Source organism: Aythya ferina (assembly GCF_964211825.1).
Source record: "Aythya ferina genome assembly, chromosome: 1".
Lineage (NCBI taxonomy): Eukaryota > Metazoa > Chordata > Aves > Anseriformes > Anatidae > Aythya > Aythya ferina.
This window is the reverse complement of record NC_140296.1, coordinates 203,642,948-203,889,894: the sequence shown is the minus strand read 5'-3', so window position 1 is coordinate 203,889,894 and position 246,947 is coordinate 203,642,948. Positions and strand designations below refer to the sequence as shown.

The 246,947-nt window shown below is 46.6% G+C and overlaps 3 protein-coding genes and 2 long non-coding RNA genes across 12 annotated transcripts; 4 read left to right on the top strand and 1 right to left on the bottom strand.

The window, feature by feature from the left end:
- Positions 1 to 55,986: 55,986 nt before the first annotated feature.
- LOC311430759 (uncharacterized protein) lies at positions 55,987 to 176,932 on the top strand (the record flags this gene model as incomplete). Its single annotated transcript, XM_084507597.1, has 9 exons — positions 55,987 to 56,063; positions 57,098 to 57,288; positions 57,662 to 57,858; positions 94,610 to 94,866; positions 116,708 to 116,757; positions 149,179 to 149,331; positions 165,287 to 165,418; positions 167,081 to 167,155; positions 169,939 to 176,932. 7 exons carry the CDS (start codon positions 55,987 to 55,989, stop codon positions 165,319 to 165,321), a joined length of 960 nt encoding a protein of 319 aa, XP_084363723.1. The 3' UTR covers positions 165,322 to 165,418; positions 167,081 to 167,155; positions 169,939 to 176,932.
- LOC311433820 lies at positions 58,964 to 71,321 on the top strand. Its single transcript, XR_014690972.1, has 2 exons — positions 58,964 to 59,233; positions 69,327 to 71,321. It is a non-coding gene; the product is annotated as an uncharacterized lncRNA (long non-coding RNA).
- On the top strand, positions 136,051 to 139,566 carry LOC311433823. The gene is made up of 3 exons (XR_014690973.1): positions 136,051 to 136,210; positions 136,646 to 137,652; positions 137,804 to 139,566. It is a non-coding gene; the product is annotated as an uncharacterized lncRNA (long non-coding RNA).
- Positions 176,933 to 188,376: 11,444 nt separating the features above from the next.
- IL2RA (interleukin 2 receptor subunit alpha) lies at positions 188,377 to 241,255 on the bottom strand. Of its 7 annotated transcripts, XR_014692675.1 has the most exons (9): positions 240,953 to 241,255; positions 228,223 to 228,408; positions 227,895 to 227,999; positions 227,352 to 227,588; positions 226,619 to 226,660; positions 225,601 to 225,648; positions 213,608 to 213,724; positions 212,807 to 212,964; positions 188,377 to 188,532 (listed from the first exon to the last, which is right to left on the bottom strand). XR_014692675.1 is itself a non-coding variant. In XM_084518166.1 (8 exons), exons 1-7 carry the CDS (start codon positions 241,011 to 241,013, stop codon positions 213,636 to 213,638), a joined length of 768 nt encoding a protein of 255 aa, XP_084374292.1. In that variant the 5' UTR covers positions 241,014 to 241,255; the 3' UTR covers positions 212,291 to 212,964; positions 213,608 to 213,635. The 7 variants fall into 7 exon arrangements, 6 of the variants coding, with proteins under 6 accessions (XP_084374292.1, XP_084374296.1, XP_084374295.1 ...); XM_084518166.1 differs by lacking the exon at positions 188,377 to 188,532 and having other exon boundaries at positions 212,291 to 212,964; XM_084518170.1 differs by lacking the exons at positions 188,377 to 188,532; positions 212,807 to 212,964 and adding an exon at positions 224,605 to 224,665 and having other exon boundaries at positions 213,634 to 213,724.
- On the top strand, positions 208,306 to 215,111 carry LOC311436129 (endonuclease domain-containing 1 protein-like). Of its 2 annotated transcripts, none has more exons than XM_084517970.1 (4): positions 208,306 to 208,355; positions 208,670 to 208,712; positions 212,283 to 212,609; positions 214,294 to 215,111. In XM_084517970.1, exons 1-4 carry the CDS (start codon positions 208,321 to 208,323, stop codon positions 214,837 to 214,839), a joined length of 951 nt encoding a protein of 316 aa, XP_084374096.1. In that variant the 5' UTR covers positions 208,306 to 208,320; the 3' UTR covers positions 214,840 to 215,111. The 2 variants fall into 2 exon arrangements, with proteins under 2 accessions (XP_084374096.1, XP_084374097.1); XM_084517971.1 differs by having other exon boundaries at positions 208,340 to 208,355; positions 208,639 to 208,712.
- Positions 241,256 to 246,947: the final 5,692 nt, after the last annotated feature.

The window sequence follows — 246,947 nt, the reverse complement described above, 5'->3', positions numbered from 1 at the left end:
GGGGTATATGGGGCCCAAGGGGAATGCCCTATGGGGCTGTAGGGGGATATGGGGCCCAGGGTCTATATAGGGCTCTAGGGGAATGTTCTATGGGGCTGTAGGGTAATATGGGGCCCAAGAGGTGTATGGAGCTATAAGGGAATGCCCCCTGGGACTGTAGGGGGATATGGAGCCCAAGAGGTATATGGGGCTGTAGGGGGATACAGCCAAGGGGGATACATCCCATGGGACTGAAGGGAGATCATGGGGCTGTAGGGTTATGCCCCATGGGGCTGTGGTGACCTATGGTGCCCAAGGGGCCTATGGGGCTTTTGGGGGTTCCCCATGGGGCTCTAGGGGGCTATGGGGCTCTATGGGGCTATGGGGCTGTAGAGGGATGCCCAGTGGGGTATGGGGCCCAGGGTGTGGGGAAGAGGGCCTGTCAAAATCACTCCTGCAGTGATCCCCGTCCCCCTTTTCCCCGGCTCTGTGTGGTTAGCCGGGTGTTGCTCCGTGTCTGCTTCGTGGGAAGGCCCAGGAGAAGCTTGTTTTGACAATCCTGCCAGTTTTAACAGGCTGTTTTGTTGCCTTTTATTTATTATTTTTTTCCCCCAGAAAGGAATTGGAGTAATTAAAGCCCCCATAAATAACAGGAAACACATAAACAAAAGTAAATAGCGAGTAAAAATGAAAAGGCACCGGGTGGTGCCCAGATTCAATGCGTGACCAACAGCCCCAGAATTAGTCAGATTTAAATTTTTTGGGGGTGATTTTTTTTTCTCCTTCAGGCCGTACAACAGCTCGTCTGCGTGCTTGGCGGGGAGGTAGCCTGGAGGTCCAGACGGTGGGAAGGAACCCAAGTGGTTTCCCAAGTCTTGCACATTGTCATATTTATTAACTTTTTTTTTTTTTTTTTTTTTTTTTTTTCTCTCAATGCTGCTGAGGAGCTCACCATCAGTGCCAGGACCTCTGGGTGTCTGCGCTGTGCTGTCCCTGGTTTAGAGGGAAGCTCCCATATTTTCCCCAGCCCCATATTTTCCCCATATTTTCCCCAGCCCCATATTTTCCCCAGCCCCATATTTAGAGGGAAGCCCCATATTTTCCAGCGCTTTTGCCTACTGCGTGGCCGCGCACCGGGAGGCTGGACCTGAAATCCCAAACACCTACATAATCCCAAACACCTACATGTACATAATTCAGCACATAAATCGGATATTCCTTGACAGGTTTCACTCTTGTTACCCCTTTTTTCTTGTAAGAGGGGAACGCTTTCACCCAGAGCCCCCATTAAATCACAGGGGAGGCTTTAGGACATCCTGGGGCAGCTCTGGGATGCTCAAGAAACCAGAAGAGATATTTCAAGACCGGGGGGGGGGGGAAGAAAATAAACCACCAGCAACTAACCAGCTGTCGGTTGGAAGTGACAGATTGAGGAGATGTTATCAGGCAGGACAGCAAGATGCCTGGCTAGATTAAATTAACGCAAAGATTTTTATTTTTTTTCCCCCTCCTTTATTTTAGGAAAGCGAGTGAGAACGCGGCAACAAAACCCGGCTGCGGGTGAAAAATTCGACCAGCAGCCTCAGAGGCTGAACATCAGCCGAGTATTTAAAAACCAAGGGGAAACGGTGAGGGCTTCATCTCCAGACCCCTTCCCAGGAGCAGGGGGCACCGTGGTTTTGGTGCATCAAAGCCCCACGGTGCTGAAAAAGCACAACAAAAACCTGCACGCGATGCACCACCTTCCTCTGCTGCTGCACTAATGAGGATTTTAGAAGTTCGTAGCCTTCCTGTGGCATTTAAGCTTTCACTTACCTAAAATTCTTCTAGCCCGTGGGTCCTTTTTTATTTTATTTTTTTTTCCCCTGCCACTTACTGCAGGAGCATTTGAGAAAAGAGTTCAGCAAGGACCTTGCTGATAATATTCTCCCAACCCCAGGGGAAGGGATGCTACCCCGGCGTCTGGGAGCCTGGCTAACAAGCAGCCCGAGAGGAGAGATGCCATATGAGACCTGTAACCTCCGAATGCGAAATTTTGGAGATGGCAAACGAGTGGTGAGTGCCAGCCCTGCGGCAGGGAGGAGGCAGAGGCAGAGCCAGCAGCTCCCCGCTCGCCGCTGCACGGAGCAAACCGCCCCGGGACTTTCTCCGCCCGGCGTCCTGTTACTGCCTGGATCAGGATGCGGACTCCAAGCCAGCTTATTTTTAGCACATTTTGGGCTTAAAGCGCAGCAAAAGCTGGTGAAATACGCAGTACTGACAGCCCTGGAAAAAAAAAATAAATATCTTTATTCGTCTGCAGCATGGGAAGGCTGCGAGGAAGCAAAGCGACTGCAAGCTGCAGAGCTGCAAGGCGACTCTCCCAGCTTCTCGGGCTCAGCCTGCCCGGCTCTACGCAGTTTTAGGCGGTGGCAGGAGAGGGTTTTTTCCACGCTCAGAGAGGGCCTTGCACGGCCGGGAGGAGCCCGGTGTGCTGCGGGTTTGGACAGCTCGCGAGGCTCCAGCTGAGCTCGCTGCATCTGCCCCAGCTCAGCGGCAGGGCCGTAAAAATGGGAGAGACTCGGAAAACATGAGTGCCTGACCCCGCTCTGCGAGGCTTTTGCTGCGTTAATACAACACGGGATTCACAGTGATGGCAGGGATGCTGTCCTGTGCCAACTCCGGCAGCCTCTCAGACCCGCTGCTTTGGGGAAAAATAATGCAGAAAGGGCACTTAGGAAGCAAAAAACGTGCAGGGCTGGTCCTGTCCCCATCGCTTGGCATCTGGCTGAAATCCTCCAGCAGGGTTTGGTGTCTGCAGGACCTGATGGATGGGGCCGTGGAGCAGAACCGAGCAGCACGTGGAGGAGCATGCCAGGAGGTCCTTGGATGGGTGCCTGGGACAGTAGCTGGAATCACCCGGAGAGGCCAGGGTGACCCCAAAAGCTGTCCCCTGCCTCCCTCCGCCAGGAGGATGCACGCACGGCGTTAACCTGCTTGTCGTCAGCCACGGACAGCTCAGGGATTTGAGGATTGCTTGTGTCTGCCTTGAGACAAATACCTTGTGTGTGTGTGTGTGTGTGTGTGTGTGTGTGCGCTCCTCTGCTGCGCGTGTGTTTCGAGTTTCCTCATGCAAAACCTGCGTGGGTGTTGAGATATGTAATGAGCGCATAGTTCAGGATGAAAACAAGTTGCGTGGAGGAGCCAAGTAACGCCAAAAAAATGAAAGCAACACAAACAACAACATGGCACGCAGCCATACCAGCTAGACCGTGGGCCAGCCGGATCTCACGTCCTCCCTGGAGCTGCGGAGCCCATCAGCTGTTGGAAAAAGAGACCTTTAAAGACGAGCGGGAGGAAATAGCATTGGCAGCGCTGGTCACAGCGTGTTTCCTTCCAGCGCGGGACGGAGCCAAGGACATGAGGCAGAGCTGTGTAACGTTTGGGGTCTCGTTGCTCAGCCCTGAAGTAAGGCGAAAACCTCCAGTGGGTTGCAGTTGTGTAAACTCCTATTGTTCTGCGAGCGGAAGGGGAGTGCTGGCCTGATGGGGTATTGTCACACCAGATTTTGGCAAGGCTTGCTCACCTCGCCGAGCTCCCTCTGCAGAGCCAGGGCTTGGTTTTAACCCAGGGCTGCAGGGGGTAGAACCCTGCCTGGCTGTGCTGCAGCCTTGGCATCTCCCAAAGCCAAATATGTGCTCCCTCCCATAGGATCTTCAAAGAAAAATACCTACAGGACAGAGCAGGAGCAGGGGCAATTCCAGAATCGCTCCCCAAAGCGGCCTTGCTAATTATTCTGTCTCATTTTGATGACATGATGGAGGAAAAAAAAATGGGAAAGCTTATTGAGGTTTGGAAAAAAAAAAACTGGAAAAGTTTACCCATCTTCTGTGGGGTCTGGATGTGTTTCCATACTAAAAAGGGGTGAGAGCAAGCCTCAAAAACAGGTTGCTTCATTTCTCCCTCCCCCGTTTGGAGAGAGGGATCACCTGTAACTCCTTGTAACGCGGTAAAACCATGCCTCCTTCAGCATAATAACAGAGCTGCTCTTATGGAGGCCCTGATCCAAGCATCTGCTCCCAGGCCGTGCACTTAAATACCTGCCCGAGCCCTCTTCACCAGCTCTCGCAGCATCTGTCCTTTGGTTAAAGGCTTAAATCAGCCCAAGAGCTCGCTGGCAATCCGGAAGATTGAAAGGGGCCTTAAATACCAGAGCCTCCACGTGCGTATTGGCATCGTTCTTTGCATAAAAGCCAGCTTGAAAAGGCTTGTTTTACAAAGCACAAGCGCACTTTTTTTTTTTTTTATATTATTTGCATCAAGGTCAGTAACTCAGCTCCATTCATCCGTCTCCAGCTGCAAAGCAACGTGCCCCAGACAAGGGGGGAAAGCGCATCTGAGTCAGAAAATAATACTTAAGGGATGCGAGCGGCTCTGAGCCACGTCAAGGAAAAAAAAGATCCTGGTGCCCTGGCATGCTCAGCCCTGGCTGAGCTGAAACAGGCTGCTGGAGGGCAGGAAAAGCTGTGGAGATGGGCACAAATATTGCCCCGGGTGCTTTGGGAGGATGTGCCTCTCGAATGTCACCCCCGTGCCACCCTCTCCAGCACTCGCGCGCCCTCGGTGCCTCTTCCCTCTTCCAAGAGCAGCGCCTGGGCGTTGTGATTATTTCTCTGAATCACCCGGAGAGGATGCTCCGGCCTCTGTTTCAGATGCAAAATGTGCCTTGGAATTCAATAGTTGCTATAGTGCCGTAATTACGCTTTTTATGGAGTACTTAGTCACAATGGCTGGAGCGCCTGTTATTAGGCTTGGACTCCTTCTGCTGCTGTATTTTAAAGACCTTTCTGTTAAGCACCTCCTCCCTGCTTTAAAAATAGCTTGTTTCAGCACTTGTGTGCCTCCAGAGACAGCCCCAGCTCATGGCACTGATGGAGCACAAGGGCAGGGTTTGCAGCCTGCTCTCTGCACCCCGGGAGTTGCGGTGTCCTGGCCTTGGGTGCTCCAAAACACACTCCAAAGTCAGCTTAAGCAACACCAGCAGGATATTTCCAGGATCTGGGCGCTGCTGAGCACTGATCCTGGCAACATCTGTGTGGTTTGGAGAGGGCTCGCAATGCCTGCTCAGGGCACTTGCACCTTCCCTTTGGCAACATGGAGAAGGGTGGACTCCTTGGGTGCTCCTCCTGGAAGATGACTGAACCTACAGCAACAGGACATAATTTGGGCAAAGATTATTCCTTCTGGGGTGTTGCTCTTCTGGTGCCCACTCCAGAAGAAGCCCAGCTGCAGTGCAGGCAGCTGAGATAGGTAAGATGAGCACCGTGCTCCACGCCACTCCTCTGACCAGCAGGGATGCTCTCCGCCCTACACCACGGGATCAGCCTTTCCCCTTTCTTCACCTCTTCTTGTGCCCAGGTTTCCCCATCTGGAGAGCAGAGCCAACTGCTTAATTGCCTACTTTCTAAGGAGTCAGGCGGGATAATTAGCTGGTGTTTGGGTAATGCGTCATAGGGCAGGAGCGCTAAGTGGTGCTGCTGTCAGCAGCACAGTGGGAAGCGAAGGGCTCAGTCTTGGTTTCCAGTCGGGGATGTCAGGGTGTCCCCGGGATCATCGCTCCCACTCACTGGTCACGCTGGGAACTTGGGCGAAGAGTTTAAAGGAGGAGGATGCCAAGGGCAGCAGTGATCCAGGAGGAGAGCTGTGACAATAGCTCGGTGGACTTTGGAAAGAGAATGATGACAAAGGCAGGGAACATGCCTGGGGCAGCACAGAAAGGGCTCGTGTATGCAAGCACAGCATAATTCTTGATCAGCAACATCCTCCGAGTCATAAAAGTGCATCGGGGAAAGTTTTCTTACCATGCATTTATTGCGTGCGTGCAGCACGGTGGGAAGCACAGGACAGAAACCTTTCTCTGTCTCCCCGGAGACTGAAGTAGCCTCGACCTAAAAAGAGATTTTGCATCTTTAATTTTTATTATTCTGCAGATTTCTTTAAAGATGAACTTTAAGCCCTCCTCGTGTCTGTTGATGATAACTGATGAGGTTTCAATGGTGCCTTCTTGAGGTTAAATGTCCAAGAGACGCTTTGGTTAAGAGTCAGCCTTTCAGAGTGGTGCCTTATCTCTCTTTTGCTCCCGTCTGCTTAATTTGGAGCGAGTGCCCAAGAGCGGTGCAGCTAAGGAAAGAATCCTGGGCTGAAGCTCTCGAAGCTTTCAAACGACCGGCAGACCCTTCAGCGCCGCCTTGTTTTCGCCGTGGCTGGAACAGCGCTTTCCGTGACTCACTGCTAATTACACTGGGCTTTCACAAACAAATGTTTTTAACCACGTTGGATTTGGAAAAAAAAAAAAAAAAAAAAAGAAAAAGAAAAACTCTTCAACCCTCAGCTCTGTCCCTGCACAGTCCTGGAAAAGCTGCTGTGATTTGGTGTCCCACCTCTGTGAGCAAGGCTCCTGGGCTTTCTGGCCATGCCAGGGAAGCCCATTCTGCTCCTCCTGCCTCTTTTCTAAATGAGCTGACATTTCTCACGCTCTCTATTTATTTTCTCATCCTGGAGACGGTCTCACGCTTTGATCCGCGCGAAAGATGACTTTTCCAGGGAGGTTCTTGGGCTCTCCCTGTTTCCTGCCAAGTGGCCAGCCACAGGCCACTTGGAGGAGATGCCAGCTCCCTTCTCATCTTGCCAGCAGTGCTGAACCAGCCGCAGACCATCTCAGCAGCTTCTCTGCGCCCTGCAGGGACGTCTCCGCATCCAGGAGCGAGGAGAAGAGGAGCACGGACAGCCCGGAACCGATCCTCCCCGCCGCTTGCATCCACCCCTCTTTGCAAGCTGCCCGTAAGGATGAGTGATGCCTGACCTCCGGAAAAGCAGAGCATCCTTTCGTTTGCCAGCCCTGACGATATGAAAGCTGGCAGGCACGCCGCCGTGGGTGAGTCGCCGGCCGTGGAGGAGCCGCGTGCCAAACCCGCCGCCCCATCACGGCTGCTCCCCGGGGAGAGACACTGCCCAGCCTCTGCCTCTGAAGTCTCTAAAAGCCTGCTTTATCCTCGAGAACTGCTTCCTGTTGTGTCTGTTCCTGTGTTTGTATTAAGGAGGTGGAAATACTGGCAGCGCTTCTGGGAAGGGCAGGGCTTGGGGAAGGATGTACCTATTTATCACGATCGTCCTCTGAACCGTGGCTTGGATGCTCTTTCCACTTGAGACCCTCGGGCTCAAGTGGAAAACAAAGGGGACTCGCTGCTCCCATGAAGTGGGATGAGTTTTTTTCAACCAACAGATAAATTTATATGAAGGAATAAGCATCTCCTTTCAGGGCAGGGCATTCCGGGCATCACGAGTTGCACATTTTTTCCTCCAGACTTTGCTCCAGCAGCAAATCCACCCAAACAGCCTCATCTGTCCTGTCCAAACCCCAACTCTAAGAGAAACCAGGGGCAGCAGCTGCTTGCAGAGGGGTGGCACACGGGACAGGGCCATCACAGCTTCTCCTGTGCCCTTCACACTGGGTCTGTATGCGCAGGAGCAAGGGGAAATGCTGCTGGGGCCGGGGGGTTGCCAGGCTTGGGGGGGATGGCATAGGGATGGTCCAGAAGCAAGATCCAGCTGCTCATGTTGCGAGATGGCCATTATTTCCTACAGATCCCAGCGTTTTTAGCCCATTAGAGGGAAGCATTTCTGTTTTCTGGAGGCAGGAAAGCCGCGTACCCGGCGGGAGGCTTTGATTCTCACCACGCTCAGCTTCTCCTGCTCCATAGGAAGCTGCTTCCCAGGAGCCACAGATGGGCATGGAGTGGTGCCTGAGCCCGTTCCGATACTGCTCGTCTCTGTGGTTGTGTGATTTTGCAATCTGCTTCCTGGGGAGAGGAGGGACACAGAGGCCTGTGACTGCTGAAGGCTTGGGACAGGCTCCTGCTTGCAGGCAGGCATCAGCGTGGGCTTGGCAGCCAGCGCTGGGTTTGTGGGCAGCCGCCTGAGTGCCATCCCTGCTGATTTCCTGACCTGCTAACGGGGTCTCAGGGACCTCTCCACATGGCTGAGAATGAGGAGGTAAGAGTATGACCCAAATCACCACGTCCTTCAGTGTGGGCACCTGGAAATGCCCCATCCAGAGAGCATTCACCCAACACGTGCTGGAGAATGACAGGTTCCTCATCCAGCGTGGGTTTCCCCTTGTTGGTTTGGATCAGGGGACGGGGTGACATCCAAGCAAGGAATCTGGTTGCCCTGGAGTTGTGCTGCATTGCCATGAGCCAAACAGATCCTGGTTTCTCCCAGTTCTGGGTGCACAGCAGGAAGGGCAGCTTGCCCGTCTCCAAACGGGGCACCTCCCAAGGGACCTTGCTTTCTGCACAGGTCATCACTTTATTTATTGATATTCTCATGCCCATCCAAATGTACTTGAGGGAAATTCAAAATCCTCGGTTCCTACAAGGAGAGAAGACATTTGTTTTGCGTAAGCCCCATGGTAAGAGCCTTTACGTGGGCATTTTGATTCCAAAATTTGTCTTGCTAGGGTCTAAGGCTGCCCATGCCTTTAAGGTGAGGCTCTGAAGCCCATGGGAGCCCTCCAGTCTGTCTTCTTACCTTCTCCAAGACCCTTATTTCTGCCCTTTGCCATGAAACAGGACATCTTTGAGAAGAGTGGGGAATCTGGCTCTGTGAAGAACTGGAGGGAGCCTGAGAGTGTGCCATAACCTCACTGAGTACACCCCTACACGTTGCCCAATGATGCTTGGGGAGCGCTTACCAGCAGCTGTCGTGGCTCCCTCCAGGAATACACAGCTCCGAGGATAAAAATAATTCACTCTGGAAATGAAAAAGGGCAAAGCAGGAGGAGAAGAAAGCCAGAACCGAGCCAGGTTTACACAGGAAAAGGGAAGGCGATGGGAAAAGCAACAAGAGAACGCTGAGCTTGGTGCTACAGAGCACTTTCAGGGAGGGGAAGGGTTTGCCAGAACACCAGCCTGAGAAAATAGTCAAGAAATGCCAGCAGGCAGCAGTCACATCTCCCTGCGTAGGCATCTGGAGTGCGCAACAGCGGCTAGCAATGAAAAAAAAGGAATGCCAAGAAAATGCTCGGATGTATTAGCAAGGACAGCGTGTCCTCCGGATTGCCAAGAGAGGGAGAGCAGCAGCAGCGGTGACCTTTTCCAAGTGATGGAAAACCAGGGAGATAGCCGGGAACTTGGGAAAGAGGTCAGGGAACGGAAAGAAGAGCAGTCTTGGAAATTTTTACATGGCAACTCTGACTTTGGTCCCAAATGCAGCAAGGGGAAAGGCCCTGACCTAAATCCCTGGCTGTCTAAAGGAGGAGGGAGCAACGAATGCTACGCCATGGGGCCATGAAGACCACGTGGATGGAGGTAGTGTTTTTCTCCATCTACAAAATGAGTGGTTGTGAGAGTAGAGTAAAGGCAGTTTATCTACTCGTTTGTGAAGGATTTGATTTTGCAGTGTCTCAACAAAGCCCTTTCTTTTTGAAATTAATTTGTCTTGGATCTAAACACCACCGCACAGGCTGAACATCGCAATTTAAAGGCCCTCTCAGATGACCAGGCAGCATCTCGATTCCTCCCAGGTGAAGTCGGAGTGCCTCTGTGAACAACCCCAAACCTCCCTTGAAGCCGTCTCGCTGCAGACCCGAAACCTCTGCATTCATCTACCTCCGCCAACCTCGGTGCAGATAAGGCTCGGCAAAACACCGCATCCTCCGGGATGGAGGCGGGGGAGTGAGAAAGCCAGCAAATGACTCATCGAGCCTTGCAGGCAAGATCTGCCCGGGATCTGCGCCGTGCAGGAGGAGAGGAGCCATGCAAGAGGCTCGCAAGAAGCTGATGCTGGTCCTGCAGGACCCCAAGGACCACCCTTGTGGTCAAGACCTGGTGGAAGTCCATGCCACCCTTGACACATCCTTCTCTCCCTCGTGTCCTGCAGGTCCAGGAGCCATCTCTGTTGGCTGTCCACCAACAGAGAGGTCCCTTCCTCCAAGAGGAGATGGCAGAGGTTTGTTTCCAAATCCCTGAGGGGTATAAATGTTGGCCACGAGGCACCAGAAAGTGGCTGTCCAACTGTGCATGGCCCCCTAATTAGGGAACCAAATGCAATCCGTCGAGGCCGTCCCTTGCACCGCGCTGAAGACCTGATTATGGTCATTTTCCTCCCTGCTCCCACTGCATGCCTGAGAAAGGGACGCAGTAATTAAACTTTGAATCTCATTAAAACCCAGAAAGTGCTTGGCTTTCCGAGAATCCAATTATCACAAATGCTATGTAACGCCAGTCAGGGCACGGCTTGTTTTTGGTGTTCGGAATTATTCCTGCTAAACGTACAAACACGGCGTGAAATCACATTTGCCAGGGGGTGTTGAAAACCCGAAGAGGGCACAGTTACAAAATCAAGTCAAGGGCAGGAGAAGACACCTTGGGGATGGAGGGAGAGGCTGCAAGAGGCTTCGCTCACCAGTAAGAGGAGGAAACCCTACAAAAACACGTGGTTGGAAGCAGAACCCTGCCACCCCCAGAGGAAATTACTCTTTCTAACAAGCAGTTGACCATGGATAGAGAAGAGTTGGGTCCTCCATCCCTTTCTATTCCCACCTCCAGGCTAAAAGCCTTCCTGAGCAACAGAAGATGCTCTTCTCAACCCACCTACAAAAGGGAGCCCAACCAAAACATCCTCCATCCTCCAACTGCCCTCCTCATCTCAGGGTTAAGGAATCCAGCTCTGGGCAGGGAGCATCACCCCTCTCCAGAGCTGGCGGTGGCACAAGAGATGCCCAACTTTGCTGCGTGCTGCCTCGACTGCTCCCTGCCTCAGTTTTCTCAGCTGTAAACTCGTATTAAAACAATAACCTAATTTGCCAGGGTGCTGACAGCCTCCAGCAGCGGGAGCAAGGAGCTCTGCCAACCTGGGGTAAAAGGTGCTAGTTAAGTGCAAAATACTATTATGCTTTTTTTTTTTTTTTTTTTGTGGCACAGTGTGTCTGCCATACCTTACACTTATGTAACGTTACTTAGCACTTAGTCGGCACTTCACATCTTTAACTAATTACACAGAATCGAGCCATTTACCAGCGTGAAAAGAAAAACATCCAATAAAGGCTGATCCTGAGACGTTGGACTGATTTCCAGGCTCCTCCAGGAGTGAGAATTGCAGAAGATGCAAAACGAGGTTTGGAAGAACGGCCAAACAAACAAACAGATGCACGAAATGAGAGAAGAAAATCAAACCGTGTGACAGCAGAGAAGGACTTGCAGAGGAAAATAGCCCACTGCTTTTTTTTCCTTTTTTTTTTTTTTTCTCATGGAAACAGCCAGCCAGAGCTCAGCCTGCAGCATCTCCAAAGCACGTTTAACATTCACCTCCTCCTCCTTTTTGCAATTAAACACATATTCTTATGCACCTCGACTTTTAAAATAAATAATGACAATTTTTAGCGCTAGCAATTAAAAGCGGTGCTGTTTACATTTTAATTAGCTCTTTCAGTGCGACTAGCTCAGCTTCTTTCAATCAGAAATGGATGTATTTAGAAACAAGACAGCTTTAAATGCTCTCCCTTTTTTTTTTTCTGTAAACAGTAGCCCTGCTCTGCTTTCAGGTTCTCAGGGTAGAGGGAGCAGAGAGGCAATCTGCTGGATGGAAAACTCTGCACAGCTTTTCTTCCCGGTGGTGATTCTCTGTGGGAGTGCAGAAAAGGAAGTTTATTTTGGAAGTGAGAAAAATAAAGCGAGGTTTTGTTCCAGGAGAGCGCAAAGATAAGTAGCATCTGTGCGGCTGGAAGCGCTGTACGTGGCTGGGAAAACCACATTTACAGCTGCAAAGTGCCAGGTACATTTTTTTTACCTCCTGGTGAAGCTCCAGAAGGCAGCCAAGTGCTACCAAGGTAGTCCCCGGGATGGATTTTCCACCCACCTTTGGCTTGCGCTTGTAAAATCACCAGTCGTGTTCCTGCTCAGTGCCGTCCGTGGGCCTTGATGCAGCGTGGCGAGTCGATGAAAACTCTGCCAATGGTTTCAGCACGAATAACAGCATCGTCACAGCACAGAGAGTGAAGGTGATGTACATCAGGACCCTCTGTACACCAAACCTGCTCGGGCTGAACCTCCTTCAGCAATCCGCTGTTGTACATGGCACATCTGCATCTCGGATGCAAGCCTCTTGGAGGAGACGCAGGTGTCAAAACACCATTCGGGAAGCTTTTGCCGCAAAATAATTCTTCCTAAATAGACAGCAACTGTAAAAGTGTTGCGAAATGGTGCTGAGGAGAAGCAGGTTCCAAAATCCACGGTTAGCAGGTGGTTTTAGCAATGCTCTCCTGCCTGCACCCTCACGATGCTCAGGAGGAGGCAGCGTTGTTTGTGATGCACAAATAAACTCGGTGGCTTGCCCAGGGCAGGAGGGGAAAGTCTTTGGACATAGGTTGTAAACACAGTGTTTTTCTGGGGAATGTTCTCCCTAAGTATTTTAATTTTTCCTAAGTACTTTTATTTTTTGATTCCCAGCTATTGTTAGGATGGTGGAGGAGAGAAAGTTGGAGGAGTCTCAAGTCCTTGACATTGAAAAATTCCTTTACCTTGTCTCTGCCTCAGTTTCCCTCACTATAAATGACGGCAGAGCTCCCTGGCATGGGCTAAATGCAGGGAAAACACCCGCTAAGGACCACCTATTGTCATGGAAAGAGAAGGGAAAAGGCTGTGATTTGAAAAATAATAGCCCATCCCTGCCAGGGCAGAGTTTGTAAGGAGCACTGATGGAGTATTTGGGGCTCGTCTGGGTTGTTTCCTTGTGAATTGACCTCCTCCTCCAGCAGAAAAAGGCTGCAGAGGTTCTGTTTTGGGGCATTTCTGTTTTTTTTCTCCCCCTAGAGCTACAGCCAGGGTTGTGGTGAGCTTGTCCCTGCCAGCCCCAGCATCCCATAAGCCCGTGACCTTCCCTTGCTGCTTAGTCTCCTTGAGCCCCAACATAAGCAGATAAAACAGTAAGACCTTCAGGGGCTTTGCATGAGCTTGCTCACGTCCCGCACCAGGATCCGCTGGCAAAATCACACCCAGTTTCTGCGATCCTTTCAGGGAAATCCCTTTGCAGGGAAAGGAGAAAGACCTGGAAGGTAAAACACAGGGAAAGCACCGTTGGCAAGCGTGCAGGTTGGCATTTTTGCTCTGTTTGCCCCGCATGGCCATGGCAATGATTTCAGCAATGATCACAGGGCTGCACACTAAGTCATCGTGGGTTCTGAAGTTAAGCACAACGGTGTGTATGAAGGCAAAATGATTTATTTTATTTTTTTTTTTCTGGTGTTGGGGCTTTCTGTGGGCTGCATCTGCACTTGAACTGCTCCTTTCCCCCTTCCCCAGCCGCACATTTGGATGGTGAGCACAGAGACACCGGTTCAAAATGGGGTATTTTTGCAAAACAAGGCCAACATGGGGGACACCTGACCCCCAGCCAGGTTCCTCCCTCTTATTCTGGGGACAACCCTCACCAGCAGCTCACACTCAAGGTGATGAAGCCATCAGAAAGGGCTGATTTCTGTGGGTCATGGAGCACAGCCAGCGAGGATGAAGGCGAAGCTGTCAACCTGCTCGAGCTGCCCGTTCTTTGGTGCCAGGGGATGGCACGGTGCTTCCAAAAGGAGCCTGTCCTTGGCCATTGGGGAGCCTGATCAGCTCCATCTGTTGCGGTGGCTTTGTGGATGGCTCAACCTGCGAGGCTGAAGGAACACCCTAACACTAATGGCTCGTGTTGGCTTGCTGTTTCAACACCGTGCTGATATTTTGTATTTTTCCAGCCAAACCTCCAAAGCCTCTCTGCTCCTCTCCAGCTCAGCACCCCATCCCAGTGCAAGACCCCACGGCACGCACCCATGCGATGGACGGGTTACGCTTTGGAGCCCTTCCTAAATGTGCTTCTTAGAGGTTGGGAGTGGATGGGAGACCTTGGGTGTGCAGCATGGACCGCAAAGAGGATTGCTAAGGGCAAGAAAGCAAAACAGGAATCTGGATTTTTTTAAATCTCTGCTTGAAAGGAGAGCAAGAAGAGCATGCAGAAGCCAGTAGTGAGGGAGAAGGCTGGAAAATCCCAACAAGGCTCTACCCGTGGCTGAAGGCCAGTTGGGCGTCCAACGTAAAAGCTGGCCAAGGCTGAGTCTCAAGAGGCTGCTCGGGGATGGGGAGCCATGGACAGATGTGTGCTGCTGGATCCAGCTGTGCCACTGGCCCTGCTCCCCCTCCAGCCGTCCATCCCCACCCACCAGCTGCAGCACGGAGCAGCATCGCTTGGAGCAAAGGATTTGGGGTCAGGATGATGCCGTTGACACTGCAGTGAAGAGCATTGAGGACATCAACGAGTGGCTGGGGCACGGTGACATTTCCAGCTGGCACAGCCCTCTGCCTGGTGAACATCTGCCCTGGGGATGGAGAATAACCGAGGGAGCCAAGCGGGAGCTTTCTGAGGCAGCCGAGGGTTGCTGGGGAAGGTCAGCGAGCCGTGCAGCAGGACTGGTTGTGTTTTCGTGGAAGAAGGGCTTTTACACCCAAAAGTGTAGCAGGGAAGCGAGTGAGGAGGGAAATGGAATTGCTGGCAAGGCAGAAGGGCCAACACTCGGTGCCCTCCTTACGGTCCTGTCCTCCGAGTTCCCAAAAGCAGGTTTTTGGGAAACTTTAGATTTAAGCTATCAACCTGTGTAGGTTGCAGACATCCTCTGGTATTCATCCTCAGCTGCTAATGGCAGGATCTGTTAATGAGCATGTTGATCCTTGGGTGGCTTTTTTATAAAATCATTGGGCAACGTGATCCTGAGAGGCAGCGGAAAGGAAATGTGGTGGTGATTTAAAACAGAAAAGGAGAGACTATAATTTTGGCAATCACCAGCCTATAAAAATAATAGAACAAATATTTAAGAAAAGATCATGATGAAGTATTTAGAGCTTGGTTCTGTCCACACAATTGTGTCAACAGGGAGAAACTTTGCAGAAGCCAGATGCTGAGTAAAATTACCATGAGACAAGAGTCAGACTCGAGGGATGATGGGCACAGAAAACGGCCAGGTTTTCTTCTTTTCCAGCTCTTTTTAGTGCAAAGAGGAGTGCTGCTGGAGAGTGACAGAGCCAGAGGATGTAGGGAGCGCAGCCTTTGCGAACATATGTTTTTATTTTGACTAATGCATTTTGCTTTGTCTTAGGAAATAAAAAAATTAGGAAAAAAAAAAAGCACTGGTCTGAAATATGGTTTGTGCAAACTGAAAACACATTGAAATGCAGCAAGTAATCCTAAACAAGGGTGTGCTGCATCGAGCAAGGCGCGTCGGCTGGCGTAGAACAAGAGTCGGGATTCAGGAGCAAGCTTCATTAACATCTTTGCTGATGATCCAGGAGGATGAAGCTGATATAAAACGAGGTTCACAGAGGATGGAAAATCAGCAGCAGATTAATATCTAATCAGTTTTCTGAGGTTTAGATCCAGTTCTGTTCCAAACACCTGGAAATTTCCACCCGATACAAAGCGGCACTCCGTGCACCGAAAGAGCTCATCTCGTGGAGTGACGCTTTCATTACTCACCGCCTAGCCCACTCAGTCTCTTTGTAACCCTCTCAATATACTCCTGGGCTTCTTTCCTGGGTCTTTCCGCAGCCCTCCTCGTCGTTACCTTGTGTGATATTCCCAGACATGTTTCTGGAGCAAGCCCGTGCATCCCAGAGCACGCAGCCGCCCTCCAGGTTTACAACCCGCCCGCTGTCCCCGTGTGCAACAAAAATTGCTTGAAAAGCCGATGCTGAGCAGCCCAGCCGGAGAACAGCGTTGTGCTCTCCAGCACGTGTCCCATCTCCACGTGGCCTTCAGCACTCTGACCTGCTAACAGGGATTAAACTGAGAAACCTCCCAGGTCTGCGCCTGCCTCCACGCTCCCCTGGCGCTTACAGTGCTCCCTGACCTCCTTCTCCTTACGCTACTTGGGCGATTCGCCGCTGTTACTCAAGACCTTTCCATCCATGAGGTCTTGAGTAAGAGCTGTGGGTTGTCTGAGCAGCGTAAGCCACGTCCCCGGAGCGCTGACCTGGGCTCTCCTGGCCGTCAGGAGAAAGGGGGCAGCGGAGGACAGAGAACAAGGAGCACCCGTGGCTCCTCTGAGCACGCTGGAAGGATGTGGGTAGTTTCTGGTTTCCTGATTTCTCCTCTCAGATACAGCTCGATGGTGCGAGGAAATTGGCTGGCAAGGGGGATGGTGTTACCCTAAGTGGAGAGAGGAGCCACAGGGGGACCTTCACAGCCTTCATCTGGGACCTTCACGACCTTCATCAGGGACTTTCATGTCCTTTCTGCGTCAACCATCTCGGGATCTGCTGGGGATGGAGCATGGAGGAAGAGAAGGAAGACCTGGAGCTGGCAGGGTGCTTTAACTGATCCAGGTTGGACCCCATAGGACCCTCCATCATCACCCACACAGGGTCTGAAGTACCCTGAGATGTCCTCTGCAGGGCCATGAAAGCCCCAGGTGAGTTGCCAGGTTATAAACTCATGGAGAAGGACACCTAAAAGAATTGTGACCCATGAGTGTCTTGAGGTGACAGATATTCGTGTGAGCTTTCCCAGCTCTGTCCAAGGACTCCAGGGATGCATCAAACTACAGACACTAAATCTGAGGTCTTTTAACATGCAGACTCGGGTGCTTACACGTGAATGTTGGGTGGCCACAGCAGGACACCCTGGGGACACCCAGGGGGTTCAGGGAGGTCCAGTGAAGCAGAAAGAAACCCAGAGAGAGCAGAAAGGATGCTAAGGAAGGATGCACGCAGCCAATGCAGGAACCGGGGTCAAAATTACAGGGGACACAGTCTGAAGGGGTCAACCATGGAGGATGCTCGCTGTGAGGGGCAGGAGCAGGCTGAAGCCTTCTGGAGAGGCAATATTTATCCGCTTTGCTTTGTGGCTGCTTGAAGCCTGCTGGAGAATTTGCTCCCAAACAAACAGAGGAAGAAGCAATGCATGTGAATGGATCCAAACGTCTCCTTATGGCGTTGTTTTTTTGTTGTTTCTTTTTTTTTTTTTTTTTTTCCTTAATGAAATGTGTTGGTTTTGCATTTGCAGCACGTCAGGGCTAATTTTAGGAACGTGCAATTATTTTTTTTTTGTTGAAAACCCAAGGGGTTGCAACCCCCCTGAGGAGGATAACGCCGTGTTGCTGAGCGGCGATTCCCGGGGTGGGAGAGCAGCCTGGCTGCGAGGCGGCCCCAAACGGGGCAGGAGCCCAAAGAAAAATGCTGTTTCCCAGCCCAGAAAGCAGGGAAAGCACAGAGAAAACAGCTGTAGGGCTGCCAGGAGCTTTAAGACCTGGTGTCAGGTGTCTCTTGCTCCAAAAGGGTTGAGGGGGACAGCAGGAGGCACGGCTCAGCCTGTCCTCCCCCTCTACAAGCAGCTCCTCCAGGCCAGGCTGGAAGCGGCCCCATCCGCCTCCTTCTCTGACTCAGCCACTACACCCAGGGAATTTATGGCCTTTCCTTCCTGCCAGCCTCAGTAAATATCCCCGTCATCTGACCGGGCTTTGGGGACCTACCAGGAGCAGGAGCTTTGCAGGAGGGATGGGGTGGGGACCTGAAACGTGGGGACCTGCACCGTGGAGACCCACAATGGGATCCTAGCCCCGTGGCATCGCCATCCCCATCAGGACCCTCACCCCATAGCATCTCTGTCCCCAGCAGGATGAAGCCCATGGGGCTATCCCAAATCAATCCCTATTCAGGACAGTGGCCACTGACCCATCCGGGCAGGTGCACAGCAGGCACAACGTTCCCAGCACGACCCAGCTTGAATTTCCCTTTTCATTTTAAGGACATCTTCTGAAAATGGGAAGGGATGGAGCAAGGGTCTGAGACCACCAAAAGAAAAAAAAAAAACAAAACCAAAAACAACATGTATACAGTAGCCACGTGCTTCAGCTCTGCTGGTCCCTCTTTGCTTATTTACTTAATTATGATTTGCTTTTTTCAGGTGATGCCCAGGTAGCGAGGTGCCTTCACCCCATAGTGCCTGGGCTCCCTCAGGCTGAGCAGAGCAGCAGGACGTGGTCTCTGATGGATTCCTTGATGCTCCCGGACCTATTCGGTCACCTATATGGCTTCCCTATAGCTAATTTAGGGATCCTGGCTTGCCCCCTGGAGGCAGCCCCACGCACCGTTGATGGAGGTGAGAAAAACGATGCTAGTGATAAGGGTGAGGGTAAGCTGATGGAGAAGTTTAAGCACGTCTGAAGGGCTGCAGGAGGAAATCTGCACTTCTGGGTCGTTGAAGCAGCTATTTTGGGTAGGTTGGACCACCTGGGCTGGAGAGAGGATGAGGCAGAGCCTAAATTCAGCACCTGAGTTATGCCTCGCTGGGTCTCCCTGCACTCATCCATCCCAGGAGCATGTTCACCACCACAGGGGTGGAGATCTCTGCAAGGCAGGTGAGAGATGCTTCAGTTCCTCATCATTGCAGCCTCTGGGGATGCCAAATCGTGACCTCTGGGCCAGGCATCATGTGCTGCACCCTCCTGGCATGGCCATGGTGTCTTCTCCTTCCCAGCTCTACACTTCTCCCAGGGCAACACGACCAAGAGAGAAATGTTCCCAGAGCCACAAAGAGTGGGTCTGCTTGGTAATGTGGATGCTGGGCGCATCCTTTAACAGCCTGAAGCCCACACCACATTCCTGGAATGGTTTTGCAGGAATTGAATTGGACAAGCACTGTGGAAGAGCATCGGACCACACGAGTGCCCATCTCCAGCCCGTGGAGTGCCTGCGTGCGGGCTCTCATGAGCCAGGCTACGAGAGGTGCAAAGTGGCCTCTGTCTCACGTCGAGCATTAATTTACCTTTACTAATGGCTGGTGGCAGATAGCAGGTAATTGCTTTCGAGGCCAGCGTGCACTTATCCTGTCTGCACGTTCAGTGCATCTGGTGGTGAGTTCATAAATCAAAAGCTCTCAAGAAGTCTGTCCCTTGATGCAGCGAGCATTTTTGTGCATGAGGCATCCCCACGTGGCCCCACGGTGGTGACTAATAACCCCCATCTTTCCATTTGCTTTTTTTTTTTTTTAGGGCAAGTGTGAATCCAGGTCCTCGTTGGACTGCCACGAAGCACGTTGGTTGTCAGAGTGTGGAACAAGGCAGGGAACCCAAACCGGAGTGAGGCAGAGCCGTGTGAACTGTGGGAGTCAAAAACCCCAAATAAATGAATAAAGGGATAAATAAATAAGGCGGATTGCTGGAAGCCTGGCAAAAAACATGCAAGACAATCTCATAAACACAATCAGTAAATTGCCACAGGGACAAATGCATGGGGGCAGTGGCTGGTGGCCGTCCCGCTGCAATGCCACTTTGGTCGTGCCATATCAATGCCCTCAGCTGGGGCCATGAACCACAGGCACAAACTGCTGGTGTGACGATGAGATGCCAAAGGAGATGCTCTTGCCACATGCCTGGCAGTTTGGGAAGGTGATGGTTTTGTCCAGGATATAAAGTCATCTCCCAAACACCCCACGAGGGAGCACTGAAGAAGGGGTTTCTCCTTATGAATGAGCATCCTCCACTTGCTTTTTGAGTGGGCAAGGGGCTACTTGAGTCTTCGCCCACACCAAAGCAGCCAAAGCACATCAGGAGCAGTATTTCGAGGTCCTCTCCATTGCTCCATTAAAACTCTCTCCATGCACTTTGATGCTTGACCAATTCTTGTTCCCCTCCACATCGCCTGTTGAGCCAGAAGAGCCAAAATTCCTGCACTACTTTCCCTCTGTGCCTGGATAAAAACCAGGCAAGGAAGCTAATGAAGGCAGCCACGGCTCGGGGCAGCCCTTGCTCGGCTCTGTTGGCAGCAGATGAGCGGCTCCAGCTCGGCGAGGGGCTGCAGCGCGCCCTGGTCGCTTTGCAAACACAGCCTGCAGCAGCCACAGCCAAAAACCCAGGGCTCGCTGAACAACACTGGGAATTAACCCACGCTGCACGGGAAGGCGTGCACGGGCTGAAAATAACCCCATCTCCTCTCTGATTTTCTTAGCAGGGGGCGGAGGGGGGGGGGAGATAGATGCTGCTGCAAAAGCACCGCGGCGATCCAGAGCAGAGCGAGGGAGAAGCCGCCGCTTCCGCTGCCAGGGAACGAGCTTGAAATGGATCCAGCGGATAAAGAGATATTCAAAGTTCAGCTAATGAGCAAGATGACTCACTGCCTCGGCCAGACAAAGGTTAGGCTGGAAAATAGAAAGGCTCGCTGCAAGGGGCCGGTGGGGATGCGAAGGGCTGAGCGCTGCTGGGGCGGGGAGGCTTGGATGTGACCCCGGGTTTGGGCTGGCTTTGCCCCAGGCTTTGCGTCGGGGTTGCACAACGGAGTGGCCTGAACCATGCTGGCAGGCAATCGGGCATGCGGCAGCTGTACCTGAAGCCCTTCTGCAGCCCTTCTCCTGCATAAGATTTTCATCCAGTGGCTCCAGCAGGTGCTGCTTGAAAATGAAGGCAAACAGCCCTGCCTTCGTCCCCTTCTCCAGGCCAGCACTGCTGGGGATGGACCAGCTTCAGAGGATGGTCACCAGCCAAAACGTGCCTGATAGTCATCTGGAGACATCAGCCTGCTTTGAACACTTGCATCGCCACCGCTGTGCCCGAGGAAGAGAAATAATTTGGTAAACGCACGCTGCTCCAAAGCATCCAAAAGTGAGGCTGGAAAACCAGCACCTCTCTGCTCACTGGCTGCCTTTGGGGTACCCCAAAACCCTCCCAGGCCATCCCTCTGTCAGGGCTGGGCAGAACAGATCTTTTTCTTTTTTTTTTTTTCTTCTGGTTATTATAGCCCAGAAACATGGAAAGCTGCAGCTTGGAAGCCTACAGACAGTTTTGATGGTGACCTTGGGACTTCATTTTTTGGATGTGCTTTTATTTCCTTCACTGCTGGCAGGAAGCTGAGGCTGGGGCCAGTTCTGGAGCACAGCTCTGAGCTTCCCCAGGACGTGGCAGGGCAGCACGAGCACTTCCAGCCCATACACCTCTGGGCAGACAGTTTGGGAAGAAGAGGGATGGGTCTGGATGGATGGGAGCAACTTTTGGAGAAAGCAGGATGGTCAGAAAGGGAATGGGGAGATGTGGGTCTGGAGGATGGAAACGCCCTGCCCTGTTCTTCCCAGACATGTTTTTCCCTGCCTTCATAGAGTCCTCCTTGCCCATGTATACGCTGGGTGCTGGCCAGGAGCTGGAGCTCCACTTCTGAGCAAGGAGGTGACAAGTAGCAGGAGATGAGGAAACGGCCTCAAGTTGCACCAAGGGAGGTGTAGGTTAGGTGCTGGGAAGAATTTCTTCCTGGGAAGGGTGGTGAGGCATTGGATGGGGCTGCCCAGGACGTGTTGGAGTGCCCATCCCTGGAGATACCTAGGAGATGTGTGGATGTGGCACTAAGGGACGTGGTTAACGATAGGACTCAGTAGGTCAGGTAGATGGTTGGGCTTGATCTTGGAGGTCTTTTCCAACCTAGACAGCTCTATGTTTCCACGATGCTCTCCATCTGCCCTTCATTTCCATGGCCACGGGCTGGCTTCCCAGGCACAGGAAGAAGCAAAGGGCTGAAAAAAAAACCCTAACCCCCCTAAAAAGGCTTCAGCAAAAGCCTAAAACCCAAGGCAGCGTGCTGGGCTGGAAGAGGACAAAGGAACTACTTGTTCCTTTTCCATATCCACCCTTGATCTCCCCGCAGTCCAGGCATGGCTGAGAAATCAGAGCTGGACACTCTGTGCCCCTGTGTTTGGATGCTGCTGTCCTTGTCCTCCAGGGCACAAGGAAATTACCCAGCTCTTGACAGCGTGAGGCTGCTCATAGGTCTTGTAACGCCAGGATGAGTTACTTTCCGAGGGATGCATCACGCAGATATTAACTTGACTGCACCTGTGGACTTTTAAGCTCTTCAATGAGCTTCTCAAGCATTAATTAACCGGTTACCAGCTCTGCCTGGCACGTCCCCTACTTGCAGGTAGCTCTGCCAGCTGGCTCGCAGCTGAGCCCTGCAGGACGGGCTAGTGGCTGTGGCAGAGCTCACAAACCCTCCATCCTGAGCAGAAGGCAGCCCAGATCAAAGGTGGGGTTTAGGATGTGACCCAGGAGGGTCCTGGGCAATGTGATGGGGTGCATCACCTTGTCCTGGGTTTGAGCAGCACCAATGGGGTCTTGCTCCTGTGTAGGGCTCCTGGTTGTTAGTTTCAGGCTGATTTATGGTCTTGATGTTGATTCATATGGAGAAATGGAGCAAATGGCCACTGGGATTCACAAAATGCCTCGGTGGTGTTAGCACAGCCAGCCAGAGAGGTCCAGGCTTCATCCAGCCCCGGTGCTGTCATGGCCAGGAGCTGTGGCCACCAGCACCTCTCAAGGAGTGAGGGATTGGGGGGTTGGATGGAGGAAAATGCATCACGTTATCAGCAAGTCCAAAGGAAATGGTGACACAACAAATTGCCTTATAAATTATTGCCATTTAAATGGTCAAAGACTGCCAAGGATTCCTCTCAGAAGTCCTACTGAAGGAGAGTGAATCAAAATAAAAGCATCGCTATTTCTAGGGCTGCGCAGAGAGGTCGAGCCTGCTGTGAGATGATTTATTTCAATTTTGATTGAAATAAAATGACCCCGTGATGGACTGATGCTTGCAAAACAGAAGCACGGCTAAAAGGGAGCTGGAGGGTGGAGTGATGCTCCTCACACCAAAAATCTTCTGGACACGTTCATCCTTCCACCAAGGGTACTGAGCCTGCAGGACCGAGCAAACCCCATGGCAATGAGCTCACATCCACCACGCCTCCAGTCCTGTGACAGCCATCAAAGCTCTGCTAACAGTGCCCAGCTGGAGGCACCCTTCCCAAAATCACGACGGAGGAGAACTGAAATTAAAGCACTTTAAGGGCTGTCCCACCTTTGGGGGACGGCACGTTTGTTATACCCTATAAGATGGAGGAGCTTAGCTGGTACGTAACACTGCCTGCCTCTGTCACCACGCACAACCCACTGCAAATTGCGATGATTTGGCTATTTTGGTAGCAATCCCAGCCAGGCTTTAAACGAAGCAGTCCCTGGCAGAAGCACACGTGCAGGTGGGGCTCGGAGAAAGGTCTCCTTGCGGTGAAAAGTTTTGGCCACGCGCATATTATGGCGCCTCTCGAGCTAATGCGTTCCCAGAGCAGCACTCAGGTGCTTATTAATTTTACAAGAGTGAAAAGCAACCAGAACACCCTGCTTGCTCTCACCCGCCGGGCTGTGGTGTGCGTAGGTAAAGTGAAAGCAAAGCAGCTTCTGCAAAAGGCCGTGCAGCGAGGTCGGCGGTGCTGGCGATGTGCAGAGCATCGTCCCAGCTGCCCCAGCCAAAAACCCCCAGGGACACCAAAAAAAAAACAACACCACCACCTCCCACTAAAGCTTTTAAAACACATGAAAAGTGGGTGGGTTTGAGCCAGAGTGAGAATAAGACAAGAGGTTAAATGAGCCTGAAAAAGAAGCAGAATTTTGGAGCTCCATCCCGGTGGTGGATGCACTCCCTACGCATGCCCCCTGGCCATGATGAAGGACAGGGACCTTGCACACGTCGGAGGCGCTGTGAGTTCATTCTGAGTCACTTGGGAACATTTAATTCGCCCAGGAGATGCTCCCAGGCCAAACAGAGCTATTAGCACAGTCATCCCTTAGCGTGACATCAGCTGGTTGCTGGAACTCCACGGGTATTAGCTCGGGAAGAAGCTTTGCAAGGGATTGCCAGGGGGATAAATGGGCAGAGAGGGGTGAAATGAAGAATGTGTGGGTTAAGCACTGAATTTCCTCCAGTGGAGGAGCTGGAAGTTGCCCACAGCACACACACCGAGAGGGCTGAGGAGCAGTAAACACACAGAACAGCCCCGCGTTGGCAGGGATGAGGGCTGGTGACCTGTTATATATTTTCTACCTCCACCTTCAGAGCAAAGATTTGCCTTTAATTGCCTTCTAACCACCTATTGAAGTCACTTCTATCGATCCCAGCACTCCAGAGCCTGAACCACGGCCAATCTTTTAATGTGCTTATCCTCACGCTGCCCTGCAGGGGTAGGAAAAGACCAAGATGTGATTTTCACGTGGGAAACTGAGGCAAGGAGAGATGGATGGCCTTGGGCACGGCTTGGGAGGCTGGACCTGGGGGGTCCTGGTGGGCAGCTGGCTGAATGTGAGCCAGTGGTGGGCCTGGGTGGCCAAGAAGGAAAGTGAAGGTGGAACAGCTTCACCCTTGGCAGGACACAACGTCTCCTCCAGAGACACGGCCAAAAAATGTGCTCACCTCGGAGGTGGGGAAGGACAGGCAGAGGACACTGAATGTGGCCAACTTGGGGTGGGTGCTAGACCTCTGTGTATCAAGGAGGGACACATGGAAGAGGGCATTGCATCCTTCACTGTCTTTTGAATAGAAAAGAAGATGCCCTGGTGCATTATGAAGACAAAGCACGAGGGCACCTAACTCTGCAGGAGGACTGGGGCTGTGAGCATGGATTGAGCTAAGTCCCAAGAGGTTCTCTTCTCTCTTCAAGTGTGGGCACCAGACCACCACCTCCTGTGATTTAGCCCTGAAATAACCTTCTGCTGTGGTTATGGGCATGTAGATGCTCTCCATCCCTAGCCCTTTAGCTGTTAATTAAGCATGCCATGTACACCCTTATAGCTGAGATCTTGCTGTGGTGACCAGATCCATATGGCCATGGTGGAGCCTCCATCCATGTCCTCGTCTCAGATCTTTAACCAGATGGCACCTTGGTGACCTTTCTTGTTTGTAATCCACCACTTTCAAGGTTGATCAAGGTTTCTGGACTAGGCCAGATATCAGGGGTGAACTTCAAGGTGTTGTCTTACCGTGTGGGTTCACCCAAACATGCCGCGTGTGCAAAAAGCGTGAATCACTGCTCCACAGCCTGCATAACACTGCCTTCCTCCAGACCCTGAAATGTGCCTGACTTCACACAATTAACCAATCACGCTCTGGCACAGCAGAAAAAAATTATGTTGACAACTTGCACGGAATACCTTGAGCACCTGTGAGTCACTTCGGTAACATCTCTCCCGGAGATATATAACAGCACAGTTGGATGCAGGGCTATTACAGCCAGATTTCATGTCAAGTTACAGCTTGTATCACCCCTGTGCCCCCCTCAGCAAGCCCATCAAGGACATTGCTCTACGGCACATCCAGCAAACACCTGCCTGGAGAGCTCTGCTCGGAGCTGAGATAAATGCATTCTTCGCCTCCCTCAACAGAGCAGCTATTCACTCGGATGTTCTGCATGACTTGTCCCGCTGCCAGATTTTGAGCCTTGGTCCTCATCCAGGAGAAACAGAGACTGAGTTGGGCAGCTTTTGCCTCGAAGCATCCACGCGTGGGCTCCAGGTGTTGTGCTGACTGCCCAACGGGAGCCACATCATCCGCAGAGCCAAGGTTGCTGAAGGTCACTTCACCACCACCGGCGGATCCTGAGCAATGCATCAGTGCTTCTCGAGCCCAGGCGGTGATGGCACAGCCCCATGGCAAGGGGAATGTCATTTTTTGGGGAGCCTACTGTATTGGGGAGCCGCCGTCCTGTCACCCCCGGTGGCCTCGCAGTCATGGGAAGGCAGCTCTCTCCGCGAGGTCCCAAGGCGATGGAGTCATGCCATGGGGAGGACTTCGCTCCTGCTCTGTCTTTGTAACTTGACCAGGACAAGGTTCAGCGTCCAGACGGGGCTGGCAACAAAACAGGATTGCTCCGGGCAGTCTCTGCAAGTCAGCAGAGGCTGCGTTTTGGCAAAGGGAACGGGGGCGAAGCCTGGCGCAGGAACAGTCGGCGACATGGTTGGTCAGCATCCCCTGCAGCCCCACGGGTGACCTTTTCCTTTGCACAATGAGAAGGCAATGTCCTCCCTCCATCCCGGGGGGACTCCGCCAGACCCCAAGCAAAGGGACATCTTTCTTCTCCCACAGCTTTGGGTGCCAGCAGCAGGCGCCTACAGCCACGCTCCTCAGCCTCAGCTCCCTTTTATCACCTTTTACTGGGCAAATGCAGTCACATCTAGAGACTGTTCCATTATTTCTGATACAAACCTTAACACGAAGCAAATCAAGCCCTACTACTATCATGACTGTCATCTGCAATGCTATGATCTTTGTTTCTTGTGAATTAGAAAGGTACTGAGACACTCCACAGCCCACCCTGTGAGACCTGACTTTTTGCTCAAATGGCCCTACTTGTGCTAAAAAACATGCCCAGGTCCTTCATAAGTCAAAAACTTGGCAGCCATGTCAGGGGTACGATGTGTCTGATGAATTTTGGGGATAATATCTACTATAGCTTTTCATTGCTGGAATGGGAAGTATATCAACTTACACGTTATTGCAAGTAACACTGTTCAAAAATCTGTTGGTGTGGTGCCATAAATAAAAAAAATAAGGTTCCCATGAGCCGTTCCCACCAGAGAGCTCCATGCAAAGCAAGGCTGGTGGCTTCATTCATGTTTTGCCCCAAATACTTTTTGTGGATCTTGTATATCCCGCAGGACTTTGGTTTCTGCCTCCAGCACCGTGCGGGTGACATTGGTCAGCATCACAAAAAGGAAGGGTTTGTTGGCAGATGTTCCACGGGCAGTTCTTGAGTTGGCTTCAGATGTCTTCTGCATTGTGGCACTGTCTGTTCTGCATTTCCACACCACACGAGGGATGGGAGAGGGCTTGTGGTGAGCAAGGGATCCCTGCAGGACCTCACAGACCACATCTGATGTGCCGGGAAGTATTTGTATTTTTTGTATTACCAAGTCCCAGAGTCATCGATGACATGGCAGCATCCAAGGGCTTTATTCAGGCAAGCTGCCCGATTCGTTCAGTTTTCCTGTTCCTTAGCTATTGGGTTGATGAAAGGCTCACCTAGTGAGCTGAGACCCTACACTGGTGGGATTATAGGGGCACAGGAAGACACAAATAGTTCCTGTGTTTGTAGTAGGCATTTCTAATCTCAGTATTTCTTCATTGTCCTTCATCTCACCAGGCTGTGGTCATGATCTGTTGGTATTTCAGCAGTTATTTTCATCTCCTGAGCTCTGCAGAGACCCTGAAAAAGCTGAATGCTCTGATTTTCTGGGATCTTTGATGGGTTGTTTGTTTAAAGGAGCTTTTGGGAAAGAACAAGGGAACATCCCCGAGTCTAATCTGGAAATTGGATCTTTTGAAGTGTTCCCTTTTCTCTTTGCCAGTAAGTTGAGCTAAGCTGCTCTCTCCTTCAGAGCAGTTAATGCTACTGAGTTGTAGAAACATGTGGTTTGAAACGTCTAGGTAGCACTTCAGGGAGGGTCAGGAAATCATCCAAGTCTACCCACTGGATGATGCATTGCCTTGCTTTTAATGTTGCAAACTCTGAAAAAATCAGGCAAAAATTTTCTACGCTGAGCATTTTGTACCACTTCTGCCTAATTTTCAGCCAGCATCACTCAGCTGTTTCTAAGAACAGGGGTGGGGAAATGTAAGCTTTTTTTTTCTCCCTTTAAAGAAAATATCTGTGGATTTGTGCTTTGGAGCTGGATTGCCCGTTGGGTTTCAGTGAATGTCTGCCCATATGAAGCCATTTGCAAAAACATCAACTGGCTCATTTCCAGGTGAGATGTCTTAGATGAGAGCAGTGAAACCCCCAAAATACTCAAAGCTCGCTGGGTGTCCTCACCTGGAGGCAGAGCAGGGCTGACCCTGTACTCCCTGGGCTGTTCTGGGCTGCCAGCTCCATCACCCCATCCTGTAGGGCTCAGCAGGGAGCAGCCAAAGAGAAATGTTGATTAGCTGCTCATTAACAGAGCTGTGCACATCCTGAGCACCGAATGAGGCAGCAGCTCTCCACAAAGAAAAAAAAGAATGAGTGTGTCGTTGAAGGCTATCTGGATGCACCCACATGAGATGGATTGCTGCAGGTTTTGGGATATTTTTAAGCCAGGGTCTTCCCACCTTGTGCTTGCTCGTCTTTGGCCAGCTAGGGTGCTCCTTAAATGTGTCTGGGTGCGAGCTCCTGTTTTTCACAATGTTTTTGCAAAAAGCCCTAAAACTACAGGACAAAATAAGGTGAACCCAGTCTGTTATTGGTAAACATCAACATCATCAGCAGCGATTTCTCCTTCCCCATGGCCAGAAGGACCCTGTGGCACCCACACACCCCATGGCAGGGCAGGGCTTTTGCATTGCCAACCCTAACCCAACCACACCGCTCACTCCTAGCCCACAGCAAGGCAGGGCAGACATCCTGACAGCGCCTGCCCCATCACCTCCAAACATTTGTCACAAGAATAACATGACCCTGCCCTCGCTCATGGGGTCCCCAAATCCTCCCCATGCCCCAGTGTTGGGGTGGCCACGTGGTGCTTGCACGGGGAGGATGAGGTAACCTTCCCGTTGGCCATGATGCCATCACCTTCCCCGTAAAGCTCCCTCCTTATCGCCCTCTCCGTCACGTTTTCCTGGCAGGCAGCCCAGGCATGGGGCAGGGTAATCTCCCAGATGGCATCAGGCAGGGCAATCAGCTGGTGCTGGAGTGTCTCACTGCAGAGCTCAGGGTGACAGCACGCACCCTTAGGTGCGGATGAAGGCCAGCAAGCCAAGGCAGGGATTTCTAGCCCTCTTGCCACCCTCCTTCCCACCTCCCCTTGTTCCCTGTCTCCCCGTGGCTCCAACCTTGGCCAACGGTCTTTCTCTCCCTACTTCATAGGATCACAGCATGGCTCGTGTTGGAAGGGACCTTAAGGATCATCCAGTTCCAACCTCCTGCCATGGTCAGGGTTGTCCGTGCCAAAGGCACTGCCTAGCACGGTTTTTCAAAACCAGGTTTGTTTTCCCTCAGTTTGAGTGTTGCAGGTTTCAGGGTTGCTGACTCGTGTAGTTTTATTCCAAAATGGGATATTTCATGATGCCTTTGGTGTAAGGGTTCCTGGTGCCGCGTGGCTCTTCAACAAGGAGCTTTTATTAGGGGCAAAACAGAACGGCACATTTGTGGTCTTCACACGACAAGGAAAGCGAGGCAGTATGTCCCCTAAAAGCTCAGAAAGCAGGCACAGAAAAAATAATAACATAACATAACATAACATAACATAACATAACATAACATAACATAACATAACATAACATAACATAATATAACATAACATAACATAACATAACATAACATAACATAACATGCCACCACCCAAATCTCTGCTATCATTTCTTAAAGCCCCACGATTTGTGACCTGCCATGATTTTTCTGGTGCTGGGTCACTTCTCCTGCTCTCCGGGGGGCAGCTGCAGCAGTGGCTTCCAAGCTGTTCCCTGAAATGTGGAAATCCCCCTTACACAAACAATGGCACTGTTAGTCTTGCTGATTTTCTGGAAGCACAAAAACATGTTTGTTTTCAGCCATGATCCACTGAGGGAATTTCCTCACTGATTTGGAGCTTGGGATATTTATTTCTCATTCCTCTGAAAGCCATTTTGCCAGTTTCCAAGAACCCCAACGAACTACAATTACCAAGATTAGGAGCGTTAAGCGGTCAGCGTCCGACGGAGAAACAGACCCCGGATTGTGATTATTTTGGTGGAAATGGCCAGAAACAGCTGAACGAAATGACCCCTTTTCCTGCAGGGAGCCTGAGAGCTCGAGACGAATGTGCCCCTGTCTGGGACAAGAGGCTGCCTTTGGCAGGAGCGTCGTGCTGATGGAAATCCAGGCAGCTGCCCAAAGCTGCTGGCGGGCAGGGGAGACCTCAATTTGAAAAAAAAAATAAATAAATAAATAAATAAGGGTTCAGGTTGGCAGGAAGGATGTTCAAGGGCATCTCCCAGAAGATAAATACACCAAGAGGAGGGAAGGGTCCAGCAGCTCACTGATGGGGGGCACAGGCGTGCTGTGATGCCTCATCACCAGCACTCGGTCTCGAGGTCCTGGTGCCTCCTCGCAGCGCATCTTTGCATCTTTGCAGACTGGAAGATCTGAAGTGAGGTCTGACCCTCCCCGGGGATACAGAGATAGGAGTCCCACGAGGCTCCCGCGGGAGGAAGGAGCTCCTTTGTTGGCTCCATGCACAGATGTTCCCCGCAGGGAAGGCGGCAGCTACTGAAGAAGGAAATCTTTGAAACCACGCTGTGCTGCAAGTAACTCTCAAACACCCTGAGCGACCCCAGGAGGAATACATAAGGAGCTGGGTTGTCTCGAACAGCTTGAAGGATGTGAGGAATTTCCTAAAATCATCACTGAGGGCACGTCCGTATTAATTGGTGTGACTGCAGAGCCTTGATTAATTACCGAGCTGCACATCCACTGGAGCACGGTGGCTCCTTCCACCCCAGCTGCTCAGCGGAGACCCAGCGCCCACCAAAAACTCCCCATCACCCATCCTCATCCAGCATTATAACAGCATATGTATGTTATAGCAGTAGCATTATAACTTCCACGCCTGCCCTAAAAATTGCTCCGAAGGCAGCATTCACCACTAGCTCCTGGGATCCCATCCTTGATGGTGGGATGCAGGAGGACGAGGAGCCCTTACCCCCTTCCCAGCTCTCCGGGGTGGCCCCGAGGTGTTGAGCATCCATCCCCATCCCAAGGAGGATGTCCCACCAACAGACACACCACTTTCCCCTGTGCTTTTTTGTGGCTTTTTTTTTTTTTTTTTTTTTTTTCCAGTATGATGCTGCTGTGGCTGCTCGGGAGGCAGGACTTAATTGGAGAGATCTGGAGCAAGGCAGATTTTGTCATGTAAATGATTCCTGTCACAGGGCACGATCTAAATTTGGATTCTGAGGCTGGGGCTGAGCAGAACAATCTCTGCCGTAGCATGGCAGCTGTCAAAGGTAGGGAGAAGCTTTGAACACCTACAGGAGTGATGGCTGGTGCCTTTTATTTCACTGCGGGGTACATTTCATCCTCTGAACACATCGAGTGATTATATATTGCCGGACAGGAACGATCCTGGGAGACAGGCTCTATTATTCCCACTCCTTTTAGCTATGGTAGCCAAAAAACCCAAGCGCTTGTGGGCAATAAAAGGAGTCGTTATCAGGGACATGATTTGATCTTGAGATTTCCACGCTCCCAGGCCTGTGCTCAGGCCACGAGCCAACATCACAGCCTGTTTCTGTTTAGTGTTTTCGCTCTCTGCTCTTCAGCATCACAACAGGAGGCAGCGCTTTCTGCTCCGCTCCGCCTGGCAGTGCTGCCTCTCGCCGCGTTGTCCTCCTGATGCTGCCCCACCAAGTACCTGCTCCTTTAAAACAACTACTTCTAAATAAAAAAATAATAATAATAAAATAAAAAAAGCAGCAGTTCTGACAGCGATGGATAAGTCTCCGGTAAGGATGGCTTTTGCGTGTGGATTCTCTGGTGTCTCATAGGGTGGGCAGCTGAAGCTTTGCCTGTGGGTTTGCAAGACTTCATGGCCACCTGGATTCCCAAGTCTTGCTCTTCCCTGCTGCTCCCCTCTACCTGATTGTTTGCTTTCATTATCAAATCAGAAATTTCACACTTGCAAGTCCAGCAGTTCTCCATCAAATTCAGCTGAAATTGGCCAAGCTGCGAGAGGAGCTGGCGAGACAGGTCCATAAAACACGAGCCCAAAGGCATGGCACGTGAACGCATTGGCCTTGCGTCCCTGGGGAGCCAAGCTAATGGGGAACAGCAAAAATTCACTCTGGAAAATGGCTGGAACAAATCCTGTTGAATACATAATGCGAGTAATCTTCCAGCGGCCGGGAGAAGCACTACAACAAGCAGAGCAGGGAGGCAAAGTGCCTCATTCATAAGATCCTCCAGCAAACACGGCGCCTTGTCACGCTCATGCAAAATACATGAAGAAACCACGATTTTTGGTGGCGTTCAGTGTTCACAAGTACTTGGTTCAGCAGTTGAACTCTGCACAGACCCGTCACGGGCACCGTGCTGGAGCGGATCCCTTTTGGATGGGTTCGTTTTGGCTGGCCAGAGAGTAGGGCTGCAGGGGTGGAGTGATTATTTAAACAGCTTCAGCTTCAATGCAAATCCCTCAGCTGTGAATATTCAGTTGTAAATTTGACATACGGTTTCTATATGCCAGTAAAACTTGACCTAGACCGGTAAAACTCTTAATGAGCTAAAGAAACACACCCACCCAAACACAAATCTAGAAAACCTCTTGGAACACATAAGGAAATATGGGCAGAAGGCTGTTGGCAGCGTTTGCCTTCATTTTGCTGAAGGTCTTTCATCAGCTTTTGATTTTGTGACCCGGAGAGCAGTTCCACGGCGTATTAAATTAAAACAGCCCATCCTAATAAATCTTTTTCAGGAATAACAGCACCGAGGAGCAGCTCCAAAAGGCAGCCTGCTTGCAGTGCCATCACGTAGAGCGATGCACCCTCCCCAAATGTAGGGCATGCGAAGCAGCTATTAGTTGGCTGGGGGGAGACCCCAGTACATGAATTTCAGGCAGGGAGCTCTACCTGAATCCCCCCTGGTAGGAAACCTGCCTCAGGTCCATCTGGCCACCCATGGGTTGAACTCTAAGTGTCAGGATGAGTTTGCAGAGCGTGCAAAGCCGCCTGCCCTGCTCCCAGCGTCACGGCCACGTGCCGGGCTGCAGGACATCACGCCTGGGCTCTGGTCCATCTCCCGCTCGAAGACGTGGTTCTGATTTTGGAGACCTCCTCCTGGCTTTGGCTCCTCTCCAGGATGGAGGAAATGACTCAAGTGACTCTTTGGCAGCGGCAGTAAAGAGGAAATATTAAAGAAATCCTTGAAAATGAAAGAGGCACAATCACGAGCAAAGCCCAGTGAAAGCCCACTGCTGTTATTATGATTTTCTTTTTGGTAAAGCCCCTGTCTTGGGTAGTAATTGAACCCAGAAGGAAATAGGATATTGTTCATATCCTTCCCGTGCCCAGGGGCTGAAGGTATGAACCAGGGCTCAGATGTGCAAGGAGCTGCACGGATCCAGACCACAGGGACCAGCCTTACCCCAGCGGCACCTTCTGCCTCCTGCGAGTAGCTCAGGAGGGAGCAGATGGACTCAGATTTAGGGACAGATAAATGAATACGAGATTTCAGTGACAAAGCCATCTGTCTCGCCAAAGTCACCCACTTCAGTAGTCTGCGAGGCTTGGATCCACCCACTTGTGTTGTAGAGCCAGACTCCAAGCTCGGGGATTTTACTTATGGCTAAGTGTGATGTCTGCTTTGCGGGGAGATGAATTGTGCCCTAGGGGTAGATGCTTCTCTGCATTAACTGCAAATGCAGAGGAGGATTTAGCTTTGGTTTTGTCATCTAGAGTCAACACGTCCCAGGCAGATGCTCAATGGTTCAGCTCTTTCCTCATTAGAAGGAACTTGGTTGGTGTCTTGGCTCACTTGTAGTCAGGGCCGAAGTGATGGGCATGCAAAGGGCATGCTGATGACACCATGGCAAGAGAACTGGTGCTCAGAAGGACCTTTCCTCACCCACTGCCACCTGATGGGGTCTTCTCCTAGCTTAAAGTCCCCATAGGAGCGCAGCCAAATTATCCCTTTAGAATTTTGGGTCCTCAAAGACGCACCACACTGCTGCAGGTGGAAAAGAGGTGAAGTTCTCTGCCGTGCCCCAAGTTTTCTTGGTGTTTGTGTACTTCAACATGAAGAACCACCTGGGCCATTGCCCACTCATCCTGGATCAGCACCTCCTTTGAGCTCTGGCACATCAGGGTCTGGCTGGGACATCCCAAAGGCACCTGGGGACACAGCCAAAGGGAGAGAACACACGCTGGGGCATCAGAAAGAAGGCAAGAAGTCCCAAACACCTTTGGGACTTAACCTTTGGGTTAAATTGGCTTTGCAGAGCAGCTCCCAGGTGTTGGGTGCTTGTGCCCAGGTGCATTTTTGGGTGCATTGACCCCAGGAGCAAACTCTGGACCTCGGTAAGAGCCCGGGTGCGGGTCAGGCTCTTTGCCTTCCTCCCCATCCCTGCCACTTGCAAAGAGCTGGCTGGCAAAGAAATTAAACCCATGATGGCTTCATCTCCATGAGCCCCTAATTTCTGCTGACATAAATGAGAATCACAGAATCATTGACCACCCTGAACTGGAAGGGACCCAAAAGGGTCGGATCATCAAGTCCAGCTCCAATTAATGTGCAGCCCCGATTAACTGGCAGCCTGCTGCAGTGGGACTGATCGACTCTGTGGGCACCTCCACGGGACAGAGGCTGCTCTGTGTGCCAGGGGTCTATGCTCTGGCAGCACTTCATTTGCTTTTTGAAACTTTGAAATGTAAAAGGCCACCTGGGCAGAGATTTTTGGGGCTGCAGAAGCCAGCTGGGCATCCGTGCAGCATCTCAGCCATACAATAGGAGAGGCAGCTCTGCTTCCAATGTGTTTCCTTTGCTGTCCTCCCACCCTCGCTCCTACGAGCGCCTCATCATAATTCCTCCAGCACAGCTGACAATTCTCTCTTGTGTTTTCTGTCCCTGAGAAGTCTCTGCTCAAAGCGCCAGCGAGAGCTGCCGGGTATTCAGGCTGAAGGCTCACACAGGTACCTCTCACGAGCTGCTTCCAGGCTACTTACCTGCCTTTTTTGTGGTCTGGCGTGGGCAAAGGCATATTCACCCTCTGGGCTCCTGGGCTTTTTGTTGGAAAGAGCATCAAAAACTCCATCCTTTGGAAGCTGTGCTCCTCGAGGAGCCATCAGCATCCTCTGGCACAACACCATCAGCCACCGCCTCATTAAATCTCAGCTCCCCGCTACCTCCAACATGACCAGGGCTCTTGCAGGTGCCTGGTGAGCCCCGCACGTGTTTCTCCTGCAAATGCATCAAATGCATCGCTTTCCTTTGGTCTGGCTGATTTTCCAAGCCTTGCCACAGCCATTCATTGATCCTTTGTAGCAAACTGCAAAGCAAACAAACAAACAGAAACAAACCAAACCACAACCCCCCCAAACCACAACACAAGACGCAAGATAAAACCCCGAAGCCTCATCAACCTGCATAGCTTAAAGCCAGAGAATATATTAAAAATTTCCATCATGGAAATTTCCTAGCTCAGCATGGAGATTTCCCACTATATTAGACTCTTCTGTTTTTCAAGGCTGCAAGCAAAGAATGGAAATTTCCAATTACTGCATCAAAGGCTGCTGCTCTCCTGACAGTCTGCTTCGCAGGGGTCATCTGCTCCTGTAGGACATTAAATAATTTAAGGGAGGGACAGGGAGGGTTTGCTCAGCTGCAGCATTTCCTGCAAGAGGCACCAGCGTTTCCTCTGGGGCTGGGTGGGAGGGAAGGAGCCCGCTGGCCCTGCCAGGGTCAGGACCTGGGGGGCTGCTTGTGCCAGGTCCCTGCACGCTCAGCGGGGAGCAGGGGGAGCCCAGGTGCTGTCGATGAGCTGGAGCTGTCCAACCTTCACCCTGCTGCTTCCTCTGGATTGTCTCCATCCCATCCCATCGCATCCTGGAGGGGAGGAGGGAAGATGGAAAAGCAGGGAGGGATCTTGTCACTCCCCCCCGCAGCGGTAACACCAAAATCTCTGCTGGTTGACAGGGCTGTGGAAAGGGGTTGGAAAGTCTCTAAGGGATGTGGTTTGGTGATGGGACGTGGGAGATCAGCCTGATGGTCGGACTAGGTGACCTTGAAGGTCATTTCCAACCTAGACAGCTCTGTGATTGCCAAGGCAGGAGGACCTGAGCCACTTCTGCCTCCCCCCTGTACATGGGGTGAGCAGAGCAGCCCCAGGCTGGGGCTGGTGGCAGCCCCTACCTGGCAGCATTTCATCCATTCCTGCTCGTGGACGGCGCTGGAATTCCCTTCCAAGGTATGGTGTAAAAATGCAAAGTAACAGCACCACCCAGGTGATTTTCTTCATCAAACCTCAGCACCACAGCATGAGGCATGTTCAGGATGGTGCCATCAGCGTCTCCAGCTCATCTGCCTTGGCATGAGCACAGGGAAGGAGGAGAGGGAGGAGAAATGAGTACGTACGAGTCCAGGGAGAATTCTGATTTGGCCTCGCTGTGTGATTTTTGCAGGCCACGTCTTATCTGTGCCTGTAAATCTGGCTCTGTGATATTTATGGGAGCGCTCTCGGATTAATGCGTCTTCTGAACTCCGGTCGTTACAGAGTGTTTTCTGCTGGTCCCAGCTCATTACAGAGGTAATCATGTGAGCCAGTTTATTTAAAAGTGGAACTGGATCTGAATGTTCTCCACGCTGAAAGGCTCTTAAGAGCACAAGCCTGCAGCAGTAACTGTCCGTACCTCCGCAACTGCTCGCATCCAAGAAATTCAGAACTCTGCAAAGCAGCATCTACGTGGTTGTTTCCTTTACGGGGAGGCAGAAGGAGACAAAGTGGGTTGTTTTAAGGTTTCTCTATGAGTTATTGGTAAAACCGGGATCAGAGCCCTGGTCTTGAGGCGTGTTGGCCCTTATACCTTTTATATCCCCTTGGTTTGAAAAACAAGTCATCCTGGTTGGTGTCATCAAGCCCAAGAGCAGGTATTTGCTGTCTCAGAGGATCTAGATGGGTCATGGAGTTACAGAACGGGGTAAAATGAGGTTTTCTGTGAGTCCTTCTTCATAATATGTTCCAGAAAATACAGCTGTTGTTAAGGGAAGCGTCAGTGTGAGTCAGGTATGCGATGAGTTTCAGGCAGCCAGCACAGGAAAACATCAGCAAAGCTTTCTGAAAATTAGAGGAAATAATTTCTGACACAAACGGTCTTGCACCAAGCATGAGGCAACTGGTCCAAACCTCATTATGACAAAGAAAATTACATTTATCACCGGACCAGAAGCTGGTGGCTGCGCACAGACCCACGAGCATCACCTGCAACAGCCCTTGGTAGGAGCTGGGAGAGAACAGCCCCAGAGAGGGATGCAGCAGCTGGTGGCACGGTAGGGGCTGGTTTCCCAAAGCTGTGGAGAGAAACGGGATGAAGCACTGAGATGAAACCCCAGGATGGGAATGGGAAGGTTCAAAGAAGAAATTCTGGGGTATGTCCGAAAAGCTGTAACATTTGGCATGGTGTTCATCTTGGCCGAACAGCAAGAAGAAAGCAGCAAGAAGAAATAAAAAGTAGTGTGTAGTGAAAGGAAAGCAGAGAAAGAGGGGATATAGATAGCAGGTGGAGGGTATGCTGTGGAGGGAATAATTAGGAAAACTGCAGCTGGTACAGGCAACGTGGATGACTAAGGTATGGAGGATGTGGAGAAGTTCTTAAGGTGTTTGATGAGCAAAAGGAGTCCTTGCAATGGAGATATTAAATGCGGAGGGGACAGACACATTCAGACACATTTATTTTCTTTATCTAGAAAGAAGCAGCGCCATGTGTTTGTGTCAGGAGGGTAAAGGAACTCCTGCTCTGCTCTGCAGGTGGGATTTGGTTCATCCAACCCAGCTATCAGGCTTTAGCACCCAACCCAGCTGGCTTTTTTGCCTTCCTAAGCAGCTGATGGAGAGAGACATCTCTTCCTGAGGGTGATTCAGTCACTCTGGAGATGGGTGGGCTGAGCCGCTTTCTAAAAGTGCCTTTTTTATTTTATTTTCTCCATTGACTAGAGAGGAGGAGGCTAGACGCTTGGCTCCCGCTACACACCTGCCTTTTTGGCAGCTAAAATTAGGTGAGATGAGTCTCATCTGTCGGTAAAACCAAGAGGGGTGTTGGATATCTACTACAGACTTTTATTTTTAGATCAGTCATCCAGGAAATGTGCATCAAGGGGCCCGTAAGAGCTGCCTCCAAAGGCCTCTGGACTGCTGTTGGTTTCACTGCCGGCCTTGGCACAAGGAGGAACTCCCGAAGGCCAGGGGAAGGGCAAGGAAAAAACTTTGATAAAAAGGTTGGCAAAATGGTTGACAAAAAGGCAAGAAGGACAGCATGGGAAGCTACAGCATCAGTCCCACACAAAACAGTGGAACCGCTGACGTACAATTCAATCCATATGGAATTAAATGAGAAGAAAACAACTAGCATCAATCTAGCCAGTTTGGGTAGAAAAATGGTATTTTCAAGACGTCATTTTCAAGACTGGTATTTCAATGGCTTGCCATTCTTCAGTGAGATTACAGGTTTATTTGACAGAGGCAGTTACAGCTCTACAGCATGCTGTCCTCATACCCCAAACTCCATACTCACTTGTCGGTGATACATTTTCATTAAAAAACTGGCACTCTAAATTATCAGACAGAACCCATTTGTAACATGGGTTAGAAACCGGCTGTCCGGCAACCTCAAAGACCATCCTTGGCTGGGAATTCAGCACCAAATGCAATTTTGAAGGCGAGTTTCCACAGGGATCAGAAGGAGGCCTGACACGTGGAGGCAAAGCAGGGAAACACATTGGCTCACGGTCTAGGAAAAGCCCCACCAGATGTCGAAGGGAGGAGGACCTGACTCATGAAGGCTGCTCCTTGTGAACGAGTCCATCTGCCTCCCTGATCTCCTGCTCATGCTCATCTAGAGGCTGCTCAGTGACTGCAGGGTTTGGATATTTTCCTTGTACCAGCTCCTAGGACTCAATAATATATCCCCAAATCCCACCGGCTGCAGATATTTTAATGCCAGCAGCTGTTGGGCACCGATGCAGTCAAGAGGCCAAGGGATGGGCACATGGGAGCAGGGAGATGGCACGTGAGGGAATCAGGAGGGAACGTGCTCCATCCTCACCATGTCCAAAATATTGGGTGGCAGCAAATCTGTCTGCTTATCCCCCCGGGTTCCCTTCCTATAAAATTTGACCCTATAACCTCAGCGAGCAATCCCCAGGAGACCTCCAGGTAAAATAGCTTTATCTTACAGCTGTGGTAGGAAGCAAATGTTCTGGCCAGGGACTGCAGAAGGCCTTGTTCTTCCAAATCTTCTCCTCCTTGGCCAGACCCGCTTGTTTTTTCAGGCGTGCTTTGGATACGTGGCCACCCAGATGCAACTTCTCTGCAGCCTGCACGTGGAAGGGAAGGGGATTTCTCCTCAACAGGCAGGTTGCACGTTGTCTCATTGCTCACCACCCAGTGGAGGATGGAAGGCTCTGTGTATCGATGTAATCCGGTAATTAACCACGCTAAATAATGAGGAGGTAGCTAGATAATTCAGTCTAACCCTTCCCACTCTAATGATAGTGTTTTATGGGCTATAACACATTTTCCAGCTGGACCCTACTGCTCTCCTGGTAGCACTTTGGACTTCCAGGGACTAATGTAATACAATATGATATAATATAAAAAGCCTTCACGGCAGCCAATTATACTTTCAGAACCAAGTAAGAGAAGTGCCACACAAGATGGCAAAAATGACTCTGCTAACACGAGAGATTCATTGCACAGGACGTTTTTCGTGTGATGCCCAAGCAATGACGCAACCCGGTCCCTCTTACAGCCTCAGTATATCATGCGGACAGCAGGGGAAGTGTGCAGGAAGGATCCAAAAGTCCTGGGCTGAAATCCCAGTAAAGCCGATGGCAGGATTTCCATCCCTTTCAGAAGGGCCAGGAGCTCACCCCTGAGAATCCATCCTGGCTCTGCCGGGCCGTACGTCCACCTCCAACTTTTCCTTTCATGCCATCTGTAAAACGGACACAAAACCACCTGTTTTACTCATGGGGCTGCTGTGCAATTTAACTCACCAGCACTCGCCTGTTGAAAGGGTCGGAATAACCACAGTGTTTTCTTTATTGCCTGAATATCAGCCCGGGGTATGAGGGCTGGAAGCAGATGCAGCTCCCAGCTGTGTTGTGCAAGCAGCTGTGAAGCCCTGCAGGCAGCAGCAGCTTGCCCTGGGGTCCACGTGCCCACCCGTCAGCCCCTCGGGGCAATAAACAAGGTGTAAACTCCATAAATCTCTTGCTTTAGACCCTTTCACCTTTCGAGCCAGTTTTTGCTTGTGTTCCTCTTGGCCCTTGGGCTTCTAGTCTAGGGAAAGCAACAAAATCTGGACTCAGATGGTGCTGGAAAAATTTTCTCTGGGAAAGTCAAATGGATCCACGCTACTCACAGGCTGAGCTGAATGTGTCTGAAGAGGTCTGTCCCATTTCTAGGTGTTTCCCAAATAAAACTCAAGGAGGGGGGCTGAGGCTGAAGATTCTCTTAAATCAAAGGGTGCCAGGGGTATTGTGCCCCTTCTCAACAGGACAAGCTGGGAGAACATTATCCAAACAGCAAGTTCTGCTCATGTCTGCCCAAGAAAGAGCATTTAGAGCCTGAAAGAGCTTTTCTAAAGTGGAAGAGAACTGATGACACAGTGTCCCTGTGATAACCAGACCGCAGGGAGAGCCTGAAGTTCAGAGGCAAAGAAATGAAGGAAAGATTTTGGCCACCAGACGTGCCCTGGGCACCGGGCTGGGTGCTCAAACCCAAGCAGAAGGTGTCACGGGGGCTGCGGCAGGCCAGCACAGGGACAGTGGCACCCTGGAAATGAAAGGGAGGGCTATAGAAGGGGAAACCAGGAGATGAGTCACTGGCAGCTGCTGGGGAAGGAGGCAGCACGAGTGTGCTTTGAGCCGGCTTTCCACCCCCTTTGCCGTCTAAAGCAGAGGATTTCAGTGCCTGTGTTTATTGTTAGCGCAGGGCGAGCGCCTGCTGAAGTCCCGAAATCTTCCCTCCGGAGGCACTGACGCGAGGATTTGGAGCAGCAGGTCACAGCCCAGAGCTGGAGGGATCTCCTCCAGCCCCACCTCGAGCATCCTGCGTGCCTTTGGGGGGCACAAAGGCAAAAACCCTGGAGATTCAGGGCGCGGAGGCGAGATGCGCCCGCTGTGCCCCGTCCCAAAGCAGGCGCTGCGAGCCCGGCAAACAAAAGGCTGCCCCGGGGAGAGGAATTCACAGCCACCATTTCCCGGAGGAGCTACTGAAGGCGTCGCTAATTGCTATTTGCACGGCTGGAAGCGCCCAGGTAAGGTGCCATGGCTCTGCCCGCCGGTTTTTCGCATGCGGTAATTCAGACCCCGCGCCTTGCTCTCCGCCGGCCGCTCCGTCTTTGCGCGGCGGGGAGGAGGCTGCCAGGAGTTTGTAAGTTTGAATATTCCTCCCGGCCGAATAATGGACACCAGGCTTTCAGTAGATCGGCGCTCAGGAGTGTTAGAGGAGCCCTAAATGGCCGAATTGTTCCTCGCGCTGAAAGAAGCAGGCATGATGTTTCCAATTATTCTTCATTTCAGACAACAGCTAGCTGTTTTCGTTTACTGGAGCAGTAGCCGGGGAGGGAAACAATATTGAGTGAACGGTGCTGAAAAAGGCTCTGTGTAAAGCAACAAATTTTTCTGACATGGACCCAACCTTGCTTTAGAATATTGCTGGCAAGTCAATAATAGGTACAGCAGAAATCAATCGGCAGCAGTGTTGCAAACGAGGCAGGGAGCACAAAAAGTCCTTTCAGCACAATAAATAAATCTCTGCTTGTTCAAACAAGTAGCGTTTATGACATGATATGGAACTTCCAAAAGCAGGCATTTGTGCAAACAGAGAAAGATGTTAAGTTTATTAAGCAGTGTAACCAAAAAACAGCTCGGAAAACTCTTCTCCTCCCCCTCACAAGACTGGAGAGATAAAACATTAGGAAAAAAAAAATCCGAGCAAAAGGATCTGAAACTAAGGGATCTTGCAGAGAGCTGCAGCAGGGGGGAGGCAGCCTCCTGCTCAGACAAGATGCTCTCTTGGGCATAAAATTATTTTTAGGATACAAAGCTATGGTATCGTCCTATAGAATTCAGCAGGAAATTATACCTTTCTGTTGAGCTTTTGGCTGTTATTAAATGTCTGCAATAGAATTTTAGAGGTTATTAAAAAACTCTGTAAAAATTAAATTATTCTCTGTTTAACTCTACAGCCTTTTAAAATAACTTCCATAAAACTGAGTTAAACTTCAATTGACTCCCACTGCTTTCATTGCTTACCCAGGTCTATGGGATTTCTCCCTTACAGGTGCATTATGTAACATTAAAATTGCAGTTGATTTTCATTTGTAAGTAAGCGGACTGCCTTTCAGCTACTCTGCTCCTTATTAAAATGTACAACTCAGTAGTACTAAACAACCAGTAGCACGGCATAAAAATCTTATAAAACATTCACAGGTGCATATAGAAAGAAAGGTGTTCAGAAATACTTAAAATCGATTAAAATGATGAGTTTAAAACCTTGGGAAGTCAAGAATAACCTGGATATTGAAAGACCTAAGAGACAGCGCAAAGCACAAAGAGAAAAAGGCACAAAAAAAAAAAAAAAGGAAATTTTGTAATGTATGAGCCACAGTAAGGAAACCTCCTAGGAAACTGGCAATCTTGCAGCCCATCAGAGAGTAAAAGGAACAATTAGGATGTTGCAGAGAGGAGAAATTATTTCTTTGTGTCTCTTTCCAACCCGGAGATTGTCACCAAAATACTTGCTCTGTGCTTGCTCAATGCACGTAATGAATCTGGGAATATTGTCGAAGATTTAGGCTGAGCCCATGCTTGAACATTTTGTGGGAGTAACAGCGTCAGCAAAAGCCCGTGTGCTTTTTATATTATACCAGCAAAGAGTCAGCACAATGCAAAGACAGCTTATTCTGCGAGAGGATGCTTGTTTACCCCAAATTACCCAAACCAAAAATGTCGACGAAAGACAAGTTTGCGCAACATCTCTGCTGAGGCTGTGCGTGGATTTAGGATATGCCCAGAGCTCAGTTGTATTCCTGGAGCTAGGAGCTGGGTTTCTCAGCGTGGGCACTGCCATGTTCCTTCCCAGGCACCCGAACATCCAAGGCTGAGCCCAACTCTGTGTGCTGGATGGAAAGAGGCAGGCGTCTGTTCAGAGCACGTGCCCCAAATGCTTAACCCAGGTTCATAAAGGACATTTTGGGATGTTCTCAGGTGACTCACCAGCATCCCCAAGATGAGGAGACAAGTGCCATGTCCCAGCCATGGCTCCCAGATATGTTCCCTAGGGCTCTGCTTTGGGACAGCTCCAGCCCCCGAGCATCCCCTAGCACCACTCTGCATGCCTGCAAGCCCTGCTATCCTAGACAAGTCATACAAGAAGGAGATGCAGGAAAAAGATAACAAGTTAAAGAACAAGAGGTCATTAGGATGGTCTAATGGGTACCTCCATGTGTTCTGGGGCAAATTAGCTACAAAGCAGTAAGCACTAAGCAATATGTGCCTTGTTTGCACTACAAATCTCCGACGTACCAAAGCACTGCAGTCCACCTGGGCAATGCCCACTGACAGCAGTGACTTTAGAGGAACAGCCAAGTGGTGACCATTTGGGCTGTGTTCCCTGGATCTCAGCCCAGCTGGCAGAGCCTGGGCACCAGGTTAAACTCTTTTACTCTCCAGAGCAGGGAGAGTCACTCAAATTGCCCATCAGGAAAGTGAAGCTCAGGGCAATGCCCCTACATTGCCTAGGAGAGAATTTGTTAACCTTGGCCAAAACTACAGCAAGCACCAGGCTAAAAATGTGATGGTAGGGGCAATTGTTGACCCTGGTGCTGGCCCTAGGTAGTCTCCAGTAGCCACTGGATCAGACCAAGGTCCGAAGAGCTCCCCCAGCTACCTCCAGTGATGCCCTGGGTGCATCCCCAGCCCCTGGACACGGGGCTCTTTGCAGGAAGTACATCTCCACCCTGGATAAATTAGTGCCTGGGATCTGCCTCATGCCCTGCAGCACTGCACAAAAACAGGAAAGCCGTGCAGCCACCGTGGCTAAAAGTAAATTCATGATTAGCTAATATGTTTTGCTGTAATAGTAACACGGCACTGTCTGGAGCTAGCTCAATAGCCAAAAATGACCGGTGATAGTTACACCCTGTGCTTTGCACAGAACAATAAATAAATGATCCAACAAAAAATGCCTCACTTGGTCTGTCCCATTTCTTTTCTAAGGTGCAGGCAGAAGTGCCAGTTCTAAGCTCTTGGGGGCAGGACTAGTCGTGTTTTAGGCTGAGGCTTCCAGCATCCTCCATTCATTACTGTCCTCGGTGGCTTTCAGAAATCCCAGCTATGAAGCAACTATTCCCGGGTGGAACATAAACAGTTGTGCTGGTCGAGGCTCCGCTCGCACCCCGTGTCGTCACTGTCTGCAGCAAAAAGGAGCTGCAGAGACGGGCTGCATCGGGGAATCCTCTCCCAGGTGCATCGCATGCCCCAGCTCATGGCAGGGACGGCATGCACCTCCCCAGGCTGCTGCCACCAAGGGGGTGGGAGGGCAGAGAGGTGCCCTTGGGCTCCCTCAAGGAGCACCACCAAGGTCTCTGCACCAAGACCAGCGTGGTGGGACCCCACACCTTTCCACAAAGCAGGATACAAAGAGGAACGGCAGCAGGGACCTCCCCAAAACTTTTCCCCTCCTGTTTCCAGATGCAGAGCGCTTCCCAAGAGAGCCAGGCGGAATCTGACATGAGTGATGTGGCTTTTGGCTGGCCCTCTCCACCTGTGACTCTCAAAGCATTTGGCAAGGCACACTTTTCCCTTTCTGATAATTGCAATAATCTAAGCAATGTGCATAACGATTCAGAGCTTTTATAATTGCATACTTTTGTCCAAAGGACACAACACAAAGCAACGCAAATTAATTTCCCCTCGTTCAGTTTGCAACCATGAGTTAATCGCACAGAAAGCAAACGCAGAAGACTTCTGATGCTGTCCCAAGAAATTGCTGCTGTCGTTCATCCAGCTGGTCAGGATGTGATGATCAGTATCAGTTACTCAGCAACTGATCTGGCATTGGCCTCCTTTGATTTAATGTCCTGTAGACTCACTTGAACTCGCACAGCAGAAACGAGTTCTCCTAGGGACACGCAGAGTCTTCTCCTGGAAACGTAGTATTTCTTGTGGATCCTGGAATTCCTCTGAATTACAGGGAGGAGTTTTTCCACTGGGGAGCGGAGTGCTTGTGAATCAGCCTTCTGAAGAAGAATTAAATTTGCTTACAATTTAAGATTTAGCTAATGCACAGGATGATCTTTTGGCAACGTCGTGATGCAAGCTTGACGTTTTGAGGTTATAAACCTCAAGCAAATAAAGGCAGAAAGAAGAATGGCTTCAGAAAAGTTCCATTGGGCTATAAGTCAGAGGCTGTTCCACAACATTTTATCTCTGAAATGTCATGCTGTACTGGCCTCAAAGCAAGAAGAACAGACGGTTCATCTAATACAATTATTTTAGGATCCTTTCATCATAAACAGTGTGCATGCCAAAATGAAAACGTATCATGGGAAAGCATTTCTCATTGAAGCCCGAATCTCCTCCCTAATGTTTATTCTATGTCATGGAGAACACCAGGGGCCAAATACACTCTGGGCTAAAAACACTGGCATGAGTTCTTGCAACATAAATCTGGCGGCGATTCAGGACGCGACAGCCGAAGGAGGCTGCGGGCTCCCCGGCCCCGGCAGACCCGCTGGTGGCTGGTGATGGAAAGGGGGTGATGAAAAGCAACCCGAAGCACACCACGCAGGCTCACTCCTTTCCGCAGCTGCCGGCTGCCGTCCTGGTCCCTGCCGTGTCCCGAGCTCCTGGGAGGTGCAGCGGCAGCCCCGGCTCTCGTATTGACGGAGATCCCCGCGTGGTGGTAATTTGCACCTCCTTGCAACAGCAATTTGAATGCCGGCCCGGGTTGCAAATCAATCTCTTCTCCATTTTCAAGAACATCACAAAGTCTTTTTTCCTGCAAGGAAAGCTTTCGGGGCTGTTAGCTGAGTTGAGGCTGCTGCATATTTCTCTCTTATTCTCAGCACGTTCACTTTTAGTTGATTATTTCGGCTGTTTCATTGCTCCCACATTCTGGGCTATTGTCTTCTGCCTTGTGAGTGTGATCTATAGTTTCAACCACAGTCACGCTGCACTTTGCTTTATTTAGATTCCTCTTATTTCATCGCAGTCCTCCTGCCGTGGGGCTGGGGTGACTGGCTTTCACGTCACCGCCGAGGTTAGCAGCAATGACTTTCATCATTTCCTCTGGGTCAGTCCTAAAGACACTGAACAACCCAGGGTCCAGAATAAATAACTGGGAGACTTCAATATCTCCAGCATAATTGAATTTCAAATTGCGTTGTAAGATCTATTGGTGAAATAGTTTTTAATCCATTTAGTCTACCAGATTAGTCTTTGTACCTTTTTCTTTAATTGGGACTGTGTTCAGGAACTGTTCAATAACTCGCAGAAATCTAAATAATTTATAACAGCCTTATCTTTATTAGCCAAACTTACATTCTCATTAAAAAAACATCCATTTGTTTGACACGACAGGCTTTCCATAAAACTGCTCGGGCATATCAATCAGGTTAACGTCCTTTAATTCATTACTAATCATGTCCCATATCAGATTTCCTTTGATATTGTTTGGGATCAGTGTTAAACGGATGAATTTGCAATTACCTGGGACTTTGCTGGTATAGGAAATTCAGTCTTCTGCAGAGCATCCACACAGCATCCCAGCACTGCAGGACAGTTTGGGTAGGGAAAGACCTTCACACATCTCCAGGCACCAGGGCTGGCCTCAGCATCCCAGGAGTTGGACTTGATGATCCTTATGGGTCCCTTCCAGCTCAGGATATTCTATGATTCTACGATCCCCATACATTGCTCAGAGCCTCACCCTTTGAATTTTGCAAAGATGGAGATCCCAAAGCTCTCTGGGTTCCTGTTGAGCTGTATTTTTTTTTTCTCCTAATACGTACCTGCAAAGTCCTTTGCTGCAACTTGTGCCTCTTTTTCTGTCATTATGCCCCTCCAAGAAAAATCTGGCAGTGTCTTTCCAACAATCTGCAAGGGGTAGTTAAAGACAGCAGCAAGCTGCCTCTTCTCAAGCCTGAGCAACTTCTGCTCTTCTGTGTCCCACCAAGTCTCCTCCATGGGCTCAGCGTTGTGTTATAGAGTCATAGAATCATTAAGACTGGAAGAGCCCTCCAAGATCATCTGGTCCAACCATCGCCCTACAACCACTGTCACCCACTGAACCATGTCCCTTAGCACCACATCCAACCTTTCCTTGAACACCCCCAGGGACGGTGACTCCACCACCTCCCTGGGCAACCCGTCCCAGTGCCTGACTGCTCTTTCTGAGCAGAAATGTCTCCTCATTTCCAACCTGAAATGCCCAGCTTCACCAATAGCTCAAATAGATGCAGATTGCTGCTTATTTACTGTTCTCTGCTTTATTCATATGGCTTAAAAGCTATGTACTTCCTCGCACCTGCCCCGTGGAGAGTACTTGAGAGCCTGGAGAGCCAAAGGAAGCCCTGAGCCAGAGCATAAAGAGGAACCAGAGAGAGGTAGACATAGGTGGAGCTGCAGGTCTGGCACTCATGCGACCCTGCAGGTTCAGCTTCTTGTTTAAAGTTGTCATCATTTTAGGAAGAACAGTGACCTGAAGAGCTGGGGACGTGATGTAATACATTTCACATGGGCTTGGGTTTGTTGTCCAATTTTCTAAAAGATAGCAACACATATTTTGGTGAAAAGCAATGCCATCTGTGTGCTGGACGATATAAATCTCAAAGAATAAAGGGACGTTTCAACAAGCAGTACACTCAGACCTTTAATTGCCTTTCCTAAATGCCTGCTTGGCCTCCCACTGAGCTGGAGAGGGGTGCCTCAGCAGGCAGGCGACCTCTGTAACGCTTACAGGAACCATCACATTAATCTGCCACCCTAAAAAGAGCTTTAGATAAAGACTCCTAGCTGCTCTCTAAATCTAGGTGCTGGGAAGGAGAGGGGAGGAGAGGAGGGTGTGGGAAATGGCCTCCTCCATCCTTCTGGCCAGGAGTAAAAGTCAAGGTAAGGGCTGGCATAGTGGAGAGATGGGCTTGAGGGACAAATTGGTTATTAATTTGATCTGTGATAAAAGAGCAAAATAAGTAATGGTTTGCTACCTGGAAAAAGGACCAGACTTCTCTGTTCTGCAAAGAGAAAAGACAGATTTTGGCTTGCAAGCCCAGTAGAAAGGCTTTAAGCTACCTTTAGAGGCTGGCAGCAAATGTCCAAGTGGTGGAGCAAGTGATGGGCTGATGGACCAGGCTGTGAGTAGTGGGCAGGAGCTTGCTGAGAATAGGAAGGTGGAGGTTGATCAAGCTGGAAGAGAGAACAGATGGATGGAGTTCATCCCTCTGAAAAAAAGGAAGGAGCAAGGAAAGCAGAAAAAGGAGGCTGGGCAATAAGCTGTACAAAGTCTGGAAACAAGCCTAGAAAGTGATGTCTGTGGAGGAATGGCATGAGTATGGAGGACTGAAATGTGAAAGACGAGGGACAAAAAGGAGTTTTAATTATCGGGGGATATAAAGGGTGAGAAGAGAATGCCCTGGAGAGGCATCAAAAATAAGAGGAGGGCAACAGAAATTGGGTGTAACTGAATCAATGGAAAACAAGAGACGAGAAGTAACAACAGACTGGAACATCCATAATTTGTCATGCTTTATCAGAACTACTTCTGCTGAGGGAGTAAGTCAATCCAAAACAACAAAAGAACCGATAAGAAACGATTAAAATCATTTGAAGAAATTAGACCAGCAGGGCTGGATGGAGCTCCCCCAGAAAACACTGGCCAGAGCAATTCCTGAATAGCTGGTGACGGGGAGAGCCTGAGGAGCAGGGGGCTTCACAAAGAGAGACAGGTAAATGTAGTGCTTGTCTTTAAAGAGGGGACTACGGGCTGTGAGAATTAACCAGCAGTCAGTTTAGCATGTAATGCAGAGAGATAATACAATAAACTGCTAATTAGTTATTAAGCACTTGACTGATAATAGAAATATAGAATCAAGCAGCTTGACTTTGCCATAAATGAGTGATGCTAAAGCCATCCAATTTCCTTATTTGAACAAAATGACTATGTTATAGAATAAGGGAGAGGGAGTATACGTGATATATTTTGAAATAAACAGGGTTGTCAACACCCTTTCACACTGCATTCCCATAAGCTGACCAGGAACTATGATCTCTGTGAAATCATATTAAGACACAAATGACAGAGAAAAACCATATTCATACAAGAATTACGGATTCCCTTCCTCTGCATTGAGAAGGTTTTCCAAACAGGCTCCCGCAGGGTTTGCTCCTGGACCCAATTCGAATATTTTCATTAGCTGTTTGGATGACGGAATAAAGAATATATAATTCCTCTGGAGGATGTATTCCAAAATGTGCCTGGGAAATAGTACAAAATCAACCGGAATTGGTTCAATATGGACAGAAGCAACAACACACAGTCATGCAAAGTGGCAAACTACTGGTCAAGCAGCCATTTGAAGGAAAGGGAGATGTGAACAAGACCCCAAACCGTGCACAGCTGCTGCAGAAAAAAAAAAAAAAAAAAGGTAAATCTTGTTTGGGGACATGTGAACTGGAGTATAATAGGTGAAACTTGAGAAACAATTATCCCAGTCTAATGAGGGCTCGGTGTTTGGGTGCTGTACTCGAAGAAAGTAGAAGAAAGATGTAGATGAATTGTAGAGGGTCTGGAGGAAAGCAACAGGGATTACAGACAGGTCAAAAGTTTGGAGGATAGGCTGACAAAATTTTCTTTGTTCTGTCTGGAAAGGAAAAGATTGCAGGAGAAGATGAAAACTATTTTCTAACACAGTGGAGACTTATAAAAGGATATTGACAATTGTCAACTTGTTGGTTTGATTTGCTGCAAGGAATGTTGTTACTAGGTATCTGGGCCATAAAAAAAAGCCCCATAATCATAGAATCATAAAAGCCTCCTAAAAAAAGAACTTCTCTTTGAATTAAAAATAAAATTTCTAAATTAATTGCTACATCTTCCCCTCTGAAACACGGATTAACCTCTCCCAGGGATGGTTTGATTCTTCTCAGGGCACAGAGGGGGATGCGTGGTCCCTTTCCAGCTTCTCCCTTTCCTTGCCTGCATTGTGTAGTGTGCCAAGGCTTCCATCTTCCTCATGGCTGTCCAAAACATCAAATATTGATGCAGATCTGGTGCTTGTGCTTCAGCATAGCTTCAAACCCCACTGGTGGGAATCAACTATCAAACAACAGCAGAAAGCCAGTGGTACCAAATGAAGCACGGAGTTTTCCCTGACCCTTACCAAAACCAGTCTTTCCTCCTGTGCATTGCATAGTTTGACCAACTTTGTTTTCCATGAACCGATGTTGCTCTGTATAAACAGAATAAAGAGCATCTCCCATTCCTGCATCTCCCACAGGCAGCAGGGGGGTGAATCTGGCACCGTGGTCCTTTTTCCTTAGGGCTAAAAATTATTAAGTGTGCTGTTGTGCAAAAATATGCTTTATGTGACAGGGAAATGGTGTGTTTCTCACTTTTCCTTAACTTGAAAATAAAGGAATAATACCTGGGAAAAGGTTTTTGGAGTGGTTGTTCAAGAAATACAGGTGTTGAGGGAGAAAGAAGGAAGGAGTTAACAGCCTATCGGGAAGGGACGGAATGGTTTGGGTTGGAAGGGACCTCAAAGCCCATCTCATTTCAACACCTCCCACCAGCCCAGGCTGTCCCTAGCCTCATCCAGCCTGGCTGTGAGCACTTCCAGGTCGCTGGAACTCTAGGAGGTTTATGAAACAACGTTCAGGATGTCTCTGGGTGGAGATAAAGGAAGAGAGAAATCAAACAAAACCAGAAGCAGTCTCATGGTAGAGTCCATTGTACATCAAGTAATGAAAGAAGGAGATTGAGGAAGGGTTTTTTGAAAAATATAGGAGCCATGCTAAGAATGATTGCTGATGGACCTGAAGGAAAATAATTCACCGAGGTCAAGAACATTTTGAATTTTGTAGTGAGAAGGAAGAGAAAAATAAGGAAAGGAGGAAGCGATTTAAGATTTTGGCTGTCATTCCTTGTAGCTCTTAAGGTTTTGGGGAGCTTTCTGCTACTCTAAGGGTGTTTTCATTTCTCCTCTTAGACCAACACTAAGTTCTGAATGGACAGGTTTCTGTGTCTGTCTTTGTTTTTGTGAAACATTTCATTCGTTCCATACAAGTAACACGACTGCAGAACTCAACACAGATCTGCGGCATGGTTTGGGGGAAGGAATGAAGTTTGTCCTTATTTTGGAGAAGGAGCAACTGAGCCTTGGTTGGCACCAAGAGGTCCTGAGAGGCAGCATGGAAAGTCACTGGTGCCTATGAAGTTGTCTCTGCACTTCACCTTGAATATTTAGCAAATGCATGAGACTTGGGTTTTCAACTTAAAAATCACTTTATGGACCTTGTATGATGTTCACGGCATCCCCAAACGGCAAGAGGATCATTTCTATTCTCAAGAGCATGAAACGGGCAAAGAATTTGATAATTTATGTTTGGCAAATCCTGATAAGCCTCAAAGGTGAGACTCCCTTCATTCACGGGAGAAATGAGTTGCAAAATCAATGCTCATGCAGTCTCTGCACCTCTCTGCTCGGCCGCTTACAGGGTGCTGGGGTGGCTTTGGCAAGCAGACTTCACGTGTTGCTGAAAAGGTGCATGAGGAAATGATCAGATGGGGTAGGATGTGGTTAAAGCCTCAGTTTGCAAACTGGAGCTAATGTCAGGGAAGCATAGCATGTCTCACATCCACTAAAAGCCCCCAGCAATCACCTCCCACTAAGACGAAGGAGCAGCACAGAAGGAATTGTGACCTCCCGAGTCCTGGTAGCTTCTGGAGCTGTTCCTGTTAACACTCCTTTAAGTGCTGCCCGGGACGTAGAGCACCAAAATACACCTCGCTCTAGCCCAGAGGCTCGGCTGCAACCTTTGCAGCTGCAGGAGGCAGAGCCACAGAGAGCCACAACCCCCAAATCTGGGTTCTCACGCCTCCAGTTGCTTGGGCAGAACCAGCAAGGAGGAGGAACCAAGCTGTCCACCCCCTTCCTTCTCCATCTCCCCTGTCCACGCTGTGTGGCTTTGGGGAAGTGACTGCAGGTAGGAGCAGGCTTATCAGACTTTCTCCCCACCTATTTTTTAGCCAGGACGTGCTGATTGACCATATAATTCTCCACACGCGCTTCCTCTCCGTCTCATACCAGGCAGCTTCTGCTATGGCTTCTTCTCACCCCCTGCCCCAAGCGCCTCCCATCCCCGTTGACCCAGGTACCCCTTCCACTTCCAAATCACGGTATTAACTTGACATTTGCAAAAGGTCACCGTGCTTGCTCTGCCTGAGAGTTACATTGCTCACTCTTCTGTCTTTTTGCTCTGTAAACCCTTCCAGGCAGAGGTTACCTCCTCGGGTATGGCTGTACAGTGCCCAGGAAAAAGCCCCGGATCTCCTTTGGTGCCTACTGGCTGCAACAGAAATAACTGAGCTCCTTGATAGAGAGGCTGCTTTTGATGTTACAGATTAATTTTCAGAGGGTAATGACTCTTAATTTACATGCAAAAGAGGAGGACCGTAGCAGCACCTCATGGCACGACAACCGATGCCTTCATTTCAACAAGAACCAGCCCCAGACCACTCCGAGAGTCCCTTCGGGTACTGCTGGAGCACGTGCCATTTGTGCCTGCTGCAGGAACAAACGAGACACGGGGCAGGTGGCACACAACACAGATTTGTGCCTCTATTTCGTGCACGTCAAGGCACGGCTTTTTTTAGCGTGCGAGCTCCGGTCACGCTGAATCCGTTTGCTGCATCCAACTGATTGCGCTAAGCTCAGCGCTCGTACGGCTGCCCGGGGCAGGCAGGGTGCAGCTGGGAGGGAGAGGAATTAGAAATTAATTCGGGTGAGGATGGGGCTGACCCCATTCCCAGCCATCAGCTTTTCCCTTAGAATGGCATTCCTTAAATTACCCTCGAAAACAGCTCGTTCCCTGAACTCCCCCAGTTCTTCATCTTTTCCATGATGTCTCCTGCCTGCTATACCAGGCAGGGTAGGGCAGAGCTGTGGCTCAGTGTAGCTACAATTAATCTCTACAGACTAATTGGCTGGTGCATGTGGGTTTAGTGGCCGGGAGGAGGCTGCCAGCCCTGCTAGGTTCTGCTTTGGGTTCTGACCCGGCTCTCGTCCTTCTCTCCGAGGGCTGATTTTCCTGCAACCTGCAGGAACAGAGCTGCCTCTGAAGCAGCCACTCTCTCCCAAGTTCATCTGAAATTTATTAAAGGGTTCAGAAGCTTTTGGGAGAGGGGGGCGGACAAACCTGCGAGCAGCAAAAGCAGCAGGGCAGAACCCTTTTTTCCTGCCCGAAGAAATAAGAGGCATTTCTTCTCCTTGGTGCTGGGCTGGCGACCCACACAAATAACAGGGAAAAGCGACCACGCAGCCGGCTGCAGAATGGGAACAGGGAAAATGACTCAGCAAGCCTGGCACCAAGCTGGAGAAAACACAGGTACATTATAGCCTTCCTCGAGCATCCATCTTGCCCGTGACGTGATGTAGGAACAGCAGCGAGCGCAGGTATTTGCATCTGATGGAAACATCCCCTCTGATAAATGATTTAGCCCTGCTTTTGCAAATAGTTATACACGGGAGCAGAGCAGGTGAGAGGCTCCATTTGTATCTGTCGGTAAGGGGGGGAAAAAGTTCAATGAAAAGCTCTCGTTGCTTTTTAAAATATTTTTTCCCCCTGTTATCAGTTAGCAAATAGCTGCTGAATTATAGTTTCATGCTTCGCTCGTGTCATTTTTCCTAAGATCAGTATTTCCTGCTACATCACCTTAGAAACTCGATCAACAAACACTGTGCTCGACACGTAAACAGAGCTTTATTTTACTTTATTTTTGACAGCAGCCAGTGTTTTAGAAACCAGAACACTCCAGGTTCTCTGGGCTGTTTGCCTCCATTTCACAATTTGGGTTCGGTTTTGAGGGCCTGTCAGCATTGTTTACACCCAGGTGCGTTTGAGCGGCGATGTTTTCCTGCGAGTGGCAAGGAAAATATATTACTGCAAATTGCTTTCTGGAATCAGATTTTCTCTTCTGTTGAGAATCTAAATGAAACTGCACTTTCTAGCACGTGGGAACTAAAGAGTGAAACGCGTTCGAATGAGAAGTGAAACGAGCAGATTTAGTTTCAGTGACTGAGATGAACAAAAAAAGAGGCAAAGACAACGCTGGCAAGAGAAAAGGACCAAGTCCAGAGCCGGAGCTCCAATAAAACCCAGGAGCCTGAGCTGTACCAGAGGAATTAAAGAACTCAGACGGGCCTTTTAACCATTGCCCTGGGGAATGGCACCGGCTCCAATCCTGCTGTCCATGCCAGAGCCCTATAACATTATTTTTTTTTTAATGTTCATTTGGAAAATCACGGCTGGAGCCCCATTAAAAAAATAAAAAAATAAAAAAATAGAACCAATAAAGTTTTCTTACTTGCTTTCACTTTGAGCATCTCCCAGGTAGCTGGGGTGAAAACACTTGTCAATTAATCCAACAGAAAACAGGGGGATTATTTTTGGCAGTTTTAAAACAGCCGCTGAGCCTCCTGTGATCCGCCCCGCCACACAGACGGGCTCCATCAGTTAGGGATTAATTTTAAGGCAGATATTAAAGCCTATCACATGATGACGGATTTTCCTATATGTGCGGTTCGATGGGATGCTACAAAGCCGGGGCCGTACGCATGCACACGCACGTGTGTGTGCACGCCTGTGTTTGTTTAAGCCTTCTTCATTCATAGCCAGACACAGCCTCAGGCTTCCTCAGGCCTTTCCAGGGAGCATAAACTTGGGAGGGAGAGAGAGCAGAACGATCTTTAAACCTCGCATTTTTGCAAGCAAGTTTCTGAAGCACATAAGCTCAGGTGGACGGAGCCAAGCTTGTAAAGATTTTACAAGCGATGTTTTCGAAAGGAGGCAGAATCCCTGCTCGCTCTTAGCCCGAGACCTCGTCGTAAGAACTCAGAGCAAATGCCGTGAAAAAAAAAAAAAAAAAAAGTGAAAAAAAAGCGCTTTTTTTTCTTTTCTTTTTTTTTTTTTTTACAGAAATGCGTCGCTTTGCTTTCCTGCCCAGCTGTCACCTCGAGCGTCTGGGCTTGACAAAATGAGACACAGCCGCGTGACGATGTGCTGTGTGGCTGCCGCCGCCGCTCAGCCTCCTGCAGGGCTCCCAGCTCCGGGCACCGGTCTCCCCGTCGCAGGCTGGGAAGGGAGCGGTGCCTTCTGCTTGCCGAGACCCTGTGCCAGGCAAACTGGAGCTTTGCAAAGCGGGGCTGGGCTCTGCAGCGAGCTGGGGCCGGCTCCAGCCCCCAAGGTTTTGCAAGGGTTCTCATGGCGAGGTAACTCTCTTCCCATGACACAGCAGAACAGCAGCAGCAGCAGCAGCAGCGTAAAAGAGATTGGTTCTGGCAGTGCTCCGAGGAGACTATTTTATATCCCAGCTCCTGCCTCTTTCTCCTTTAAGGACGATCCAGAGGAGGGGATGTGGAATAAAAAGAGGCTTAGCGAGGTAGGCAGGATAAACCCCGGGGAAATAGGAGGGGAGGCACGCTGGGGCTGGAACCCACGGCAGTGGGACAGCCTGGATATGACGGCAGAAAGAAACAGGGTGGTAGAAAACACCCTAAAATTGGGCAGGAAAGGCCAGATGAGCAAACACGAGGTGTAGGGGGCACAGGGGGAAGCATCTGAGCCCTCCAGGGAAGAAGGAAGGAAGGGAGGATGAACTGCTCCACGCTCGGCTAACCCTTTTTCGTTAAAGTCATTAATAGCTCCTACAAAAGTCCTGGTTAAGTACTGAAAAAGAGTAATAAAATAGCTGAAACACCGACCTGTTATATGTAAAGCTTGTTGTGAGGGCAGGCTGGATTGAATGGGGTTGGGCATGGGTGTCCCAGCCCCAAAAATCCAAACAGGGGAGCAGAAGGAGGTTTGCCAGGACAGGGCCCGCACGGGGCATCGTGTCCCGCGCATGCGTGATGGGCATCGGTGTCAGCCAGAGGTGGAAAAGGCAATTTATTTGTCTCCCTTCATGGGAACTCTAAGAGATGCTGAATAAATTGGATTCCAGTCCTGTTCTCAGAGCCACGGGCCACGCTTTGAACCACTGAGGGGATGCGATTTTCAGCGGGGCAAGCTTTGCCTCCCTGTTTGTAGCAGGGAATAGCTAGCCCCCTGCCAGCCCCCTGAACTTTGTGCTTGGCTCCGAACCCCACTGCAACATCCCGGCTTTGGGAGCTGAATTTGGGGAGCTCCCACGGGAACCGCATGCCACCAGTCCTGCCTAAAGCCCAGCCAGGGCCCGAGGCTCCGAGCAGCGCTGCAGGGAGAAGGATTGAAGGCGGGTGAGTGGGGTGGGTGGGCTCGAGCTCCATCCCCACCATCCTTGGGGCACAAGCTTGAGCTGAAGCCACTTCAGCACTGAAGGCAGAACAGCAGCCTCCGAAACGCCGGCGGCCTGCGTGCCGACCTCCAGCGGGGAGACCCCCGCCGCACGCAGCGGGGGTGTGGGATGGCCGGGATCTCCCCAAAGCTCCTGAAATGTCTTCTTCTTCCTCTTCCTCTTGAGAAAGCGGCTGCTCGTGTGCAGGGCTTTAGTGCAGCGTCAGGCGTGCATCACTAGGAACGGCTCCTGCAGGCATCTCTCCCTACAACCTGGATCAGAAAGCTGCTGGTGGTACAGCTTAGCTGCTCCATGGTTTTTATACCAGCCGGCCGAGCTGCAGAGGTAAACCCACGTTTGCAATGCCTGAAGGCTGCACAAGCACAGAAATGGCCCTGCTCGCACCTCCTGCCTCCGTAGGCTCGCTGGCACAACCAACTTTCTGCCGCTTCAGCACCGGAGCCGCAGCCCCGGGGATCCCGCAGGAGGCTGAGGCTGGGAGCATCCCCGCTGAGCAAGGTGCCGCGGCGTCAGGGCACGGGGTTTTGCCGGGGGGAAAGAAGGGGAGGGGAATAATAGGAATAATAGTAGTGGTAATAATAACGACGGTAATAATAATGGTGGTAATGATGATGATGATAATAGTGATAATAATAATAATGGTAATGATAATAATGATGATAATGGTGATAATAATGAAGATAATGATGATAATGGTGAAAATGATGATAATAATGATGAAAATGCTAACAGTAATGATGAAAACGGTAATAATGATGACAAAAACGGTAATAATACTGATGAAAACGATAATAATAATGATGAAAACAGTAATAATAATGATGAAAACGGTAATAATAATAATGAAAACAGTAATAATAATAATGAAAACGGTAATAACAACAGGGAAAGTGCTAATAACGATGAAAACGTGAATAATAATGATGAAAATGCTAATAAGACTGATGTTAATGGTGATAGTATCTATGTTAACAGTGATAGTACTGATGTTGAGGATGGTAATACTGATGCTGAGGATGGTAATGCTAATGTTGAGGATGGTAACGCTGATGTTGAGGATGGTAATACTGATGCTGAGGATGGTAATACTGATGTTGAGGATGATAAGACTGATGCTGAGGATGGTAATGCTGATGTTGAGGATGGTAACACTGATGCTGAGGATGGTAACACGGATGATAATATAGCTAATCAGTCAGTGAGCAGGGAGCCCAGCACGGTGTTTTGGCCGCAGCAGCAGCAGAAGCAGCAGTAGAAACAGCAGTAGAAGCAGCAGCAGCAGAAGCAGCAGTAGCAGCAGCAGTAGAAGCAGCAGTAGCAACAGCACTAGAAGCAGCAGTAGCAGCAGTAGAAGCAGCAGTAGCAGCAGCAGTATCAGTAGCAGTATCAGCAGCAGCACTGGGGCGGCGTGGGGCCGGGGGTGGCGGCGGGTCCGGCGGCGTGGCGTGACGTGAAAGTCCCCTTTAAGTTTCCACGGAGAGGCCTCCGGGTGTCACATGATGGACATGATATAATGAAACAACATTGTGCGGAGGGAAGCATTAGGGGAGCCCGGGGCGGCGGTGCTGCTGCTGCTGCTACTGCTGGTGGTGGTGGTGGCGGCGGCGGAGTGTGGATTGGGGAAGGTTGGGGGGGGGGGGAGAGGCAGCGACAGGCGACATGCGGGACCCCCCTGGCTCTCAACACCTGCACCTGTCCCGGGGCGATTTGGGCTGCGTGGGGCGGATAAGGCTGAGGTGAGTGAGGAGGAGGAGGAAGGGGATGAAGTATGGGGGGGGGGCTGCGAGGAGGTGGCCGGAGCGCTGGGCGCGGCGGGGGGGTGCCGCGTTCTCCCGGCCGGTGTGTAGAGAGAGAGAGAAAAAAAAAGAAAAATAATTAAAAAATGAATAAAGGGGGGGTGAAATGAGAAAGGGGAGAGGTGTGCGGGTTCATATGGGGGGGGGGGTGCTGGCGGCGCCATGTTTGCGCGGCGGAGGTCGGGGGGGAGCCGCGGAGCCCCCGCGGAGCTGCGCCCGCCGCGATGTCCGCATTCCAGCTCATGTTGCGCAGATAAAATTCAAACTTGAGGTAAACACAGGCTGGCGGGGGGGGGGAGGAGGAGGAGGAGGAGGAGGAGGAGGAGGAGGAGGAGGCGGGGGAGGAAGGAGGGAGGAGGGAGGCAGGCTCCGTCCCGCTCCCACCCCCTGCCCTCATCCCCCCCCCCCCTTCCCCTGTGCACCTGGCTGCCCGCGCCCTGCCCCGAGCCCCCCGGGAGAACGTGGAAGGGGGTGAAGGTGGTGGTGGTGGTGGGGGGGGGGTGCTGCGCTTTTTAATTAATTTAATTTAATTAAGGGACCCCCCCCACGCCACACGCGCACACTTCTCTTTCTGCTCGCCCTCCCGTCACGCCGCCTGTAGGGAGAGGATAAACTCCGCGGGCGCGGCAGGTGCGCGGGGCCGGTGTCGCGACAGGGCGCTGTGTGTTGCGACAGGAGGGCGCGGAGGGTTTTATTTATTTATTTATTTTATTTTTTTGGGGGTGCTGTTTTTTGATGGGGGGGGGGTGTGGGGAGAGAAAAAGGAGGCTTGGAGGTGTTTTTCCTCGCGGTGAGGATATGGTTTGTTGTGTTTGTTTTTTTTTGGGGGGGGGGGTGAAGGTGAAGCAAACAACCCCCCCAGTAAAGAAATTAAAAATAATAATAATAAAAATGAAAATACTGCTTTAAAGCACTGAGGGTGGTGGTGACGGGGGGAAGATTTGGGCTGCGTTTTGAAGTGCGTATGGAAAAAACAAAATGTGGCCGAAGAGAAGAGAGAAGGGGGGGGGACAAGAGGAGGAGAAGGGGGGGGGGGGGGGAGGCGGGGAGGGAAGCGCCGCTGCCTCGCCAGCCCCGGGCCTGTGACACGGGCGGTTTCGCTGGCAGCGGGGTATATTTAGCACTTCCCCGAGCCCTTCGTGTGCTCCAGCCGCCGGGCGAGAGCTCCGTCATGCACGGACGAGGGTCTCGGTGGTGGTCCCGGGGCTTGTGGTGGCCCCCCCGGGGTTAATGGTGGCCCCTCGGGGTTGATGGTGGCCCCCCCGGGTCCTCGCGGTGGCCGCCTCGGAGCCGCGGTGGTCCCGCGGTCCCACAGGTGGGTGCGAGCTGGGAGGGGTTTTTGGGGTGCTAGGAGGGGTTTTGGGGTGCTGGGAGGGGTGAAGGTGTTGGAGAGGTGTTGAGAGAGGGGTTTGGGGGGGCTTGAGGGAATGGTGGTGGTGAGTGGGGTTTTAGGGTGATGAGGTGTTGAGGGGGGTTTTGGGGTGCTGGAGGGGTTATGGTATTGGGATGGTGATGGCGAGGTGTTGACTGAAGGGGTTTTGGGGTGCTTGGGGGGGAACGGTGCTGGGAAAGGGGCACTGCGGCATCGAGGAGTGAGGTTTTGGGGTGCTGGATGGGGACAGAGGGAACGCCGTGGTGCTACGGAGCTGGGTTCTGGAGGGCGTGAGGGAGCGGCAGGGAGCGGAGGGGACCCCAGGGCGTCGAGGAGCGGGATTTGGGGTGCCTGAGGGAACGGTGATGCCGAACGGAGATCCTAGGGCAATGAGGAGACCCCATGGCGTTGAGGTGTGGGGTTTTGGGGTGCCTGAGGGAACAGTGGCGTCGAGGGGGGACGCTCTGGTGATGAGGTGCGGAGCCTTGGGGCGCCTGATGGAATGGCGGTGCTGAGAGGAGACGCTGCGGCAATGGAGGAGCTGGATTTGGGGGTGCGTGAGAGGACGGTGGCGTTCACCGGGGTCCCCGTGGCAAGGAGCAGAGCCTTGGGGTTCCTGAGGGAATGGTGGTCCTGAGGGGGGACCCTGTAGCGATGGAGGAGCGGGGTTTGGGGTGCGTGAGGGAACGGTGGTGCCCAGGGGGGTCCCTGTGGCGATGGAGGAGCTGCGTTGGAGGTGCTGTGGTGACGAGGAGCAGAGCCCCGGGGTGCGTGAGGGAACGGTGGTGCCGAGAGCTGGGTTTGGGGTGCGTGAGGGAGCGGTGGTGTCCAGGGGGGTCCCTGTGGTGACGGAGGAGACGGGTTTGGGGTCCCTGAAGTAACGATGGCGTCCAGGGGGGTCTCTGTGGCGATGGAGGAGCAATTTTGGGGGGTCCCTGAGGGAATGATGGTGCACAGGGGGGTCCCTGTGGCGATGGAGGAGCAGTTTTGGGGGGTCCCTAAGGAAATGACGGTGCCCAGGGGGGTCCCCGTGGCGATGGAGGAACAGCTTTTGGTGGTCCCTGAGGGAATGACTGTGCCCGGGGGGTGTCCCTGTGGCGATGGAGGATCTGTTTTTGAGGGGTGCGCAAGCCACCAGCCTCTCAGGGAGGGGACGAGCGCCGCGGGCAGAGCTGCGGCGGCTTTTCCTGCGTGTGGCGCAACCCGGGGCTGCCGAGAGGAGGGGAAGAGAAGGAGGGAGGGCAGGCAGGTGGCGTGAGGGCCCGTGGGGCACGGCTGGATGCACTCCTATCCCTTTGGGGCCGCGGAGGCACGACCGCCCGCTGAGGTGCCACAGCGCGGCTGGCCCTGAGGCGAGGGGGGCGCGAGCGGCGTCGCGGAGGGCGGGAAGCGCGCGAGACCCCTCGACGCGCGGCGGCGGCAGCAGCAGCCCCCGCCTGGCGCCTCCTCAGCACTGCACCAAGGCGGCGGGCCCGCTGGCCCCGCCCCCCGCGCCCCCCGACCAATGGAATCGCGACCTCCCCCCCCCCCTCCAATTGGTTTCCCCCCCTCCCTCCTCCCCTCCCGCCCGCCCGCCCTTGGCAGGGAGCGAGCGCGGCCCGCCCCCGCCCCCCCCCCCTCCCCTCTCTGCTCTCCCCCCCCCCCTGTTTGTTATGGTCTCGGCCACGTGCCGCCGGCTCCCGCCGTCACGCGGCCCGGCCTCGCGCCGCCCACTGCCCGCCGCGGGGGGGGACGGGGGAATGAGGGGGGTGTGGGGGGGGTGCTGACAGGAACCGGGGGGGGCTGGGGGGAGTTCTGACAGGGATTGGGGGGTGCTGAGGGGAATTAGGGGGTCTGGGGGTGTCAGGGGGGCTGACGGGAGTCATGGGGGCTGAGAGGAATTGGAGGGTCTGGTAGGAGCTGGGGGGTCTGGGGGGGTCTGACAGGAATTGGGGGGTGGTGAGAACTGGAGGGTTTGGGGGGTCTGACAGGAATTGGGGGATCTTGGGGCATCTGACAGGAGTTAGGGGGTCTGACAGGAATTGGAGAGTTTGACAGGAATTGGGGGGTCTGGGGAGGTCTGACAGGAATTAGGGAATCTGACAGGAATCAGAGGGTCTGACAGGAATTAGGGGGGCTGGAGGTGTCTGACAGTTGTCAGGGGGTCTGACAGGAATTGGGGGGTCTTGGGGCATCTGACAGGATCTAGGGAGTCTGGGGGTGTCAGGCGGGAGTTGGAGTGTGACTGGAAGCAGGGGTCTGGTGGGAAATTAGGGTCTGGGGGTGTCTGACAGGAGACAGGGCGGCAGGAGGGAGCTAAGGGGTCTGAAAGGAGCTGGGGGGTCTGGGGATGTTTGGTGGGAATTGGGGTGTGTGATAGGAACTGGGGGGTCTGGTGGGAACTGGGATGTCTGGGGGTGTCTGGCAGGAGCTGGGCCTGGCTCCAATTCCTGAGAGGGGGGTTCCAAACCCTCCCCCTTTAGGAGAGGCAATGGGGACCCCCCCAGCGCCTTCCCCTCCTGTAGGAATCAGGCTTTCGGTCCACGAAGCATCTTTTTATTGGGGAGTGGGTCTGGCCCGTGGCTGGGCAACCTGCCCTGCAGCCAGCAGGAACCTCTGCAGAGAGGTGGGGGGGTTCTCTTAGGAAGAGACCGGTTTGTGCCTGGTGGATTTTTGTCCCCCCATGGTGTCCCACAGGAGCTGCAGAGCAGTTGTGTGTCCGCCCGGGCTGGTGGTGGTGAGGCACGGTGCTTTATGGAGGTACCTGTTTGTGTAGGTACCTGGGGGGATGCCGTGAGGAACGAGCTCAGCTATCGGTCTCCAGAGCCTATTTATAGGTAGGTTGGGCAGATCTTACCGTAAAGGACTCATGCTTCTAGATATGTGGTGAAAGAAGGTGTTTTAAATGATGTTGTTTCATTTACAACAATTTCAGAAACGGGATTTTATTGAAAACAAGGGAAGAACGGCTGTTAGGAGGCTACGTAGGGGAAAAACAAGTCGGTTGGGCGTTGAGGAACGTGCTGCCATTTTAAAGCAAGTTCTCAGCAGTAAGAGGATACGCAGCCTGAGGTCAGTGCCTTCCAGGCTGCAGGCAGCAGACCCTGGCCGTCTGCTGCCGGCTTTACACAGAATCACTGGGACAGGACAGAGGAAAGGGCATCTGCTGGCTGGAGGCATAAGCTCGACACGGAGACTGTGTGCCTCTTGAGATCCGGGGGTTCGAGAGGGTGAAAAACATGGCAGAGCAGGATTCTAGATCCCTGAGGTACCTTCCCTCCGAGTAAGTGGAGGAGGAGTGGGGAAGCAAGCCCTATCTGGGTGTTCTGCTCTCTGTTTTGCAACTGTGGAGTTTAAAAAATAAAAATTGAATGTATTTTTAAGAATTACATGAAGCTGGCATAGTGGTTCTTCAGTAGCCTTAAAGAGTTAAATAACAGCAGAGGAACGAATGAGAATAGGTTAGGAAGAGCAGAGAGGGTTTTATAACCAACGGTGACAGTCATGCACGGATATTTAAATCAGCCTCAGAGTTGCACTTGCGTCTTTTATTAGTGGGATTTTTATGTTTTATAACACAAAATACGAGCAGGATGGGAAGATAAGGTTCACGGTACGTGCCGGTCTCGTTCATGAAATGGATCGAGGGTGGTTTGTGCTGCTTCAGTGTGCTTTCACTTCCATTCCATCATAACGTTACCGGTACGATATTCTGCTTCTCAACTACTGAGAATTTCCAGAAATCGTGGAGGGAATCTGGCCTGAAGATAGCAGGAAGGGAGTTGTGCCGAACGGCGAAAGGGCCGGGGTGGTAATCAGCCATATTTAGCACATGCCGGAGGGAGCTGCTATTTTGTGTTGGTTACGGCAGTCGTTTGAAATGGAGTTATGCACAGAAAGACATGCATCCACCCAGGTAGCACCAGCTTGCTTTGTACATCTGCATATCTTTGTATTTTGGGGGGAAAACGTGCCTTAAAATAGGAAGTGAATAGGGAGCCCTCGATCTGGTGCAGATCTGGGGGTGCTGGAAGGTGCCCATAACGGAGCGTGCTGGCGTCTCGGCTTTTCGAGTGTACGTGGAATTGCTGGTGGAGTTGATGGCACCAGGAAATTGCTTTCTCTATTTTTGTTGGTGAGACGCAGTTAACGTAAAACGAGCCCTTTGGATCCCATATCCCCTTTCTCTTTAATATAACTAAGATCGTTTATCTTCTCAGACGGCCGGGGGAGAAATATTTCATTTTGTAACTTAGTTCACCTGCCCTCCGATTGCTGTCAGTTGATGACAAGGAACAACGTGTGCTGTATGCTGTGTTCTACAGAGCTGTTGTGGCGACGAGCACGATGTATATGAGGAAAAGTCTGTGAAAATAGGTATTGTGCCAGTTTCCCTCACTTTTTACCATGCCGATTTGTTTCTCGTGCAAGAAGTAGTCAAAGTTTCACGGTAGGATCTAATTTCTCGTCAGGTTTCAGTGGCAAAAAGGTTGCTATTTTGCTGTTTGTATGTACTTTAAAAAAAGGTTTTGGAAAGGATCTAAGTGCTCATGCTGGTTTTGCGATAGGAAGTAGTGAAAGCTTTTTTTTTTTTTCCTGTTTCAATAAAAAGGGAAATTGGAAACTTATTTAAACCATTTGTTTGTTTATGCTCCTGGTAGCCTATTACATGGTTAAAATTGAGAGGAGCTCGTTAATCCAGGGTAGATTTCTTTTCCACTGCTGTAATCATGTTTACTATGTATATTTTTTTGTATTAACAATGAAAACATGGAGTTACCTTTTTTTTTTTTTTTTTGTGCTGCCACATCTATAGTATGAGTAGCTGTAGTTCATCATGCAGTATTTGCGTGGTGTTTTTCCACAAATAACTGCTGCTGGAATTACGTGGTAGCACCAGAATATGAGCTCAAAAAGACCGTGACATAAAGGGTCAGAGCACTTGCAAACATAAACCCTGAAATGCAAATAAAAAAAAAAAATGATTTCCCCGATAGTTCTTGCAAGTCGGTTTCACGATAATGTTAGGTCCTGACTCATGGCTTTCTGAATGACTGGAGAAAGAATTAATGGGGTTGTGAGCGTTTGCCAAGAATTTGTGCATAAACAGTATATTTTTTTCCTGGCTTCGGGTTTTACGAAAATCCAGCATAAAACCCTCCATCCTTTTTTTTTTTTGGTCCTTCAGGGCGTTACACCTCAGCCAGCAGGCGTAGCGTTGTTATCTAACAGTGAGACTGGAAACTGGAGTTGTTTGTGTTCTGCTCCGAGGTTCACCCTTACCAAGGTCAGAGATTTCATCCTTCTCTAGTTCTTGACCTGGGCACTTTATGCTTGCAGGGGGTCCTAATTTGTGACTGCTCCTGAGCCTCCTGGAGCTGTGGCAGGAATGTGTTAAATGTCCCCCGCGACGCGCTTCTGCACAGGCTGAGTCTGGAGATCTCTGCAAGACCGACAGCTACAGGGGGAAAATACTGATGGTGAGAGTAAAACAGCCGAGCTGAACGTGTTCCCTGAATTTCCTACAGAAAGTGATGTGTTTGGCAGGACAACAAAAAAAAAAGTGATGATTGTAGGATGTGCTGGCTGTAATTAGTTGTAATCAGCGTGGATGAGGAAGTTTTGCTGTTGACAGTGGTTTATTTTACGAGCGTTTCAGTCGAGGCATGTGGCAGAGTTGGTGGGTGAGGGGAGATGGTCCTGCTCCTGAACTGGGCTTCACAGCCAAATTCCAGTCTCCTGTTACTCGAGAGCTCTTTATTTTTTTTTTTTGGTATTATTATGTTAGGAAGCATTAATGGGGCATTGCTGTTGTTATTTTTTTTATTGTTATTATTCTTGCTAGGCTATAAATTTGCCACTAAAGCGTAAACAAAAGGAATGGAGAAAACAAATGGTTTAAAGGGCATTTATAGCACCATTTGTGAGCCGTGATTTTATTAACACATCGCTGCACGTAGGTAGGTCCTACTGAAGGACGTAAATCATGCGATTATTTAGTAAGCAAGCAAAGCTGGTAACTACAAAGGTACTGCAGCAGTCGTGGTATTTTCCTTTCCTGTCTTGCAAATTCTTATTCTTTGTCAGCAAAACCTATGACGTGCTTACATGTAATAAATCCTGTACGACAGTCTTACCTTAACAGAAAACTTGTGAAGTTAGTTTGCTAATAATACCGAGAGAGAATTTTCGTCTTTTAATTTGTGTCAGCAGTGGTCAGAAGCAGCAGTTAGTTGCTGGGTGGGAAGATGGAGTGAAAAGGGGGGGGAGAGGGGAACCTGGTAAGCATCCTGCTCAGCTGTTACAAAATGTCCGTAGTTCTGGCGCTTTGCATAGAGGGACCTGCTGGTTTGCCTGATGCTGCACCGAAACCAAGCAGGCTGGCAGCAGCGCGGTGTTGAGCCCGAAGTAATCCTTTTTATTTTTATTTTTTTGGTCGTATTTTATTAGTTTGGATTAAATATTGTCTGTGGAGCTTCTCCTGGGGGAAGCTGAGTGCGTCCTCTCGGCTGGATTTTTTTTAAAGGAAAAAAAGCCCTGAGTCTGGGTTTAATTGTTCTTCATCTGAATCGTGGTCAGGTATAATTCTGGTGCTAAATAAATTTCCGGAAAAGAAAAATGATATTTGTAAATACAAGTTAACCTTTTATATGGAATATCCAGAAAATGTGCTGATTTGTGTTACCTCATTTTGTTTAGTTCACTGACTTTCGGTATCTCCGTAGCAGCTATCGGAGGAGCTTCTGCAAGCATAGATTTGTGAAATGAAGGCAGATCCTGGCTTGATAAACTACAGCATGCAGAAGAAATAAAGGAGAATTAACTGGCATTCAACTTCTAGCCTCCTGGAGGGGTGGGTGGCCGGGCCGGCCGACATTTGCTTGTTTTTTTGCCTTGGTTGCTGTTGGTGTCAGCCATGGAGGTGTTTGTTTCTCTGTGGGCAAATGCTGGGTGGCAGGAGATGGTTAAGGAGCCGAGCATACCGTCGTGTTTCACTGCTGGAACTCGGTGGGTGGGGGAGATTTGGAGCTACCCAGCCTCTACAGGGAGCTGTGAAGCCTCCGGAGACCGAAGATGCATCTAGTAACGGTGTTTACTTTTAGCAGGAGGGTGAAAAAGGATTTCTGGCTATTAATCTGGTTGTGTTTTCCAAACTGAAAGCACTGTTAGGCTTTCAGGTGTCGCTGCTGTGTTACCGGGAGTTCTGCAGGTTGGCATTTTTAGGGGTGCTCTTCCTCTTATTTTATTTTTTATTTTTTTAACTGATCTTTAAACATGAATCTGTCAGTGTCTGCTATATATCCGTGTGCCACCTGTACTTCCTGGGAGATCTTTATGTAATAACTTCTGTGATTTCACGGCAATGGCACAGGCTCCCAGAGCAACCAGAATTATTTATCCTATCGATAGAGAACAGGATCCCAGACCTGCGAAAAGCAGCAGGTATTTTCTTCTCTGTGAGACATAAACATAAGAAAGACGTGTAAGAAAAGCCTGAATGGAACAGAAACGCTCAAGTCCTGCGGTATTAAATACTGTTTATGTTTTTAGACAGGTGTCAGCGGTGCTGGGAATTGCAGGCAGTACGCCACTTGCTTCAGAGCGGCCTTTAAGCCGCCGAGTGCCGTTGCCCTCTGCCGGAGGAGAGCAGAAACACAGCGCTGCGTGGTGGGCCCGAGCTGCCAGAGCCACTCGAGGGTGCTGGGGGGTCTCTGGGACGCTTTTCTCCTCCTCGCTTGTCGTTCTGGCTTCATTGTCAGCTCAGGTTGAAGCCAGGTCGGCCAGCTCCTTGGCTTTCCTTTTTATACTGCCTGAGGGCGTCTGTTGGGTGAAGTTGTGGGTATAAACAGCAGCCAAATGGTGGACCTGGCATCACGGGACCTGCTAGTTCTCCAGAATTTGTCTAGGAGCCACAGCTCATTCTGAGAGCCTGGGTAGCAAACTGTGCGCCCTTCCTATAAAAAAAAAGAAAAGACGGGAGCTCTAATCTTTAATGGGTTAGCCCCGTTAGGTTTTGGTAATCCAAAGTTACCTGTGAAACAATGTCGATCCAGAAATTAGTGTTTTGGATATAAAGGGCACTTAAATTTGAATAGTGTTCATAGAGCATGTAACAGGAATGCGATCTGACTGATTTATAATATGTGTGGTTTCACTAACACTGCATATATCTGCTGTTTTGATAAGCCTGTAGCATAGCGTAGCACAGCCTTTTTTTTTTTTTTTTTTTTTTTTGTGGTTTAGGAAAATGCCTGCTTTATTCTTTTCAAGAAACTGCAGTTTTCTCGTATTTGTGGTGCTGAGGTTAAAGGGACTTTACGAAGCCAGATTTCAGCGATCCTGCGTCAGGGAGAGCCACGGTTCTCCCGTCCTTGTTGGGAGGATTACAGGCATTCGTAAGGAAATCCTTGCTGAATATTGGAGAGAGAAAAAGGTCGGCCACGGTGACCAGGGAGAAATAACCATCAATTGCTAATTGAAAAGGTATTTACTGAGTAAAGCTCGATTACTTAAAAGCAGTATTATTTTGGTCACAAGGGAGTCTCATCTGTAAGCTGTGATAATTTGTGCTGGAAGTCAAAGTTGTGTAATACAGGAGGAGGAAAATGCTGGTGGAGGTGTTGGTTGGTTGGCCCAGACCCCCGGCGTTACAGTGGGAGAGGTGGCTGTCAGAGATGGAAATAATCTTTCAATTACAGACACATGCAAAATAGATTCTCCAGGGGTAGCCTGGATGATCAGCTCTGGTCCTCCCTTGCTTCGAGCAGACGTGCAGCATGATTTCCACAGCCTTTTTTCCTTCCAGGTTCCAAACTGAACCCTTCGTTGGTCCTCCACAAGGCTGTTTGTGGTTTATCACTGATGTTTACAAATCTACGTCTCAGTTCCAGCATAAAAATAATGCGCAGCCAGCTGACATGGACTGTGGTGGTGCAGATACTGCCCGTTGGTGCAAATACCTCTGTTCTTCCCTTGGGTTTTGCACATGCTGCATCTGGGGATAGCAGTTAGATGCATTTAGCCTTTATTTTGTTCTAGACCAGCAGGTCTTAATATTTTTTTTTCATGCCCTTCCCCCTCTTCAGGATGTATTGCATGCCCCTGTAGTCTGAAGACCGCTGGTTTGAAAAACAAGCTGTTTTAGTCTTTTCCTGTAACTTTGTGTTCCTGTGGGTAAAGCTCCTTTTGAGAAGGTTTGTGTAAGATCATTCTCGTAGTTGGTAGGTCAGGTAAATATTATAAATGCACTCTGTCGTGGCCAGTATCATCCTGCTCAGAGTCTCTGGGGGATATTCCTTGTTGCACTTCCCTTTCCATTCATGTTTTCCTTTGCAATTACCACGTCCTCCTACTGTCATGAACAGGTTTAATTCTGTTCCATGTGCTGGTGGGTGACAAAGTAGTGATGTGTCTTCTGGCAGTTTGTTACAACATCAGTTCCCATGAAAATAATCTTTTTACCTGAAGTGTTTGAGGTCTCTCTTAAAGAATGGCTTTGTGATACATGTGACGTCTGTAATAGACAAGGACTGTAATTTATTTTTTCTTTACTCTGCTACTTTAGATAAAAAATTCCTGGCTAGATTCAACCTGGAAGCCAATGTTGAGACTTTGAGATGCACTCATTTTTGTAGCTGTGGGAAATTAATTACTGTATACCTCCAAGGTTACCATATAAACTGGCCTGCAAAGTATTTTCTGGGTAAATTTTGCTTGGTTTACTTCAGTTTTACATTTGATCCCTAAATCTTCATGAATACCTTAAACAATGTTATTAACTATTCATTGTCTTTCTTAATAACGCAACTAGAAGTGCATAAGATTTTCCAAAGTGGATTCAGTAATTCTTTTTCACTTCAGATTTCTTCTTCATATGTCACGTTTTTGGAATGCTTCTTTGTCTGTGCCTTCTACCAGTATCTGTCTTTGTTGTGATGCTGCCTTGCAGGAAACAAAAAAAAAAAAAAAAAAAAGAAAAGGGGTAGTGGAAAATAAGTCCATATTCTTACTGCAGGTGGCTTTCATGATTCTTGTGTGCGGTGTTTATTTTTTCCAGTTGTTTTTCTGCCTTTCCTGCAGCAAAAGGAGACTTTGCTTATTTCCCGATTGCCAGCTTACCTTTGTGGTTTGGTTGCTCTGCAAGTTTTAAAGAAGGAATCTGGAAGGGGAGAAAGGGGGGCAAGAAAAGGGCAGCACTGCGACCTGTCCTCCTACCCTGTCCTTGCCGTGGGCCGTTCGTGGTGGCCTGTGCATGTGCCCGAGCTCAGCTGCGCTGGGATGAAGCCTGACTCGCAGCGATAACGCACGTTCTCCTCTCCTGCCCCTCCCTGCCACCCAGCCGAAGCATGAGGATGAATGCAAATTCCCCCTTGGTATTTAAGGAAATCCTCCCGCAGACTGCAGCTGTATGGTTCATAACTTCGAGATTTCTCGAGTGAGGAATGGGACAGTCATCTGGTTTTCTTGCTGACCGGGGCCTGGAAGTGAATGCCTCCACATCCTGTGATTGTGAGATGGGTGTTTCCAAGCGGCTCCGCTGCAGGCAGTGCATGAATGGATGCTCAGGCAAGCTCAGGATGCTTGCTTTTAAGACAGACTTCGTAGCAGCATCTCTTACAGAACTGGCTTCAGAATCTAATTTCTGCTACCATCATTATCTCCATTTCAAATGGGTAAAGACTGTAAAGCTGCGTTCTCTCAGCTAATTTATATTCAGCTGACCCCTCTACTTCTACATTCTGCGCCTCTCAAGGGTTCTGTTAAATAATATTTATATTAATAGTATCATCTACTGCCGAATCCCTCCTGTGGTTTATAAGAGCATATTTAAGTATTACATTATGTTAACCAGCTCCGCCGGTAGCTCAGGATTCAGGTTGCTTGTATTTGCAGTTATTCTGCTGCTGAGTTCCTTGTCTCCGTGAGTGTTGGGAGTAACAGAGGTGGGGGCTGCAGGGGAGAAGTCTGTGAAGAGCAGCAGGGGCTGGAGACACTGCTGTGAGCTCTCCTGAGGAACCCTGGTAAGGCGTAAGGCAAGCTGGCTGTGGCTTTAACTGGTGCATGGGCAGATGGAGCAGCAAAGCGAGTGCTGTCTGGAGGCAGCAGCTCCTGAAAAGAAAGCTGAAGGTGCAGGAGCACAGAAAGAAATCCAAGCTAGGTAAGGTTAGAACTTGGAGTCTTTGGAGAACAGAGAGATGGTCAGCGCAGGGAGGCTGGAACAGGTGAGGCTCTTTTGGAAAAGTTCAGTATAAGATGGTAAACAAATGTTAACACCCCTCACAAAAAAATCAAATAGGCACATTTGGAGAATAGGCGTAATGCCTCTTCTTGGAGGAGGCACTGAACTGGTGCTGGATTTAACCTGGGGTACAGAAGTCAGCTCAGGAACAAAGCTGGAATCTTCAATTTGGATTTCCTAGTAAGATATCTCATTGTGCTGCCACTAGATTAATGTCTTGGCCCAGGATAACGCTGGCTTTTGAAGAGCTTATCTTCAAATGTTTAAAAATCTGTTCTTGTGTTTTACCATAAACTGATGTGGTCCAGCAGTCATCTGGCTCGCATACTGGAAATATTTTGTTTTTCTTTTTACATGAGTCATTACCATGCATTTGTTACTATGGTTGTTTTCTTTTAAAGGATTTCTTCTGCCCTTGAATTACCACAATGTGGGGCATTCAGGGTTGACTTAGCTCCCAACGTAGAAATTTCCTCTGGGATTGCTGGTTTCTAAATAAATCTTTCTAGGTTATGTGCCTGTAAAATTAACCAGTCTTACTATTACTTCTGCATCAGTCCAAGTTAGGACGTTGCCCTATTGCACGTACAAATCTTAAAACTTACTTTAGTCTTCAAGGAGTTGCTCATAACTTGCTGGGGGTCAGCTGCTGGAGGTGCTTTTACTTGGTAGCAGTGGTGTGTACTTAAAGGAAATAATGAGCAAAATACCGTAGTGGATGATATTGCTGATATTTTGGGTTCCACATAGCTTTAAAACTGAAAAAGGGCAACATTGCCCATGCGTGCTTGTTCTCATTAAAGTATTCTATTAATAGGTAGCGGTCATTTCTCTTTCTTTATGCAGTATTTAAAATATTTTTCTGTAACACATTTCTTGTCATAGTTGAACCTAAATATGTGCTTCTGTTCAGGAGAAGCTGTAGTGTAAGTTTCATGGAGTCACAGCCTGGTTTGGGTCAGAAGGGACCTCAAAGCTCACCCAGTCTCACCCCCTGCCATGGCAGGGACACCTCCCCCCAGCCCAGGCTGCCCCCAGCCCCATCCAGCCTGGCCTTGGGCACTGCCAGGGATGGGGCAGCCACAGCTCCTCTGGGCAGCCTGGGCCAGGGCCTCATCATCCTCAGAAGAATTTCCTCCTTATATCTAATCTAAATCTCTCCTTTGTCATTTTAAAGCCATTACTGCTTGATGAAACATGTTTCCTTTTTTTTTCTATTGTTTTCTTGCTGAAGGGGTCGCTTTAGATCACAGAACTTTTTAAGCTGGGTCAATTCTACTTATTTCTTCAGTAGCTGATAATTATTTTTTCTTATCTTGAATTCCTGGTCTAAGATACGTAGTGCTGACAGTGTTTGTGATATTACTGTGGAATTACTGCTCGCTTTTGTGGTAAATACATGGAACTAGTAAAGGCTTCTAAGGTTTCTCAGTCTTGTCACTTGGTATAGGAAGTCTGGTGTGGTTTAATGGCTCTATATTTGTGTTTCAAGCTAATGAAACTCTTCTTAAACATGGTGGCGTTTTTTTTTGTTTGTTTGTTTACCCCCTATTGCAAAGCCGGAAGATTTCTACAACGTTGCTTGTTCTGATTAGAATCTTTCTTCCAATTGCCAGCTTGAAGGTTTCAAGGCCATTATTATAACCTCCTTATTAAAAAACAAAACAACAACAACAAAAAAAGGTTTTGCCTCATGTAGCTCTCTTTCATGTTTATTCATCTAATGGTTTATGGCTAGGAGTTGTATCACTTATGCCTCTTCGGTCAGGTAAGCAAACAAAACTCCCAGTATTGATTATTTTTTTTCCATTCTTTTGATCATCCTGAACCGTGTCTGCTCTGCATGCTTGGCTCAAATCGGAGACGGATTTGCACCTTAGTGTGCCCACTGCCCGCGCTTAAAGCAGCATGGGACACGGTGTCCCTTGGTGTCTCTTAATATCCTCCAGAATGTCTAAAGTCTGTGGCGAGTGAGCTTGCTGTGCCGGGCTTTGATGTGCGGTGCAGTTGGAATAGCTCATCAAAGCAGAAACATGGGCGAAGGAACTATTCTTAATCATCGTGCAGTTGTTAGCTGCTGCTCTGCAGCTGAGGCTGCATGAAATAACTGCGTGAATCGTCCTCCATTTCCTGCCTCGGAAACTTCACGGTCCCGTCGTTCATTTTGGAACCGGTGCTGCGGTGTCATTTCCCAGCTGAGACCGGCATGGAGTCTGCAGGTGCTTCTCTGCTCCGTTCAGCCGATTCCTGCCGTTGAGCAGTTGAACGTAAACCACCGATGGAGCAGAGAATAACAGCAAGAGCTCGTGCAGGCAGGCTTCCGTTGTTGCTGGGAGGCAGCAGGAACAAGCAACCACGTTCGCTCCGTTTGTTATGCTGGTGCTCCTCTTCTGCTCCTTCCTACTCGTGGTGTAGATTGAATCATTTGGCTGCCGTTAATGATCTTGGCTGAGAAATTATAATTTGTAGCCTGAGACCATGGCTGGTGGTCAGACAGCTTTTTTTCTATTTATTTTATTTTATTTTATTTTTTAAACCGGTGAATCCCGTTCCTTCTGGCAAATGCCGGGCTGGCACTTGAAAGCTAGAGGTTACCATCTGGTGCCATTCCTGCTTCCTAAAATGTTTTCTCTACTGATGCTGGAGCCTGCACCTTTCTTAAACAGGGACTACGACATAATAGGGCTGCCTGCAGACTGCATCCAAAATTGCTGCTGTAAATTGGGGTCTCGGTAGCTTTATTTCTTACCTCTGTCCTGCCAGTGACCCATGGTTTCTTTGTAATGGGCTGCACTTTCCCTGCTGCATAGTTTCCAAATTGAGGAGCTGTTTACCTGGCTGAAATACGTATTGTGCTCAAGTATATGACTAAATCTACTGCTGCTGAAATTCACTTCTGTGATTCAAGTTCTTAAGGTTATTCAGCTCCTTCTGTGTGATATCCTGGTTCTCCTTTTGTAACTAAGTTTTATCAACAAACATCAACATGTTCATTATTCTTAGGCCAGGATTACTAATAAAGGGGGGGAAAAAAAAGCACAAGAAGCCTCTAGTCTCCAATCTTAGCTGATAACTATGTAATTCAAAGTATCTACACCATTCTATCAACAAAGATTATGAAAAGTTGCATATAGAGATCTTCAGATATGTTCCATGCTTTAAAAAAAAAAGTTGCACTGTTAGGTGTTCTGTTTTATCAAGATGTAAGACATGTCCAAGGATGTTGTGATGGATTTAGAAGAAGCAGATGGTGAGGTCCAGTTCTTCTGAAGGCATTTCAGCTCATTTTGAGAGACTGCAGGGAAGTGAACCAGACAGAGAAGCTGCAGATAGAGAAAGCCTGGAATTCCTTTCCATCAGTGATACAAGAGCTGATAGAAAACTGCTTAAACTTTTGTATTAATTGAGGAAAACCCATGAACGCTTTGATGCAAGTGTGGGGATAAGTACATTAAAGAAGAAACAACGCAAGGAGTGGTAAAAGGGCTGAGCTGCAGGGAAAAGCCTGCTGTAGGAGATGAGCAGATAAATGGAACCAGTAAGCCTGTTAAGACATGTCAAACAGTGATAAATACTAATAGAGCCTTCAGCTGTTCAGATGGCAACGTAGGAAGGGGAGGTGAAGCCCACACTGAAGGTGACAGCGTTTGGTTTGGTTCAGCCCCTCCGTAGGGACATGGGGAGAAGGCAGGATGGGTAATGGACATAAGGCTTAGAAACAGAGGTGGGTGTAAGAGCGAAAGATGCTAAAGCACTCAAGTCTGGATGATGTGATATGCTCCAAAAACTTCAAAGGATTTTTTTTTTAAACTATTCCAGAACTGCAGTAGGAGCGTTTTTCTTTTTTAAACACATGTATGTTGAAATAGCTGAACTAGTACGCTTCTTCCAGAACTCAAAAATAAACTGAACCTAAAAACTTGGACTTGGACAGCTAGATTATCCTAGAATTCTACTGAAACCATACTAAAGTGTTAAAAGAGAGCAAGGTACTGAGTATACTGCACAGAAAATACAATTTTCTGATCAAAAATAAATTGTGCTGGAATAACATCTCCTCCAGTAGGACCTGCTTTTTCAGAAGTCAGCCTTCCCCCAGGCTTTGGTCAAGTCCTTGGGAGGAATCCAAATGGGAAATGTTTGAGCTACAGAAGGGGGATGTGTTTTATCAGAGAAGTTGTGGTGTCAGTGACAAGATGGCCCAGAAGCAGTGACAGTTCAGCAAATGGAAGGAGAGGGGTGGGGACAGTTCATAGAGAATCAACTTCTTTTTTTTGGGTGATTGGTTTAGGTGCAAGGGGTGAGTGACTCTGCCTGTCACGGCTCTGCACAATAGGTTTTTAAGACTCAGAAGTTAAAGTAATTATGGAGGGATTATTGCATTACAGAGATGTAATGGTGTTTCACTGCTTGGAATGACACAAGTGTTGCTCTGATGCTTATTTGGAACCTCTAAAATTCCTATTCCTTCCGTTCAGAGTTTGGTTTTGATAACCGGTGAGCGTTGAGTTAATAGTTAACATGTGGATGTTAAAAGAAAAGCGTTAGCAAGTCGTAGCGCTCTCTTTCATTTTGTAATCGTACAGTATTTATAAGAAGCAGTGAGGTCATTGGCTTCCGGTACGAGCCACTTCCTGAAAACCGTGTTTTACATGGTAAATCTAAAAATGTATTTCTTCGAAAAACTCAGCTGTGTTTTGTTTCCTCTCCTCTCGATTCTGACTGTCCACCTTACTTCTGTTTCTGCTCCAGCGCTTACGTACCGCCGTAGAGTAGGGCTGCTTGGTGACGGAGGGCACGGGCTGCCTGCTGCAGGTGCTGCGGAGAAGGTAGCTCGCAAAGCCAGAGCAGGAGGTGGTAGTGTGGAAGCAGCTTAGAGCCTGACACGCAGCAAGTATTGACGGTCTCAAACATGAGCGAACCGTGAATCATACGCTGAGAAATAATCAGATTAAGATAATGAGGTAAAACCAGCATCAGCAAAAGTACTTAATGTATTATTTTCCTGTTGGGTTACGGATATCTAAGGGGCAGTTGTTCTTAGGCAATGCCGGTTAAAATCAGTTTGCTCTTGGGCTTTTCTTTATGCGAAGTTCTCAGACAGTCGGTTTCTGAACGCTTAGGTTTTAAAAGTAACCATCAAATTTCATAAGACTTGAAGGATTTGGCAGTAAAAGGAAGCAAGCATATATATGCTTCCTTGCTTGCAAGGAAACAAGCCTCCACACTTCATTTATGCAACATTTTTTGATCATATAATATTTTTGTTTATAATGTAAGATAGTATTTTAACTGTGACCACGTTTAAAATATCCAAATGCAGTCATAATTGAGCAGTACGTATTAATTAAGCTAGAGCAGGTGAGACTGTATGTGGGAGCCAGGCAAGATCTGAAGAGCCAGGCACATCAGAAGGAAAAAGGTGTTTCAGGGTAGTTCAGAAGAGTTGTTTTTAACCAGAATTGGACAAACTGAAATTGCTAAAAAAAAAGTATATGCCTCTTAAAGGCAATGTAACCATTTAAATGTGTGGGTCACTAATTTTATTTTTTTTGCATTGTTTTAGTTGGCTGAAAGGCTAATTAAGTTTAATATTTATACTATCAGAGTGAAGACAGACCAGAAGAGCTTTATAAACAACTGCTTTGATATGCAAATCATCTGAAGTTCTGAAATACAGGAACATAAAGAGCTTCTGCGGTCAAAATGAGTTTGAGAACCTTGTGTCCATTTGAAGATGGAAGATAAATAAGAATTTTTGTGGTTAATCATATACTTGTTCAGTTCAAATGAGGTATTTTGTTTGACCGTGTAACAAAATAACGTAACTTGCTGGATTTCATAGAAATAATAGCAGTGGGAAATTCTTGAAAATACAAGGACTTTTTAAAACTTAGGAACAGTTCATGTTATTTTAGCCAATCATCATACTGATGTGTTGCTGCTATAAAGTCCTTCTCTGTGCCTCTGTAAAGACATGCTGCCTGTCAGCCTGTAGTTGGCAATGTTCCTGACCGTTGCCATGGTTATTTTATTGGTAATTAGCATTTGTCAATAGCTTGTCCATCATAACTCTTTAAAATCTCAAGCCTCATCTGCCCATACCACAGTCACTTCAGAGATTTCCAAAAATACAGTTCAGACCCTGGCTTTATGTGGCTTTGTTGGCTACTGGATGAGGGACACAGGTTCTGAATTTATTGGGGAGAGCTGTGTTATTGTGCTCTTGATCCTTTTTTATTCCCCCCTCACTTTTCTTGTCCAAATTCCAAACTTGTGCACATGAAGTAGAACCAATGTCTGCATCGCTGTGTTCTTACTTACAGTATTATTGAAAAATTTGTCTCCTCTTCTAATGTGAAAATAATGATTGTGTACTAAAGTTACTGGGAGCTGTGGCAGCGTGCATTTGTTTGCTGTCAGGCTTTAGCTTTACCATACCAGGTTCAGTTTGTGCCTTTCACATGAGGTGCTAATATACCCTTCCCATATAATCGCTGTGTGGTCAGATTATCACTTAATTGTGATCACTTCATTCTGAGACATTAATAACTGATAAAAATTACCACTTCACAGCACTGGCAGTGTTGGGACTTCAGGGAAAAAAAGCCCGAAGCCTGGTTCCACTTTTCCCTGCAGTGCTTTGCTTGCTTTTCATAGGGCACAGCTTGAGGATCTTGTGATACTGGTTTAGGCTGTGCCTTGCCTCTGGCACGTGAGCCTCTTGCTTACAGCTGCCCAGGCAGCAGTCGTGGCACTGCACTGCACACACCGCACGGCTCTGCGCCTCTCCTGCTGTCGAAGGGCTGGGGAGAACAGGACGGCTCGCGCTGCCTTTAACCTCCTGGTAAGAACTGCAGGTACTCATTCAGATGGTTCTTAGGGAGGGGTTATTAGACCAAAAAGTCATCCTGATGGTCAGGTTCCCAGGTCCAGGTGGGCTTATCCTCCCAGGTGAAATCAGTAGACCTCTTTGAGTTTTTCATTGCTTCTTATCTTGTTACTTTCCTTCACAGGCTGGGATAATCTGGGAGTATCTCACAATTTTCACCAGTTCTCTGTCCAGTGCATGGTCTGGTTACCCAGCAGGTGAAAAAAAACCTCAGGTGAAGTCTGTAGGAGCAGAAGGATGAAATGCATAAACCTATGATAGAAAAGGGTATAGTCTTAGTGATCTGAAGTCTCTGGACTGTGATGTACACCAAGTCGTGTGCTGCTGCTTTGTCAAAATGGATTTGGGGTTGAAGTTCGTGTTCTAGGTAATTTCTGGATTGAAAGAACACTGTGTTTTTTGTTGTTTGAAGTAGGTAGCTTTGGGGTGAAACTTTGGCACACAGGCTTAGCTGAAAATGACGTTGGAATGTGTCCCTTAGTTTTCTGTGTTGCTTGAAAACCTAAACCATGAAGTATTTTGCGAAAGGTTATTTAGCATTTACATCATTTTCAAAAACGTTTAAATTGCTTTATTAGTTTTACATTTGGTGTGCAATAATGACTGGTAATCTTTGGGTCTTTATTGTATTCCTGACTGCCTACGTACTGTTGAACTTGTAGGATTTTGCCTGTGTGGCTAAGCACGAGCAGTATCAGGCTTGACAGCTGCGATGACGGTACATAAAATAAGATGAAGTAAGTGAAGAGTTAACCGCAGCAAAGCTCTTCGCAGCGTATCACTGCAGTTTCAGATAGTTATCACTAGGAGGACACACAGACCACAACATTAAGGAACTAATTGTTTACCTTTTCGCATTAACTGCTTTGGTGCTAGTTTATAAGACCCAGAGAATTGCGTCGCGAGGTTGCCGTGTAATAATGTGCTAATTCAGATACTTTATTTTCCTCCAAATTGAAAGGGAAAGTTGTGTGACAGAGTAGAAGTGAGTACGATAACATTTGGAAATCTCCGTGTTTGCTTTGTCAGTGAATCAGACGAACGCTTACTCTCAAGGGCGTACGCCAGGCAGTAATTGACATTTCGGTGGAAGCGATCCCTTTTTGTTAGCAGTTTTTGTACATTTTTTTTTACTGCAGGAATTTCTTGCACCTTATTCTGCAATATTTACAGAGGCTGCTGCTGGGCAAGGAGCTCCGTAAGACGATCACTGGATTTGGTGCGGCGCTTGCTGTCATCTTGGCTAACGTGTAATCTGCTTGTGATCTGGTGTTTGCAAATCGCTTTCCTTTTAGTTGTTTGTATGTATTTACTTAGAGTCTGATGTACAGTAGCTGTACCAGGTTGAGTAATATGGAAATTAGTCTAATTGATTTAAATAGTTTGTAGACTGCCTGTGTTGCTGAGGCAAGCTGTTACCTAATAAAGATTTCAGAATCTGACTCTTTCTGTATCGGATCGTTATTGATATCACACATGCAGACAAAGATGATAACTGAAGCATATGCTTTAAATAAAATGACACGAGAAAATGAAAAATGCTTTCAAATTTAAAATAGGGGAAGGATGCATGAACATAACACCAGATGGAGAGAAAGAGAAAGTAAGATGCAGATTAATAAAGTGTGATGTGTTACAGTTACATAGAATAGAATCTTAAAGGCTGCCGTTGTGTACAACTCGCTGTGACTTCTGTAATAGTTGTTGTATTGCATAAAAGTGAAAATACGTCATCTGAGTCCTCTGCAGTGAAGAGACCTGATGCTACAATAAGGAGCACAGCCGAGTTTTAAGTGGTTTTGAAAACCTAGCAATTGTTTTGCCCTTTAGATCGCAGGACGATAGAATCTGAAGTAAAGATATTACTTGTCGAATTAATAGTTTTACTTCTCTAGGTTCATATACTTTCTTCCCTTAGAGACATTCTCCTCAGTACTGCAGCTGGTTTCTATAGTTTCATTTTCTTGGACGTAGCAACAACCCCCTGTATCTCCCTGCGAGAACACTTGGGCCTGGGATTGTTGTATGGATGCTTTATGGAAATTCCTGTGCTTTAAACAAACCTTTGCACTTTTTGCTCATTACCTGTATTACAGCTGAATTTTTCATGTATTTGCTAGTACTTGCTGTGCTTTTATCCTTGTGACGCTAATATCCTGAGCAAAACCTGGTGTATTTCCTTGCCAACCATTTATATTTGTTTGTCCCTCCATTTGTATTATCTCAGCTCAGTTGATTTTTTTTTTTATTATTGTGGGAATCAGTCTGTTCTATCACAAAAGCTTATTGTTCTGTGTCAGGCCCTTAACTGTAGAAAAGCGAGGACCCAGCCTGCTGCCCGACTGCGCCGACTATCTGCTGATGCTCTGCATCAGGCTGGACACTGCACGTCTCGGGCTTTAGGCCCCTGGATCATTTATGTCTTCAATTTGAATCGAATTACAGCGTTGTCGAGACTGTTCTCTTTCTGCAGCGTTGCTGCTAGGGATTCTGGAGAGATTTCCTTTATTTTGCAGAATTTTCTGGAAGTCTGGAGTAGGACCTGACTCAGAAAAGTGCTTCAGGTTCTTTAGGCGTTTCACTACAGAGAGCTTTGTCAGGCTGAGGCTTTTTGGTCTGTTTTCAGGATTATTTATTTTAACGATCCCATTTCCCGTTCATACTAGGAATATTCTAAATAATGATGGAATTATAAGCAGAAACCCTGCATAATGCTACTGAAGGATTAGAGGCCTGCAGCATTTTTGTAAATGATCTAGTTAGAATTTTGGAAAGCGTTAGGCCTAGATTAATCTAACCAGAGCAGAGACTGGGAACCTTTTGATATTAGTATGAAAAATGAGGACCAAACTGCAAAACTTAAGTGTAGAAGACAAAGAATATATAAATATATTTTTTTATTTCCCAAAGTTGGATGAAAATGCTGTATACTGAAGAGCTGCCTTGGACTAACGGAATGAGACAAGCTGCTTTCAGAATGAATACGTGCTGAAGTATGGCTCTTGTTCTGTCAGAGTATTTATACAGTGAGTAATTACAGTATCACAGGATATTTGCAGCATTCTCAAGATGCAGTATCATGTTGGTAGGGAAGCAAGATTTTGATTATTCAGATCCTTTAAATGAGGAAGCAAATAGCTTGCTGCACAATACCGAATTACACGGATGTATTTGTTTAGGTTTTTGTTTAACAGCATAGCAATTGTTAACCTTTGACTAAAAGCGAGTTCTTTGGAACTCATTCAAGGATTTACATTCAGATAATGATTCAGAATTTGAGAGAGTTTCCAAAACAGATCAATACTGAGATCTTGTTTGGTGAGTAACATCAAATCAATGTCATAAAATTCAGCTGTGAGACTCACAGATTGGCAGCTGGTGCTGAGCTGGAAGAAAGGACCAGGGCAGGGGGAGACAGGAGAAGGTGGGAGCTGAAGGCAGGCCACCAGGCTGATGGGCAGACTCTTCAGACTGAAGTACAGACAGCAGTACCTCTGTGAGTATTAGCATTTGTGGTGCAGTAGATCAGGGTACTCTGTGCGTTGCTGCTAGCAGTGTAGTCATTTGTGAAATCCTAATTTTTGCAGTGGTTAGACTCCATTTCAGCAGATTTGCTAGACTTGCATTTTGAGGCGTTCGAGAGAGCAAGGGCCGAAGCAGGCCTTCAGAGTCGGACCCAAATAATGGGAACTGGAGAAAATCATTCTGCAGTTACGTGTTTTTTTTCTTTTTTTTTTTTTTCTGGAATATGGGAGAATGAACCACGCATTCTTTTTTTTTTTTTTTTAATCAAAAGATCAAAAAAAGGGGGAGGATGCAGACTTTATCTTTACAGATACGGGGATTTTTATGGTGTCCTTTCCATGAATAATCAGTCTTGGCACTCGCTCTCTGTGGTGTAGAAGTACAGGAACTCCTGCAGCAGTGATGGAAAATGCTGTCTTTCCATCAGTAGATTGCCAAAGACAGTGCTGCTTCCATGGTGAAGGTGAACAGAGTCTGATTGTGCTATCACACACTGGTGTAGGATCTGATGGAACTTCTCTTACTGCTGGTTTTTACTAGTGTATTATCTCCAAAAGACAGAAAGCACTTCTGTGCAATTCTAAGCAAATTTCCGAGAAATATTCTTTGTTTAAGCAGAAATCCTACAACTTACTTCACAATCACGACAATCACTTAATTAAAGGATTATTTCAGCTTTTTATCCAGAAATAACCCTATTTTCATTTTCTTGTAGTCAGCGGGTGCTATTTTTTCCCTCATACTTCTAATGAAAGCCTTTTGTCTCTTTTTCCCTTTTAGCCTTTTTAACTAAAACAGGTTTCATTGCTAAATGGAATTCCTGATGCTGCTTACGTGCCACAGGTGGTAGTTATGTTGGGGTAATAAAAACTGGGACGAGTTGAGGAATGATAACGAGCTGTTTGTTGCACAGCTGTCAATGTTAGAACACGATCCTCTGCTTTGACCAGAGGTTTGTTGTAAGAGGAAACCAATTTCAGTGGCAGGTAATTTCTGCAATGTCAGCTTAGTCATGTAAACAGCTCTGAACTGGAGCATAGCAATTAATGTTCTGCTCTAGGTACCAAGCTCGACCTGAATCAATCTCATGTTCTTTTTTTGTTACAGATCCAGGTTGCTTAGAGCACCTTGGCTTTGCAGAAGAGTATTTTTATATCTAGTCTTCCACAGTCTTAGGGGAAGTGTGTGAGGCTGGCGTCAAGTGTAGTGGCCTATTGAAGATAAGGTGGTTGAACTGACATCAGCTTGAAGAAGGCTTTTCCTATTTATTCACGTGACCTGCCTTTAACAGCTCTTGAAAAGCACATGAGTGGGTCTGTGACGTTGGCAGTCAGTATCTAAAGAAGCCGTTTCCAGGGCCTTGGTTTGTTGCTGTCAATTTGCATTACCTGGTGCCTGTTTCTTGAATTTGGTAGGAACAGAGTGGAAGAAAAGAGGGAGAACAAAGGATAGACCAGAGTGGTCATCCCTGTGCATTAAAAACTTCGTGCATTATGGAGAAATAACCTCTTGAGCTCATGGCCACTAAGGGTAAAGCCTGCACAGCTTGTTTTCAACCACAGTGCTGATACATTTAGTGGAATTGACGTCTCTGTATTTCAAAAGATGTCTCAAAATTCATTGGAAGGGGAAGGTGGTTGACATAAATGTACCCAAAACAGGAATAGAGGAATGTTATTCCTGGTATTGTTCAGGGTATTTTTCTTTTCTGTGGAATACTTGAGAGGTAGTTGAATCACTAACAGGAATGACAAGCTAGGAAGTGACGATGGGAGTGCAGTGATCAGACTGGATAATTCAGTCAAAAAGTCAGGCCCCTCCCTGATACCACATCAAGGTCAGAGAAGTGCCTGTTAAATCAGCACAGGATATTTTCTGTCTCTTCATCTCTCAAATATTCATCCTCAAGCATTGTTTCTGTGATTGTTTGGTTAAGAAACCATTGGAGCCAAGTTAGTTTTAAGTAGAAAACACACTGCTTTTGGCTGTTTTTTTTTTTTTTTCCCCCCCAGACACCAAAAAACATCTTCGGAAACTGAACACAAGTACGTAAAGTAAGTAGTAAAATATTTACAGGAGTAGTACTAGCTGTTTAATTCTCATGTACTGTGTTCTGTGTTTCCCAAATAACTTGTCTTGGCATGGGTAGTGACAAATGTAATCCAATGTCAAGAAGAAAAAAAAGAGGAGGTCAGAAATGGCTTCCATTTTTCATGGTCACCCAGCGTTCATGGGTGTAAAGGTGAAACAAGACAAGCTGCTGTATAATGTGTGCAAGGGAAATTGTACCCCTCTGTCTTCTTTCTTTCTTTCTTCTGCCCGAGGTGCTGGATTCCCTGTTGTTTTCTGCTTCGGTACCGCAGACTCGGTGGTTCCAGAAACAAGACCAGTTGTGATGGTTCGTTGCTCTTAGGGAATGGTGAAATGGCATCTCTCAATGGAGAGAGGCTGCGGTCAGAGAGGGAGGGCAGAATGGGTTTTGATGTTCTTCATGGTGTTTTCTTGGGACGGGGTCAGCATGCCTTTTATATTCTGTGTTTGTATACGCCATTTCTGACGGCAGAAATACACTTCAGAAGTTCTTTTGCCAAGGTTTTCATCTTTTGGACAAGAGCATGGCTCTCTGCAGTGCTTGGAAGGCTAGGATGTGATTCCTCACTTTTTGTTTTTTTGACTGACTGGATTTAGTCAATTGAACTATTTTACCTGGATCTCCATTACCTGCAGTGAGAATTTTAGCTGGTTTATGTCAGGGCACCCATATTGTAGAAATTAAGCGAGGCATATCCCAATCCAGGGTAACAGCGTGTGATTTGGTTACTGTGCAGTGTGAGAGATCTCAATTTATACTGGTGTGTTGTGCTGTTTTTTTCTGTTAAAATCTGTAGAATCCAGGGTCGTTTCTCTTCCAAAATTAAAATAAGCTAAAATAGGCTATTGCAGTCAGAGTGGAAAATGAATATAACACTTTTTTAACATGGATTCATCTGGGATCTCTTTTGGCTTCCGTGAGTTGTTCTGGGACAGAATAAGACCAGTCGGTTTGATTAAACTCTAAATATGTCCTAGCACTGTGTTGTCTACCTTGGTCACTCTGCTATTAAAATCCTAAACAGATAATATTTGCAGATTTTACTCTGTTCTTGTAATGAAACTCTGCAATGCAGCTAACTGCTGGTATTAACATACTCATTTGGGTTGATTAAAGAGATGCTGGATTACAGGGCCATGTTCCTCGTGTTCCCAAATCACTCCATCTCTGAAAGCGCTGTTGAAATACTAGGGAGGAATAAAGGTTGAAGTGAGTCATGTTAATGAAGTTCACGTATGTCTAAACCTTCCTGTTCAATCTGTTAAAGCCCTGCTGAAATTGCTAGCTGGGATTTTAGTGCTGGCACCAAGGTGTAAATTTTAGCTGCGTGTTGATGCAGTTTTTAAGTTACTTGAGTTTCATGCCCAGTGGATGGAGAAAGATGGGTGCCATGGAGAGCTCCAGAAACAACCCCTGTCTGTCTTGGTGTCCTCTAAATGTGGTGCACCAGAAGCAAATAATTCTCTTATTAATGATGCCTGATTTAGGCAGACTGGATCCTAAACAGCCTGCTATCAGGATTTCCTCCACTCCTTTTTATTTTGCTTTGTGACTGAACTGTCTTGAGAGGAGAAGCAGCAGAATCTTCTATACAAAATATCCAATACAAGCAGAAGCAATTTGTGTGGGACGTATGCAAAATAAGGTGTTAAGGTTTTCAACTAAAGCGTTCAGGGAGGAGCCCCTAACTTAGGATACTATCAGCATATGTAGCAGAGGTGTAATACGCATGATTTTCAGTACGTTAAGTTTATAAAAATGCCTGAAGTGTTGGTTGTTTCTCTTGCACTCAGTTTTAAATTGGTTTCATTGAATACTTTATTTAAATAAAGCCAAATTAGGTAGAAGAACACCAGTTATAGTAGATGACAGTCATAAAACATCATTCTTTTGGTTAAAGCCCTTTGTCTCTTTAGTCTGCAGCATGTTTTAACATACTCCTCTTGCTTCTTCAGACATCTCTTGAAGCTGGAAAATAAATTGAAAACAAATTTATGCAGCTACTCAGTGCCAAGTGCGATTCCTCCTATCTTTGCAGCAAAATTGATGGAAATCTGCTGGTTTGCTGGTAGGACTTGGGCGAGGGGTGTGCTTCTCGGGGAGCCCCTTTGCTGGCCAGTGTGTCCCTGGCAGGTGCTGCCAGCTCCCCTTGGTTATCAGCGTTGGTTCTTCTCGAGTTATTTTCTGCACCAGTAGATCTCTACTGCCGATCGTTTAATTACTGTGGATTATTTTAGGTATCACACTGATGAAATGGGTGAGCAGAAGGAAACAGAATGGGGTTGTCATGACTACTGTGGCTTTTTTTTTTTTAATTTTTTACTTCCCTTCAAAAAATATTTTTATCTAAATTTTTTAGGGATAAAATTTGCTTGGATTGTAAATTAATTGTCATACAGCCACATCTTCCAGTTTTGCTGGATATTGCAAAGGGTAAAAAGGGAGAATTCTCTATCTTTTCATGAGGAGAATTGAGTTAGTTTGATACTCACAAAATCAATTTCAAACCAGGTGGCTTTGCATAGAATTTACCTATGAATTAAGAAATAATTTTTTCTCTCTTGAACTAGTAATTTTTTCGTGAGATTCTACCTGCTAATAGTCATGATTTCATTGTTTATTTTAAATTAATGTAAATCCTTTTCTATGAGTAGATTTCCGTAATACTCATGCCTTGGTTGTGTTTAGAAATGATTTTCTCTGATGGGATTGATTCAGGCCTGTAATTATTGCGTAGCAAAGGGAAGACCGAAGCAATTCAAGATCTTATCAGTCACTCGAGAGGGCAAATCACCTTCTTTATGATGGATCGAGTCAGCACATTGCTCTTAGCCATAAGAATGAGTCTCTTTTTTTCTGGGTCCATTCAGAACAGGCCTGACATTACCTGGACTATCAGCAGGGTGGTGCAGGGACCGATTGAGGTTGTGGTTCTTGCACCATTGCTGTTTCTTCAGCAGTAATCAAACAACAGGACAAACAGGAATCCTTCTACAGTGAACAGCACAGGTCTGGCTTTTAAATCAGAAGAATTTCCTTTTTTTTTTTTTTTTTTTTTTTTTCCTTAAGTCTCTCCATTTACAATCATTTGTTACTTAAATATGTACATTTAGGGCAGAACTATAAGACAAGTGCCTGACGAGTTCCTCACTGGGTTTAAGGTTGGTATGTGGCTCTGGTCTCCCCAACACGCAGAGGAATCTGCAGTAACAGCCGTGTCTGCAGCACGCTCCACGATTCCCCAGGAGCTCTAGCTTTTGTTGATGATACAGCCAAATCAGCCCGAGCTGATTTAATTTGTCCTGTTCCTCAGCTTAACAAACTAGCCCTAGATGAACTTGCCTGTTGCGTTAAAAGACTGCTACTTCTCCCCTGTGCAGCCCCAAATCTTTCTTAGGGATATCTTGCAATCAATGTTGAAACCAAGCAGTAGAAAAATGATTTCTCTTCATTGTCCTATGGTTGCAGGTGTTTTTTAATATTTTTTATACATTTAATAGAGGTTAATCATTTCTGGTAGCCATTTTCTGCAAGAATAATTCTTATTATGGACTATTAATCTACAGAAATAATGTTTTTTTTTTTTTTTTCTTGTGAATCCTAGTTACTGTTATGGAATGCTACGAGCAGCAGGACGAGGAGTTGTGTACCATTGGGTTTTGGTGCTGTACTGGTTTTCCTCCGGTGTAAGCTGCATGCAGTTCATTCTGTTCAGGAGCTTGTCTGAAGTCCCACAACCAAGCCACTTGAAAGAGCAAACGTAGAACAAAGGATGTGAGTTTGTAGAAAGTGTAATAGGACTTTGAAGGCTCCTGATGGCTGAGATGCTTGTGTGTTGTGCGGTATCTTCAGTTACAGTCTGTTCTTGTAGTTGGCTTTCAAGGTACATAAAGCCAAACAACTGAGGTGTGATGATCTGTTATCTCCCAACAATTCTTTCACATCCTGTATATTGGTGTCTGTGCTCTCTGCTATCTGCCCGTGCTTCGTCAGTCCACATCCTGCCTTTGCACGTTGGATTTAAATGTGCAATTAAGCGCTGATTAATTCCCCTTGCTGAAAGGAGCTGGTCACACAGAAAGTAAGGGGAGAGAATGTGAAAGAACGATGCTGCTCTGCTCTGTTCCTTCTCACTCCGTTTCTATTTTGGTGACATACATTGCTTTAAGTTAAATGTTTGTGCTTCCGTGAATATAATCTTTATTTTAAAATAAATAATAGAGTTTGGCAGAAGTTGGCAGCACTAGAGAAACGCTCCTACGTGCCCTGAGTGTTTTATTTTTCCAAGGGTGAGTGTGTGTATGGTAGTGATTGAGAAAGAATAAGTATGTGTGGGCACTGGCAACTGGCCACGCTCCTCATGCCAGGCACTGTAGCACCTCTTCCTTCGCCTTGCAGAATGTACAGGTGTAGAGACATAAAGCACTTCTTTCAAAATTGTATTAAATAAGGTCCTCTTAGTCACTCAGCAGTTACAAAATGCTGCCAAGTGCTACACCTCCTCTTAATTTGTCGATTATTTGCGAATGACGAAATACTACACAGATACTGTGGCAGGGAAGAAGCATCTTCCTCCAGCCATACAACACCGAAGTGTGAAGGAAGATGCGCTGAGCAGAAAGCCAGGATTTCTTCTTTGCCCCTCCTACTTACTGCTTCTGCATGTGAGGAGCCTTGCTCACCGAGGCTGTCTGCTTGTGGCAAGCAAAATTGTCACTCAGTGCGCTCACAGCCGTGAGTTTTGACGAGGTTGGTCAGCAGCTTGGGCACAGCAGGGCTGCTCCTCCCTCACTGCCACCTTGCTACCAGGAACAAGCGAGACTTCTGCAGCTTCCCGTGGAACGAGGTACGGATTCTGGATCAAATGTTAGAGCTTCTTGCTTCTATGTGAAGAAATCGGATTCAACCCCAGGGTATGTTCCAAAGGGAATCGCATTAAATCCGCCTGTTGGCTTCCAACTGGCACAGCATGTGGACCTGAGACAACCGGGGAGAGAGCTGAGACAGGCACACAGCTCAAAGATGTCAGGCAGAAGGAAACATTGGATCAGTTTGTCTGACATTTAGGATGTTGTAGGTCATTACGTGCAACTGTTACTCCCTGTTTTGAGCTCATGCTTGACTGAAAAATCAACAGGCATTTGTTTAAAACCTTTTTCATGCTGTCTGTTTTGAAGTTCCTGAAAAACGGAGACTTCAGCATCAATTCCAGTAATTTGTTCTATTGGTTAAACACGTTCTGGGCTTTCTTCGTTTCCTTTGTGCTTTTCTGCATGTCGAGCTCACATTTATGCCTAGTTGCTAGTTTCCTGTAGTTTCACAGCAATTTTAAGCTGGCATCAGCTGGCAGAGCTGCTGAAAGAAGCAGTCAGCTTCCCGCAGTCGCTTGTTCCTGCTTCGGCGCCAGCTGGCGTGGCCAAAGCGTTGGCCCCTGGTGCTGGCCCGATCTTCCTACAGCTGTACAGGGAACCCGCCTGCAGAACCAGCAACGGCAGCGACAAAACCAGTCTGGGTACGAAGATCTGGCGCAAACACAGCTGCGTGAAGGGTGCTGAAGCAAACAAGTAGGTGGAAGAGGACAGGAGCGAGCAGTCAGGGGTGGGAGGTGTGGGCAAGGCTGCCTGTTCTGGTGGTGGCTGTCCCGGCAGCAGATGGTGAAACGATGGAGTGACTTTCAGCTGTTGGTTCTTGGCCACTCCGTGCTATAAATGATCAGATTGTGCTGGTGGCTTGTGTGGTGTCGTCTCTCCATCTGTGGCTTGGTCCTCGTGGGGTCAGCATCATGACTTCACAGCCAGGTGTGCATACGTCAGGGTGCTGCCATAAAAACTGAAGTTACTTTACGTAGCTGGCCAGGTGTAACCCCACATACTGTAACCCTTTGAGTCTGACCCAGAAGGATTCTGGAAGAGACAGTGCTGAAAGCTTTGCTCAGATCCACAAAGATTGCACCAGCTGGCTTCTCTCTCTCAGCCAGTTGGGCAGCCTTGTCACAGAAGGAAATGGCTTAACAGGACCTGGTCCTCATGGATCTGTGTTGGTTATGGCCAGTGACTGCGTTGTCTGTCAGGTGTTCTTCGATAAGTCCCAGAACCATCTTCTCTGTAACTTCACCAGGCACTGAAGTGAGACTGACAGGCCTACAATTATCAAGGGGGTCTCTCTCTTTTTTTTTTTTTTCTTTAACTTTTCCTAAAAGCCGGGACATTTGCCAGCTTCCAGTTGACTGGGTCCTCTTCAGATTCCCAAGACCACTGAAAAATACATACTTGGGGTGCATGTATCTTTGATGTAAGAAGTCCAAATACGTACCAGTTTTCTAGCATGTCAGATAGCGCCGATGTTCTCTCTATACAGAAAAAGTCTTTTTTCCAAATACTGCTGAAAGCACGGACTGATTTTAGCGTTGTCAAAACATGTTTTGTGCTTGCATTGACGTTTACCAGTGACTCTCACTTTTATATAGCACATATTCTATAATGAAAGTTGCTATGTTTTCTTCTCAAAAGATTTCAGCATTGTTTAGGCAACAGCACTGAGTGAATGAAGCATCTAGTCACTATTTGTTACCTTCTCACTATTCGCCGTGCTGATACCATATCTCTTCTGGCAGTACACTTAAACACTTCACTAAAAAGAATTTCTTTCTCTTCTGTGGCGCGTTTGGTTTTGGATAATCCGATTGCGTATTATTTCATTGAGTTCATCCTCACAGATTCTCCTAGCAGCCACAGATCGCGTTTCACACATGGGAACTGATAAACAAAGCTGCAGAGGCTATTTTATCCTCCCATCTTGCTTAGGAACTCCACGCAGCCCGGTTCGTCAGAGCTCTTGCCACCACTTCGGTGGAGAATGAGGAAGCCACTTCACTTGAGATCTGACCGATTGCCAGCGTGTGTTAAGCTCAAATGTTTTAGAAGTGGTCGTGTGGATTGGCCTGTCTCAAACGAAGCTCCTCGAAGGTGCCCAGCCACGCTTGTGCTGGGGATGTTCTGCTGCTCCTCCTCTTCAGAGCCTCCCACCTGTGTTACCTGTCCCGTTGCCCTTCCTGGGGCTGCTGGCTGGCTGGTGTGCTGTGTGGTCGTGTCCCAGACAAGGTGTCTTACATAATGATCAATCCTTTATGCATATTTTGTATATTTTTCTTTTGGTTCAAGCATTGAGAAACTTTCTGGGGTGAAAAATGTCAGGCCACCTGTGACTTCATGGGGGAAATTCCCATATTTCTCATTTAGAACTCTCAGTTAAGGGTTATATTGAAGGCAGAAGGTATTTTTTTTTCTTCTTTGATTTCAGTATTCATTGCACAGATTTTTATTAGCCTGGTACAGCTGTAAAATGGCAGCGTTGTTACCATCTTCGCTGGAGGTGGTACAGTTTGAAGAAGGCTTTGCAGTCTGATTTAGTTGTTTGTACTTCATTATAATTTGAGTCTTTTTTATTTACCAAATGCTTGTGATTAAACCATAAAAAAAAACATGATAAAGGGGAGATAATCCTCTTCACAACACAAGGTCTTTTATTTCTCCAGAAACCTGTGAAAGCAGGAGGTTCTTGCCAGGTAGAGAAATTTTCAGTAGGTTGCTCTTATTTTCCCCTTACTATATTTCAAATAGTAATGCGTGTGACATTATTGACAAGCTTTCTCAAAAAGGATATCCAAGTTTGACAGATCTTGCTAAAACACCATTTAGCGTGCATCTAGGTGGAAATAAGTGATACAAGAATGGATCACCATTAAACGGTGCTGAAATAAACACAGCTGTTCTTCGAAGAGTCCTCATGATGAATTATTACTGGAACTGCACTCAGCGACTTGTAGAGTCAGTGGGAGGCTTTAACTTCATTTTCCAGGAAACCCAGAAGGCTCGCTCTCACTATCTGCCTCCCTCTGCTATCAAATAGATCACCTATGATGTATGTATTTTAGAAACGTTCAAAGCATGCGATTAAAAGGAAGTTTTGTACGCAGTAAAAGCTTTCTGTGTCCACTTCAGATGCTAAAAGTACAAGTATCGAGAAATCACTTGCTTTTGAGTTAACAAGAAATGTCAGTTCATAGGAGTTTTGTTTGTAGCAAACTTTTTGAAGACTTCCTTTAGGAGAAAAACTAACTAGAGAACCTGATTTTCGTACCTGATAAAAGATGGTCAGTAGGTTTTCCAAACCCACCACGGGGCTGTGGGTGAGACCAGGGACAAAACAAAGAACTGGGCATTTCGAAGCATGGTCCTAGCTTGAAAGTACCCTGCTGCTGTGAGCTAAGCTGGAATTTCCAAAGAGGAAAAAAGGAGGTAAGAACTCAGACCTTGTTTGTTGAGGTTGTGGCAGTCTGACCTTCCCTGGCTCTTTCTGAAAACCCCAAGGTAGGATGTGTCATGAGCTGTTTGAATTGAAGGCTGCGCTCTCCTCTGTCAGGTGGTGGGAGATTTGCATTCCCCGAGGACACCTGAGCACAGCTCTTGGGGCATCTGTTCTGAGGACAGGGGTGAGACTGATGAGAAAAGAGCCTGCATGAGGAAGGGAGGCTGCAGAGAAGATGGAACAGACTCTGCAAGGGCTCAGATGTGGAAAGAGAGACTTCTCCTCCAGGGCTGCCTAGGGACTACGCATATTCAGGTCGCTAATGGCTTGCGAACAAGCTTGAAAACTAAAGGAGTTACTGAAAAGCTTTTTCTTCCTCTTGCTTTCACTTGTAGCTGTTCAGGAGTTCTGTGCTTCGTGCATCTTTCTAGTAACACCTCGCTCCGGAGCCTGCGGTGCTGTTACTGATCCGAGGGTGTTCGAGTCTCCAGAGAAGCGCAGGCAGCTCCTCCAAGCACTCGGTGCCTCAGGGGCTCGTCGCAGCGTTGTTAGAGACAAGATGGGAATCCGAAGGCAGCTCTGTGCTGAGGGCTCACGCTGGGAGATGAGCAAGGCTGCGTGTCCTCTCAGGAGCGGGACAGACGGTGCTCGTGCTTTATTTATACATTGGAGAGATGGGAGGACAGAAATACTCCTTCCAGTCTAGGGAGCAGCTGCACGGAATTGGGAATCTCTCTTTAAGGGTTGAAGAAAGCCAGATAGTGGAGCTGCTGATCTGGGTGTCTACGTAACACCCGAGAGGGAAGGGCTTTGTAGAACCTGAAAGAAGTCAGAGGTAGGGACTGGATTCATCTGGTGGCTCCGATACCTTCATCTGCAGGGAGCAGCAAGGCAAACCCAAGAGCAGGAGGTGAGCAGAGGCTGTGGTGGGATTGAGAAAGTTTAAGCAGGAGGAATATGGGCAGAGGTAAGCCACTGAACTCTGGAGTTGGTCACGGGAAGATTATGTGTTAAAATGAACGTGTACAACATGAGAATATGTTAAAATGGGTTCCAAAATACATAAATAAGACAAAAAGCTTTCCAGACCCCTCTACAGCCTTTGGAAGGATTTGTATGTAATGGGATGATGCACCAGCTCCATCAGCTACTACAGGCAAAGACTTTAGAGTCATCTTTTGTATCTTGAGAAGGGTTTAAGATTAAATCAAAGTAGGAGAAATCTTGTGACACAAGTTTGGAATAACCTCAGCGATACTGCCTCTGAGTGTAAGGCAAATGAAAACGGGAGGCGTTGGCACCTGTTCAAAACTGGATACCCTGATTTTTGGGACCATCTCCGTGATGTTCAACTGGATTAAAAGGACTACAATGGGGGAGTTGGTCATGTACCAGATCTGGATCAGAACAGCAAGAGGTCAGCATTTTTATTGAGCTTATTGTAGGCTGAAATTCATCTGTCTTCCCTGTGAGAAGCAGCAAAATGATCTGATGAGTACAGGGTAAGAAGTGCTTGAGAGTAGCGTTGAGATGCCTGAGGTAAGGAAGGGAATCCACCTTTCCTGGAAAGAAAAGTAGCTCTTTGTGGTAAAGGGGTCACTTTGAGGCTTTGGAGACCTGATCGCTGTCAGAGACACTCGAGGGAAACAGAAAATAGATGGGTTTTCTACTGCAGTAACAGGACATGCAGGAGATCTATCTGTGTAATATCCATTGATGTGAAGAGGAAGAAAAAGAAAAGATCTCAGTATTTCACAGGATTTCGGCATGCCGTTTCTTCAGAGGGAATCCCAAGGAGATGTGAACCAAACGTGGCTGACTGAAGGGGAAAGTTTGGGGAGAGGATGGAGGTACATGGCAAGCACATCCTGGGTTGGTTTGATGTTGAGAGTTGAGAAAACACGTGTTAATCCTAAATTATGTCCAAAAAAATTAGTCTCACTTCTGAAACTGCTGTGAACTGCTGAAAAGAAGAGAACAGTTCTGGTACCCATGGGGAAGGAGGCGACCTGCAGAGGGCTGCTTAAACGTGCTTTGTCCTCGGTGGGGTTGGAGAAGGAAGGGAAGCTGGGAGAGAATGGAAAGAGTTTCCCAGTCTAACTTATGGTCAAGACAACGGAGTGGGAAGGGTTAGCACAACCACTTCGTTTGGTTGGGTTTTGAGATGGGGCTGGAGTGGGCAATGTGCTGGGCTCTGCAGGTCAGAAAGATGCTGAACAAGGGCTGAAGGAGAGGACGTGCTGGGAAGGGCACAGTGGGCACTGCAAAGGTTTGTCCACGGGCCCTTCTGCTTCTGTTACCTCCCTTCAGTCTTCTTTGTGAAATAAATATAAATCAACTCCTTCTTGTTAAAAAACTGGCTCTAGAGTTAATGATATTCTGGTGACTTTTAGCTGTCTCGCTCCTTAAACGTGAAGGCAAATCTGCCTCCGTGTCCCTGTCTTACAGGAGGTCGTGTCAGGATGTTTGTTAACATTGCAAATCAAAATTTATACAAGTGAGGCCTTGAGGGACTGCTGCTAGCTTGGATGTATTAATATGGACAGGCTCTGGGTGCGGGAGTGATGGTTTGCATGACTGATAGCTCGAGGGAAATTATTTTTAGAGGTCTTGCTATTAATTATTTGTTGTTAACAAATTGAACGTGAGAAAACAATGAAACAAAATATCTTTGAACGATCACAATTCAGAGCTTTGACCAGCAATAGAAAACGTAATTAGGTTTGGTTTTCTTGTTTTCAATTTTTTTGCTGGGTTTATTTGTGTTTTTAATTGCAAATGTTCAGCTTTTGAACTAATAAGAAATAGGGGAAGGAGAATTTTCTGTACTTTTAAATCCTGTGTGCTCTGCTGGGGTTTTAATTGTGTTTTAAGCAGTCGGTTCTGGTTTTAAAGCCTAAATGAAGTTTGAAGCTATTAGCTGTATGGTACAATGTACAATGATTCAGCATTCGTGATGAAATCTATTTATAGTTAACTCTATTTTTATTCAAAGAAAAACAATAGCACTGAATTTCAGGCAGTTTGACCAGACACTGAGGAAAGTCTGTTGGAGCTGAGGAAAATCTCGAGTTGCCTGATCTTGAAAGCTGAGCTAGTGAGCTCCTCCGGCATCAGCATTTCAGGGCTGTCCTCTCTAAGGTGAAACGCTGTGCTGGAAGGCTGCCTGAGGGGTAAAGCCTGCTTTCCATCCGCAGTGAAGGGGTTATCCACATGAATTGTGTTGTATTTTTAAAGAATTGAGCAATGTAACTGAGCTTTGTTCATTTTCTCCCTCTCTTTCAGGTTTTCCTGACTGTTCTGCAGTCCTATCGCTGCAGCCGCCATGGATCCGAATGCTGTGGCTGCAAAGGCTTCTTACTTTCTCATACTGGATCCCTCAAATCCAAGAGCTGCTTGGCAGTTTCCAAGGCAACCACCTGTGGAATAATTAAAAAGGATGAAGCGTTAGCGTGCCAAAGATACGGAATTCTTGCCTGGAGAGAGCACTTCGTTTTCAGCCGTTGTGAAGAACCAAATGTGTCTCTGCCAGCAAAGTTAAGGTAGTACAATTAAAAGAGTACTGATTTATTGTCTGGAGATGCTGAAAGTTGGTGTAGGAGTAACAGTCCTAATATGCCCGTATGCTGTTCACTTCACAAAGTGACCGTGGATTGTTTACTGTTAATTTTGGGGGGATATTTAAACAGAAAATCCAAGAGAAAGATGATGATGGAAAAGCAATGTGAGTGAACAGCATTTCGTGCAAGTAAAACATTTGCATGAACTGTTTTGCAGTTTTTGCTGTCTTGCCTCACAGATGATTTTAAGCTGGTAAGGACTAAAGCGGAGCGTGCATTAGTGGGAGCATAAATATAGGAAGTGGAGCCTTCATGCCAAGTGCACTGAGATTTCTTTGGCATTCAGTGGAGTGATGGATATAAAAGGAATACAGGAGTGGGCTCACAGAAAAATGACAGAATTGAGGATCTTTCTTTATCCTGTAGCCTAATAAAGGGTATGCAGCGACTAAGTTGATGTTGGAACTGAACTGTTAAGCAGGTTTAGACTCCTGGGTGAAGCAGTAGCTAAAACCATTTTCAAGCCAGAATCAGAGCTGAAATTGCCCAGTAGGGGACCAAAAGGTAAAGAAAAGAACTCTGTTAGAATACCCACTAAAAACAAAAATAGCAAATTGAGTTCTGCACATTTGAAACATGGCTTCAGAAGTTTATGGCAAGCTCTTGCACTCTAGATGGAACTGGAAACCTTATTCTTTAAGTATAATATGCTGCTGGATGTATCTGCTTATTATATCTTCTTCTCTGCCAGTCATTCAAGTACATTTGAATAGAAAAATATTGTTCATTTCTGACAATGAAGTTAAATGGGGAAAGCCACATTCGCGTTCTTCTCATAGTCCACATAACTGCTCAGTTAAGTCTGGTTACCTAGCTTAATGCCTTTGTGCAGTTAATTTTAGGCGTGACACTTTTGTGTCATTTATTTCAGCAAAAAAAAAAAAAAGGATCTCTGAATTTTCAAGCAGAAATATTTGGGATACCATCTGGGCTTTACATAATCAATTTTTACTGCCAAGATGTTTGTGGGATTCTGTTCGGATGTGGATGGGATTTCACATTCCATCCCTTTCACAGCACAAGAGGATCATTGTTTTTAGATACGGTGGGTCCAAGAAGAAATACAGATTGCTTGATGGCAGCTTTGTGATCTGAGGGAATACAAATAGATGCCCAACCTATCTAGTAACCACTGTTACATAGTCAGGCTCCTACAGAATCTCAGAAGTAATATTTGTAGGCGGAATCGGACTGCAACTGTACTTATAAACCCTAATACTTAGCTGGCAATTTCAGTTTTGCTGTCACCGTGGCTTAACTGCTAAATTGATTGTCTTCTGAAGTAATTCTTCTGGCTGTTCACTTCTTTTCAGCATACAGCCGAGGAAAAGGTGTTTTTTGTGTTTGATGTGGTTTGGTTTTGTTGGATTTTTTGTTTGTTTTGGGAAAAAACCCACTGTTTTCCCATATGAAAGGAATGTGCTGGCAAAGTATTTGCAGCAGGCATGGAGAACATGACTGACACGCGGTTCAGGTAGAGTTAGGCAATGGGGGTGTGCGTGTACGTCTGGATCCAAATCTTCTGCTTTCCAAGAACCATGAGTAAGTCTGAAAGATGAAGTGTGTACTTGGGAAAGAGCGTACGCCCGCGTGTGTCTAAGACTAATGCAACAGTTAGGTAGTAATCCCATGAAGTAGGTCAGAATTCCCATGAGTGTGCACAGAGGAGAAATTCCCTCCTGGACACTCCTTGAAAACAACCTGGCCATTACACAAGTACCTCACTTCTTCTGTTTTTCCTCCAATAGTGTGGGTAGGATTGTTCTCATGAATCTCAAACTCATGGGCAGTGCTGAAGCTGGTGGTGGAAAGCAGACAAGGTGGGTCGCTCCCAAAGGTACCTGTACCAGACCTCCTCCAAAGGGATGACGTCTAGATTAGATTTTAGAGGCACTGCTCTTTATCTTGATGGCTCAACCCAGGCCATTACTTCAACCTAGATGGGAAACTTTGTGTGTGTAATTGTCTTTAATACCTAAGACCCACATACAACCACTTTTTTTTCCTCATATTCAAGCAACCTGGTCTAGTGGAAACTGTCCGTGCACGTGGCAGGGTGGTGGAATTACACGGGCTTTGAGATCCCTTCCAACCCAAACCATTCTGGGATTTCATTCCTAATCCAGAAATAGGGTAAGTGGATTTGAGCTTGGTTACTGGTACAACCCAGTTGCTCCCAGCTCAGACAATCGACCCTGGCAATTCTTCCAGGCTTGGGATAATGCGGTTCAATGTCAAGGATACCGGAGAGCTGCATGGAGTTTGTTCACATAGTTTCTATTAGAAATAAAAACATGCAGGCTAAATTTAGGCAGCTGGACTGTGTGAAAGAAAATAGAGCGGCTGGGCAGAATTTCTAATCTTGTGTGTATAGTTTACGTTTCACTAATTGTTATCCTTGAGATATTTTACAGGACTGAAGGGGAGGAAAAACTTAAAAGCTGTGATTTGTTCAGCTTTTTTGTTTCAGCTGGATTTTTTAAGTGGTTCAGTACATGGCAACGTAGGATTTGTTTTTGCAGTCTTGGCTATTAAGAATTAGTGCTATGTGCACCTCGAACAAGTGAAATTTTCTTTGTGCTGCTCGTCTGTAACAGAAGATTTATGTTACCTTGCACGTTGGGGTAATCTGAGCTCCTCTGGAAAGAAAAAAAAAAAAGTACAAATGAGTCATATGGTAATGCTCTTAAAAAAATATTTGGTCCAGTTAATGTACACTTATTTTTTTTCCTATTTCTGTGATGTTGGCTCAGCTGTATCAAAGGAGTCAGTTACAGCGTGGGTCTCTAGACTTATCACTGAAATGCACGTTGGTTTTGCCGTGTCGGTGGGACTGTTTCTTCTGGCTGCTTGGAAATCAAGGTGATTTTTGGGGTTGGGAGTTTTCACCGGGAATTTTCCTTCTGCCAAGGGGAGTCAAGAGTGAAAATGTAGGGCTCGTAGGGAAAAGAGTGTTAAGCAAGAAACGCCTTCCACTTCCTGGAATAGGGAACTCCAGCAAGGACTTGAGCCGTTTGCATGGGCTTTCTCTGGGCATCTAATATCTACGTTTCTGACGGGGGTTTTAGGGTGTATCAGGGTGGGCAGACATGTCAAGATCTCACCAAGGTGTTGTAGAAAAGGTTCTCAGTGGTCTCTGGGAATATCGGTCACGGTGATGCTATGTAAAGTCATGCATCCCAAGGCTTTTAGGACCATCTATTTTCTCTTTGGCTCCTCAGAGATCAGAAGAGAGTTAAAATGAGCTGCCCAGAAATGAAGAAATAAATTTTCCAGCGGCATCAATGCAGGACGCTATTTTTTGCCCATCAGCACCACCATCAAAATCAGAAACCCCACTAAAAATGGGTTGTGCTCCTCTGCATCACCTTTGAGTGCTCTCAGTGCTCTTGCAAATAGAATTGTCCCCTAGCTGGTAACTTCAAGATGAGTCCTAAGATCACTTGCTCTCCGCCAGCCCTTGCTGCTTGTGCATTGTGGATACATCTCAGTGTAGTTCAGAGGACTTCCCCTGACGAATCAGGCAGAAATATTAACACCTGACAATTTCTCAGGACATTGTACCTGTGCTAGGCAAAATGAATCCTGGAGAAGTAATGAACGTAGACTGGAGAGCAGCTTTTGTCGTACACCCACCTGGAGCAGTGTTTGTCTCCAGCAGCGGCCAAAGGTAGCTGAGGAGTGCAGGAACAGAAGAAAACTGCACGATGCTCCTTGTGCACACCCTTCAGTCTTCAGACGGGGAGTGCAGGGGTTTACTGAGCCGGATGTCTCCTTGAACGTTCACTTGGTTTGTCTTCTTAATTTCTTAAATACTCCCTTCAAGCCACGAGAAGTTTCAGGAATGTAATACTTGGTGGTTCCATAGCCTGACTGACGTGGCAATGCAGTGAATGAAGTCCCGTGTTCTTCTAACTCCCTTTAATGACTTCCTCTTCTTCTGCAAGAGAGGTAAATGATTAATCTCTATTTACTCTCCCCATGGCAATCATAATTTTCTAGACCCTGCCTGGTTTAAGTTGAGACCAAATTCAAAGCCTCTTGACCTGTATTATCCCCCCACCCCTCCCCAGGGGTACCCTACTTAATGCTTAATTTCATTGACTTTTTGAATTTCATCGATGTAGTTTATTGCCAAGTCAGCACTCTGTTTGCAGTCTTTCTCCAGTTTTTCCTGCTCATTTACTGTCTTTGCTACCGTGACTAACTTAATACCATCATCAGATATCATCTAGTGAGCTCGTTCCGTGTCATTTATGAGTTCATTGAACACTGCTGGGAGCAGATCCCAGCACAGATCCCCATGGGAATCTGGGGGTGGAAAGGAGGAACCGTGATTGTACCAAGTCCTAGCAAATGCCCACTTTTGCATGGGACATGGTTGAGCTTATTTGTGTGTTGTTGTGGTAGACTTGTCCAAGTGGAATCATCACTAACATTTTTGTAGGAATGCTGATTGCATTTATAAGATCTGTTACCGTTCTCCATCAGCTGCATATTTGTAATTTCACCTTTGAAAGACGTGACAGGGAAGAGATTCACCTTTTTTGATGATGTGGGATGATGGCTTTTAGAAGTGCTCTTTGCTCACAGTGCAGCAGTTTTCATTTTCTCAAGTTCTGTTCTCAAAACCATCTTGTTCAGGACGTACTGGTGTATCACTCTGCACTAGCAGTGTGTACAAAACAGGGCTGAAAAAGGTAAACTGAGCAATTGGGTGAATCTCCACAAATCTAAAGGTACACTGGTTTTAGGTGGGTAAGTGTGGAGAATTACATTATGTTAACAGCAGAACTACGAGTTGTTCTTGTTTCCTAATGTTCATCATGTTTTGAAGTTCAGGGACACCTTCCTGCAGCCCAGGCTGCCCCCAGCCCCATCCAGCCTGGCCTTGGGCACTGCCAGGGATGGGGCAGCCACAGCTCCTCTGGGCAGCCTGGGCCAGGGCCTCACCACCCTCAGAGGGAAGAATTTTTCCCTAGTATCTAACCTAAATCTCCCCTTCAAGCCCTGGAAGGCTGCTGGGAGCCCTCCCTGGAGCCTTCTCTTCTCCAGGCTGAACACCCCCAGCTCCCTCAGCCTGGCTGCACAGCAGAGGGGCTCCAACCCCTTCAGCATCCTCGTGGCCTCCTCTGGCCTCGCTCTGACACATCCCTGCCCTGCTGCTGGGGCCCAGAGCTGAACGCAGGCTCCAGGTGGGGTCTTAAGAGATCAGAGCAGAGGGGGACAATCCCCTCCCTTGCCCTGAGGAATGTTTACAGGCTGCTGTCATCTCTCTTCATATGGAAGTAGTTCCCTAACGTTGCTCATCACTGTTTTTCTTACCAGCGTTACCCCTTCCTAAGGTGGGGGCACCGAAGCAGCGCGCGGAGCTCGCGGTACGAGCGTGCAGCAGATGGATGCACCTCACACTGCTGCTCTCTCCTTCGGTCTCTGTTCCCTGCCTAATGACCTCTGAATTCCTGCTTGCGTTCTCACTGCTGCTGTTATCAACCACTGTGAAAGCTGTGTTTTCATAGAGCTATCCTTAGTGACTTCAAGGTCTTTCCTAATGAGGAAAAACTAATTTAGAACCCTTTATCTTCTGCGTGCAGTTACTTTTTTTTTTTTTCCCAGATACTGGACCTTGCATTTATCTACTTGAACTTCATCTTCTGTTTACTCTCCCAGTCACACTGTATAATAACTAGCTGGAAAAAAAAAAAAAAGACTGGGAACTTCACTTAGATTTACTTAATCTTTTCTCCTCAATAGACCTGTGATCTCACATTGAATCATCTTCAGAATAATTAATGGTTACATTAAATGACAGTATAGATTTTTATAGGACTATGCTTTTGTGTGTCTCGGTGGAAATGGCAATGTGTTTAGCATGTTAATTAACTGTAAATAAGAAGACTTTGCTTCTGTTGTGGGTTCTAAGGGTTGTTTGAAGAAGTGGTAATAAAGGGTATCTTAAAAATGTCGTGTTTACATCCCCTTGACAATGTTGAGAGCTTGTGTGTTCCTGAAGTCCTGCAGTTCAGCCACTTGAATCTCAAGAGATGGCGATTGTCACTGGTAGCTGTCAGCTCCCTTTGTGGGACCACGATGGTCATCTCCTGCCTCGGGCTGAGAGTGGTTCATGGGGGACTGGGGAGCTGCTCCTTGCTGGAGGACTTACTTACGTGTCTTCTCTTTCTTACTGTGCTTTTGTTGGAAGGAAGAGCTATCTCTGAGCTTCGTGAGCTGTCGTGCGCATCGAGATACTCAGGTCAGTCAAGGTGATGTAGAAGCTATTGGGAAAATGTTCTTTAGGGGATTGTGTCCCTAGTCCTGCTGGAATATCCTACTCCTCCTGCTAAGAATACGCTATTGAAAATGGCCAGAGGGTGATGTTAAATGCTGAATGCTGTCCCCAGCCAGAGAAGGTGAAAGCAATTTGGCTCACCCTATTTAAACATCCCCTCGTGGGCAGGTAGGTGCTGCTGTTCGGGCTCTGCAGTGGCTCCAGCGGGGTGTTACACACCCAGAATGCCTATAAATCATTGCAGACACCTACCTGAGTGTCAAATCCCATCCTGGGATGTAATGGCAACTGCAAGGCACGCGGTGTTGTGATTTGGGTGGTTCAGAATTTTGTCGATTTTTATCACTTCCTTGAAAAATAAATCTTAAATGAAAAGCCCAGGGCTGCGGTCAGGTGGTGCTTTACTGAATGAGAAAAGAACTCCATTTTTAAGCAATGCAATGAGCTGAGCTGAATCCATCCTTAAAGGTCAGGGTTAATTTGAGTGTTAGCACTTCTCTCTGTATGGTCACTGGCAGCGTAGCAGCTGAGCTGTTCTTGAGTTTTTCAGATGAGTTTGTGTCAGCCTGGAGCTATTCATACGCTACCCCCAAAAAATAACCTTCTGAGTGTATCTTTCAGCGTGCTGGTTGCTGGTGATTGTTCATCCAAGTGACTGATCTGAGTGGCTGGAAATTTTGTGGTGCTTTACCTTCGGCAGGATGAGCCACACGCTGAAGCTCAGGTTTGTGTGGGTGAACGGGCAGTCCCGCGTCAAGTCTGCGCCCCCAGCCTCGTCAGCAGCCTCGGGGCTGAGGTTCATGAACTTTTTTTCTGTTCCCTTTTGTTCTGTCTGCAGCTTCCTCGGCTTCGGGCTTCGCAAGAAGGCAGACGGGTCTAAAAACTATGTAGATTACATAACCTGCTGCCGGGGTTTGTTTCAGCTGCGGGGTGGCTGCTCTCAGTTTCTGGCAGGGTGAGCACGCTCCTCTGCCCACCACACCATGCCAGGGCTGGGGCTGAGAGCAGGTGTTGAGACTGATGACATCCTCTGATCCCTTTTTGGGGTGTGAATTTGAGGAAATGTAAGATTTTCAGGATGCCAGTACCCCTCTCCTAATTCATTCCCATCAAGTAGACGTGGATTAAACACAAACACTCAGGAACGGTGTCAGGGCTGAGAAGATGAAGGGTGTTTTTGCATACTGCCTGCCAGGATAAGAAAAATTAACATGAAATTCTTGTGGTCTTGGAGAATACTCGCACAGGGAGTTGTCTGTTCGACAGATGAGGGCTTGAAGAGTATTTGGGTTGGATTAGTCATTTTGAAAAGAGGACTCGCATGCGATTTGTAGGAGAATGTTTAAATTTCTTTGGGATACGTTAACTTCCACTTGCTGAGGACTTCTCATTCTGATTCTCAAGGAAATGAACCGATAGTTCTTACTCAAGCAGAGATCTCACTGAAATCAGTGGTAAGGATTTCTTGCTGTTAGGGAGGCCTGCAAAAAGTGAGGTTAACTCTACACAGTCCTGAAGTATGAGGCTGGACTGCTCAGCAGTCAGTGAATAGTCAGGGTTCTGCTCATTCAGAAATTGTTGTTTCCTTCAAATTGTCTGATTTTTACCTTCTGTAGGGTCCCAGGGTTATTTCAGTAATGGTATTTCATTTTTTTTTTCTGTTTTGGGCACTTACTCCAGGGTTACAGATTCTGCTGAGGTGTTGCTGGCAGTGATACAATCGGTGTCTTGTTTATGGTAACTTCTTTTAAGGTTTGTAATGCAAATACCTCTGCAGATGTCAGACCTCCGGGTCCTCTGAAGCTGAGGATTTCATCTCCTCTAACCTGCTTTATCCACCTGATCCAGCTACATCATGAGGAAGGGCCTTCACCATCAGGCTCATCTGGATGTCTGATTTTCGGAGAGCTAAAGGCAGAGTCTCCTAATTACAGGAGTAATTTCAGATGGCAAGTAGCAGGACTTACTCCTCTTTTTATGATCATCATTCTAAACAGGGAACTCTGGCTTCCCTCATAGTTGTTTTTCCGTGGTGTTCTGCCATGAAAAAGCAGTCTATAGATAATTGTGCGAAGGAAACATGGTGCTCGATTTGGAGTGGTATTTGTGTTGGTAGAAGAGGATCAGCATCCTAAAGACTTGGGCCTAACTCACTTTAACAACAAAAAAAAAAAAGTTTGGTTTTCTATATAAGTGATTTTTTTTAATGATACTGCTTCTCTCAATTAAATCTCTTCCAACTTAAATAATGAGATAAACTGCCATATGCTAGTGTAATGCCAGCACGCAAATCGTGATAAAATATAAATTAACAGAACTGCAATTTGGGGCTTTAATGCCATCAGAGGGATCCGTTTGGGAGCCCTGTTCGTTCTGCACAAGACGTGGAGGTGGGTGCACCACCTGCCTCTGTACTGGAGGCTTTGGGATGGAGGGACTGGGAAGGACCAAAGAGAAACTTTGACAATTCCAGTGCCTGGAGAAGTACTGGTGAATGAACCTCTTCTTCCAGGAAACACTCCAGTGAGGTTTAAGAGCCGGCACGTGAGCTCTGCAGCCTGCTGTGGATGCTGTCTTGGATTTTGAGGCAGAACCAGCCCTTCTGTGGCCATTTGTGCCAGGCTGCAGTTAGCAGTCTGTGGAAACTGGCTGTGTCAGTACCAGGGAGTTAAACGGGGCTTAGTGGGATTGCACAGCGTCCTGTGGTCTTTAGGGGGGCTTTGTCCAGCTCTTTCCCAGGCAGTGCAGGGGGTGGTTCTGCTGTGGGGTTTGGCTGCTGCCCTGTGCTGCTGCCAAAGGCAGCTCAGCTGTGTGAATATGGGGTACACAGCATCTCTGCTGGCCCTTGGGGCCAGAAAAGGGACTTTTTTTTTAATACTGATACAGGAATAGGCACAGGTGTCTTGGTACTCAGTAAGCAAAGGGTCCAAGGCACAAGCAGCTCTGGAAATTTGGATGCTGAGCTTATCTGGGCAGTTTGAAGAGTTGTAAGCACAGGTTAAGTCCTTTACTTCCGATTTTTATTTACTATGATCTTGTTCGACCCAAATATTTAACTGATCTATGGGACTTGGACTTCTTAATGCTGATCTTTGGAAGTCCATGTGTATTTGGACAGAGGCTGTGAACCACATAAACATGTCCATTAATGGTGAGCACATAGCTCAGATGCCTCCCTTTTCTGTTTTACATCGGCATCAGTGAAGGAGTGGTAAGTGTCCAGCTGCTTGTGTCCAGGCAGTCCTTTGGGGTCGGTTGTGATGAAGGTAAAGTTTAGTTTAATGCATGTGCTTCACTAAAACCACAGGTGTTTATTTTAGTGCTAACATCAGATACGTGTGATCTTGAAAAGGCTGGAAAAGTGTGAAGCAAAACAGTAACTTTTTTCTTTCCTTTTGGTAAAGAATACCTGAGAGGAGTGCGTGGAAGCTGTCAGCAGCATTCCTGAACAAGTATTCAGGCACAATTAGGCCACTAGTATTTTGATGATTGATTAAAATGAATGAGACATTATAAATAATATTTTGAATCCTTTCTGTGCGCCTTCTGTTTATTTCATTTATTTTTTAGGGGGAGGGAGAAGATGTCAGATAATTTTTGGTCATTTCTGCGCTTCCTTGGAGACTGGAAAATGTTTCACTACAGGCATTTGAGATCCTTACGTAATCTGGTAGTTCTGATAACAGGAATTGTAAGAAAAATGCTGAGCAATTCACATCTTGTCAACAAATTGCAAGATTGAGAAACATTGTGCTAAATACTCCTGCAATAATTTCACCAGAAATACGAGTATTCTGGGCTCCTGGAAAGCATATGTTTCCCTAGGAATCAGGGTTGTATCCTAAAGGAGTTAAACTCTCCTCTCACGGAATAAAAGAGGTACTGACAGTTATTCCGTAAAAAGAACGCATTTGGGTTTTGTGGAGTATTAAAATAGAGTAAAATGGAACTATAAGAAGACAAAGAGCTCCAAGTTCAAGGTCTGTGGTTCAAGGGGACCAGCCAGGAAGGGACTTGATTCCATGTGAAGCACAGTGGGGCTTATTTTACCTGCTCTGGTGCTTCACAACTCTTACTGTATTCAACAGAGAGGGTTTTGTTATTTTTTTCCAGTATAAAATGAAAATACTGACCAATTACTGCTACCTCCTTTTAAGTTGCACTTCCAGAAACGAAAATGTAAATGTCCTTATTTTTAGGATGGTTTGAAGTTGCCATATTCCGATCCCTTCTCCAGAATACAGATAGCCTGAAACAGGAATCCAGAAATTGAGGATGACTCAGAATTAAAAATGAGTCAGTTTGTGCTTTATTCTGTTAAATTCCTTTGAACTACTGAATTAGAAGCAGATAAAATGGTTACCTTAGGGTGCCTTGTCCAGAATTGTATAAATTCCCTTGCTGCACGTGACAGGGGAGTGGGGCAGCATCAGAGGTCCCTGTAACATGTGCAGGAGAGTGACAGAGGGGATAAAACGGGAGCGATCTGTGCTCCCGAGCTGCCTGAACATCACACAAGGCATTACTGCGTGCACACCTTGCAGAGCAGATTTTGCAGATGTGGGGTCTGCCGTGAAATCAGAAACAGCAAGAAATATTTAACCTCGAGTACCTACAAGCAACAACTTTCTGTTTAGTTCCTGAAGAAGTTGTGAATTGTCAGTGAATGCCATTAGGCAGCTCACGGTGCAGCGTTCAGAACGAAGTATTTCAGCATGGAGCAAGGGCACAGCGTCAGCAGCTGCTTGCTCTTCATTTTAATCCCGTTGTTTCTTAACTACAGAGTTCAAAATCTTCACCTATTACTTTTCTCATTCAATAGCAAGAAACAACCTTCCTTTCTTACAGTATTTCCTCCATTGTTGCTAATCTGTCATTTCTTTTGTCCCTCTCGCAGCATGTTCCTTGTTGGGTGTTACAGATGAGCTCTGTGCCCGGTGGCACAACCAGCCGTGTAGGTTGAATATGTCCCTTAAAAGTCTCTCTTTGTTTTTACTGCATTATTAGGATGTGAGGAACAGTCTCAGTCATGCCAGAGAAGGTTTAGAAGGGCGTGAAGGATTCCTTCATGGAGAAGGAGCTCAAGCACTGCAACAGGCTGGAGGTATTGAGGAGCTGCGGGGATGTGGCACCAAGGGGCACAGTGTAGGGATGGGTCAGGGTGGTGGTTGGACTTCATGAACTCAAACGTCTGTTTGGGCCCGGATGATGCCCTGATTATCGAGCTGTATTGTTCTGCCAAGTTCTATCACTGCGTTAGTAAAAAAAAAAAAACTGAGTTTCTGGACAGACAGAAGGATGGTGATAAAGTGTTTGGGCGATGGGGGGCTGAGAATAGGGACTTGGATGGTAAAAGCAGTAAGCGTGCCATCCTGTTCTTCTCTGGTAATTGTTTTGGCTAAACTAATGTCCTCGTGACACGTAATTCCTCATCGTTTTCTAATAAAGCACAATTTAAGTCACTATTTGTTTCTCCCCTAAATGGTATTTTCTTTCTTTCCCGTCTTAACTTTAGCTTCCGTGTTGCTTTTTGAAGTAACAAGGAGAAAGCAAAGTAGTGGATCAGATGTTTTCCACGCCTGTGTTTCTGCAGATTGGTTTGTTCAGGACAGCCATCTTCCAAGTGCTGCTTTCTTCAAGTCAAAAGGGAGCAGTTCATCTTCACGCAGCGTGCTGCAGTAAGCATTGAAGAGCAATACAGATACAAATTAAAATCAACTTCAAAGCTAATTTTATGATTTCATATCTAGCTCTTAATGAAGTTTTAGTTTCATGTCTTTACACCAAGCCTGTAGTCTGGTCTGACCTCATCTGACTGGAGATATTTTTTTCTACAGAAGTGGGATTTAGAGTGAGTGCCTTTAGAAAGTTGTCTAGTCTGAACTCACCAAGTAGTGGTAAATCTTGCACCTCTTTTTTGAAGGTTAAATCTTTAATAATGCTATAGCAACATAAAACAAGAAGTTATTTCAAAATGGAGCTCTTTCGGCTTCCAGCCTTCGTGTCTTGCTGTGCCTTTCTCCTCAAGGCTTGCAGGGTGGGTTGCTGTATGTCATAGTCACGAAGTATCACTAGAAGTTGGGTCACGTCCTCATCTTCTTCGTAATAAACAGTCTTTGCTCCTTTGACCCAGCATCGTGAAGCCTGTATCGCAGTGTGACTGTTTCTGAGCTCTCCCTTTGAACGCTTGCCAGTCCTTCGGCATCTTTGCAGGGTGGGTATCGGAACTGGACATGAAGTTCTAGCTGAGAATTCAGCTTGGTTTGTTTCGTAAACACTGAAGGATGGTGTCATCAGCCAAACCATTAATACGCCCTTGCCCTGCACTGGCAGTCCACATGGAGATGATTCACTTCAGAGTGAAGCCTCTTCAGAGCCCTTTCTGGGTAGAAAGCATCCCAAGTCCCAGAGGAGTAGCCTGTGTTCCTTCTGGAAGCACGGACAGCTTTGATTTGTTAGGATTAAAATCATTTGTTGTCTTCAACCACCGCTAGGTCATCGTGGAGCATTACTATTTCCTCTGCCAGTACTTCTGTCATCTTAAAAGTTGTTTTTATATTATTATTATCTAACTTACAAAATTGCCAGGGCCCAGTTCGATGCCAGTTGTTGCTCGTGTCACACAGGCAGTAACACGAAAGCCTGCCATCCACTTGCTTTGCATAAGACAGCAGTTTACCAGCTCTGGAAAAGATGAGGGGACTTTGGTATCCCAGGTGATTCTTCTTGCGGACAGAATGAGTCATCTGCATGTGGACTTCAACATGTGGGTGAGTGAATCATCAGGTGTCGAACAGATGAAGCTTTTCAATGGGACATGCACAAGATCGAGTTTTCTCACAGAGACAACTTGTACCTGCCTGAAGAAAGGAGTAGGGAGGCTGGAATAGACAGACATCGAGTGCCTTCGAACATGTTACGTTGGGAGCTGATCCGTAAGCCAGCCCAGTGTTGCTTTTCACAATTCTTTATAAGTGTGTGGGATAGTGACCTTTAAAGTACTGGTAAGAGCAGCAGCTTTGGGAAAAACTAAAATAATTGACCAGGGGTTGCACAAGAAACTGAGCACGAGCTTGTCCTTCTCACGTGCTTGTCTCACCCTACAGCCTGTAGGGAGGCTATGTAAATTGGGGCAGCACGTGATGACGACCCAGCACGTACGTAGAGCCTGGGGCTGGATAAAACCCGACTGCATGCATTCATCTGGGTCTGACACAGGGCTGTGGCCAGCGCCCGCTTGGGCAGTAACCGCAGACTAAGCTGCAGGATTGTCTCAGCTTTGCTTTCTTTTTTTTTGGTAGCACATGGCTGAGTTCCATCATCCACAATCGTGCTTAGTTTTGGGTTTGACTGAGTTCTGAAAACTATACAGCAAAACCATCTTGCTGTTATGACAGATTGGGGATAAGAAATGAAGCACCACGTTTAGGTGTGAACATGCTAGGTAAGTCGGGCTCAGAGCTTCAGCCGAAACCTGACGTGGGTTTGCATGAAAAAACTAACAATCATTTCATGGAACTTCAGCTAAGCTTTAGTTTTGTAATAGTGCTGTGAGCTCAGGGAATTTTCTTACAGGTTTCATTATAAAGCATTTCTCAGTGGGCTTTTTTAAAAGGGTTTTCAGGAGGTACCAGTAATTGCAGCCTTACATGGACAGAAGAATTCTCTGAGCAGTGAATTTTTATTTTTATTTTTTATCTCAGTGAGGGCTGCAGGCTGAAAATACATAGATTTTAGTCACCAAAGCAAACTTAAAGTGAGGTAAATTCATTCATCGCAATTAAAGGTGCAGATGCTTTTAGGACCTGACCAAATAGCTCTAAGTAAAAGCATGTTCTTCATTCCTACTTCTGAATATGGATTTCGTAGAGTGGAAGGGTTGAGCACCAGAAGTGCAATAATAATAAAAAAAAAAACCAACACCACCCCCACTCTTCACACCCACCCCTTCCCAGCTGTCTAGCTCAGTAACTTTCACACCATGGTTGCAAGGCCAGAACGATTACAAATTAGGGTTAGCACAAAATCTAGCAATCTGAACGTTTCTACAGCATTTTACTGTAACGTAGAGGCTACAATTTCTCAAAGAACAAATCCAACAAAATGCACGAGGGCAGGGAGGTCACACTTTTTTTTTTTTTTTTTTTAAACAATTCACTGCAACAGAAAATGGGATTTCTTAGCCTTGCTTTTCAGGCAAACCGAATCATACACTGCACTCCTGCATCCTAGGATCATCCTCATTTCCAAATTTCCTTCTAGGAGGAGGTGGCAGGACATTCAAACAGTTCCATATACGATACCAAGACCCAAAACTTTTGGCTACGGGGTAGTTCTTGGCTGTTTTTTTTAAGTGTCCTTAGGCAAGTCCCCAGGTGCCCATAACAAATTCATGGGAGCAGCAGAGTACGTTAAACCTTCCTAAATCTTAAATCTTACCCTGTACAGAGGCTCTCTGAGGGCTTATTTTCAATTGTGGTGGAAGGAGCATGCTTGGTCTTCACTCTGATTTTTAACTTCGACATAGATCCCTCTAATTAATTTACCCCAGGGCTAGACCATACTGCTTTTTAGGATTGTAGAGCAGCCATTAATGGAAATTGGTTGAGAGTGGGAGCGCATGCATGTAGAAAGTGTGTATAAAAAGATAAAGATGAGCCTCGTACTTGTGATGTGCTTTTAGATCAAAGCCAACAACGTGTCCTATACCTTCGAGTAAAGTTAGGTAGAGAGGTGCTGTGCTCTGAATAACAGCTGCCACCGCAGCCTTCAAGGCAGGAAAGCTTTTGTGGTCCTCAGTAATGTGCAGCTGATTCTTAGAAGCATGTGAGTTTTTGTCTGCATACAGGGGTGTACAGCTCCAGGTATGGATCAGGGGCTTTGCCTTGATTATGACGTGAGATCAGTGGTTTTCAGGTATCCTTAAAGGAAATACTCAATTATGGTATCAGCAGTAATTGGGGATAAAAGGTGTGCACTCCCTAGCGCTTGAACCCAATGAACCCTCTGGCCGTTGTTGCCTGTGGTTATATTTACAAAGGCAAATTTGCAATAATGCAAAAAACAAACCTGTTGTTCTTCATGGCAGCGTGAAGAGGTAGTGTATCAGAGAATAAGTATTTTAATTGCTGCAGAAGAATCTTTATGGAAATCAGGTACGTACCAGTCACAGCCTCCCTGCCTGCTACCCTGCTCTTAAAGGAGGCGTGATAGCTGTGAAGGCATCCTTCAGGATCTGGGTGAAGTATTCATACTGCACTTATCTGTGCCAGAACACCTCAGTGTATATTAAGAGAAGTCAGAGTTCACCCCCCAGGGAGATGTCATAGTTCCCCCAAGAAATCCAGCGCCAGAAACCCAAACCAATGTACAGACACAAATCAGGTGACTGCCAGCCTAGGTCTAACAAAATCAACTTTAATTGAAAGTGTGGTGCCATAACAATGTTTTTTTTTTCTTTTTTCTCCTTTTGATGCATGGTGTGCATTCAGGACTGTGAGACAGGGAAACTTGTGTTCTGCCCAGCACTTCTACTCAGTTCTTTTTCCTGCTCTTGCTGTGCTCTGTGTGGGAGCTATCACTATTGAGAACACACTGCGCTCCTGCTAGAAAAAAAGACTAAAATCCATCTTTTAATTTATTTGTCCTCTCGTTTGGAGAGAGCAACTAATGTGATTTCGCATAATAAAACCAGCCATGTGAGAATCCACAGAGGTGATTTTCTAAATTTAAGGTTTCCCTTGAATTTTTTATCACAAATAGATTGGATTACTATAGGCTGTGTCAGTGTGAGTCACTTGTAAGTGCCTGCTAATCCAATAAACCTGAGTGGTTTCTTATGGAAACACTATTTTCTGATTTCTATTTATACTGTGGACCTGGCCTTGCTGAATCCCCACTGACTTCACTGGAAACATCTACGTGGAAAAAACTCGTCTTAATTTCATATGGTAATGGACATCACCATGAATCAGTAAAACGAAAAATAGCCTCGAGTAATTAGTAAATGTTTTAAAATGAGTTATTTCCCTCGTTGTTGTTCTGTATTTTGTAGCGTTTTAGGCTGAGAGTAAAAACAATCTACGGAGCTTTTTTTAATTTAGTTTGTATGGAAGGTGGAACAGTGTTAATAGGTTTTCGCCCTGTCCTACAAATTCCAGTGGTTTTGCTCCTCTTGTTGCCACTGCCCTACTTTGTGCTGGTGCAGTGCCCTTGGATCGCTGCGTGCCGTGCTGTCCTACCCCGAGCAGTCTCAGCCCTGCTGAAAACTGCCTAAAAAAATGGAATAAAAAAGCAGCCGCTTTGAAATCATGACTTCAGCCTTTTTCCTCTGTTTAGCTTGAGCAGCAGCTGGTATTACGAGACAGCAGAATGCAAATACTTGGCTAATTTTCGGAATTTGTCTGAAATTAAATTTAAAAAAAAGCAAGGAAGGCAGTTTTTCCAACCTGAGATAGGTTTTACTTCCCATCCAGAGCAGCAGGAGGGTCTCACAGTCTTAAAAACCATCCTCTAAGCCTGGCCCGTTGCACAATACCAGGATTTGTGTTTGCAAAATGGATCTCTCCAGTGCTGAGAGGGGGGGGAAAAATAAACGTACTGGAAATAGTTTGACAAAATTCAGCATTTGGGACATATGCAGCGCTGCTGATAACCTTAAGGCACCGCAATCTTCATAATGTTAAATTTACATGCACGTACCGAGTGCTCAAATACCATCCTCCTCGGGCTCTACTGGCGCGTTGTTGTGCGTGGTGTGAGGGCTGGGACGCTCAGCTCCCCTCAGTTTTTGACGTGTTGAGACAGAATTTGTAAATGTTGGCTGCCTACTTGATCACACGTATTTGTGATGATTATTGAGCCTCTGAAATAAACGCTGCCTGGGGAGTCGGGTCGGTAGCTGGGGAGATGAGAAGCTCTAATCTTTATTTTGCACAACAAATTCTGCTAGTAAATGAATAAATGCTGCTAGTAAGTGTTGCATGGCATCTGGGGAGGAAGTTCAATACCGAGATTTTAGATCTGTTAGTGGTGGTGGTTTATTAGCAATAGCTCCAGATCCTGAATTAGATCCTTAATTAAGATTTCAGCTAATTTTGTCACTAAGCATCCAGTCTCTCGAGCAGATACGCAACAGAGTAAGGGAATGCACAGAGGCCTTGGAGTTAATGAAGGACCTAGAACTAAAGCACAAGAGAAGAGTGAAAATAAAGCAGAGAGATCTGTCTTCATGTGTTGAACACAGCTGAATAATATAAAAGCATATCTGATGAGGTAAATATAAAATCTAAAGTACAAAAAGACTGAAAGCTCATGTTAGTGGAAGCCTCATTCTTGCCACAGAGTGATAATAGATAGTAGATAGTGCACTAAACAAGCTGGTGAGCATAGTTCTATTAAATCGTGGGTCTTTTGGAGGGTCTGAAACCCCTTTTGGAGTCACCAAGGGAACAACTTTGGTAATTAACAGATTTCAGGTTAAAGAATAAAGCCGTGATATCTCTGCGAGCAGTACGAGCTGTGGCAATCTTCTTGAAAACACTACGCACGGGCAGGCTGGCAGCGAGGTTCAAAGGCAAAACTTACTCAACACACGGACAGCTGAAAACGTAAGAATGGCTAAATCAATATGTTCATTGCAGGGGCTCGAGCCAGCTTGGGTTAGGTGGATCTGGCTTATTGCTGCATCTGACACCAGCGTTGCATCAGCTGGGCTGCGGGGCAAGATCGATGCCCAGGCCGATTTGTCTTGACCTGAAACAAATGGACTCTTTCCTTCACTCATCTTATTTCTAAAACCAGCCTTTGTTTAATATGAGAGTTAAAAATAAGCTTTCTTTTTTTAAAAATGTGCCCTGTGGCTGGTCTGTGGACCAGAGGGCTGCTTCTAACCCTGCTGCTTTGTTAGGTAGCTGCTGCTCTGCGTAGGGCTTTCTTTTGGGAATGGGACACCGTCAGTGCCCTTAAGGTTGTTCTCTTGTCTGTGGACAACAATGCAGGAACACGTTGCCAAGAGCTGGGTTTGAAAGTTGTCCTGTTCCCTTTCTGAAGGCATACGCTAACCATAAAGCCTGAAAATTGAAATTAATTGTTTGGTTTTTTTTGGTGTTTTATGACTTGTTGCACTCCTGTGGAAGTGGTCAGCTGCAGGAGAGGGGAAGAGGACTCTCAACACGAATTTTCCACGCTGTGGTGATGAGGCACTGTCCCAGGATGCCAGGTCAATGCCATCAGTCTGTCTGAAGCCTTAAGCCCAGGTTTCCTGCTTCTGCCATGGCTGCAGCTCTTGGGCTGTTGCACATCAGGCAGCTCATCTTCCTGTTTGTGGGGAGCCAGACTCCCAAGAACAGGCTTTTTAAATTATTTTCCTGCATTCCTAAAAATAGGGCAACTGTACCAGCTTGATCAGAGGCACTTGAATTGATTCTGATGAAGTTGGGTTGTCAACATTTCCCTTCTTAGGTCTTCAGACACCCCTGGCCCTCTGCACCCATGCAGGGACTCTGACTATGATTTCATGCTGTTGATGGAGTATTTGGGAACGTGACTTATATTGAGAGTGGAGCTGGGTCCTTGATTCCATTTGTCTGGGTGAGTTGCACAGAAGGAGGAAGCTGATGGTAGGTGAGGGAATGGCTTGTGCATCAAGGGAAGGAGGAAATCCTCTTTTTTTTTTTTTTTTTTTTTCTGTCCAGGGTTCCACTTGCTGTACGTTTGGGCTGTTCCCCACCCACCAGAGGGGTTGGAGCCCTCTCACAGAGCATGCAGTGTGTTTTTTTTTCTGAAAACAGAGCATGCTCTCCGATTTCTCCCTCTCCTTCCATGGAAAAAAAGCAGTGCTGTGAGATCAGCAATTACCTTTCCCCAGCACTGTATGTTCTCTAACGCAGGGTTCAGCTAGGAGGTCACTTCAACAACAACTAGAAACTGTGGCTGTTTCCAAAGGCTTCATGCAAACCTGCTCTTCCTGTAAGCACTCCGTACTCAAGCAGAATGATAGATTTTCTTCCAAGTGCAAGAAATCCATTTTATGTGCTGCTTTCTGAGAAAGATTTGTTGCTGGCTGTTTATCAAACAGCAAGAGTGCTGTGGAGAGGGGGAAAAAAACACAGTGGCAGAAGATGTTTGAGTAGCTAAGTACGGCTTCTCCCCCAGGAGAATTGCTTTCAGGACACAAGGTTGTTGATGGAGTTCCCAAGTGAGGACGTGTTTCCTTTTCCCCTCCTTCGTTCCTCATTAATCAGTAAGGTGGGAAGGCCTCTCTTTGTACTCGAGGCATTTTCATGGAGTTGTGGCAATTCTTCGTCAGTTATATAAAAAAAAAAAATAAATAAATCCACAGCAGTAACCCAAACACAACGGGTTGTGCTTCAAACTGCAAGCTCATCTCACGCTGTTGAGATGCGAATTGAAATTGTGGGCACAGAATTCTTCCTCTGTTTAGAATACATTTTTTTTTGTATCTGCTAATGACATATTGTCATGCAAATGAAGTTGAAATAAATTAAAGGAAATAGTTTTCCTCTAAAGTATACTCAGCTGTAGGACTCCATAATGGAGATCTATTTTCAATTAGAGTTTGGAATTTGGAATAAGAAGCCACTGAACTAAACATAGTTGCCAATTTTGAAGGGACATAGCTAGCATAAAATCACACCCATCTCCAAAATATGTTGATCTATTTAAAATCTGGAGGAGTATCATGAAATCTGTGGTTTTACTTTGTATATTTGATTGTGCTCGGAATTCAGAATTTTTTTTTCTGGATTTTTTTCCCCCCTCACAACAGCGTTTTGAGAACAGAAATGCCATTTTTTTAAAACCACAAATATTGGCTGTGCATTTCAGAGGCAAGCAAAAATAGTGGCCAGGGTCATTAGTGAAAAACACACTCCATAAAGCTCTATTGTTGCTTTGCTAAATTTAATAGCATGAGGTTTAATGATGTCCCTTTTAAAGGAGTTAGACGATTGCATACCTCCTAATGATGCATGAATGCATTTCACATTGAGATTTTAGAACCTCAGCTGATGAAGGCAGGATTGGGAAAACATTTTTTTTCCATGCACAGTTGCTTGATGAATCGATGAGATTCTCTGCTTCTGAATGCGTCGTTGGTTTTATTTTTTGCTGATGCTGAAGGTTGGGTACCTTGTGCTGAGATCAACGTGCAGCCGCCGTTGTGAACCACTGATAGTTTTATTTTTAAATATGTTTGTCCATCTAATTTTACTGCATGTTTATGAAGACTGTACTTTCTTTATTGATTTCAGAGAGAGCAGTATGACAGTGTGAAAACTAAGACGTTAGGGTGACCGAGGTAATTGCTGGTAACCGAGGTAACCTTCTCCAGATCCCATGGCTTTATAACTTGGAGGTGAGGGAAGTGAAGCAGCCAGACAGATCTGTGGCATTTTTGTTTCCCTTCCTCACCCCTTCCCGGCTGTAAACTTTAGAACAGAGCCAGGGCTCTTCCTGGCATCCTCCTCTTTCCATCTCTCTCTTCTTGGTGCTCGTGCATCACCATTTGCAGCAGACTGAGCACCGTGCTGACCTTGAGTGCTGAGATGTCTTCGTATTGCATTTTCCAGTCCGTCCCTTGCTGTTTAGTTACTCATTGTCTGGAACTTACCAGTTCGTACAGAGCTTTGAATAGCTCTTCCAGGTCACTACTTGGCATGGTAAAGGGAACGAGGAATTTTTTTGCTGGTTCTGCTAAAGGTTTACTAATTAATTGTGTGGCTAAAGAGAGAATGCAGCATTAGAGCATTCTTTTTAAGGACAATACTCTGAATAACTCTACTTCATACGTTTTTCCTTTTCTTTTTCTCCTCCCTTTTTTTGATTGCTTGTTTTCTTAAATTTTAATCTTCATAATGCTTTTCAAACATAAATGAATTCCCAGTAAGGCATGGATATACTTTGTGTTTTTACAGATGTGAATCCGAAGTGCAGAGCAAGACATAGTGACTGACCTCAATTCAATGCCTGTTGCAGTGTGTTGGGGTGCTTGCAACATAGGGCTAGCATGTATGACCCCAGAAAAGAGGGAAAATTGCCACTTTTCTGGTGTAGGTGTTGGAGGCAAGGCAGGGAACAGTCGAGGAATGTAAAATGATGCTATATAGCTATCTTGGAGCAATTAAATCCCTTTTTACATGTTTTATCTCATTTTTTCTCTGGTTATAAGGAGCTTCTTTGGCAAACCCAGATTTTGGCATTGTTGACTTTCTTTGGTGGCGTGCTCAAATCACGAGGCAGTCTCCACAGCTCATCTTGATAGAGCGCTCTCGTAGCAGAAATATTCTGGCAATCCAGTCGGAGAAATAGAAATGAATGATGGAATATTTTTTTTCCATTGCTGAGTAAAAGCAAACAGTAAGCTTCAAGCGTTAATTAGCAATATAATAAGAAACTTCAGTTCAAGTAAAGATTTTTTTTTTAAACAGAATTTGTCATTTTTTTGTATTGCAGAAGAAGAAATGGTGACCGAGCTGGGCAAGTGAACCAGGACTATCCAAAAGGTAAGTCAGTCAAAGGAGACTGCTTAATTTGATTGTTTATAAGACTAGAGGACATCTGTGCTGTAAGACGTGTATTTAATTGAGAAGATAATTAATTTTCCTCCCTTCTTTTGACTGGGAGTGTAGTGTGTGACTTTGTAGAGTTGTTTGGAGTTAGCTGGTTTGAAGCCATGTTGCTCAGGGCGAGTTGGACTCGGTAGGTTATTTCTCTGCCTTTCTTATCACTGCTCAGGATTGTGTCCTGTAATTGTGTTGCTGCTGCTGTTAGAGCCATGGTGGTCCAGTGATGTGTGGAGGAGGTCTGCAGGGAAAGGTGTTGCCTCTTCTGAGGCTGTTTCTGATGAAACTCGAGGAGTCAAAGCAGCCTACAGGTACACAAGAAGGGCTAGAAAGGGTTTTTCAGGTTACGAAAGCTTGGTAATATTCTCCGTAATACCAGTTGGTGCAAGGAAAGTTTTAATCTTCCTTTCAGGCTGCTGAATATTTTTGAATATATTGAAAACAATTATTTGGAGTGCTGTATGTGTTTGTGGTTTAGCACAGGAGTTTCTTCCATTTTGGTCAAGAAAGACAAACGTTTTTCAGTGGTATTTCAGATAGCAAGCCTTACAGCTCATCTTCCTGATTCACTTGCAGTACCTACCGGCAGACTTTTAAGATGTGTGCTTGTAACTGTCTTGAACAGAGCAGGTACTGTGCAATAAGAACATCTACGCTGCAGTTGTAATAACAAAACCTAATATTATTCTGAATTCGGTTTCACACAGGGCTAATAAGTGAATTCATTAAATGATTACACGAGGTTTTCTGTGTATTGTTGAGTCAACTTTAAATTATCCATAAGTCTGCAAAATGCATCTCAGTGTGCTTGAGCAAAGGATGAGTGTGTTCTTAACGCACAGGTTTTGATATTATTGATGCCTCCAGTTTGTCAAACAGTCGGTATGGGTGGTGCTTTATTGATCCTTTCTCTGTGGCTTCCACGAATGTAATTTTAATTAATACCTGTGTCCTCGTCTTGTCTGAAGTGTTAGTAATCTTACAGACTTGCTTTTTATAGACACTTTCTATTAAAAAAAAAAAAAAAAAAAAAAGATATTAAAAGTGGTAGAACATGTGTCAGGCATATGCAATTCCTTCAGCATCATGTTTTCCACACTGATTTAATAGCTATTGAATCTCTTCAAATATTCTTGTTTCCAAGACCTGTTTTACAGTAATAAATCTTCTTGGCTGTAAAATTCTTGAAGTGATTCAGGAGGACAATTGTTTCCTTAGCACATTCCTGAAGAGATCATAGTTAAAAATGGAAAGGTCCTTAACCAGGTCACTTTTTTCCTTCCAGTGCATGTAGCCAGTGCTGAAAATTACAGTTAATTAAATCACCAGTGTTTGTCCTGGTGAACCACTACTTGGCACTGATGTGCCTTGCTGTAAATTCTTAAGAGAAATCAGGGTAGCAAGTTTTGTATTGGAGTGCCACACTGAACTGCACTGAGAAATGCCCGGCCAGATAAAGCTGTGGCATGGCTTGAGACAACTCTTTGTTTAAAAAAATATATGTAAAAATCTGTCTTAAAATTGATATTGAAAATATTAATGAACTTGCTAGAGACTTACTTAATTTCCCTGAATGTTTGCACACGAAGCTAGTAGATGGGCTGGGGTGCACAGTAGGTTTTTTGACACAGAGGGTAAGAAAAAACCTGCTCAGGGTAGTTTTTAACATCTTCCTTTAACATCCTTCCATACAGTGAGTGCCATTTCTAGTTCTGGGGGTTCTCAAGTTGTATGGAAACTGCATCAACAACGAGTACGTGGTCTGTTGTGTTGCCAGCTTGTATTTCTTCGGGTTTGCCACCAGAGTACATTTGGAAATAGTAAGCCCTTATGTAGGAGAAATCCCAAATGAATTCTGCAGCCCACGATGTAGGTTGCATGCCTGACAAGTTATCAAATTACAAGGGTGATGAAGTTGTGCGACCTGGTCTGTTGGGCCCCAGCGGGTGAACGAATGTTGAATAATCTGTGCGGCTGTCTGACAGCTGGAGAAGGCTGCAAACATCAACCATGAGCTCCTGGGAGCAGAAGGGAATTCAGCCAGCAGCCCCTAAAGAGCTCCACGAGTTGCCTTTGCCAAGGGAAGCCGTTCGGTAGCTCGTGGGGAACACGACGTGTGCCAAGGCAAGGGAGATGTGAGTGTGCCAGAAACGCACAGCTGGAGGAGGATCTTCCTGGGTGAAAACACAGGTTATGCTGCGAAATTCCTTTGTCAACCGTGGTCTTAAAATCTGTTGCTTTCTGAAACACTGTTTGTTTTTTTCTGTTTGGTTAGCTGGACGGCAGGTGTTGGGATTGTCCTCCAGGTTGTTGAGCTTTGAGGAAAGCAGTAAGTCCTAAGGTTTATTCCTCCTTGGGCATTTCCTTCAATACTCAGGCTTTGGCACCTGAGATGCTTGATCCTCTTTAAGTACCTTAGGGTAGGAAATAAGACTTTGCAGCTCCCCCAGGCTTTTTAGCAGATTTGTGTATGAAATCTCCTCTTACCATTGTTCTGGAAAAAGGAGTCTGATATCCACACTATCCTCACCTGCCAGGCAGAGGGATTTCCATATAAACAGAGCATTTTAACCAGGTGAAAATGCAAGGTTTCGAACCTTGTTCTTTGTAATAGCACCCATGAATACAGCAAAAACTTCCCTGTTAGTCACTATAGAGATAACCTCTGCACGTAAGAGGTGGGCTTGGGGATTACTTCTGCACTGTAGGATCTCAACAAGAATGCCTTGTCTCATTCCTTTTAATGTCTCCTGGAAGAAAAGGGGATGCTAGGAAGCATTTTACACGTGGGTGTGTATGCACAGACACTTGTACAGCTGGGGGGGAGCTGCCATAGTCCTGTTGGAACTGTTGGTTGGTTGTGTAAAGACCTGGGGTGGTCTAACAAATGGACGAGGTGATGGGAAGGTTTTTACTGGCAGCTCAGGTCCTGCTAACTTTGTGCCTTTGTGGAAGCCACCGAGTCGTGTTCCTCATTCTGACTTGTGAAGTGAGAGGACCCTACCTACTTCAGAGTTCAGGCATCAAGGTACATCTTAGTATTTTGACTTTTCAGACCCAAAAGCCTAATACCTGACCTCAGGAGAAAGCCCACTCCTTGCACATCTGCGAGCAAGCAAGTTTCTTAGGCTGCTCAGTCTGGTAGCTGAGGACAGGGATTGACAAGGAGTTTTTGCAGAGAAGAGAGAAGTGCAGCCAGCAACCGTCCAGAAAACCATTTTCCTCTTTGGCTACCTCTTTTCTTCTGAGGAGGTCCACTAGTGCTTGTGGTGTAAAAGGAGACAAAAACCACAAAGAGGTCAGTGCTTGGATGTGTGCGAAGTAGCCATTAACACAGGCAGCGAGTACTCAAAAAGAAACTCTTCATTTGACAGTGCAGTCTTCTAGATGACTTATAAACATAAAAACACACCATATTTTTAAAAGAGCACTCTTAATTTCTGTCAGATGTGAAAGTACCTGCAAGTTTGATGTGTGTGCGCCTGCTAGGAGCTACCAGATTGGTGTTTTATGAGTTGGCTGGGGTACGGTGGCTTCATATACAAAATCCTGGCACCACCACGAACACTGGGAGACGTGTGCGAGCTTTGCTGTGTGCTTTGGGATCTGTGGTGCTCAGAGCACTTCACAGTTTAGGATTCCCTTTGTGCAGCTGTGTTCTGGGCTATATGAGGCCTCAGGGAGCAGACCTCTGAGCTTCTTTTGCCCCTTTTTCCATAGTGATGCAGCTGTTCCAAGAAAGCTTTCTGGAAACTAACACCCCAAAAAAAGGGGGGAAAAAAAGAAAAAAAATAAAAAAGTTATGTATCATCCCAGAACATGTGCATCTGTGTTATTAAGACCTGGCTGATACATTCCCAAGCTAAGTGGTACACGGCACGTGTTCCTGCTCTTCTCACCTCTGCGTGTTGATCAGAGCCTCCCTCGTAGTCCCAAACCTGTGGTTTTCTGAAGACTTTGCGTGTTTAAAATTGGAAGACACCCAGCAGCAAAATCTTCTCCCCGTTTTTTTCTCCTTTTAGTGACTCACTCTACCGAAAGGATAAAAAGCACTTGGTTTCAGAACCATGTTTAAGATCTAGAGTTTATACAGAAATTCTTTTTTCTCTGCTTGGCAAGCTAAAATTGTATAGGGCTGGAGCAGTTGGGTGACCAGCTTGCAGTGGTGCTTCCCCTGATGACTCCCTCAACCCTCAGGCAAATCCATGCACACACACAGGGAGTAACGAGGAGTTTAGCATCCTAAATAACTCTCATTTCTCGTTTTGTAACCTGCGGGGTGTCTTGGTGCTGGAGAAAGTGAGCAACAGGCAGAGGACAGGGCACTGATCTTGTTAAACACTTTTCTCTAGAGAGGCAGGGTGAAAATACATCTTGGTTATACAAATATTTTTGCATTGCTAATGCTTTTTTCTTAGCATGAAACCCAGAGATTAACAAATCATTTTTTGACTTGATTTAGATTTTTATTTTCCCCTAAGAGAGGCTAGTTTCTATAGCTCAGGGGTGGGAACCTATGTATCCTACAGGCTATATATGACTCACAACTGTTTCGTACAGCCTACTATCACTTTACTTTTTCACGTTATATAGATCAGTACTGACATGGTTGCTAACACATGGCTGCGGCCTGCCAAATACGTTTCAAAGCCTTGGCCCTTAGCTAGAAACAGATTTCCCTGAAGTTGCTAAAAATTGTTGTGTCACAACCTGTTTTCACTTGCAGGCACCAAGTGTCGGTGAGTCCCGCTTGCTTCCCAGGCAGCCGGGGATGGAGAGACTGACATCCTGACATCCAGGCTGGGAGGGATGCAGGCTGTGATGCCTGATGGGTTGGAGCTCTCCAAGCACTGATTCAGCATCCTGGAGCTTTGCATACCATATTTCTATCGCCCAGTGTCGTTTGCTTTGGGCTTTTTCTTCAAAACACCAAATTCTCCCAGGTAGGGGAAGCAATGGATGTGCGTTCCTCTCTAGTTTTCAGCATCCTTTCTGTAGGACTGAGCTCTGGCTCTTTTGCAGAACGCCTCTTCCCTTCCTCCCTGCCACCCTGGCTGCTGGGCTGCACGGCACACGCCCTTTCTCGAGAGCTCATTCTTAGCAAACTGGCCCGGAGGTTTGGCCTAACAGGCTGGAAAATTACAGCCAGCTCCATCAGCCTTCCAGGAGGAGAGCTGCTGGTCCTTGGAGGAGGGCGATGGCTGCGTCAGGCTGATGGGCTGCTGGCTTTCTTCTGTGCCCGCAGCATCTTCCAGCCCTTCTGCACGGGGCAATCCCAGCGGAGGCTGAGCTCAGCTGAGACAGGTTGTAACTTTGGCATTGAACCAGCCTTCAGCAAGAGGACAAGGGGGTGCAGAGGATGCAGTGAGGAGAGGGAGAGGAAGCTCACGTCTCGTTGGGTGTGCCCGTCACAAGTCAGTCGTGGAGATTTTTCTCCTGTCTTCGAGGCTTAGATATGTGTACGTGAGAGTTCAAGTATCCCAGATGCCTTTAGATTCAAATTTAGGACTTTTTTAGGATTTTTTTTTAATATTTTTCCCTTCTTGGTTTCAAACTAATAAAACTTACATATTTTGCATGTATAAAGGAAGAGATAACAGGTGAGATGATGTCATGTCAGACAAAAATCTGCAGAGATGCCGCTCAAAATTAACACCTAAAACTCTAGAAAACCTTGTTGTTGTAATGCACATTAGAATTCTTAAAATACTTTGCAAAGGCTGTGAGGGTAAAGCCAGGGAGCCTGGATACCTGCGTTCTGGTTCTACTCCATCTACTTTGTCAGCTTGGAGAAGTTGCTTTGCAGTTCCCTGCTTCGGTTCTCCTATCAGCAGCGTGCTGTACTTGCTCTGGATAAAGCACTTCAAAATAACACCTTGAATTGGTGTTGTTATGGACTGCCATAAACTTAATTAAAATCCCTTTTCCTCCTCCCTCATCCCTTCCCAAGATGAGAACAAGCCGCCTGTTCTTTTCCAGGTGGAATGCTGGACTGATGTGCTGCAGCTGCTTAAGGTTAGGATTTACCTGATCCCTTCTGCTCTCCAGACACCCGGTGAGCAGCTTCAGCTGGAGAAAACCCTGTGGTTTGCACCACAAAGCACTCTGTCAGGCTGTCCAAGCCCATCAGCATCCTTCCTCGGGGCAGAGGAGCCGATGGAGCCGCACCAACCTGCCCTTACCCAGCTGTGAGTACGGATCTCAGGGTAGAGAGAAGCTCTTGGGCTAAACCTGCTGCTGGCAAGAACATGAGAAGTGAATTCAAGCGGGCATTGAGCTCTGGGGGTGCAGGAAAACACGTGGATTTTGTACAATTAAGCATCGTGGAAGCAGTTGAGCTCAACAGAGTTAAATCTTCACGCTTGGAAGAAAATGAACACCCGTGCTGAGGTGCTGCCCTACTCAGTGATCTGCCACTCGTGTTCTCCGCTACCACTACCAGTGTCCTGGCCAGAATCCCACGTGAGGAGCTGAAGAAGTGGATTGTCCCAAAGCAGAACCCTTCGGGCTTTTTGTTCTGTGCTGGTTCTTGCTGCAGCTGTGCTGTGCCAGCATCTGCACTCTGTATCTAGAAGCAGCGAGTGCACTCTGAAGGGTGGCTGCTGGGCGTTGTTGTGCTGCAGGGGTGTTAAAAGCCTTGTGGTGTGTACAGAGGTCAGGTGTAAGTTGCTTTAATTAACTGTAAAAGCTGCATTCGTGCTGCAGAAGAGGACAGACAGGGATTGCCACCTCTGATTTGTCCTCTTGCTGTCCAGATTTCTTGGCTGTTGTCTCCCCTCTCACATACTTGGGCAGAGACATTTCATCTTCTCCCTCCCATGCTGTTAAAAACAGCATCAGGCTTTGGAAACACGACAAATCTGGAACGTTTGAGGCTGTCGAGAAGCCCTTCTTGCTGTTTGGTACCAGAGCCATCCTCGTCCTTCCTGAACCACACACCTAGACAGCATTTATTTCGATCAGAGCGCCGCAGGAAGCAGAATTCCCATCCTGTGGGAGACTTCTCCGATCTGATTTTTATTTTTTGAATTGCAGAGCTTGGACTACCCACCCCAGGGCTGGCAGGCGGCCGGGCAGGAAGCCGGACAGACTGGCCTGCCGGCCAATCTTGTTGCCTTTTTTAGAGCATTTCGATGAAATCAGCACATTTCCATGCAATCCGTGTTTTTTGCAGCGTAAAGATTGCTGTGTTGGGAAGGGTTTGGGGGCAGCTCTAGTTGGAGCCTGCAACTCGCGGCTTCTGGGAAGCTGCAGAGCAGTTTTTATTTGTTGTTACAGACAACCTCGTGAGAAGAGAGGTTGTGGTTCTGTGGATGAAATCCCTCCTGGAAGGATGTTCTCGAGCCAGCACGAAGGATTTCCCTCTGCGTGTCAGCATTTAGGTAGGTGAACTAGCGGCCAGGGGCCTCGTGTTCCCGATCCACCTCTCACGTGACAGCAGCTTTCTGACAAAATTGCTACCAAATGTTGTGTGTTTTCTCAGAGCAGTTTGCGTTGGGTGGAATCCAAGCTGTGCAGGACACAGCTCTCATCTTTTGGTGGGGCTCGGTCAGGATGTTAGCTGGGCTCTGGTTTCACAGGTGCCCTGAAAATAGAGCATGGCACCGTGGTGCACATCTTTGGAGCAGGTTGTGGTGTGTCTCCAAGCCGTGCTGGTGATAACTGGACCTGGCTCTTCCTCCTACTCAAGGCAAGACTGCGATTGGGGGTCAGGTCAAGCTGCTCAGGGCCTTTACTACTTGAAAATCTCCAAGAACTGAGAGCTGATGGCTTTTCTGCCCCCCTCTTCCAGTGTTTGCTCGTATCTGTGTTGAAGAATTCTCCTTGCATCTAATCAGAATTTGCCTTTCTGCAGTTCAGGGCTGTGGCCGCTTGCCATTTGGCTGCGTGGGGCTGAGCAGCTGCAGTTCCTCAGGACCCCCCTGCAGGTGAGCAGGGCTGGGAGCGAGCAGCCTGCGCGAGGCTGTGAGTGGATCCAAGAACCCTCCTTCCATCACTCCTCCTCTCCATCTCTTCCTCTTTTTGGGCATGGAAGTGCTAAGGAGAAGGAGGACGTGGATTCTCAAGATAGAGCCGTGTTCCTGAGTGATGTTGATATTGACTGGACTTCTTTAGCATCATCCCAAACCCCTTAAATCCACCGGGGTGACCTATCCAGGTATCTCACACTTAAAACAACTCAGACTGATCTTGAATGTATTTTCTTTTACTTCTTTTCAGTAGATGAATCTTCCTCCTTGGACGATTCTTTGCATTTTGAGGCTGTAAGCTGTCAGTGAGTCACCAATTAGCAGCTCAGTGTAAATAATTTCGAGTGAAATCATTACATGTTTACTGACGTAGTTGGTGCGGTCAGAGGAAACATGAGGGCAGCCTTGGCTTTCTGGAGAAGCTCGTGTTGGAGAGGATTTTGAGTGCGTCCCGAGAACGGACTGGTTGTTTACACAGATGTTCCAAATCATCCATCCCATTTCAAATGAGCCGGTCTTGCATGGAATTCCATCCGTTAAGGAGTGATATATTGGAACAGGGGATGCCTTTATCTGCTTTTCTCGTTGCCTGTTGAAGCTCTGGTATTTGCACAGTCACAGCCTGAACGCTGTGTGTGTAAATCCCACCAGAGGGGAACCTAGAAGATAACCAAGAACACTGGTAAAAAGGAGGAATAGGGGAACTTCACCTTCCTGGAGTCAGTCCGTACAGGTTTGGTGGTTCTTGTGTACACACAGTCTAACTTCCCTGGAGCCCATCCAGATTGACAACGGGTAAGCCACTCGGCAGAAATCAAAGGAGGTGTAATCTTGTAAAACTTGCATTAAAGGGAAGTTTTTGCATTTCTATCCAGAAGCTGCCTGAGCAAACATCTACTATTGACTTGATCTCTTAGACTGATAGCCTGCCTTTGACTTGGTGTGTGAAACTTAACTTGAGCAAAATGGACTATATTTTTTTTTCCTTTTTTTTTTTTTTTTTTTTAACATTTAGCATCTTCCTTAAAAAAGCATGTGAGCCAGGTGCTCCTGTCGTGGCAAAAGGTAACGATTTAAACTCCCTCTGTGCTTACTGTGTTCTCCCAACTTCTCCTCGAGTGCTCAAGGTACATAGGGAACGAGAGGGCTGCTAACGAAATAAAATGCAGTGAGATTCAAGAGGTTGCAGCCTGCAGGACTCAGCTCTGCAAACTGTTTTTTCCATACCCAAGAACCATGAGTCAGATTTTGCAAAGTGACTCAAATCTGTCTTCAGCTTCATTTGAAGCCGCTGCATTGGATGTAGAATTTGAAACAGCGTTATGCAGAGAAAGGGCTCAGAAAACTGAGTTTGAGCATTCCCTTTTAGTGGGATGGGGGAAGGAATGGCCACAAGTGACGAGGAAATGTGGAAGGAGGTTTGGGTATTCCTCAGTCCCCAGAAACGTGGGCAGTCCTCCTGCAGCCTGGAGGAAATAGAAAGGTGATCCTTTCTTCTGCGTTCCTGGGGGGACTTCCCAGGGCCTGAGAGATGGTTATTAATTGAACTTCGCTTGTCCTCGCTGCTGATCTGTGGTTGGGCTCCAGCCTGAGAGCAGCACACAAGGGTGTGGGTGCTCCTTGGGCTTTCACATTCCTCTGCCAGAAGCCTCCTGGAGACGTCCTTGGAGATCCAGACGCCAACCCTGGCCCTCAAGGAGGGCAGTATCCGCCTCACACCTTCTTTTAAATAAATTAATTTCCTTTTGTTTTGCACTTCTTGCCTTTATCTTCACCTGGGTAGTGTTCCTGCCCATAAAGCTGTCCTCTTGGGTCAAATGTGCTGGAGCTGCAGCCCTTGGACAGGATGTGACTCCTGCATGTTTTGCTGGCTGTGTCATGCACAAACACTCCCTTTCCTCTGGAGGAATTAGATGACAATTAAACTTGGAGGCACAGCCACCTTCCAAGTCTCGGTTTCTCCTCTTCTGTTCCCATGTTTCACCCTCCCTCTGAGAAATCTTTCTTTTTTGATCGTGGATTTCGACCAGGAAACAAATTTGATGGCTCCATTCTTAACCGTCGGTCTTTGACTGCCTACAGTCAACATCCTAATATTGTGCTGAGCAGAGTGACTAATACCTCCTGTCTGCCTTACGGCTTGAATGAACTGGTAGACAGGCATGAGTTGATTTTTCCTCTTCTCCTGTGTAACCAGCCTAGAAAGAATTCTCTAGATTTAACTTTCCTTCCTCAATTTTAGGTGGGGACCCTGAGCAAACAAGTGACGGAATTCAAGCGCAGCAGTGCAGAGAGCATCTCTGCTGGAGCTCCTTCGTGGTACGAAGATGAGCTGGCAGCACCACACACACGGGTTCCTGAGGTTCCTGATACACAAGGTCTTGTAGGACTCTGGCTGCTTTTAATTCTGCCCAAAACTCAAACACCCGAGTTATCCTCACCCTGAACGAGGGATGTCGTGTTTGTAGCCACGTCCTGCTTCTAGATTGTGCTTCGTTACTTTTTGTAGAGGTTTTTGCTTTATAAGAAACTGTAGGAGACTGGGATTCAGGAGTCCTGCAGCAGTCTTGGTCCTTATTTCCACACCTCCACATCTACCCTGGTTTATTTTCTGCCAAAGTTTTATGAATTTTGGTGCAGCGCCTTTCAAGCACCATAAATAAAAACCCAAAGTGAAACAAAACATTTTTAATAAGCCACAAATATCAGTATATTTAAGCAGGAGTTGGTTGGTTACCTTGCCCACACTGCTCTTTGTTGCACCTCCTGCCAGGAGCCTCGGGGATGCCCTGAACCACAGCTCGGAGCATCTCCAGCCACAGTTCCTGGCTACACGGACACTGGTTGTGGTCAGGGACACAGCATCGTGCCTGCAGCCTCTCTTCTTCACAACTGCTGCTCTCTTTTGGTTCTTTTTCTAGTTCCTCACTACATGGGTACGTGGCTCCGTTACCACTCTGCAGCTCCAAATCCTCCAGTGACTTCTGAGTCAATTACCGAGAGGCTGAGAACAACAGGCTTGGGATTTTCCATGCACAGATCCCTTTCAGAGAAGCTCTGCACGCTGCTTGGAGAAAGTAATCATTGCCTAAGGGAATTCAGAAGTCTGCTTCACTCTCAGGCTGACCTGCAGAGCTGCTTCTCTCTCTGATATTTATGTAAAATTTTATTTCTAAGGAATTTAACAAGGTTCACCATTGGCAGTTACCTCTTTCTGATAGCTCATCAAGAATTCTTTCTGATAGCTGCTCAAGAGTTTAAATTAAGCCTGTAATTTCGGGCACCTGTAGCTGAGTAAAATAAACCCAGTTCTGCCAGCAGCTCCCTCCCCAGTAATGCAGTCGCTGTTGGATGGGTGCAGTCTCCCTGTCAGTCTGCTGTTATTACAGGAATGCTGAAAAAGCATCCCCTAAGGTTGAGGATGCCTGAGTCACTCCGCTGAAGACAGGTTTCTAAATCAGCATCCAGTTTAGCTCAGGATTTCTGAAACACAACCACTTCCTGGGCAGTGTGATAAACAGGTACAGGTATTTTTGTCATTATTTTTGTCTCAGCTTCGAATCTTCCTTGGGGTTGCTGCCACGCGTGCTGGAGGCAGATCTGGCAGTTTCAAGCTAGTGGAAAATCCCTGAGGATCTGGTAAATGAAGCACAGAAACCCCATGTTGTGACCCAGCAGCCCTATTTTCGGCCACATCCAATATCTCAGCTATACACATACGCATGCCCCGTGCTCTGGTCAGACCGTGCCTTACGCTGAGCTAACACAGAACTCAGCGATAAATATTTTAACATTTTCTGACTTCCTAGATTCCAGTACAATAGCTGGATGTGTCATTCTCCAACACACAAATTACGTTCTGCCGAAACACTTGACGGTGTCACCAGGACCCTGTCAGAGATTGACCCCGTCGATTCATAGCTCGCTGCGAAATCCAGGCGGTGCTGCTGACTCTGGCCTAATAAAATGAATTGTCGTTACGGTTTCCCCCTCTGCACGTGTAATGCATGGGTTTTAGCAAGCCTTTGTCAAAAGGGAATAGAGTCCTTCAGTATTTAAAAGAGGTCATCTTATTAAAAGCGAGCTTGTACCGCAAAGCCATTTTTTTTTTTTTCTTCTCTTTTCCATTTTTAGGTCAGATGATTCAGGTTTTCCTCCGTGCTTTTAACCTTTTGCCATCCGAGCGAGTTGTTCGAGGGACAGCGATGCTTCGAGGCCATTACTGAAAAACCACTGCCTTTGATAGGGTGCTTCTGTTTCACTGTCTTTTTCTTCTGTAATGCTTGCTCTTAGTTTCTTCTCCCTTTGTTATTTTCCATTTTTCCTTAGCACTGAGCTGGCATCCTAATAAATGCTCCTCTTGTTTTTTTTTAACCTCTCACGCTTCCCTTTTTAGCATAAAAGTCCATACAGGAGAAGGGGGAGAAAATAAAAAAGGTCTATAGCTCATCTAATCTACCAGCTTTTCATGGAAATGTATACAGAATTGCTAGTAACAGAGAAAAAAAACAGCATTTTAACACTTCTCATTCTCATTTGAACAGAAATTTCCATAGCTTGCTGGATGTCCCCTCCTTGCATTTTGTTCTTCAGATAACAAAATGAGCGTAGGCTTTCATAAACTTCCTCTGTGAAAGGCAGGAGAGAGTTCCTGATGCACTCGAGGGTTGTCCTGCCTTCTAAATACTTAAAATAGATTTAAAAACATCGGCAGGAGCGTGCAAGTCTGCAAGCACACCGGGATCAAGAACAGGTAGCTGGACTGTGGAGAGACTGATGAGAGAAGGGGTGGCAGAGCCGTGTTGAAAAATACCCTGCAGATGGATCGTGTGGTTCACAACGGCTGCGTTTGGAAAGCAGAGGCTAAATTCAGGTGTTAAAAGGGCTTTATGCTTTCAAAGGGAGGCAATATTTTATTTTGTTGTGCGTGGGGTAAATCTCTCAAAGGCAGTGGGGTTGTGCGAGGCTTACATCAGAGTCGCTGCAAGCTGAATTTGGCCCTTTATGTTCTGTGCTTCGTAGTCATGTGATGCTATTTCCATAAATCATGCACTTGAAAGGTTTTCTTGCTTCCTGCTTTTACCAATCAGATCATATAAAATGCAGATGAACCGAGCTTCTGGTTTAGAAGCCTAAGCAGAACACCCCCTCTAAATCCCCTTTTATCACGCCGCTCCTGGTTCCCCCATCTGAAAACAAGATAGCAAGAATGACAAACTTTGACTAATACCGTGGAGTTTTTTGGTCTCCTCCCTTTCTTATTTTGACCTGTACTTTGCTTTCGTTCTAAAGTGAACGTAGAAATTACCCTGTGGGAGTGGTGAAACTGCAGCAGAGAAACAAAAACTATTTGGATTCTTCCGAAAGCTATTCATTCGCTTGCTCTTCTTTTTATTAACGGCTCGAAGCATGCAGCTTGTCTTGTTCTGACTGCGTACCCCTCAGCAGGAACGGAGGTAATGCTTTGTGGCTCTTTTCATTTTAATAGCGCTTTATCAGAAAAGGTTTTTGTGTTTTTTCTCATTGTTATTTCAGCGACTTTGAACGTGTGTACGCAGCTCTACAGCTGCCTGGTGGGCATATTTCTATTAACCTCAGCGAGCTCCTTTTCCAGTAACTTTTTTTTTTTTTTTTTTTAGTAGGAAAACGGGGCTTTAGGTTCGGATCTGGGCTACGCAGGTGAAAATCTCAATTCTCTCCAGAGGAGGATGATGCAGAGCTGCTTCCAGCAGCCGTCAGCAAATTTGCAGCCAAAGCCGAGCCTGTAGCAGGTTTTTGTTTTAATCAGACCCAAAACCTAAAGAAACATCTCTCTGCGCTCTTGGTATCAGCAGCACTTTCTGTGCCGGGGAAAGTACGTTCCTGTAAACCGATGAGCAAGTTCTGGGCGCTGCTTTCTCTGCAGCAAGGAGGTATTTTTAGCAAGTCCTTTAGCGTACAACTTCCTAACACTTTTCTTATCACTGCAAACGCAGGGTGGGCAGCAGGTAATTCCAACAGGATCCTTGCCCCAAAACCGTGCCCGCTCCCTCGCTGCGGGTGCAGGCGGTCACGGCTCCGAGGCACGGGGTATGGTAAGGGTGAGAGAAAGTTTTGCTTGGCTGCTGCCTGAAGTAGGAGTGCGAAGAATGTCTCTGAAACACTGCAGAGTAACTTTATGCCCCTTCACGCCTTCGCGAGGCTTTTGCACGGGGGGGAGGAAGGAAAGACAAACGGAAATCCTTTAGATTTTGCTAAGGTTTGCCGTAGATAGCCGTTTCTGGACCTGTTCCAGAGGTCTTTATTCGGCGTATTTCTCCCTTTCTCACGTGAAAATGTTCCTGGTGGTCTCATGCAAGGCGTTAATCCCAGCACGAGCAGCAGCATCTCCTGCAAGCCACCAGCCCCGGGCTGGCTGCGTGCTCCCCGGGGCTACCGGGGGCAGGAGGAAGCCGTGGCTTCGATGGGACCACTTTAAAGAGACACCAGGAGGGAAGGACCCTCTGGTTAGCTGCCCTGCTTTAACAAAGTTTTATTAGAAGTTCAGCACTACTGGTATGCGTGGCTCCTGATCTCTGCGTTAATTTTGATGGCTGGCATACAGGTCAGTTGGTCTCAGGAAACGCAGGTTTTTCTGAAGTGCTCAGCGAGAGCTGTTTGTCTCGTGAGTGCTCTGAAAACAGCACTCGACTGCATGGAACAGGGAAAACATCAAAACGTAGAAATAAAAATCCCAGTTCCCTGCCAGGGATCCTGGGCTTGGCGTTGCATTCCTGCGTGCGGCAGTTCCCCGTCTGGACAGAGATCAGTCGTACCCACTTCTCTCCACTGGCTTCACGCTAAGTGAATGAAATCGAGTTCACTTGTTACCTGTGTGGCGTGAAAATAGTCTGTGAGGGCTGAGAATTGCTGCAGCTAGGATTTCTTCTGAGTGACAGGGTAAGCAATAGACGATTAATTGCAATTAATGGCTACGCTGTGTTCCTGTAGCCGGTAGTGCCGATGCTCGGTGCTTCCGCAGAGCCCCAAAGCAGGCTGCTTGAAGAACAGGATGAGTTTGGTGGATGATGGTTATCAGCATCGGTGCAATGAGGTCGGTTTAATTAAAACTCTGCAGTCAGATGTATATTCTTGTATTTCTGCTGCTGTGCTAACAGGCACAACTCAGCTCACTGAGCAGCCAACTGTCCGGTGCCAGCAGGACTTTGACACCTCCAGTGTGCAACCCAAGAGGAAAAAATCGTGCAAATGAACTTGTTCAGTAATTAACTGCATGCATGTATGTTTCTTTTAATGAGTCTTTCTCCGGACTTAACTATTGAAAGGTTGGGTTTCAGCTTCTTTGGTCAAATGGAGCAAACGTTTGTTAAGACCTTTACTACATGTCAGAAGCTGACCAAGTGGTGGCTCAGTGTGCTATAGGAGCACTCAAATTGCCTCTTTTTATCCTATTTCAGCTGGTTTTGTAAGCGGTAAGCTATTTCTCAGGTATCTATGCACACTATATACATCTGTTCACCAGACATTACACACACGTATACATACTCTCCATCCATTTCCAAGCGACGAGAGGAAAGCTTGGCCTGTGTGTGGCAAGAAACGTGGACAAGAGGAGAGCAGCGAGCTTCCCGCTCCGGTCTTTCTCCCTGGCTTGCTAGGTCATGCCTGGTGCATGTTTGTGTGCCTCGGTTCTGCTGTAAGAACGAGGAGGTGAACGTTTGGGATTGCTCACGGGATCAGAAATTCTTGAGCGATTCTAAACCCGTATCAAAACATGAGATGGAAACTTTTGGAAAAAAATATATATATATATATAAAAAGTTGTGCCAGCATTTTTGGACCAGTTTTTATACCTGAACTCAAATTTTGCAATAATGAGTTGCACATACATGCAAATACTGAACCTACCTCTTTTTTGTCCTTTCTTTCAACTCTCTTTAACCACAGCACACATCAAAGTGTTACCAAAAGACTGAGCGTAGGAATTTATGTTTGGAGAGCATTATCCATAGATGACTTCATGTTTATTCCAGCCTTCCCTGTTTTCAGGTTCTGAAACGCTTTTGTAATTTTTTCCATTTGATTTGAATCGAAGCCATTTTGAAAAAGCAAATTATTTTGGATTCCTTAATGCAAACTTCCAAAATTTACCTCCAGCTTTAATAAAACTCTACTGCTCAAGCCTTTTTTTTTTTTTTTTTTTTTTTTCCTGAGCTGTAGAACACAGTGAATGAGAATAAATAGAAGCTGGCATGTTTCTTCTTGTGCAGTTTTATTGGTGTGCATGTTTGTTCATTTGTCTATTAACTTGTAGAATTCCATGATCTTACAAAGTGGTTTGCGGTTTGGTTTGAATTGGTGAGACTTTCCTATTTTTCACATTTTAACCGTTACTGACATTTTAATGCAGTAGAAACAATGCAGCAGAAGAGCCACAAGTTGTTGTTTTTTATTATTTTTATTTTTTGAAAATAGCCATTAGATGTTATGGTGCTTTATTGCCCTGCTTTTGGAAGGTTTTAAGAGTTTCTTGATGGATTTCTGGGCCCGTCTTTCACGGGTTGTTACGGAGGCACATTGATCTGTATTTGCATGCCCAGCTGCCAAAAAGCCTGCTAACAAATTGGGTGACAGACACTCGAAGAGCTGTCTTTTCTTCACATCTCTTGATTTGTAGGGTTGGCTGGAGCACTTGCTGGTTTTTAGGTACAATACCCGGCTTGCCCCGTTCAGGATCTGGCTCTTTACCTCCGCTTGCACAGTCACACATCGCGTCTCCTCCATTCTTTATCTCACGAGTGCGGGGAGCCTGGCTGCTGCCCTCGGCGCGGAGCTGAGCCGCAGCACGTTGGGCTTGCTTTGCTCGGAGCTGAGGGACTGCTGGAACGCCCAGTGGCACACGGACAGCTGCGTTTTCTTGTAAAAAGCAGCACTGCGTGCTGTACACGCTGTAACAACAATACCACTGAAGCAAGAGGTCACATTGATCCACGCTGGAGTTCACCGGTACTACGCTTTGCACTGAGGTCAGTAATGAACTGAAACAACCTTTCCAGCATTTGCTTTTCCTCCTCGCGGTGCCAGCGGAGGAGCTGGGAACGGCCTCCTGGAGTTTTCAGGGAAACTCATTGTTCACGTAAACCCTGGGAAGGAATTTCCCTTCCTTCTTGGCCTGCTAGGTATGCAGTGAACCATTCAGTTTGCTTTAGCTGCATACCATCTGCATTTTATTTTTGTTTTGTTTACTGACTTTCCGCCCGTGTCGGTCCTTCTTTTAGCATGGGTATGTTGTTGTGCAGTCCACCTTTGTCAACAGGGCTCTGCCACTCTTTGTTCGCTCCGAGCAGCCTCGTGTTATGCCAGTTTGGGTTTGGAACAGAGCTCCTCTTGGAAAAAAACTGAAACTGGGGGAAATTCTACCTGTATTGTGCCTGCAGGAGAATGGGCACTGACCGCTTTGATTGTTTGGGGCCGCTGCTGTTTGTCTGGCACGCGTGCAGTTCTGCACTTCGTACTCACATAGCACTGTGTGCAGGGACCTGCAGTCCTTGGGGCGTGCTGCTCGAGCGAGGAGCACAAACCCAGCTTCTTCCTTCTCCACCGCTTGTGGCTCTGCTCAGCATCTGCTTTTACTTTCCCTCCGCTTCTTTCTCCCCTCTGCTTCGAGCTTTGCTGGAAGAATCGCTCCTTCCTGAGATGCCTTTAGCCTCAGTCACTGCTGTTTCATGGCGAAGCTGGTGCCACGAGGAGATCCCAGTCCCACAGCATCAGAGATCCCAGTCCCACAGCACCAGGGCTGTTGGAGCTGGAGGAGCCCCGCATGCAGTTGGGTTTGTGACGTCCCTAAGCAGACCGTTCAGGTGGTGACTTCGCTGTGGCCAAACACCACAGCAGCGATGCTGATTCTGGACTAAACCCTGCTGCTGGAGGCTTTGCAGAGCACCATGCAAGGAAGGTCAGCAGCTCGGCACAAACCCCGGAGGCTGGGTTAGAGGAATGTGACCCTGTGGCTCCAGGACCCAGGCTACATCCGTGCGTTCCTGCGGTGCCGTGGCCAAGCTAATCAAACCAGCCCGAGATGCCAGGAGCTGCCTTTGCAAAGAATAGCATTGTTATTGACGGTTTTTCATTAACCAGGTTGCCCCAGCTTCCTGTTACCTGACATATTTGAGAGTTGACTGTGTTGTATTATGTTGGAGTTCCTTACTGAACTTCATGGTCCAGAAGTTTGGCTGGCTTCTCCTCGGAGATAGCTCCAAGCCGTGTTCTCAGCAGCGTTCACCATCCAAACATTACCAGATTGTTTTGCTAGACAAGCCTTTAGTGTAACACTGATCAAAATCTAAGTCACCGTGTTCTTTCTTCAAAGCTAGGTGAGAATGAGAAATCAGTCAATGTTCACTAAATAAAAATTCCTCCTTCTGTACAGGATTTGCATCCAACAGCACTGTGATGCTAGGCCTGGATGACCACACTGAGCAGAGTTGTCTCCTACCAGGAGTTCTTGCTGTTAGGTAAATCAAAACATGTTTGTTCAGAGGGTGACTCATGGAAAGCTAAGTAAAAGTTTTATAATCGGATCCTTTGGAAATGCTAAATGGCACATCACAATGAAATCGTTAAAGTCTCCTTACATAAATTGTTTATACGCTGCTAATCCTCTTCTCCAGTGAAAAGAGCACTGAGTGGGGCTTTAGTACAGAAAGTAAGTGCGAGCTTCAAGCTACCTGTGCTTCTCTGACCTCTGTGACTGGGCTGAATTTGAGTAAATCTAAAGATCCTACCTGAACCCAGGTGGAAGTTTCTGATGCAGAATACTTCCCAAATCCTTCCTGCTGAGCAGAAGGGATTACACTGACTCTGCAATGGAAGGAAATGGCACGAAATGCATTTTGCTGTCAGTGCTTCTGCAGTGAAATCCCGTCCTTCCTTGCATTGTGCTGTACCTTATTGCCAAAATTACCCTGGGATCCTAATTGATCCTCTCCATTTGCATACCTCCTAAGTCCTCAGTATTCCTTCTCGAATACTTGCCTGCTGAAACCTGGGAGAGACCTTTGGTAACCATTACTTGCTGTGGAGAACAGCTGACACCTGTCAGAGGACTGATAAAGAGCCCTGGACGAGGTAGCCAGCCTGCTGGGAACGAAATAACTGGGCTCAGCTGGAAAAAATTAACCTAAGAGCTTAGGATCTGTCATCTTTCTTGTGGAGTACGTGACAAAGAGGTCTAGCTTTCAGAGGCACTGCAGCTTTATAAGGCATAGAGAAGGTTTGTTGAGTTAACTTGGTAAAAATGTCTGCATTGTGTGTATATCCGGAGGGGGCTCAAGCAGAGGTTAAAGAAAGTTGGGTGAAAACAGACTTTGGGCTACCCAAAGGCTGACCTGTAACTCCAGGAGGTGCAATGACTTAATAAGAGTGGTGTGTGGCTGGGAGGAAGTGTATGTAGTCAAATTTTCCCTCCTACTTCAACATTCAAATGTGGATTGTAAATATAGAAGGTGCTGCCTTCGTCGGGTGACCTTTCCTTGGTACTGCTTGTCCAGTTGCTCCATAGCCTTACTTCTTGAAGAGGGAAATACCAAAAGGTAGCATCGACAGTGCCAGAGTGAATTTGCTTGTAAGCACAACTGGTATTGTGAAATGGAACGAGTGGGGCATAGGGAATTTCCAGATCCCAAGATGAAAATAATTTCAGAGAAGTATAGACAAGTTTGAAGCAGTACCACGGTAAACGAAAGTTGCTAGGTCCTTTTTTTGCTGCCACCCAATTGTGTACTTTTTGGCACTGGAGATGTGTTTTTTTTTTTCACGAGACTGAAAAAAACATGAACAAGCCTGCATGGATTTTATAACACATGATACCTTTATTTCAGGATCACGGGATTGGGGTTGGAAGGGACCTCAGGAGGTCTCTAGCCCGACCGCCTGCTCCGAGTAGGATCAGCTGTCTCTGGCCTTCACCTGGTGCCTTTGCTGTAACCAAACTTTTAAATGGAGTTGTGATTTAGTCTTTGTAGTGAAAAAAATCTCAGGCCGAGTAGAGGCTGCCGATCAATTAATTGAGTTTTAAATCACACTCGTTAATGAAGTACTGTCTGCCTTCCAAGAGCAGCTGTGCCTTTCTGCATGGAGGCGAAGAGGATAAAGGGAAGAACAGACACACCAATCCCAGACTTGCTTTCACCAATCATCCCTGGATGGATTTTCTCCACTTGCCAGTTACACTTAAACTAAATTTTAAGTTATTTCAGCTCTGGGGCCGCTCTCTGAGACTTGTCACAGCCCAAGAGTCAGCTCAGTGAGGTTCAAGGAGCCTGATGGTGTAGGGCTGCTGCGGTTTCAGTGACCATTTGAAGCTTGACACGTGCTCTGCCCACTTGTTCTCAACACGTGTGAGCACCATTGATGAGCATAGTTACAAAAGTGTACACTTCCACGTATTTTTTAATTGCTATTTTGTTCCTTTTGGTATGATGGTGATGAAAAGTACCTAGGCAAGGCTGCCTGCTTCCCTGTGGGCTGCTGGTTTTAGGACAGGCTTGCTTTCTGTCACTGCCCTCTTCAGGACAGACCGTGGCTCATCTCTCATATCTGTGTGTGTCCCTTCTCTTCGTGACCTTCCCTGGTCGCTGAGGCTGTGCCTTCGCAGTCCCCTTACCGAGCCCTCAGCCTGCAGTGCTGCTGAAAGGCACGGCTCCATTTTAATCCCATTTTTGGACCCTTCACGGGGCAGGATTCATGCAGCTGATGGACCAGGTGGCAGGAAGACACACCAGGTTGCCCTGCAGCAGAAATGGGTCTTGCACTGGATTCAGCTGGGCTTGCTGGAAGCGTTGGAGATCTCCTGATCCATCCTTACCTAGCAGAGTGTTTCAGGCAGGTCAGTAGTCTGTATGAGATCAAAGCAAGGTCTGTTGGGACCTTGCTTGGTTGTAGGATTTATTTTTGAAATTCCTTTAAGATCAGCAATAAGGCAGTTACCCAAATTTCGTAAACCTTTCTAAAATCTGATTTCTTGAATCCATGTGTAGACATAACGGACCGAATTCAAGAAGTGGGAGCACACCCCGTGAGGACCAAGTCCCCTCTGGGCCTCCCAGTCCCATGAAAGGTTGGACCCCGTGGTTTTACAAAGTCCCTTCCAGTCCAGGTTGTTCCACGATACAATCGCTGAATTTATTTGATGAAATGGCAATCTTGTGACCCCTTAAACTAAATGGACTGGAGAGAGAAGTGGGAAACTGGATTATTTTTTGGTGTGTAACTGATGGAGCTCAGCAGGACAGGAGAGGAGAGTTCCTGGGTACCAGCAGGGGCCTGTGGAGAGATGTGGGTGCATTTACCGAAGGAAGGAAACCTGTGACACATCTCAGAAGCATCCAGCAGGCTTGGAAGGACAAAAATGCAGCTAATCCCTTTGAAAAGCGGGAAGCTGTGCGTGTTAAAAGCGGTCCTTGCTGCAAGTGGCAGCTCTCAGCACTGCTTGGCACTGCGGCTCGGCCAAGCAGTCTTGGCACAGAACCCGGCCTTGACCAGGAAATGATTTTCTCTGCAGCTCAACGTCAAGGGGAGGCAGCTTCGCTTCTCTTTGAACGCACACCTGGAGAAGGTGGTTTTAAAAATGATTCTGCTTGAGCAAGTTCATAAAAATCTGCCTGGGTGACAATAAATGTTCCTCGGCTTTGCCCTGAACAGCCTCTTCCTTTGAAGTTACTGTGGCTTCTTTGTCTGATGTTTTTGTTATTGGGAGAAATATCTCAAACCCAAAGATTTACAGGGCAACATCCACGTTATAGAAGACCCAGAGGAGAGGAGGAACAAAGTTATAAACAAAAATGAGTGCCCTGATCCCAAGACCAGGTTTACAAGATGAAGGTATTTTTCCCTGCTGGGCTTAGCCCACATTTTCCTGGGTAATGGCAGCTTCATCTCGAATTTAACAAAATCTTTGTTCCTTTCCATTCAGACTCAAGCTGCAGAAGAATTTCTCTTCTCGTTACAATCAACCCTTGGCTGAGGTGGAAAGAAAGGATGTCTGAAAGTCTGTGTTATGATTTCGTTGTGAGGTCAGATAGAAGCTGAGGATGCAGCTGAGAGAATGAAATGTTTAATCTCAGGCTAATTGTAGTGGTAGCTGGCAAAAATAGGCAGTGAATGAGGGCTTTATTGAAACATATTCTCAGGTGTCAGCGTTGGTTTCTGTCAGACATCTAACACACAGCAAAACTGTTTCAGGCACAAATGCAGAAGAGGCTTAAACCTCCCTCAGAAGAGACTCTCAGAGCCAGCAGAAACACCCTGGTAGGGTTTTCTTCCTTGAGTCCTGTTGGTTTTCTTCTCAGCGTTCCTCTTTGCCAGATCTCTTGTATCAGGGGAATGTGTCTTGTATCGGGGCGCAATTTTCAAGAACCATGGGTTCCAAGTTCCTAAGAACCACCTGCAGCAAATGGCCAAGCAGGGAGTAGCATCACTGAGAGGAAGGGGGAGAAAGCTGGTGCTCTGGGGACGTGAAGCCTGCTGTTACCTTTGGTATTATTTCAGCTCACGGCTTGTTTTCTGCTTGCAATAGTTTCATTTTTTTTTTTTGCAGAGTAAATCTGAGGACTTCAGGCTGTAAGTGTGACCGAGGAAAAAAGCACAGCACAGGGAGATTGGGATGGGAAAGTGAAGGGAAAGGGAAAGTGAGGACTTCACTTTGCCCTGCCTCGGTGCAGAAGGAGAGAAGACACGGCCGTAGCTTTCAGCCACAGCAAATGCAAAGATAGAAGTGTGGGTAGGTTGATAAACAGGGACAGGAGCCGTAATTAGTGCTGGGAAAGCACCCTCGTGCTCTCCAGGCCTCCTCGTGGAGCCGCGCGGTGCCAGCCAACGGTGGAGGAGCCACAGGTTGGTGCCAGCGATTCATATCCACTCGGTGGAGTTGCTTTGAGATTTGCAGATGATACAGCTGCTAAGTGCTGTTATTAATGTTTCAAAGCTTCTGGCTCCCGTTTCCATACGTGGATCATCAGCCTGTCTTCCCTTGCCATTTTAAAATAATTGGATGACCTGAATATCTTCGAAGTAGCTGGAGTTGTTGCTCAGGCACAGGCTTTACAAATGAAATCTTTCATCTGATACACTTAATGTTAATTTTCCTTCTGTAATGGGATTCTCTTTACCCAAATTTACATGATGGAGCTTGCAGCCTGCTGGAGATGTTCTCCTCCAGTGCTAAATGTGCCCGAGCATCTCGCAGTATGTGGTGAGAAACACGTAGGTAGCTGCTCGTGTGCCATGCGCCGGGGCGGGCAGACCAACAATGAGGGGTTTGTGCTGTTGTTGCTCCAACAAGACTTCAGAAAAGCGCCGGCCCGCCTGGCTGTCACTTCTGTTGTTGTACTTTGCTCTTGGTGACATCACCGGTGGCAGCTAAATGGAGTGTGTTAATTGTTAGATGCTCTTTGCCCAAGGATGTTGACTTTTCCCAGCACCCAGTCCTACTCAGCCAGTTTGGCAGAAGAAGCTCCGCCAGCCAGAAGACGGCCACTTGGTTACGGGTACTGCTGAGAGAGGAGCCGGTCTGTTCGTGTAAATGGGAGGCAAATAATTAAGGAGAACTAAAAGCCACGTGAATCATCTTTGCGTTTTCACCGTCTCCCTGATGATGACGCAGAGTCAGCTCTGGAATTAAAACCCCTCCACTGTGTTAAAAGTCATTTGAGATGCCTCTGAGATCAGTGCTGTTCTCCAGGATCTGCAAGGTGAGGCTCTCCGAGTGCCTTACGAGTGGTGAGGGATCAGGAGGTGTGATGTGCCGTCACGACAGACGGACAGACAGATTTCAGGAGGGCATAGCCCACACCACGGCACGCACACCGCCCTCAGGACGAGCTCTCAGCACTCAGGCATGAAGAGCTGATGTTAATTTTACCAAAACCTTCCCTCCTGGTCCCTCGGCTTCCTCAGAAGGCTGTCGTGTGCCTGTGGTTGTGTGCCGGGGAGGCCTGGCGGTGAAGTTCAGGGGACTCTCGTTGCTAACCCTTGGTATGTCCAGACCAAGGCGGACTGCCCAGGGGGTTTCCAGATCTGATATTTGAAGCGAAGCAGTGCTGCAGAGGCCAGGGCAGTGTCAAGAGCTTAAACTCTGTGCAGTAATAACCACATCCTCCCCGTTGTCCTTGGGGTCCATCCTCTTCTCAGCCTGCCTCACCGGACAGGGAGAGCTTAGCCCCTGATGCTGTGCTCTAGGGATGGCTCCCCAGCAGCTCCCATTTCATCTTCCTCCCCAAATCATCTCTCTCCATGGCTGTGTCCTCTCCACAAACGTAAATCTAAGGTGACAAATGGTGCTGGGTGGTGCTGAGCTGGAGACTTGCTCGGTAACATCAGTAGGAAATGCAGTCCGGAGCTGGTGGTGCACTTTGAACGTCGTGCCCTTAGCCATGAGATGATTCTTCCTTCCTCATAAACATCCTTCTATTAAAGGAGGAGGATATTGCAGGATGAAATCCACTTTCTGCTTTTTATCTCGCTGTGTTTACTTTCCAATTATTTCTATTAAGAGTGAAAATAGATCAATCGCTTCCTTTGCAGGCTGGCCCGAATTTTTCATCCTCCCTCTCGTAGACGAGGCCTGTGCCGCAGAATTTCATCTGCAAATTGGAACAGGAGAAAGCTTAAAACTCTCAGAGTCATCACGCTAGCTTGTGTTTTTCCACTTCAGTAAGGAGACAGAGGAAAAACGTGCACACTAAATCATTATCAACAAGCTCTCGTTTTCTGAGACACCTTGCACAGCAGCTTAAAGCAGAATTGGAAAGCAGATCCCTTCATTTCCATCGGGCAGGGCTGCGAGGTTCCCGGCTTCCCTTGAACGGGGAAGAGCCCAAGGTAAGGCAGCTGTGTGCAGTCAGGTGAATCGTGCCGTGGAAGTGGTGGTTTCTTTCTGCTGGCCATAAGGGGAGTCCTCGTGGCTAACTGGGACACGTCTGCTCCCTGAGCCTGCAAAAATAAGCGGGGTGAATCCCGGTTTTCCAGCCTGCTCACCCCCTTCCAGTTGGATCACAGCGCGTTGGGTTGTCTCGTTGGCTTCGGGAAAATGTGGAACAGGTTTTCAAGGGTTTTATTTTTAATGCCAAATTTCGCAGTGGGGATTGTAATGATGCTGAGGAAGGAGCCCATCCCTCCGAGCACTTGCAGTTCTCGTTGAACGGCATCGAAACACGGCAGGAGCGTGTTTGGAACAGGCTTGGTGTCATCCAGGGCAAGCCTGCGTTTTGGGACAGCTGACAGCCCATCCTTCCAGCAGCTCTGAAAACAGAGCTCAAATTGCTGTGGTCCTACAAACTGCTGGCTTCATGGGAATAGGAGCTGCACCCATAGTGCATGCCCGAGGGGGCTGGAAGGGCTGAGCTGGGGCTGTTGTACCATGATGTCCTGTGAGGAGCAGCTGAGGGCACTGGGGGTGTTTGGTCTGGAGCAGAGGAGGCTCAGGGCAGAGCTCATTGCTCTCTGCAACTGCCTGAAAGGTGTGGGGAGGTGGGGGTCGGCCTCTTCTCACAGGTAACCAGTGATAGGACCAGAGGGAACAGCCTCAAATTGTGCCAGGGGAGGTTCAGGTTGGCAATGAGGAGACATTTCTGCTCAGAAAGAGCAGTCAGGCACTGGGACGGGTTGCCCAGGGGGGTGGTGGAGTCACCGTCCCTGGGGGGGGTGTTCAAGGAAGAGGTTGGACGTGGTGCCTGGGGACATGGTTTGGTGGTGACATTGGTGGTAGGGGGATGGTTGGACAAGATGATCTTGGAGGGCTCTTCCAACCCTAATGATTCTATTCTATGAATACAAACAAAATGTTTGCCATCAGGTTTCTTGGGTTGTGTGTTCACAATGCCTGGCTGGGCTGCTTCTGCTGGGTGCTGCTGCCCGCGTGGCTTTGGGGGGGAATATTTGCTTAGGGTGACACTCGGTATGTAAATACCCAAATAACACCAAGCTGATGGATCAGGAAAGAGGAGCAGGATTCCTGGAGGCAGGAATGGAGCACGGTGTGGTCCTGCCCTGAAGCTGAGGACAATGAAGGCAGATCCCTGTACATCATCCGTGTAGTTTGGGGCATCCTTCCAGAGCTGAATCCTGCATACAGAGGGAAAACAAAGTTGTTTGCCACAGCACCAGGGTTGAGCTGTTACTGGAAGGGGGAAGGCTTCTTCCATCTGGACAAGAAGTATCTTTGCCATTGCCCTTGGGCTTTTATCAGGAAGATTTCTTTCCTGCTGGAACGCAAATTGCCAGTTGTTTTTGTTCGCTGGCATTAGCGCCAGTTCCAAGGACTTAAGTCGAGCGTTGAAGCCGTAATGGTGAATTTCTAATCCTCTTTTTACCGCAGCTGCAGCGCGATGCCACGACAAGTACCGTGCCCGGGCTGCACCGGCGCCGAGCTGACTTGTTCTTTTGGAGGCAGCGGTGTTGGTCGGGGCAGAAACATGCTCGTGCTCACCAAGTGGGCTGAGGGAAATTAAGGACCTGGCAGCGAGAAGAAGCCAGGAGCCTAAAGGAAGCGGTGCTGCCAAACGCTGCCATCCCTGCCAGGGCCGGTAGCGGGGCACAGCGAGGCGCACGCCGTGTGGATCGCTGCAAGAGGTGGCTTGCCCGCGGAGCTGACTCAGTGGGTCGTGGGCTGCTCTGGTGTTTGCTTCTCTGAGGTGGAGAGCTCGGGTCCACCGCTGTTGGGATGCAGAGTGCTTGGCCCTGGTGGAAAAGCTGGGTTTTCGGGTGAAAAAATACAGTGCTGGGGCTTGGCCTGTTGGTAGGTTGTGCCCTGAAAGCTCGCCCTGCCATCAGTTGATGTTAGCGGTGTGCTGGAGAGGTGGTGAACTGGTTTTGGGTCTGGTTTTGGGCTCCCTGGGGTCTTCCAGCCTCCTCCATCTTCCTGAGCACAGTGAAAATATTTGGAGTTTTATCAATGCCAGTGACCTGGCTTTTCAGGCAGGAAAACAAATCGCTATTTCGAGAATTTTAAAGCATGCAGGCAGCAGATAAGGTACAGCTCGGGTGATACCCAGCCACATAGGTTGCTTTCCTCTAATTGCAGCTCTGCAGGCTACACGTGTCAGCGCTCAGGACTCGAGCAGTGCCCTCCCGTGTGCTCACCTTCTTACCTTGGTTGCCTGCCTGTCGTCCTTCTCCGGCTGCCCCCGGTATCATTTTACCTGTACTTTTCCATCCCGGCTGAGGGTAGCGGGATAAACACGGTGTGATGCAGAGCAAAGTCTTACCGTAGTTTCGCAGAGATGCCAAGAGCTTCAAACGTGCCATCTAGTGGTGTAAACACAGCACTCCCCGTCAAGGAAACCCCCCAAAATCCACCCCCTCGTGCTCATTACTTCTGAAATATTCCCTTGTTCTGGGCAGAGGTAAGCGCTTAAAAGTTTCTGCTACCCCATCGGTTTTTGGAGTGCGTGGAGTGAGCTCCTCGGGGACTTGATAATCAGAAGAAGGAGCAGGGAATTTCTTAGGCTGTTCTACGAAGTTTATGCTAACTCGAGAGCTCTGTGCTTGCATATCGAGAAAAGAGTTTCTGCTGGTGGTGCCTCCCCTTGGAGGAACCAAAGGGAGTTTGCAAACCAAATGAATCTTAAGGTTAAAACACTTTGGTTTTGGTAGGGAGAGGGAGATGATAATTGGGTGGTCTGTAATCATACAGTGATTCATCAGCTGTTGCAAGAAGCCCTCCCTTTGCAGATCAGAGCTAGGATGTTGACCGCTGCAGCTTGCAACCTGATTTCATCCTCCACTTGGCTAAAGAAGGCTGCAGCGAATTGCAAAAGACTCCAAAATCTTCCTGAAAGCCATCCCTCATCACCGAGATAAGCACAGGCCCTACAACGAGGAGCGTTAAAAGGCACGAGGCTCATTCCACCCTTGCGTGTGCGCGATGAATTACGGTCTGAATCCAGCCCAGCAGGAGTGTTTGTCCTTACTCTTATCTCCGGTCCGAGCTCTGGCACAGAATTGGAGTTGCGCAGGTTGGGCTTTGTGTGCTTGCTGTTCCTAGGGTTTTTACCTAGAGGTCATCGTGTCCTTTGTTACAGCAGGCAAGTTCCTTTCTGTTGGGGTTGGGTTATGTGATCCATCTGCTGTAGCTACCAGAGGAAGGCAGGAGAGCGTTCCTGTGCTCCCTCGCTTGCCCCTCAGGTCATCTTTTGCAGAGCAGGGCTGGAACTGAGCCTCTCCGATCGGATCCTGCAGCTTCCTTTGTGTGTGCTGCTGGTGTGTAAGCACGTGAGACCAAATGGAAAATATAAAAAAAAAAAAAAGAAAACGCAAAATTTCCAGCACTGGGCTTGCAAACTGCAAATAATATTATGGAAGGAAGATGCTTGTAGGGAGAATAAGAGAATTTAAATGTCTAAAAATAGCCAGCAAGCTAAGTGGGAAGAAAACTAAGTGCGCCAGCATTAAATGCTGGAAGTGTGTCTGTCCTAACCCGAGGTCTGCTTATGTGGCTTGGATAAAATGCAGAGGGAGGATTAAGGAGAGAAATCAAACCCTAGGGATGAGCAGCATCTCTTTGGCTGACTTCTCCAAGGACGGTTTGAGTGTGGTGCTGAGCCCTGGGGCTGTGCTCAGCCTCTTTTGGGGTGAGGCTCTGCATCCAAGTGCATGAGCCAGAGCACAGGTACTGCCCGGGGTGTTTCTGCCCAAAACTTGGCAGCTTACAGGCTTCAGGGTCAGCCCCAGAAGGATTTAAAATCAAACGAGACGAGGTTTAGGTCGCAGCTGGGTTAGTCCTCAAGCTGCGACCAGGCTTCCAGCGCTGCCTCCTCCTCCCCAGGCTTTTTGGGTGAGCAACCCCGCGGGCTGTGGGGTGAGCAGCAGTGATGGGGGCACGGTTTGGAAAGCTGCAGCAGGTGGGGGAGGAACAGGGGATCTTCAGAAGGACAAGAAAGCAGCACATCCATAATAATAATAATAAATAGGAAAAAAAAAAAAACAGCCCTGCATTGGGAAAATTCACATCATGCATTTGGAAACAGTTGTCTTTGGATGTGTTTGTTTTAATTATTTTTTTTCAGACTTAGGCGAGTGGTTTAGGTGAGCCATTTCTGCTGCTACCCGATTTTTCTTTCAAGGAACGTGATCTTTTTACGCTAAAAAAGCGGCTGCTTCGTACCTGTCATCTCTTCTTGAATGGGGTTTGATTTTATGGCAGGAAATGTTGGACCGTTCGTGCCAATGGGATGCGGCGCCTGACTTTATGACCGCAGCGCGGGCCTTTTATTAGTCAAATTTAATGTGTAACAGGGTAATTCCATTGCACCTACTACTCTGCTGGCTTGATTTTCTACAAAATAAGTGTCTACTTCCTTGAAGGCCTTACATAAGCATGCACTGGGAACGGGCCCAGCGTGTTCGATCACAATAAAGGAGCTGATTCAGACCGGGCTCTTTCTTAGAAATAGTCGTAAACAAGTTTATATATAGACACTGCTCTTATATACAAAACTCGCTGCAGAAATGCTTCTAAGGACCAGGGCATCGAATATGTGGCATCCGTGAGCAAACCTGTTGTTGTAGCTCGAGGTGAGGTTTAAGAGAAGAGAACATCCCCGAAATCCCGGTGCGTGGAAGGGGCTGAGCTCTGAAGAGCTTTCGGCTTGTGCCAGGAGAAAGGCGTTTGATAAAAGGCTCGGGAACTCGGGCTGGCATCCCACGCATGCAAATCCAGGTGCTGTGCGTGTTACATTTGGGTGTCGGGGTTGTTCCAAGCCGGTCAGGACCAACGTTAGGTGCTTTGATCCCTCGCTTGTGCCCAGTTGTATCGAGATGTGACAGCCTCCTCTCCCTGGAAGTCCCCACTGCTGAGCATCACGCCCTGGGGAACAACAGAGGATTGTCACCTGGGGGACTGTCCTCCCCCTGAACCAGACAGGATCCCAAAAAATCCCAGACAGAGCTCACTGATGGGGTTTTACCTCGAACAGGTACCAGTGGTGTGAGGGCTGCGTGTCCTGAGCTCTGCTGCCGGCTCGTGCTCAGCATCACCGGCTCGGTTCGGGACCAGAGGTGGGAAGCCTCCAGCCTTTGTGATGGATTTTGTAAGGACGGTGCCTCGCCTCCTCCCTAACGAGCTGAATCGTTAAAATATGTTAATGGCAGCAGACACACGAGAAGGGGTGAAGCAATACCCTGACACGTTGAATAATTAGATCATCTCCTGCGCAGGAAAAAACTCGGGTGCGAAACAGGAACAAGAAGAGCCTCCCTCCCCCTCTGCCGAGGCACCAGGTTGGGCTCTTGCTGCGTGCAGAAGCAGGTTAGGCAATTAACATCTTCAGCATTAATTCCTTTTTGTGAAATTCCCGAAGGTCGGAGGCGCACGTATGGGCACTGACGGCCGCAAATCACCTCGCGCTGGGCTGCTGTGTTTTTGGAGAAGTTGGAGGCTTGTTTCGGGTGGCTGAATTGGCGAGCTGCGTATTCGTGATGAAACAAACAACAAAAAAACTGAGCGCTGCTGGCCTGAATTCATAAACAGCACCGTGGTTAATGGGGTTTCCTCGCTGAAACCCTACTGATTGCTGTCCTGAATGGGAGTTAGATAAAGGGAATTTCCTCAAGAGGAGCAGGACGCTGTGGATGCTTTCCTCGTAGCCTTTGTCATTCTGGCAAAGCGGGGCTTGATATTTCTGAAAAGATTGATTGATTTGCAGTAGTAACTGCTTCTAATCTCCGTGATAGCAGCGGGGTGGGAGCTGGCACCCACAGGGTGCCGTGGCAGCGACGAGCAGGCTGGGCTGTGCGAGTTGACTTGTTGATAAACGCAACCCTTGACTTTTTGTTCTCCTCCTTAATCGCTTCCTTCAAAGAGTTAACTTCCCAAGCAGCCACAGATCAGTTCTCTCTCGGTTGTTTTAATTATTCTTCTCCTCACGCACGGTGAAGGTCTCGTGTTTGTGAAACGTCTCCTTTTATTTTTTCTGTGTGTGTGTCCCCTTCCCTCGCCGCTCCGGTGATGCTGGCATCGCGCGGGGTGAGCCGGCCGCGGTCGCGTCCTTTTTACCCACTTTCCCCTTTTTTTTTCGAGCACCCTCGGGGGTGACACGAGCGCTCCTCTGCGTGGGATTTCGGCGAGGGAGAGGCTCTTGCGGGGGCCTCCACGTGCTCGCAGCTGAGCAATTTCCTTTTGTCCCGCTGGCAGGTGACTCAAAGCAGGAGCGAGCAGCTGGCCGCGCCGTTAGCCGGTGGCCGCAGCCTCGGGAGATGAGTTGTGGAATTTCCATCCAAGTCGGGATTAGGCTCAGGAGATGGCAGCGGCACAAAGCACGCCGGGGGACAGCAGGAGAAGAGGAAATCATTCACGGCGACTCATCCTGTGGTTGGGTGATTCAGGGGGTCTGCTGGTGGTGGTCACAAAGGCACGTGGCTCAACTGCAGCGGCTTTTGTGTGCTGCGCAGGATGCAAACGGTCTCCGAAAATTAATCCTGGCCTTTTGGATTTTTGTCCGGTGAATTATTTCCAGAAAGGAGTTACTGTATTTTCTGGAACGCATATTGTGAAATTCTTTTCTTTACAGTGGGCGAGTTTTCAGCTGGTGATTTATCAACCAAGTATTTTACAGGATCGTAGTTAAAGGCTCTTTTTAAAGAAGAAAAAAAAAAAATAAATCCTGTGCAATAGGGAAAGCAAAAGCATCTCGGTTTCCAAATGATGGAGGAATAACCGAAAGAGCTCGTTCTTGGAATAGGAGCTCCATTGGCACTCGGTGGTGATTTCCTGTGCATTTGCTGCGAGAAGCACTCGGTGATGTGAGTAGGTGGTACTAAAGGGTTATTACGAAACCAATTTTCAACCAGACGTTTTGAGTCATGGATCGGGAAGAAGGCTAGCAGCTCCGGAGCTCTCTCTTTGTTCGAGCAGCGCGCCTGCGAGGCACAGGCAGGATGCTCCCGGGACGGAGAGGGGACAGGTTTGGCACCGGGACCCTGCCCTTCTTCTTCTTCTCCGTGCCGCCGCGCGCCCGCGATGGGTTACGGGGCTGGAGGAGCCGGGAGCAGCGGGCAAGGTGCACGGTGAGCGCTTCCCTGCCTGTGTTTTCTTTGTAAGTATTTGCTCGTGGCTTTTCCCAGCCGTGAGAGACAAAATGGAGCTGTGTCAGGACGGATGCCTGCGCCAGGGCGAGGTGGTTTTTTTGGGAGCCCGCTCGGTTCTGTCCTGCGAGCAGCTGAGCTGCCGCTGGCAGCAGACAGTTGGCTTCTCCATCAGGCAGGGGAACAAAAAAGAAAAAAAAAAAAAAGAAAGAAAGAAAAGGGGGCGTTTAAGGGAATTGGTCTGGCTCCTAAACCGAAGGAATTGTTGACCTACTGACTCAGTTATGAAGAATTAGGGAAACAGTCTTATTGTGGTTTCTTTTGTTGGTGGCAGATTCAGAAGGCGTCTGCGAGCGGCCGGGCAGGACTAGCACAGGAGAGGTGCTTCTGGTACCTGCTGCCTCTCGCCTGGGGCTTGTGCCAGCAAGGAGCCGACCTCACATCACACCTGGGCTCGATTTCGGATGCTTCTCCTGGCAGTGCAGGGGTAAGTTTATGAACTTCTCCTTTTCAGTGCTAAGATGCTATCTTACTAAATGGCATGGAAAGAAATCTCTTTCCAGCTGTGCGAGCGTGGTGAGGTGTATTCGTTCTCCAGCAGAGCAGCTCTTAAGAGAATCGCTGGCTGGCCTGTGCGAGTTAAGGAGCCTGGAAATCAGGGGGCAGGCTTGGATCAGGGTGGCAAAACCAATCCCAAATGGCTTTTCCCTCCCCACTTCCACCTGCAGACCTCTGCTGATGGGGGTGCTAAGCATCCTCTGTGCCCGAGCCGTGGGATGGGACCATCCCAGAGGCCCTGCTGCTCTCTCACATCCCTGATAGTCGTCGCTGAATGAAGCAGGGCTTTGGTTTGCTTGAATTTCACATGAAAATCGGATGGCCGTGCCTGGAACTTAATGATACTTTTCCTGAAATAACGCCTAGAATAGAAACGTTATTTTGAAGTGGCTTTTTAAATCCCAAGAAAAAGGCTACCAATTAGTGGTTTCTCAAAAAAAAAAAATAATTAGAATTAAAAAAATGATTAGCATACTGTTGGCTAGAAGGAATCCCCCTAGCTGGTGGAGCTGGCTCTGGAAATCGTGCTCTCTGGATCTGCTCTCGACTGCCACAGGTTTGGGGCTGGTTTTTGGAGGATAGGGCTCTTTTGGGGCAGTGATTATTCCTAGCTGTCCGGCCAATAAAGCGAGGATGGTGATGTTTAACTTCACCTTCTGTGCTTTATCAGCATCATCGCTCTGCTTTCCTTTTAAAGAGGCTGTGGTGTGATGCTGTAGCTTTTTGCTTCCCAGCAAATCGCGCTGCACGCATAGATGGCAAGAAGATAGGGAAGGCAGAAGAGAGCTTGCTGGATTTATCAGGCTCGGTGGCACATCTCCCGTGCAGACAGCAGCTGCAGTAAGTGGTGCTGTGTGCTGACAGACGCAAGGATTTCACCGAGGGGCAGCTTCCCTGCCCGGGCTGGGTGACGCGAGGACGTTTGGCTTTTCCCAACCCTTTCGAGGCGTGAGTTTGCAGCACGGTGCTCGGGAACCTTCCCCCTTTTTTCCTTCTTTTTTTTTTTTTCCTGCAGCGTGGAGGGCAGCACCCCCATCACCCATCCCCACGGAGCTGGGAAGGAGCCCAGGGGCTCAAAAAAAAAAAAAAAAAAAGGAAGGTTGAGCATTGTGCTGAATTTCCTTTCCTTAAGTGCTTCCTTTGGATGGCAGGAGAGGAGCTTACGTGCGCGGCAAGTTTCTAGTGAGCAGTTGCGCCGAAAGGAGTGGGAGGCAGGGTCAGGGAAGAGTCACTCGGTTGTTATGTGGGTGTGAAAAGCCTCTGAAAAGGAAAAGGCGGAGGAAAATATTTCACTTGAATTAAACAAATAAGGGAGAATGTTATATGAATTAGATATTTAAAGTTAGGTTCCTGCCAAGTATTTTTGTGAATTAACTGCATGTCTTCTGAAGATCATTTATTTAATCGTAAGCTTATCAAAATGTTCTTAAAATCGAATGTGTTTGGAAAAAACAAAACCGAAACAACAAAAAAACAACCTTCCCACCCCCAATTCTTTTTTTCTTATCGTTTCAGATAGAGAGAAAGGCAATTGCAGTTTTTTATAGCCCCGAACTTGTTAACTGTTAAACTTAAATTGAAGCAAGGGATCAAATTTCTCCCTCGCACCGGAGCAGTTCCATTTACTGAGAAATCACAGGCAGGACCCGTTTAAGGAGAGGCAATTTTAGATCTGCAGTTAATGGCTGTGTACCCACCTGCGGGGCAGGGGAGCTGCTGCTGCTTTGGGGAGCTGGCTCTTCCTGTCTGTTCACTGCTAGGGGTGGCACGGACCCAAATTAATGGGAAAAAAAAAACTGTTCTGCAGTTTGAACGCTGATGGTTGTTTTTTTTTCACGTGTGTTTGTAGTATCTCCGATTGTTTCTTGTTTTTAAAATGCTGCCTAATAGAGAGGAGAGAACCTAAAATACATGGTGCAGGGATTACTTCTTTTTTTTCCATGCTTTCTCTGATTATCTTGACCGAAAAAAATGCAGCCCGTGGAGGCTGGTATAACTACACTTCCTCTCTGATACAGAAAACTGCCTGCTTATTGCATTAGTAAGTGCAAGACTTGATGATTAAAAAAATAATACTAATTACAAAACAACACCTTTATCATAAACCATATCTTTCTCAGCACGAGTCATAAATTGCGTATCAGGAAAACACTAAAGCAGCGTGACGTGAGATAGGCAGGTGTGTAGTGTGATTTCTTTCCCTAACACATCCGAAGGCTTGATGTTTGAGGTGTGTGCAGTGTCTTGGTGGCATCCACGTGTGCTGACTTCTGAGGGATTCCCTTCTGAAGGTGTGCAGGCACGGTAGGGAGGCGTTGTTGGTTTTGCTCTTTGCATTGTGTTGTAAATTTGGGAGCTCAGCTCTTCGTGGCCCGTGGCAATCCAAATGCAGAGTTTGTGGCTGGAGTTTGCATAGAAAACGGGCGAGCTCGAGCTCGAAATTGGAGCTGGAAGAGGAGAGCGCTTCCTCTCGTATTGTTCTGCTGGAATCAGGATGCCAACATTTAAACAAAAATAATGCATTGAGCCAAAGGAAAAGGTGTGCATACCAGCAGTGTGGGCTCTGAATAGGAGCCGTGTGCTGCTGGGAAGTTGCAGGAGCTGTGCACGGGGATCTCTGGAATCTACCTGCTGGCTTTCCTCGCTTCCCATCCATTTCCTTGTGGCCTGGGCTGCCCGCAGGCAGTGCTGCCCTGCCAGGCTGTGAATTTAGGGGTTTTCTGGCACGATTTGTGCTCGGAATCAAAGATTGCTCACCCGAATTGTAGCTTTAAGGACCTAAGAGGCTACTGAAACTCCCTGTGTGACCTGTTATTACAGGCTCCTGTACGTACACCTTTATTGCCAAAACATGAGGTTGGCAGAAGTGAGTCATAACCGTGAACATCTCCAGCTTCGCTCCTTTGATTTTCTTTTATCCACCAAAAATAAGAATATTTCCAAGAATACAGGTAGGTATGCGCTGTTCTCCTGTTAGGGCAGAGCTCTCACTGGCTCTTCGGTCTATTTACATAGCTCGTAGGATCTATTTTGAAGCTTTAGTATAAAAGGAGCTCTGTATACATTTTATCTAATCTTCAGCGCAGTAGGCATGAGCAATTCCCGGGGTAGGGATCAGCGTGTAGGGCTCTGGCCCTTCTCCTGGGAGTCTCTTTCTCATGGAGTCATACTTGCCCTGCAGTGCTTTCTCTCTCCTCTTTATGGCTCTGTGGATTTTGAATTCCTCTCCGCGCTGGCACCGCTCCACCAGGAGGGCAGGGAGCAGCCTCAGCTCAAGGTCTGCCCGAAGGCTGCTGCTTCGAGGACTGTAGGAAGGGGAATCTACAGGGGGAGAAGTGCCCAGCTGCCCAGGTGAGCCCTCACCCTTGGATTACTCTTTAAAGTCAACGTTATGACCAGTTTTGGATGATGTCTTTGGACCATGATGTTTACATGTTGTCTTGCAGTTGATGTTTTAGCGTGACCTGAGCGTACCGAGCAGGATTTGCTGTGCAGATTTCACGTGTGGTCTCAGGGCTGGCTTCTTCCTAGGCCAGCACTGCTGACCACGTGGCCGTGAGGTGAGCTGGATCATCTTCCTGCTCTGGTTGAAAATCAGATTTTTCTTCCTCCTTTTTGAAGGGAAAGTAAGGTTTTGGCTTTCCAAACGGATCCAAGCCATTGCATAGCTGCATGGCCACTCGTGCTGATGATGAGGTAGGAGGAGGAATCACAGCCAGAAGCACGGGAGAAGGTGGGACTATCCCTTTCCTTGACACCTACATAAAAATTAAATTCAGCACAGCCTGATCAGGAAACTGCCCCTCACCTCTCTCAGATTCACAGTGGAGCTCAAGCTAGAGCTAAGGGCTGGCTTTGTCAGGTGTAGACACACATTTAGTGAGCCTTGGCCTCCAAAACATGCACCTATCCATTTTTAGTCTTCCCTCTTCTCCACTGGCACCTGGATTTTAGGTGTCTCTGTTTAATTTGAGCATCCATGTGCATCGAGTACTCAGTGTACTCCTTCAGTACACCAGTAACAGAGCTGCTCCTTTCCATTTTCTGTCCCGAAGGTGCAGAAGTACTTGAGACAAGGGCTGGCACACCTCTTGTGTGGTGTCAGAGGAGTCCCTCCAATGCTACCATTTCTAGTCACCAGCGTAAATAGTACAGAAGGAGTATTTGTAAAGCCTGATAGGCTCGTGGCACTTGGAGATTGACCGTGTTTTTTCAAACAGCATCACAAATTGTTCTTTTTGTTGATGCTTCTCCCAGGCTTTGCCTTTGGATTTGTAGGATTACAAATCCCACAAATCGTACCCTGTCCTCATCAGAGTCAGGGCGGAATTCTTGTTGTCCAGGAAAAGAACAATAAAAGATCCCAGACCCAAAAGAAGACCCAGACTCCAAAGAAGCTTTCAGGGCAGAGGTGATTCAGGTAGAGGGATTCTAGCAGACACGTAGATTTCTTCATGTCATAAAGAATTATCTGTTTATATTCCTTTTTTCTGCTCTGGAGGTTCTTTTGCTTCTGTAGTTTTCTTGTAAACTTCTCTATTCTTAACATTTTTCTTGTTAGAACCCAGTTTTCTTGCACACATGCTTTAAAGATGAAAGTTGTGCTCGTGCTCTATCTGCTCTTGAGCTTTCTGCTTTCTGCAGGTAAGCTCACCTAATAACTTGGAAACAGCAAAGCACATGATCAGAGAGCACATGATCAGAGACCCTACCTGGTATTTAATCAAGAGGGAGGATTTTCTCAGCCCGAAAATCAGGGGTAAATACTTGAAAATGCCTTTTAGGATGGATCCAGTCCTGCTAACACTTATTGCATGCATGAGTAAAGTTATTTGCATGCATAAGCAGTGACAGAGTTGAACTCTGCATCATCAGATCCGCTGTCAAAAGTTGACCCTAGGCATTTTGTGCGAACGATGATGATTGTCTCTTTAATTACTTAAACTCTGTTTTGCCTGTTTCGGAGAGCGATACACAACTCTGTAATTACTGCCATTCACATCAGGCTCCCTAATGGCAACGCCGTGCACGACTTCGAAGGAAGGCGGCGTGGCGTAACTGCAGCACACAGACACAAGGGCATCCTTTTGGTGGAAGACTTTGATTATCGCGTTATTATCAGCCGATTGAGCTGGTGCTGAAGTTTGCCAGCCCTCTGGTAAGTGCTCCTACGGAATTACAGAGTCATAGATGTTAGAGATGGAAAGTGCATTAGATCATCCAGACCGTCGTCCTGCCAGGACTTGTTTTCTGCTGCATTTCTTTTTTTTTTTTAATTTGCTTCTGCGGTTTATGGCTAGAGATACTCTAAGAACTTGGCCTTCCACTTCGATCTGCTTTTCCACCAAGTTTGATGGTGAGATTTTTCTTTGCCTGATCTTTGGCCTAAATTTTTCCGTTTCTTTGTTTCACCACATTGTTTCGAGTCTGCGGTCTCATCTTGCAGCAATTCTTCCCTCCGTGATGTTAACAGCCTGCAAATATGAGCAGAACAGTATTTGGGGCTCTTGAATATTAATGTATCCCTTACCTAAGTGCTGCACCTTCAGATCTTTAGGATTTGGGGAAAAAAAATCTGATTAAAGATAGGTTTTAAACTGAACTGCTAATAGGATAATTTCTACAGTGTATATTTTATTCCAGGATAAGAGTGGTCTGTGCTGGTGTCACTTGAGAAATCACTGAAAGTTACCTGAAAAGGCCAGATTTACTCTGGAAATGTTTTTTTTGGGGTGGGGTTGTTGTGCCAGTGTAAATAAAGTGATTTTTAACTCTGTTGTGGCATTTAGGCTGTGGGGAAGTCATCCTGTGCTGGCAAGTCTGCAGAAGGCGTTGCAGGGAAAAGGAACGAAAGGAGACGTTTCAGTGACAGAAATGGTGGAAGCTGTATTGTCGTTACCTGCATCTTCATTTTTTCCCTCTTTCCATTATCCTCTCTCGTTCTCAGAACCACGTTATAAATACTGTTTCTTTTTAGAGTTGTGCTCATCTTGGTGGGATCTGGGGGTTGTTTGCTTGTTGTTTGTTTCTCAATGCTTGGTCTTCGCTACCAGAAGTCTCGGGTGCCCAGGCAGGGTCATCTCCACAATTTCCAGTGTCTTCACCACAAAGAGCTTGACCAACACCCCCCAAAATAAATATCCTTGGCCATAAGGAAGACAAATGGGCATTGTTCTTGCTCTCACCCCATGAGAGAGTGGCCGGTTTGGGTTTGGTGTGAGCTGGCCCGTGGCCACGCTGGCCTGAGCCAGACCATTCAAAGAGTAGCCTACGGTCATACCCCGGCGCCTTTAGCCTAAATCTCTGGTTTCTGAAGCATTTTATTCCTGTTCTCATTGCAGAATGCCCCAAATGATGAGAGGGTTGCGTTGCAAGCCTCCAGAGAAGACTTTTCGGTTGCCTTCCTTAAAGCCACCTAAGAAGCTCGACGCAGGGTAGGGATGTTGATGAGAGAGGTGAGGACAGGAATATTGCAGGAGGCAAAATTACTATTGCCGAGTGGTTTGAAGGTATTTGAGGATGGGATTGTGTAACTGAATGGGGAAATGAATGAGAAACATGTAAAGGGGTGGGTTAGTGAGTGAGTAAGAGAAAATGCGAGTGGGCGGGTAATTAGACTGGCAAGTGCGAGAGGAGGTAGGAGTGGGTGACTGGAGGGGTAGGTATGTAGCAGGAAGGTTGAAGCAGCTTCATGGGTCGGCTCCATGACAATACCTGAAGGAAGGGGAAAAATCATCCCCCTCCAGGCATGTGGACGAGTTGGGTGCTGGTGCAGGCACTGCACTGTGCTCAGCGGAGGACCTCGAGACCTCGGTTGCTTTCCAGCAGCCTGCTGCAGCTCGTGGGAGGGCAGGTCGTTGGCTCTGCCAAATAAAAGTCCGTGTGTCTGTCTGCGTGCAGCCAGCTTGGCCTTGGTCATGAGTCTGTGTGCTGCTCGTGGTCATGCAGGAATATGTAAAACCTTTACTATTTGAAGGTGGTTTTGGCTCTGACAAAGTCACGGAGAAACCACATGAACCCAGCACACGCCTGAGCACATCTGGAGCGCTGCTGGTCGTGGTGGACGTTGCCAGCAGTGGAAACAGCCCAGAGCTGCAGGTGGAAGGAGTTAGGTGGCAAGTACTGCAGAGCCCCAGCCTCTGCTCCCACCCCGCTCGTGTCCAGGTGGCTTCTGAAGCTCTCCAAAGAGGGGACACCACAGCCTCAGGGCTCCGGCACCCACGTGGTGACCTTCCTCATTGGAGAACCTGAGATAAAAGGTACAGAAGTGACAGATGAGGTCAAAGTATGAGCGTACAACGCAGCATTACAGCATCTCCCAAACCTGAAACGCATTTCTTTGCAATGAATGAAACATGAAGTTGCAGTCACTTAAAATAATTATCAAACCTTGGCTGATGACTTTCATTAGGATCTTTTACCACAACCGGTGTCAGGCTGGCCATAGCTCACTGTGACTAATCAGTAATTGTTTGTAATTTACCATGGCAGAGTTACAGCCCCAGCTGTGACCTTTTCCTAGCCGGGTACAGTCGGGCTATTGTTGAAGGTAATGGCTCCACTATCCCGTTAAGTTACTCTAAGTTGTGTGTGGTACATTTTCAATATTTATTGTAAGAAAGCAAGTCCTTTTGAAGTCCGCATAGAGGTGAATGACTCCTGCAGGAAGTTACAGGCTTTATCTTAGCTGCCCGAAAGGTGTGTGTTTGCTAAGGAATAACTAACACGTGGTGCTGTACCGAAACATCCTGCTGCAGACCTGGCCCTGCTGCTTTTTGCATCAAGTAACCAGGCAAGGTGAGAGTTACCCCTTACTGAATCTACTTTTTGGGGAAAACTGCATTGGTTGCACATGGATGTAAGGGCAGGATGAAGACCAAGCAACCTGCTGTAAGGAGCATGGTGACTCCGTGGTTGTCATTTCATCCTACACGGGTGGTTTCAGCCCATGGTGTGCTCTGGAGGCAGCTCTGGGAAGGGGGACCCAGCCCAGCACCACGGGGTGTTTGCTACTGCCTGCCAGCAAGGTGCCTGTTCTCCTTGCGGGGCACAAACTCCCTGCAGCTGGGTTATACTAGCATCTGGGACAGGCATCAGAGCATCTAACTCCTCAAACCATCCCCAGGGAGAAATCTCATCTTCAAATCCACCACCTGTTGCACAGCAAAACTCCTCCAAAGCTTGTAACTGCAGCCGGGCGAGCTCATGCAGCAGGCAGCGTGCTTTTTCTGTCAAACCCAGAAAGCGTTCGCTGCGCTTAAGCAGATGTCGTGCTGTTAGAAAGAAACCAGATCTCGTGCTGCTGTTGAAATGCTGTAGTAACCGTGCTGCGAGGTAAGGTGCAGAGGAACGTGGGGGTGTGTTTAATGCAAGCCTGCTGGGCTGTGGATCTGTCAAAGCCCAGGATTTGCATTACTTACATAAGCTCAAATCACAGCGTTTACACGTGCTCGGTGTTTTAGGAGCTGCAGGAATTGAGTGGCTGGGTCAGAAGCACTGCTCGCACTTGCTGACAGTGGGATTGCACAGGAGCTGTTGTAGTACTGACAACTGCAACCCTAGCTAGGAGCTCGTTTGCTGTTACGCTTGGTGCTAAGGCTCAGAACAACAATCGTAAGAGCAGCGTGCGCCTGCGATGGAAATACAGATAGTCATCAGATTTCTGAGAGTACGTAGGAAAGAAAACCTTGAAGTTTCCTTTCTGTTTAATTAATTGTTTGTTTCTTTTTTGTGGGTGACAAGGTTACAGAGCATTCGTAATAAGCATGCTTCGTCTTTTGCCATTTTTTTCCATATGGGTGTGTGCTTCCTTTTCATTATGTTGTTTTTCTTTCCTTTTTTTTTTTTTTTTAAAGCAGCCACTCCTTTCATTTTAAGCATAAGAAATGAGCTGCTTTCGGAGCAGAAAACAAGTTTCATAAACATCGCGATTCTGATCCTTCTAATCCTTATTACCTGTAGGGGCAGGTGCAGGAAGCTACGACAGGGAAGGAGGCTTACTAATTTTCTCAAGGCTTGGGATTATGCAGTGGAGCAGAGGTATTTTAGACGCTACGGAGAAAGTTCACAACAACATGGTCAAAAGGTGCGTTGCTCAGAACTACATCCCCTTTGCTTGGCTTATCTCACTTCGATTTTTATTTCACTTTTGCCCCGTAGAGGTCTAAGCCTTTCCAGCTATCGTTCTAAACACTAAACGGGAGTAGGTGGCCTAAAGTCTACGTATTATCTTAATTGTTTCCTGCTGTTGTAAAGTAGATTTTATTTCTGGCGATATTATCTCTTAATACTTTCATTACCGGGCTTTTTCTGTTTGTTTGTCGAAGGGACACACTCAAGAGAAAGTGAAGGGAAATGCTCACTTGATCTCAGGAAAAAAAGAGCAAGCAGTTAATGCTGGTAGCTGTATTGACTGTAATCCTGAGGTAGCGTCCATAGGAAAATGGCCAGACAGCTTCAACAAGAAGTAAGAATATTCTTAGCGCGCTGAAACTGTTTAAAATGCTGAAATGGGAGTAGGGCGAGGAGGGTGGTTTAAAAAAAGCAAAACAAACAAAACAAAAAAACAAAACAAAAACAAAAGAAAACAGCACCCGTCCCTTGTGATTCTCTGGTTTTGTCTGAGTTGTTTTTTTTCCTCGCTACGATCAGTCATGTGTGTGAGTTGTTTGCTGCCTTAAGACTGCAGCTACGTGCAAGATGTATTTGCCTAGTATTAAAATTGTGTGTGTAATAATATTTTGGTGGTGCTTGCCATCTGGCAGATCCGTCGCACACCTTTGTATTAAAATCTGTGGCTCCCTGTTGGCGTGTTGCTGTGTTTTATGGATGGAGACTGCAGTGCACGGACTTGTTAGGTTGCAGTTCTGGTCTGAGGAATTGTTCCGAGCTTCCTACTTGTTGCCAGAAGTACGGTTTCACTCTTCTGTCTTGCTGGGCCCCGTAGGACCAATCCATTTGTGGGCAAACACTTCGTCTGCTTAAAAAAATACACGGTTCATTTCCTAGAAGAAATGCTGGCCAGCTAACACAGAGTAAGAGATCCAAGTGCCTGCTTCCCCCGATGGTTCAGGAGATGCTGGAAGCTTTGTGGTTCTGATCCAGAAGTGTATGTAAATCACGGTCAAAAATGATCTCAAGGTGGTACGCCCGTTAAAAGCTGCGTACAAATACTTCTCTCTTGAATGAAGTTAATAAAATTGGGTCAGAGAATGGGATAATCATGATAAGGAAAATCGGAGATGAACTTTTCCAGTCTCAAAATCTGTAACCGAGCTGTTGTTGCTTAAGCAGTATTACTATTTTTTTAAAGAAATAAATCAGCTTTCTGTGCTGCAGGAACACCTTTAGAAAAGGGCTTCTGAGCTGCTCGAGTTTGTCAGATACATTTGCTTCCATTTCTGGCACGTACTGACTAATGAATTTCCATTTTGAGCGTAGAGCCGTCCTTTAAAAGACCGGGTTTTTGAAGTGCTCGGCAGCAGACAGCATCTATGAGCTTAATTCCAGCTCGTGGTGGCACCTTCTGGATACTGAGCAATTGGGAAATTTCACCTGTCACTCGGGGAATTGATTGAAAGTTGATTTTTTTCCAGAACCTGGCATGCTCCACGGTCAGCAGTGTAATATAGTACAAGAAAACAGTCCAAGTCTGCTGTCTCCCAGGCTTGGTTACAGTCTAAAATGTTTTCTTCTCAAATTGCTTTTAAAACATGAGCATGCAAATTTGAACGTGCTCTGCAGATTTGACCTGTATTTCTATCTGCCTGTTTGGAAGAAGCCCATCAAATTATTTCCATATTGTTTTCAGTAAATCTCCAGTTTATTATTCTGAGAAAATTTGATGCATCTGCTGTGCCCACGATCTGGCTTTCTGATACGCAGATGCACAGCCCTGCCTATCTTGTCAAATCAGTGTAGCAACTGCTTCTACAAACTACGTGACAATGTACAACCTCCTATCTGAGAACCAGATCAGACAGCAAATTGGGCCTCGGTCCAAAAAATAAAAGACTGCAATCAATCTACTCACTGTGTCAGCACTCAGATTCGTTTCTGTTACATACACTGCAGGGAAAGGAAGTGGAAAACACGCGCGAGCATCCAGAAACGGATCCCTGAGTCATGGAAGATGGCTGAGATGGGCGTTGTTCATAGGAGCTGCATAAAGGCTCCTGTTTTTTGCAGGCGCCTGCTGGGCTGGTAGACGTTGACGACGCTGTTGTAAGGCTGCGTGACACTGAGGAAGTCGGTGAGTGACACTCCGGATGCCACGTGGTCGCCCTGTTTACAGTCAGCCCAGCTGTAAGCGCACACCAGACACCAGCAGCAGACCTCTCTGCTCGTGGTTCACAACATCCTCCTTCTGTGTGGCTCTCAGCCTTCCCACCTCGCCCTCGGTACCGGCAAGGATTCACTCCAAACCCATCCTTGAAGTGCCGAGGAGCTGGGGTTGGCTTGACCTCTTGCTTAAGAGCCTGAATTTCCTTCCCTTCCGCCTGCTGCTATTCCTGGCTGCTGCTGGCACCTCTCCTGCCATGGACAGGTGGTCCTGTGCACAGCACTCTCCTCTTAACCCTCTCATTTCCCAGCAGTAGCCACCTTCTCTAAAATGGGCTTGGTTGAGCAAATCATTTACCCCTGCTACAGCGAGGAGGCTCGGCGGGGCCGTGAAACCCATCCACAATGGCCATAGGCAGCGCTCAGGTGCGTAGCAGCAGGGGTGCTTCAGGGTTACAGCAGTAAATCCTTCAGGAACAAATCTCGTGATTTAAGGGCTCCTGTTCCTGGGCAAAGCCACTTGCCAAGGTCTAATCTGTGCCTTAAAGCTCTGATTATAAATCCCATCTGGCAGCTCTGCCTGCGTTCGGAGGGAGACACCAACATCCAAATGTCCTCCTAGGGATAGAGCAGCGGAACCTTCACTGCCCACAGCAAAACCAAAAACCTTTATAAAGGTTTTTTGTTGTTTCACTTTCCTTTTTTTTTTTTTTTTTTTTTTTTTTTTTTTTAATTCTTGCTACACTGTGGATGTGCAGCAGACTACATGGGTGGGATTTGGCTCTGGCACAAAGACCAAATAACTTAATGCCTTCTCATGTACCTGTCTACAAATGCCCAGGGACAGGATTCAGTTGCTGGCACGCGGGTGTGGGGTGCCTTAGAGACACCTCAGGGTACCTGGGATGTATCTGTGGGGCCAGCAGGTACAACGTGAGTTTTCTGGGACTGATGCAATGCTGTAGATAGTAGCTGTAGGCCAGGCAGGGCACTGCACAGCACCTAAAATGACCAGAGCTGCAGACGCTGTTACATTTCAGCAATGGCACATTCATACTGAGTGATCTTGCTCCCATATAAGGTGAAGCAAATAAGAATAAGAAATAGTTTAGAAATAAAAAAATATTTCATGTCCTTGCAGCGAACATTGCAGAATTTGTAATAGTCGATTAGGATGCAGAGAAACTAAAGATGTTTTTGCAGCTGGATATCTGGGAAAGAAAATCCTTAGATGCAAAGCCAGTAACTCTTGGTGAGTGTGATTGTAGCTTACTGCTTACACTGCTGTCAAAATTTTGGTGTCAAGGTCACACATATTTACCCATTAAGCTTTTTGTTTCCAAACCACATTTTTTGGTTGTTCTGTCATTGCTTAGTCGTAAATAGTGAGTTGTTCTATGAAAGTAGGGGACAACCTATATGTTGAGCCAAAACACTACAGCACATAAGAAAATCGAGCTTCTGTTTTTCACTGCCAGTTTCCTTCTCTTTTCTATCATGTCTTGGTTTAAAAAAATCAACAAGCCCATTGTGATGGTTTTGATTAGGCTTCAACAGAGATAATAAACGTATAGTGTCCCTTTGTGAAAGGAGTTTTTAATTATTGTTAATTGTACTTGCTAGCATCATTTCTGAAGGGAAGCGGAGATGACCTCATTCCAAAAGTTGTCAGTCTCATGCCGGTGTCATTCACCGCCTGGAAAAGAGGTTGGCTTTTTGTTTCTCCTTGCTTTTTTTTTAATGAGGAGCTGTCAGCTGGCCTGATGGTCCCTGCCTCTTTGGAAACACTTTGCAAAGTCTGGTGTAGCAGCGTGCTTGTTTCTGAAACGTTCAGCTTGAACAGGAGCACAGGACTGGCTACGAAGGACAGTTAGCAAAGATTTGAGGGTTTATTTACCTTGTTCTTTCATACTAACATCCAATCTTGGATGTTTTCACTATCCACCCAAAGACCTGATTTCTGAACCCTTGGAAGAGCTTGGCTTTGGCATGCTCGTGGGGCACTGAGAGTTTTGTCTGTCTTCGTAATTCATTTCCTGTGCTATTCCCTTGTTTCATCATACACGAACCTTCTCTAAAATACCCCAAATTTCCAATTCCCTTTCAGTTCATCAGTGCAATCTGCCACTGTCCCTGCCGTGTATCTCAAGCCTGCTGGAAATCCCCGTTTCCCACCAGTACCTCGGTGCCTTTTGATGGGATGAGCTAGGCTGGCAAGCTGATCCAGCCTCTGTTGCCACTTGCACAGCAATGCCAAGAGCCAGATCTGACAGCCTGAATGCCAAACCCCAGTGAGATACCAGCAGTGAGGCTCCTGAACCGCTGGGCTGGCGTCTTTTCTCGGTTACTGCTCAAGCAGACTCTTGCTGACTTAAATCACTGTGCTCGTTTTCAGTCTCAGATGTGTATTTAAAGATGATTTTTTCTCAGTATCAGAACCGTTGACTTGGAGATAAAGAGCAAGATGCCAACAGGTTTCTCTACAAGGGAGTAAGTGCTCAGCTGTTTCGTTTTCTAGCCCTTGCCTGGAGAAATATATAAGGTCAGTGAGCTTGGTACATTAATGGGTCTCCTCGCCACTTTGCCAAACGCGCTGTGAGCCACGATTTAGAACTCCGTGTTCCTCTCATTCCTTCTCTTTCTGCTGCTTCCTAAAAGACAGATTTCAGGTCTCGGTGGTGTGAGATGCTAGGTCACCTTACTCTGACTTGATTTTGTCTTTCTTTTTGCCATCTGTAGCATGAGGATCTATTGGTAAACCTGCATCTTACAGGTTTATGCTGACAGTCATGCTGTCTTGATAGCATTTTCTGTAGTTTTATCAGAATAAATGCTAAATACAAATACTCTCAAACCTTTTCATCTCCCAGGCAGGACAGAATTTATCTTATGATGCTTTTTTTTTTTTTTTTTTTTAATCTATTTTTTTAAAAGGTGTTGGGACTGTTCTCATCTTTACTGTGTTCTTTGCAGGACTTAGAGGGCAGTGAGACCCAGGCTGCCCAGAGGAGCTGTGGCTGCCCCATCCCTGGCAGTGCCCAAGGCCAGGCTGGATGGGGCTGGGGGCAGCCTGGGCTGGTGGGAGGTGTCCCTGCCATGACAGGGGCTGGGATGAGATGGGCTTTGAGGTCCCTTCCAACCCAAACCAGTCTGGGATTGTATGAATCTCCAAATCTCAGTTATCTTGCACCTGCCAGAGGTGGATCCAGAAAGAAGCTGGTAGGATTTAGTCTCTGAAGTGGTGGGGTGGGAAGGTACACCTGGATCAGCACAAAGTACAAGCTGCTTCATCCTGAACAGGCCAGCAGGAGCCTGAGTTTTGCTTCTCATTCTCAGAAACTTCTGTAGGAATCATGGTTACAAGGTATGTCATGAACCAGCAGGCTGTCTTCTGGACAGTTTGACTCCCTGAGTCCGAAATGGAATAAATGACCTTTTTCTACCTACCAGTAAATCCAGAAACACAGCTACCTTATTCAGAAGGTGAATTCTTATTCTATATTCTTACCTTCAGCAGAATTTCTCCTTTCCCTACTGAGGAGCATTTTTGAAATACAGGGAAAGGAGCAAGTGTGGATGTGGTGGTGGCGGATGCAGAGCCCTGCCGTGGGAGAGCAGGGTTTATTCTCGTCGTTCACATCTTTACAGCTTCGCGCACCGTCCCACCCTGCTTCTTGACCGTGACCCTTTCTTGTGGGCAAAACCAGCTCTTGATTTAAAAAAGGAAAACAACTCAAGTCTGCCCTAGGGCAAAAATAAATGACGGCGAGAATACCAGAGGATTGAGCAACGTGGACATGTTGTTTCCTTTAAGGCTTCTGACTATAAATGACGTCACGCGGATAGTTGGGATGTTTGCGAGCACTACGGGGCTTGGAAAGGGAAAGCCAATCGGAAAAACACTGGGAAGCTGAACAATTTGTTATGCTTTGACTCCCTGGTAGTTTAATGAGGGAGCTATTACTCATGCGCTGTCACTGCACATCTAGAAAATTCCTCTGGGTTTAAAAACTGGCAGGGAGAAGTGGTTTCCTAAAAACCACTGAATTAATTAGATAAAGCCTGTTGCTCAGGAGTCGCGGACAGGAAGGGTCAGAGGTGGAGCTGTGCACGACTCACGATGACTTGGAAATCTCTGCAGGATGCTGCCCAGAGCAGAGGGGGTCGGTGGTGCAGGAGGGAGGCTCAGCATCTCTTTGGTAGTGCTGTTGATTTGGGGGAGAAAAAGGTGGGATGGGTTGTAGCAAATCCGTTCCCTCCGTTCTCCAAAAATACCTGGTACTGGGGTACCAGACTCCTAAAGAGATGGGATTTGGGGAAAGGTTTCTTACAGACAGTGGTACAAGGCAATATATCATGAATATCAAACCTTAAAGTGTGTTACATGTATTTAAGGAAAAGAAAAAGGAAGTATTTGTTTGGTCGGCTTCACTGTACAGCTTTAATTGAGTTTTCATGGTTTTATAATCTGTACTCCCACCTCTCTCCAGCTTCTGACTCCCTGTTTCATGTGCCTGGGTTATTTTACAGGTTTGTGTAGTGCAATTCACGCACTTACTTCAGTTATCGTAGTTATTTTAACCTCTTGTGTCATGTCCACGCAGGATACGCATTATCTTCATCTTACCTGGAAACCTAACAGGAATTTTATGGCCCTTGAAAGCAGGATGAGTGCTGTTTGTCTCGTGTTTTACAGCCTGGTGCAAACAGAGGACTGCTCCAGCCTGGAAATGCAGGTGAATATATTCCCCAGCAAACTCCCAGCGCAACTCCTTCCTTGCAAAAAGTGCTGATCCCACACGGGCTATTAGGGAAATCTGTAAGGAGTCTCTGGTGTGTGACACAGTGATTAATAGGACAGTCAGCAAGCGGCTGTGATAGGATGATGAATGACAGAATCAGCACGCCACTGTAACACTTGTAATGCAAGTTTGTGGTGTGTTGCAGTACCTCAGACACCATTCTGCTCCTTCCTTAGTTTAACCATTCGGTGCTGTGCATTAATTTTGTTTTCTTTCTGTGTTACTAGCCTTGGAGAGCTCCTTCAATTACTTTTTTTCCCCCAAATATAAGCTCTAATATAGGATATTACCCATTTTACACCGAAATACAGAGATAATGCAGCAGAAGTTGTGTGTTTCAAGCTTCACGTCAAAGGGTTTAGCAGTGTCCATGCAGCGTGCGCTCCCTTCTGAAACAGGCAGTACTGAGCTGGCTCTGAATATTTTTAAAAGCACGTAAATGCCCGGTTTTGTGTCTCTGTGCTGGATTTTTGCCCTTGGGTGTGGAATTTGCTGACTGGGCCGGAGTTAGGAAATGCTCCCTACATCTGCTGTGACAAAGTGTTGGGTGTAGGACGGCTCCGTCTCACCACAGTAGGAATGGGACTTCCAATCGAGACTGGGGGAAAGCTTTGGGAATTACGAGGATGGCAGGGCTGTGATGTAATTCCCATTATTCTGGGACTCAAACCACCCAGGATAGAGGGAGGCACTTCCGAGGCACCTTGTTTGTAATGCCTTAGGCCAGCATCTGGGCACTCGCAGTGACAGCAAACACGGGGATGCTCAGAGTAGCTCTGAGGGGGCTTGTCGGGGCACCAGGAGCAGCAGTGTCAGAGCAGTGCTCGTGTGTTGGATCTGTGCTGCTGCCATTTTCTGGGGTGGATGAAGTGTGAAGCTGAAGGCCAAGGTGATGGAAAACGTGGCTCATCTTTCTCAGCAGGAGCCCCAGGGGCCAGACTGCTGCTGCCTTGCCATGTTCTGGAAAGAGTTCTGGGGTTGGTGTGGATTCTGGTAGGTTTTGGGATCTTCCAGGGGACGTGCTGGCTGTTTGTTGCTAGTCCAGGGGAGAATCACCCCAGATGGGACACCTCTGATCACCAGCAGCAGGTAACACCAGGCTCTAAGATATGCTTGCAGTCACCCAAGCAGCTACCGAAAAAATGGTTTTATCACTCCGGGCACCTACATTCTGCCCAAATTTAGGCAGAATAAAACAAAAATCCATCACTTGCCCACTGTTTTCTGTTTGTCTGCAGTCTGCTGACCCTTTAAACACCTATCCCCAAAATGTGAGCTTGGGAAAGAGGTGGCCCAGTGACCAGCCACGTGCCCACAGCCCTCCAGCCTGGTGCCTGGGGGTGCTCACCGTGCATGCAGCTGTGTCATGCTGTTTGTTGCTCAGTCACCAACCCAACAGAGAGACTGTGGGCTTCTGAAGCTCTAACCCTGTGTATTGTGCACCAGTACAAATTTTTGGCTTGCTGTTGGTAGCAACCTAACTCAATTTTCCCATTAAAGAGGGCTCAATATAGCCTCCTAATGTTATCATGGCTCGGCTGCTTTCCCTTCTTTGCTAATTGCGTGCCTTTCCCTGTTTTCTCTCCGTGCTGGAAGGAAGCTGCTGGAACAGTCGGCGTTGCAGAGAGGCAGGGCGTGCCTTTGAGGGGTGCTGCTCCCACCTTCATACCGGTACGTGGGCACTTCTGCACATGCTGTCAGCCAGCACCTGCTCCACACTTCCTGTGCACAGACATATGCACGTGCTGCCTTCAAATCACGGTCAGGCTTTACATTTGAAGGCCTCCCTGTCCTTTTTTCTGAAATCCTCGCCAGGCCCTTTGCTGCAGCTGGCATCGCACAGCACATACTTCCTTACCCCAGTCATCACTTCAGCTATTTTATCCTTTTAACCTTCCCAGTTGCTACATGAGACAATTGTGGGGATAATCTAGTATGAATTCACTTGGCCCGTACCAAAACCACAGAGAAATTCTGCGCAAAAGGAATCTCCCGACGAAATTATTCGCGAGGGACTGGAAGGGAGAGAACACAATGCAAAAACCCGGTCCAACTGCGAGGCTGTGGGGACAGCAGCACGGGCTGGCAGCTGCGGGTGTCGTGTCAGACCTGTTGCAAGCACCGCGTGGTTCCTGCAGCCCGGCTGGGCAGGGAGCAGACCTTGCTGACAGCCTCTTGCTGCCATTCGTGGCGTGCGTCGTCCCGGGGAGTTTTGCGTCTTCGGTGCAGTTCTGCTCGCTGCCTCCAATTCCCCTTCTCTCATCACGTCTGATATATTAAATTGAATTTGCAAATTATTACAGATTGACATTAGGATGTGCCTCTTAACAGATCGGGCTAAACGAATTACTACATGCCATGAAGTAAGTGAACTCATTTAGTAATTGATGAATTCATTTAATTATCTGTCTGTTACAGATAGGAGAACTCAAATGTAGGCAGCATAAAGATCTAACTCTTCTTCGCTAAGTCACCTGGGTTCTTGTTATTTTATTGTTTCTCAGCCTAATATTGGCTGTATTTTTTAAAACTGTAAGTTAAATAATTCATTTGCAGCTTGGGGTTCTCCTCTGCGATTCCATCCCACCCCATTTCCAGGCTGACTCCTGCATCTTGAATTTGTTTGAAACCTTAAAGTGCTTATTCACTTTTCCTTAGCTAAATACTAGCACTGGTTCTTCATCCTTATCCTCTGCTCACTGGACAAACATTCAGCACAGACAGTTGTCTTGTCCAGGCTGAGATTTTGACCTGGCTGGATGTCCGTAAGTTTTGATCTCTGCTAATCATATTCTGAACGCATTCACCAAAAATGAATTCTGCATCTTACTTCCCAAAAGTTGCCTCCACCAGCACATAACTGCCTGCTGCTGCTGTGTAATCGAGTTCCAGATGTGCATCATTTGATTTCTCTCCTGAGATGCTTCCCTGACTTGCCAGATGTGAATTAACGTCAGCTGCAGCTCAGCATCATTTCAGCAGAAAGGAGCTTTCTGCCGTGCCAACCCTCTGCAAATGCCACAAAAGTACCTTTTTATTTCAGCCTCTATTTTAAGGCTGTGTGTTCCTGTGATGTCTGGAGTAGATCAGCCACCAGGCTCTTAATTTGCCTACACAGGAGGTTTTATTGTTTCATTATTTCTTATAGTTCCTCTTCTCTTGATATCTCTTCACTCTTTCCTCAGTCAGGCAGTAAACTGGAAACCAAACTGCTCTGATCCTGTTTCACATGAAACTCTGAGATCACCGACGTGCCTTGGTCCATCACGGGGACAACAGTTTTACAGTGCCTCCCCTGGAAATTGCGGGGAAGTGAAATAACTCCATAGCTAAATATCTCCATAGCATCCTCAGACTGAGTTTCCCAGGTCCCATGGAAAATCAGACCAGAAGCAGAACTCGAGCCTTCTTTGTTTTAATGCTCAGATTCTGATGTGCTCACCTTGTCTTTACCTTCAAAAGGTAGAACTGGGAATAGGGAGGGGAGTAATAGGTTCCAAAAGTGAGCTGCAGCAACATGAATATATGTCTGTTGTGTTTTTCAGATAGTTAGGGATGTGTTTGTCTAATACAACTGAATTTGTTCGGTAGCTGCAGTAGATGAAAGCAACAAACACTCTGCAAAACAAAAGGACTTTCAAAACCCAGCAGCGACTTTTCCCCATCTCACTTGCCAGTGTTGAATATGTGGAGCATTATGTTGTGGTCCTTCAATTAGCTCGGTAATTTCCATGGCGTAGGCCAGCATCGGTGTTCATTATTGAAGCACAGCCCCTGTTTTTGTCCTGGAGATGTATTTTGTCCTGTAACAGCAGTCAGTGCATGAACTGAGTGGGAAGAAGAGGTTTGGGAGTGAGGATCAAATCTGCACGTGGTCCTGGGGCTGTAATCGCTTCCAGTGCCACCAGACACTCAGGGTTGGTCCAGGTGATGGGGAACCCCTCATCCTTGCTCCCTGCGTGGTGAAGATCCCTCTCATCTCCTGGCTCTTCGGTCTTCAACACAACACAGGGGCCATTCATCTGTCCCTAAAACCTTTAGGTAAACCCGTCATCCCTCTCATTTCACAGCCAGAAGAAACAAACTGCTCAGTTAGGTGACGTAGCTTGGATTAAATGAACAGATACAGCAAACGGGAATTTAATACATCTGTATTTATATCTATATGTGTATAAAACCACTGGCTGGTTCTGTTTATTTTCTTGGTCAAAATAGGCTGTTCATGGAGGGTCTGTCTGCACGAGCTGCATTTATGGCCTTCCCCTGCAGTGGTGGGAAGTGTCAGCTGCCTGTGTTCCTGTAAAACTGGCTTATTCTGTAATAAAACGTGTGATCCAGCGTGGAAGCAAACGTAAAAACATACGATAGCCGTGTAGCTTCCCTCTGCCTTTACGAGGAGAAGCTAAAGTGAAAATGCAAACAAGCATTTAAATAAGCCCTTTTATACATTCCAGGTGCTGATCTCCCGAGAATGCTTTCCATATGCCAAAGGAAGAACACGATGTTGGAGGGAAAGCCTATTTATAAATGTGTACCGACTGAAAGGTAAATAACTCCTGTTTCCAGTAAATTAATGGAATATGCTCTCTGCACTGGATGTGTTCCCTGCTGAGAAGTAGCTGGGGTAAATATATCTGGCATGTATTGTGTTTGTTGCTCTGCAGCACGGTACGTAGGAAGCAGGTATTTTTAAAAATCGTTTTCTCATTCTTTGCTTCTTAAACACAACAGAAGAAGGGTTCAAAGGTGGTTTGTTTTGCTCTGAAAATATTTCTGGATTGGCATTCGTGTTTTTGCAGTGTCATCCCTGATGGGAGGGGTCAAGAATACTTAAATCTTCTGCTAAAAGATTCTCTGCAGTCTGTTTATCAGGCCTGGGAATTGAGCTGGGATTAAAAACAATCACACTTGGATCTGATTAAATTTCCTATCCCTTTCATTTGCTGTCTTCTCTTCTGTGTGGTAATTCTATTTTACTTGCTCTTCAGTAATCGGAGTCTTTCAAAGTAATCATAATTGGAGTTTGTACTGTACCAGAAAAAACACAGAGGAATAAACATTTTTGTGCATGTTTATTGTTACTTTTAAATGATACCTAAGGGAAGTTCTTCCCAGGTCACATTTCATCCTCAGACAGACAAATTAGCATGATAATTTATGTACCAGTGTGAACGAAGCACTGAAGATAAGCAGAGGGGCAAAAGAGTTACAAATGCCTGGTTTGAAGAGCTGACCGTGGAGACGTGAGTGGATGCAATGCACGGCACAGGAACACAAACAGTAGGTGTAGTTTCTGAGGGCTTCATGACGGGGGCATTTCTGCTCAGCGCTGGGATTAGCACTTCTATTGAAACTTATGTAACAGAGCCTTTGCCGGGGTGGTTTCTAAAAATGATGTTCGTTGCTCTTCAGATTCCAGAGGCTTTAAGTCAGAGGAAATACTTTAAACTGAAGAACTGCTTTGTTTTTTTTCCATTGATCATTGGTTTCCTCCCAGTTCCCAATTAGATCCTACTGCATGTGTAAGACAGCAGTGGAAATTAAAAAAAAAAAAAAAAAAAAAAAAAAGGGGGGGGTTATAATGAAAAGACTTGGGCAAGAAGCACTGAATTTTGTTGTGAGTGGTTCCTTTGTTGCTGTACCTTTGTTCTAAGCATACCTTAAAAAAAAAAAAGGAATTAGATTGATTATCGGGTAGTTGGTTGCACTGTACAATTTCTAAAGCACAACATCGGCCACTTTTGTCCAGCAAATGATGATGCCCTCCTGAAAAAAAACAACCTGCACTCCTCTCTCTGTTGCCCTGAAGATTGCTGTTTGACAGAAGAGCAGTCAGCTGCTATGGTGATGGGCACGGGATGGTAACATGGACAGAAATAGAGGTGAGGCTGAAGCTGGTCTGTTCGTCCTTCCTTACTGTTTCAGCAGCTCTTGCTGAATTTGGAATGACTGAACTTAAGTCGATAGCAGGGTATGTTACTTTTTTTGGCCTCAAATTCTAGCAAATACTACAAAATAATATGCAAAAAAAAAGGGTGAGACACTCAAGCTGATAATATTTGTATAAACCTGCATCTCATTCCCTTCAGTGCAGCTTGTGCCTGTTGTGCTTGAATTTGGGTGCACAGAAATCTCCCTCCCCCTGTAAGAATTAGTGGCTTTTTCAGTAATTTTCAGTAATGAATAATTCATATACTAAAGTCTTTGTCACAAGAACATCTCACTGTTTCTCCCCCAGCTTGATCAGCTTGCTTTTGTATTTTTAGGATTTCTGTTTCCCTAATCAGCCCAAAAATAAACCTGAAGAGGTTTCAAGAAACAGAATTCAGAGTAAGTCTGAGACAACTGCACATCGAGGATATTGCTTTGCACAGTAGGTGATCCTCTGGCACTTTCTATTTGCAGCTCCTTCTTTTGCAGAGAATTATTTACCTGCAGTACGAGGCCACGCCACTGCCATGCATTCAGTGCCACAAAGTAGACCAAGTGTGATACATCTTACTTAGCTTCTATTTTTCAATAACTTCTGAATCTGTAATAAAAAATGACTCCTTCGACAGGAAACACGATATCTGTATTTTAGCGATAAGGTTAGTGGTAAACTTTGGTTGCCTGTTTTATTGATTTGACTGTAAAAGCTCTCACTTAAGCTCAGACTGAGAAGCAGTAACTTGGCTAAAAGCCTGTCTAAGGGTCTGGAGGAAGAGAAGAATGATTTTGAGGTTGTCTTTTAATTCACCTATTTGAAGAGCATCACAAAGAGGGGACTAACTCAGACAGCTGCTGATACTTTATTTTTTCTTCCAGATTCCGAGGACATCCCTTTCTGTCAATAGTGAGCTGTTCCAGAAATAGATGGAGAAAATGGTACATGGGGGAAGCTGGTTTTTTTTCTGAGGTATAGCACATCTGTGTCCCTCCTCGGTACTTGGAGATAACCTTGCAGCATTAGCCATCTGATCTTTCCTGTTTGAAGCTTTGAGAAGCTTCTGAAATTAAAAAAAAAAAAAAAAAAAAAAAAAAAAAAAAAAGCATATTGTGTGTACATAACAGGTGAATTAGATGTTTGATTAGTGGGTAATGCCAGTCTTTATTCAAAGGCTGCTGGCTTATTCCAGAGGAATGTTCCCCAGTTCGCTTACTTGGTAGACCTTTTAATTACAGCTAAGCAAAGGACAGGAAGGAAGGCGAGGTATGTGAAGTACTGTCATCAGGGTAGGAAATTTTAACAGTAATGGTTTGTCATGTTGCTAATTTCCTTCCCCATATGACCTAAACACTTCTTCTCACCTGTTTATGTCAAGTCAGCGCAGACCTTCTGGCCATACTAAATTCCAGCTGTGGAGGCTTCAGTTGTTTTTTTTCACACAGCTGATTATAAGATAATAAAATTGCTCAGCAAAAAAAAAAATGAATGGAAAAATTTAGGCAGCAGGCCAAAGCTGAAAGCTGGACCTTTTATAAAGACTTAGTAAAACTTCAGTAACTCAAACACTCAAAGTTTGGTGTATTGATTTTTTTTCCTCTGTAAGTTCAAGAACTGTGTTTCATTGCAGGCTGAACTCTCATCTCTGTTCCTCATGACCAGCTGAGCAAGGGAGATGGGATTTGATGCTATCCAAGGTGTAATTCCACAGTTCATGTCTCTTGCTAGTGCCAGCTTAATAAGTTTCTGCCTACCCCCAGCCATTCATTTCCAGCTCAGCAGCAGTGCAGTGCCTTCCCTTTCCTGACCATGTGCAAACCCAGGTCCCTGAAAATATCTCAGCAAGGAAAAGAAACACTTCTTCTCTTTGAATTAGAATTATTTGAGTGATCTTGCTTACAGCGTGGCCCACCGACAGTTGTATCTGTACAGCTAAAGGTGATGTGCACCTGCAGGAACTTCAGCATCAGAGGCACAGCAAGCGCTGGAGGGTGTCCAAATGTTAAGTGGTCTTGTTGTCAGTGAAAATCTGCTCTGGGACTGTATCCTGGTTGAAGGGGCTTCACTAGTCACGGTAATATTTATTGCACTGCTTTTCATTTCATTTTACTTTATTTTATTTTTTTAAATTAGCATCTTCTTGTTCGGACACTTTTTTTTTTTAATTTGTTTTTTTTTGAGGAGGTAAACCATCCCTGAGAAGTAAATCAGCTTTGCGGACAGCCATGAATGTCAATAAAGTCTTGGCAAACACAGTAGGTATTTATTCAGCCTTGCAAATTAAAAACATTTTTCCTGCTTGTTTTGTGAAGGGAACAAAAAAAGACAAATTACATAGCGGATGAGCTCTCTTGATAGTTGGAATTCATTAGTCTGGTGGTGAAAACGCTGGGGGATTGATGGTGCAGAAATATAAAAGATGAAACAGCTTTTCCCCAATAGCAGTGGTTTAAGTTCAAGTTGAAAATGACTGGGAAAAAAAAGACTTTAAACACATCTGTAACTGACTTCGCAGTCCCAATTACTATCTTGGTAGGCAGTTCTTCCTCGCTGCAGTTAGTATTAATTGTTTTTTCAGCTGGAGGACAATTCCTCAATGGTTGCTCGGCCTTCATGCCATAGGGTATCTGCAGCAGCTCGTAAATGAGATATGTGGCCGGGCGTTAAGTAGGAAGTTCACACACTCCTTTCCCATGCTATAGCCGTTCGGTGAACAGAGGCTTTCTGCAGAGTTGTCAATCTGTCATCTTCCCTTGGCTTCACATTTTATTGAAAAAAAAAAAAAAAGGAATTTGAAAAGTTACAGTAAGTTGAACAGTTTGTCAGACATAACGTACTCGCAGGCTATTGTCTGCAAATTACAGGCTGGCTCGGTCTTTCAGCCTGTCATGGATGGATCATAAAGCTGTCATAAGGAAAGCTCTTAACAAAATCCATTTGCACGGCTCCTGTTATGGCAGAGCATGGTGAGGAAGCAATAGGACTAATTTTTGAGGAATTTCCTGTCCAGGAGCTTTTTAATCCAGTTGGAAGTCTTTGCTGGTCACTCCCAGTAGATGTTTTCCCTGATTATCCCTGGATTCATGTGACAAAACACACGCAATTGTCACTTTCATTCAGAAAGGGGTCACAGTTCACATATTCGTCTGAGTGCCTAACCACTGGATTTAATCACTAGGAGGGAGAGGGTTACCTGATAGGCCTTGGACTGCAGCTAAACCACGTGTAAATCACCAGAATTCGGGTGATTATCACCCAAATCAATGGCAAAATAAAAAGCAGTGTAAACTCCAGTCTTGCAGTGGTTTAATCTCAGACAAAACTTAGTTGCTGTAAGTAATCCCACTGATGTCAAATAAAACCCTGCGAATGCTGAACTATTTAGGATCAGGGCTTAACCCCCTGGCATTTCATTCCTGTATAATTTCTTCTGAAAGGTTACAGAGCAGTGTTTGTAACTACAAAAGCAATGTAATAGGACACTTTTCCAACTGTTTTATCTATGGATTCTGGGTTTGCTCTTCATATTTCCCCAGGTTTTGCTCTTCTATTTAGTAGGTACGTAAGGGTGGAGGTGTTGCCTTCTCTGCTCCTCTTCTTCCTCTCCAGTTGAACAAGGAAATTACTCTTAGCAAATCTAGGAAGGACAGAAAAGTCCAAGTTCTGAAGATGTTCTGAAACTTCCAGGGCCCAGAAGTTAAAGGACATAATTAGCAGGAGGACTCTCGGAGCAGTGCATCAGTTCTCTATCTGCAGTTCATCTGTTTCACCATTTAGAAGTGACAGTTTGCAGCCCTAATGCGAGAGTGTTTCTCATTATCTGTGCTCTGGAAATGCACAGCGTCATTACAAGTTTTGAAAGATGCTTTCTTCAAAACTACAAATGCATTACACGGGTGAGTTTGCTCTCTGGTTAGTCATACTGAGCTGCTGTGGTCTGCACCCGTTCTGGGGGTGGCACTAAAGACAAAGCCCCAAAAACTGAACCTCTGTGTCAAGTCCCATGCACATCACGGATGTAACGATGCAGACACACATCCTGTAACACAATTTAGCCTTGCCTTTGTCCAGGGAAGATAATGGTTGTGAAGCTTTATTGCTTTCCTTGTCTCACAGATGGATGTCAGGTTTGTTGGACTTTCTCCTGAAGATTTTAGGGGAGGGGAATGTGTTGGCTGCGCTGCTGACAGATACCCTCAGGGGAACTGTCCACGCTCATTGGAGATTTCTCTCCTCTATCTCCAGCCATCTACGAGTTCAGTTTCGAGGCTGAGATAGTTGTTCAGGTTGTCACTGTGGTAAAGGAAGAGAGATACACACTTCTGGAGGCGATTAACCCGTAGGAACAGATGTAATTTCGTTTCTTGACATGATTTCCTGCCCCCGAAAAGAAGGATTTTGAGACTACGTGGCTGTCCTCGGGAGACCGCAGATGGGTTCGTCTTGGGTGAAGGTTGTAATCAGCTTGAACAGAGCTGCCAGCAGCAGGCAGAGTGCGTGCAGGTAGGACACTGCAGAAGGAAACAACAAGTACAATGCTTCACTCCTTGAATTACGCTACAGCAGGGCGAAGCTTGAGGCTTTTTATGCCTTGGAAGCAGTTCGATCCTGTCCACGTTGTAAAACGGCTGTATTTAAACCCTGTTAGAGCAGTATCTTCTCTTGCACCACGAGACCAGTGTTATTCACAGCCACATGGGGTTTCCTGACATCAGGAGATGCCGTGCTGCTGCTCTGGGCGCTCTGTTCCTCTGCGATGGACCTGCGGAGTGCGAGCGCTCAGCGTTGACACGATCCTGCAGATGCCGTTCGGGTGTGTTTGTTCTGCCAGCTGAGATGAGACGCCGAAGACAGGTTACAAAAAATACATCTGTTGGAAAAGAAATTGTGGATAACACACTCAAGTGGTAAGAGTTCCAGGAAAGTGCCTTGTGTCAGACTTCCTAGAAGCAGTGCTGCAACCAGGTGGTAAGTGCCAGTGCTGCGTAGTCTGTAATTAACACGGTCCTTGCGCTGGGTTTGGGCACTCACCTTCTCTCCATGTTGCAAACACCACCTCGGTGGGAGCTGGCAGACAGGTGGGCTGCTTTTCAGGCCATCCTTTGGAACAAATCTTCAGCGCGCAGGGATTAATACGTAACTTCTGTCACACTCTGTTACTGCTGCTGCTGTTAAAAATAGCGTGCTTTAATATCTAGGAGACGTTTCACACATTGTTTTGCTGTCACTAGAGGGAGTTTGCAGCAGTGCTTCTCTTACCAACTTCCTTGGTGATCTCGGTGCTGTGGGCAGCCCTCAGCAGACGCCGTGTGTGAATAAGAGACGGCAGGAATGAAAGTAGGACAAAGGTCCTGCCTCCCTGCTTAAACCCTTGTACGCAATGTCCGAGCTCGACTAACCAAATTCTTCAGGGTGACAGAGCTGGAAGCAATTCTCTCTCTTGGTAGCGCTGTAATAGAAAACAAATGAGCATCCAGTGACTCAAGGCAGAGCCAAGGGTAAGAGTAAGAAAACAACATCAATTATTTAATAGGAAAAACAAAGATGGAAAAAAACAACCTGGATAGGTGCTCCTCTGTGGCATTTCCGATTTGTTGTTACAGGAACATCATCTCAGCTAGAAGCAAGCTCCCTCAGGAAGCTGGTTTCATATGGTGGTTTAGATTTAACTATTTATTGTCTAGCACCATTTGAAATCAGTGTTCTTGGAGGAAGAATGCCTGCGTTCGTCAGTGAAACAGCTCCTTGGAAACGGTGGTGGAAAAGAAAAGGTCAAAATGTGCTTCTGCCATTAGACTTAGCTCCACCGCCAACCAAGTGACCTCAGGAGGCTGGGACCTTTGAGTTTATGGCCCGTGGGAGAGCATCACGAGGGGCAGAAATTCTGGTGTAATGCTGCCGGGCAGTAACGTGTTTACAGCACTTGTAGGTGGTGAACCAGAACTCGGGAACAGAGAAGGGCTTACGAGACATAAACACTGCAAAAAAAAATGTAATATGGAATTGCAACACAGCATCAAGGCACTGATGGTAACGCACCCACGCTTAAATCACATATAACACCAGTCAGTGTCTGTGACAATGGGACCACGCAGGCTGAGGCTACCCAAAATCGAAGTATTTGTGGTGTTTTAATACTGGCTATACAATTTTAAACAAGCACATAACTAATGATTTTGAAAGTTTCCACCTTCTATATCTTTATATTATAACAATACAACATTTTTCTATTGAATAATACCATAGAGGTAATTAATTAATATTCATCAAGCATTTGGGAAACCTCCAGTGTAAAATACTATCCGGTATTTAACTCTTCATCCTTGCAGATCTCGGTAACCCCTTTGGAGGATGACTGATTTCTTTTGGTGTTCAGAGTCAATAATATTTTCTAGCACCATTTGAAATCGGTTATAGTGATTGGGGAATTGCTCCTTGTGAATTTTATACAAGTCTCCAAAGAGAATCTGTAATGGTATTACCTAGGACTAAAAAAAAAAAGAAAGTGGTATTTCAGTGAACAGAGTTACTGAATGCAGAAGTTATTACATCTTTAAGCTGTAGTGTTGTTCGCTGCCTTTATATAGCTGGAGATTCTTGCTAGGAGAAAATGCAGTCCGCAGCTGTAGACAGAAGATGTAAAATAAGCATCGTGAGGTTTTGGTGTAGGTCATCAGTGCAAAGATGCTTTGGCGAGAGGGAAGATAAAGGCAGATTGTTTTCCCAATGGAAATTACCAGTGTGGACTCAAGATCAAGAAAAAAAAAAAAAAAAAAAAAGAAAAAAAAAAAAAAAGAAAAAAGAAAAAAACTTGGTTTAATGATCTAGCCAGGAGGTATGACAATACAAAAAAGCAGCAGGAACCCTTCCAATCTCCAATTACTGTACTCCGGACATGCTGAAAGACAGATCTTGGGAAGGATTTCATTGCTAACCTAAGAGCTTTTTGCCTTCTCTTCTCTTACACTGTTAACAGCATAAGCCACAAAACTGAGTCATCTTCCCAAGGACGCTGTAGTACCTAAGAAGTTTTCCCGAGAACTGCACTCTTCAGGGAAACACAACTGGCCAGAGATGCGGAGTCCAAGTCTGGGTCATGTCCCCAGTTGCAGCAGGATCTCATTAGCCCTGAAGATAATTTCTGAAATGCATTCCTCAGCCAGATTATCATCCTGCATCTAGCTTTTGGGGAGGTAGTGACACAGACAGCAATACATGCCTCTAGCAGGGGAGCCTTTCCTAAACGAACTGGTAAGAGCAGGAATCTGCTGCCTTTCCCTGCTCTCTGGTATGGAGAAACTACAGAGTTGCTACAGACAGCAGACAACTGCAGCAGCTTTTGGGTGTTCAGAGACATTCCTGAGCTGGCTGGGGGCAGCAGATTCACCCTTCTCCTTCCCTTCTGTCTTTCCATCAGCATATCCTCCATTTCATCAGCAGCACATCCTCTGTTTTTTCACTGGTATATCCTCCCTTTTATCCTCAGCATATCCTCCCTTTTATTTCTGCTTGTTTAACTAAAAAGGGATCAAGTCATCACGATCCGAAAGAGACTTGAGTGTGAAAAGTGCACGGCCTCTGAGTCTCTCACTTGCATCCTTCTGTGAAATCCACCCGCGTGGTTTTTGTTTAAACCCTCAGAAGTGGGTAGGATGGTGTTCTGTTAGTCCTTGAGTTACCATAAAGGGGTGAAAACGCTGAAAACGTAGAACGTGGAGTCGTGTGTTTGTGGCACTGTGATGCCAAGAGCTGACACCTGCCCACGGACGTGTTTGGGGGAGTTTGACAGATGTTCTTAGAGGGGTTACAAGCTGTACAGAACGAAGCATTGCACTCTTGAAGTGTTCCTTACCAGTAATCCGTGTGTTTGAAGTCTCTTTGCTGCTGAAGTAGCTCCCACCCAGACCTTTTTTTTGAGTGATTGCTTGTGCAAAGTCCTTCAGCCTATTCGGGGCTCAGCGGCTTCCCAAGGTAAGGTCTGAATATCGAGAGGTTTTTATACTTTAAGGAAACTTCAGCACAAAAACTAATCTCATGGCACAAATCAATTACAAATTAATAACAAGCGATCCCACAAAAAGCACCCAAAGGAGATTATTGAAGTTTAATTATTTCCATTGAAAGGTGAGAGGTTTTTAAACTAGTAATTTTCTCTGTTTGCACCGTGTAGTGAGAAAAACCAGAGCTGCTAAGTACTTGGATCTCCTAAAGGCTTTTCTGACGTGAGTAACATCGCTGGTGTGCCTGTGCCCTGTGGCTTCTCAGATCCCTCCTGCAGCAGCAGGGGAAAGAAAGAATGAAAGAAGGTGGGAAGGAAGGAAGAAAAATGCTGCATGAAAACAAAATCCACTGTAAAATACATGCATGAGGAAGGGAGGAGAATTGTATAATGGGTTTCTTTCTTTTTTTTTTTTTCCTTTTTTTTTTTTTTTTTGATCCTATTTACTCTCAGCACTCGGTCTTTTTAAAAGTGAAGCTAGCAGAAGACAGTCGTCTTGTCAGCCAGCCAGGTTGAGATGCAAAGCAGCGCTTATGCAAATTGCATCCAATGTGCTCCTCGGGTACCACTGCCTATAACTTCAGCTGCTGGCGGGTCTGCTCATCCTGCTGCCTGACACCCTGCAGCAGGTGTAAAGTGCAGGGAGGTTGCTTCGTGGTCTGCAAAGTGTCTCCAGTCGCTGACTGGTCTTTTGGAGCGGCGTTAAAATGAAGTGAGAACTCGTACTAAGCCCAGACAGCGCTGGGAGTCAGCCACTGCTGTTGCCCCAGCAATCAGGGATTAGCATAAAGGATGCTTGAGGATGGAGGAAGATGGCTAGTGGGAGTATTTTAACACAAAATATTTTAGGAATGCCTTTTGATGTACTGTTGTTGTATTACGGGGGCATTAAAACACGTTACTACACGATCATAAATTTAATGTCAGATTCATTTATCTGAAACTTTGGTGATCCTTCATCATTACCTTCAGACCCCTGGCTTTTGCATAGGGGAGCTCTGCAAACTTCATCGTGTGTTGGGAATTTAGGGGGTAAACGTCTTGATCCCATTGAATAAGAGCTTGGGATGATGCTGGAGAAGTGTTTTGTGTTCATGGCAGATAAATTGTGGCTCAGGACCACAGTTTGTAGCAGCCTCATCATTACATTAATGAAACATGCAGGCATAAAATGTTTATAAAAGGGTGGAATAGAAAATAAGACAACACAGTGTTGCTCTGATAGATTGCACCTGAGTCTTCCAAAGCTGTTTGAGACTTGATAGCCAAAAATAACCTGCACGAGGGATCTGTCATGTTGGATCTGCAGGGGTACAAGTGGAATAGACGCGGGTACCATGGGTTTTGCTGCAGGCTGTGTCCAGCTGGGATGTTTGCTAAGTATGGAACCAGGCTTAGGCTGAGAGCTTTCTGGTGCTGTAAAACACAGGATTAGAGCTCCCAACTCATTGAGTATGCCAGGAGAGCAAATTCACGTCTGGGTAATGCTAATAAAAACAAAATTCATTGAGTTGCGTCCAGAGAGGACAGCGAAGCAGCCTTTGGCTTCTGATGTGACTTCTCCATAGATGAGAGCTCTTTGCATGTCCTTCAGGATGGTTGTGCTTTCTGCAGAAACTTGTCCTGCTGCCGGACACAGTTCATGGAGGTGATGGCTCCTGCTCTCCAGTGGTGCCCATCACATGCTGAAGATGCATCTCCTATTGAAAAGGTTCAGAGATTTGGGTTTTGAGGCATAAAACTCAGCTTTGTGCTCTTTTCTCGGCCACTGAGCATTCTTATGGACAGCAGGAGAGTTTTTAATGGTCGCCCTGCACAAAAAGGAGAGGCAAGCCAAGGATTTGTGTTGAAGGTCAGCATTCAGGGCTCACAGTGCATGCTTGGTTGTTGCAGATCTGCTGCAGCTTGTTGCTCTGCAGCAGCCTGGTAGATGCAGTGAGTAAGCTCATCACCTCCAAGGGACTCCAGGACCCTTTTCCATGCTTGATTTTGCCATTATTTAATCTTTAGTCCTGCCTGTCCTTACTCTGGAAGAAATCTAGAGGAATGGGGGTCTCCCAAATGGTTTGTCATTACCAGAAATACCTTGGGTGGAGGGGATTGCCTGCCCAAAGGAGCAGGCTCCAGGCAGATCAGAGCCTGCCCAGAGCACATCTGGGAGACGGAAATTTCTCAGGAAATCCATGAAGATGATCTCAGGCTGCTGGGTTTTCAGATCGGCTTCTGTGTGAAGGCTCTGCTGCATTTCCAAGGTGGGAACCGAAGTCGGAGCTGAAGCGTTCGCTTCAGGAAAGAGAAATTTCCTTGTTTCACTGCAAGGAAATTTGCAGATTTCAGAACTGGGAGAACTTCAGAGCAAAACGATGGTGGTGTAAAAGAAAAAAATATATATATATTTAAGATTAGCTTGGAAAGCCTGAGACGCTCATGAATAATTGCTAACGCAGCCTTCCCACGGCCGCTCGGCAGCACCGCAGCACAACCATGTTTGTCACCATACCGAGATGTTTTCTGGCAACCCTGGAATTTCTGTGATGTTTTTGTTCGTCGTGGAGCTGTCGCTTATCTTTTAATTTCCCAAATGTAAATGGATCTGAGGAAGCAGATCTGCAAAAAGGACTTGAAGAAGAGTTGAAGAGCAAGGTGCATGTGTGCTGTGCTGTGAGCGAAGCCAGCACATCGGTCGTAAGGAGCAGGGTGGGCAACCTGAGGGGTTTGGAGCCTGTCCTGTGTCGTGCCCTAATGTCAATTTTAATACTCCTGAGTTTAACAAGGGTTTCAAAATCTGAATCAAATCCTCTTCTCGATGTGCTCTGAGCACATGTGGCCGCTCAGATTCATTTTCTGGTAGCAGCAGCTGACACGATCCGATTTCACATGGCGTAGGGAAGGCTTAAATCCAAGCACAGCTCTTTTAATATGGGAGAAAATTAAAAAATGACCAAGTTCCATTTGGTATGGGACCTGCCAAGCTTTTCCTAAGCTGAGTTCCCAGAACCCCAGACTGGCTGTGGTGGGAAGGGACCTTTGGGGTCCCTCTGCTCCTACCCTGCTCCAGCAAGGCCACCTGGAGCTGCTGCCCAGGCCACATCCAGGTGGCTTTTGGAGCTCTCCAAGGAAGGGACACCACAACCTCTGGGTACCCGTGCCAGATCTCCAGCACCCACCCAGCCCAGAAGTGCTTCTGGTGCTCAGAGGGCTCCTCCTTTTCCCTTTTCCTGGAAGGTGCCTGGCCAAGGGCGCAGACGGAGGGACCCATGCCTGCTGTGAGGGCATCCTCAGCTCCTCTCCGTCTCCCCGAGGCATCCTCCCAGCTGTGCGATGCCTCCTCTGGCACGGGGAGCAGCAGGAGCCGCGTGGTTCGCCTCGACGGGAGAGGCCGTGGGTGGAGAGGAGCTGGCGGGGATCCCAGGAGCCGTCGGGAAGAGGCTGCGAGCGGGGGAGAGCGAGCTCGCCACCCACTCGGGATGAAATCACGCCGTTAGTAAAGGCTGCTGGGATGAAGAAGGTGTCAAGTCTAAATAAAAAAATAAAAAAATAAAGAGGAAGGGCACTGGACCAGTGAGGAGGGCAGTTCCTGTGCTGGTGGGCTCAAGGAGGATCTGGTTTTCAGAGGAGTGCACGGTGCTGGTAACGGATACGGAGCCGGGAGCAAGGGAAGAATTTGTCACAGGAAGGTTGGCTTTAGCGCGGAAGGAAAATAGAAGTTGGATACGTGACCCAATCGCTGGGGATTTAATAACGTGTCTGATCTGGGGGGGTTGCTGCCACCCAAGCTGCTGCCCTCCCAGTCTGACCCGTGACCGAACTGGGAGCACAGGGAGGTACAAAAACCCTCCGGGAGCTGGCGTGCTTAAGGCAGCGTGGTGATGGGCTGCTGGCAGAGAGGTTGCATTGCCACTTCCCAAAAATTGTGCTGCTGCCAATACCCAAAAATGATGCTGGTGCCAGCTGGACACACTCACCGTCTCCACCAGAGTGGTGTCCATGTCATACAACCCAACAAGGGACAGCACCGTGGCTTTTGTTCTGCTCCAAAATTAGATACCAGCCAGCATGAAGTCTTTTAGGATTTTTTTTCCCCATACTGATACCTAATTTACAGTAAACCAAACCTGGGGAGCCGAGGGGGGAGTTCGGGGGCCCTTTGGCTCTCGCAGGCACAGTCGAGGACGTTGCCTTCAGGTCTGGCTGTGGGGAACGGGCTCCTCAGCACTGCTCCGTCTGCTCCAGCAAAGCAAAAAAACAACGCGCAGAGCTCCTTCCCCACCGCCAGCGGGTGCAAAATCGTAATCATTGCAGGAGAGAGGCTGCCAAAAAAAAAAAAAAAAAAGAAAGAAAGAAAAAAAAGCATTTCCCTAGCTCGCTCTCTTTTCCCAGAAAACCAGATGGATGAATCATTATAACAGCAGCTATGACAGGGGACCAGACAACAGACTGAGCCCGAAGCCCAGCCTGGTCGAGCCAAGATGAAAAACTGCCCAAGGATTTACCAGTCCTCCCCTCCCACGTGTGCTTAAAGGAGCGAGGCTCCACAAATAGGGCATCGTGCTCCCGGCTGCCTTGCAGCATCCCTCCTGGTGTACCAGCAAGCCTGGCTATCAGGTGGCACGCTCTGGGGCTAGGAGAGCAGTCCCGTGCCTAAATCCTGTTGAATGTTGTGAGCAACGAGGCTGGAAATCATTGGAACAGGAGGAGATGCCCACCTTGGGGCTGCCCACGGAGCAATTGCTGCAATGACGGCCTCGTCGGAGGCTTTGCTGTTATTTCTGCTTCCCAAGGAAGCGAAGCGCAGAGAAATGAAGATCCTAAAATCTCATAATTTGGGCTGCTGGGTTCGAGACGGTCGGTGCAGGACGTTGAGGACTCAAGGCGCGGATTCCTCTCGTGCCATTCGGTTTCCTCCCAACCCCCTGCTTCATTCATCGCCCTCTTCCAACCTGTGCCTGTCGGGCGCTCTCATTGCGATCCTCAAATCCTGCTGCTGCTCTTAGGTTTCGAGTGTTTTGATCGCTGGCTGCAGAGCTCGAGCCGAGCCACGCTCCCGTCCTCCCCGAGGTAAACAAGGAGTCAGGGGAGGTCGCTGTAGGTCCCGAAGGAAATAACAGGGACCAGGAGATCTCTTCACCTCCCCTGCCCTCTGCAACGCGCAAGGACCCCGCCGCAGGGTGAGGGCAAACCCAAAAAAATGGCATCTCGGCCCCAAAATGCTGCTTTTGGTCTCCGCGGTGGATTTGGCACTCAGGGCTCTGCAGCAGAGGCAGCTGGGGAGCTGCACCCCACGTCTGGATAACCCACAGGGCTCAAGACTTTGTGCTTGGCTTTGGCAGGATTCGTTTGGCTGTGTTTGTGTGCACGCAGGGGATTTACCGTGAGCCCAGTTTGTCCATGTGCAGTTTTATGGGGTACCAGCCATCCTCCAGCCCTCAAACCCCTGGTGCTTCGTAGCCCTGCAGCACCAGACCCCAATGAGCTGCCCAGCGGTGTCCTGGAGGTGGCATCATGCCTCTCACAAACCCCAGGTACCACCAGGAGCTTTCTTTTTGCCAGAGTTTGGTGCAGCATTAAAAGCTGTGAGATAACGCGGAGAATGGTGAAAACTGAGCAGACAGCTGTAAATTGGGGTGAAAAAACAACTTGACGGCTGTCACCACCCCTACCAGGGAAGGAGAGGTGATGGGGAGGTGGGTGGTGGGCCTTCATCCCACCCCATCAGGTCTTCGGAGGATTTTTGCGGGCCAGGGGGAAGGGGCCAAGGCCGAGCTGCCTCTTGGTTTGGCACCGAGGGGAAAAGCCAAGTTAATGCTGCAGCCTAGTGGAGAAAAGCCGGCCGTGCGCATTGCCAGCAGGGCTAATTCAGGCAGAGGGATGTAAAAGGCTGGTGGAAAGCAAACCACGCCGAGATACGGTGCTGGAGCTTGTTTTTATGGGATCCCGAGGGCGAATTTTGTAACCTAGAACGGCTGCAGACATCACCGTGACCCGTATTAAGGCCAGCACAGCACAAATCTCTGAAAACAGTGCTAAGTTTTTGGTAATGTCCCCATGGGGGCAGCTTTGTGCTCCCAGAAGGAACCAAAATCGCATCAGAACATGTTTACGGGGTGAAATGGTGAAGGAAAAAAAAAAAGTTCCTGCTATGTGTGATGTAGATGCCCGGTGCGTGCAGCCAGGTCTGGGGCACAGCAAAAATCGGCTGGAAAATCAGAAGGATTTCAAAGAAGAGCCCCGAGAGTGAGGCAGGGCTGGAGAAGCACCCCTGGGAGGGGTAAACCCAAGCTCAGAGTGTTAACCAAGCCAGGAGAGTCGATCTCTCACCACCAACACCAAGTCTCATGTTTAAGTCCCTCTGGGGACCCCAATCCTGGCTTTGGAGCTCTGTGGTGGGTGTCCCGGAGAGCACCCATGGGCCAAACCCATCACTGACTTCACCCCCTCGCAGGCTCCTCTGGATGTACCGGGGTCTGTTCCCGAGCAGGATGACCCAGGAGACCTTGTGCCTGCCGTGACAGATCTGGATTTCATCCCTGATTTTATTCCTCTCAAACCCAAGATGAACACCAGGGGGAGAATAAAAACAGGGAGGGCTACTGGTGTGTAAATAGGTGCAGATGGGTCATGAAAAACAGGCAGCGTTGCACGGAGAAGGTAGGGGAGGAGGATGGAGGAGGAGTGTGGCCAGGAGGAGAATCAGGAGGAGGAAAGAGATGGCTCTGGGGTCGAGGAGGAACACGCAGCTGCGAGGAGCCTGACAGCTGGAAGCCAAAAATAAACCTCGATGATGAATCAATTTGCTCCGAGGGACGGGTAAATCGGGGGGAAGGCAACGACCGAGGGGAGAGGACAGAGCACCTGATGGGCTGAACGAGCAGGAAAACCCACAGAGCAATGAATCACCCCCCCCAAAAAGCCCCTCTTCCCGAAACAAGGCGGGGGTGAGGCAGAAAACAGCAGAGACAGAAACAATCAATTACGTGGCCGAGGGAAGTTGACTCCTGCTGGATAAATACGCCAGCTGAGCAAAAGGCAGGGAGAAGATCCGAGTGTCAGATAAATCCCCATCAGGGCACGGCCCTACAGGCACCGTGGTGAGGATGCAGGAGGGGCAGAGATGCCCCTTCCAGTGGAATTTGGCCCACGGCTGGAATTTTGCTCAATAACCGTGGAGGGAGGCAGAAATTGGAGAGAGATTGGCATTCAAAGCTTGAGGAGCAGCTTGATTTTAAGGAGCAGCTCCTTGTGAACAGAAGTGATGGGAAGAGCCTAGAAAAAGCGTGGAGAGAAAGAGGGGTTTCTTTAGGAAAATGTTTTGTACACAATAGTTTTTGGGGTGAAAAATTTATAGAGAGGAATTGGAGGGATTGCATCTTGCAGAAAACTTGGTAGGGAGATGTTTACTAATAGGACCTCACTGCTGTCAGCCACCCTAGGAGAAAACCTACCTAGGAACCCCCAAAAAAGCAATGACCCATGATTTGGAAATGAATTTTGGGTGTTTCACCAAACGTAGAAGGAATTGGGGAAAGCCTCCTCCCACCTCCACGATGCAGCTGTGAGGACTGCGAGCATAAATGGCCCAAGGACTTTTTTGGGGTGGAGATGCCATGTGTGAGGGGGGTCCCACCAGTTGTCCCCTGCTTGGCTCCTCTCCAAACCAGTGTTTCCCAGTTTGCCCTCTCCAAGGGACGTGGGTGTCCCAGCACTGAGTGAACAGAGGGCATGGGCAGAGAATCAAATCCCATTGATGGGAACCCAAAACCCAACTCTGCCCAGATGCTGAGCTCTGCACGTCTTAGTGGGGAAGGAGATGCTTCCACCCAATCCCTTGGTGCACGCAAAGAGGGCCCCAACCCCAAGGGTTTGATCCACGGACCATAGGGCTTCCCTCAGATGGAGATGGAGAAGCTGAGCCACGAACTCTGCTGATGTGAGGCCACCTTGTCACTAGAGGGAAGCAGAACCATGTGCACGGAGCTGCTGCGGCACTGCTGCTCCAGCGATGGAGCCAGTGAGCAGAAGCACCTGCCAAGAGCTCCTGTGGTGGAGATGGAGAGGACACCTTCATGGGGTCACTGAACGCTTCAGGTTGGGAGCACCTCAAAGCCCACCCAGTTCCAACCCCTTGCCATGGACAAGGACACCTCCCAGCAGACCGGGTTGTCCCAAAGCCTCATCCAGCCTGGCTTTGGGTGCCCCCAGGGATGGGAAGAGCTCCAGGGAAGGGTGGTGAGTGAGAGCCACGGGGAAGGGGAGCAGCTGGAGTGGTGATGGGCACATCTGGGTCCTCATATCCCATCCCTGGTGGTGAGCTTTGGGGGCTGAAGAGGGGTTCAAGGACCCTTGAAGGTTGAAGATTCAAGGACCCATGGTCAATGGGGTTGACTGGGGTCTTCAGGCACCACCAGCCCTGCAGAGGAGATGCCCGATGTTCTCAAGGACAAGCCTTCACCAGAGCTTGGCCAACCCTCCACAGCCCTCTTGGGGTGGGTGAGCGGTGTTACTGGGTGTGTAAGGACATGGGGCTGGGTCAGGGGAGGTGTTGGGGTGGTGGGAAGGAGCCAGGGACCCCAAATGCCCTCGGTGAGATGGTGTCTGTGGTGCTGCTGGTCAACGCACCCAGCTCACAGCTCCTCCTCCACGGAGGACACCAAGCCCTGGAGCCACTGCTTTTGGGCCTGGAGATGCTCTTCTCTGGAAATAAAACAGTGCCCTGGGGTTCTGGGGCAGGTGGGGTGGCAGCAGAAGACATGAGATGGCAGCTGATCAGAAATGACATCTCAGATAACGAAGCGGTGTTCTTCCTCTGGTTTTGGCACCCAGGGGCAAGATCCATCCAAGGGCATCCACGCGGGGAACCACAGGCAAATTCCTTCCCATGCGCCACACCAGTACCGTTGGGTTAAGCATTGTGCTGATAAAAAACTAAATTATGTTGTGCTGTTACATAGATAATTGTGGTTTGGGGTTTTGTACCTCCAGGTCATTCTCTTTCTGGTTAATGTCAGAGCCATGCTAACGGTGCTCGCTGAGCTCCTCGTTACCTGCAGGGGATGAAGCAGAGCTGTGGTCGGGGCTCGGCGGGTGTTTGTTGGGCTGAAGGTCCTCATCCACAGCTGGGAAGAGCTGGAAGAGAGCCCGAGGTGGTGAGTTGGTATCAGAGACACCCAAATCAATCGTTTCTGGTGGCTCTTGCAAGAGGAGAGAGTTGGGAGGGGAGCAAAGCGAAGAGCACGGAGGGGGAGGAAGATCACCAGCAAAGAGGGCAAGGTAGCGGGCATCATTAGGGCGAGGAAATAAGTTGGTTTGTCTGTTATTCGATGGTATTTTGGAAACGGGAGATGAAATATTAGCTGTCGCTAGATCAGCAGCTAAAAATTATTGCCAGCGGTAGTGATTTGGGTGGGGAGAGAGACACATGTAGGCCAAGTGACTCACCCAGGAGGACAGAGGAGAGGAAAAAAAGTCATGCTTTTTCTGAGAAATGGAGGTCCCTACAAATGGAGGGTTTTATTGTCTGCTGGAGCAGCAGCAGGCCATTTTAGAGGCAGAGAAGAGGATGGATGAGCTACTGAGATGGCTCCAACTAAAGTGAAGAACAAGAAGTGCTGGCGAAGGCCTTGTTTTTAAAAGGAGATCTCTCTTCTCCCCATTACTGAGAACTTCCTGCAGCAAAAACAAGTGCAGCTGCTTTTTTTTCTCTCTCTCTCTCTTTTTTTTTTTTTTTTCAGAAAGAGGTGACTGAACCCTTTTGCTTTTTGAGAGCGAGCAGGTCGAAAAGCAGTTCTGTGGCCTCCCATATTGAGGGGCGCATCATCGCAAGGGTTGCGTTGCACAAGGCCGGCAGACCAAAGCCACCAGCCAAACCAAGCCCTCTGAATCTCCTGGTCCCCACGCTGAGCACCCCAAGGGGACAAGGACAGATCCTTGGGACCTTGGATTCATGGACCAGGTCCTTCTTGTCCATGGTGGGAACTCAGACACTAGGCTCAGCTGGAGACGTGTGTATGGGCACCTAGCGGGTCTTTATCTCCAGCCAAATCCCAACCTTAATGGTTGTATTTCTGCAAAAAAGGCATTTTCTTTCAGGCAGCTAACCTTCTCTCCGCTTCACCTCCATCTCATTTGATCCTCCTGTATGGATGTTCTCCTTTCTGTTCTCCACCCTTTTCTTGAAATCCATGCACTTTAGATGGTGTCGCAAATGTTGGACGTGACACGTTTGAGTCGTGTTCTGCTGACCCCAAAAGGGAAGAACACCTCCAACTCCCAATCTGACATGAGGGATGACCCGAGTCCTGCCCTGCCCTTATTTAAAACAGCGAAAATATGCCAAAGGGGCAGAGAACAGCCTACAATAGCACAGGACAACTGGTTATCCCACCCAACTCACCCAGTCCCTCTCACCGTTGGCTGGTGGGCAGCGCTTGATCCCAACAACCACAGCCCTCTGGGTCTTGGAGATCCCTCTGCATTTATGCTCTATGAATATGTATATTTACTTTGTGGCCAGAAGAACGATGAACTGAAACCACCCCGTCCTCACCTCCTTTGCTCCCACCCAAGCAGCTTTCTGCAGGCTGTGGGAGCAGATGTTTCAAGAGCTACACGGGAAGAGAGTAGGTTGAGGAGCGTACGCTTGAATTTTTTTCTAAATGCCTGGAAACCTTCAGCTGCAGGCAGGAGGGGGAAAGGGTGGGAGTTGAGCTGGGGACAAAGCAAGCAAATTTTGAACAGCAGATATTAAACCGAGGGCTAGGAAGAGCAAATAGGTGCTTAGGAGCATAGTCCTTACCAGGTCTTGGAGAGCCACGCAGCGGGAACAAATGCCTGATAATGCCATGACAACAGATGCCTCCCGCAGCCCAGATGGCTCTGTGTCTCCTTGGAGCTGGAGCTCTCAGGAAAGGTTAAAAAACCCCAGCAATTGGTGCTAAAAGCCAAGTAGACCAGCTCCTTCTGTGCACATTGGATGTGCCACCAGTCATGGCACATGGCCCTGGCTCCGGACAGCAGAGTTGATACGAGGAACTTTTGGGCTTGAATTTAGCCTAGGGACAGAGCCCTACCCCAGGAGCAATGAATCATCTGAAGATGCCTCAATGGGGTGGTTTGGGCAGTTGATCCTCAGAGATCCCTAACAATATCAACCACTCTGTGTAGGCCAACCAGGCTCAGCTGCTGTCCCCTTCAGTTCCCACGTGGACCCATTTGGGTTTGCCACTCCTCTACTACAGTATTTTATCTTGTTTGGTTGACTGTTCTCTATTTTATTTTGTTTTGATTTATTTTGTTTTCTTTATTTTATTTCATTTCATTTCGTTTCATTTCATTTCACATGAAGCTTTGGGGCCCCTTTTAGCAGCAGAACTGCACGTCCTGCCTTCACACGCTCAGTTCTGCTGTTTTATTTTGCTGCTGGGACCCCGACTTGCAGCAGCAGCTCTGAACTGAAGCGTGAGCGTGCTTCAGTCCCAGCGATGAAATGTAAAAGGTTTGCTTCACAGGCAGCTGCAGGAGCAAGCTACTGGAAGGCTTTTTCTGTTATCCCCTCTTTGCTAAGACACCTGGATCTTGTTCCTACCCTCGTCTCCTGCTGACCAGGCTGAACAAGGTCAAGAAGAATCATAAAGTCATAGAATCATTAAGGTTGGAAAAGCCCTCCAAGATCATCTGGTCCAACCATCCCCCTACCACCACTGTCACCCACTAAACCATGTCCCCAAGCACCACGTCCAATCTTTCCTTGAACATCCCCAGGGATGGTGACTCCACCACCTCTCTGGGGGGCTGCATCCTCTACCCATGGCTATGCTGGTTGACCCAGCACTAGACACCTCCACTTGGACTAAAAGCCTCCAACCAGACCCTCTTCTCACCCAGGGGGTATTTCTGGCCACAGAGGGGTGCAGAGGGGATACGTCTCTTTGGGGTTTCCTGATGGAAGGCGTTGCTTGCTCACAGGTTTGGTGGTGTGGGCATTGCTACAGGGACCCTTCCTGCCTCAAAGAGAGGCAGAAACACCAGGGAATGGTGGAGAACGATGCTCAGCATGCCTGCTGTGCTGTGGGGTTGGTATGAGTCTGCTGGTTTGTCTTCCACGTTCAGGAAATGGGGGTCCTCGAAGGATGTGGATCTGTCGTGGTCCAAAGCAAGCCACGAGGATGCTCAGAGGCTGGAGCCCCTCTGTTGTGGAGCCAGGATGAGGGAGCTGTGGGTGCTCAGCCTGGAGAAGAGAAGGCTTCAGGGGGACCTCATTGCAACATTTCAGTACTTGAAAGGGACTTACAAAAAAGATGGAGAGCAACTCTTCACTCAATCAGATAATGACAGGAGAAGAGGGCATGGTTTCAAACTAAACAAGGGGAGATTTAGATTAGGTGTTAGGAGGAAATTCTTCACTCAGAGGGTGGGGAGGTTTAGAACAGGTTGCCCAGAGAGGCTGTGGATGCCCCATCCCTGGAGGTGTTCAAAACCAGGTTAGCTGAGGCTCTGGACAGCTTAATCTAGTGGGTGCCATCCCTGCCCATGGCAGGGGGCTGAAACTGGGTGATCTGTGAGGTCCCTTCCTAGCTGAGCCATTCTGGGATCCTATGATGCTATCCTTACCTGCTCCCCACACCTCCTCTGTCCTCGTCCTCACCAAATGCAGCGCTGCTCTCCTGTCCCTGTTGTGCATCCTCTGAAAGGCACAGAACCACACCACGGTTCCTCCTAAGGGGCTAGGGATTTGGAGCAGCCCAGCAAAGCACCCCCTGGCCCTCATCCTGCACCAGGCAGGGCTCAGCCTGGCAGGACGTGGCCAGACGATGCCCACAGCTGCTCGCTCCGTGCCAACCACACCAGCACACCAAGGCACTGCTCTCACCTCCTGACCACACGGGGCTGTCTGCTTAATAGGGGAAATCTGCTCTTCTTTCACTCTCAGGGCTGAGAAATGCTTCGTGTGACCTTCTCAGCTTCTGCTTTTCACTTTCTCATTGCAAGCGCCCGTGCTGACAGCCCCACACGCTCCCAGCCAGCGGGTTTCCCACCTATGACTAAAGTTATTTCTAGCTTGGGACACCAGGGGGGAACTTCCCTCTGTTTCCCACCCGTGGCTGATGTTTGTTCTTCAGAGTTATGTTGGCCTTTGGATGTTAACAAGCTGGAAATCATGTTGGAAATCAGAAATTTCTTCTCAGAAAGAGCAGTCAGGCACTGAGACGGGTTGCCCAGGGAGGTGGTGGAGTCACCGTCCCTGGGGGTGTTCAAGGAAAGGTTGGACGTGGTGCTTGGGGACATGGTTTGGTGGTGACATTGGTGGTAGGGGGATGGTTGGACCAGATGATCTTGGTGGTCTTTTCCAGCCTTAATGACTATATGATGCTAAGCTTTCATGAAACTCATCCAAATCCTTCTAAGGCAATGCTGAGGGGGTCCCCTGTTTAAAAAAAAAAAAAAGCCTTTGTAAATTAAAGCCTTTGTAAATTCCCCTGGGTGCTGAGTCTCAAAGAGGTGTAGCATCAGCTGTCCAGCCACCCATGCCTCTGCTATGGCACTGTAATAACCGGAGTTATGGCAACCCCTTCTTCTCCCAGGAGAGGCTGCCTTGGCGTGGCTGTGGCTGCCCGCTATGAGATGGTGCCTGGGGCTGCTGGTGGCACGCTGAGGACAATTTCTATTTCAATTTTCTTCTAAGTTGTGCTAAATGAATAGCTTCGAGGCCGTGCCCCATCCTCCTTCTCCCTGGACAAGCTGTGGGACATGTGGAGAGGAGCTTCCTCCCCTCAAAAAGAAATTCATGGGCAGCGTCTCCTGGGAAGAAAACAAGCCCTCTTTCCCCTTTTTGCTTTCCAGGAATCAGAAAAGAAACGAGTCCCTTCCTTCCACCCCGCTTTGGGGGTTTTGGCTGCCTGAATCCCAGGACAAATGGGAAATTCCTGCCAGCAGCAGCAGCTCAGCCCCAGGCACTTGAGTAACTCTGGGCTATCCCCTGTGAACGTGACTTACACCCTCTGCCCTGCGAGCGACTTGCACCCGAGCATTTCCCCTGCCCCGAGTGAGAAACCACCGAGTGCAGAGGCTGCAGTTTCCTTTTCACGTGCTCCAGCCCCTGCAGGGCTTTGTGGCTTCCCTCCCTTCTGCTCCTCCGTGGGGCTTCGGTCTTCAAATCTCAGCATCTTCTGGCCCTCACCTCCACCCTTCATAGAATCACAGCATCATTAGGATTGGAAGAGACCTCCGAGATCATCTCCAACCATCCCCCTACCACCACTGTCACCCACTAAACCATGTCCCTGAGCACCACGTCCAACTTTTCCCTGCTGGCAGCTGCCGTAAAATGCCAGCCCCCTTTTGTTGGACCCCGTTTATGCTCCTCTTGCTCTCTGCAACAAGAGAAACCCACGTGTGATCTCTGGAATATCCCCGTGGTTTTCCCAGGAGTGGTTTCCAGCTGAGATCTCTGCTACCTCCAGTTGCAGGTGCATCATTTGAGGTGGCTGAGTCAAACTGTGATGACACCTGAAGCGGTGACTGAAAAGAGGGACTTTAACACGAGGCATCTACTTGCGCACAGGAGCATTTTTCTCACCCGTCATGGTGAGCAGTCTTTGGTGTTCAGGGAAAAGAGAAGAGAAAGCGACACCAGGGACTGGTGCCTCTGATCCAGACGCTTCAAGGTTGGGTAAAAAGGAAGAAGAAAAGAAAGCTGAATCGGAGCTTTCTTCCATTTCTCCTGAAATGCTGAAGGACTTCAGGGGAGACTTGGCTCCATGTCCCTCAGCTGAAAACCCCATCTACAGGGACGTGGTGGCACCTGCGAAGACATTGAGCTGCAAATCACTGCCAGGGATTAGCTATGTCCTTTTTAACATTTTGGAAACATTTTGATCAGAAGCATATCAGATGTTCTTGACCCAGGCAGTTGAGGTGTCTTTCACACCGTCAGGGCATGGTTGCAATAGTTACTAATTTTCAGGGCAACTGAGCAATTTTTGAGTTTATAACTTAGTGCTGAGAGGGAAACGTCCCCCCAGACCTGAGGCATTTCATCTCAGGCATGAAATAAACATCAAGTGGGGGTAGCAGTGCATGATGAACTGGAAAAATTACTTGATATGTCCTGATGGCTCTACTACGATGCATGTCCTGGTAGGACAATTTGTCTTTTTGCAGTAGAACATGGTAGCATTGCAGAAAATGTAGCAGAACTACATTTTTTTTTCTATCCAGACAGTGTGCAATCCATCATAGTTCCTTGATCCTTTTCAGAAAGAAGGAGAGCAAAGTAGTTATTCCTAATCTGTGAATACATCACGGTAATTTTTGCCTCACTGCAGAAATTCATACTTACCCTTAATGAATTTCAAGGGTGTTTGTTTTCTTGTTTCCCGGAATATTTCTCTATTTTATTCTGAGAACCTTGAATAATAGCCCTGCTCTCCCGTGTCCCTAAACTCCTTTCCAGCTTGAAGCAATCTAGGAATTTAATGAGAATATTGTCTCCTCCATCTTCCGAGCTACCTTGAACAAGACCTTGGACAGACTTTGTGGAAGACCATGGCTCTGTTCTCCCACTCTGGTGTGGACCACCTCCCTGGGAACACTCTCCAGCACTTCCCACACCGACCCCAACACATTGTGCCAGCCTCCTGTCTCAGACAATGCCACGGGAGACAGGATCCAAAGTCCTTGTGAAGAGAAGAGATCTGAAGCCTACCACCTCTCCCTTACCCACAAGGTCTGTTACCGGGTCTCAAGAGGAAATCAGACTGGTTTGAGAAAATCGTGTCTTCACAAACCCCTGTCTCCTGTTACTTTTCAGAAGCTTTCAGAGTTGTTCTGGAAGGAAATGAAGTTCAGCCTCCTACTCTATAATTTTCAGGATCTTTTCCTCCCAATTTATTTTTTTTTAAAGATATGCATGATTATTCCCCTTTCTTTATCTGAGACCATCTTCCAATCCTGCTCAAGCTCCCCAAGACAGCTTCTAATGTTATTTTTAATCATCCAAGAAGAGCCCCTGAGACCTGGGCAAACTGAAGGTGTCTGCAGCTTCTGGGTACTTTCAGCTTTGAAGGTGTCACCCATCAATAACCTCCCCTCCGCACCAAACAGCAGGTTAAAGTTCCTCCTGGTCATATTATGATGGTCAGTGTACGTAAGAAGGGATTTGCCACTGCCCCAGATCTGTTTTATTTTATGATTTGGGCTTGCTGGCTTAGTCCCAGCATACTCCTTGTATTCTCTGAGGCTCATTTTTTGGAAGCTGACCTACCTTCTATTTTGCGTGCCACCTCCTGAGGCTGAGGTCAATGAAGGCCTTGAGGTTTACCCTGCCTATAATAATGCTTTTTTCCTTCACTTTGGGACACTCTGTGCTTGTGATCACATTATCATTTATTTAAAGTTGAGAAAGGAGTCAAGCACACAGGATAACTTGTGTTCAGCTACAACCAACTGCAAGTCTGACGCTCAAAACTCTTCCAAAGCGGACGCTTTTTAAAGAAAAAGAATAATGATTATTAATAAAATAATTCAGTAAGGGAAAGAACAGAGTTTTGGACCTAAAAGAAAGAGTGAATTTGTGTACTATTTCCCCTGTGGCCTGTCTCGTATAAAGAATCTTTTCAATTAGGAAACCATGGAGTTGCCTTGAGTTGTAGCCTGTTGCACAGGAAAGCTGACCACCTCCTCCTTTAAGTGCTGATGCACTGAGCGTTAAATCAACCTTTCAGCAATTGCCATAACAAAGGCATTTAGGATTTACAATAGGAAAAAAAAAAAAATCCCAGCTGCAAGGGCAGCCAATGCAGTTAGGTAATTCAGGTAGGCACGCGTTGCCCAGGCATGCAGAGGAGCCTACAATAACTAAATTTCTGTGAGGGCATGGGGCGGGCAGCTGCCAGGAAGGGTAATATACCCTAAGCGGAACCTTTCTGGAGGCTGGTCATGGACTAAGGGTCCTTCCCAGGTCCATCTGCTGTGATTTTTGGTGCACTCTGAGTGTTTTATGTTGGCTGGATCAAGGGAGGGTGGCCGAGGCTGAGGATTTTGGAGTTTGCAGTGGTCTTGGTGCAAGTCGCTGTCAAAGCTGAGACTGGAGCTCAGAAATGCTGGCTCCTGCTCTGCAGCCGGCGGGGTGTTTTTCATAACAAGGGAGACAAGTCAAAGGAGGACCGGGTCTGACATTTCTCAGAAAGAATTTCCCCTGTGTTTGCAAGTTCAGTGAGTGCCATCGCATTTTGCCAGCGAAACCCAGTTACAGTTCAGCTCTTGCTGACTTCTGCAGCTCGGTTCAAAGATAAAGAACTCTGCTTTGGGGTAAGGATCCCGACTGTCTCTGCACTTGTGCTGGTCCCCAGCCTGAAACCAAGGTGCTGCTGCACTGGTAACTGCTGCGTACGTGGAAGTGTCACACCACTTCCTACACAAGATAGCGGAGCGCTATCTAGCACACGCTGCAAACCACCCATTTCCTGTGCTGACACCCCAGCAGAAGGTTGCTTCTCCTAAAAGGATGACTGAAAAACATCCCGGCCTTGCTTTCCCTCTTGAAACCGCGGCCCCTGGGGAAAGCCCCGTCCCCGGCGAGACGTCTGAGTGTGCACGGGGAGGGATGTTCTCCTTCCCTGCTGTGACGTCCTCGGAGTGCCCTGGGTGGGATGGAGTGAGAGACGTGTTAAAACTGCTCGGTTCAGGGAAAGTAAAACCCATTTGGTGGCTGATGTAGCTCGTTGAAGGTCTGACGGCTTTCAGGCTGGGAAGGTGGGACTTCCAGGATGGCTTTGGGTCAGTAATGTGTCAGGAAATAAAGATGTCCTGGGTCTGCGGGTGCTTTGCCTTTGCACATCACCAGGAAGAAGGCAGATAAAGAAATTCTCCACCCTGCCTTTGTTTCCCCCTCTCACCCCCCCATCATGTTATCAATAATGCTATCTACCCTTATTGCAATAATGAAATAAAAAAAAAAAATACTAATTGCAGTATTTGTAAACTTGCATGGAAAATCATCTTCTACTAGAAAGTCAGCTCATGACCAGTGGAGAAACCAATAAAGCTATCAGGTTTTACCTGCCATTCGTAAGTGCTATTTACTTATCTTCGGGAACAGATTGTTCCTGCAGGCCAATTTGCTTGGATGACTGAGAATAAACAGCATGCAGCCTTTTAAAGGCTGCGTAGATGAGCTGCCTGAATGCATGCTGGATGAAAATAATTCAGAGCAAGGAAGAGTAGATTGAGAGTAAAAAATACTTCTAAGTCCATTCCTCTATTAGCTCTTCTGAATGTTTGAGTGATTTCCAAAAGCGAAATAAGAGTTCAATAATATAGCATGACACGCAGAGAAAGAATCTCGTATGAGCAGGAGACTTCATGTTATAAGCACTGACAAATAATATCCAAATAGCTGTAGGGCACCTGTGATCTTTAGGAGAGATCAACTCTGTAATGGAATAATCGGGCTGAGCAGTTGCCCTAGGTTACAATAAAGAGGGGTGTTACCTGTTTTAATCCTGCAGAAGAATTATGGCTTGAAAGGTTTGTATTAAATAAATGCATAGAGTTTAATGATGAGCTTGTGCCGCTAACCCCAACACGTTTTCCCCATGAAGCACCCATCAGTGTCCACGGGGAATATTCAGGAGTCAGTACACAAATAGCATGAGAAGAACGAGCGTGGTGTTTCCTGTAGCTCACCTCCCAGGATACGGTTTGGGGGCTGATGGTAACAGCCCTGCGTTTATCAGAAACTTGCCTCACCACCGAGAAAACTGAAAAGTCTCAGCCGGTGCATTTTGTGCTGATTCCTGTGATTTAGGTCTGCGGCTGACATAAAAACAAGAACCAGGCCATAGAAACCTAGCTCTAAACCCAGTATTTTCTGCCTTCTGATTGCTCCAGCCCTACCCGCATTGCCCTGAATTTTGGTCTTGTTTTGAATAAGCCTTTCTCACAATGTCCGTAGTCATCTGAAGGCTTTTGCCTTTTGACATTTGAGGCTGGACGTGGCTCGAGCTAACTCCTTCCCCCCTACCTCATTTGGGTGCTGTAGCACTCTGTAGTCACAGCAAGTTTTACAACACAGAGAAACTTCTAGGTTTTGCAAACAGATGTAGGAGTTATTAAATAAATATATATACATGTATCATTATATGTATATATATATAAAGAGAGAGAGAGAGAGAAAAGAAAGAAATGTAGGTGGCAAATTCCAAGTCAACCTCCTCCTTCATCGTCCCATGGGGGAGCTCTGGGTGTGACATCAATGCTAGGACAAGCTGCTCAAAGCCGTTTCCATCTCAGGTTTTATGGTGTCTGCAAGCGTTGACATCGGATGGTTGGAAGAAGCTCAGTGCTTTGCATCCAGTACCTCCACCACCAGGCTGGTGTGCTTTTGATTTAGGGTTCCTCACTCACAAACACCGCTGGTGGCATTCGCTCTTTCTTCACCCAGATGAGTCTATACTCAGAATTGATTCAGTTGAGTTTATACTCAAATTGGTGAGTCTACCCAGTTGAGTTTATACTCATACTGGTGAATCTGCTTTTTTTTACTGGAGAACCCTCAAGATCCAGTGAGGACAATGAGGTGTGGTCCAGCTCTGAACACTAAACATGCAGGAACACCTAAAACAACCTCCACGAGTTTATTACTGATCATATCTCCCTCTTGTCAGCCAGTCTGGGTTTTAGATGCATCATCTAGCGAACAGTTTTGCTGGGCTGGTTTCCTCACTGGTGCCAGCAGACATTTCTTTTGTTTTTCAAGAGCAAACCAGCCTCTGGTTAGACCCATCTGGTGGGCTGCAGGTTGGCTCCTGGTACAGCCTGCATCAACTCAGTCCTGCTCCCACCCAAATTTAACCTCTTTAGCTGTCCTTTCTGCCCTGGCAAATGCACCCTGATTAGAGACAGGCCCAGGCAGTCGGTCCTCACTGTGGATTTCATGTTCCAGGGAAGCATCTTTATCTCGGGAAAGGCATCAAAGAGCCAGCTGAGGTGAGGTCTGAGCTGGCTGCGTGCAGGTTTCTGTATTCCCCTGCTGGGTTCGTGTCTGCCTCTGTTTGGGGAAAATCTTTGCTCATCACTGAAGAATTCGCCTGCTGCTGCAGCTCATTTTCTCACCCTGCTTGACTTAGACCAGCAGTCCTTGGTGCTCCCGTTCCTCTCTCCTACTTGGACAGGCAGGTGATGCCCATTTCTAACACTTTCAAAACCGTGTCGATGCAGAAACCCACAAAACAAAGGAAATGCTGACTTTAGCTTACCGCAGCTGATGACTCACCGTGTCTTGTTGACATAGTCCTGGAAATACCCATTTCAAATTCCCCCGCTTGCTTATTATGGACACAGGTATATATTTATAGTAAACTTGTTCTCCTTGTGCATATGGAGAAAATAAGCTTTGGAAGCTGCATCCAGAGAGTGAAAACCCCAGGATTTTCTCATGCACCCTATGGGCAATATCCCAGTACACAAAAGAAGAGTCGCTGGTCCTCTTGGGACCTGCTCAGCCCTCTGAGGCCATCTATTTGGATTGAACACTATGGGGTAAGCATCACAAGGGCAAGAGTCAGTCTAGGGCAGGCATTAGCTGACTCTTGACTCTTGCTGGGTGAGCTCATGGTCTAGCAGGAGGTCTGACTCAGAGCAGGAGCACGAGTCACCTGCACAAACAGCTCTTGACTTCGCTTCTCAAGCACCCAGAATTTGCATCCAGCCCAGAGCTAGATTAGCACATGCTCATCTGCATGCAAGGTGATTTTCTGGTGCTAACAGGAAGTTTGGGGCTTGAGTAACATGCAGAGCACCACTCTGAGTCCAACCCTCCCAATATTATATATGAAAAAAAAAAATCTCTGGTCTTCACCCTCTGCTGGCTTCTCAACCACATCAAACAACTGGATCTAAGAAAACAAAGACTGAACTGCATGAAGAGCATCCTTCCCTCCTGTTCCTGGTCACACAGACTGTGTTTCTGTTGTGTTCACAAGAGAGCATCCTTGAGATGGATGACGCAGAAGAGATGCTGCAAGTGCAGCACGTCCTCCTAGGGGGTTACAAAGCTTCCCATTTCCTCGTTCCCCTGAAATTCCTGCTGGATTGCCATGCCAATGTCATGAGAAGGAATGAGGAGGGGCTGTTTGAGGTCTGTCCCTAAGGAAAGAGTTTTGGCAAAGGATACATTCTGTATTTTTATGTTATGTATTGGTGAGGTAAGTATACAAAATAGACATCAGGTATGCAAAGATGGGACTTGTCTCATGTAATCTTAGGGTTGTAAATCAGAGCCTGCCACCCCCAAATCCTTTATGGCCATTGGAGATAAATAAGTTCTTCACCTGACAGCATGAACTGTGCCTTGGAAATGTGCATTCATCTCCTGCTGACTCTGAGGGGGTGCTGAGCATTGGCTCTTCGTCAGGATGAATCCTGCCCAGCAAGCAGCAGAGGTCCGGAAGCAAGTTTGGGAGTCTGAGTCACGTCGGTGGGTGAGCTGGAAGAGGGCTGTTGCAATTGCTTGTCTCTGCCAGCCTGGCTTCGGGGCCAGCTTATTGTGATGGAGACATGGTTAGAAAATGTTCCTGGTGAGGACTGGAGACCTGGTTATTTTCCTTGTCCACACATCATGATGCAGCACCAGGTCTGTGTTATCTGAGCTCTGGCTCTGTGTTCCCACTGGTCCCCAACTTGTGTCCTGCGCTTGGGTTTTAAGCAGCAGGTAGTGGTGAGCAGATTTGGTGTAGATCAGATGTAGTCACAAATGCATAATTGAAATAATAAATAGAAAGTAAATAGTAAAAACGTAAATAGAAATAAAATAGTAAATAGAAATAGAATAGTAGATCATGGCAATCAAAATCAAAGTGTCTCCTGCCATGAGCACCCAGCCTAGGTGGTTGGCTCATGCTCCCTGTCCAGCATAAGAAAACCATCACACCCCAGCTGGTAATCACAGGCTGTTTGCTTTGTTAAACTTAGATCCTACCTTAAAGTTCATAAATGCATTGAATGAAGTCCTAAACCAACCTCCTAATGGCATTTTAGCACTTAATGCCCCGTGGTTTTATCACCTTTCCTTAAGCTAAGTGTTAAGTCTGAATCCTTTTATCCCAGACACATTTGGGAATCGATGAGCACGAGCACTGAGTAAGATTTATGAATGAAGGAGCTGTTTGCTCAAAATCTGGATTTTCAGCAATGGCAAGAAAGCCACAAAAAAAAAAAAAAAAAAAAAAAAAAAAAAAAAAAAAGGATAAAATCACAAAATGCATAATTAAGATTATATCCTTATTAGGAATAAAGTCTCTCCTGGCAGCTTCAGCACCTCCAAGGGCTTTCTTTCAGCTCTTAGCAGAAAATGATGCCTGCATTGCAGTGGGATTTGCCATCCTCCTACGAGACAGCATCATCACGTTTTTTTTCTGACATCTCCAAAGGTGAAGTGTTTATAGGGGACATCTGTCCCTTCCTCCTGTGCCACCTCCATGGACTTCAGAGGATGCCAGGTCCAGCAGGGACAACCCAAGGCACAACCCCTGGTCATGGGACTGCTCTTCATTATTAGCAATGCTTTGAAATACATCCACCCACAACCTACAGCCTGATTTCCATATGGGGTGAGCCAGCAGCCAGACTGGAATCTCCTTGACGCACCTGCTCATTAACCTCGGCATAATTAACGTGCAGCAACACGGGCTCTTTATTACAAAGAGGGCTGGCCTGGGGCTCCCGAGTGGTGGAAACACAGCTTTGGGTAGGTGCAGAGACCGTGGGATATCATCAAAATCCCCTTCCAGGATGAAATGAGCTGACGGGGTCTCGTCCATGCCCCAGGGGACTCTGAGCACTGGATCTGGAAATGGGACCTCCCCTGGGCTCTCCGAGGTATGTACATGGTGATGTGTTGTGGCTTTGGGCTGTGGGAACACCTTAAGATGCATCTCTCAAAAACAGGGAATTTGGCCATCTACAGTCCTGTTATAATTTTCCAGATGTGTGCTTTAGGGTGGGAGAAGATGGGAGCCACATCTACCATGGGATCAGAGAGGTGTTAGCTGGAAACATTGGCTGGAGGTCTCCAAATCTTGAAGTAGAAGTGCTGCCAGTTCTTGAGCGGCTTGGTCATGGTTTCATCCAGCTAAACCGTGTGTCACCTCCTTGTTCATCACCTGCCATTTCCTAATAGCCTGGGGCAGCCCTGCACTACCTTCCTAGAGACATTTTCTTCTATCCTGCACCTCCCAAGACACTACCTGTGGCAGCTGCCCTTTGCTATAGTGTCTGGCTCCACCATGAGGAGCTTGATGTTGTTCTCTCTGCAGCTCTAAGCAGCTGTAGGCAGCTATTGGGCTGCCCTTTGGCTTCTCTTTTGTCATCCCCTGCAAATCCAAATCCCTCAGCCTCTCCTAAGATGTGTGCCCCAGGCCTCTGACCACTTTGGTGGCATATCTTAGGGTCGTTTCAGTCCTCCCACATCCCAGCAGGATTCGGGAGTCCACCTACATGGTGAGTTCTGGGCCTTAGGTGTAACATCCTCCAGGAAGACAAGCCAAAGGAGGCTTAATAAGCAGGTTGTATTAATAAGTTATTTTATTTTGTTTTATTTTGTTTTATTTTATTTTATTTTATTTTATTTTATTTTGGGGAAAATGTCTTTTTCTTTAAGAAGTGTATCTGTATGAAACCACAGCCTGGTTCAGTTTCCAGAAGGAGCAACCTGTCGGTGAACTCAAAGCACAATTCTGAGTGCTGCTACAGCTCACGAATAAGAGCATGGTGGAAAGAGGGAAATCCCACAGAGCTGTTTTGACTCCTCAGGACTTCCAGGTTACCTGAGGAACAGCTGCAGGCTGTGAGATACTCACCAGTTCAATCTACCACCCCAGGACCCTTGTGTTGTGTTTTTTTTTTTTTTTTTTTTTTTTTTTGACACGGGCATCATCTCAGGGCTGTTGCTTTTCTCTGGGTAACCTTACACCTTGCTGTAGGTGTGCGACCCATGGGGCAAAACCTGGAGCAGAGGGGATGAGATGTGCTCCAGGCTTGCAGGGAAAGTGAGAAGGTTTGCTCACCGAGGCTTGCTAAACTTGACAGCTGTTTAATTTTAATCACCTTGCCGGGCTGCAGTGAAGGCTGTGGTTAACTATTCTGGGTACAGCAGGGAAGCCACAGTGCTGGCAGGTTGAATGAGGCAAGCTCGTTGTGGGAGAAACAATAAGAAAGGGGTCTCCCGAGGCCCTAGAAATGCAAGAGGCCAGATCCCAGATCTGTCTAGTCTTCCCCATTTGTGCTATTTTCCATGACCCAGGCCACGCGAGGAGACAGGAGTAGGAAGGAGGGATCTGAGCCTCCTGACCTGAAGGCATTGTGGTCGCTGGCAGGGGTTCAGCATTTCCCCATCGATGCAGTGCTTGCCTTTTGTAATGCAGCAGCCTAAAATCAGCAGGAAGGCAGCCTCCTCCCCCTGAGTCACGGGGCTGAGTTTTTTGAACTTTGAGGCAATTAATTTTTTATTATTTTTTTTTTCATGGGGAAATCCATGAACCTGACATAACCTGGGTTGCGTCTGCAACCACTTGTAGTCTGCATGAGGTGTGAAGACACAGAACTTTTCATCCTTTGGTGCAAAAGCTCAGCTTCTTCCTGGGTACATAGGAAGAAGCTGCCTTGAATCCTGGAGCCGTAAGCCCAGTCATGATGGGACTTGGCCTGTGATGCTTTCACAGATACAGGCATTGCACCCCAAAACCACAGGCATCAAGAGAGGGGGTGGATTGATTGCACAAGGCTTCGAGTATGTAAAAGCCAGACATCTGTGATGGAGCTATCTGCTTACACTGCGTTTATACTCAACACAGAAATAAACACGTTAATTTGAACTATTTTATATAGTTGCCTAATTTGGGCTGCGTGCATCTCTCTGGAGATGCCTTTTTTCTCTCCATTGACTAAAAAGGACAGGTTTGTAAATGTGTTTTTCAAATGCCTGGATTAGGACGAACCCCATAGAGAGAGATTTTGGTGATGGATATCTCTTATTATTTTATATAAGATTATTTTAAGATTCTTGTGTGTCATAAAACAAGTATAAGGACATCATTCTTATTTTCCTTCTTCATCAGTATCACATCTCTGCTTTTTCCATCTGCATTTTACCTCTGCTCCCAGGCAAATATCCTGCCCTCTCTTCACCCAGAAACACCCAACCTTCAGAAATAGTGGGGTGTTTGCCTGGGGTGTGAGGTTTCGGTGGCTGCTCAGCCCTCCCCAGCAGCCCCCGTGCTGCTGCAGGAGAATCAGAAAGTGAAAACCAACGGATTGATTTTTGGTCTCCAAAAGCTGAACAAAACTGAAAGAGTGAAAGCAAACCACAGGCAACCTGCCAGCTGGCTGAGCCTCTGCAGTGGGGCGATGCACTGTCGGTGATGGAGAGGAGACCCTGTGGTCACCAGGACCATGGTGCTCAGTCTGATGGAGTTCAGATGCCTAAAGTAACTCCAGGTAGCCCAAATTTGGGTTACAACATAAATCATGTTCCAGGCCTTCATGATAATCTGGAATATGTTAAAAATGCTTCTTGATCCTTATGGGGCTGCATTTGTCTCCAGAATGCAAGACTGGCCCTAAGTCAGCATTTAAGTGTTGCATTTAAAAAGATAAATAGCTCAAGGTAAACCATTTAAAACTATGCACCGGTCCTTTTGATGGATTATGCAGCCTTATGTATCTTTTATATTCTTACCTCTCTGCCTAATTTTCCCCATAACTGAGATACTTTTTGCACAGCCCTGGACAACAGTTGCACCGTGTCCCTTGGTGCCCACGCTCCCCTTGTGCCCTGCTTGCACCAGCAGGGCACTTCCCACAACCTGAGGTCTCTGAGAGTTGTCCAGCATCCAGACATCTTCAGGCCCTGCCTGTGGCCAGGGGATGCCAGGATCTTTGCTGCCCTCTAAGGAGAACAGACCAGAACAACACAGCCCACGTCCAAGCAGCATTTTTCTCCCTTGCATTGGGATTTATTTCGCCCCCGTGGCTCCTGCTGCTGTGATTTGCTCCTTCCTGAGCATCTGTGCTGCTCAAGCTACATAGCAGCTCTGTGGCACGTCACTTGCTTCTTCCATGGGGGAAGAAGCATCAAAAAATAGCTTTGGTGGCATCTCTTATTTATTTATTTTGTTTTTCGGAAGAAATAGTGCCCTCCTCTGTCTGACTCTTCTGGTTTTAAATCCTCTCCTTCCTGCCCTGCAGTCACAAGAGGTGTTTGTATTTCTCCTCATTTGGACTGCTATAGCAGCAGCCTTTAACATCTCATAAAAAGGAAACATAAATAAATATAAAAAATACAATAAAGAAAAAATCCTTGTGGAGAAGCCAGGTCTGGACACCCACACACTTTCCCTAGAAAAAATACTGCAAACACTATTTCTTTTCAACCATGACATGGAAAAAATGTTCAAATTACTTCATGGACACATCTCCAAGTTCCCAAGGAAAAATCCCACATGACCAGGAGAAGACTGGAGGATCTAATAGATTTTTTTTTTTTTTGATCTCTTTAAGAGCTGAAGAAGTGAAGTTTTGTCTTTCAGGACAGACCCCCTGGAAGCTGGCCTGCAGGAGAGGGCGTGCAACATCTCTTACACACCTCCTCTCCATCCAGAAAGTGTGCAGCTCTGGATACCATGCAACCATTGTCTGTACTGACATGGAAAGCAGAACAGTGCCAGCTGTTAAACATTAGAGCACGATTTTTATAAACATCAGTGAAATGCAAAAACATGACATAATAGGCTTTGGGAGTAGGGTGTGAGGTCCATGGCTTCTTCTGGTTATTTCACCAACTCACTGTTACAGTATTCCTTGAGTGCTGTCTATATTTCAGTCACAGCACATTTTTATTTATTTATTTTTTGATAAACTCTGGAAAAAAAAAATCCAGATTAAATAAAACTATGGACATGTGGAAAAGTCCAACATTATTCCCACTGGAGAGTTCACAACCCAGCTGGGTTCCAACAGCAAAATGCCCACATAACAATCCAGGCTGGTCCACCTCTAGGGTGACCCTGGATTAGCTTTTATTGATGCCAGCAGCATGGAAAAACATTCTGTTTTCCAAGACTGGCTCATTACACGTTGCTCTGTGTGGGATTTCACCACCAGGCCTTCTGAGAACTTGAACCATGTTTCCACTGCGTTTTTGATTTCACAGCTGGGTACTGATTGCATCACCTTAGCTGATATCTGCTTTGCCTACTTCTTGTTTTGCTGTGAATATTTTAAGTCCTTTTTGAAAAAAAAAGTGAAACTTGATGTTGGCTGCCTGTTTTCTTCCTTTCTCTGTATGTAGTGACTTCTTTTGAGCAGCAATGACCTGCCATTTTGCCATGTTAAAAGCAGAGGACCAGTGAGCATTGCCAGGACCCCAGCCTCAACATCTTGCTATTTTTCTTCAGAGGCATCCATCAGGTGCTGTTCTAAACTTTAGTACCCAAATCCCTTTGCTCCAGTGCCTCGAGAGAGCAACCTGCCCTTGGGGGCCCTGCCTGAGCAGGAGGCTTGGACCAGACGACCTCCAGAGTCGTCTCCCAGCTTCAGCCAAGCTGTGATTCTCTGATTTTCTTCCAGTGGCCAAGCTCTGGCATTGCCATGGCATCAGACTGCCCACCTTTTGTCAAGCCCCTTTCTGGCCCAGGTCCCAACCTCTGATGCTCCCCAGTTACAGCAGGTGGTGGTTGGTCATCGTCATCAACAATCTTCAGTCCTGTTTTCCCCACTGATGTAGGAAACCATCATCTTCCCTACAGCTGTCCTTTGAGAGACCATGGGAGTCAACTCTTGTCATTCCCCCTGATTTCGGAGGCGTGCAGCATCTGCATCCATCCCCCCAAACTCTTTTTATTGACTCCTAGTGGAAGAACTCTTGTTTCCACCAAACCTCTGCTCCATGAAGGTTGGGATGTTGCTTGAACATGGGCTCAGCAGTGGTCTAAAGCAGCAAGCAAAGCAATTTGCAATTCTCTCCATACTTACTCTCCCTGGAAGGGGCAATTTGTGTATTGTCTGTGTTGTATAACAGGGGATTTGGATCTGATTAGCACTGTACTAAAGGAGAAGAAGGTGCTTGTGGTTCATGTATTGGTGCAGACATGGGAGAGGACCTGTCCAGTGAGATATAATTTTAAAATGCTCTTTCTGTATCTAGAAAATGTAAATGAATAAAGAATGGGGCAGTTATATGCCCCCCAAAATCTATAGGATGGCATTGGCAATGCTGTTACAAAACCTTTACAGTCAGGGAAAGGAAAATGCCTGCCCTGACCATATTAACTGTGTTCTGAGAGGCTGTAGGAGAGCAGGGCACCTGTGTGTGCTCAGACAGGCTGTGACATCTAACGTCCCCAAAGGCTGTCGGCTGAAAACAGAGCCCCACAAGAAATGAGGAAATGGGGAGGGAAGTCACCAATCACAGTCTGTTTGTGACATGTGATTCCAGTCAGCAAACTTGGGAGAAATTATGAGGAAATAGAAAATTGCACTTGTCCCATTTCTGGGCAGGCATGAGCAAATCTCCCTGGAATAATTACATTTTTCGGTAAGCTTCACTTTCTATAAAAAGGGGAAGATTTATGACTGGGTTGCACTGGGTCTGGCTGGGATGTTAACTTTCCCTGCAGCAACTGGGATGTTAACTTTCCCTCCCTAACCCTCCTAGGGGGTGGGCAAAAAAAAAGTGAGAAAGGAACATCACTAGGGCAGCTGACCGAAACCAACCAAAGGGATATTCCGTACCATATGATGTCACACTCAGCAATAAAAAGTGGAAAAAGAAAAACAAGAGAAGGATTGGGCTCTCGTTGTGAAAACGTCAGTCCTCCTCCCAAACACTGGCTACGTGCTTTGAGGCCCTGCTTCAAGGACATGGTCAAGCATCGCTCATTTGTGGAAAGCAGAGAGTAATTTTTTTCCTCTGCACTTCCACACAGCCTTTACTTGTTTTGTTTTTCCCTTTCCCCCTCCCTTTTCCCCTTTCCACTTTTCCCCTTTACTTAAATCATTCAATTAATAGTAATCTTTATTTTTAGTAATTATTTTTCCCTTTAATTAAATTGTCCTTATCTCAACCCATGAGTTGTTCTTTCCTTTAATTCTTCCCCTCCTCTTCTGAAGAGTGAGAGAGCGGCTGTGGTGGAGTTCAGCTGCCTAGCAAGGTAACACCACCACAGGTATTTATTGCAGTGGGACTCACGACACGTTGCTGTTTCTCAAGGGGGAAGAACAAGGTGACAGTTCACCTGAGATACTGCTTCAAGGTAAGTCCTGCTCCTTCCTCATCGCTGACTGACGTATTTCTTTTAAATTATTTCCTTAAGCTTCAGAATAAGTACATCGGACAAAGGGTGGGCTGCAGTTTCTGAGATCTAACCTCCTCCATAGGAAAAAATTAGAATTTACACAGGTGTATACTTGGCAGGGATTTAATGTTTTATATTACAGAGGACAAGGGGAGGAGGAATGGCCCAGGAAAGAAAATCAAGCATAGAAAAGTAGACAGTAAAAATCTGGAGAATATGAGTGATGTACTTAAAAGCCACAGAGATTGGAGGAAGGTGGAAACTTGTCACTGTGTGAACTAAACCTTGGTCTTTGAGGAAATAATGAAATCAAGTGGGATCTGGGAAAAAATAATAATAATAATAAAAATATATATATATATTATTTATATATATATATATATTTATATATATATATATAAAAATATATATATATTGTAATTATATAATATATATTATAATTATATAATATATATAATTATATTATATATTATATATATAATTTATATTATATATTATATAATATTATATATTATATATTATATATATAAATATTATACATATTATATATATATATATGTATGTATGTATGTATATGTATATGTATATATATATATATATATATCACTTTTGGCTATGCTCAGACCAAAACCTTGAAGAAGGAACATTATTCCCAAAGGGAATGAGTCAACCCACTCTGGACTGGCATTGCCAGAAGCCAATCCCTTGGATCATGTTCGAGCTGCAGCCCTTGTTGAGGCTGGCAGTGTGTCACCTCTCTGGAAAAGACACCAAAGCCTGGTGGGACACTTGGAAGAGATTTTGCCTCTGCAACTCACCTACTGCCCCAGCCACATGTTGGAACTGATCTAAGATACCTTGGGGAAGCAATAAGTGGAGGAAGCCTTGGGAATGGATGCACAAGAAGGTGCCCAATGGTTAACTCAGTTGTTTAATTGTAGGAAAACAGATTCCAGTGTGTTCTTTTTTAATTATTAATCTTGATGATGACCATCATCGTGCTATCATCATCACTATAGCATTTATTAATGTTATTATTAATTATCTCCCAAAGACGGGGTTATCACGTTTCGTGTGAATTTTCACATGCCCCAAGGTTATTTTGTGCACTGGAATGAAGCAGCAAGACCTGGGCTGAACAGGGCACATCTTTTCAGCTAACCCACCCGGCTCCATTGGGCCTGCAGCAATAATGCTAAAATTATGTCCCAGAGCTGTTGGACCAAAGCTGTAGGATATGCACTGAAGGTATTGGGTGCAGAGTCTCCTCCTGACCTGAGGATGGCTGGAGCAGCCAGGTACACCTGATCTGGGAGCATTCCTTATCTCTGAATTACTGCCAGCTGATTACAGCATGAACCAAGCAGATGGGAGCTGGCTTTGGGTTCGTACCCTCTTTCACATGCAATTTCCGGAAAAAAGTAGATTCAAGACCTTATTTTGGCTCACGGACAGAGTCTGGCTCACAGCCATAGGAAAGGCTCGACTCAAGGTTATCAGAAATGCCACAAAACACCTTGCATAATGAACCTGTAAGTTTCAGTCGCCAAATCACCTGGAAAATTCACACCAAACTGTTGAATGAGAGGAGGGAGCTTATTCTGCCCATGACCTGGAAAAAGACCTCTGGAAAAACACATCTGCAACACTTGTCCTGGCTCCACCCCAGGGAGACTTCACTCTAAATCCTACTCAAATAATCCAGTAAAACAGAATTATCACCAAATTTCCTTTCCTGGAGATCGTATATAAACCACCCCCCAGCCACAGCCAGTTTCAGGCTGTAGCAGGGGCATTTGAAAATCCTCTGCTGCTCTGGGGCTGCAAGCAGAATCACGTGAATAAACATATCTATGCACTGCTCTTTCACACGGTAGGTTGGTTTCTATATATCTGAAATGAAATCAGTTTTTTGTGTGTATATTTATATATGTACATATATATATAAAGCTTGTGGAGGGGGTGGTGCAATAGATGCACCTTTCCTGCCTGAGATGGGTCAGCTACTGTCGTGCTCTAGAGAGTACTGGAATGAATCACCTCTTGTGGTTCACTCGTAGTTTTCAGCTTGCTGTCACCGTGTTCCTGATCCAGTGCTAGTAAAGAGATAAAGAACCTGATGCCTTGTGTCAGACCAAGGGTATCTCCAGTTCAATCTCCTGAATCCAATGGAAATTAATACAGGAGGGTCAGGGGAAATAATACAAAAAGGGCAATGTGCAAGGTGACTTTCCCAGCCTCCAGCAGCTCAGACACTTCCCCAGCCAAAGGTGGGCTTTGTGTTTCAGAGGCAACAGCAGCTTTCACTCCCGTGAATCTTTTCAGCTGCCTCTCCTATCAGCCTTATTTCAAATGCTAATTATTTTAAAACCACTCAGTTGAACGTCTAGCAATGAAAATGGAAATATCACTGCTATCCCAAAGCCTGTGTGCAGCTGAGAGAAGATAAAGCATCCTGCATCGCAGGAAAATTTGGAGCAGTTCTCTCCAAACAGAAAGATCTTGCTGACTGCCAACTTTCACATCAACACCTGAGAAAGATGAAATAGGGCTATTTCTGGACAAGAAATAGAAATTCCTGTGCCAGCTCCTTTTGCAGTACAGGAAAAAATAACCAGAAAAGCTGAAGATGCGAATGGGTAGAAATTTTGTGCAATCATGGGAAGAGCTGCCCCTCGATATTGGTGTTGCTACATTTGCTGCTACCAGCCTCTGAGTCCTTTCTCTGCATCCAAATGTTTGTCTGTGAGCTCATTTTTGGGGCTGGACTCCCCCCACACGCAAGGAGGGTGCATATTGCCCAGTGTCAGCTGCCTGAGAGCCAGGACCCCAGGCTGGACCATTTGGGGTTATACATCTGATTTAAGTGGGAAAACAACCAACCAAAAATACATACATAAAAAAAGACCCAAAATGCTGAGATTCAGGACTTTGATTCGGGACTCAGCCTTCCCACTGAGCTCTTGGCCAAATGGGTTGGCTGGAAGGAAGGTCCCTGGCCCAGCACCATGCCTCGGGGCAGGTGCTGGTGTCTGCTGAACATGGACCTCTCTTCATGTCCCTGTGATCCAGCAGGGATCCTCCAGCAGCTGATCTGTGGAGATGCTTATGTTACCAGCTTGGCCAATTTATTATTATTATTATTATTATTATTATTATTATTATTATTATTATTATTATTATCATCATCATCATTATCATCATCATCATCATCATCATCATCATCATCCAAGCAGAAGCATTAGTTTTGCCAAGAAAGCTTTGCTCTATGAGCTGATGAGACATGGGGTGGGTTCAGGTCAATCTTCAGAGGGGCTGAAATCTCCTGCTGCTGCCCCATCGAGGCACTGAAACCTATCCTAAATTCCACCCATATTCCCCTGATGATTTTTCTCTATCCAAGAGAGGAGAAAATGTTCTCTCCCTGATCTTTCAAAGGCACCTTCTCTGCCAGCCATGTCCCACAAGGACAAAAATGACTCCAGGTTTGACGAGCTTTCTCTGATCTTGTCTGCATTTGACCTCCAGGTGAGCAAGAGCCCATCCCTTGGAGTCCTCCCCGCGATGCCACCACTGCTGCTGATTCTGCTGCAGATCTCCTCCAGCTGCCTTTGGTTGGGACGTGGCGAGGTGGTGACGTCCTTTGAAAGCTCATGCCCCCAGTTTTTCTTCCGGGAAACCCCCCCAAATGATGCCCTGGAGCCGGAGAACCCAGCCTGGATCTGCCAGCGCTATGAGAACCAGTATTACTTTGCCACCCTTTACGACAGGAGCAGGCGTATTCCCGTGTACTCTGCTTACTTGTACCAGCCTGGGCCCGGCAAAAGACCTAAAACGTGGCTGGTTGAGCCCCAGGTGAGTGTCCTTTCTTTCCACACATCAAACTCATTAAAAGCATAACTGGCATAACTGGATGGGATTCATCTTATCTGTCCCCTCGCAGTGCAATTCCTCTGATGAATTTGAGATGTCATCAGGAGATTGAGATGAGTCATGCCCTAAAAATGCCCATTTTTCAGCATTGAGCTTAGGGGAACATAAAGACAAATTACCTGATATCACACTGTGTAATGCACCCCCTTTCCTGTCCTGTGCTGGGGTGGGAAAACAAACCACGGCAAAGAGATGGCCAACAGCAACTAAATTCGATGGGAATGAGCCACAGAAGAAGGCCATGTGTCCTGTTCCAAAGGAAGGCCAAAAAGTTTTCCTAAATAAGGAAAGAAAGGTGTTATAGATTGTATATATATATATATATACATATATGTATAAAAGGCATTTGCATTTGTTGGCCATAGCAACTCAAGCAATAAATTTGGTATGGCGCCGCTGACAATATTCAGAGGGGATAAAAATTTCTCTTTTCATCCTGGACCATCACCCCAGGCCATCTGCAAAATCTGTGATTTGGCTAACTTTCTTCAAAGACCTTTTTGCAGCGTGGTGCCCTTTGGTATTTGGGTTTCCCAGCTCTCTTTGGGAATTGTGAGCTGCCTTAAAAGGCTGATTATTTCCAACTTATTTTCAGTGATGCTGCAGAAGGAAAACATCTGTGTTCCCTGGCATGGCTCAGCTCTGAGAAACGTTATTAGCACAGTGGTACCAGATCTCACTTGCACTGAGATATTTTTGCTTAGTTATTAGAGCAAAAAGCTTCATCCTCGTAATGAGCTGTAGCCCTCCCTGGGAAACCTCACCTCTAGGATGGGTTTCCCAACCCATTTCCCTGGGCATGGGGTTAGAGGAGGCAAACACTGGTGTTTCAGAAGTGTGGTATGCCTGCAGCATATACATGCTTCTTCCCAAATGGGGAGCAAAATCGGAGCAGATCAGAGGGAATGAGTCCTCCTCACCTTTCCCTGGGAGTCCCATGGGCTCTCCTCATCCTCTTCCCATCCTGTCCATCTGCAAGGACTCCCCGAGAGACCTAAGCCTTAAATAGGACATCTGTGCTGTTGTTTTCCCCAAGCCTGTAAAACACAAGGGTGTTGACAGATTGAACTAAAAAAAAAAAAAAAGGCACGAAAAACATAGAGACAGAGAAAAACTGCTGTGGAAATGGGGCTGAACGGAGCAAAGGCCAGGGCTGGTGACAGGGTGATTAGATGCAGGTGATGAAGGTTGGATATGATTAATGGGGGTGGCAGGAGCTGGGGAGAGCCCCGGGGCAGCTGTGGGGTTAGGAGATGGGAGGAAAGGGAACCAGATGTGTCACAAATGTGTCTCGCCAAAGTCACCTCTCAAACCTGGGAGAATGGAAAACTCTCGCTGCCTCATCATCCGCCCACGCTCCCGCTGCCAGCTGGATTTCAAAGGTCACAAGTCAGATCAAGTGCAGCCACATTTTGAGCTTTATTTTATTTTAATCTCTTGTATTTGTCGGGGAGGGGCAGCTTTGAGATTTCTCTTTGATTTGGGTTTTCACACACTGAGATGACACAAAAAAAACCACGAGTGTTCGACATTCAGAGACTCCACGGAAACCTGCTCTTTTATTCCCATCTCCCATGCTAACACACTTTCCTCTTTACCTTTCAAGCTGATGGGCTTAAGTTATCCCAAAACGATGGAAAAAGAATGGACCCTCTTGAATTATTTCAACGTCACTTTAGAGCAGCTCAGCAAGAGCCAGGCTGTCCTCCGGGACTACAAGAACCTGACGGGTCTGAACCGGGGCCACCTGAACCCCAGCGGCCACCACCCCGACTCCATCAGCAGGCTGGCCACCTTCAGCCTCACCAACATAATCCCCCAGGACGAGAAACTCAACGGCGGTGCCTGGAACAACTATGAGCAGCAAATCATGATGAGGAGGACGCAGAGCTGCAACACCACCTACATCGTGGTGGGCGCCGTGCCTGGGAACAACTACATCGCCAAGGGCAGGGTCAACAAGCCCAGCCACATCTGGTCGAGTGCCTGCTGCGAGGTGGACAACAACCACAGGAAATCTTGGGCGGTCATTGCTGAGAATGACAAGAACGAGGTCCATATGCTCACACTGGGGGAGCTGGAGGAGGTGTTGACCCAGCTCTATGGGAGGGACCAAGTTTATCTCTTTGATAGCGACTGTCCGCGGGAATGAGCCTCGTTGCACCTCCTGGGTGTAAAAGGGAGCCACTAGCAGCACCGTGTGCACTGTGTGCCATTCATCCTTCCTTCTCTAGCTGTTTTCCAGCTTTGTTTCTGGGACCATCTTCTCTGAAAAAAAAAGGAAGAGGCCAGCAGAGCCTCCACCTGGTTTGGTTTCCTACTCCGCCGCCCACCCTTGCAATAAACTTTCATGGAAGTGTCTTTGGAAACTCTGGAGGGGCAATCTGAATAAAAGCCCATTGGCAAGGAAATCGGAGCTTATCACTAAGACTAGAGAGGTTTTTTCTTTTATTTTTTTTTTCTTGTTTGTGTTTTTTGTTTGTTTGTTTGTTTGTTTTTTCCTTTTTCTCCATGCCCATATACAGAATGTATTTCCTTCCCTTTTTCATCTGGCATGACTGATAGCATGCTGCTGACTTCTCCCTCACCTCTTTGGGAAAGATCTCAGGGTAGGGTGGCTCAGGTAGCCCAGGGAGGTTGTGGAGTCTCCAGCCCTGGGGATATTCAAAGCCCAGCTGGACACCATCCTGGATGACCTGCTCTGTCTAACCCTACTTGAGCAGGGGCTTGGGCTAGAGGATCTCCAGCGGTCCCTTCCAACCTCAGCCATTCAGCGATGCTGTGATTGATTCTGGAACAAGCAAAGAGCCCAAGCATTGCTGTTGGTCTGTAAGGATTATCCTACTGACACAGCCAAGGACATCAGCAAAGGACAGAGGGAGAGAGGAAGGTGGAAAGAAGGAAGGCAACTTAGCGTAGGAGGAACATCCCAGCTCCTCTGAGGTCTGCAATAAGGTAAAACAAGGAGAAGGAAGGAAATAACCTGCATTGAATCATTAGGCTCCCTAACCCTGAGCTAACATGAAGGCCATGCTTACGTAAATTTACTAGGAGATTTTTGTTTGCTTGCTTTTGGACCTCGTATCTTGAGAACAAGTGCTGAGGTAACAGGCAACCAGGCTCAAGGAGCAAATGTACAGCAGACTTTGAGCAGTCAAAGATAAATTTTGGTGATACATTGGTGGGATAGCTTTATTTTCTGCTCTACTTCTGAACCTTTTCCACAGATTTATATGTAATTGACTTTTTTTTTTTTTTCCTTTGTAAGACCTGTTCATTGGTATAAAAAGTCAATATATGGAACATAATTTAGTTTCTGAGTAGTTCACAATATGAATTATTTGCTCCAGTGCTGGATCTTATGGTCACATATAAACCAAAAGTTACTTCCCACTGAAATTTCCACTCCTGGTAATGCCCTAGTGCAGAAGGCTTCCTTGCCAAAGGCAGGCTGTCCAAATGCAATCTGAAGATGTGGCAACACTTATGGAAGTGTTACCATCAGAGTCCTGATGCTTTTCCTATGAACTTGCACACGTGAGGTAGATCATGGTGTCATCGTGGTGGATCATTCTCCATGGGTTCTGGTCCTCGGAGCTCTGGTTGCAGAGGAGATCAGCTCAGCTGCATAAATACAGGCATCCTGGGCCAGCTGAGATGCCTTGAGGTATACTGTGGGTCTGGATGACCTGCTGCAGGGTCCTGGGGACATCTGCACCCACCACGGGCCAGCAGTCAGGATGGGTTCAGGTCCTCAAAAGCATCTCCAGTGGCTCTGGACACCTGAGTGCAGGCGATCAGGTCCAGCCCCAGACCTTTGTGCAGTGCCAGGTAGCATCGTGGACATCTGCTCCTGTCATCTCCACCTGCCTTACCAAGAGCAGCAATAATAATAACTCAACTTACAATAAGTTAAGCAGCAATAATAACTCACTTTTTGCTAGCTGTGTTTCTCAGTGAGGTAGGAGAGTATCTGTGGAGGACAAAGTCAGGAGGAAAGTCAGGGACACCACTCATATTTTCCCCTTTCCTGATAGTCCCGTGTGGTCCCAGGTCCCCTGCCTGAATATTTCAAACCATCAGAAACCACCGACAGGGTGAAACTGCCACTGCTATTTCAGGTTGAGGGAGCCCAGCAGCCCCCTCTGCAGTTACTCATGGGCCTCCTCTGACTCTTTCACCCCACCTCCTCGTGCCTGAAAACCGCACTCATCCTCACCGCTCCAGCCACCCCCGCTTTCCAGGCCCTGCTGGAATCCCCCCGGCTCCCCATAGCCCAGCCACCCCCTGACTCACACCTCCACCAGCTCCCTGGTTCTCCTCCCCAGGACCGTTTCGCCCAGTGGTACCCAGAAATGCCCTCCCCTCCTCTGCGAGCACATGAAATGCATTGGAAGCCAAAGGAGTAAATGAATCAGCTTGGAGGCTGTCTCCCAGCAGATATCAGGGGCAAGCTGAGCAGAGGGCTGCCCCAGCCCCAAGGCCCCCAGCTCCTGGAACAGCCTCCAGGCAGCTTTCTTATGGAGTTTCCTCTGGTTTCTGCTGATCCTGGATGTGAATGGGACATAGGGACAGAGCCCAAAGCCACCCCGTGAGCCATGCATGTGCCTGCTGGGAAGATGCAGCCCCCCTGAGCTGGGAAGGTAACGTCATAGCTTGCTCTGCTCTGTGTCTGTCTGTCTGTGGGGGGAGATCTGGGTGTCAGCAGGACTTTAGACATGAAGGAAAAAGTGGTTATTAGTGGGGGCTGTAGGGGGGTGTTGGTAGCTCAGAGCTATTGCTGGTTGCATCACCTTCTGGGGCATCTGAAGGGGCATGCAGCTCTGCCAGCAGCTCACCCAGAGGTCCTGCCACTGCTCGAGGGCCTCTAGGTGTTACCCATCCCATAAAACAAGCAAACGGATGAACAAAAAAGCCTAGCATTTGATTAGTTCAGCCTGGAAACACACTCATCACATTGCATGTCTGTGAGAAACCCCTCTGGCCAACAGAGGACCAAGCGTCCTTCCCAGGCCACCTCTCCGTGTACATACAGTGGCCGAGCAAGCACAGGACAGGCTGGCAGCAGGACTCAGGAGCAGAAGCAGCTTTCCTCCAAATTCCCGGCGTCACTTACTATTTCTGGCATTGCCACAGGCTTCCTGTGTGGTCTAGACTGAGGCATTACCTTGTGCAGTGATGGCTGGGTTGCAAACACCCCCATGTAGCGTGGGTGGAGGAAGGAGAGCAGACAGCCGCACGGTGAGCAGGCTGCTCTGTCCTGCCTGCACCAGAAAAAGGGTGAATTAGCAGGTGAGGAGCTCAGAGGTGGGGCATCTCAGCTGCTTCTGTTGCCTACACCTCATGCCACAAGGCGGCTGGGCTCTTGTGACAGCAGGCACAACCCATACCTTGGTCCCTCCCACGTTAAATGAAATTAATGATGCTTTTCTACCTCGTGAATATCTGAGGGGTTCCAGGCTGCAGGTGCTGCTCTCCTGGTGGTTCAGATCTGTGGGCACAGGAGACATTTCTGCCCCTACACAAACCTGGCTAGAGCTGAGCCTTGTCCCCAGCCAGGAACCACCCAAAAGGATCCTGCTGGGTTTTTAGCACACTGAGGACTGGTGGAGGAGGTTTTGTCTCCACTTTTTGGAAGAGGCAACCAGGAGGTACCAAGGCAAGACAGGAGAGGTTTTCCCATGGCACCTGAGGTCTCTGAGCATCTCCAAAGCAAGAAGCAGAAATGGGGTCCCATCTATCACCACGCAACTGAATCTTATAGGAAGTCCTACTGGGAATTTCCTGACTTCAGTTAAATATGGATCTTACAAAAAGGAAAGGGATGTCATTTCCATTTACCTAGCTTCTGCTTTATCTTACAAGGAGCTATTAGATATTATTTGTTTTTTAACAAACTGAATGTTCCTCTCTTCTATTTTTTCATGTAAGGCATAGTTGCAAGGTCACCAAAAAAGCTTGGGTCTTGAAAACTATTTTCCCTCTTGACTCTTCATCCAAACGTGAAATAATATTGTTTAAAAAAAAAAAAGAAAAAAAGTAAAAAAAAAGTGGATCTTTGCATTTTTATAGCACCTTCTGTCTGTTCTGTCTGATCTCTCGTACCTTTACTTGAATCGAAGGGCTAAAGCATGGCTGGCAACTCCTAGAGCAAAATCTGGTGTTGGAGAAACAGTGTCATGAGTATAAGGACTAAAGGCTTGAGACAGCTCTGTCTGATGTAAGCTTATAAAAGGGGAGTGGCACAGTGAAAATGACTGGGTGCTTGGATATATTTTCACAGAGGTAGCAAAACTGTACATCAGGAAGAGGAAAACACCTGACAGATAAACTGGGCTTGGAGGAAGCCTTCAGCAGGAAGGAAAATTGAGAAGAAATTATCATTTTTAGCTGGGGAAAAAAAAAAAAAAAAAAAAAAAAAAGAGAGAGAGAGAGAAAAGAGGAAAAAAAAAGCTGAAAGGCTTTATGCTGTGTCTGTGTGATTCTGCACAACACTCAGAATATCTGCTGAAAATGATTTTTTTTAGCATGTCATGATGATATCAGTGAGAGCAATATATTCAGGTCTCCTAATATGAAGTAAAGTTTGCTTTCTAAGTATCACATTGGCAAGTACAGTATTTATAATGTAAATTTGCACCCTGTTTCTGACAAATTGCACGACGGCATCTCTTTCTGCAGTTATGTTAGCTGAGCCTAATCTTGTCCTGAGTAACCTGCTCACATTTTCTTAGTTGAAGACCTGTTTTAACAAATTGCTACTTGCATAAATGGTAAATAATAATTTAATTCCAAGGCTCTGAGATCTCACTCTGAATATATGGAGCTCTGGTCTTGGACTGAGGCTGATTTATGAAGTTTCCCATCCATAAAAAGAAAACAGAAGAATTATCTTTCTTTTACTGTATACTGTGTCCTAAGGCTAAAACAGACAGCATAAAAACCTTCATTTTTATTATTTTCCTCATATGCTGTGCTTAATCAGAACTTTGTTGAGGATAGGGGGTTTCAGCAGTATAAAAACAATAAGAATTAGAGGAGTAAGAAACTTTTGGTTTTGAGCAAAGAGAGCTGGAAAACAGGACTACTCGTGCACAGGAAATTTTGTCATTTCAAAATGTGGTTTCAATCTGAATCAGAACAAAACCCCAAGAAGTTTCCAAATTCCCCTTGAAATGGAAATTCTGAGAATTTTGACCTGGAAACGCTGAAGCAGGGTGTTTCTGATACCCTCCTCCTGCCCTAGACCCGCTGGGCGAAAGCAACTTTCTTGTCAGCTTGCAGTAGCACCATGACCAGCTTCCCTGAGGACGTGGGAGGCTTCCTGGGGACACCAATGATGCCACCTCCCCTGGAGCCTCTCCAATATCACTGGGCTCTGAGCATTGTTCTGGGAGCCCTCATCCCATCAGGTCTTCTTGGGCATTGCACAGTTGGGTCCTGGCATGCAACTTGTGCAAGCAGCATGTAGAGCAGGTGGTTGAAGGGCTTTTTTAGGATAAGCAGGGGAAGGTTTAGGGTGTTGACAGGATAGAAGACCCAGTTTTGGGTCTTGCAAGTGGCTCAAATGATTTATGCAGAAGCATTAGCCCTGTAGCAGCACCGATCTGCCCTGAAGCCATGGGCTGCATCCTACAGGGACCTACCCTTAGTTGGGGCAACACCCCTGGGGGCTCTGCACTGAAAGGACCGTATCTAGTATGGGTGCTAAAAATAAAACCTAGCTAGGGGATGTCTTCCCTGAGTGTCTCCTGCAGAAAGGCTGGAGGAGAAAAGAGAGAATTAGAAACCTGGAGATGACTGATGGAACTGGCACTTGCTGAGTCCTCAAGTCTTAGCTCAAACGCCTTCACAGCCCCCAGGTGAGCACGTATTTGCCCTGCCACACTGTTATTCCTACAGAAAACATAAAAATCTAGAAAGAGTGGGTGGCTGAAGTGTTAAGACTGTGACTGAGAGGCGGATCTGTACTGTTTCACTGCCTCCTTGCACTCTCAGTCTTGCCTTGCATCTTCTCAGTTGTCTATGATATGGGCCATTTTTGGCCACTGAACAGTACCTGTGCATAAGGTCCCTAGCTCTTGTTATTTTATAATATTAGTTTATTATTGTAATTTTTGATAATTATAGTTTTATATAATATATATAAGTTTATATAATTTTTATAAGTTTATTATTGTAGTTTATCACATAACATAATATTTATTATAATAATAATTTTTTTGTCACTGCAACAAAAAAAAAAATCACACTTAAATTTGAACTTAAGAAATTATTCTGCCTTAGGGTGGTAGGCAATGCTTTTAATCAGTTTTTTTCACTGATACATTTACACAGGTGACTAACAGGTTCTGAAAGTCTTGATGACTTTGAGGCTGGGGTTCGGCTCAGTCTCTGACACCCCTGGGTGTCTTGGATCCTGGCAGATTTCTACGTTTAGGCAACCAGATCAAATGTTAGGTGTTTCTGTGTGAGCTATTGTCTAAGCTTGCAGTAGAGTCAATGTAGATCTAGCTGATGCTGTCCATAGGGGCTGGAAAACTATTCTGCCTGGTTGAATATCTGCATTTAATAGCCAAAACTCTCGAGACTCCTCTTATCTCCACTGTGATGGGATGAGCTCACATGGAGACATCCATATGAAGACATATACACTGAAACATTTTAATGTACAAGATAGCTTTTCTGCTGCAGACTTCAGGAAAGAAAAAAAAAAAAAGTTTCCTGGCACTTGGGTTTATATGGTATAGGAGTAATGGAAAACAAATATCAGAATCTTTGAAGTCTAGATCAATAATAAGAAGGACAACCTGCCTTTCAGACATCCAGAACAATTTATTCTTACAGTTTATTAATCATTCCACACTGAGAAAATCAAAGTTTACAGAATAAAAATATCAAAAACAAAAATGTAAATTTGTAAAACAAACAAGAGTGGCCATGGAGCAAACACGACAATTATGGTGCCCCTTTGGCCACGGCTTCTTCCAGTGGCAGAGTTTTGCTACCAGGCTAGATCCTATTGATTTCCACATATTCTGTGTGTTGTGTTGAAGGATCAAGACTCAAATACAACCATTTCCCCAGAGGGTCAGCGAGCCCTACCAGGAGGTACAGCCCAGTACAGCTCAGATGAGAGTTACAGTTTTGTGATAAAGTACACATACAGCTCCCATGCTGGAGATCACCTCAGTTCAGACTCTACACAAATGTTAATAGCTAGCAAAATAAAATCCCATCATAGTTTTCCCGCTATTGCTTACAGGTCCCATACCAGCAACGTGTCTCTCTTAATTTACAGGAAACAAAAGCAAAATATGGAGAGAGAGGCCTTGAGCCAACCTGGCTAGGGAAAGTAGAATAAAACACTGGGGCAGTGGGAGACAAGACTCGTTATCTGCTTCACTGGATAACATGCTAGAAGCAGATGAAATATTAGCCTTCCCCAGTCAAATGCCAAGAGTGGGACAAGCCAGGTCAGCCTAACCGCAGTGCTTAATGGAGTTATGTTAATAGTAACTAGAGTGTATTAACCTAATGAAGCACAGGCACTAGTACCACTGCTCGCAGACTTCAGAGCAGCTGACAGGTTTGGAAACCTACCATCTATTGCATACATACAGGTTGTTGTTTGCTCCCATACAAAATAACAGCATAAAGTAGACCATTACATATCTCTCTGTATAAAGACACATATTATGAATTAGTCTTATTCCAGCAGGAATAAAATAAAATAAAACAACAACAACAACAAAACAGAAAGTATAAATATTAAAGCTATGGAGTAAGAGTAACTCAGGCATGGATAGTATATCAAGGCTATGATGTGAGAGTAACTCAACAGGAATACAAACTAGTAAAACAATGACACATTTTATCACAAAACAGAAAATTACACAAACATTCCTAAGCATCTATAGGTAATCTGGTCAATTTGGGCATCATTTAGAGTCAATGAAACGAAACCCATGCCTTAAGCCAGTGAGTCATTTGGCCTATATGCATATACATATGTATATATGTGTAAAGCTACGTACATATGTAGACAAAGCTATATATATACATGTACATGTATATGTATATATATTGCAATACAAGTATATATATAAAGCAGTGTATATATGTTAATATATTTGGCATAAATAAATATATGCATATATATATAGGCAACATGGTGAGCCCCTAAAGGACTTGTTCCTTCTCATTGTCTGTTTCAGGCATAGCTGCCTACATTTTGTCAGATGAATGCCATCCTCCCAGGCAAAACATAGCTAAAACGAGGCAGAAGACGATTCAAACCTCATAAATTCCCAATAACGTAAGTACATGTCAAGTATTGCATATGCTGAAGTTGTGCTTGAGTCTGTCCTCAGATGCCTTTATGCTAGGCTCTTTGGAGCTCTGCAGCTACAAAAGGTGTAGACATATTAATCTGCTGCCACAGTCTGCAGCATCCTTCCCTGATCTAGGGTAAAGTGGGATAGGGATAGGGATAGGGATAGGGATAGGGATAGGGATAGGGATAGGGATAGGGATAGGGATAGGGATAGGGATAGGATAGGATAGGATAGGATAGAATAGAATAGAATAGAATAGAATAGAATAGAATAGAATAGAATAGAATAGAATAGAATAGAATAGAATAGAATAGAATAATCACTAAATACAGCAGGCGTGTAATAATGTAGTAACTGTTGTGGAGATAGTTTGCAATAATTGGAAGAGGGGAGCAACGATAAATACGTGTGCATACTGAACCATGAAGGAGTCCAGTAAGATGCAATCTGGTTCTTCTGTAGCAAGGCATTGATTTCACAAGCTTAGATCTGAATGCTGCAATTCCCTGGGAAGTTATCACCACAGCTGGGAAAAAGCAGATTTTCTATGGCTTCTTCTATATTTACGGGGAAAAATTATCCAGCACTTTCTGCAGAAGACACCACTTAGGATCTCAGTTACCCTTTCTTTTAGGATCAGCTATTTCAGCACTTGTTCCACCACAGGGCCAGTGAAATGTAGAACTTTCTTGGTAATTATTCTCCTATCATATTCTCAGAAACCCCACAACAGCCCAGGCAATCTGCACCATGGTTAACCATCTTCACTAACACAAGTTTCAAACCATTGTCTACACTTTCTATGGCTTTATCCTATCATGAACAGGCAAAAAGCACTGCTGGTGGTTACACAGAGTTCCTCCCTCTGCCTTGTAGAGAAATATCCCCATTCAGCAAAGAATCAGAGCCCATTAGTCATTAGTGATGAACATGGGGAGAAATAGGGATGAGGATTAGCAAAGAAAGAGGAGAAAAAGAGAACTCCCAAGTGTGAAATTGGGACATTTTGGATTAACGAGGCTGGGGAGCCTGTGAGCAGGAGCAGTCTTTATGCATCTCAATGTAGTAACAGAAAGAGCGAGGAGGCCAGACTGAAATAAGACTGAAGTACAAAGTTGTCATGATATGACTGAGAAATCAGGGGGATGAAGGAAGAAGAATTACGTGGTGGTGGTGGCAGATGCTCCACCAGACTTCCCACAGATCAGCCAGAGAGAAAAAGGCTGATTGCGTAATCTATCTGAAACCAACATATTTGCATAATTAACCTTAATTTCCTCACGGGATTCATTTTCCACCCGTTATTTGAACTGTCATTCTCAGTTCCACAATGGCTGGGACAAAGCGGTTTTATGCACGCTTTTTGATTTCAAAAGCTCTGATTCCTCCTTTTCTTGTAGGAGCATTTAACAGCTGAACCAGACAACCCAAAATCCAGGGTCATTTATTTAATACCACAGAAGGTATTCAGAAATCCAAGCAGTGCAATAATGAGATGGTTGATCTGGCTGATAGCTCTTCCAGTGCGAGGGATTTATTTTTTTTTAGATTTCATATTTTCCTGGTTCCTTCCCACTTACCATCTCTGCTTGGCGAGTCACACAAAGACAGCGGAATGGGTAAGCAAAACAAAAAAGATAGCTGTAAAAACACAAAATCAGCACAAAATCAGCACCTGGAGTTATCTGTAATGCTCCACGGGGATTACTGCAGTTACCCCAACTGGGAAAAACAGAGGATAAGACTGGGAGAGGATCTTATCCTGTTCTTATGTCCAGAGGCAGCAGTTCCCTCACAGTGCCCCATTGCTTTGCTCCCTGGGGCAAAAAGGACCCAGCCAGAGGGGACCTGGACAACCAGAGAGCAACCACAGCCAAATAACCAGGGGCTGCTGATGCTGCAGTCTCTGGCATAGTTTGCAGTACTTCTCTTTCCCTTCCTTTATCACACTCCATTATTCCTCCTTATTATAATGTACTCTACGGCTGTCAGCAGACTCCAGCTGGAATCAAGAGCCCTTGTACGAAGTCTTGAGCATGTGCACAGTAAGAGCTGATTTCTATTTTAGCAGCTAATGATTGAATGGGAGATGGGGAAGGGGGAGAAGAAAATCATTTCAGACTGATCTAAATGCATCAGTTTAGCTGTAAGCAAATATTTTATTTTCCCATCCTCTTTTACTCCTTTGAAAATGTGTAAGAAACACATCATTTAAATATTTACATTTTCCTCCTTTTCTCCAGTGGAAGTTACTCACTGAATTCACATTACATTTCAGAGGAAGAATTTGAAAATTACTTCATTTTAAAACTAGATTTTTGGTCAACCTATTTTTTTTTTTCTTCTCTTATACGATTTTAAAAACTGCTACGTAGAAAGCTGGAGTGCTTAAACAGTTTCTACACTTTCTTTCTCCTGACATCTCACCTGATCCATGGACATAGATGTGTCTTGCAGTACATTTATTAGCTCTTATACCAGAGATGGACCTCTTTGATAGAACAGCAAATTGAAAGGCAAAGTAACTGCTCTGGGGGACAGGGTGAGGTCTGAGCCCAATTAATAAAATGGCATACCTGTCACTGGTAGTATCATAGAAGAGGAAAAGGATGGATGAGCTGAACCTACAAAGAGAGAGAAATTCTTGATGTTGCATTGATTTGCTCTCCTGGCAAAGAGCCAGCCCATTCCAGCACCAAAGCAATGATGAGGGAAGAGTCAGGCTAGGTCTGACAGCTTTGCCTCTGCACAGCAAACTTAATAATTGTCAAGTTTGTATTCTGACCATTTATACATGTTTCCAGCCCGGATATTAACATATCTGCCAAGCTGATATCTGCCAAAGGTGGGCATGAAGTGGCTGTATCTCACAGGGAATGGGATTCAGCTAGGGTCTTTATTTCATATGAGACTGGAAAGGAAGACTTTCAAGGTGCCAAGCAAGCAATTGGAAACATGCTTCAAACAAGATCTCATTTTCCCAACAAATGGAACCTAAAACTTCACCAGTGCAAGAAATCCACTGAATTTCTCCCTTATCCTGAAAAGGAAGCTATAAACTTTAGCCAGTATGAGGTATCATCAGGTTTTTGACAAGAGGTTCTGTAAGAGTGGTATCTTGATAAATGTTTCTGTGCTGAATGCTGCGGGGAGAACTGAGAAAGGGGAGAATATTCCTTATCTAGCTTCATTAAAGGCATTATATTTTAACAAAGGGGAAAACAACACTTTGGGGGAATACAGTTTTGGTGCACTAATTAGAAAGAATGACTTTGTTCAGGCTTGAATGTGCATTTGCAAGAAACTGGAATTACTATTCAGTTGAATTAAAGGATTAAAGGCCAAAACGGCCTAATTCATCATCAAGAGTCATTTGTTTTTCATAAAACTAATTTAAAAGCTTCAAATATTTATAATCTCTGACTTTTCAATAGGTTGTGTCCTTTTCTGGGACTGTCACGCTGATGGGTTATTTCCATTGTAGCAAGACATTCCTTCATCCTGATAGCACTACACGAAATTACGAATGGAAAAAAAAAAAATGACTGTCCTGATGGAGGAGGAAAGGCCAAACAAGAGCTGTGACTACCATACCTGAAACACACTGAACTGGATGCTGTTCGAAATCAGACATATCTATAAAGAAGGGGAGAAAATCCTGGGTTAATACCGAATCAGCAAGTCCAGTGAGATAGGTGATTCATTCCTACAGTCAGAGCAGCAACGAGGCAACGATGGCCAAGTTGCTCCCAAGAGGTGCAAAGGGGCTTGCCCAAACATCCCTGTTGCCCAAACATCTTGCCTGCTGCTAGTCACAAGGGCTGGTGTTTGTCTCAGCTACCATTATGCACATGTAACCTCTGAAATAGTCATCTGGGTTCTGTTACAGTCACTGGGGGGAAGGAAATCTTTCTAGGGTGCAATTCATCTAAAACCTTGAGCAATTTTGAGAGATGTTTAGATGTACCTTTTGGAGTACCTTACTGTGAAGAGAGGATAGACGACCTCGTCTTCTAGGAGCAAGGAGAAAAGAGAAAGGCTTATTCTCCTATTTTCTTCCCAATATTTGACTATCTGCTCCCGGATTCGTGCTTTCTTTTGCAATATTGCAGTTAGCATGAGAAGACGTAAAGACCAAGCAGGAGGCAGCTGTATCCTCCCAATAGATGTCAACTCCATCAGCATTGGAGTTTTGCAGTCACTAATCTCTCCACCCTGAGCCCCAAGCAGGTTGTTCCTTAGGACCGAAGTGCTGAGTTGGTGGGGTGTGGACCCTCTGTGAACAGGTCAATATCACACTGATGTGATGCCAAAGCAAAAACCTTACCTGGCTCAGTCATGGGTGACAGCCACTCATCCCTAATGCTGCTGTCGTTGGTACATCGCATGTTGAGGGGCGTCCAGATGTTTTTTCCGTTCACCTTCTTGCACGTGCGTGTGCCGGAGATAGGAGGTCGCTTATCATAACCGGCCTGGCATTTGAAATATAATACTTGCCCCACGGAATAATCGTTGTCCTTTTTTAAAGAGGCATGTGGAACAGTCTTGGGTGTACCACAAAAACCTGGGAAATCACAAGGCAGCACGTGGTTAGACAGATACATCTGACCTACTGCTTTTATTTCTGGATCAAAGTGATCTGTATTTGTACAAAATGTAGTTGAGTAGGGTGCACCAATCCTTCCTAGCTCTCTGTGAGAGTGTAAAGAAGTACTTTGCTTACACCTGTTCAGCCAAGATGGTATTACAGCAATTTCTTATTTCTCTCCGACTATAAAATATAATCAAAAATTGCTCATCTTCATTCTTATACTGCTTCCATGGAAATCAGTGGGAGAAGTTGTACAATAAGGAGCAGGCTTTACCTTACCTGAAAGGTTTTCTTGCTTTGGAGGTGCAGGGCTCTGTGTTTTTCTCGTCTCCTGTGTAAAATTTAACTCCACCGTGGGAACATTTGAAAACAAAATTTTCTCATCTGTGAGAGAAGATACATTTGTTGAATTACAACAGGATAAATAGCAGAGCTAAGCCTGAACACCCAAACTTTTACAGGCAGGATAGACCTGTTGTAAGTTTTAATTTCCACAGATAAGCACAAAAGGTCATTTCTTAGAGCAATGCCCTGATGCATCTTACACTGACAAACTCATTGGAAAAACACCACTGCAAGTGCAGAGAAAGGTCAAGTAATCACTCACCAATGCATTCAAATTCCTTGTAGACCCAAGAAACAGTCCCTGATATATTCCGACACCTAATTCCCAAGTACTGCCCGCTTCTCCTCCTGTAGCCCTCATCACATACATAATACAACTTGGTATCCACTGGATATGTTTCAGCAGCAACATCAGCAAATTCAGTCATTGGAACAGGTGGGCATTTGCCTGCAAACAGAAAACCCATGAATCAGAGCAGCCTATGCATCTACCTTACTCACCATGGATTTCCAGTATCTTTCTGTGTTATCAATACCAGATCATTGACAGAGCTCAATTAGGTGCCTGGAGCCTAATTCTGCTCCCAGTAAGAGGGCTGAAGTTGCAGAGGTAGAAGAAAGCATTTTCAAGAGGTTCACCTAAGCTGCCTAATGGAAATCCAGGCTGGCAAGAAAATCATCTGTGTGAAATGCAATTCAAGCTGTCACTCCCGGTGAGTTCTGCATTAATGCATTTATACCTGGAAACCTATGGGGCTGTGAGGTTGAATTTGGATAGATAACGCCTCCTGAATGCAGGTTTCCTTAGAAATAGCTCTCCAAGTGCAGAGCTACCTCTTGGGCTGCTGGCAGGCTCAAGGTGAGACAGGACAGCACTTCTGGAGAAAAAACATACCTTGTGGGAGGTTTGAAAGTCACCCACGTGCATGCAGCATGAACAGCCAGGTCTGTCTGCAGCTGTGCCTGGTTGTTCTGGAAGGGAACCTAGGGTCAGCTGAGTCAACATGCAATGCAAATCCAGCTTCCTCCCTCTCCTCTTCCTCCTAAAGAAGGACTGCTCCCTTGTGGGAGGGCTGAGGGATGAAACTGGGTGTCATGAAGGGAATGTGAGGGCAGCAGAGCTTTGGTTTTGATTGTCTCCATGTCAAGGAGATACTCTGATTGTCTGTTGAAACTATTAGTTATTTTAAGTTCATGGCTTTGTGTATTTTTCATCATCATCATCATGATTTTAAAGTAACACCTCCCTTCAAAGCCTTATTCGCAATGGAGTTGGCTGCTGTCATTGATTCTATATATATGGATTTGTGTAGGGCACAGAAAATCCCGACCTTGGGAATCTCCATTAAGTAACACAAAACCCACACTTATCTACAATTTTTAGGAAGGAGGCACTGACCCAGTGCCCTTGTGTTTTTTTTTTTTTTTTTTTTTTTTTTTCTAGAGGAGGAAGGATGCTGGAGCCAGGATGTGCTGCAGCAGCTGTTGGGAGCCACCAGGCAGCTCACACCTGCTCCAGCCCCAGCTGCCCAAAGCAGGCAGTTGAGCCCTGTCTTTCTGCACTCAGCAGCTGGGCAGCATGCAACACTACCCACAATTTCTTAATGAAGCTGCAGACAGTCATATCGTAGAGCTGCTGCCTGCATCAGAGCGCGTAGCCCTGAATCTATGGAGTGAAGCTTAATAAGCAAAACTAAGTCATTAAAAGTTGGGATCATCTACAAGCAAACATTGGGAAGGAGATTACACTCTCAGTTCTGTCTGAGCACACCAAAGAGAAGCTTACTGTGAAATAAGTTTGCAAACCTAAATATAACTTGTCCCCAAACAAGGATGTTAAGTGCTGTGTCATCAGCAAATTGCATCTAAATATACTTCTCAATCAGTTGGAAATGAATTTAGATCATTTCAGTGCACTTGAAAAGCCCACAGAAGTTGATCTGCAGACCTAGAAGATGATAAAGACACGGCTTAATGATTATTTAAGGCTTAAAGGCTGAGAAATTTGAAAATAAAACACACTGGCTGCACTGGGGTGGGCGCTCAGTATCTTCGGGTGCATGACCTGTGGCCCTTTATGCTTATGCATAATAGTAACAGCTATTATGAGTAAAATGTCTTAGTCACTGTGTCTTCACATTTTCTGCAGCCATAATTAATGAAGCCTTGGCAACCGGCAAGAATGACTGCGAAAGGGCCTTGAATTCCTGCTCGTTGTTCATTTGGCATCTGCCCTTGACTCCCAAAGTGCCTTCTTGAAACAAAGCCATGCTGACAGCAAACCAATCAGTGTTTCCCAGGCCCAGTCCTGCAATGCCCTTTTCTTTCAGAGCCACCCATCATTTTCTCCCTTTGATATTTTGTGCCCTTTTTTGCTTTTCATTATCCTGCCACTTGGTAAAAGTCACAAAGTTCGAAGAAGGCCACAATCAAAAGTGTTGTGAGTGGTTTAACAGCCAAGCTGCGTAAGGACTATTTTAATGCCCTTGCATCTTTGTGTTATCAAAGGATTCGCTTCATAAACGACATCAGACTGTGGCTTCGAGTGAAGCTACTGCACCTGAAATAGTTAACCACATGGTTTACCACAGACTGTCAGGGTGATTAAAATTAAAGAGTTATCAGATGAGCAGCAAGTTGAGAGCATGTACTCTCACTTTCCCTGTAAGCTAAATGCATGCTTCCCTCAAGACTTCAAAAGCCTCTTTGAAGCAGATTGCAGATCTGAATCTCAGCACAAGGCACACAGACCTACAACCCTTTAGTCTCTTCTTAAGAAAACCCACAGCATCTAGCCTACTCATCATGAAGGACGACTATTGTTTTAGTCAATGATCAAATGAAGTTGGGGTTCTTCTGAACTTGCAGGCATCGGATAAGGGTTGTGCAGAAATGGTGCGCAGGTGGCAGGCAGCAAGCAAAGCCCGACTTCCACTCTGGCTGGTGCTTGTGGATCAACGCATACAAGTTGCAGCTGGATCTCATGCAAAAGTCCTAGGATCTAGCCTTTTTGTTTCATCCCTATCACTCAAATTCTCGTCTTCTCACTTGTAAACCACTGCAGCATCTTCTTTGGCTTTTGCAAGCACATTCCTGCCTCTCTGATCCAGAAAGCATTTGGAAAGAGGAATTTCCTAGGCCTTATCTTGACCGTTCTGGACTTCTGGCTTCCCTCTGTTGGCTTCCACTGCTTCACTGTCACATCATATGTTTGGTTCCATTTTCAAGAGCTTTCTCCTTATCAACAATCACACCCTTTCAAACCATTGGCTTCTCTTCTCATGTTTGACCCATGTGTTTGATGCTGAAGTCATCAGCTCTGGGGCTTATTGAAGTACCAGTCCTCATACTGGGAGGAACCTTGCATGAATATGGGCATGTCAAGACATCTACTGCCATTATTCCTCTTCACTGTCTTTAAGTATCCCATAAATCTTCGAAGGTGCTTTTCTTTCAGTGGTCTTCTACACCTCTTTCAAGAATGGTCAGTGCCCACCATGATGATCAGTATTACTGCTGTACTTTCTTGCCTCATTTTTGGATCCTAAACTTTCTGTGTTTGATAGCTATTGGCATCATGTCTACCCCAAATGAGCCCTAGCTATCAGCCAGGATCTCAGACATCATGGCAGTAGATGCAATGAAAATTCATGATAATGACTACACACTCCATGAAGTCTGCCTAAGAATGGAAACTATAGTTTGGCCACCAAAACCAGAAAGAGCTCCCAGTACTTTGACATTTAACTGCTTCGTAGGCTCAAGCTAATTTCAATAGCTAATGTTCAAACTCCCATGAAGGAAGATTATGTATCCCCCAGATCTGCAGGGGCTGTAGGTGGTGGCATATAGGTGTACAAGGGTGTTTCATGGCATTAGACATCTTGGGGTAGTGTGGGAAGAGTGTGCAAAGAAGAAGGAGACTGGGTGAGGATCATATTTCCTACACATAACAGTCTCTGGCATTCATCACCCCAAAACTTCAGTCTTTGTGCCCAAGGAAATTGGATGGTTTGTCCCTAAAAGACTGCAGTGTGGGTGATAGAAGAGCCAACGGATGGGAAGAAGCCAGGGAACGCTGGAATGGCAGTGCAGATTTACTCCTTGACTAGATTTCTGACTTTCACATTTTTTAAGGGAGGTGAATTTTAATTTTATTGCTGTTTTGCATGTAGATGGGAATTAATTTTAATTTCTTTGAGCTGTTGTCCTGGTTTCAGTTAGAACAGAATTAATTTTCCTCCTAGTAGCTGGTGGAATGCTGTGTTTTGGCTTAGGATGAGAAGAGTGCTGATAACACCCCGATGTTTTAATTGTTGCCGAGCAGTGCTTATACCAAGCCAAGGACATCTCAGCCTTTCGCTCTGTCCTGCCAACAGGCAGGCTGGGGGTGCAGTAAGAGCTGGGAGGGGACAGACCCAGGACAGGTGACCCAAACTGGCCAAAGGGGTATTCCATACCATCTGACGTCATGCTAAACAATATATAGGGGTGGCTAGCCGGGGGGAGGGGGCCGGACTGCTCGGGGTTAGGCTGGGCATCGGTCAGCGGGTGGTGAGCAATTACATTGTGCATCACTTGTTTGTACATATTATTATTACTTTCCTATTATCACCATTGTATTATTATTATTATTATTGTTGTTATTATTATTTTGTTATTATTATTTTCATGTCTTATTAAACTGTCTTTATCTCAACTCACGGGCTTCACTTTCCATTTCTCTCCCCCGTCCCAGAGAGGGAGGGGGAGGGTGAGCGAACGGCTGCGTGGTGTTTAGCTGCCGGCCGGGTTAAACCACGACAGTCTTTTTGGCGCCCAACGTGGGGCTCGAAAGGTTGAGATAACGGCAGATCTGACCAGAGTGTGTTAAACTAAAATTGGTGTAAGTATTAGACCTGCTTAATAGTCACTTGTCATAATGCTGATTGCTTTAATCTCAACTCTGCTGCGCCTGTTTTCCAAATTGAGTATTATAGTACATTATTTTCCGTATTTGCTCTCTGTCATGTTGTTTATCCTCTCTGGGCCCTGGTTTCAGATCATTATGGTACTGAGTGTTGTAGCAATGGCTTATGAGACGATGAGATATCTGGTCATGACTCTAACTTGGTATTTGTACTCAGTAACATCGTCGACTCTGTATTTTGGAAACTGTATCTTGGAAACTATTAGCAATTATACCTATTGTTTCTCTCCATTAGGGAGTCAATCTGTGGAGGGGAAAGGAGAAGATATTTTTTCTTACTTGATTACTCTCCCTTTCTCCTTCACCACCCCTGTATCCTCCTGGATCACTATGCCTTCTCCCTCAAGACTGTCGTGGTTTAACCCAGTCGGCAGCTAAACACCACGCAGCCGTTCGCTCACCCTCCCCCTCCCTCTCTGGGACGGGGGAGAGAAATGGAAAGTGAAGCCCGTGAGTTGAGATAAAGACAGTTTAATAAGACATGAAAATAATAATAACAAAATAATAATAACAACAATAATAATAATAATAATACAATGGTGATAATAGGAAAGTAATAATAATATGTACAAACAAGTGATGCACAATGTAATTGCTCACCACCCGCTGACCGATGCCCAGCCTAACCCCGAGCAGTCCGGCCCCCTCCCCCCGGCTAGCCACCCCTATATATTGTTTAGCATGACGTCAGATGGTATGGAATACCCCTTTGGCCAGTTTGGGTCACCTGTCCTGGGTCTGTCCCCTCCCAGCTCTTACTGCATCCCCAGCCTGCCTGTTGGCAGGACAGAGCGAAAGGCTGAGATGTCCTTGGCTTGGTATAAGCACTGCTCTGCAACAATTAAAACATCGGGGTGTTATCAGCACTCTTCTCATCCTAAGCCAAAACACAGCATTCCACCAGCTACTAGGAAGAAAATTAATTCTGTTCTAACTGAAACCAGGACATCTATTGTAAGAAATTTGAGATTTTATAGAAGGCCAGCACACCTAGGAGTCACTGGCCTCATAGCCTCTGGTGGCCTGATTTTCCATGGCCCAGCTTTCCTTCCACTCCTGCATTCATCCACAGCTGTTCCAAGGCTACACTCCTGCCAGAGTCACTTTAAACGCCACTACCATCCCATAGCACTAGTGACAGAGGTCTTTGGCTCAACGCCCTCGCATCACTTTCAGAAGTCCTCTTGGTGGTTTTGTTTGCCTCCTCACTTCCCTTTACCACATCCTCCACTTCCCCATACCCATGACAAGGTGTTGTATGCCCCTATTTCCTTCTCTTTTGATCCTGATGTCCCATCTACTCTTTCCTTCATTTTCAAGCTTCATCACTCCCCCAGTACCATTTTCATCTCCTCTGCACCAAAACTGCTATATGACTCTAAGTCAGCAGTCAGGCATATTACTATTATAACTAAGAGGGATATAACTATTCTATTATTCCAGCTGGGATTTCTAATTTCTCCCCATATCAATGAGATTTTGATGTTGGCAGCATTCCTGGAAATTTTGTATCTAATTTCAAATATTATCAATATTATTAACAGTGAGTGGAGACTTGTAAATTCAGATAATTGATATCTGTGAAACATAAAGTGTACAAAGTAGCTATTGTACTTTTTGGTGTGCTCCCCAAAATTAAGTTTGATGAGTCTTTCGAGACCTGCAAGCCAACTACTTGGTATCTCAGCCACAATATAGGTGGGATTCCTGCTATTACTGCTTAAACATAGGTCTCCAGTGCCATTTCAAATGTCTTAGGGCATCTGGGACCTCCACATCAGCTGTTAGATATCACACAAAAGCTATTGGAGGCCAGTCCCAGGCAGAATATCCAGACTTGCCTGCATTTTGGCACACGGACCATACCCTGTTTTTTTTCTGAGTTCATTGTCGTGTGCTAAATAAAGCTTAACTGCCTTCGGTGACCAACGCATAGTCAAAAAATAAATCACTGTAACTCAGTCATTAAGCAAGGAACATCGACATCAGGGTGAGACTGGGTCGTTAATCAAAATTAGGGAAGATAAACACCACTCTGTGGGAATGGAGAGCTTTTCATGACACGCAAAATAGCCTCTAAGACCTGATGGCACTAGTGATAGAAGTCTTTCTTTCAACGCTCGGACCAATTCAGAAACTCAGTATATTGCTTACTGAGGATCTGTATTTCCCAGCTTCATCCCAACGAATGTATTGCTGCTTTCTTTCCCTACAGGTGAGGCACTAATCTTTTGGCTACCCTCAGCACCTAATGCCATTATGTAGGCTCTGAGAAAAGAAAACCACTAGCTAAATCACTATTAATTCCTCTAGCACCATTTTTTTTTTCCCTGAGATTTCCCATCTGAAGTTATTACTGACCCAATATAAAACTTTGCTGACAGCAGACGTGCTGGTGGTATTAGGATTTTTGAAGCTCATCTGTGTTTTTGTTTTCTGAGTTGGCAGGGCTGTGTTAGATAAGGCATCAGAACAACACCTTCTGTAGAGAAAAAGAGGATGGGGAAATTTGTAGCAGGTATTTTTAGTTATTTGGTAAACACAGGCAATGAGTCATGCCATGGCGACCTAAACTCAGAATTTCGTCTGTCATGTGGCTTTGTGTCACTGGCACTGACATTATCTTGATATAAAGTTAAAACAGCAAGATGTAAAAACAGGGCAATTTTCCCTTAAATACAAAGGTGGTATGAAGGGATCGGTAGGAAACTTGCTGTTTGAAGATCTAACTAGAAGCTAGAAGCAGAACCAGGCAGTTCACACACCTGCCAGTTCAGAGATGAAGACAGCCTTTCCCCAGAGATGCCAAGAAATCAAACTATGTCAAAATGAAGAGATTTCCCCAGATGTGCCTGAAAAGCTAATTCAGCCCTGGGGGTTCATGCTGCCTGAAACTCTGTGCTCTCTAAATAGAGCATATCTCTTGAAGATGAAACTGATATGGGTGAACAGAAGGAATTGATACCAGCAACTGGACTGAAATGGTAATGAACTTTTTCTAACTTCAAGACTTTTTCCCAAAGGGCCTGATAACAAGCTAGCTATAACTCTGCCTGCTTCTTTCCCATTTGATTAATGTCATTTATGGTCTAGGCGGATTTGTAAGGGGGCAATACATTGGAGATGCAAGGCTGAGCTGCAGACCTGATGTTTACAAAAACTTGCCTGTGAGATTTTTGTTATCTATACTGTAGATTGCACAGAGATTATTTTATGAATTCATCTTAGTAGTAATGAGTCTGCAGTTTAAGGGACAGAAATGCATTGCAGATGAAATATCAGGCACAAGATTTAATGAAGACAGTGATGGAGAAGAGACCAGCCCTACAGGGCAGGAGATGGGCTACAATATTCCTATGTCCTGATCTAAGGAGCAGCAGTTCAGTGTCTGCTGAATGTATTGGTTCTAGAACATGTTTCTATTGAAAAGACGTGAGAATGGAGAATGAGTTGGCAGGATGTCTTTTTTAACACTTTGTAGGTGCATGGAAAATTAGGTTTGGGACAAATTTACCTCTCTCATCTCTTGGTTTGATGATGCTAACCAGCTGTTTGCCATTAACCTAGGCAGTGGAATCTTTTTTTTTTTTTTTTTTTTAAATCAGAATATTTCCATAAACTGCAAGGCTAGAGTACATTTCTCAATGGACTAAGCTTTCTCATCCTCAGAGGTAATTCACAATCATAATTTACTTTCAGGAACCTGCTTTCTTAGCTCCCTCTGTAAGGACTGGAGCTGGACAGATGTCTCTGGAGGACAGTAGACATCTAGCTTACATTTTGCAATGCAAAGCCTACAGGTGCTTCTCACTTTTTGTTGGCTGCAGTGGTGGGTGAACAGTCTTACATGCTTAGATTGGGAATTAGTATGGGTCAGCTAGTGCACTGATTTCATTTTAAAGCTCAGTTGCTGTGAGTTCCCAACAGAGCAGCCCAAAGAGTTTGTGTTGCCTTCTGCTAACCCAGATGCTCTTCTGAGCATCTGCTTTCCCTCTTCCTGAACAGCTAACCCCATGCACCCTAACCCCACCTGTTGAGAGACATAGACTAGTGAGTGTCACCCAGCAAACAGCAGACATTTCAATTCCCCTGTAGTCACTAGAAAGAGACTTACAGGATGTGACTCACTGCACCCTTATCTCCAATCTAGTAGATGAACTGTGCCCTAAAAAAACTATTTTACCTTCCCTGGCTATGAAGGGGGTCCACACATCCTCCTTGCTGGAGACTTTGATGGTGCAGGTGGCTGAAGCTAAGTGGGATGAAATCTCACAGCTGGCAGGGAGGCTGGGCAGGGGACTTGGACTGCAAAGGTGGAATTGGAAGAGGGAAAGTTAGAAAAGAGGGAGCGTGTTTCACAAGGGAGGGAAAGGGAGGAAAACTAGCCCAAACAAAGTGCACTGAATAGAAAATGTATGAATCAGAAAATGAGCAACCTTTGTTTTTCTTATTCTGTTGTTTCCGGGTGTTTATAACTCTTGATCTAAGGTAAAGCCACAAAGCTCAAACCCTTTAAAGGCACCCACTACACATAGTAGGGCAGGAGAACACTGTGTCTGGTTTTGAAAATATCATTTGTGATAGCCTTGTTTTGGTAACATTTGGTTTTTGAATAGGTTTAGCTGTTTTTTTCCTTAAGCTTGTGAGTTCAGTAACATTGGCTCTGAGGTATTTCATCTAAATGAAAGAATACATTACTGAGAAAGAAAATTGGCTTTTTAAGCAGCAGCAGACATTCAGATTCGTTGGCTGTAACTTTCTCAGTCTTTACTTCTGTTGGGTTGGAAGGGCTATTATCCTCTCTGAAAATAATTGAACTGGAGGACAAGCATATGTCTTGGGTAACGCTGAAGAAAAGGTCTGGTGGGAATCTTGATTTCTAATGTAGCTTAAGGTCTCATCTCATTTATGACCTTAGCATGGCACTGGTCATTCAGCATTTTGCTGGAGCTCTCAAGAGGGAGATGGAAATTATTTGTCATTGTTGGTGATTTTTCTGACCTTATAAGCATGAAATATTTCGCCAACTGAAGAGGGATGTCTATTCTTTGTTTGGGGGATTGTGCTTTAGAAAATGAGAACATAAAGAAAAAGCAGAAGATGACAGTGCTTCTACTGCTACAGGGATGAGGAATAGGGAAGTGAGCAAAGAAAGTCATCAAAAGATTTTGGCAGTGTGGGTTTTGGAGAACTGTTGGAGGAGATGAAGAGAAGGGTTGGTTCAGAAGATGAAAAATGACGTAGAAAACATCCAAAAGCTTGGATTTGAAGATGCAGTTAGTGTAACAGGAAAGAGAAAGGATTCAGTTGGACATCAGGGAAGAAAGCAGAGGGCCCAAAATCATGATACGATGAAGAAATAGTGAAAAAAGTCAAAGGCAGTGGCTTTCCAAAGGTAGTGGCTAAAGAGTGGATTTTTTACCACAGTAGAAGGGAATCATAAAATCATACAGAATCAGAGAATCATCCATGTTGGAAAAGACCCTTAAGATCAAATTAAAAGGGAAGGACATATGGGGACATATATAGGGAGGAGATTTCTCTATCTCAGGGCAGAAGCAGATACTGCAGGCTCTCTGTTCACAACATTGGCTTTTCCTTAGCACAATCACAATTTTAACAATTTAAAAACTCTTTTATTTCATTAAAGCTCTGTGTTGGGCACTTTGCTGCTGAAGACCACCACAGCTGGAAGTTTTATATAGGTATTTGCTCTCTATTTGACCTTACAAGAAACACTTGTATGTGTTTGACAACTTTAATTTATTCTGCATTGCATTTCAAATCCACGGGAGCGAGCACTAATATGCAAGTATAATGGGAAAGAAATTCCTCTCATTTAAATGACTGAGATCTGGTACCCATCTTGTGTGAATGAAATTCAGTTGAATGAAATTCTTTCTTTTGTGAGTTTTAATCCTTTCCAGGTCTGACTTGCAAATCTATGCAGTGTATTCCTGTAAGATGAATACCAAGATGGAAAGGTCGTAAGAGCGCAGTCCAGCTTTTATTTTGTATTTGACCCTCACCTAACATACTTCAAGCCTCATCCATGCCTACAGCATCTAGGCATTGCTGCCGTCAGGGTAAATGAGATAAATGTGATGCTCTTCAAGAGAAAATCTAATCTTCTCTTTTTCTCTTTAGCACTAAGATGTAGTTTAATTTACTAAATGAATAATCCCTAGTTTCCCCAGATTTATGTAAGAGGACTTTACTCTCTGCAAAGTACTTTGAGACCCATCAGTGAAACTGCTGTGTAAAACAAAGGCTTTTTATGTTCTTTTTACCCTCATGATATTTATTCTTGATAGCTCTTTTTGACAGAAACCCTCTTGCAAACAACAACTACAGCAGGATCTATTTACAAAACCGAACTTGCAATACTGGGAAGAGCTGAAAAGAATAAGGCAAAATAACATGAATAGCACTGTATGTACTGGGATTAGAGAGTCCTAGCTGATTTTTGACCAGCTTGACCTAGTCTCTTTCCCTTTACTTTGCTCATATCTGTTCCCAAATCTTCTCGTTCAACCCCATAAGGAATAAAAGCAACAGATCTAGTAGCCAAAATACTTCAGGCATCTCTACAATAAAAAAAAATAAAATCATAAATTGGTATGTAGGGCAGTTTTTCTACATTATTGTGTTATTTGCAGGGAGAAATTTATATTTATATAAAACACTATGTTTAAACATTAGGAGAGGCATTCAAAATAAGAAGCTGAGGAAAGAAGAGCTTAGTGGTACCGTGAAGAACGCAATGCTATGCATTTATTCATTCATCAGAGAATTAAATCATATCAAATTGCATAAAATGCAACTACTTAGCACCTCTCGATTTTTTTTTCCAAAAAACAGAAAGATTTCTGATAAATGAGACTTGCCAGCAAGAACTCTCACAATGTGTCCCGGGCAGAGTAATACAGAAAGCGTGATATAGGGGACCTGACTCATCCCAGAACCGATCCCATTTACATATCTCTGGCAGAACATCTCGCAGCGATGCTCTTGCACACAACACTTAAATATTGGCTGTGGGCACTGTCACTTCATTTGGCATTCAAAATAACCTGCAATGGAAAAGGTGTGGAGCTTACAAGGAAAAGCATTTAAACAAAAAAATAACCTGGGGGTTAAATATTTTTTAAGGTATTTCCTGTGTTCATGGCTAGAGTTGGTTGGTTATAAGCATCCCAGCCATCCCTAGAGGTGCGCTGACCATAGTAAAATATGCAGCCCTGGTAGAAATGATCCTTTGGTAGTTAAAATATCAGTGTATCCATGATTCTGCCCTAAGCTGTGTCTGCTGATACCTCTGAACCGAGACATCACCAACAGGTACAGAAGGAAATATCACATTTATCCTGAAAGTTTAAGTTGTATCCCTCTGAACAAAACAGTTTAAATGCAAGCACTCTAAAATATCACCCCATTTCTAATGCGCACACCTGTCACAATAGATAAGCCAAATACAAGCAGTATTACAATATATACATGTATAAAATTGCACTGAATGAATTAGCTGCCTCCATTTATAATTTACAGGCACTACTGGTTGGGAGGTGTGGCTGAGCGGTTATTTGGTATCTCTACTACCTGTAGCAAAATAGATGGCACCTTTTAACTAACAGCACGGCTATCAGTTTTACCTGCAGAAACACTGACATTTCAGTGTCTATTTTTATATTTCCTAAAGTTATATGCAAAATGGAAAAACAAATTCAAAGAGTTACCTAAGGCGCCCAAGGTGGCTTTGATCTGCCCACTGTTCCAGTGATGGGTTGGAGGATACATGCATTACTCAGACAAAAAATATTCTGTACTGCTCTGGATTGTCTCCGGTTGCTGGTTTGTGGGCACAAAACCCATTTCTCTCATTTCCTTAGACTAAAAAATTCCTTAAGCTCTTAACATCTTTCCTTACCTGATAGGAGCCAGGATGTTGCGAACATCCTCTGGTAGCCACCACAAAAAAGAAAATCATATTTTCCCTCCCCAAAAAGCAGAAATAGTCATTTACCTGCCCTGTTTCCCTTGACGGATCCAAACAAGAGCCACATCAAAAGGCACTTGAGCTCCATGGGACTTGTTCACATCTTTTCTCCGCAACTCCGAGGATGATGAAGAGTTTCTCAGAAGCGATGGGCTGCTGTTGACTGACCCAATGAGCTGTCTACTGCATGGTTAGACCTATGGGCAGAGCCACCCTGCGTGCGCAGCAAGGACTTTGCTCTCTGGTCAACAAATTGTCGTTCCACTGGCTGTCTCCGCAAGAGACAATAAAGGCTGCCGTCTCTTCTGCTTTTATCCAGGAAATCAACTTAATGCTCGGCGTCGCAGAGCATGCTGTTATGTGTAGGAAGTGGTTTGACACATCAGAGCTACTGACTCCAGAGCTGTTCCACTGCAGCTGAGGTCAGTAGAAGAGGGCAAGATTTTAAAGGGTTTGTGCAGACACTTAACCTCAAATCTGTGTCGGGACAGGCATCTGAGAAGGACCATCGCTGTAGGATAGATGTCTGGTGTATGACAATGGACATCAGGCACCATCTGTGTGCTCTGCCTCTGAAGAAAAAGGTCCCAGGAGATATTGCTCTGGCTTTTTAGAAGACTTTATCTGCTTCTGATAAGCCCCGCTCCATTTGTGTTTTGGTGTATGACCATCTGCAGTTTCTCTGGGGGACAGATGAACTGAAGGATGGGAGGTTTGATCCAAAAAAAATCTGTTAGGATGGGGCTGGCATATTTGGAAATGGCTTCTCGTGTTCCTAAATTGGGTTTCAGATTCAATGGAATTGGTTCTTCTGAATGTTAATAGAAAAGTGGAAAAGATTAAGGAAATCTTGTGCTTTAACTCTGTGTAGTTTCTCTACAGCCATTTCCACAGAAATTATCATCAATTAGTACCTTGAGAGCTGGTTGAGATAAACTATAGAAAAAAAGGATTTAAACTGTCTGTGGTATTTTCCACTGATGTGGACAGAACAACCTGTAAAATGTATTACCTATAATGTACTTAATATACTATCCATGTTAAATATAATTTTGCCATTTTTATGAAAGCTTTTGTGGGGTTTTACTGATGCAGGTAACCCTCTTAGAGGGTCTGGTGGCAATGGGGCTTTGGCTGGGGATTACTGCCCAAAGCCAAATGCAACAAGTCACAGAGAACAAGTGAGATTTCTAGAGCAACTGCTGTGGCTAAAATGCTCTCTTCACCATACTCTGTAAATGTTGGCTGCTTTTATATCAGTACTGAGGGCACTTTTACCAAATCACCTCCCATATTTAATAGGATAAGAGGAAACACTTATGCCAAAGCCCATAGAGGGACTTGGAGAGATTTGCTCTTGAAACATCTGTCCAAAGGTCATAGACCCCAATTTTTCACCTATTTGCAAGATGCCCAGAGATGTGCAACTGCATGTGCAGAACCACAGCCATCTGGGTCATACAGCAGTGAGAGAAATCCCAGGCTTATCCTCACAATCTGTCCTTTCCCTACTAAACACGTGGTGTGTTCCCAGGAGTTGCGGGGATTTACTCCCCAGTTTCTCCTTCTATTTCTTGCCTGGTTAAATTATTGAATTTCTTGGCTATTTGCATGATGGAGAGAGAGATGGGTGGTCAGGTCTGCAATCTTTCCCCTCAATCTACACCCCGCAGTTTTGACTGCAGATGCAGGTTCTCCACTAGCTTCATTTTTCCTTTGGCTGGAAAAGATCCTTTTTGGAAGGTGAGCTGAGAGCTCCTGCATTCAACCATTTACTTTCAAGCAGCAAATCTCAGTGTAGGTGGATAATAGCCGCTAAGTTTTTATTAGAAATGGTGAGTTTTTCTCCTAGCAAGAGCACGCTATGTACACTCAGCTGTACTGGAAGGAACGGTGACCCCAGGTGGCTAATTGCTACAAGCACAGTTTGCATGGGAACAACCCGTAACTCGGCATTTAGACCTTTTAAAGGTCAGAAAAAACGGTTACTGCTTGTGAGAGCAATTAGTTAGGTCAGCTTTGTGAAATGGGTCAGCTTGCTGAGTGGTTCCTGGAAAAACCAGTGCTGCTTCTGCAAGCAAAAGGTATTCAACTGACCCAAAGCAGAGATGGGTACAGAAAGGGGAGGGTGAGAACAGAGAGACTGAGTGAGGGGGAAAGTCATCAGAAAAGGGAAAAAAAACAACAGGGGTTTATGACAAAAAAGGGAAATCAGCTTTATAATTTTGACGATTAGCAACAGAAGTGTGTGGCAATAAAGGAAAGGGGGTGCTGAAAATCTCAGAAATGTTGGATAATCCTGGATAATGATGGAGAAAACCTGGATGCATCCAGGAAAGTGAAGAGGCAAAAGAAGATGCTGGTGTCTCCACTGCTTGTTGAGCTTTCTCCCAGTGATCACCAGGGGTTTGCTGCCCAAGAAGTGCCCTCCTTCAGCAGAGGGCTTGGAAAAAATAGGATTTTCACATGGCCCAGGTCACATAGGGAAGTGAGGATGGCAAACAAAGACTTTGAAGATTATTTGGATATTTAAACAAAGCCATAAGTCCATGCAAGATGCAGAAAAGGAGTTGCCAGAGAGTAAAACACAAACCCAGCACCAGCTTTCCTTAGGTCTATGTTTAATAAGGGTGTTTCAAAATTCCTTAAAAATGCTTTTAAAAATGTGACCACGTGAACTCCTTTGGTCTGATGCTCAGCACGAACAGCTTCAGTCTGATGAACAGCAGAAGTTGTAAGTGCATCAGTGCATCTGATGCAGTTTTATCTGGTGGAAAATAGCAGAATCATTCAGAAACTGGGGAGAAAACAAAAATTCATAGAGGTCTGTATCAAGATCTCCCAAGAGTCATGTTTCCTTTACTTTGCCATCACAAATAAAATAGATTAGTACTAAGTTTTCAGTTGTTCATTGCTTATTTTATAAAGCCCCTGATGTTGCAAACAAGAACAAGTCAGTTTAAAGAAAGAACAGCACTGTGATCTTTTTGCAATCTAGTTTAAATATATTTGGTAAATATCCACATAACTCACTAGGATAAGCAACCTTTTTGCTTTCTTTCTTTAATTCGACTTTTACGCTGTCAATCACTCTTGCCTAAGCCCTCTCTTTAAGGGAATAACTCTTCATATGGACCTTGCCAGGGTGTGGGGTGCTCTATAAGCTGCATGCTGTTGATTGCTTATATCTTCCTTGAAATTATGGTGATAGTGGTAGTTAACTCACAGTATTTTTTTTTTTACTTGGGAGGAAATGTGTTGGGAACTTCACCTTAGGCATGGGGTGCAGTGTTACCCTGTACCGAACGGCTGTAGCTTGGATAGGTGGGCTTTGCCCTTAGATAGACCACTCTTGGCTTCCTTTGCAGATTACTTAGAGGACTGTCATTAGTATTTTCAAGAATAATCATTAAAGATGCTATAATAAAACCTGTTCTTCAGGAGTGGCCTCACAATGATGCCTAGATCAGCTCCAGTTTCTTCTTTTTTTTTTTTTTTTTTTTTTTTTTCAGTCACTCTTTTCTGGCCCAAATCTTTTCCACAATGGAAAAGACATTTGCAATTATAACACTTTTTCCTCTACCACCACCTCAAGGTATAAATATTTTCTTTCCTCGATCTGGAGGATGCTCAGTGCAGACAGAAGCTTTAGGACACAGGAATCTAAAAAAGTCCCTGCTGTCAGCTATTTCAGATTTGCAGAACTTGGTCTGATGTGTGGACGTGTTCACAGGGATGACAAAATTCACTTTTGGCACAAGGGGCCTTCCCATAAATGTCAGAAGCATCCAGTTGTGCTGTAAAACAGAAATATGGGGAAATCCTGGTTATGCCACATGCCAGAAATGATCATCAGATCTTTTTTCCTCAAACCTATTTATTTGCAGTGAACAAATTGTTCTTAACTGCTTTTTATTTCCCAGAACGGTGAGACAGAGCTGACACATGGCATACAAATTTAGCACCTTAAATAGAGCATATCTGACAAGGTCAACAGAGGTTCAAACAGAGATTCTGATTATAGTCAAGAGAGAGTCGCATTGTCCAGACAGTTGTCAAATTTCCCCCTTGAGTCAATGGAGAGAGTCAACAAGTGCATCTAGAGGGTGATTCACCTCCTCTTCTGGACATCTACATTTAGGCGATGAATCACCCATCCCAATTTCTCTCCCTCTCCCCTATCTGCTGACCGTGGAAGCAGCATTTACACTAAACACGGGTCTCTTAAGTGGCTATAGCTGGATGAGGTGAATCCGTTCTGAAAATCCATTCTGAATTTCAGAAAGCAATTTAAGCTGCTCATTTAGTGACTGAGAACAGCTTTCCCCATCAAACATCCTGGACGTGGTTCATTATACTCTTATTAACTATTTCATTCACTGATGCCATGCTCTGTGATAGATACATGAGGTCCATAAAACCGAAGTGGACCTCTAGGGTTCAGTACTCAGTGCTGGGCTAAATCCATCAACCAAGTTGTTCAATGTCTTTTACCAACTGATTAGGCTTCATTTCAAATGCTGGTACTGAAAAGTTAGTATTCAGTTCAAAAGTGTGTATTGAAAAGTACACGGTGTGTTCCTACCTCTCTCAGCAGGTACCAGGAGGGTAAGAAGCAGAGAGGAAGAATCTACATCTTGCCTTCCTTTGCATTTCTCACCATAGCTGTCTCCATGAATATTTATTACACGATGGCTCACTGCCAACAAATTGAGAATATGGGCTTTTTGTTCACAGCCACGGAGATATAGGAAATCCTCTGTTTTTTTCTGAACAAAAAATGCTTCTTCGCATCAAACTTCTCACTATTGGACAAACATCTCTGAGCTGTGTATGTAAAATCAGGCCAGTACGAAGACTCCAGAATGATGCAGTGTCCCTGAAGACCTGTGTGAGAGAAAAACAAAAAACAACCCTCCCACCAACCTACCAACCAAACAATAAATAAAAAAAAAAAAAGCTGCCTTCTTAGGCCAGTGTGTACAAGCTCCTAAACCTAAAAAGTTCATACAATCTCATACATGAAACATGGGAAAAACCTAGCTGGATCAGCTAGCCAAGCTTTGTTCCACCAGCACTGGCAGGAGGGGATCCTGGTCCATGAGGGCACTGGAAACAGAGTACTTTCCATCCCTTCCTTTCCACCAGCACCCATGGCTGTTGCATTAGCTAAAGGCTACATCTCTGTCCATGCATTTTGGATTTGCTTCTGGTCAACTCTGTCACCTCTATTTGAACCCACCAGTACCATTGTCCTCCACAGCCTCCTGTGGCAGCAGGATAAAGGAGTTTGCTACCCATTGGGTAACAACAGTTCCTACTAAATATCTTCTGTTATTGTAGGATTTGGCAGCTAATGGTCTGCATTCATCATAGCCCTCACCTCCTAGCTTTCCTCTATTCTTGTTGAAGAGTCCTAAACCTTTGTTGTCTTTCCTTGTAAGGCAACAGCTCCATCCCTGTGCTCATTTAATTGTCCTTCTCTGGACCTTCTCCAATGTCACTAAGTCCTTTTTGAGATGCAGAGACTGCAATAGTATGAGCTACCCAACCTGTGGGCCCACCAAGTTTTTATAGGGCAGCAAAATGATCTTCCTTATCCCATTCCCAGTGATAGAAACCAACTTTTTTTTTTTTTTTTTTTTTTTTTTTTGTCTGTTCGTGTTGTTCTCCAAAACCATCAGGTTATTGTGCAGCAACAGCCAAAACACATTCTAGTATTTCCCTGTGGGAATCAAACACCAAGGAAATTATTATTAAAATAAAACAATGTCAATTGAGCAAATATGGAGGAGACATAATTTTTAAACATTTTTCTTCTTGGACTCGGCGTCTGGCTGAGCTTCTGGTTTATGGGAAAAACTCTTTGGACATCCTTAGTTTCCACACACTGAGTGCTGCCCCATCCTCATTAATACAACGATGCCTAGACTGGGTTCCTTAATACTTTCCCATGTAAAATACAGCTGCACAGCACAGGTAATATTTTTTCTATAGATATTCTTATTTACATTCATCATTT

Coding starts and splice junctions, on each gene's coding strand:
- LOC311436129 (XM_084517970.1), top strand. CDS start 208,321: ATGGTCAAGCATCGCTCATTTGTGGAAAGCAGAGA. Junction 208,356..208,669: donor TCATTTGTGGAAAGCAGAGA/GTAATTTTTTTC, acceptor CTGTTTCTCAAG/GGGGAAGAACAAGGTGACAG. Junction 208,713..212,282: donor ACCTGAGATACTGCTTCAAG/GTAAGTCCTGCT, acceptor TTTGACCTCCAG/GTGAGCAAGAGCCCATCCCT.
- IL2RA (XM_084518166.1), bottom strand. CDS start 241,013: ATGGAGCTCAAGTGCCTTTTGATGTGGCTCTTGTTTGGATCCGTCAAG. Junction 228,409..240,952: donor CGTCAAGGGAAACAGGGCAG/GTAAATGACTAT, acceptor TTCTGTTTGCAG/GCAAATGCCCACCTGTTCCA. Junction 213,725..225,600: donor TATGATACTACCAGTGACAG/GTATGCCATTTT, acceptor TGTGTTTTACAG/GCTTGGGGAAAACAACAGCA.